Source organism: Delphinus delphis, chromosome 17 (genome assembly GCF_949987515.2).
Source record: "Delphinus delphis chromosome 17, mDelDel1.2, whole genome shotgun sequence".
Classification (NCBI taxonomy): Eukaryota; Metazoa; Chordata; class Mammalia; order Artiodactyla; family Delphinidae; genus Delphinus; species Delphinus delphis.
Window position 1 is genome coordinate 64,294,341 of NC_082699.1, and position 257,062 is coordinate 64,551,402.

At 47.3% G+C, this 257,062-nt stretch overlaps 2 protein-coding genes across 8 annotated transcripts; one reads left to right on the plus strand and one right to left on the minus strand.

Annotated features, from left to right (window-relative positions):
- Positions 1-3,631: 3,631 nt before the first annotated feature.
- ZHX2 (zinc fingers and homeoboxes 2) lies at positions 3,632-175,668 on the plus strand. 4 transcript variants are annotated; one of them, XM_059995135.1, is made up of 5 exons: positions 3,632-4,019; positions 55,195-55,331; positions 77,952-78,022; positions 159,710-162,455; positions 174,470-175,668. In XM_059995135.1, the coding sequence occupies exon 4, from the start codon at positions 159,935-159,937 to the stop codon at positions 162,449-162,451; it is 2,517 nt and encodes an 838-aa protein (XP_059851118.1). In that variant the 5' UTR covers positions 3,632-4,019; positions 55,195-55,331; positions 77,952-78,022; positions 159,710-159,934; the 3' UTR covers positions 162,452-162,455; positions 174,470-175,668. The 4 variants fall into 4 exon arrangements, 3 of the variants coding, with proteins under 3 accessions (XP_059851118.1, XP_059851120.1, XP_059851119.1); XM_059995137.1 differs by lacking the exon at positions 55,195-55,331; XM_059995136.1 differs by lacking the exons at positions 3,632-4,019; positions 55,195-55,331 and adding an exon at positions 77,619-77,744.
- DERL1 (derlin 1) lies at positions 124,909-238,421 on the minus strand. 4 transcript variants are annotated; one of them, XM_059995141.1, is made up of 9 exons: positions 237,791-238,419; positions 227,970-228,081; positions 224,520-224,584; positions 223,424-223,450; positions 222,785-222,880; positions 220,403-220,455; positions 218,806-218,916; positions 171,832-171,949; positions 124,909-125,356 (listed from the first exon to the last, which is right to left on the minus strand). In XM_059995141.1, exons 1-9 carry the CDS (start codon positions 237,941-237,943, stop codon positions 125,339-125,341), a joined length of 753 nt encoding a protein of 250 aa, XP_059851124.1. In that variant the 5' UTR covers positions 237,944-238,419; the 3' UTR covers positions 124,909-125,338. The 4 variants fall into 4 exon arrangements, with proteins under 4 accessions (XP_059851124.1, XP_059851122.1, XP_059851121.1 ...); XM_059995139.1 differs by lacking the exon at positions 124,909-125,356 and adding an exon at positions 128,681-128,746 and having other exon boundaries at positions 237,791-238,420; XM_059995138.1 differs by lacking the exon at positions 124,909-125,356 and having other exon boundaries at positions 171,706-171,949; positions 237,791-238,421.
- Between the last annotated feature and the right edge of the window lie 18,641 nt (positions 238,422-257,062).

The following is a 257,062-nucleotide window of genomic DNA, read 5'->3' on the forward strand; positions in this document are numbered from 1 at the left end:
ATCTCAATTCCAAATCTTTGCTGCTCCCCTACGTCTCTTTTGAGTTTACACGCCAGTGTGGATTTGTCGTCATTAGATTAGGGGCCCCATCAGGGCAATGCTGCTTTTTATTTCTTCTCCTCCTGACATTTCTAAATTTTCAAGACTTTTAGCCAGGCCTCGTGCTCACCAAATCACGAACAGAAGTCGTTTCCTCCTCGCTAGGCCTCTATAAATCACTGTGATAGACTCCTGTCTTTCCTTGGTTTTGAAGGCACCAGACAAAGATTTGAATCCAGATTCTTCTCTTTATTGGCTGAGCAACTCTGAAGAAGCTTCTTAACCTCTCTGAACTGCAGTTTTGTCATCTGTAAAATGGGAGAAACAATACCTGTGGGGAAGGTGGTTGTAAGCATTTGATGAGATAATGGGGAAGAAGGGCTGGCACATAATAAAGGCTCAAAAGGTAATTGCTATTAATAAAAAGTAGTCTTGGGAAGCCCTAGAGGCTGTTCTAGGTTGAGGGTGGAGCTTGGGTTGTTCATAAAAGGCAGAATTGTACAATCATTAAGAAATCTGGCTCTGGCCTCTGAAGAACCCAGTTTAAATCCTTGCTCCCTGCATTGCCCTGGGCGACTTACTACATTTCTAAGAAGCTTGGCTTCCTCACCTGTAAATCGCACATAACAATAACTTACCATAACAGTGTTTCTCAAAATATTATCCAGGGATCCTGGAGACCCCCAAGACCCTTCCAGGGCTCTTCAAGGTAAAATTTACTTTGGTGATAGGGCTAAAATATTACGTGTCCTTGTCATTTTTATTTTTTCTCAAGTATACAGTAGCTTTCCAGAGGCTACGTGACATGTCATAGTATCATTGCTCCCATGACTAACGGAAAGTGTGTTTGTAAATTCCTGTGCTTCCATTTTCTTTTTCAGTTCAATTTCTAACATGGTAAATATCAAGATGCATGTAACTCATGTAAACAAAAGCTACTCGGGGTCCTCAATAATTTTAAGAGTCTAAAGGGACCTAAGACAAAACACTTGGAGAATCGTTGCCTGTTAGGGTTATTGTAAAGATTAAGTACTGTACACTTGAGACTAATACAATGTTGTAAGTCAACTATACTTTAGTAAAAAAAAAAAAAAAAAAGGATTAAGATAAGGGTCCGTCTACTCCACCTATACATAAAGCAAACTGAAATCATAGCACTTGATGCAAAAGTCACCCTTGTTTTATCCCCTCCTGTTTGTTTATATAGTGAAGGTTCAGCCCATGCTAAACTTTGAACAATTTAAAGACACTGAAGTCATCAAAGGCCCCCCACTTGAGATCCAAGTGCCCTGAAGACATGAGAACTCAGTGGGCAGTCCCGAGGGTTTACCCTGCTTGGCTCAACCCTGACCCTTCCATCCTATTACTCACTGGCCCAGCCAGAAGAAGGCGGTACCGAGGTGGAGGCGGAGGAAAGGTGGCTTATAGAACCCCCTCCTGAGTGGTTGACCAGCAAAAGGAGGTGCCGCCTCAAAACGGGAATAGCTTCCTTAAGGTTTCAGTAATTTCCATGGAAACAAACTAAGAACCGTAGTTACTTTCAAGGGAAGGTGGGGAAACGGTGGGATGACCTGCAAGAGTCAAGAGTAAGCGATATAAAAATATTAGAGTTGCGGGGGGAGGGGTCTTTTTCTTTCACTCTTCAGACACACCCTTGAGGGAAGAACAAAAAATCGGCATCCCTAAATTCCGCTACTGATGGCAAGTAGATGAGGATTTTAGACGGTAGGTATCAAATGAGTTTGAGAAAGATGCGGCGCTAACTGGATCCTAGTCATACAGGAAGTTCTTAACGGAATCCTTTAAGGGCCGGCCAGGGCAGTTCTCCTCTCAGGTTGGAGAGCACCTCCCAAGAGACCCCCTCCAAGGCCAGGACCTAGTTTTATGCACCGTTAACTAACAAACAAACAAACCCTACATCAGCAGTAACGGAACAAACAGGTGCAAGCCAGTAAGACAGTTTTGCATATGAGCTATTTTTATTGCAGAAATTTCTGGGGACGCAAAGAAGGGGTTCTGTTAGAGAAATTGGAGCCCTAGGAGAGACCCTAGAAAAACTTTGTAGCTACTTTCTCCCCCTCATCCTAGGAAAAGGCCAAAAGGTCTCCAGGTGCGTTGGCCTCGCAGTCAGCCCCAGAGCCAGCCGTTTTCACCCCAGTCCCTGTCCTCGCCTCCAGCCACTCCGCCGTACACGGCCACCTGTTGCTGCCCTCGCGCCCAGAGCCGAGTCGCAAGCCGCCGCTAGAGTTCGTTCTAATTCCCCGGAGCAAAGGCCGGCCGGGAAGCCCCGACACTCCGCCCCTGCTCATCTTCAGGGCAGGCGGGGACTCCGCTGAGCCTCCCAGCCCCAGGCTCCCGTTGTCTCCTCGCCGCGCTCGGACGTCAAAAGTGGACCCCAGACAGTATCCCCTTGTCCCCGCTTGGCTCGTGCGCGCTCACGCTCAGCTCACACCTGGGAGATGCTAACGCGCCGAGATGCCGACGGAGGAGAAACTGGTCCATCCGGGCAGGAGCGGGCGGCGCAGACAGGTTGCTCTCCGTGAGATTCCAAAGCGTCCCCTGAATCCCAGATCCCTTAGAGCTCCGCAGCTGAGCGCTGTTGCAGGAACGCCGCGCCCCAAACGCAAGCTCACGGTTGCAGAGGCCGCAGGCGAAGAGCGGCGAGATCCTGACTCGCCTTTGCTCTCAGGCGCCGGAGGGGATCCGGGGGGCGGCGGCGGTTAGGGATGCCCTCCCGCCAGGAACGCCGGAGTTCCAATTCCAAAAGAGACCCGCCTCGCTTCCGAGGGACTTCCCTGCGAGCGCCGCAGGGGTGTGCATTTCTCGAAGTCTGAGAATCCCTGCGAAAGCTGGCCCGACAAGAGTTGAAGTCAGCTCCCGGGGCGTCTGTTTGTTTATTGGCTCTTAGGGGAAAAGTTTGAGGATGTTGAACCGACCTCAGACCTGGCGCAAGCGGAAATCTCAGAATCTCTCCAGCAGAAGTCATCTAATTTCGACTCGTTATATAAGTGAGGGGCTCTTTCTTACCCTCCCTACCCCAAGCCCTCTCATTACTATTCCAGGAGTTAAATGTGTCTCACTTAAAAAAATTTTTTTTTAAGTTATTATTATTTCTTTGAGTCCGAAGGCGGGAGAAAGCAGGCAGAGCCGGGGGCGCGCGGCAGCCCCACCCTCGCGCTGCCCCTTGGGCTGCGGCAGGAACGCGGGATCCCGGGTGCCGCCGGTTCAGGGCGAGCAGCCGAGCCCCGCGGTCCCTCCGTCCGCCACTCCACGTGGTCAAGATCAACAGTTTGTTGAGCTCATCAGTGACACCTTGAACTTTTCATAAAGAAAATGGGTATTGCAGCGGGAGGGTTCGGCCGCGGCCGCCGCGCCGGGTCCTGCTTAATATTCAATGATCTCGCTCGCGCCTCCCCCTCCGCCCCTCGCAGAAATTCCAACGAGTCCGTTACTGGGCTCAGACTTTTAAGTTAATTTACTGCCCTCCCCCCAACCTTGGCTAGTAACCAGCGTCTTTAGGGCTAGCTTCCCCCCCGGCTCCCGCCTGAAAATGACATTTCGCCGGCGTCTCCGGAGGGGGCTGAATTTCACTTTGTAACTTTCTGCGGAACCCGAGCCCGGGTGGCAGCTCGGGTGGTGGTATCGTATGCAAATACGCATGCTGACGTTACAGATCATGTGGGTTTTGGCGTAGATTCCCCACTGATCGAGACATTTTTTTCCCCTTTTTTTTTCCCTTCTTTTTTTTTTTTTTTTTTCTTTCTTTCTAAAAATTTTGGCCACTGTTCTCCGAACGGGGGCTTCTTCTGTCTGTCTGTCTGGCAGGCTGGCTTTCCCCCTCTTTCCCACGGAGCCCGAGCCGGGCGCCCGGTGGGGAGTGGGGAGTAGGTGGGGGGAGCCAGCAGAGTTCCATTTTGGAACGCCCGTGCAGCGTCTCCGCGTTCCCAGCCCGGGTCTCCGCGTTCCCAGCCCCGGCGCAGGTAAGAAACTTCGCCCCGGCGCGGAGCACCCCCCGCCCGGCGCCGCCGGCCCCAAGCCCCGCACGCCGGGCACCGGCCACTCCAGCCCAACTTTCCCACCGCTGCCGCAGCCGCCGCCGCGGCTCCCGAAAATGTGTTGTTAATGGGACTTGGCCGGGTTTGCGATTGGAAGGGGGGGGGCGGGAGGGAGGGTGCAGGCTCTTTTTGCGGGTAGGAGGAGATCAGAGGATCCAGAGGTGGGGGAGATTTTTTTTAAAGAGTTTTGATTACAAGTTTGGATCAATGGGAGGCAGACCGAGAAGGAGGAGGAGGAGGAAAAACATGTCTACGTTTCCCTATGTCGACATAAGCCACAAAAAAATATGGCGTCCGCTTTCGACAGGGCGTTACGTAGACCCGACTCTGTTTTTATTTATTTATTTCGTGGCCGGCTCCCTCCCTTCTTGGCCAAACTGCGGCGCTTTGTGCGAACGGGGCCGGTCCCGCGGGGACTCCACCGGGACGTGGCCCCGGCTCCGCGGGGTTTGGCAGGCGGGGGGCTGCGTGTGTGTGCTCCCCTCCCTCCCCCGCTCTCCCCTCTTCTCCCCTCTCCCGGTGACGATTCGCCGTAATGTGGTGGCAGGAAGCATGACGCCGTGGGTTGAGGCTGCCTCTCCTCTCCGCGCTCCTGGTGGCTGCAGGCAGCAGGCGCGCGGCGCGGGCGGGCGGCCGCCCGAGCTACCTGCCGGGGGCCGGGCCGGAGTGCGTCGCTGTCCCCACGCCCCGCTCAGGTGCCGGGAAACCCGCGTGGGGAGGGGCGGCGGGGGACCCTGGGGACCCCCGGGCCCGCGCCCGCAGCCCGCCCAAGACCACGATCGCCCCCCGGAACGGCAGCTGGCGCTTTTCGTCTGCCCCACGAGAGGTTCATCTTTGTTGGTGTTGCGGCTCCTTTGTGGCGTCCCCAGGACTTGGTATCTTCGCCTTTGCAAACTTGCCCCTTTCCCAGCCGCTTTGCAGGAGGCTGGAAAAGGAGCGGAAAGTTGGAAACCAGTGAGCATCACAGCACCGTCCCCTCGGCCTCGTCGCTGTGCGGAGCTCGGGAGGCGGCGGCGCACGACCGGGAGGAGGAGGGTGGTGTGTTAGGCTGCGGAGAAAACTTGCCGGGGAAGCCAAGTTGTGATTTGCTCAGGCTTCCACCTGATGGATCGGCTTCAAAGCCAGTGGGGTCTCTGCCTTCAGCTATTGCCGCGATGGCCTTTTGTTTGTCTGGGAGGTGAGGGAGGAGGAAGGTGAGGAAATAATGACTTTCCCTGGACCCCTCCCCTTTGAAAGTGTCGCTGCCCAGCTTGGGCCCCAGGGATCTCCAAGTCTCTTCGGGCCCTAGAGTTCTGTCCTACCTGCTCCCTGATGATCGCCTTCTGCCTCTAAGTTAGCAGCTCCCCAAGTCTGAGGCAGGCCCAGCTGGGCAGGATTTGGGGAGCGGGCATCCCTCCCCTTCATCCCTTGGGTCGCTCAGACCTCCCACAGTTACCCTCTTAAAACACACACATACACACACACACACACACACACACTCACACACACACTCTCCTTTATGTAGAGCAGAAATTAATGCCTGTTGAAGTGAGAGAGTGAGGTTCAGAGAGCTCTTCAAGATTTCCGTCAAAAGGGGATTTTCTATTTATGAGGGCAGTTAAAGAACTTGAGTCCCGGGGCAGTGATGTCAAAAAGCATTTGGATGACAACCAAGTGGAATAAATATCTTGTAAAATGGCACGTTTAATGGTAAAAATAGATTAATGGAGCCGCCAAGTGCTTGAATGGGGCTAACATAACGGTTTCAGTTTAAAGGGAAAGTTATATCAAGCTGTATACACATCTTCTTTTAAGGCCAAAGGCGGGAAATCTACAAGTAAGATTGAAATGCATCACCGACAATGACTGGATCCGCGATCTGTGGGAATATCATTGCCGTTTAAACACTCTGCTTTGCGATTGTTCTCATGTGCACGCGTACCTTGCGGCCAGGTTTGGTGTCAACTAAGGATCCACTTGAAGTTAACAGCTTTTAAGGGGAAAATTTGGAGGCCAACGTTCTGGGGTAAATCGGATATATTAGCTAATCCCCGTTTAAAGGGAAAAAATCAAAATGCCACAAATGTTCGTTGGCACTCAAGAAAAGTATTCTCCCAATGTAAATGCAGTGTACCTTGACATGCCAAAAGGTGACCCCACCCCAAGCGTCCCATCCACACCAGGACCATTGATTCAGTGGGATGCCATGCATTTGACAAAAACAATAATGACGGTGTTTGATGACAATGGCTGACACTGTTTCAGTATGCCGGGCATAATGCTTTATCATTTAATTCTCACCGTAACCCTATGAGATAAATACTATTATTATCCCAAGCTTAGTGGGGAAGAAACTTAAGCTCAGAGAGGTGAAACAAACTGACCCAAAGCCGCATGGCAAAAATCAAATCCCATGTTTGAAGCCAAGCCTTCCAACACTCCAGTATAGCAGCTCCCCAGATATGGGAAGTTGTAGTTAGAATGAAAAGCGAAGGCAGAAAAGAGGGAACAGTGACCATGGCCCAGTGGTCCAAACTCAGGAATTTTCCTAGTTTTCATCTCTTAATTCATTCATTTAGCAGCTGTGTGTTGATTTATTTGTTCATTCCGCAACTGTAATATTCATCACACTAATAAAAGCCTAGAGTCATGAAGCAATTTTATATGCCAGAGACCATTCTAAGTGCTTAGGATTAAACTATTTTGTCTTCGTGACAACCCTGCGGGGTAAAGTACTGTCATCCTCTCCTTTTTATAGATGAGGAAACGGGCACGGAGAGGTCCTCTAACTTGCCCAAGACCAAACAGCTAGCGAGCAGATGCCAGACCCCAGAACACGCACACTCCACGTTTGCAGACAATGCACTGCTCCAGACGTTCTAGAGGTGCTGCTGAGATAGAACATCTATCTAACCTCGATGCAAAGCACTGCTCCAGACACTATGGAGACGTCAGTGAGACCAAGACCCCTTACCCGCTAGGAATTTGAGCAGCCAGCAGGCCAAATAAAGCAGGATTAAATAGGTACTAGAATTGAGAAAAGTAACTAGTGTGGAAGTACAATGAAGGGTGCAGTTCTTGTGTTCTGAGGGACCCATGGAGGATTTCCCAGAGGGGGTAGCATCAGAACTGACCCATGACTGAGGAAGAACAATGTCTGGCCGTGTGTTGGGTATCATTGAACTCACCTGTTAGCAACAGAAATCCTGCCCACCGGTGACTTAACCAGATGGGGGCTTATTTGTGTCAGACAACAAGAAAGTGGGTGGGACCATGCCTCAGCTGTACCACTGGGGACCCAGGCTCTGTCTTTCTACTCTGCCACCCGTAGAGTATAGGCCTTTGGCCCCAGGTCTGTCACCTCGTGGTAGGAAGGTGGCCACTGCATCTCCAGGCCTCACACCTGCACACCAGGAAAGGGGAAGTAGGATGAGTGAGGCACGAAGAGCATTTACCTAGTGTGGCTTTACTGTTCCATTTGGAGAGGGACACCCCTCTCAGGAACTTCTGCCCTTAGCTCAACCAGAACTGTGCCACATGGCCACCCAACCCTACCAGGACGGGGCAATGCCGTGTTTTTAGTTAGGCACATCACTGCCACGAGCAAACTGGGGTTCAGCATGTAAGGCAGAAGGGGTGAATGGAGAAACGGTTGTTGAGTTGGCAGATAAGGCGTTAGTGGCCTCAGATGAGAAGAGGAGGTTACTCCTGATGAAGTTAAAACCGCGTCCTGAGAGCTGTGTGTATTCTGGGGAGATGGAGAGGGGGATGCAGGGAAGGTTGTGCAAAGAGATGACGCCACACTTGGGGATGGACGTAGAGGAGGTTGGCTGTTAATCTGTAGGTACTGGGGAGCCATGGCAGGCTTCTGAGGAGGGAGCGTCAGATGTTTGGAAGGTAAGACTGACAGCCGTGTGCCTTACGGAGATGAATCAGCTTGGTTCTTATTTGAACTAAAATGAGTTCTGGAAAGTTTCAGACCAGGGGACCAGTTCTGCCTTGGGGCAAAAAGAAGACAGCACACTAAGAAAGTGAGAGAGATTTTCTTTTAGGTCCTGCCAATAGGAATCCAAAATTAACCTGATGTCAGTCGGCTGTCACCAGGAAGTAACTAGCTCTCCTTGTGCAGTAACTCAGTGAGTGGAACTGGATACACTGGGAAGGGTACCAGTTTACTCCCCAGACGTGACGCTTGCTTTTTTCCTGACCCTCGGACTCCCCAGGCCCCACCTGCAACTCCACCACTCATCAGCAGAATAATTTTGGTCCTGACCCTTCAGTTTTGCTTTTAAAGGAGGGGATGCTATCAGAGGGCCTCCGGTCAGGTTCCCCACGCTGGATTCCTCCAGCAAGGACCAACACCCCTGATTCTCTGCTCAAGTAATAGCTTTATGATTTGAGGCTATTACATACCTCTTTAAACCTCAGTTTCCTCATCTCTAAAATGGAGATTCTTCCAGCAGCTGCCTTCTGGGTTGTTGTGAAGCTTAAGAAGAGATTTATAAAAGAGCTTAGCACAGCGCCTAACACGCGGATTATTCGCAGTGAACGTTACCTGTTATCACCATCATCTCCTCTGCCATCATAATCACTGCCGCCACCTCTAGGATGTGACTTTCTTCTCTCCTTGAGGTAATTAACATGCATGGATTCTTATCGTGATTTCGAGACCCCAACTGTCCCCATCTCATTGCAATTCTCCTCCCTACCCCCCCTCCTCCATACACATATATGCTCATTTGTGGCAAGTCTGAGCAACTACTGACATGGAAATCTCTTCCTGAATATCACAGGGGGACCCTGGTGCAGTCTTCAGGTACTGTAATGTGCTGTGTCATGGTCAAATCCAGACAGCGCAGTTCTGAAAGGATGCTTAGCTGCTCACATACCCCTGTGGTAGACAATAAAGTGGGCATTGTTTTTGGCATTGACAAGGTAGTTTCATTTGTAGTTGAAAAAAAGAAAGTCCTCTGGATTCCTCGCCCCTACCCTACATCGAACAGGTTGGGATTTTAAGAGCATCCACCCCCAATCTGTTTCCTCTTCCTGTGCTTGAAGTCATGCACTTAAGAGGGATTGATTGGCAATGGTGTGTGTGTGTGTGTGTGTGTGTGTGTGTGACACATACGCACATGTAACAAGCCCCCAAGGAGATAAACAGTCTTGGCAACGGTCCATCACGTTCCACCCAAACTTTAAAATGGAGTCAAAAAAAAGACCAGAGTCGGTTTTCTTGCTGACACCTCTCCTTACCCCCTGGTGAACAATTTACGTGTTAAGAGCCACAGTTCTGCACACTTTCTTCCTCTTTCTGCCCAGCTCCGGTCCCCTAGTGCTAGAAACACTTAGTAGAGATTAAATCGTATTACACAATGTTTCACTGCAACAGTATTTACCACATAAAACCTGCAGTGAATGAAACGCTTGTGCTCTTGATTCATGGGGGATCGATCTTAAGGAGTGTGACCCAGGCATTCACTGACTTCGGTTCTAAGAGGTTCAGAGTATATTTTAGGGGTGCACAGGCTTGCTTGGGATGGAAAAATGGGAAGCGTGTGCTGGGTTTACTGTCCTGGGTTTAAAGCCACTCTGGGTTCACCAGGCAGGGGGAAACCAGCCCAATCCTGCGAACCATTTGCCGTCAAGCCCCAGGCAGGGAGTGGATTCCTGTGTCTCTGGGGCATTGGAGGGTGGCCGAACTGAATTAGCTCTTTCTCTGGGAGGGAATCCTCCCTGTCGGGGGCCCAGAACAGACTCTGTGGGAGAAAGAAGGAGCCTGCTGTCAGGAAGGGTAGAGAGAAAAAGATGAATGAGATCTTCTGGGCTGGTTGGATGCCTGCAGCTGCAGCTTCTGGGCTCCAAAACATCTGCAGAAAACCAAGGAAGGACCAGAATCTACACGGAGGAGGCCGCATGCGCGCACGCATGGGCTGGGCCAACGTGACGGTTTAAATCAGTGTCGCAGAAAGCCTCAAGGAAAACACTCCTCAGCAGGGCTGACATTTGTGTCCCCCCTCGACTGCCATCTCCGCCCTGCCACAGACCCCAGCCTTGTCCACTCTGGCTGATGAGGTGGAATGAATACAGATCTCCCTGCACACCCAGACACACCACAAACACAGTGCCGCCATCCTCGGGGCAGCAACAACCTCCAACAACTGGGCACCTACCTTGTGCCAGGCGCCCTGCTGAATGCTCTCTCTCCACTGCGTCCTTCAGTGTGACCCTGAGGAACACATTGAGAGCCGTGGCGGGGCCCCTTGTTAAAGACAGGAGGCCACAGCTCAGAGCGCCCAGATGTTTGCTCAAGGTCACAGAGAGAAGGTCGCCAAGATTCGCACTCACATCAGTCTGATTCTAAAGCCGACGCCCTTGGTCATCGCCAGGTCTTTCTGAAGTGTTCTGGAGGCCAGCTCCACCCCAGCCTGGAAGAATAATGGCGGGAGAAGGGACACTTTTAGAATGAGCTTCTGGACAGTCTGACAGCTTTTCTGCTAAAGGAGTGTAGGGGTGAGTGCACACAGGCTTGCGTGCGTGTGTTCGTGCCTTTAGTCAAAACAGATCTGTGCCTGTTATCCTTAGCCCCCACACCCCACCCCCAAGACAGCCTCTATCAGTGTCTCTACCAGAACATTCTCTAGGGAGCACGGCACCCTCTCCACCCTCTCCTCCCTGGCTCCAGCGAGAAAAGGAATCCCAGTGGGCTGAAAGCTGCAGAGTTGGAGACGGTGGGAGGAGAAGCCGGGTGCTACTTTCCGGACGCTGAACAGCCATGCCAGCCAGTGGGGGAAGCAGGTAGAGAGAGCCGGCATTGGGAGGGAGGAGAATGGCTGCGTCGCTGTCTTTATACGATAAAAGAGGATCATTGTTAACTGGGAGCCCTTGAATCATTACACGTCTGCCCGTGCTTCTCTCCAGCTGCAGGGCCATTTAGTTAAATAGCACACAGAAAACTCCTTTCAGCTGGCATTACTTTTCCCGCTGTTTTCAAAATAATGAGACCGGGCCGAACTGCTCGAACGAAAAAGCCATCTCAGGCTCCCTTAGCCCCTGTGTGTACCCGGAGCCCCCACGGAACCTCCCTGGCCTGTGCAGGAGGACTTTTAGAAACTATTTTGCTTTGCATTGCACTCTTGTCTTTTTGGAAACAGCACCTTTAAGGGACTTGTACCCAGCCTGGTCAGAGCTGGATGTCACGGCCAAGGTGTTTAGGGTGGGTGGTGGCCCAGAGGGGGTAAGGAAAGGCCAGAATGACAGAGGCTGGAGGAGGGGAGATATGGACTCACAGCTAGAAGCTGGAAGAAGAGACTGCCCCCCCCCCCCCCCCCCCCGCCAGCCAAGAAATCGAGGGGAAGGGATGCTGGTGGCTCCAGGCAGGAGCGGAGAGGAACACGGCCTCACCTAACCTGCCCTAACGGAGTGCCAAGATCGCGTTATCCTGTAGAACGGCCTGGAATTTAATTGATTCTGAGCAGGCAGTGAATTTCTACCAGAGCCACACAGCTCAGGAGAGCTGGAAGACTTCACATTGTTTCCAAGAGCAAAGGTTCCTGGGCCCACGGAGCCGAAGAGTAGAAACGGTCTGGATCACTGGTGGGTTAATGGTAGACCCTCCGAAGACAGAGGGCAGGAGTCGACACTGAAATGGGACATGGCCTGACTCCGGCACTTTTAGAAATGGGATTTATGGGTCTCCAGGTAGAAAGTCTAATGTCCTCTGGCATCCCCGGAGGGGGACGATGGGGGGATGAGAATAATAGCATTATTATCAATTATTATTAATTATAATAATTATTAATTGATTATTAATGGTGCATTAATAGGCTCAAGGAGTGTTCTAGCAGGAAGAAAGTTGAGGGATCGCCTCATCAAGCTTAGGGGAACTGAGGCTCAGAGCAATAAGGGAATTGGCCTCAGGTTACAGGATCGTATGGCAGTGTATGGCTTTCCCTCTTCTGTACAATCTAACTCAAGGCCCTCCGTCTCCTTCGGACTCCCCTGACCAGCCAGCCCCATCACAGTACCTTCCCTCCCCCCTTCTGTTTTTCTGTCCAATCAGCACACACTCACTGAGCACCTACCAGAGGAAGAAAAGAACGTCCCTGCTCTCAGGAAGTTCACGGTCATTTGGCGCTTAGCTTTCTGACATCACAGGCGCAAAGCTGAGTGCCTTTTGTGGGTTAGCTCACAGCGCTTCTAGGAGCTATGAGGACTCTGTTATCCCAATTTCACAGATGAAGAAGCACAGAGTGGGGAAGCCCTCTGTCCAAGGTCTCTGCAAGTCAGGCAATCCTACACCACACCTGATGCTCCTAAGGCAGGGCCGCAGGCAGCCTCTCCCACCCTCTGCACCTGCAGCTCCAGGGAGAGGGCTGGGGCCCCTCCCCCACTGATTAGCGCAGAGGGCGGAGTCACCAGCCGGCACTGAGGATGACACAAGGATGGGTGTGCATTCAGGGCCTGACAAAGGGCCTTCTTACGCGTGGGGGGTTTTCCCAAGGTATTGAATGTCAACTGTGTGTAGGCCCCACACACCCTTAACACCATAGCCCAGGTCATTTGTGTGGCAATCCTGCCAAGCAGATAGTGGGAAGGGCAGAGCCGGAACTCCAGCACAGGTCTGTGCAATCCCGGACCGGATCAGTTTTAGCCACATCAGGCAGGCATGCCTCAGCTAGAAGTCGCTGATTGGGGAGTCCTGTGTGGGCCGGGACAGGTCACTTAGGGACACAGAATCACAGGTGGCAGCCCAGTTTAGTTTCCCAAAGGTCTCCATAAAACTAAAGGAACTATGAGGCACTTTAGGCAACTTTCAGTTGAGCAACAGATACTTATTTGAGTATAATAAGAAGTCCCAAGTGCCAGGCCCTGTGCATCTCTGTAGCATAGATATTAGCATTAGTCACAATTTAAAAAAATAGCTTGAGAAGCAACTTACATACCTTCAAATGCACCCATTTAAAGTGTACAGTTAACTTTCTGTGTATTTACAGAGGTATGCATTCATCACCACAGTCTAATTTCAGAACATTTCCATCACCCCAGAAAGAGGTCCTGTGCCCGTTGACAGTCACTCTCCATCCCCATCTCCCACCCTCTCTCCCACAGCCCTCGGCGACAACGGATTAGACTTTCTGTCTTTATATATTCGCCTTTACTGATGTTTCCTATGGAAGGGATTGTATAACGCGGGGTCTTTCATGTGCTCCTTTCACTTGGCATGTTTTTGATGTTCATCCATGTTATAGCGTGCGTCAGTACTTCATTGTTTCATGGCTAAGTAATATTCCATCGTATGGCTAGACCACATGTATTAGTGTGCTGGGGCTGCCGGCGCCAAATACCACAGACTGGGGGGCTTAAAGAACAGACATCTCACAGTTCTGGAGGCTGGAAGTCCAGATTCAACATGTCTGCAGGTTTGATTGCTGTTGAGTTCTCTCTCCTTGACTTGGAGAAGGCCACCCTCTTACTGTGTCCTCACATGGTGTTTTCTCTGTGTACGTGCCTCCCTGGTGTCTCTTTTTGTGTTCAGTTTCCTCTTCTTGTAAGGATACCCGTCGGATTGGACTAGGGTCCACCCTAACAGCTTCGTTTTCGCTTAATCACCTCCTTAAAGGCCTTGACTCCAGATACAGTCACATTCTGGGGTTAGGGCTTCAACAAAAGAATTTGGGCAGGACACAATTCATATCATACCACAGTGGTGTCATGGGCTGTTTTGTTTATCCATTGACCTGCTGATGGGCAATTGGGTTGTTTCTACGTCTTAGCCATTGTAATAATGCTGCTGTGAACATTCGTGTGCAGTCTCTGTGTGGACGTGTGTTTTCATCTCTTAGGGAGATTTCTAGGAGTGGAATTGCTGGGTTTTGTGTTTAACTTTTTGAGAAACTTCCAAACTGTTCTCCTGGCTGTTTCCATTTTACATCCCGCCAGCAGCGTATGGGGATTCTGATTCCTCCATATCTTCGCCAACCCTTGGCATTGTCATAAGGTCCATTTTCCAGGTGAGGAAACTGAGGCACTGAAGGGGGAAGGTCAATCACAGGGTTAGAGAGCAGAGGAGCAGGCTTCACACACACACACACCAGTTTGACCAGCTCCCTACCCGGGTCCAGGACCGGTTAGCAAGTGAGGCACCCAGTGTGTGAAACCTAAGACAGTGTTTGCTCTCAAGGTCAGCAAGTGCAGGCTTGGCACCTGAGAGAGAGTAAAAACGCCTCCTCAAATTTCACATCCTGGGTGCCTAGTTTGCCCCTTACCTCACCCTTGCCCTGGCCCTGCAGCCACCCTGCTCCTTGTGTGTAGGGCACTGTGCTCCGTGTTGGGGGGATGGGAGTGAGGGTGGGGACAGAAAATCAAGACACCACCCCTTCCCCGGAGGGGCCCTCAGTCTGGCTGGAGAATTTGTGCATTTGCAACCACACACAGCGAGCCTAGCTGGACCTGCAGAGGCAGAATCCCTGCTCACAGGGCTGCTGTGCAGATTTCAGGGGAACCTGAATACCTGTGAGGAACTTAGCACAGCGCCCGACACCCAGGCAGTGCCTCAGAAGTGCTGACTGGCACTAGTCTCGGACCTGTGTGTCAGGAGGCTGCCTCTGAGTCACGGGAGTTTGAGGGATGTCCTGATGCTTTGGATCTGTGACTGGGAGCCTCATCCCCACCCCACAGAAGAGCCGTCACCCAGTGACCAAGCAGTGGCCAGAGATGAAGGAAACTGGCCATCTGCGCCCTCCTCAGACCTGCTAAGCCTGTCCTGGGAATGGTGGGTCCGTCCACAGAGCCCAACACTAGCTCTCCTTCAACTCACGGGTGTCCCCGGTCGGGCTGTAGACACTCCAGGTCTGGCTCTGTTACCTCCAAAGCCAGAGTGCAATTCCTGTGCTCCCAGACTGAGAAAAGACCTAGTGGATAATACTGGTGGGGGTCAAGGTGAGCCAGGGAAGGAATGGCCTTGGGTCCTTTGTGCTGAGTTGACAGTCCCCTGGTTTTCCCCAGCTGGGTGAAGGGGCCCTGTCGGCAGCCTGGGCTGTAAACACCTCAGCCTGCTGGTCTTTCAGGGTTGGAGAGGGGCGCACTGACTGATCCTGGGAGGAGATTTGGGGAATCAATTTCAAGATGTCTGGGTACAGAAGACGTTTCAGTTACAAAAATGATAGAAATGGTGCTCGGCTTGGTCAGAGGCCACGTAGATTCTGCACGTGGCTTAAAGCAGACCCACCTCTCTTAATAACTGAAGCTCAGCGGTCTTGCCTCAGGGGAAGGCGGCTTGCCGGCAGAACCACAGGACCGAAGGCATTCAGACCTCCCGGCTGGTGCCCTCCCCAGCCCTGCGCACGCACCGTGCTTGCCACACACCTGCTGGCACACTGAGCACGGGCAGTCCGTGCTGCAGGGTCACCGTGTGCCTCCCCGGTGGCCTCAGGTGTGTTCTGACACCATGACAAGACCTCAGACTTGCGGGACATGAGGGCTATACACTTTAACCCACACACACACCCCCTCAGCCCCTGCCACCTGAACCCCTAGCTCTGGCTGAGTGGTGGCTCAATAAATCATTGTTTAATTGATAAACAGAATCGAATAAAAGAGAATCTGTGTGTGTTGAAATAGGAAGAGGGAGTCATGATGGGCCTCACTACCCAGAAGTGAACAGGAACTCTTCCAGAGTTGATTTTTTTGCATCTGTTTTTTTCAATAAGAGGGGGATGGTGGAAGTTATCGGAAGGAATATATGTCGTGGCATCTGTCACCATTCTCTCCCTGCCCCCACGCCACTGACGTGTGGTTCTAAAATACGAAATCTGATCATGCCCAGGAGTCATAAACCCAAATGCTTTTAGGGGCCTTGCATGTAGCAGAAACAAGTAAAGGGGTCAAGTGTAGGACATTAGGGAGTGGTGGGGAGTGGGTCAAAGGAGAAAGCATATATCCAGTCTAAAGCACCCAAAATCAAAAAATTTTAAGTTAGCTTTCCTGTCCATTCCAAGGACTGCTGCTTAGTAACTTCTAACCCACAGAATCAAGTCCAGATTCCTGAGCCTGGCGTGGCAGCTCTTTGAGAGCCGACCTCTACCTACCAGACGTATTTTGCCATAACCTCTTCCTCTGCTCTGCCATGTGTCCCACACTTCAGCCATTCAAGGCTGACCCCTAAACCCCACATGTGCCATCCTCTCTCCCTTTTCTTTCCTTTTCCACACGTAGGTCCTTCTCCCCGGAAGACTCATCCTCCAAACTTAGCAAAATCTACTCATTCCTGCTAGAGAGATACTGCTCTCCCCTCCGAGAGGCTAGTATGCCATGGAAATAACCGCTTAGGAATCTTAGCACACGGATTTTGATCTGTTTGCACATCTGTCTCTGTGAAAAGCTGTGGACCACCCCTGCGCTCCAAGGGAGACTGTCCTCTTTGTCTTCGTGTTCCCAGCACCCTCCCAGGGCTGGCCCACTGAGTAGGTTCAAAATGAGCGTCTCTCTCGAGTGACTGGATGGTTCTACAAATGAGTAAATGATTCTTTCTCCAGAGCCTGTTTGGGAGCCTGTGTTCTGGGTCAGCACGAGGTAGTTAAATAGGAGCTGCTGCCCGCTGCTGCCCCTGGTGGCTGGTCCTTGCCAGTGCCTGGAAGGACAGTCACTGGACCATTTCGTCACAGGAAGCCAGCAAGGAGGCTTCCGTCCCAGGCTGCCTTTGTCCCAGGGTTGGGGCCTCTGGGCCAGATTCTGCTGATCTGCCTGCCTCCCTGGCTCAGCCCCACTACCTTGTCTGGACATCTGGCCTCTGTGTGCATCCTGGGTCTACTTCCTCCCTCTGACTTGGCTGTAGCCTCTGTTTCCTTCCGGGAACACTGGGTCCACCTTCCTGTGTGGCACCCAGAGCAATATCACAGGTGGCATTGCAGAATCTTTCTACCAATTCTAATGGTAAATTTTTTATTTTTTTATTTTTGGCCAAGTCTGAACTTGAGACCAAACTCTAAAGGTGGTAGGAAAGAAGGACACACGTTGATTGAGTGCCTGATGCATGCCAACCATTGAACCAAGCATACTGTATTCTCTACCTTGTCTTATTTTATTTCATTCCCCCAACAACCCCAGTTGGTAGAAATTTTTATACCCATTCTACATATGAGGAAATTGAGGCTTTATGAAATTAACTGGATTTAAAGGCAGGCCCAAGTGACATCAGAGCCCAGTACTTGCCACATTGCAGAGCTGGCATGTAAGTTAAAGGTTATTAAAACTCTGTGTTAAGTGCTTTAGTGAGTGGGATACAGAGTTTACTATTTTGATGTAAAAGGTTGCATGGCTAGAATGAGTAACAAAGGCATCTTTTCTCTTTCCCTTACAAGGTGCTTCCTGGCACTAATACAGCTTCTTATTCTCAAGATACTTGTCCTCTTACAGTTTTGGCGCCAAATACTTTTCCTCTGGGGCGGAAAGAAAAAAAACACTTGTCACAAGAGAGATGGCCAATTGACTATGAGATTACAATCGTGTGTGTGTGTGTGTGTGTGTGTGTGGAATAGAGAATAACTGGCTATTCTGTGACAAACATGCATAAACCCTCTGGAACAGGCACTGAATAAGATGTAGGAGTAGTCAGCTTAGGCTAAGCTATGATGCAGTGACAAGTAAACCTTGACATCCTAGTGGCTTAACCAAGCAAGGATTATTTTTTACTTTCATGAAATTCACTGAAGGACAAGAGCTCTTCAAGGTAGCTATGACTTAAGGATCCAGGCAGGCTAAATTTTTTTTAAATATTTATTTATTTATTGGGTTGCGCCGGGTCTTAGTTGTGTCTTGCGGGCTCCTTAGTTGTGGCATGTGAACTCTTAGTTGTGGCATGCATACGGGATCTAGTTCCCTGACCAGGGATAGAACCCGGGCCCCCTGCACTGGGATCGCGGAGTCTTATCCACTGCTCCACCAGGGAAGTCCCCAGGCTAAACTTTTTAGCCACGTCATTTCAAAGAATCGGCTTTCAGGCTGCTAAAGAGGAAAACAAAATCAAAGGGTCACATACACACTCTTTAAACATGTCACTTCTGCTCACATGACCCAGCCTAATGGCAAGGAGCCTGGAAAAACGTGGTGGAGCACGTGGATGTCTGTCGAGTAGGACATGTCTCTGTATCCAGCCACATCCTGGGCTGACGGACTGTGCTGCTTCTCGGCCTCGCTGAGTCTCAGGGAGTGAAGAGGACCAGTGGCAAAGCCCAGATCTGAATAAAACTTCCTGCCACTTAGTCCAGCGTCACTTTTTGCTCTAAGGACAGTGTCCAGTTGTCCTGCCCAGTGGTATGTGGGGAAGGGGTCCTGAGGATCCGAAAGACCATCAAATGTGCAAGTTAATTTTTTGCAGCATTTTTACCTTTCTTACATTTTGTAGAGTACCATTCCAGTTTGGTCCTGCCTCGAGCAGCCATAAAGGAAATTAAAATTTTATGAGGCCCTAATCACTGCCAAGCACCAATGACGCTGAGCACAGGAGTAACTCTAATGGCTGGTATTGACCACAAGCAAGTGTGCACTGTGCCAGGTGGAGTCTCAGCACTAGTGGATTCATTTATATATTCCACCCACCTGCCCTCGGACGGCCTGACCGTTCCTTTCCTCCTGAGAGAGGCCTGATTATTTGCATGTAATAAATGAGGAAACTGAGGCTCAGCGAGGTGAAGGAACACAGCTAGGAAGGGGCAGAGCTCGGCTTCCCTGGCAGGTCTAGCTGATTCTAAACCCAACACTTGATTTGTGAGGTTGGGAGTAGGTAGGGGATGCAGAAAAGGCCAGGGATTAAATACTAGTGCCATTAAGGTAAGTAGTTGAAAGGTTTTTGTGGATTCAGCTATGCCTATACGTTCCGGGGGTGGGGGGAGTGTCAGAAGTGTTCTGAGTGTTGGACACTTTGTTGATTCATACAAGAAGTGTTCCACCTCCTACTACAGGCACCCTGCTAAATGCTACAGTGGTGAACAAGATGCTGCTTCAGTCTAGATATGTTTCTTTCTCTATGGAACTTTCTACATTTTTTAAATGACCTTGCAAAGTAACTTAAGAACCTTGATCCCAGCACCCTGCCCAGGAATGGTCCTGTGTTTGAATCTTAACTCTGAAAACATTGCACGTGGCCCCTGAGCTCTACTCGGAAAATAAGGACCCTCTTCAACCAACGTATCCCATAATTAACCAGCCAAGCGTTTGTTGGTTATCACCTTTGCATAGTTCCTGTCTTGAACAGTCAGCCAACCAATATTATTGTCAACCTCCAAGATCACCTAGTCCAACCCTCTGAGGTTTTATAGGAGAGGAAACCCAGGCTCTCCCTGGGGCGTGAAAGGCCCAAGGCCCCTCTGCTACTATAAAAGGTTTCAATATCTAAGCTGGCTCCAGGACAACAAACTGCATCAGTGGTGCAAAAAGTGCGCCTCTCTCTACACTTACATTCGGGAATGTTAAGGATGCAGTGTTTTGGGAATTCCCTGGTGGTCTAGTGGTTAGGGCCCCGCGCTTCCACTGCAGCATGCACAGGTCCTATCCCAGGTTCTATCCCTGGTCGGGGAACTAAAACCCTGCATGACCTGCGGTGCAGCCAAAGAAAAAAAAGGATACAGTGTTTCGCCTCTCTAAGCTCTTAACACCTTGCCCATATGCCTTTCCACCCCCCCAGAGCGCCCAGGGCAGGAGAGCTGACAGGTTCTTCTCCCCACCCAACTCCTAGGTTTTGGGGGGGAATGGGGAGGTGGTGAAGGCTGCAGCCAGCCTTCCCTCCATCACAGAAGGTAAAGGACACACACGATGTCAAGTACTAGCAATGGGAACCGGGCTAGAGCCCTGTGCTTTTCGCTTGGGCTTCACTATTTTCTTGTTTGATTTGCAGTATTAGAATTTCATGCCGAGTTCTCTGACCAAGCTAATCATTTCATACTGGGGGATGGGGGGTACAGGTGGAAGAGATATAAATCCAAAGAAGTCTATTAAATATCATTTTGGTGAACTTCACATATTGTAGCTGGTTTGGTGCCCAGAATATACTGGTGTGACTTGATTATCTCCACGAAGTAGAGGCCTTGGTTGTGGTGGTGCTGGTCATCGAGGAGGGAGCAGGCCAGTGCCCAGTCTTTCTGATTGTGAGAAACTCTCAGTCTCAATGACCCCGCTGGACCCTGAGGTGTAGTCAGCTTCTTCTTTCCAAGCTTCTGGAAGAGTCCCATCCACCTGCATGCCACCAGCCCTCTGCCTTTGCTTTGCACGAATAACAGCAATTGAATTTACTTTAGAGAAAAAGAAAATGCTTTTGGTTTTTCCTAGCTGGTCTGGTACAGCTAGAGTCTGTCTATCTTGCAGTTCAGGTGACCTTGACGACAGACGACACTAGTCACCATTAGGTCCCTTTCATCCCAGCCCCATCCCATGCTGCCCTCTTCCCCTGTCCTGGGTTCACATGGTACCGGTTACCAGGGTCATGGTGGCCGCCAGCTTTTCTGCTCTGCTAGACGCCCATGGATGAAGCCGGTGCTGGGCCTGCAACCCTTGGCTTCTGCAAAAACAGTGGGAGGGAGACAGCACAGTGAGCCCCCCGGGCTGTTGTGGCCACCCCTTGTGCTCAGTAAATATTTGTGGAATTCCTGAGGCAGGCAGCACCAATGGACCCACAGTGACCCTCATCCAGGAGGCAAGCTGTTGGAGATTTGGCACTCGGTCATTTGTTCTGGCAACGGATGAAACATCTTTGCACCACATGCTCTCGGTAACCCTAAATGCAGGTTAACAGTGAATGCTTGCGTTAGTCATGAGAATAGCTAGTGGTCACTTAAGAGCAGAGTCTTTTCCCAAGGGGGAGGGGGAATGAAAATCCTATTAAAATCCAGGAGCTAAAGAACAAAGAACGTGTTTTGTTTTGTTTTGTTTCCTCCTTTCAAAACCATGTGGGAGGTTTGCCTGAAAGACTTATAAAAACAAAACAAAAACCTACAACTGGAAGTTATATCATGTGTAGACAGGTGCACACACACACACAAACAGAGCTAAAACAGCACAGCTGGAAAGTTTAATATTTGTGAGTCTTTTGTTTGCCAATGCAAAGGTATTTGTATCCAACTTTAACGCAGAAAGCATACGTTAAGGGCTTCCCTGGTGGCGCAGTGGTTGAGAGTCCGCCTGCCGATGCAGGGGACGCGGGTTCGGGCCCCGGTCCAGGAAGATCCCACATGCCGCGGAGCGGCTGGGCCCGTGAGCCACGGCCGCTGGGCCTGCACGTCCGGAGCCTGTGCTCCACAACGGGAGAGGCCACAACAGTGAGAGGCCCGCGTACCGCAAAAAAAAAAAAAAAAAAAATATGTTAAGTCTGATGGTCTGTTTTGTAAGTTCCGTGCTGTAGACCTCCAACTCTGTAAACCAAGGCTTTCAACGAATGAAAAGACTATACGTTTGTGTGGTGTTTGTTGAAAATAACAACACACAGAAAAATTCCTGCTCCTGGGTTTGCAGAGAGGGTGTATTTATTGCAAATTAGCTACTTCATTCTGGCTATCTGGAATAAAACTCTCAGGGCATAGTGGGCAAATTATCATTTTTAGTAAAATAATTACTTAATTAAATGTATTCCTGCAAAGTTCCCATAATGCCCTTTCCTGTGAGATGGAGTTTCGTAAGTTGGGTCTGACAGCTTTCCTCATGAGCAGGATTTTGACATGGGGCTTCCATCTGGGGACTCTGGGAGCACAGGGGAATGTTTTCAGCTCAGATGAGAACTCTGTAGACTAGGGAAGCAGAGGTGCTCAGTAGCGCCCTCCTGACCCCAGATGCGCGTTTGGAGGAAGATGGCTGCCAGTTCTGGGCAATCTCTGTCTTTCCGTTTGAATGAGTCGACGTGGAACTTTTCCACTCTTCTGGAATAAGTATGTGTCCTGAAAGAAATTCTATACACAGGCGGGGGTCAGGAGGCCTGGGGTCTCCCAGCTCATCCACCCACTGCCTGCTGACTTGGAGGGCGTCCTTCGCCCCCTCTCTGGCTTCAGTATCCCCGCTTGTAAAGTGGACGTGGCCTCATGGGCTTGGAGTGACTTTTCCTCCCAGTGGTCTGTTGGATGGGTTCGCTCTGTCCGCTCCAGGCTGGCAGGACTTCTGCAGGTTGGGCTGCTTGTCAGAGGCCTGCTGACACCCAGCTGCCTCAGAGGAGCCTGTTGACTCAGATCTTTCTGGAAGCCTTGTACAAAAGAACTTGTCTCTCCAGCGAAATTGCCCACGGAACTGGTATGACGTTTCCTTGGAAAGCCCACGTGGTGTTGAGCAAGCAGGCTGCTGTGTGCAGCTCCCAAGGCAATGGGCCTGGGGCTGATTTACAGGGAAGAAGCGAGAAAGGGAAAGAGAAGGGCGGCTCGTGGCGGGTGGACGGGGTCTGGCAGGTTCTCGGGGCCCATCGCCTGCTGGAAAAGTTAATGGGCCGTCTCGGTGAGGGTGAGGGGGGCAGAGCTGGCCGGGCTGCCCTCCCAGCCCTCGGCCGCTGGAATGCCATGTTTATTTACGGCTCTGGGGATCCTTGTTTCTCTTGGGAAATCACTTCTTCCAGGGCTGCAGGAGGCTGGCAGCATGTCTCCAAAGCAATCTCCCTTCCCCTCCAGTTAGAGCTTTTGGGGACCAGGGGGTGGCAGTGGGAGATGCTTTAGGAGAAGAGGACAAAGTGAGCCTGCAGGTGGTGGCGGGACTCTGAGTGGTCAGCCCGTATGAACGCCCTCTCCTTCCCCCTTTCCGGTTCTGAGCCTGGGAAGAAGGGGGTGGGGACTCAGGGCTGTGGGCACTTAAAAGTGAAAGCAGCCAAGCACAGCCACCGGATTTCCCTCTCCCTTCCCCCTCCCCGCCCAGCAAGCAACCCCCAAATGGCACCCGGAGCAGAGGTGGGAGCGCTCTTAGGTTAGTAGGTGGCGTGAGCCAGACTTGGCGGTTTAACCATCTGGTGTCTTTCTGTGTGAAGCTGTAACGGTGGCTCTGGGCCCACCTCACACTCAGCGCTCCGCGTCACTTCCTCCAGGGACTTGCGCTGGAGCTCGGTCTCGGCCCTCCTGTCACCTCCACGGGGAGGCCTTCCCTGGAGCGGTCCCTGCTCCCCGTTCCTCCAGACCAGGATTTCTCGATCTCACCACTGCTGACACTTGGGGATGGCTGAGTCTTTGTTGTGCAGGGCTGTTCCGTGCATCACAGGGTGCCCAGAAGCATCCCTGGCCTCGACCCGCCAGATGCCGGTAGCGCCTTCCCTCCAGTTCCCTCCAAAAACATCTCCAGATATTGCCAGATGTCTCCATGGGGGCAGAATTGTCCCATCCTTCCCCCCCCCTCTACTGAGAGCCACTGGCTAAGTCACATCCTCTGTTTTATCTTCATCTCGGCCTTCTTCACTCTCTGAAAGGATCTTACTTTTTCTTCACTTGATCTGTCTGGTGCACAGCCCAGCAGCACAGTATATTCACCTGAGAAGTTTTTTAAAAATCCCACTGCCCAGTCCTACCCCCAAATAATTCAATTAGAATCTCTGGAGTCTAGGGACATGCTCATTTTAAAAGCTTCCCAGGGCTTCCCTGGTGGCGCAGTGGTTGAGAGTCCGTCTGCCGATGCAGGGGACACGGGTTCGTGCCCCGGTCTGGGAAGATCCCACATGCCGCCGAGTGGCTGGGCCCGTGAGCCATGGCCGCTGAGCCTGCGCGTCCGGAGCCTGTGCTCCGCAGCGGGAGAGGCCACAACAGTGAGACGCCCGCGTACCGCAAAAAAAAAAAAAAAAAAAAGCTTCCCAGTTTCGTCTGCTGGGCAGCCTGGCTTGAGGATCACTGCTCTCTCCCTACCGGAGGGTGAGGTGCCGCCTGAGGGAGGAACATGGCTCCGTGGCCACAGTTATGTTGTTAGAAGGGCATCTGGTGCATAGTGGGGACTCAGAACTGAGATTGCACGAATGAACAAATGCTCAGAAAACCCATCGTCAGCGGTGGATGGTTTTGGTAGGGATTCTTTCATTTTTATCGTTCATTCAACAAACATTCATGAAGTGCTTGCTCTGTGCCAGGTGAGGTGCTAAATGCAGGGGATGCAAAGTTGAGTAAAACGTGACCCCCATCTTTTAGGCGCCTCCAGTCCCCTGGGAGGCACAAATATGCAAAGACACAGGGTTGCCCATATCATGAGATCATTGCTAGACTGGAGGTCTGTGGACAGCAATTAGCGCATAGAATAAGCAGTTCCTTAAAAGACACTAGAAAAGCACCTAGTTTCTCTCCATGAAGTGTTTTACTTACATTTTCACACTTGAACATCATCAACCATGCACAGTAGGTGTGGCCCCCATTTCCCAGCTGAGCAAACTGAGGTGTTACATAACTTCCCATAGGGGTCACCTGCCTATGTGTGGCCCAGCCTGGACTCAAACCCAGGTCTGCCTCTCTCAAAAGCCCACATTCTTTCCAGCATACGATGCTGCATCCAGAGCTGAGGCTAGAACACAGGATCCTGGATTTGCTTGTGCACACAACCGGCACGTAAAATCAATCCCACTTCTGCCGTTACCCAGCCATTGAGTCTGTGTTTTCTGCCCCTGAAAGCGTACCCCTGAAGACCCTTTATTCTGTGCTCTTTCATTCTGTGAAACCAAGAGTCAGACTGTCTTAGTCTGGGTTCCCCAGAAGCAGACCCCAAGACAAAGATCCAGGCGCACGTTGTTTATCTGAGAAGTGAAGGAAACTGGTGGGTGAGCCAGGAAGTGAGACGGGGATGAGAAGGTAGCAAGACATGGAGCATTTTCAAGGAAGTTATCACAGTGGGCAGCTGGGACTTAATCCCACGGGGACCTCCGGCCACCTGTTGGCTGAGACAGGTATGGTACTTTCTCACCAGCTTCCATCAGCCGCGGCTGTGGGCTGCTCCCTGAGGGGCCGGATTCTCCTGTGCTTCCAGCCTGCCGCCCAGGAAGCAAAGTGGGCCTGAAACCAGGGAGAGCCCCCAAGCGAGAAAACCCAGGTGTCGGCAGTTGGAAGCCAGGCCACCATGCACTGGAGCGGGAAGGGCAGGGGGATGTGGGCGGGGCATGGGCAGCGTCTGCTCAGAGTCAGAGGAACAGCTTTCCACTCGAGTTCGCTCTGTTACTTTGCAGTCTCATTCACTGAGCCACCAATTGTATGCAGAGCTCCATGATAGGTTTGAAATAGAAAGACATTCTGTCCTGACCGAGCTGGCCATCGTGGACAGATGAGCAGAGCACCTCCTGTCCAAGCATCAGCACTGAAACGTCTGAGTCCCAGCCCCTCAGCTCAGCATCCATGCTTCTTCATCATCAGGGCCCAAAGCCCTCTCCCGTCATTACCTCCCCCTCGAGCTCTCTGCTCCAGGATTTTTGAACTCTTGCAGCTCCTGAAGAAGCTCCTTCTCTCTGACTCTCCTCCCTCTGGACCTTTACACCTTCCAGTACCTCTCCCTCCAGAGTAACTCCCCCTCTTTATGAGTCAGGTTAATATCACCTCCTCTGGGAAGCCATCTCTGACTAACACTCCAATCCCGGATGCCCTTGGTTTTTTGTCAGGTTCACTGTTCTTATTCCTATCAGTGTCGTCATCTCTGCAAGACTGTCCTCACCTCTTGTCTGTAAGCTTGGGGGATGTCGGGGATGCCTGTGTCATTTTCACTGGGCATTAAAGCCGGGCCTGGGTATGAACACTACGCCTGAAGCTGAAACTCAGCTTAACTACTTCCTAACTGTGGGGCTTGGGTGGACTTTAAACCTCAGTTTTCCTATCTTTAGAAATGGGCACAATAATGCTTCTTTCACAGGGGCGTTGCAAAGCATTAGAGAAAGTTCATGAAAACTACCTAGAACACAGTATGTACAGGTGTCTGAGTTAGGGTCCCAGCAGGTAATGAGGAGGTAAGGGGAGCTAATGAATGGACTACTGACAGTGGGGTGGGCAGGGTTAAACAGAGCCAACAAGACCTGCGGAAGCCCCGGGTTAGCAACAGCTGAAGGCTTTGTCTCCCCTATAACTGAAGGGGCAAGAGGCCACTGGAACTCAAGAGAGGGGTAGCTGGAGCAGAGTAGCTGTCCCATAAGATAATAAGGAGTAAGAACTAACGTTTACTGTGTGCCGACTATGGCCAGCACTGTTCTAAACCCATTAATTCATTTAAGCCATATTTATGGGGTAAGTATTACTATTTGACCCATTTGGCAGACGGGAAAGCTGAGGCACAGATTCTTTTTTTTTTTTCTGGGTCCCACAGTGGTGGTGGGACCTCACTCTCCTTTGACCCTCTGATCTCACGCTGGTCCCTCTCAGTGGTAGAACTCACCTGGGTGTAGAGGGTGAGGACCCCCACTGAAACAGTCCATGGGAGTCACAGAGCAGAGTGGAGAAGGGTGGAGAGTGGATCTGCAGAGCAAAGGGAGGCGATCCGGCACAATAGGCGATTGGTAAGTAGGAGTGCGGTTGCTACTGCTCCTACTATTATTGTCATTGGATCATCAAAGCATGGGGCCATGCCTGGCTCCAGGGTGGGCTCAGATATTTTCCAGTGGAATGAACGAACCACTGTCCTGTTAACTACAAATGATAGCAACATCAGTCAGGCCCTGAAGAGCATATTTATTGAGTCATGTAATTGAAAATATCATCCCTTTATGCTTCTGGTAATATAGGAAATAGTTCACTGCTAAGAGTTTAAATACTATCACATGCTTGACTCAGTGAATTCTTTTTGACATTTTTTCAGGATTTTCAGACTATATGAGAAGGAAAGCAAAACACTACCATCAGTGTTATAGGCAGAAATAGAAAAGTAGGTTTTTCCATTCAGATTGAAACGTTAAGCACTTGGTGGTGGCCTTTGAATTTAAGTTGAGAATTTCACACTTCTGCCTGAGACCACCCAACCTGGAAACCACAGGTGAGGCCCTGCGCAGTGGGCTCCACATGGTCAGGAGGGAGGTTGTGGTGCCGATACACAGGGCATAAGGCTGACAGGGTACAGGAGGCCGGGATGGCCACCTAAGGCTCAGGAATAACAGCTGACATTCACTATGTGCTTTCATGGGCCAGGTCTTGTCCTGAGATGTTACACGAGTTTACTCATTCAGTTCCCATAACTATCTTCTAGGGTGGGTTCTGTTAGTAGCCCCATTTTGCAGATGAGGGAACTGAGGCCCAGGGAGACTAAGTAATTTGCCCAAGGTCATCAGGTGGTAAGTGGAAGACCCCTAATTCAAGTCCAGAGTCTGACTCGGGAGACCTTCTTTCAACTGCAGTGCTAATCGCCTCTCTGTTAGAGAGTGGTGGAACTGAGGCCTGGCTTCAGCCGTCTTATTGTTCAAACGAGGCTTAGAGAGGGACAGTGATTTGTCCAAAGCACCCAGCCTTGCTAGCAAGAGAGTTCAAATGGGTCTTCATGACTGCTTCTGACTCTGAACCATCCTGTCCCCTTGGGCAGGTCACTCACCTTGTTTTCCATTTACTTGCTCATCTGTAAAATGGGACTAATAGTTATACCTTTAAATACACCTAAGAGACACGGTCATTTCTGCCCTGACTCCTCTTGGATATGAGGACCACATACGACATATATGGACACCTCAGGTAAACTGCAAGGGGCTAGGCAACAATGAAAACAGTACTGATAAATAACAATAACATGTCTGGAGCCCTGGTTCTGATCAGCAGAGTTCAAAGCTCTCATCTGTTAGCCCCGTCATTATCGTTCATAATCCGTAATTCTCACCACACGCCTTCTGGTTTTACAGTTGAATAATCAGTTACAGAGAAGGGAATAACTTGCCAGGTTACCAAAGCTAGTGAGCGAGTGCCCTTACTAAGATTGAAACCTGACTAGTCTGGGTTGGTGCTCCTAACCAGTCGTTATCAACAAGGACTGTCCATGTTATCACATTTTGCACTGCAAATGCACAAAACAAAGGAGAACCATTTCTTCATAAAACCTGAATCTGGAAGGGACTGGTCTTTCTTGCAGCATCCCAGTGGAGATGGTGAGAAACGCTCTAAGTACCATCTTCTAGGATGAGAGACAGGAAGATGTGAAGTTCCTAGAGAGGAATATAAGGGTCCCAGAGACTCGCCCTCTGAGGTCACGTTGGCTGATGTATCATAACAGAAAGGGCAGAGATGCCTGAAGTGGCTGCAGGAGGAGAAACGCAAAGAGACCAGAAAGAAGAATTGGAAACAGACCTCCCAGGAGAAGAGAAAGCTCACCTCTGTGTAATCCCATGATGTCATTTAGTTATAGCCTCTGCGAGTGATTTTAGGCAACAGGTGACCTCAGGAGCCATCCTGGGCCTAAGTGACCTGAGCCACATCCTTTACTAGGCTCCAGATCTGTCAGCCACAGAGCCTAAAGTTTACGAGCAGGCCCTGGAGTAAGACAGATGTGCGTTTGAATCCTGACTCCATCACTTCCCAGCTGTGTGACCTGAGGCTACACTCTGCCACCCTTTCATCATCTGTAAAGAGAGGTAATAATTCTATCTACATCATCCAGTCTTTTTGAAGGTTAAGAGAAATCCTATACTTAGAGAAGTCATCACCAAAAGAACTAGAAAACAAAGAGTTGCCTTTGGGGAGTGTTTTTTTGGGGGGGATGGCTAGTTTGTATTATAAGCTGGTGATTTTCATTATAAACCTCTGTAGTATTTGATTTCTTGACCATAAGCATGTATTTCTTTGCTAAAAATATTTTTAAAGTTGGGCTTCCCTGGTGGCGCAGTGGTTGAAAGTCCGCCTGCCGATGCAGGGGACGTGGGTTCTTGCCCCGGTCCGGGAAGATCCCACATGCCGCGGAGCGGCTGGGCCTGTGAGCCATGGCCACTGGGCCTGCGCGTCCAGAGCCTGTGCTCCGCAACGGGAGAGGCCACAGCAGGGAGAGGCCCACGTACCGCAAAAAAAAAAAAAAAAAATATATATATATATATATATATATATATATATATATTAAAGCATTTTAAGGGATCATGTAAATCAGCACTGTGCACGATGCTTGGCAAATAGTAAGAGCTTAATAAATGCAGGCTGTTAATGTCTGTGTACCCTGACGACTTGCTGTCACTATTGCCTGGACGCTTCAGGAGAGGAGTCAGCAGGGGTTGCTGTTTCAGCCGAGTGCAGCCCAGAGCTCCAGAATTACAGTGGGAAAGGGGAACCGGGAGCCCTGAGACAGACCTCTTCTTGCCAAATGAATTGTTTTGCTTCCTTGTCCGATGCCATGCTCACCTCCCTGCCATTGACTTGCTGGTGGGTAAGCAATGCCTTACTCCAGGTCTAACCTTGTACCTGGACTCAGCTAGTGATGATCTTAACTGCCTTAAATCTCTTGGTTCCTGGGCTGTTTCCAAGGCTGTTTTGCCAGGGCTTAGAGAGGGCACAATGGTGCTCATTGGAATCCAGCGTGGATTCGCCCAGATCAGGTGGGGCCAGATGAACTTAAGGTTTTTTTCATGGCTTTTCAGCCAGTAGGCGAGGAAAAAACCCACAAATCAGGCATCCCTGGTTGTCATTAAGGTGTTTGAGAACACCACTCGTGAGCTCCTTGGGAACATGATGGAGAAATGTTGGAAGATCCTTTTGGATTAGTTTGCAGGTTAAATGGCCACCCCAAAGGATGCCGACGGACCTGAGTGAAATCGTCTGGACTTAGGTTCCTGGGGGTGGGCCTGGGGTCTCTGGGTCACCCCCATTCTGTCCACATGTTTTTCTGTGGCTTAAATGGAGACCTAAATGCTAGCCCTAGAAGCCATCCAGTCTAGGCTTTGGAATTCACACTACTGCTTACAAGCTACAATGACACATAAAGACCCTTCACCTCGAAAAGCCTCAGTTTCCTCATCTGTAAAATGGGAGATAGTAACGACTGCCTCGTTGGCTTGTTTTGAGGATTAAACAGGACGAGGTAGGGAGGGCGCTGGGCCCCATTCCTGAGCCCTTGCAAGCGTTCAGGCAGCGGTCACTGTCATTTCGCTGTGGTCAGGGATAGCATGAATCTGGGAGCGATAGTGAACTTCTCGGGTGATAGAGACAGTATCCTAGAGGATCTCAGGGGACAAGAAGAAGGAGCCTAATCTAGCAATTTACAGAACAGCGTCACATCCCATGGGAGCTGGGGGTGGAGCCCTGAGGCATCACAGATCCTGGGTGGGAAAGTGTCCAAGGACTGCAGGTCTAGGAGAGTCCAGTGGTGGGAGGAGAGATATAGAGATATCTTTCCACAGCATTGATAGCAGAATGGTGTCTGGAATGGGCGAGCTGGTAACAGCCCCTCTCCCCTGGGTCACAAAGCTCATTGCAGGACTGTGCCCAGTTTGCAGTGTTGTATGTAAAGTGGGACATCCACAAATTAATACATCAGAGGAGAATGGCAAGAACTGGAGACAATCTGGAACCAGGGAATGTAAGGCTTCACTTGCTAAAATCCGGAATGTTTGGTGTTGGAGTTTTAGGGGTCAGTAAATGACACAACCCTGTTACCTAGCCAGGTTCAAGACCAATCGAGAGAGACAGAGTCAGACAGGTGTGATCAAAATATATATCCCCTCTGGTCCTTACAGAACCAGACTAGAGGGCATGACTTAGCTAGGTCACTGACTAGAAGGTCTTTCTAATGCTCCCTGCCCTGCACCCCACACCATAAAGTGTCCATCAGTGAAACTGCGAGTCTGCAAAGATGCACACTCAGGCCATTGCTGCCCTCTGATCAGGGAGAGACAGAACAGGCAGAGAGACTGCATCTCTGATGTTTACAGATTAACTTCACCAAGTCGAGAAATAGACCAGTGACAGTTACCTGCCAACAGGTGCTTTACTCCACTTCCATGCTGGGGGTGGGGGGTGGAAACAGGTCCAGGTGTCTAGGTAATTAAGGGAAAGAAGGTGAGGAGTGAGAATGCCCCCTTCACACTTAGGAAGGCTGCCGGAAATAAGCCCCTTCTTGGTGTACAAAGTGCTCTCCATTCATTCACTCAGTGAATCCTCAGATATTTATTGATCACCTATTATGTACCAGGTGGTCTTCCCAGCTCTTGAGGAACCAAACAGATTCCTTACATTCCCAGTCTGGGGTGAGACCGAGAGTAAGCCATAATCGTAACAGGTAAGGAAACCATGTACTATGCTCGAAAGGGATAGTTGCTATGGAAAAAATAATAATTCAAGACTTGAAGGAAGTAGGAGAGTGAGCCATAGGGCTATGTGGGGAAAGAGCACCCTAGGCAGAGGGACAAAGCTGGGGCAAAGACCCTAAGGCAGTAGTGCTGAGGGACGAAAGCAAAACAAGGAGACCAATGTGTGCAGCAGAATGGGTGAGAGGGAGAGAGATGGGCCATGAGTGACAGGAGCCAGATGGCCTAGAGCCTGTGGGCCATGGTCAGGCCCTCACCCATTTTAGTATGTGATGCTTTGTTTGGGTCGCACGTCATAGCACATGTATGATAGTTCTTCTATTATCCCTTTTTACAGAAGAAAAACTGAGAGTCGTAGCCAATAGCCCTCTTTATTTTACAACTGAGAAGACTTACACTCAAGGGCTTCCCTGGTGGCGCAGTGGTTGCGAGTCCGCCTTGCCGATGCAGGGGACACGGGTTCGTGCCCCGGTCCAGAAAGATCCCACATGCCGCAGAGCGGCTGGGCCCATGAGCCATGGCCGCTGAGCCTGCGCGTCCGGAGCCTGGGCTCTGCAACGGGAGAGGCCACAGCAGTACGAGGCCCGCATACCACAAAAAAAAAAAAAAAAGAAAGAAAACTTACACTCAAGAGAGGGGGAGTGACTTGCCCAAGGCCACAGAGGGGGAAAATGACATTTACTAGGACTTGGGTCCCTTGATTCTCAGCCTGGAACTCCTTCTCCCACATCTCTGCCCCAGAAAGGAATTCCTTTGAAGGAGGTGGCTCTGGGCCTCTCTTGAAGATTCAGTTCTAGATCATGGAGTTCTTAGATTTTCTATGGGGACTACAGAATTTCCTTCTTTCTTTTCATTGAAGTATAGCTGATTTACAATATTGTATTTCAGGTGTATAACATAGTGATTCAACATTCTGATTGAATCAGAATCTGAGTACAATTTAGATTGCACTCAGAATTCCCGTCTTAGTAAGGGGCTTGAGGTGGAAATCCGAAGATGGCTAACTTAAACACACATGTTAATAAATGCCGAATGAGGGAAAGAAGGTCACTGACTGTAATATAACCATTCACGGGCACTGATTGCTTCCTGGGTACGTGGCCTGTTACAATCTGTTGACAGGTGTTCGCCTCCTTATTCCTTACCACCACCCTCAGCGCTAGGTACTGTCGTTATCTTCATTTCATAGGTGAGGAAACGGAAGCGCAGAAAGATGAGATCACTTGCCCAAGGTCCCACCGGGAGTGAAGAGTTGAGCTGGGCTCAAAGCTCAGGCAGCCTGACTTCAGAGTCTGTGCTCTTAACCCCGCTGCTCACACAGATTAGCCAGACCCACAGGAGGTTACACCAGCCGCAGAACTGGGATCACCAAAAGCATATGTCAGTGTCCTGTGAGCAGGCTGGGGAGTAGATGAGCGCTGCCTTCCATTTCCCCACGTTCTTACCTGGATGACACTCCTTTCTCGAAGTTTCCCATCAGACACAGGGACTTTCCGAGCTTAATTAGCAAGATGACTTTCAAACACCTCCCCACGAAAGAAATCCCAAGTAGATCGTGGCTCCCATCCTTCGATGACTTGAAGCATGACTGTCTCTATGTAGAGTTATTTGAGGAGAGAAAGAAACCATCCCCACGGATTGAAAACGGAACTCAGTATGTGCTGATCTGTTGATCGTGATGGTGATGACTAGCACTTATCCAACAGGCTTTCACACACAGTCATTATATCATTCAGCCTCACGAGGGTTGTAGGCTGTCACCATTTCATAGCTAAGGAGGCCGAGATGAATTGGGGAAGGTGAAATGATTTGCTTCGTCACAGTACTGATAAGGCAGGTGGAAAGAGACTCGTACCCAAGTCCGGAGACGACGTTTGATCTATGACTCAGTGCTGGCTGAACGGCCACACTCAAAACGTAGCCCTTAAGACTATGGGAGCCCTTCACGGGAGGGAGCCCTGCGTCCTGTCTTTCTTCCTGAAAACGAGCACAAAGAGCCATGGCAGATTCCTGGGGGCGTCACCTTAGACTCGAAAGATATTAGAAAAACCAGTTTCTAGGACTGAGTCTCCACTAAAAAGATTGTTTTCATTCTCTGGCATCTGGCTGGCTGTGCCAGTTTTACTAGCTTCGGTTGCCGAGAGATTGACACCATGAGCCACATTTAGGAGTTTGTGTTGATATAACTGTTGTGGAAAAGCACATATTGGTCCCCACCATCTATACGCCCGCGACTAATTTTTTTTTCTCTCTGCCATTTCGTGCAACTTTTGCTTACAGCCTACTTGGCCTAATTGACGCATTGGCTCAGGCCTCCAAGACTGCCAACCTGGAGCCTTGGATCAGTGAAATCAGTTATGACAGACCTGATTATTTACAAGAAAATAAAAGTCACTATAATTAGACCTTCAAAGGAGTACATTTAGGTAGAGAATGAGAAAGCTCAAGTGTAACCTTAGCACGATGTGTTTGGATGTCAGCCCTGAGCAGGTCCTTCTCTGCTCCGTGAAAGGAGGTACTGGGGTGGCTGACACCCTCCTCAGACATGGCCACTTATCAATGCTCAGGACGTAGCTCTCGAGAGATGGAAAGGTGGGCTGATAGAACAAGCATTACATTTGGCACCAGAATTGGTTTCAGTTCTCAACTCAGCCACTTGTCCTCAATATTGATTTCTTTTATTCAGTTGTAAAATGGGGATAAGAAAGAAGCCCCATCTCGTGACAGGTTGTGAAAATTAAAAGTGATCAAGTAAGACAGGTGTCTAGCCTTGTGCTTGGCATAAGGCAGCAGGCAGAAAGCGCTGAGTGGTAGACGTTCTTACCCCTCTTGAGCATAGCACCTGACCTCCCTGAGCCTCGCTTTTCTTCATTGGAAAATATAGATGAAACCATCTCATACAATGGATGTGAGCACTGGAGGACATGAGGGGTGTGAAAGGGGTTTCATAACCATCTGTGGCCGTTCATGTGTCCGTCTTCCTATTATTATTTTTTAAATACCCATAGTAGTTATCACTTACTGTGTGCATCAGGGGCCAGGCTCTGTAGTAAGAAGGATCGATTTCTTCATTAGGTACAGTAAACACAGTGCCTGGGGCCCACAATACTTTTAGGGCCCCAGAAAACGTTTCATTTTAATTTCTCTTAAAATTAGAAGAAAAATGAATATAGTAATAATGACTTTAAAATCAAATATTAAAATCCTAAACAATAATAAACATAACGATTAATCCAACCTGGAATATATTTGTCTTTATACCAACATAATATTAAAACCTAATTTTTTATGGGGTTTGAGTTTTTTTTAATGCGGGAAGGGACCCACAAATGCAAAAGTGCCTAGGGCTCCCAAATTTACGATGCAGCCTTTGCTGTGGAAACTTTACAAGTGCTAGCCTGGTCATTCTCCGGAAGGTTGTTTTTTTTTTTTTAATTCTCATTTTACAGGTGAGGAAATCTAAGCTTAAGGAGGTTAAGAAACTCATCCAAAGTCACATGGCAAGTAAAAGCCTATATTATATTAGTCAGGTTGAACTAACAGCTGTAACAACCCCCAAATTTTAATAGCTTAACAGTTTAGGAGTCTGTTTCCTGCTCACACCACAGTTTGGTGTGTATGTCTGCAGGCAGTGTTCCACACAGTGATTCAGGGACCCAGGCTCCTTCCCTCTTGTGGCTGTCTCCCTCTAGTCCTGGGGGCTCTGTCTATTCAGTTGGGAGATGGAGAAAAGTGAACCGCAAGTGGGAGGTTTTTAGGGGCCATGCCTGGAGTTGGCCCTCATCACTTCCACTCAAATTCCACTCAAATTTCGGAAAGCTGTCACATGACCACCTGTCACTGCAAGGAATGCTGGGAGTAGTCTAGCTGCTGCCTGGGAGGAAAAGGAGAACATGTATACTGGGGAGCACTCTCAACCCCTGACACAGCGACAGTGTTGGATGCCAGCCCAGGTCTTTTGTACACAAAGTCCACACTCTTTCCACTCAACTGGTTCTTGTCACTTTTAACTTCCACAAAGCCTCTTTATGGGCCCTTTTCTCCAGCCAGACTCGCCTACTCACTGTTCCCAGGACCAGACCTTCGCCTGCTCAGTCCCAGTTGCTGCGGTAGTGCTAGGAAGAGACATGCTCCGAAAAGAAGCTCCTCCCTGCCCTGGATTCGCTTTCAGGTTACCCTGAGAAAGCTGCTGTCTGCATCTCCCAATCCCGGGCTCACTGGCTGCTTCTGGGCACATGCAGAAGCCAGTGATCGCCTCCTCAGTGTGAGAAAAGGGGGCTCAGCAGAGGGCTTCAGCGGCAGGAGGAAAGAGTTTTGAGCTGGAGACTTGGCTGGACCATGAGCCTTGGGCAAGACATCAGCAGGAAGTGGGTGGCACCCGGTGATCATGCAGCACTAAAGGGCCGCAATCCTGGTATTAATGGGTCATTTGCCAAAAGTGACTCGCGTGGGCTGTCCCTAATCTATCAATGTGTGTTGCCTTTGAACTCACGGGATCCTAAGGGACAAAGCTGCTGGAGCCAGCTGGAGGCTAGATGCCCTGTGGCCACTGCCTGTAACTGTTGGGCAAGCCCAGTGACCCTGGCAGTGTTCCAGTAGTGCCAGTGTTGGTGGGAACTCAGCTCCTTTAGGAGGGATTTATTCCTGAGTTGGAATAAACCCCTCCTCCAGGAAGCCCTCTATGATCCCCACCTCTTCAGAACTCAAGGGCACTTGTTGCCGTTCCACCTATAGATAGGCCCTGCATTGCTTTGTGACCTCATTCATAGTCACCCTCTCTTTATCTGCTGTTGGCCTCAGAGGCAAGGAAACCGAGACCGTGGCCAGAGCCAAGTCGTCAGGGACACTCCTGAGCACTTTGTAGGCATCACAGACTCAACAGCATTTAGTCAGTTCTAACATTTCATCCAGGTTCACATCCAGGACTAGTTTATTGTAAGAAGAGGAGTGGTACCCAGGCGGCATCCTTCTTCCTTTTTATTTGAGGGGAAAAGCACACTTTTTATTTAAGTGATGGGAAAAGTACACTAAGGGGAAAAAAGATTTTGTCTGTAGTCATCTGAAACATTCATGGTCATCCCCTCGTCTTTGTAAGGTGAATACAGTCGCAGTGGATACCTGTGTCTGTGTCCAAAACAATACAGCTTCAATCAGATCTGGTCATGTGCCCTGGCTGCCATCGCCAGCTGATAGACACTGGACCCGTTCCCTCATTTCTCTCTGCCTGTTTCCTTATCTGTCAAGCCGAGATCCGACTGGGGCTAGCTCGTGGGGTGGCTGTGAGTTTAAAATGAGAGCATATCAAGACGACACTTGGCACGCAGCTCTCCTCCCAGCCCGCCTCGGTCTCTAGCACAGGCGCAAAACCTTGCTTCAGAATGTGTCTTGCAAGAAGACTTGGCATCCAGGACGCACCCTGGGAAGAATTTGTTTTTGTTTTAATGCCGAGGACGTTTGCATGAAAACAGGATCTTCGTTGCTTAGGAATTGATCAACTCCTGCTGCTGCTTTTCCTCTGCTGAAGTGCTAGTCCCATATTGGTCACAGGCGAAGGAGGAACGGTAGGGATGCCTGGGACCGCCGCAGATACAGGATCATGGCCCCTCGGGGCTGGTTTCGGAGGCCACGGAGTCAAAAGAGAATCAGGAATCCATCCCAGGCTGAAAAGAGCTGGCAAGTAAAAGGTGCCTCAGCCGAAGGACTGCCACGTGAGTGAAGATTTTCTGCAGGTCTACTGTGTTCTGGATGCTCAAGGAAGAAGAGAAGAGACAAGGAGTTTAAGGCATGGCCTCCACCCGCAAGGATAAAAATGTAACAAAGAAGGCGGCAGGCAAGAGTGATAGGAACCAGTACGTACAGCGGAGAGACTGGGGGTCAGGAGCCGGATAGACTCGGGGGTAGACACACGGCTTAACCTCTCTGCTCCCCAGTTTCGTCACGGACAAAGTAACACCCCTATGAGGATTAAATGAGATGCTACGTGTTAAATGCCTGGCATTGAGTAAGCACTCAATAAAGCCAAACTGTTATCATTAATATTAATAATAACCATTCATCATAAAACCAGATACTCTCCATCCTACGGAAGAGATAGCCAGAGGACCACAGAAGGCTGTTTAGAGGAAGGACCTGAGCTTGATTTGTCACAGCTGTGCCCCCTGCAGACAGTTCTGGGGGAGGTTTGGGGATGTTTTCCAAGACATCGAAGTCAAACTGCTTACAGGAACTTGGAGGAGGGTTTCCAGGACTTCTGGTCCGTAGGCACCCCACCCCGACCCGTTTGTGGCCCCAGCCTGGTCCCACGGACATCGGCACAGAAAGGACAGAGAAGAGCCCAGAGCGACAGCTCAACCGGTCAGGCCCTTCCTGTTTGCCTCCACGCTTGGCTTCCAGAAGGTAGTTGGGTGTTTGTGTCCAAATGCCCAGGAGAAGCCAGACGCCTTTCTCTTTCTGTGTCCTTTATATATGCTAATCAAAGCCGACAGCCTGAAGAAAAGATCTGCTTGGCAAAGCCCCGCTCCCTTGCCTTGGCCTGCGCACCCTCCCCAGCCTTCCCCTCCCATCTGCCTATCCAGGGGCGTCCATAAATCCAGCTTTCGGAGCCCTTGGGGGCTGGCAAGGCCGCCACGGACCTCAGTCACATCGCAGTGGAAACAATTGAAAACCACTTGGCAAAACTATGGGGTGATCTAATGTTTTATAGCAAGAATACGTTTCTTCCTCCCCATTCTTATTCAAGCCTTGGGGGGAAAGCCGGCTGCCCTCCAAGCTTGGTCAGGCTGGTACCCCAGGGTTCCTGGCTCTTTACCCCCCACACCCCACCGTCTCAGCTCACCCCGCAGCAGGGTGTCACAGGCCCTGGAGAAGCAGATCCGGCCTTACCTTCCTGAGTCGCCTGGCTGCCTTGGTCCCCTCAGAGGTGAGGCTGTGGCCACAGGGGCCTGTGGGGAGGCCCATATATGGAGCCTGGAGAATGTGGGTTCTGGCAGGTGGCCTGGAAAAAAATGGCCGTGTTCTGAGGGTGAACTCCACTGGATTATAAATAGCACTGTCTCCCTCCCCTTCCAACTCGCGATGTCTGTCACTGCAGGGCTGACAGTTTAAATTCAAGAGGACCGAGCAGGACAGGGGGGCGGGGAGTGGGGAGGACGGGGAGATGCCAGATCGCGCAGGAGGTTCAGCTGCTGTCTTGGGATTGATAAAGAGAATCATCACCAGCCAGACGATGGGGCTGGAGTGGGACACATTTGGGAGCAGCAGAATGACTACTGATTTAATGCATTTTCATAAGCCAAGTAAGCATTAGGGGAAAACAAAGAGAAGTTCTACGTCCAGGAGATGGTTTTAGAGAAGCTTTAGAGCCTCTAAAAAATAATAATGAAAATCAGCTGCCTCAAAATATAAAAGGTTTCTCTCTGGTTCTGAAAGGTCAGCTGTCCTGGCCTCCAAATCAAAACCCACGGCCAGGGCTTCCCTGGTGGCGCAGTGGTTGAGAGTCCGCCTGCCGATGCAGGGGACACGGGTTCGTGCCCCGGTCCGGGAGGATCCCACATGCTGCGGAGCGGCTGGGCCCGTGAGCCATGGCCGCTGAGCCTGCGCGTCTGGAGCCTGTGCTCCGCAACAGGAGAGGCCACAGCAGTGAGAGGCCCGCGTACCGCAAAATAAATAAATAAATAAATAAACCTACGGCCAGGTGCCCACAAAGGCCCATCCCTTGAGCCTTCCCCCAGGGGATTTCTCAGTGGGTTTTTGTGTCTCTCGGACACCGAGGAAGCAAGGGCACTCCTTCTCTACAAACCTCAGCACGTTTTGCTCAACACAGGGAGGGTGATGAATTTAGAAGGCATTAGGAAATAAAGAAGTAAAGGAGTGTGCGGCCCAGGCTTAGAAAGCCAACCAGTCGCTCACACCTGGGGAATAGTGATGGCGGGGAGGTGTCTCAGCAAATTCTGAGTTCTGGAGGAAAGGCGGGCCGCTTCTGCAGGGTCCTTGTCTGTGTCTTTGGCTCTGCAAGGTGCTCCTGGGGACCAGCGGCCAGGTCTCCTGATTGGCTGCCCCTCCATCCATGGTAGAAACTCCGTGGTAGGAACGGCAGGAGCTCTGCTGGGCGTCTTGGTGGGACACACGTGCCCGGGAGGGCGTTGGGGGCTGGCAACCCCTCCATGGGTGTTGGTGATTCCTCTGTAAACAGGCAGAGCTGGCCACAGTCACTTGTGTCCTTCATCTCAGCACTTGTGGCTTTTGCGTCCATAGCAGTGATTTGGAAATGGGTTAAGTGATGGGTTTCTCCTCTCCTACCTTTATAATTCTCACTTCTTGTGCTCTATGGAGTGATGTTCGAAATTAAGCATGTAAAAAACAAAAACAAGAAAAGAGGAGCAGGCAAACTTCTGTATCTTTTGGACGCACCTCAAAAGAAGGTCTCCAGACCCTACAGAAGGCAGGCACCGAGCAGAGGTGAGGTGTGCGTGGGTGGACATCGGAACTTGACTCCGGGTTGGATTTGGAAGGAGCATCTAAGGGAGCGGCGGTTTTCAGCTGCGCTTTAGGAGCGCTGTTGGGGGAGGTGCCTCAGAGGCCAAAACAAAAAGGGCCTCCCAGACCCTCGTGCCTATTTCAAGCAAAGTGGCTCCACGCTTACCTGTTTTAGGTATCAGATTGCATTTTCTTTTAAAGGATTTCATGCCTTAAAAAGTTTGCAAACCAGCATGGCAACTGGCTCTGTCATTTTAATGCTGGGTAAATGGAAGAGAGGGAAGGGGATTTTCCCAAGGTCATGGCCCAAGGCCAAGACCTCTGACTGGGTACATGCTGTGCTCAGGGCTCTTCTTTTGGGAAGGGAAATCCCAGGGTGCTGGGACTGGGAGGGACCACAGAGAGCATCTTATCAACCCCCTTCCTTCAGTAACTGAGGCCCCGGGAGATGATGGGATTTGTTCAAGGCGCAGTCAGTGCCAGACCTGGGGCCTGAAGCCGTCTCAGATGCTCATAATAGAGGCAGGATGTGCCGTGAGAACCCAAAATGGTGGGTCTGATCCAATCCGTACAGCTTCCCAGAGGAAGTGACACTGAGCTGAGATGGAAAGATGATGAGTAGAAAGGTGACGAGGGCCAAGGAGAGCTTCCAAGCAGAGGAACCACACGTGTGCTTGGTCCTATGCCCCTCCTATTGCTCCCGGGAAGCAGGGGCTCAAAAGAGATGTCAGCTCTCGTGCAAAGGCTGCTCCCATATGTCTCTGCGTTGACCTCTTTGCGGAGGGAATGTGGAAAATGAGTGGCGTCACCACCTGCCAGGTCAGGCCGCGTCTGTGGCCTCTCAGAGCGGCCCCCTGGCAGCCCTGGAGCCCAGCTTATCAGGAACAGAGCCCGGGCGGGATGGCCGTTGCTGGGAGGCTTCCTGCCGCAGGATTTGAATACATAATGTGCCTCAGCTGATCTGAGCTGTGAGAAAGTCCAGACGGCCTGTTCCAGACAGGAGAGGACATCGCAGGGACGGCGGCGTTCGTTCTCAGGGCAACTCCCTGGGACTTCTTGCAGAGGATGTTAGTCTCTCTCTCTGGGCGTGGACTTCCCATGAGGATAGGATGTGCCCTGGTTGGGCCCCGGGTTCTTGTTTCTGGTCCTGGGGTGTAGAATGTATTCCTTTATCAAGACTGAAGGAGGACTTGGGTAAAAATCCCCGGAAATGGGAACATTGATCATCGTCACCCAGATACACTTTAAAAACAAATACAAGTTATCTATTTTATATACTCCAATAAAAAAACCCAAAAAATACGTGTTCTTTACGACGCAACATCCCAGGAAAAGGATTCCTGTTCTTCTCTTCCATTTTCTGGGACATGCGAAAAGTAGCACCTGCGCATGCCTGCAGAGCCCATCTCATATAATCTTGGGCTCTCAGCTACTCTCCAGCAGCACCAAGGCGGAATCTGGGGCCGCCCAGGAGAGAGTGTGGGGATTTCTAAATCCACAAGTCCATCGGAGGAGACCTCCCAGTCACTCCTGTTTTCTGATATGCCTCCGGAGGGGGCACTTCTACGTGAGATGTCTTCCTTTGCGTTCATGAGATTCACAGCCTCCATCCTGACGTGCCCACTGCGGTCCTGCGAGCACGTGCAGACGCCAGCTTGACGCTTCAGGCTTTTCTCAAGGCCCGTCTGAGGAGCAGTTGTCCTGCGAGACGCTCTATGACAAAGGGTTCCGTTGTCGTGTTAGATTGGGAAATGCTGCACACTGATTCCTCCTGTGTGTTAGGACTCCGCTCAGGTAGCATCACCTCCGAGAGGTCTTCCCAGACCTCCACCCCCTTACCTGCTCTGTTCCTGCTTTCACATCCTCATTTTACACTTGTCTGTTTACCTCTGTGTTGTCCGTCTCCCCTGCACTAATGCTGCTCCCCCCGTTCTTGCTTGGCTGTCTTGTTCAGGACTGTATCCCTCGTGCCCAGAACACTGCCTGGTTCAATAAGAGAATGTGTCAAATGAACACATGGACCAATCAATATGTTCAAACGCTCAGGACTCCTTCATACATAATTCTGTTTAGCTCTATTTAGCTCAGTATTTTTTCATCCTTCTTTCCCCTTTATTTATTTATTTATTTATTTTTGCGGTACGCGGGCCTCTCACTGTTGTGGCCTCTCCCCTTGCGGAGCACAGGCTCCGGACGCGCAGGCTCAGCGGCCATGGCTCACGGGCCCAGCCACTCCGCGGCATGTGGGATCTTCCCGGATTGGGGCACGAACCCGTGTCCCCTGCATCGGCAGGCGGACTCTCAACCACTGCGCCACCAGGGAAGCCCTCCCCTTTTCTTTAAATGCCCAGCTCATCTCACGTCACGTAGGACCAAGTCACATTTGACCCTGGGAGGCCAGCCCTGACCACCCTGCCGAGAGTGGCAGGCCTCCCCGTCCCACTCTGTCTCGTCACCAGGTTTCATTTCCTCCGTGGTCTGCTGACCAGTGGAAATGGGCTTCTTCACTAGTTCGCTCACTCCTCTGCTCTGAATTCTACGAGGGCAGGGACCTTGTCTGTCCTGGTTCACCACTGACTCCCCCGTGCCTAGAACAGTGCCTGGGAAGTACTCGGTAATGATTTGCTGCGTGAATAACCCTCTTTTCTGATTAACCCTCATCCACAGCCCATAGAACTTAAATTCCACCAAACACACTCTGGGACATGCTGTTTTCTGTCAACTCTCACCGCCAGTTGCCAGCCATCTGGTACAGCGGATGCTGTACCAGATCAAGACACCAAGTGTCAGAAAGGGAAGGGATGACAGAGGCCATCTACCCAGAGCCCCTGTTTTTTGGAGGGAGAAATAGAGGCTCTCAGAGGGCAGTTGGTACCGATTCAGGACTGGTCCACCAAGACTCCTGTCTCTTACTTGGGTTCTACTCCTGCCTTAGTTTCCCGGGGCTACTGTGACAAACTACCACAAACATGGTGGCTTAAGGCAACGCACGTGTTCTCTGACAGTTCTGGAGGTGAGAAGTCTGAAATGGGTCTCACTGGGCTAAAAGCACAGCGTTGGCAGGACTCTGTCTTCTGGAGGCCCTAAGGGAGAATTCATTTCCTTGTCTTTTCCAGATTCTAGAGCTGCCTGTATTCCTTGCCTCACAGCCCCTTCCTCCATCTTCCAAGCCAGCAGTGCCGACTGAGTCTTTCTCGAGCTGCTTCGCTCTGACTTTGACCCTCCTGCCTCCCTCTTTCACTTCTCAGGACCTTTGTGATTACACTGGGCCCATCCGGATAGGCCAGCATAATCTCCCCTTGGCAACAACCTTAATCACATCTGCAAAGACCCTTTGGCATGTAAGGGGACATATTCACAGGTACTGGGGGTTAGGGCGTGGCCTATTTGGAGGGGGCGTTGTTCCGTGGGCCACACCTCCCAACGCCTCATCTGCTTGTTGGCCCACCCTCAGGCGAATGTACGTTCTCCCCACACGTGCCCCAGCACTTTCTGCGTCTCTCAGTTGCAGTACTTGTCACGTCACTTTATAGCTCATTCAGTGTCTGGCTGGCTGGCTAGGCCATGACTGCCTCACGGGCAGGGCCTGGCCATCTCTGTGCCGGCTGTTGGACATTCCTGGCACTTAGAAAGCACATGGGGAGTGCAGGTTGCCTTGGCTGCGACCGAAGTGTTCCATATTCGTTTTACTGCACTCTCCCCATCCCCATTTCCATTCAACGACTGAAGGGGCCTCCCGCAGGTTCTGGTGTTCAAGTTCTGCCCTGGGGTCAGTCCTCACCGAGATCGAGAGAGACTCGGGCCACATCCACATTTTTTAGACTCCTGGCATGTTAAAATATGAAAAAAAATATTAAAACTGATTATAGAAATTGAAGATCTGTAAAATAATTAAACTAGCAGGTTAACTCTTTTGACATCCAAAATACAATGCTATAGAATCGTCTTGTAAGCTTCCTGCAGGTTTACATTTAAAATACATTAATTCAGGGTATTCTACCTGTGTCGTAGGCCCAAAGTCAGACAGCCACATATGTGTGTTGTAGTCCCAAATTCAGATAGCCACATATGTGTCTTGCAGGGACTGTCAAAAGTTTAAGTGTATGCCCGTTCATGAAGGAGAGGCCTGGCCCAAGAAGCCTTCCTACTCACGTCCCCAGGCCTCTGGCCCTTGCAAGAGCCCATGCTTGGAATAAAGGCTGAAGGAAAAGCCTTTGGGATGCAATTTAATACTCAGGATCAGACCCTGGGCAAGTCACATCCCTCATCCAAACTACTTGTACTCAGCTGGCCTGGAGCCCGTGACCTCTAAATTCCCTTTTCACCAACATCTTATTACCTGGAGGGATCTAGGACAGATTCTGGTGACTGGTTTCAGGTTCTAATGCAGCCATGATGACAGTTTTGCTTCTGGCCTGAGCCAGTAAGAGACTGGATCACTGACTTTCCTTTCCTGGACATCCTAGCAGTTTCCTTCTGTTCTCCCCAGCGTTCCTGGCCTTACAGAATCCTACAGCACTGGAACATTGGCACCTCAGAGAGATCTGGTCCTGTCTCCCCATCTGAGGTCAGAGGGTAAACCACCTTCCCCATCATCTAAGTTGGGATTGAACCCCGGGTCTCCCAGTTGCTTGCCCCCTGATGTTTCTGCTACACCATATCAGGCTGGAAGGGGTAAGGTAGTTTCTTACTCTGCAGGGAGTACAGATTGAAAAGCACAGAAAACCCTGATTTTGAAGTAGCTTTGATGGCTTTTAGAAAGAAAACAAGACCAAAAAAAAATCATAAATAGTTGAAAATAATTTGTATGTTTGTGTGTTATATGCTTTTCTATTTCTTTTTTTTTTTAACATCTTTACTGGAGTATAATTGCTTTACAATGGTGTGTTAGTTTCTGCTTTATAGCAAAGTGAATCAGCTATACGTATACATATATCTCCATATCCCCTCCTTCTTGCGTCTCCCTCCCACCCTCCCTACCCCACCCCTCTAGGTGGTCACAAAGCACCAAGCTGATGTCCCTGTGCTATGCGGCAGCTTCCCACTAGCTATCTATTTTACATTTGGTAGTGTATCTATGTCCATGCCACTCTCTCACTTCGTCCCAGCTTACCCTTGCCCCTCCCCGTGTCCTCAAGTCCATTCTCTATGCCTGCGTCTTTATTCCTTTCCTGCCGCTAGGTTCCTCAGAACCATTTTTCTTTTTTCTTTTTTTTAGATTCCATATATATGTGTTAGCATACGGTATTTGTTTTTCTCTTTCTGACTTACTTCACTCTGTATGACAGTCTCTAGGTCCATCCACCTCACTACAAATAACTCAATTTCATTTCTTTTTATGACTGAGTAATATTCCACTGTATATATGTGCCACATCTTCTTTATCCATTCATCTGTCGATGGACACTTAGGTTGCTTCCATGTCCTGGCTATTGTAAATAGAGCTGCAATGAACATTGTGGTGCATGACTCTTTTTGAGTTATGGTTTTCTCAGGGTATATGCCCAGTAGTGGGACTGCTGGGTCATATGGTAGTTCTGTTTTTAGTTTTTAGAGGAACCTCCATACTGTTCTCCATAGTGGCTGGAGAGGGTGTGGAGAAAAAGGAATCCTCTTGCACTGTTGGTGGGAATGCTTTTCTATTTCTATGTCCTATTTTACAATAAAAACACATTTTAAAAGTCACAAAAATTAAACTAAATAAATGGGGTTCCAGGTCCTCAAGTCAGCTGGGAACTCTTTACTCCTTTCCTGAGCTCTTTCAGGCCTGTTCTCTTTCTATCCGCTTCATAAAGCCTCCTCCAGCCCCCTACCCACCGTGGCCCCTGCACGCCTGCATCTATGGCTTGGGCTGGTCCATCTGTTCATTCATTTGTTCCTCTGTCCATCGAGTAGTTATGACGGTCCTCGTTTATTTCATGCACCATGTACCCCTAGGTTGCCCATGATGACATAGTAAAAATAGCACAGACCCAGGGGTCCAGCAGAGACCTGTGCTTCTCTCTGTCTTAACCTCTCTGGGCCTCAGATTGCTCATTTGCAAGTAAGGGGCCTGTCCTGAGTCAGGCTTGCACACCCAAATGCGTACAGAGGTCAGGCAGGTGAAGAGAATGAGGGAGGCTAGCTAGGGGTAAGTCACAGGAGTGGCGGCGACGTGGGCAAGTTAGAGCATCCACGCCCAGTCTAAAGCGGATACTGGCCACTGAACTCCCACTGACTGTTCCCATGCAGGGGTATGGATTCAGTGAGTCCAGGGAGCCCCTTATTCATTTTTTATGTTGGAAATCTTGATTTTTAGGAGGTATTCCCAAAATGTTTAAAGCAGTGTATAAAGTCAAAGAAAACATATCTAAGGGCCAAATCCAGCGTCAGCCACCTGTTTGCAAGGCCTGGGCCAGAGCCTCGGTAGGTTGCATTCCGGCTTTCCCACCCGGACAGGTGGGGATGCTGCCACGCCTGCCTCGCTTCCTTCGGGCGTGGATGTGTGTTTTTCCCTCTGCAGTCCAGGCATTTATTGTCCCTGGAAGATAGCAGAGGCTCAATTAAAGATAGCTATAAAGGGCTAGATCCCCGTGTTGTACTCCTGTGTGCTGCCCCTGTCCCACCAAGACCAGCACAGCGCTGGGTATACAGAGTAGGACCAGTAACGTGTACTTATTAAATAAACAGCAACTTTGAATGAGATTATGGAATCAGTTACGAAGTAGGTACAGAGAAGCCCGCGGATTTTGGCAAAATGGGTGTAATATTTGGTAAAGAGGCTGACCCACCTGAATCCTCTAAGAGAGACCCCTGGTCTGTAATTTATCCTCCTCCCTCGTATAGGTAAGAGAAATGGAGACTTGCTGGTTTATATCATTTTTTCAAAGGCTGCAGCAGCCCCTCCGGGCCTAAAGTAATTTATTCCTTCAAGCCATCAATTTGTCTCACCCCTTCTTTATTCCCTCCTTCATTGTCCCCTCTTCACCAGGAGGAGCTAGCAGACAACTCAAGGACATGTCTTACTTACCAGGGGCAGGACTTGGGCTTTGGGCAGAAAAGAAGCCCATTATGCCCCAAATCTGTGCCTGTGAGGGTGATCGCACCTTTTCGCAGCTGAAGGGAACACAAAGAAACACTTGAGCCAGTGGCATCGGCGGGAAAATGGGCCATTCTTCTCGCTGCGCCCCATTCCCACCAGCCCTCCGCTTAACCTCCAAGCAAGAGAGGCCCCAGTCTCTAGCAGGTTTCTCTGCTGGATACTCCAACAACGTATTAGCATATTTTGCATTTAAAAAGGACTTGGAAAATGAATTAAATGATTGGCATGGTGTTTCAAAAGGTTCTTCCAAACTACTAGTAATTGTGTGGTTTTAAAATACACCATTCCCGCCTGAAATACCCCAGGCCTGGCAGGCAGCTTAATCAGGAGACATTGTACCAGGCAGGGGTATATTTTAAGGCTCGTGATACCCAGTGATTGCCTGAACAGTACCTGGAGACTTGCTAAAGAGAACCTTGTCCTAGTTTTTCAGCAGAGCTGACAGTTCATTTTCCTCCCTTACAGAGCTGAGATTTACACCAATTTCAAACCTCTTTTTTAATGAAAGGGACTGGATCAGCCCTGTAATCATCTACTGAGGCACCAGGCAGTGTAGACAGTATCCCAGCTCTGACGATGAGCTAAGTGAGGTGGAGCTGGGTGCTAGGTTGGTCACTTATGGCACTGCTGTGGCCAGAGGGGCTCAGGGCGGGGGGCGGGGGGAGCACGAGTGTGATGGAAGCTTCCAGAACATGCTTGGGAAAATGCTATTCTGGTCCAATCTCCTCATTTTTCAGGTGAAGGAGATGGAACCCAGAAAGACTATTACTTGCCCAGGGTCACAAGCCCTTTTCACTCTTTCATGACAGTAGAATTCAGATCTCCTGACTCTTAATCCAGATTTGTTATTTTTTTCAAGTCCAGAGAAAAGAAAACCAATCAGGAGATCAGGGTGTGGGGTTGAGTAGGATTCCTAGGGGGAGGTTAGGAAGTCTGAGATGGAGGAATGTAGGAATGACAAGCTATGGGAGAACCTCCGGCTTTTTAGAAAAACCGAGGGTTGTTATTCATTATTCTAATTAATGATGATAATGATAAAGGTAATAATTGCTAACATTTGCGTGCTTTCTTGGAGCCAAGCGCTGTGCCCGGTGCTGTACCTGTATTATCTCCTTTAATCCTCACACACCTCTGGGGAGCAGGTCAGTACTAACATAACCCTGTTTTACTGATGAGAAAACTGAGGCCCAGGGTGCCCCAGATCAGACTTCAGAATCAGAATCTTTAGGGAAAAAAAGGAGAGAATCCATAAGCAAGTGATCAGGAAATGGTAGGATGGGGCCAACAGCCCCTGGAAAGTATTAAGAACAGAGACAAGATGAGGGAGAAAAGAGCTGGAACAGAGGAGAGCCCTGGGGGGGCAGGTAGAAGGTTCCGGTCAAGAGTGAGGTGCAGTGTGCGTGGAACAAAGGGACTTCTGTGAAGTGGGCGCTGATGTCTGTGGGGAGGGCAGCTCTGACCTCAGGGCAGAAACACAGACCTGGGCTCAGGAGGAATGAAGCAAAAATTCCTGTAGAGTGTGTGTGCGTGCGTGAGTGTGTGTGTGTGTCCTCCTCCTACACACATCCCTCAGGAGCGACTGCCGTAAGGGAGGGTGTGTCCTCAAACCAGCTCAGCCTGGGTCGTTGTGTGGAAAAAGAATGAGAGGACTGATCGAAAGAAAAACCAAAACCTGGGACTACGGGGAAAGCCATGACTGAAGTGTTGCTCCCAGTGTCTGACCGCGGAACCTCAGGAGACGCCCTCCCACAACACACCTGTTTGACGGAGAGCCGCCCGTGCTGTCGTGAGATGACTGTGCGGGGTACGGATGGGAGTGGATGCACGGAGGCAGCCCCAGTGCACGTGGGCCGAGATGGACTATGGGATGGGGTGGGGGGCAGGGCGGTGCTGCCCCGAAGCGCTGCATGGTCTATTTCATCTGATATTTTCCCCACCCCTCCCTGAGGATGATGGATTGTATATGTGAATGGGCTCTTGGATGACTAGTGCCAGGTTGTTCTCATTGGGAACATAAAGTACAGTGGGTTTGGGGTCTACCAGGGTCTTGTGGGCTGGCTTCTGTTTTACACAGAGTATCCAGGAGATGGCAGATACTAATTCATTGATCCCACAGATTGAGGGTATTGATCTTCTTTTAAACAGTCATTGAAATACTGAATTTCAGCAAAAAGTTAGAAAACATTTACTTAACTCTGCACCAGTGATTGACTACAATATTGCACGACTATTTTAATGTTGGTTATGAGAACTGTGTAATAATAAGGGTAGATACTTGCATGGGACATTAGGTAAAACGAGGAATATATAAAGGGTATGTGTAGTAGAAGGACATTTTTTAAAGAATCTGGGTATGCCCAAAGTCAGAGACGTTAAGTAACTTGCCCAAAGTCACACAGCTGTTGAGTGGCTGAGCCAGAATTCAACGCAGACAGAGTGCATCCTCTTAATCACCACTACACTACCAAGGGCATCTTATGATACACCTTTAACTCCAAATCTGCAAATCCAAAATCATTTGTTTGACTGCAGAATTCGCATGTAAGCGAGGCCCGTTACCTTTTACTCTCACTAAAGAACTTTAAGAACTTACAACAGTGGTTAGAGTGGTTGGAACTGTACTTTTCAGAATTTATTTAACGTGTTTATATTCCCTTTAGAAGGATATGCGCACATATACATTCATATAAATTAGAAAATAAGAATAAGAACAATATGAAAACTCTCCCACCTTATTCTAGGAGCAGGGCAAGAGTCTCTCTACTTAAGCACTGTTGGAACCCTTAGTCCCTTTGGGCTGCTATAACAAAATGCCATGGACTGAGTCTATGGTGTTTTGGGTATATGGCTCATAAACAACAGAAACTTATTTCTCACAGTTCTGTGGGCTTAAAGTCCAAAATCAAGGAGCTGTCAGATTCAGTATCTGGTGAGGGCCCACTTCCTGGTTTGTAGATGGCTGTCTTCTCGCTGTGTCCTCACATGGAGGAAGGGGCAAGGGAGCTCTCTGGGGTCTCTTTTGTAAAGGCACTAATCCCATTCATGAGGACCCCATCCTTATGACCTAATTACCTCTCTAAGGCCCCAACCTCCTAATACCATCACCCTTGGGCATTAGGATTTAACATATAGATTTTGGTGGGGGACACAAACATTCAGTATAGCAGGGACCAAACATAAAAGACTGGCTCCACCTTCCAGTGCTAAGGAGCTTAGGGGTGAGACCAAATGTACAAGCAAAGTCATGTTGAGGGCTCTGAGTGTTAAGAGTGCCAAAAGGATACAAAATAAATGACCTCAGATGGAATTCAGCCTGACAGGTTTTCTGCATGTAAAAGGTAAGTTTGGAGTGGCATTTTGAAGTAGCAATGGCCCCCAGACTGGCAGAAGGAATGGCATGGACCAATTGTGAAGGGAATTCTGTTGATGAGGAAGTGAGCTTGTCGTTCTAGACAGGGAGAACCTGCTCATGCCACGTCGAGGGGGACGGAAAGGGGGAAATTTCCCCCTACCTCGCTTGAGTTCTTTTGTCTGGTCTAATCATTAAATTGACACATGACCAATTAACAGGAGAAAAAGCCAATTTTATTCATAAGCATGGAGGTTCTGTAGAAACGGGATGCCCTCCCTCAAGTGGCCAAAGCACGCTGTTTATATATCACTTTTTGACAAAGAAGAAACAGTTCTTTGTGAAGATAGAGCAAAACAAAAGGGCTGTGCTTGGGGTAGCGGACTAATGAAGAAGTAACAAAGTTTGTTTCTATAGCTTTCTTAGCCTTGACTTTCCTAACTCTGGTGAGAAGGATGTTTTCTATCCTCCTGATATAGGGAGGGTACCTTCACATGGGAGATTTATGCCCCACTTTCAGGGGGAAAGTTGGGGATCAGAATGGGTTTTTTAAGTGTCATTTCTTGCCACCGGCTGTTTCTCAAGTAACTTTCATTCAAAGTAATCAATACGTCACTGAGACATATTGTGGGGGTGGCCTGCCCTACATAAAGGGACTCTATCATGTGAAGTTTTGAATGTGACTGAACACGCAGAGGAAGCGCACCTGGGAAACCAGTACCAAACCTCCCTTTGATCTTGGTTATCGTAAAAGCTAGCCTGACTGCAACCGCAACAGCCTTCAGATGCCCACCACCCTTTCCAAAACAAGAACCGGTTCGGTGAGGTCACCTGCTGGTCACCCCATTTGCATTTGGTGGTCAGTGCTGGTCAGGGTGTAATTCAGCTAAATGAACTTTGCAAATTCCTGCTGATTTTACAGGCAGGAACGGAGGCCGAGACTCTGAGATTTTAAAAATGCGTTTCAGAAGTACCATCACGTTAGAGCTTCCTTTCGGTCCCTTGGGGCGGCCACCAAGTAAACAGCTTAATTTCCATCCCAGCTGGAGGTACAGAACGCAGCATTCACACTCACCAACAGATAAATGTCTCCTGTCCCTGGCAGTGCTTAATGGCTTTTAGTAGAGTTAAGGCTGGGAAGAAAGGAACTGACTTCCTCTTATTGGGTAAAATTGAAACCCCGAGGAGACGATTCCATTTCAGGCAGACCCTTTCCTTCTCAGATGACTCATCCACAGCCCAGCCAACTCCCTTTCAGCCCATTCAGGTAAAATGGAAGACAGGGGCCACCCGACCGGGCAGGCGGCGAGGGGGGCTGGTGAGCTGGGTGTTTGGGGTTTGTTAGCTGAGGATTTGCATTTCTAATAAGGGCCACGTCCTGGGAAGCTGCAGCCCAGTGGCTGCGAATGTCTTTTTTTAGTATATATAATTTTATTTTAATTTAATTTTATTTTTTAATTTTCATTGGGGTATAATTGATTTACAATGTTGTGTTAGTTTCAGGTGTACAGCAAAGTGAATCTGTTCTTCATATACATATATCCACTCTTTTTTAGGTTCTTTTCCCATATAGGCCATTACAGAGTATTGAGGAGAGTTCCCTGTGCTATCCTGTAGGTCCTTATTGTGGCTGCGAGTCTCTTCAGCTCTCTGCGGGTCTCTTTAGCTCTCTAAGCGCTCTGTTTTGCAGGGACCAAGGCAAGAGTCTTCAGCATGAATAAATAGCTGTGGAGAAGGAGGGGAAACGGCGGGATGGGGGAGTACCAGAAGCACTGAGCCTTTAAAATGGTATTGTAGCAAGACTCAGGGCTCCCTGGGGAAGTCCTCGCCAGCCTGTCCCTCACCTGCCCTTCGTCTGTGTAAGAGAAACTTATTAAATGGTGCACTCCAAGATTTTGAGATTTGCTGTTATTTCTCCAAAGAGAAGTCAGTAGGCATGTCTATCCCAGCATTATTTATACGGTAGAAAATTAGGAAAAGAAAAACAATGTCCAACAAGAGGTGAATGATAAAATAATTCAACGATTAAATAAATTCATTCTTAAGTAAATAAGTAGTAGAAATCCTTAAGTCAACAGTATGTCTATTAAGTAATGTGATTCTTTTCAATGTTAAATGAAAAATGCAGGATACATGTTGTACATAGAGTTTTTATTTTTTAAAAAACAGACACACAGGGCTTCCCTGGTGGCACAGTGGTTGAGAGTCCGCCTGCCGATGCAGGGGACACAGGTTCGTGCCCCGGTCCGGGAAGATCCCACATGCTGCGGAGCGGCTGGGCCCGTGAGCCATGGCCGCTGAGCCTGCGCGTCCGGAGCCTGTGCTCCGCAACGGGAGAGGCCACAACAGTGAGAGGCCCGCGTACCAAAAAAAAAAAACAGGCACACAGATGGAAACATAGCAAAATGTTAATGCAGTTAATCCTTAGACGTGGAATCAGAGATTATGTTTCCTCTTCTATTTCTAAATTTCCGACAATGGAAATTTTTCTTTTTTTTCTGATCGTAGAAGTTAGATGTCAAAGCAGGAAACTATCATATACACTCGTTTCTTTTTTTCTTTGTTTGTTTTCCTTCCTCTTTTAACCTCCTTGCATGAGAACATCAGCTATGCTGTCAGTGGAACCGTCAGTGTTCTGCCCACCAGACACTGTATTGCTAGCAGGAAACGGAAAGCTGCAGGGGTATAAGGACAAGACCCGATGCTCCTAATTCCCCTCACCCGTCGTCCCCTCCTCCGTGAGTCCATCTAAACACTTCTTGAACTTGTTTATAGTTTCAGCTGCTACAGCCTCTCGGGCCCAAGGAGTTCCCTGTGTTTTCCACCCTCGGTGTGAAGTGGCAGAGGCCTGCGCAACGGGTATCCTTAGATGACCTCCTTTAGACTCCAAGGGTCCTCCCTGGTTTTGCATTTCTAGGACTGAGCAAACAAAAGAAGAACGGTGACTAGACATTCACAATTAGCCAAGCACACGAAGAGACAGCATCGATTTTGTAGACTTGTTGAACTTGGTGCTGGAGGAGACCTCAGAAATTGTTTAGGCCAGTGTTTTCCTAAAAGTCCACATAATGGGAGTCAGTATTCCAGAAACCAGTGGACGTTGTACAGTACCCAGGATACAGTGGCACTGGCTGCCTAAAAATATTGTGGTGTGGTAGGGGGTTTAGGGGGTTGTTTTGTTTTCGCTCTGGGCTGGAAGTGGGTGACAATGGTTACTTTGGGGACTTTTTGGTTTGTTTTTTTTTTGCGGTACGCGGGCCTCTCACTGTTGTGGCCTCTCCCGTTGCGGAGCACAGGCTCCGGACGCGCAGGCTCAGCGGCCATGGCTCACGGGCCCAGCCACTCCGCGACATGTGGGATCCTCCCGGACCGGGGCACAAACCCACGTCCCCTGCATCGGCAGGCGGACTCTCAACCACTGCACCACCAGGGAAGCCCGGTTACTTTGTTTTGATCAGAAACTTCGGCACTTACACAAATGCTTCGCTATTTTGTTAATGGAGAAACTAATTACTGTATGAGAGACAAAATCTTTTAAAATTGGGGGTGAGAGAAGGTGGACATTGCTGGGACTCAGCTAACCTGGGCCCACCTGCGAGGTGGTGAAGGCAGGAATATCCTGGCATGCCTGATGGATGAGAAAATGGACTGGAGAGCAGCTGCCTGACCCCAGCTAAGCAGGCTGGTGCATGGGGGCAGTGGCCGAGAATCCAGGGTGTCTACCCTGAAGGCCTGGGCTGCCTCCAGGACACCTGATCTGCCTATTTAAACCAAGTCCCTGAGTTGTGTTTCCTGTACTGCGAATAATTCAGCAGACTTTGAATTTTTGCTCCAAATGTGATCTTTCTTTCCAGACTTAGTCCTGGGTCTAGAACGTGATTATTGTAATTGCCTTTCTAGATCCTCCCATATTTCCCAGCTGTGGAATACCGACTCGCAGGTTCAGAAGATTCCAGTAGGAAAGTAGGTGGGCTCTGGAATCCGACAGCCTGGGTTCAAATCCTGCCTCCCCCACCCACCAGACCACGATCCCAGGTGTAACTTCTCTGAGTATCAGTTTTCCGAACTGTAAAATGGGAATAACGATAGTATCCGCCGTAAGGGTCATTGTGAGGATTGAACAGCGTAATGAATGAAAAGTGCTTGCCCGGCTCCTGGTGCCCAGGACACACTCAGCAAAGACGAGCTGTCACCCTCAACACCATCATTGTTATTATCAGTTTTCCACGGAGAGACCACAGCCATGACCCAGAGCCAGCTTTGAACCTATTTTGCTTGGCTGGACCAGGGGCATTCACTCTGCTAGCTGTGTTCTTTGCTTTATCCTTCAGGGGGAAATGAGCCACCAGTTCCTTATTCACCTGGTACCCATTTTAAAGGCCCTGAGAACTGACGTGGTATGATCAAGGCCACACTGCTCCTAGGGGCAGTGGGAGAAATTTCCCGTCTCTAGAGCTCTTCACTCTGCAGTGCCCTGTTCCCTCTGGACACCTCCTTGGATCCTCCAGACCAGAAGAGGGAGAAACAGGAGAAACAAATGACCAGATCCTCGGGAGCCCTAGTTTGGATCGCTGTTTCCTGTGCGCCTGCCCCTTGCTTAGTGTCTTCCCTTATTCAGTAGATCTCGGTGCCGCTTCGCGTGGAGCTGATGCTTCCTGTTTCACTTTCCTCCCCTCCTGACTGTGAAGGAACCACCAACCCCACCTGAGAGCCTTGGTCCCTGGGGTGGATGATAGACACGCTGGGGGCCTGTAGGAGGGCCAGGAGTCGGCTGATGGCTTCTGGCTGGTTTGAAGCCCTTGTCCCCACTATGCTTGCCCCAGTGGGGCATTACAGGAATTCTCTGAGGCACGGGCCCCCCTGAAAAGGCCCTTCCAGGTCTCTAAGGCCCCTCTGACCAGAAGCCTCCCTACCTGCATCAGCCACTTCCTGAGCGCACCTTGGAGATGTAGACACTCTGGGGCCACAGAGCCGAACGAGCTTTACTTCCTGCCTTCCCGGGTGGGGAAAGTCAGGCCCAGACTGTGAGCCTAATGACCGGGGATTCTTGTACCCACAGGGTGTTGGGGGCCGGTGTTCCAGGCAGAGCGGCGCCCGAGCAGAGGCACTGAAGCGTGACCTTGCACTCGGCGTGGAGCTGAGCGCTTCCTCGTTCTCCAGTTGCCTTGAGTGTGTTTCTTCTGCCTCAGCTAGATGGTAAGTGCTTCTAGGCAAGAGGTCATAGTGAGCCCTGCTCCTTCTCTAGCCCCTGTGCTTGTGGGGGTGATGGACAGCTTGGAAACACCTTCGCCTGAGTCATCGGCTGCTGACCTGCTCGGCAGCTTTGTGACGTCAGATTTTATCCCCATTTTACAGATATGGCAACTGAGGCCTTGAGAGGGTGACTTGATGGCTCAGCTGCTCAGTGACTGAGGCTAGATTTGCACTCAGGTCTGAGGTCTGACTCCAACTCCTCCCTAGATCTCACCCTCACGGTCAACACTGAGGGAATGCGCGTGGATTCAGTGCTCAGCGCAGAGAGAGATGCTGAGAGGGAGGGAACACGTGAGCATGAGCTTGTGGGACTCGGTGGAAAGGGCGCTGGCTCTGGAAGGGAGACCCCTGGCTCCAGTCCCAGCTCTTCCAAGCATGAGCTGCATGGACTTAGAATAGTCACTTCTCTTTGGAGCTCAGTTTCCCTGGATGGAAAATGAGAAGATGGTAGGAGATTCCATCTCATAATCTATAGAACTACGAAAACTTTGGTCTTCAGTGTGTCTTACATCTCAGCACCCCCAGCTCTGCCAGGCCTGCCCTCCCAGTCCCTTCCCAGGAACCCCCATCCCTGGGTCTCTCCCAGCCTCTGTGCTCCCCTCTCCCCAACAAACCCAACCTCTAGCTCAGTGGACTCCCCTGAGGAGCCTGTTAAAATGCTGACTCCCAGGCAGCTTCCCAAAACCTGATGACTCTGAGTCCCTGGGAGATGGGCCCAGGGACCTGCCTTTCTCCTCTAAACACTCCCGGGAAATTCTGCTCATCAGCCAGACTTGGCAGTCATTGCTGAGCTCAATAGTTCTCCAGCTTTGGCAGGCGTCAGAGTCACGGGGCGGGGGTGCGAAATGACTGGGCACCACCCCCAGAATTTCTGATTCAGTAGTTCAGAGGGGGGGTCCACAAATGCACACTTCAAACGAATTCCCAGGTGATGCAGGGAACCACACCTGGAGAACCACTGCCCTAGCTCATTTCCCGAGCCAGCCAGCAAAGGCATCTTTACTCGTGGGCGACGGCCGGGGCGGAGCAGTCCTGTCAGCACATGAACTTTTAACAGAGACCTTCGAAATTATTGAGATATTATAATAACAGCTACCATTTAGTATGATACACGCTACATGCCAGGCCCTGTGCTAGATGTCTACGGTCCATTATATAGGGTTTGCAGATTCAAAAACAAAGGATGAGATTAAGTGATCGTCTGAGATTGCACTTGCTACAAATACCACGAGGACTTTCTAGAGGGAAGCTTGGGCTATTTTCTTTACCCCACGAGGCCTGTCTTTGTCTCTGCCTGGAGTGTCGGGAGAGTTTCCAGCCAGGTTCAGAGAGGGGTCACCACCCAGGTTGGGGGTGGGATTTGGGGTTGGAGGAGGCTTTCATTAGTTCCCCACAAATTGTCCCCTGCCGGCGGTGGCCCTTGGTTCACACCCGCGGGACAGCCTGCTTGCTGCGCGTCTCGTTTCACCCACTTTGAAGGGACCCCTCGTGTAAGCGGGGACCATTGCAGCTCTTGAAGGCTGAGCTCCTGGGGTGAAAACAGTGGTCTGCTGCTGGATCCCAGCCTACTGGGGTTCTGCGTGGGTTCTGGCCTGGCCAGTGTTCTGTTTGCCCGTAAGCGCCCTGGAATAGTAGCACTGTTGGTGCCGGATCCCAGGGAACAGATAGACGTGGAGAAGGTTGAGTCGTGAGTTCAACTCTCCCAGCTGGTGCGTCTTAGTGGGGGAGCTTCTTTCCCTCTAACATGTGAAAATTGGCCTGTTGTTTAATAGGAAACTCATTGCTTTGTGCAAACATATAAAACACAGAGTAACTAGGAAATACAAGTGGCCATGAGGGCTTTTTCCACACTTAGCTCTTTAATCTTACCATTCGCCAACACAGACACACACACACACACACATACAGCACAGATCATGCTTGTGTGTGTGTTGTTTTGTTTTGTTTTCAGTTATTTTTATGTCTGGCAGGGATCTCAAGTTTTTCAAGCCATCCATACCTTTTGGGCGGCATCTCCTACTTCTACCTGTTCTCTTCCCTCTGCAAAGAAAAGGAAGGAAGGGAGAGAGGGAGGGAGGGAGGGAGGGAGGAAGGAAGGGAGGAGGGAATAAACGAAGGAACTGCCCTCAAACACTGATCCATTGGCGTGGCCAGAGCCCCCCACACAGTGGCTTCGGCGTGCTATCCTTTCTGTTTTAAGAGGACAGACACGCATAGGTCCTGCACAAGCTCTGTCCACACCCTTGAAGGCAGCTTGGTGGAGTCTACTGACATTGGAATTGGCGTCAAAAGTCAATAGCTCTGGTCCAGGATCTTTCACTCAACCATGGCACCTTCCCCCAGCCGCCCATGGCCAGTCTGACTTACCCATCTCCTCAGGGAGGTGGTGATAGCAAAAGAGATCATGGGGGCTTCCCTGGTGGCGCAGTGGTTGAGAGTCCGCCTGCCGATGCAGGGGACGCGGGTTCGTGCCCCGGTCCGGGAAGATCCCACGTGCCGCGGAGCGGCTGGGCCCGTGAGCCGTGGCCGCTGAGCCTGTGCTCCGCAACGGGAGAGGCCACAGGAGTGAAAGGCCCGCGTACTGCAAAAGAAAAAAAAAAAACAGATCATGGATCTGAGAGCATCCCTCCAGTCTGAAGGCTGGATGAAATTCTAGGAATCTAGATGTTTCACTTTACTGATGAGAAACCTGAGGCCCAGAGGGAGGAGGTAACTTGCACGAAGTTGCACAGCGAGTTCTGGGGCACTAGAGAACTGACAGTAGAAGGAGGGTATTGCCCTGGTGGTCCTGTTGCTATTTCCATGTGGGTGATTGTTTGGCAAACAGTGAGTGCAGTGACAGGAAAACTTCTCTGCGAATCTCTCTGGCCAGAGCGTCTTCTCTGCCTCTCTGTCTGTCTCTCAGACACACACAGACACATGCATGCACACACACATTTCTTGGTGTAAATAACAAAAAGGCAGTGACGACCCTTTACAGGAGAGACTTATACTCTTTTTCACTGATTACGGGGAAACCTGTTGGGCATCGTCTAACTTTGCAAGATAGAACGAAAGTCTCGGAGGAGTGAAGCTTGAAGTTAAGGAGAGTCTACTGCCCCAAATCCCTTGCATCCATAGGGCTTGGTGGCCTTGTACTTGCCTAAACCCCCATCTCCCAATTATCCCTCTTCCCCTTTCACAGATAGACACATTCCTGGTTCTCCTGCCTGCAACACACATAGGGTAGAACAAAAGAACATGGGCTATTAAAATAGAGGATTGGACATTTCTCATTAGCGGTGTGCCCTTAGGTAAGTTACTTAACCTCTCTGAGCTTCACCTTCCTCGTCTGGACAATTATAACACCTCTTAATGTTGCTGTCAGGATTAACAAAGGTAAAGCATTAAAAGTGTTTAATACAGGGACTGGTACAAAGTAGGGGCTTAATAAACATTATCTGCTGCTACTGAAAATGTTGGAGAGATGTTGAAGATCACATTCTTGCATCATTTTCGTGAGAGAATGAACTGGTTCATCATTTAAATGAGATCTCTCTCTAGGCCTCTGGCAATCTGACTGCATAGTTAAAACTTTGATTCTCTGCCCTGGGAAGAACAAATATTGTCGAGGTTTTAAGCACACCGTAGCTGGGCTGTTATCTTTGGAATACCAAGATGCTGGCATGGTAGTTTTCAGTACTACCTTGTGCATATAAATATCCTTATATCTGAAAAGGATATAAAATTGCAAACAATGAAAGATATTAATGAACTGGAAACCATGAAAACAAGAGTCAAAACACAAAAGCCCAATTATAATGGAATAGAGTTTACACTGTACAGCATTTTCTGGTTTACAGAGCAGTTTTAGGTATTCCCCACTCCTAGTGGCCTCACAACCGTCCTGGAAGGTAAGTATGATTCTGCCCATTCCTCGGGGGAGAGAAGACAGTTTCACGCTGATGCTGAGTGGGAAAGATAGTCAGGAACCGCATCCCACTGGGCCTTGTAGGATTTGGTAAAGAAATTTGGATTGCTCTCAGTTCAGTGTGCTTAAGCAGGAAAGTACTGCAATATTATGTACATTTTTAGAAGATCTCTTGGTAGAGAAGGGAGAGAGCAAAAGTGGAACCAAGGAGGCCACTTGGGAGGTGGCTTTGGACGTTCAGGCAAGAAATGATAACAGCGCTCACGGAGATAAAGAGAAGGTGGGTCAGAGAGTGGAGGTCACAAGATGGCCTTAGGGTGGGTTGGCCGTGGATGTTGATGAAGAGGGAGAACCAAGGATGGCTTCCAGCTTCCCAGTGGGTCGATGGGCGGTGGACGGTGGGGACGTCTGCGGAGGAACAGGTTTCAGAGGTGGGGGGGAGGGGCGAATCAGGGGCTCTACTTGCATTTGTTTTTGGAAGGAGGGTATCTTGTTCCAAACACTGGGCCTTCTGATGGCAGAGAGCAGGTCGTATTCACTTGCTCCTGGGCATTGAATAAATGCTTTATGTGAGCTGGGTGCACTCAGGTCCACCCCCGGGCAGCCGGTCTGTGAAAAATGCCGCCGATGGCAAGGTGCTGTGTTCCTTCTGCCGCCAAGGAACCAGAAAGCCATTAATGACCTCTTCTGAGAACGTTGTGGCCCGTACAAGAAACAAACAAAAACCCCCATGTCCTGCCTTCTCGTGTTTCAGGCTTTGGGTAACTTTTTCTTTTGCCAGTCTCCACGGGATCTTTCCTCTGCTAATGTTTGAAAGTGATGCTTTTTTTTTTTAATGTTGTACTCAGGCCTTAAATAACCTTTACCCTGAGGTAGACGAAGCCTAGTAAAATGCTAATAACATCGACAATAATAATGAGCTTTGGTGGAGTGTCATTTAATTAAAAGACCTCTTTTATATGCATTATTTGATTTTAGCCTTCCACAATCTCTGAGGTGAGATAAACAGCATGTTAAGCTCTGAGAGCCGGAGGCCTACAGTAGCCAAGAGCGTGTAAAAGTGACGTAACTATGGCATGGCTAGATTAAGAGTTGAGGTCCTTGGAATGGGGCTGGCCGGTGAACAGTAGCTATTGTTGTTTGTATGGTTAGTTTCTAGATAGAGAAACTGAGGCACAGTGAAACTGCGTCGTACACTCTCAGCAGTGGAATCAACTCCGAGCTGCGTAGGATGCGCGGTATTTCTGGATGCCACGCTCAGAAGGGATCCAAAGTGAGCCGGGAAGGCTGCTGCCGGGCCTGGATCCCTTTGAAATTCTCCTCCCCCATCTCCCCCTTCTCTCCCTTGCAAGTCCCCATCCCCTGTGAGGTAGGTTGAACACACCATCCAGGACCGCTCGGAGCCTGTCCCCTCCCTGCCTCCTGTCCCGGTGCCCCCTGCCGCTCATCACGCGGGCCTCTCACTGTTGTGGCCTCTCCCGTTGCGGAGCACAGGCTCCAGACGCGCAGGCTCAGCGGCCATGGCTCACGGGCCCAGCCGCTCCGCGGCATGTGGGATCTTCCCAGACCGGGGCACAAACCCGCGTCGCCTGCATCGGCAGGCGGACTCTCAACCACTGCGCCACCAGGGAAGCCCGGCCACATTCTTTGAAGTGGGGTTCAGACCCCGCCTCCACCTCCTCCTTCCCTGACCCCCGCCCTCACGGCACCCTTCTCCAGCCATCCCGGGCCCCACCCCTGCCATCGCAGGTGACTCCGCAGGTGTGAGTCTTGGCTCCCGCATTGGGTAGAGGGAGACAGAGGCCTTGCCCTGTACCTTGTGACTCTCCAGCTGCCATGTGCCTGGCCAGGGCCACGCCCAGAGCAGGTGCCATGACATTATACAACTGACTTTTAGAAAACAATAAAAATAATCATGCCCAGCGCCCACCTATGCAAAGGGGTGGTGCGTTCACCCAGGTCGCCCCTTTGGGAAGTTTACCCCTTATTCCCAAGGTGGCGCCCTGGCTCGGAACCTCCGAGACCCCCAAGAACATTCAAGAACGTCCCCCAACACCGCCCTGTTCTCCTCGGTGTTGGCAAATCTCTGCCCTTTGAGGGTGGCTTCACGGCTCACATCTGTGGAACCAGGACTGACGCCCTTTAGAAATACAGTTGTCGGGGAAGGGTGGTCTGAATCAGGGGCGATTAAACGATAATGCGCCCAGTTTTACGCGTTGCCTTGTAACCTGACTCTGAAGACAGCTCCGGAGGAGGGCTTCCACACGTGTCTTGGGCATCGTGGAGATGCACGTGCAGGCTTTGCCACGGGGACCTCGTTGAGACAGTGGTTCGCTTTGGGCAGGGTCAGTTCTGTGACTGTGTTTAAAATGTGTCCTCAAAGAGCAATGAACGAGCGAGCGTGCGTTTGATCGGAAGAACACGTGTGTTGTTGTGCTTGTGTACGTGCGCGCCTCAGGGGAGAGAGCAGGGGCCCGCTGAGCCCCCTGGGCCCCCAGAGGCCAGCCAGCCCCGGGGGAGACAGCCCTGTGGTTTTTTTGTTTTTTTGGTTTTGGTTTTTTTTACATCTTTATTGGAGTATAATTGCTTTACAATGGTGTGCTAGTTTCTGCTTTATAACAAAGTGAATCAGTTATACATATACTTATGTTCCCATATCTCCTCCCTCTTGCGTCTCCCTCCCTCCCACCCTCCCTATCCCACCCCTCTAGGTGGTCACAGAGCACCGAGCTGATCTCCCTGTGCTATGCGGCAGCCATTGCACTCATGCCTTTGCCACTTGCCTCCCTTTCCCCCAGCCCCCAAATTTGTTCCAGCCCGCTGGCTCCCTCCAGCGACCTGAACGTAATGATTGTATTCTTCATAAATAGAACACCTCCCCCTGCCCCCGATTCCCACCCCAACCCCGAAACTAACTACCCTCCTCTCATTAGGTGCTCTAAGGACGCGGTTCTGTGTGGGAAGAGGCCTGGGCCCTCTTCACAGGCCCTGTTTGTTGCAGGTCCCACTGTCTATCTCTCTTAAAATGATGAAGCTTTGACAAGGCAGGAGGCGCGGGGGCGGGGGGAGCGGAAAGGGAGGGAGGATGTTTTCCCTGGATTCCCAATATTTGGGTTTTGTCCGGTAAAATATTTTCCTGGGCATCAGTGGGAGAGGAAATGGACAATCACTGTTTCTTCAGAGACTGATTTTAGCTGCTGGCAGAGGTTCAGGGGCAGCCGGTGTGCCCTGCCCCAGCAGCCCTCCCTTCTCAGTCCTCGTGTCCCTGGTAGGGAGGTAGCCGAGAGGTTTTCAGTGTCAGTATCACAGAAAGAGGAGGCAGTTTTGAAATCCAGATCATATGCCGCTCCTGAGTGACTGCTGTGAATCCTGGTGCCACTGAAATCTGTTGACTGAGGCCGCCAGCCCGCCAGGGTGTCTCTGGGGTCACTTGTACATGGACCCAGCAGCTGTAAACTGGAATCACCAGATTGGACGGGATTCCCGGCAAAGCCCTGGATGCACGGGGTGGCTGCCAAGAAGCATTAGAGGGTCTGGACAAGAGCCTTTCTGGATTTTTCAAAGTGGAGAGGTGGGGATCAAGAGTGGGAAAGGCATCCGGCCTCCCTGCTAGAGACTCAGGGGAGCCTGGTACTGCCTTTCACCAGCTGTGTTCCTCGGTGTGGCCTTGAGGCTCTGACCTCCATTTCCTCCTTGGAGACACAGGGTGAACAATACTCACCTACCGAGTGAGCCGCTCTGGAGGCAAACGTTGCCAGCTGGGCTACTTGCTTGCTGTGTGACTTTGAGCAAGTTACGTTAATATCTCTGTGCCTGGTTTTCCTTGTTATGTTCGTTTCCTGTGATTGCTATAACAGAGGACCACAAACGTGATGACTTAAAACAACAAAAATTTGATCTCTCACAGTGCTGGAGGCCAGAAGTGCAAAAATCAAGAGTGAGCAGGACGCGGCTCTCTCCAAAGGCTAGGAGAAAACCCTTCCTTGCTTCTTCCAGCTTCTAGAAGTTGTTGGTATTCCTTGTGGCTGCGTCACTCCCAACCCCACCTCTGCCTTCACATCACCTTCTCTTCTGTCTGTGGATTTCTTCTCCTGGTGTTTCTTATTAGGACACTTGCCATTGAATCCAGGGCCCATTTGGATAAGCCAGGGTGATCTCATCTTGAGATCCTTTACTTAGTTACACCTAGGAAGACTCTTTTCAAATAAGGTCACATTCGCAGATTCTGGGGACTAGGACATAGACATATCATTTGTGGGGGAGGGGGCACAATTCAACCCACTACACTGGTTTATTAAATGAGGATGATAATGGAGATCCCGTTATGGAGACTACACAAGTTTATACGTCTAAAGTCCTTTGAGCCGTGCCTATCACACAGCAAACACTCAGTGTTTGCTTTTGTCATAATCCTCAGCAAGCCATCATTTCATAATCACCATCATCATCACCACCATCACCATCGCCACCACCATCACTGCCATCACCATCACCACCATCACCACCATCACCATCACCACCATTACCATCACCACCACTGTCACAACTGCCACCATCACCATCACCACCATCACCATCATCACCACCCCCATCACCCCCATCACCATCATCACCATTACCATTATCACCACCATCACCATCATCATCGCCACCATTACCACCACCACCACTGTCACAACTGTCACCATCACCATCATCACCACCATCACCATCATCACCACCATTACCATCACCACCACCATCACTGCTGTCACCATCATCACCACCACCATCACCATCACCATCACCATCATCCCTAACACTTGTGAAGAGGCTTCCCAAACTGAACACGTCTAAAACTAACTCTTGACTCATTCTTCAACCTCTCAGTAAATAGTTACCTCTGTGTACTCCATCCTTTAAATAATCCTGGTTTCCTCTTTTTCTCTCACACCTCATTCCATCTATAAGTCCTGTCTATTCTGCCTTCAAAATATATCCCCAGTATGACCACCATCTTTCAGTATCACCACGTTGCACCCCTCCAGGGGACGCCCTTCCCATTTTGGTGGCTGTGAGGGGCACCTCTGGAGTCTTATATTCAGCACCGTGGTGCTGCTTCCTGCCACCTCCACCCCCGTCCCCCGGTTCAAGCCCCATCGTCTCTCACGTAGGTCACTGCAGTCACCGGTGGCTGTCCTCTCAGCTCGTCCCTTAGCTGCCGCCCCTCCCTCACTTCATGCACACACCCCCGACCGTCTCCTCTCCTCAAAACACAGGTCAGATTGTCACTCGCCTGCTCCAAACCCTCCAATGGTTCCCCCGTCTCACTCAGAGCAGAAGCCAAAGGCCTTATGGTAACCCCCAGGCCCACGTGATCACCTTCCTCTCTGCCACCAGCCTTGAACAAAACACCCCCCCCCCCCACACACACACACTTGCATTTGTGCTTGCTACTTTCTAAGCCTAGAACACTCTTTTCCCAGCTATCTTTGTGGTTTTCTGCCTCATTTCATTCAGTCTGTGCTTAAAAGACACGCTGTCACGGAGGCCTTCCCTGCCCACCGCAGGGTCATAGCTCAGCCGGCATCCCCACAGATCTCCATCCTCTCGACCTGTCTTTTCCAAAGCACAGCTTGCTACCTGGCGCCGGATGTTTATGCGCTTGTGGCATTGCGTGCTTTCCCCGTCACACTCGAGTCTGTGACGGGAGAAACTGTGTTTCGATGGCTGCTGGGTCCTCAGCCCCAAGCACGTGTTAAGCACATGAGAAGCGCTTTCTGGACAAGGGGATGATTACGAGCCGGGCTCTGGCTCTGCGCACATCCTCCTGGTCTCCCAACAACCAGTGATGTCAGTGTTGTCACCCCCTTATTTTGTCCGGGGCACAGAGACAGTAAATGAATGTCCTGGGCTACCCGACGAGGGAAAGGCAGCAGCAGGATCTGAACCAGCTCGTCGCCTGCCAGAACCCACTTTCCGAATCACCATCTGTCACGAGACAGAAACGAGAGACTGTGGTGACAGACCTTTGGAAACGGAAACGCACGACATGAATGTACCAGGACGACAATAGCCGAGCCCAGCACATCTAAGCTGATTGCTCCCAATTTGCTCTGGGTCTCCTTCCTGTTTAATTCTTTAAATTGTGAGAGCTCTTTCTGCTGCCTCCCCCGATGGTACAACGTGAGGGGGTAAGAAGGGTGTCCATGAGGCACTATTGCTCTATTCAGTTACTATCAGACTTCAGTGGCCCGGAATGTTCTGGAAATGGGGCATGCAGGCTGCGTGAATGTGCCCTTTATTCCAAAAACAGGTCAGTCCATTTTCCGCCTTTAGTAAACATGGTGTGTTGATAAGAATCAAATATTTCAGTGTGGGACCATGCAAAGATGTACTCTCAGCTCTACCGAGATAACCTGTGCCCTTAAATAGTAATAGTACCCCTTATTCCCTGAGTCTTACCAGGTGTTAGAGACATTCCAAGTGCTTTATGCATATTAACTCATTTAGCTCCCCAACCAATCATGGGAACAAGTCCTCTTATTAACTCCAGTAATCCTAGTCACAGAAACACAGAGATGTTGAATAACTTGACCAAAATCATACAGCTCATGATCGGCAGAGCCGGGATGGGAACGCGGGCCGTATGTCTCCTGAGGATGGGTTTTAACCAGCTCTCTTTTGTGACTCTCAGCTTCATCTGTAAATTGTGGGGAATGCATTCAATCATATTTTCAGCTTGAAAAAACTATGCTTGTAAGGCTGAGAACTTGGTAGTACTTTTGAGTCATTGGTATGAGTGCAAGAAGTATAGGTGACTGGGATGCAGCGGGATTAAGGCTATCACAGGAAGGTCCACGATCCAGGCTTCGTTTCCATCAGGTTCTCTCTTGTGTCTTGCTGTCCTGTCATTTGCTACTTTTCTTGCCTTGATTGTTTGCAGAAATAAGAGCCCACAGGTGCTCATCTACCCCCAGACATCTTTCCTCTCTGTGTGATAAAAAATATATCTATGAAACCCATATGGTCCTCTGGTGTTGATTAACTTTAAAGGCACTCTCACATCTCTGTTCTCACTTGATTCACGTAGAGACCCTGTGTGGACAGGCAGGGAGAGTCCCATTTTACAGACGAGGAAATAGAGGTGGAGAAGGCTGATCTTAAGGTTGCATTTATCTCCTCCTGTCTCCTATGAGTATTTCCTGGGTCCTTCCTCAGGGTTTTTCTTACTTTACTGTAATAATCTTAGCAAACAGAGTCTTCGATTGCTCCCAGCCACCTCCTACACTGTTGTCACCGCTAGATTAGTAATAAATTCCTGTCAGAACGGTGGCCATCTTTTACTGAGTACCTTTGATGTGCCAGGAACTGTGCTAGGGGCTTTTCACGTTTTACGTCCTTCTAATCCCCACAATACCCCTTTGAGATATATAGCATTATGACTCCCATTTCACAGATGAGGTGCCTGAGACCACACAGCCCCAGGGCGACACGTGCATATAGTCACACAACGAGGAGGTGGTAAACCCAGGTTCTGCACACGTTGACACAGATTGTCCAGTGACCCCTCCCTGGTTGAAGCCTACCGGGACTGCTGGTCATGACTCCTGGACAGGACAATGTCCAAACTCCTTGTCGTGGTGTGCAGGGCCTCCCTGTGCCCACGGCACCTACCCTCCCGCCCACGTCCTAGCCCCTCCACCTTCACTCTCAGCCACACTCAACTACCAGCTGCTCCCTGCTCAGGCCATGCCCTTGCTCTGGACCGCGCCTCTCTGCTGCCCTCCTTGGAAGGCACACTCCTTCCCCTTCTGGCTGGTGATTTCCCATCCATCCTCCACGCACCAGGCCAAAGCCACCTTCTCTATGCAGCCTCCTCTGACCCACCATCTCCCATGCCCTTCTCCCTGCCCAGCGTCACTCTGCCCCAGGGCACCCTGAACCACACCCCATTGCGGCACAGCTCACCCGGTGTCACTAGCACCTAACATAGCCCTCAGATAGAGGGACAAAGGACAGCGGGGAGCAGTGTGGCTTGTGGAAGCACCGGACGATGTGTGCCCCGCCTAAGAGCATTCTGCTTCCTTGTGGGTTTTTTTAAACACACGCCAGCCCAACAAAACAACTTTGTGGCTGGTGTGTGAACCATGGGCCACCAGCCTGAGACTCTTGGGAGCTCCTCGGGATTCGTGTGCTTCTCTCCATTGTCACTACTTAAATGAGGGAGGGAGGGAAGGAGGGGAGGAAAGAAGGAAGAATTTACCTTCCTAGACCTGGCAATTTGGCTTCCGTAAAAAATGGTGTATTAATTAGTCTGCTCAAGCTGCCATAACAAAATACCATAGATTGGGTGGCTTAAACAGCAGAAATTTGTTTTCTTACAGTTTCTGGAGGCTGGAAGTCCAAGGTCAAGGTTCCAGCCAATTCTGTTTCTGGTGATGACTCTCTTCCTCACTTGCAAATGGCCACGTTCTTGCTGTGTCCTCACATGGCCTTTCCTTGGTGTGTGCACTCGGAGAGAACAAGCTCTCTGCTGTCTCTTCTTACAAGGACACTAATTATATGGGGTCAGGGCCCCATTGTTATGACCTCATTTAACCTCCCTTAGAGGTCCCACCTCCAAATACAGTCACACTGGGGGTTAAGGCTCCAACATACAAAGCTGGGGAGTGGAGGACGAACATTCAGACCATAATACATGGCATTCCAGATCACTCAATCCACAAGTCTTTCCTGTGTCCTCACTATGGGGATTTTGAAAACATTGAAGGCAAACAGCAGAGTCCAGTGGTCAAAAGCACGAGCTTTATATCAGGCAAATTCAAGTTTGATACTTAGCTCTACCGCTTACTGACCAGGTGACCTTAGACAACCTACCCAACTTCTCTGAGCCTTGCGCTCCTCACACCAACCACCCAGGGTTTGTATGAGGGTTAAGCAAGATCCAGGCACGTCCACCACGCCCAGCAGCATTCATGACCGCCCTGGAGAGACAGTTACTGAGCACATCCTCCACGCCAGGCTCTCTGCTGGGTGCTGGGGAGCCGGTGGTGAGTAGGACAGAGCAGATCCCTTGTTCTCATTCTTCCTTGAAGAGCCGGATAATAAACAAGGAATTATGTGATCAGGTAGCAAACATGTCCGTCATTTGAGAATGGGACATGGGCCGTAAGGAAGGAAAAAGCAGCAGGGGAGGAAAGGCCTCGCTGGGGAGGTGACTTTGACAAGAAGCTGAGGGCCATTCAAAGACTTGGGGCAGAGTATTCCAGGCGGGGGAGTAGCAATCACGAAGGCCTGAAGGTGGGCACGCTCAGTGCCCGCGGTGTTCATTCTGATAGCTGTGGTCCTATTGCACGTGGTCCCACCCTCAGAGGCCACCACCCTGGGGGGACACAGGACCTCTGCCCAGCCCTCCAGGGAGCAGGGCCTAGACGAACCCGGCTTTCAGAGGGGAGCAGCGCCTTGAGGGCTGGAGTGCTGGGAAATGGACAGCAGCAGAGGAAGAGGATGTGGCGTTTGGGGGGGGGGGTGAGAAACGAGCATCCCGGGGGAGAGGGGAGTTTGGTCGAAGAGCCTGGTGTCTGAGGGACCCTGGGAGACTGCCCAGGCCTGAGCCGATTCTGAGAGCAATGCCAGGCCGGGAGCCCAAGGCACCACGTGGATGACCTCAGCGTGATCTGATAAGGGCAGCAGCCCTCACTGTCACGGCGGGTGGGCGGGTTTCCCCACTCAAGAGGCAGGGCCCCGGGCAGAAATCCAGCACTGTGAGTCACAACCAGATGTACGTCTTGTCAGGGAGAGACATGGCCACGGAGAACTGGTCATGGTTTCCTGGAAACTTCCTCAGTGTGGGGCAGGGGCACTCTGAGGATAGGTGCCAGCCAGGGCAGAGAGAGGAGACCGTGCTGGGGGGCTGGGCCAGGGCTGCACTCTCGGGACCATGGCTGAGCTTTCTGGGGCCACTGGGGGCCAGAGGACTAGCTGAGGTCTGAGCCTGGTGCCCGTGGACCAGCTGAGGCACGTCTCCCCTTCCACAATGTGCCTGGAGTTTCCTGGACTTCTGACACTGGTCGGCATGCCCCTTGAGGTGTGGATGTGGGAAGCGCAGCTAGACTGGGAGATGGGACCCCTGCATCCTCATCCCACAAACTTGGATTCAAATCCAAGGACTTGCACAAGCCCAGCTTCTCCAGCCCTTGGTTCTCTCATCTACAAATGGATGGGATAAATTGGGAGCTCTCCAAGGTTCCACCCAGCTGGACTATTCAGGCAGTTCCTTCATGTTCCTCCCTGTAGATGGGAGAAACTGAGGCCCAAGAGCAAGAGACCTGATCTGAGCCCACCCATTTGGAGGTGGGACTGGAGCTCTAGCTTTGGCCAGAGCTGCACTCCTCCCCGCCTTGCTCCAGTGTCCTGCCTTCTCTCCCCGATCTTCTCCTTCCTGGACGCCTCTTTCCCTCCTTCCCCTCTGCCTGTGCCCCTCACCTGCCAGACATGGAGATTCAGCCTTTCCTGGGGTGGGTGGGTCCCAAGTCAGAACCAAGATGAGAACTCCCAGGGCCATCAGCCATCTGTCTGTACTCACCGGGATAAGTGAGCAGGACCTCCTCCAGCCAGCTTCTGTCTGAATGCTCCACATCCTTCGATCCAACTCAAATGACACCTCCACCAGGAAGCCTTCCAGATCACCCCAGCCAGAGCCATCACCTAAGCAAGGCTTCCCCATGCATCCCACTTTATAATCTTGCTGGTGCCATTTTTACTTACTTGTATTGTAGTTATTTGTGCATACATCATAGCTCCTCTACACAATTCCAAACTCAAATTGCCTCCATTTTGCCCATGCCTATCACCAGCCTCCTCTGTGACATCTGTTGCGGTGTTTGTATTCTAAGTGTTGGGTAGATATTTGCGGAATAAATGGAGTTTTCTTTCTTCTATGTGAAAGGATTCTTTCCTTTCAGAATGAATGGTCAGATGTGTAAGAGCGTCTGTTCTAGAGCTGCACTGGGTGGAATCTTAGCTCCACCATCTACACACGGTGGGGACCTTGGACAAATTACTGACACTTGTGCCTCAGTTTCCTCACTGATAAAATAAGGATAAGTCATAACCCCCTACCTCACAGGGTGGCTGTGAAGACTCAGTGAGTCATGTTTGTTGAGCGCTTGACGTCGTGCCCAGCATAGACTTGATTTAATAAGTGAAGTTGTCTGGCAATCCAATATGCAAATTTTTATTTGATTTTTTGAAAAAATATTACACCGCCTTACAGAATTCGAGCTTGGCTTTAGGTAGGTGCCAGATCCTTTCCAGTCCTCGCATTCACAGAACCTGCACTGGGTATTCACTGCCATCCGCAGAGCCTCCCCGGCTACGCTGGCTCGGATCAGGGGGCAGGGAAGGGAGAGAAGAGCCGTCTCTGGCGTAACTGCTCGCCAGCTCGGGGCTAACAGCCACATTAAGTGCTCTTACTCAATTCATGTGACTCGACAAATTTGGAATGTGTTAGCGAGAGAGAGTTTTTCCAGCTATGAGTCAGTACATTTATGCTCTCTCACACACACATTTAAAAATTTTAAGAAGAAAGAGACTTCAGCGAGAATCCTTTATGAGTGCAAAGTGGAAATCTCCGGAAACTGTATTTTGACCCTGAAGGCAAGTAATACTTAAGGTATTTAATAAAGGGTTCGAAACAAGAGTCGAGGAGAGAAAACACAGCTAGCTGCCTTTTCCTTCTGTATTCTCAGCTGCTGCTTTGCACATAGGAGGACCCAATGTACGTGGGTTTATAAAGCACTTTATAAAGCACCTCCTGGATTCCCTGATTTATACTCAACATAGTGGGGAAAGAAATATGGGAAAGAAGGGAGGCATAACCAGCATTTATTAAGAACCTATTATGTGCCAGATATTCGGGGCTGGGGTCGGGTACACGTCCCAAGTTCAAGAGGAAGTGTGGGGAAAAATGGAATGATTGTATTCAGACACGCTTGGGTTCAAACATCAGCCTACTTTCATAATATTATCTAAGCCCCCTCTTCTCCCATTTTGTGGATGACAAAACTAAGGCTCAGAGAAGAGAAAATAATTTGTCTGTGGACACAAAGCTCTTAAGTGGTAGAAATCATCTTCTAAACTGGGTCTGTGACTCTCCCCAGGGTAAAGAAATTTGGGTTAAATTAATGTCCTCGGGGGCTGAGTTTCCCCACCAAGGAGGGGAGCAAAGACACCCATTCTCGGAGATCACATCCGCATATCCTAAGCAGGTACCACTTTCTCGCAGAGCAGTCCCTTTAACCACCTCCTGCCACTTGCCTTTGAGTCCCGCCCGTTCGGGATTACAAAAAACCTGCTTCTGGTCCAGGCTGGTCCTCTCTGCTGTTGTTTACTTTAAAGAAAGAAACCACCACCCGCCCAGAGGACTTGTATTTCCAGCTCACTTACATCTCTTTTGCAAGGGTTCATTTTCATAGACTCCCAATCTCCAGGGAGCTGTGTCTTTCCCTCGGAAACATGAGCTGTAATCAAAGGTATATTCATCCCCGCACATCTGCCAGCAGCCACGCCGGAGCCACGGTTCCCCGAGGCCTGACAGAAGGAGGCTCAGGCCAGGTGCCCGGGGAGCATTCTTCCCTACACAAATCAGATTGTCCCGTGGTTGCCCTTTGTAGAGATGGCAGAGTCCCAGGCGGTGCTTCTCAGATTGCTGGAGGACCTGATGGGGCCGGGGGTAAATAAGATTCCACCCTCCGTTCAACAAATACTACTGAGGGCCACCACGTGTGGAGAACTGCGGACACTGAGAATCCAACTCTTTTGGTGACTTCCCGTCACTCACAGGGATAAAGACCCGGCTTCTTAAAGGCCAGCAAGTCCCTGGAAGAGCTGGTGCTGGCCCTTTCTCTGCCCTGCTTGGCTGTGGTCACCCCAGCCAGCTTCCATTGCTTGGTAACCAGTATGCCTCCTCCCTCTCGGCCCCATACACGCTCTCTCTGGCTTTCTCGATTCTTCCTTCCCCTCTTGGCCAGGTTGGCTGCTGCCTGCCTTTCAGGTCCAGCTCCCCGCCCCAGCGCTGCCCCCCCCCCCCCATCTGCCATATCCTCACGTGCCTCTCCTGGCGATCTCGCCACCATTGCATGTGCTTCAGGTAGCACCGTCACGCCACTGGAGTCTCTTATCCAACCCAACTGCAAGGGCAGGGCTCACCTTATGTCCCCAGCACTGGCCCGTAGTCAGTGCCCCACAGTTATCGGAGGAATGAAGAGACAGCAGTGAGCAAATCAGACACTGCCCTGCCTGGTGCTGGGCATATCTTCGTGGAGTGCTGATTGTACTTGACAGTTTTCAGGGGGAAATATTTGGGAGCAAATACAGATCAATTCTAGAGTAGAATTCAGTGTCCTGGTGAATGTTCATGGTGTCGTTCTGCGCCCTCACACGTCGGGGAGGTTATGAACTCAGCTTCCTCCGTGCTCCTGGGGGCGTCTCAGTGGAAGACCAGGTTGGGGGTGATGGGAGAGGTGGCCCAGTTTGTCAGCAGCTCAAGTCACGGAGCCAAAGTTTAAGAGGCAGCAGGGCAGGGGTGGGAGCGGGAATGGAAAGACTACACTCAATCAGGCCTGAGCTCAAACCTCGGTGCTGGACATTTTACGCTTATGACAGGCGGCAATGTATTTAATCACTCTAAGGTTCAGGTCTGTTGTCTGTAAAAGGGGTATAAGGATACGTGCTCGTCAGACTTGCTGCGGGAAGGACAGACAAGCCATGTGGAGGGCCCAGCTCAGCGTCTGGCGCAGAGCAAGCACTCGGGGAGCGGTGGCCTTTGTACTCGTCACTCGCTGCTCGCTCTTATGAATTAAAGGCTGTTGTTGGTGTCCAAAGTGAAACATTTTCTGGAGCAAAGACAGGCAACTTAAGGCTGCGCTTCTGGCTGGCAGAATGATGACTGCACAGAAGTGGCCTGTAGTTTTCCACCTTCTTTGAAGTTGACCTTCCTCTCTTGTATCCAGTCTGCACTGGCCCTGGCCTGAGTCAGTCACTCCCCAGCAGTGTCCTCCATGGGTTCCTCACCCTCTCCTCCATATGAGGCCATCACCTCGGGACATTATGACCTGTTTACTAGAATTTCTCACTCATCTGCTAAACGTTTGCCGAGTGAAAAAATGGACTGGAATAAACTACGTGAGAGGGGGTGACCCTGGGGAAGGGTGTTTTTCTTCTTCTACAGACCGTTAAATCACCGTTCCTCTTTTTCCCCCTGCAGTTGTCTTGCCATCTGGTAGGTTTAAACTAGGCCAAAAGGGAATAGGAGGGACCTGTAGGGAAAATCCTACAGGCAGATTTTTCCTCATTGGGATTTCGCGCCATGTGACCATTTTCTGGGGAAAGGAGTTCTGAGCCAGGAAGACTGGAAATGTGTGCCCATTAAGGGCTTGAAGGACAGTGAAAAGCCCTTTACTTCATTTATACTGCTCGCGATGAAAGCTGCCATTTCCACGTGCAGGAGCTGCGGTCGGCACCGTGGCGTTGGATCCCCCGTGCAACCCAAGGAGGCAGGTTCTGTTTAGAGCCCCACTTGGCCGCTAAGAAAACCAAGGTCCCTGGGAGAGAGGTGCTTGGCGTCAGGGCACAGCACAAGCGTGTCAAAGAACCAGGACCAGACTCAGACGTCCCGTCTCCAAGACCTGTGCTCTTCCCCCCATGCTGGTTAGGAAGGATCCAGTGTCTAGTGGGTGGTGCTGCAGAGCTGAGTTCCAGGATAAACGGGGAAGATGTAACAGATTCATTGAGACTCCCCAGCTCTGAGAAGGATTCACGGTGTGGCCCCAGCCAAGCCCCACTCCACGCCTCTGTGCTCAAGAAGAAGCACCTAGTCAGCGGAGGATGATAATAAGGATTATCAATAATAATAGTAGCTTTCATGCCTGATTACATGATTCTCAGTGTTTTGTATGTGTTACCACCCTGGGTCCTACAGGGTAACTCGGGGTTAATTTGGGGAAGAGGGAGAACAGAGCATTGACGAGAGAGGGTCTAAGATAGCATAGCCATATGGCTGCAGGGGGCATAGTGGGTTCAAGAGGCTTAGGCATCCGTGAGCCCAGAGCACAGTGGGGCAAAGGGAGCGGGGAGCAGCGAGCAGGGGGCAGACCTCACAGGCTCCAAGACCCTGCAATAAGGAGTGTGGCTTTTTTCCTGAGACAAATGGGGCGCTCATTACCTGCTCCCACCTGTCCCACCTCTATGTACATTGTCCTTCATCACGTTCAGTGTATTACGTATCTTTCTCCTTTTTTATACCGTGAGTTTCCTAAGGGTAGGGATTGGGTCTTATTTACGTATGTATTTATGTATTTATGTATTTATTTATTTATGGCTATCTGGTGCTTAGCACAGAATCAGGTATATGTGGATAGTCAATAAATGGTTGTTCATCAGCTATTTAAAATATTCAACATTTAATAATAGTAACATGTTCAATATTTAATAACTATATATTATATATTGGTTATATATAGATATTAGTACCTGTAATATAACTTCCATTATGCAGGCATTTCTGCTCTAAAATGATATATGCGTGCCTATAAAACCCTGTACTCTGAAAAATTCAAAAATCACAGCGTTTTGGGGACAGTTGGGCTGTAGCAGGGCATTCACGATTCCTGTGACTCTGTAATGAAGCACAATCCAAGGGGTGATACCAAGCAGAGTTCAAAGGGCATGATACATTTTGGATAAGGGGCTTCCCTGGTGGCGCAGTGGTTGAGAATCCGCCTGCCGATGCAGCGGACACGGGTTCGGTCCCTGTCCGGGAAGATCCCACATGCCGTGGAGCAGCTAAGCCCGTGCACCACAATTACTGAGCCTGCGCTCTAGCACCCGCACACCACAACTACTGAGCCCGCGTGCTGCAACTACTGAAGCCCACGCGCCTAGAGCCCATGCTCCACAACAAGAGAAGCCACCGCCATGAGAAGCCCGCACACTGCAACGAAGAGCAGCCCCCGCTCGCCGCAACTGGAGAAAGCCCGCGTGCAGCAACGAAGACCCAACGCAGCCAAAAATAAAATAAATAAAACAAATAAATTTATATAAAACAAATTTGGATGAAAACAAATATAGCAATAACTTTAGGACCTGAGTAACTTATAGGACAATATATTATTTTTAAAAGGGGGAAAACTTGATGGAAGGGGCTAGAGAAGGCTGGAGGCTGATGGGTTTAGAGACAGAAGGGGTCAGATCATCTTTAGCAGGAGTTCCCCGTGGAAGAGCAGTTTCAGGCTCTGCCAGCGTGTAGCAGGGACAGATGGCTTCTCTAGCCCATGGCCTTTGCACAAAGACCAGGAAGAACCGAGCAGCAGGCGTGGCTAAGACAGAGCACGTGACCACTGGAGCCCAGAGGAGGAGCTGGGAGGGCGGAGTCCCCCGCGGCTTGTTCTACTCAGCTGTGTGTATCTTGCGTCCAGCCGCCCGCACTTGGTGGTGCAAAATATGAATGTGCTGGGAACATTTGTCTGTGAACCAGTGCAAACTCCAGGTTTTATCAACCCCTCTATACCTTATACACACTAATCTTCCTCATGGAAGTAAGTGCAGCAGATCAAACATTACATAATGGAATACATGACTAACTGATAAACCAAGAATGCCCACTGGCCAGTTTACATCAAGTAAGGTACCAGTCACACACCCTGTGTGGGTTGTAGACTGTTTTCCTCTTGGTTCATGAGTCTATTCAGTAAACCCATTCAGTGAGCAGAAGGTAAAGCAAGACATATGGAGTGGGTGACACTAAGCAAGGGCATCATAAACCTGTGATGTGATCGCTTTCCCCATCAGAAGCAGCTGAGCTCACACTTCTGGACATGGACTTAGAGGACCTCAACCCCAACCTGCCTGAAAGCTGTGTGACCTCAGGAAAATCACTTAACCTCTCTGTGCCTCAGTTTCCTCAACTGCAGAGTAGCACTAGTGACACTCCCCAAGTTCTTTGAAAGAGCAGATTAGCTGGTGCATGAAAAGTTCTTTCTAAACTATAAGGGGCTTTAGAGAGTATTGTCCTTCCTGCAAATCAGTGCTGGGACACTCGTCTTAGCTTGCCTCCTAGGATACCTTCTCCTGCTGGATGGCTAGTTCTAAGGGCAGAGGGCAAATGCAGCTAAACTGGAATCAAACAAAATAAATTAATCACTGGGATTCAATGCAGAAACTTGAATGAGCTTTGGGAAATTTTGCTGGCATCCGACGGCCTCTGTGGAGCCCCTGCGTCCACAGTATCTGATGCCTCTCTCTGAGTGCTCACCGGGCAGCCTCCGTCTCCAGGCCTGAGGTCATCAGCCGACCCCTGGCCCACTGCTCTTCGCCAGGCCCCTCCCACCAAGCCAGGCCCCTCCCACCAGGCCAGGCCCGCCTGTCCCATCAGCCTCTCATCTTGCTTCCCCAAAATCGTGCAGAGGAAAGGAATACCGATTCCGGAATCACATGAACACGGGTTTAATGAGCTCTACCACGCAGCAGCTCTAAAATCATAATAGCCAAGCTGTGGTTTCTTGAACCTATTTCTTCACCTTGGGAATGGGCTACAACTTCCTGACTTCCTTCCTTCCTTCTCTGATTAAGAGGATTAGAAATGCACACTTTGCAGACTTTAATGTGCCCAGGAATCACCTGAGGAGCTTGTTGAAAAGCAGGTTCTGATTCTGTAGGGCTGAGTGGGGCTCGAGAACCGCCCCTTCCGGCAAGCTCCCAGGTGATGCGATTTCAGTTTTGACCGTGGATCCGGGGTATGAAGCGCCTGCCATGTAGTATGTACTCAGTGGATAGAAACTTGCCATGAAGACTTTTCCCCCCAAAGGGTGCTCCTTTGAGAACAGCGATAGATGAATAGAGACACCTCTGCTCCCCTCAGAATTCTGAGGGCCACAAGAAAAAACAAGTTTGGCTTTAAAGGTGGGCAGGGCGTGGGGAGCGAGGAGAAGCGTGGCCCCAGCAGCCGCTCATCAGCAGGCTTTCCACGCTCACGTGTGCGTTGCAGGTGGGCCTCTGCCGGGCTGCAGAAACCCCTAGAGCTCAGGCCTCGACTTGCCATGCGGGGAACGCATCCTCCGAGCCGGGCGCACGCGCGTTCCTCCGGCTACAGCTCTCCTGACGAATTTTCAAAGCGCCCAGGGCTCGCCTGGCGGGAGTCTCCCAGGATGGAAATCCACGTTGGGGGCTTTTGTTTTCAGGACTGCGGTATCTTTCCGACTTGAGGCCTTGCGTACAGAGCTTTTCCCCTCCACCCTCACCAACGTGGAGCCGTGAACCCCCGCTGCTGCTAGGAACGGACACCAAAGACTCAAGGAAACTCGGAGTGGGGTTCAAGAGACGCCTCCCCAGCCCCACCCAGCACATTTGGCTTTTAGTTTCGCTCTCCTAAAAGGCCTGCTTCTCAAAAAGCTGCTGACTCACCCAGAGTAAGGGTCTCTTTTTTTTTTTTCTTCTTCTCAGCATCGTCCCAAAGCCCTGAGATTCTTGAGGGCAGTTCAGCGAGCACCCCGGTCCTGACCATCTCCTGTTTCTTTCTCCTCCCCATCTCCATCCCAGGATCCTAGTGCCGAAATGAGAGTTGAGCCCCCCTTTGCTTTGTTCTGCCTTTAATATTGAGTATCTCTTCTTTGTAGGTCTTGACGCCCCGTCTGCTCTCAGAGTCAAAGTGTAAAAAGATTCCCAGGATGTAAGCAATATGGGACTGGTGAGTGACCCGTGTGTTTGGCGGCGGTCGGGGCCTCAGCTGGATTTCAGGAAGGGAAGGGAGGTGAATGGAAGGGGCAGGGGCGGCTGAGCTTTTGCACCCCTGAAACGGTTTCCCTCCAGATGCAGCTGGAAACAGTGCACAGTGCAGAGAATCCTGGTGCGAATCCCTTGGAATCCACTGGGTCCCTGCCCGTCCCTCCCCAGAAGCAAAGGGAGAACGCAGGTGGCTGTGCCGACCTCTCTTTGCTCAGATGACAACAACTCAGGCTCCCCATCCGGAGGGTTCGTGCTGGGAATTGTCCTCTAACCCGGTAACCAGGGTTAGGGACATATGCTTGGACTAGAGAGGGAACTACCAGGCTCACACCAGTTTGTAAACCATAGCCCTGAGGAGACATGAGTAAAAGGAGGCGAGAACGCCACCTTTGCACCTTTGAACGGCTGTCACTGGCAAGAGGGCAGCTATCGACTCAGCCTAAGGAGAAATTCCTAACAAGAGGTTGGCAACGGTAAAATCGACGTCCGTTGGAGGTAGTGAGTTCCCTGTCGCTGGCAGAATTCAAGCACAGGTTGGAGAAGCATGGATGGGAAATGTTGAAGTGGGGAGGGGTTTTGACAGGGTAGTGTTTTCTTGTTTGTTTGTTTGTTTGTTTTTGCGGTACCCGGGCCTCTCACTGCTGTGGCCTCTCCCGTTGCGGAGCACAGGCTCCGCGGCCGTGGCTCACGGGCCCAGCTGCTCCGCGGCACGTGGGATCTTCCCGGACCGGGGCACGAACCCGTGTCCCCTGCATCGGCAGGCGGACTCCCAACCACTGCGCCACCAGGGAAGCCCCAGGGTAGTGTTTTACAGACTGTTCTGTGATGACTAAGAATCCCGGAGGGGCATGAGGATGAGGGAGAGAGTTTAGGGAGAGTGAATGAGGGGAACTTGTGAGCTCACACACACACTCTCGGCGCTGCCTGTTTTATGGGGCAGGGTGCTGCCTTCAAACAGTTTAGAAGCTACTGGATGAGACGGTCTATCCTCAGACCTGTTGTCCATTGGCCAGCTGTACCTGAGCTTATGCCAGACGTCCACACATCACACTTGTGACCCCAAACACCTGATCTATGTGAAGGGGTGGGCAACTCTCCAAGCATGGCAAGGGCTCTGACCAGAGGCTCGAGGGAGCTCTCCCCCATACTAGGACCACCAAAAGAGTTGCCAGTGAGTCGCGCTTTCAAGAGACTTACCCGGGATCCCGACCACACAGACCAGAAGGGAAGGCACAGGGTTGGGGTGGGGGGGATGCCGCGGCAGGACTCCCCGAACCCCCAGACTGTGGGAGGACGGTGAGCATGGCTTCCCCAAGGGCGCTGGGCTCCTTTGGTAGGACCACATTCTCCAGTGACCAAAACCTGGCCCAGTGAACGTGAGAGGAGTCATACCACAGATGCCGGTGGCGAAATTGCCCAGGGGAGACACCCATTGCAAGGGAGAGGGTCTGAAGGTCTGAATAATGAGCACGGGGGCTTCCTTTGTGCTTTGTAACTGGGTCTTCTTCCCCCGGGCCTGGGTCAACTGCAGCACAAAATGTGTATCGAGGGCAAGGCGCTGTGGGAGGCCAGAGATGGGGTTTTTCTTTAAGAAACTGAAGCCTGGACGAGAATCGAGTTTGACAGTCATTGTGCAGAGGCTGTACGTTCAGCTGAGTCCTGCGTGCTATGCGGTGGGCGGACGGGTGGGAGAGGAAGGGGAGGGGGCTGAACAGGAGCTTCAGCTGTGACTCGATGCTTCCTTGGCAAGTGTTCAAGCATGAGCTGGGCTTTGAGGATGGAGGCTGTGTCCTTGATTCAAAGGACCTGGCATATAGTAGGTGCTCAGGAAGTGATTGTCGAATGACTAAAAGGGAAAGTGAAGAGGTGGCAGCTCGGGAGGCCACGTCTGTGGTTAAGAGCAGGGCCCCTGGAGTCAGACGGCAGGGTTCAAATCCTGCCTCTTCCGCTAGCTGTGGGGCCTCAGGCAAGTCGCCCACCTCTCTATGCCTCAGTCTCCCCATCTGCAAAATGGGCGTCATGATAGTACCTACTGCATAAGGGGGCTGTGAGGAGTCCATGAACTGATTCATGCAAAGCCGCTTGGTCCTGTGCCAGCACATCGTAAGTGCTCAATAAACATTAGCCCTTGTTCTCATTCTAGATGTGGGGCATGACCCCAGATTAAGGTTCAGTGTTGGGACGGGAAATAGCAACATACGTGGGAGGACAGAGCACTGGACGGGGAGTCAGAAGCCCTGGCTTAGCTGCAGGGAGGGGATGAGGAAAGTGATCACTCCCCCTGAGCTCACTCTACAGCCGAGATGCTGCAAGAAGGCGGTCAAGGGCAGCTCCATTTTTCCTGCTCTCCCTCTGGTGGTCCCAGCACTGGTTCAAAGGCAGGGGCAGCTCAGCCCTTTATTACTAGCTGGGGGCCTCATGGTGAGTGGTTTGACTTCTCAGGACCTCTCTTTCTCCCAATAAATGAGAAAACAATGCGGGCGTCCTTCCCTCGCAGAAGTGAAAAGCACAGGTAGGAGGGTCTGTCGGTACAGATGGAAAATCGTTTAAGACTTGAGCTTGGGTAGCCCAGTCTGGAGTCTCACAGTCAATGTCGGTTCCCAATCCCTTCTCCAGTGAGGCCTGGCTGTCTCAAGACAGATTCTCAAAACGATGCTTCACTTCGCAAAAGGCACCGTTCACCACCCAGGATTTGTAGCATCTTTCAAATGAAATGGCGTTTGCATGAAGCACTTGTCAGGGTCACATTTCTTGCATCAGTGGTAGACCTGGGACCATGGAACAGGCTTACTCGGGGGCCTACCTTTTGCCTCTCCTGCCCGTCGCCCTGTGATCCTAGCTGGAATGTAATACGATGGTTGCTTAAGCCAAAACTGTTCAAGGCGTAGGCACAGCCCCTATGCCTATGGGGATCCTAAAAACTGTCACTCATATCAGTCTCCTTCTCCCTGTGTACCCCCTAACATCTGCCAAGCGACCCCAACTTCGGTTCTACCTTTAGTGGGAAGGGGACAGGGATGAGGCAGGGAACAGCTTCGAAGGCAAAGCGGTCAGAGAGAAGAGGTCCCAATTCCTGGCTCCGTCAGCCATTTGGCATCTCTCAGCTTCTGTTCCACCTCTGTTCCCATGAGGCGACGGGGCTAGGTCAGGGCTGGCAAATAGATTTCATCTCCCGCTCATTCTGATCAATTGGTCATGGCTGCCAGGGGCACTGTGTGGAGAAGGATTCTGAGGTATACCCAGGAAAGAGTGTGCTGCAATGGATTAGTGATGTCTGCTGGGGAGCAATAAGGAGGACGTAGCACATGTGCTACCTTTTGGCATCTGAGACAAAGCAATTTCCAAGGCCCCTGCCTGCTCTCACACTTCGTGCTTCTACCTAGCAGCCTTGTTTTACATCAGAGAGGCAAAGCACAGCAAAACCTCATTAATCTGGACCACTTTGGTACCAAGCCAAGTGAGTGAAAAGTCTTAATCTGAGGGTGTCTTCTGCATGCAGGTGAGCTCTATTATCCTTCAGTACACGGAGTCAGCTCAGCCCAGCTAGCTGACAGGTGGGGAGGGGAGGCAGGGGCCTCAGTGGTCTGTGCTTGCATGTCTGACCGTATGACTGAACGCACCTGACCTGTACTTCTAGGGCACTTGCTCTGTTTATGAGCTTAGGATGGATACCAACGAAACTCTCACAAAAGCAGGACGTTTTCTGAAGTAGCAAATCATTCCATGGGCAGCTTTGCTTCTATTTCAAATTGCCAAGGGCTCTGAATTAGAGAGACTTCACCGCACTAGCTGGGAATAAGCTGTGTTTCCAGAATTATATGCAGAAGATGAGACAAAGTAATTCAGAACTAGGTTTCCCCTGAGTTTCCCGATCTGTAAAATGGGGATATAATATACCTCACAGGGCTCTGCAGGAGAGCAAATGAGATAAAACGTGGAAGAGACCTAGCAGAAGATCTTGTTCACAAAATATGGTCAAAAGATGCTGTTTCTTCTCCCCTTCTGTCACTTCCTATCCATAATCACCCTGAAAGAAGGGCTTTCTTCTTATAATATGAGAAAAATGAAGCTACAGATTGTTTTAATAGTACCGTACTTTCAAATGACTCCTGTTCGTTTTTCAGAGGCTCATTTTTCATTGTCGATGATTCTCCAATAGGAAAGGTCCACTTAAACCTTCAACTTGAGTTACTCTACTCTCGGTCTTCTGCAGGGAGTAGCTGATGCCCCAAGGGTCCCAACATGCATGCGCACGAGTGTCTTGGTAGGGGATGTCTCTGGAGGGGACTGAACCCCACAGTGACTAGACCACATCTTCCCTTCAGCTCAGCAAGTGTCAACACCCGAATTCACTCCCACTGCAGGGAGAGTGCGGACAGCCAAGGTGGTTGAACGCCAAGTTGGCACCAGCTGAATTTGAGTGGGAGCGTGTCTAAAGGATGGGCTTTACCTGTTCAAAAGGGGGAATAAGTTTGAACTGGAACTCCTCTTTCAGCCTTAGTTTCTGAGACTCTTCAAGAGAAGGATTCGATTATACTTAAATAAACATCAAGAGCAGTTAAATCGATATGAAGGGGGGATTGGAACTCACGCGCAGTGGGAAGAGCAGAGCCTCTGGTCACAGAAGCCGAGGGCGGGGGGAGGGCCTGCAAGCCCCCGTGGCTCACTGGGACTCCTGGGTTGTTGGCCCAGAGCTGGCTTCTCAGGGGGCACCAGGCAAGTGCACGCCCGTTATTCTGGCCACCTTGAGCATCTGTCCCCAGTCTTCTCCAGCCCCTGGCCTGGTGAGCTGGGTCAGATAACCTCATGCTTCTCTTCTGTCCTCTCTCCGAGGCCCAGAGCAGAACGGCTCCCCTGCCTAAGCAGGAGCCCTGCCAGAGAAGGCGTGGCCAGTGGTCACCCTGCTGTCCCACCGGCAGGGGAAAGCGGAACGGGGCCCATCCTGCCCTCCCATCCTTCCCACTGAGGCTCCACATCCTGGTGCCAGGACCCTGTCCTGGTCCCTCGCTTCATCCTTGTCTGGCCTCAGACTCCTAGCTCCTGAAGATGGAGCTGAGGGGACCGTGGACCAGGGGGAAGCCTTGGGGTTAGAAGGCATAGGCGCGCCTGGGGAGCTGGCCTCTGGAGACCTGGGCAGGCAGGGGCGTCACATCACTCCAAACTCAGCAGGTGCCACAGTTCCCCAAGGCCCTTGCCTCTTCTCTGGGCTCCCACAGAGGGTACTGTCTATACCACCCAGCATGAGGCGGCACGACAGAGCACTTAAATCCATGCACTCTGGTGCCAGACTGGCTCCGTTAGAATCCCAGCCGTACCTTTGCTAGCCCTGTGATCTCGACCAAGTTATTTAACGTCTCTGTGCCTCAGTTTCCTCATCTTCAAAATGCGCCACTGGATAGGGTAGTTATGACGACTACTGAGCTTATGAAACATGCTTAGAGCAGCGCCTGGCACTGAGTAGAGGTGTTAGTAAAACAAGATCTGTAGGTAAAGCAATGCAGAAGTCAGTGTGTCACATGATCGCCCGATTGACACCAAGACAGTCAGTTTCCTACCCACAGAAATGAAGTCCCTCATTCGACCTGTGGGTTCAGGGAGGCTTTCAGCTAGACCCTGAGGGAAGGGAAGGATTTCTGCAGAAGGGGAGGAAGGGGCAGCCTGGGCAGAGGTGCCAAGGGAGAGGAAGACGTGCGGAGGGTGTCGGGAAGCCTGCTGTGGCTGGAGCAGAGAGAGCCTGGCTGGGGAGCATGTGGCAGTTGAGATGGGCAAGCTTGGCTGAGTGAAACCGCTCGGCTGAGTTCCCGAATGCCATGCTCAGGACTGGACTGTTTGCAGGAAGCAATAAGCAACTTTCAGAAGTTTTTTGGTTTTTGGTTTTTTTTCATCTTTATTGGAGTACAATTGCTTTACAATAGTGTGTTAGTTTCTGCTTTATAACAAAGTGAATCAGCTATACATATACATGTGTTCCCATATCTCTTCCCTCTTGCGTCTCCCTCCCTCCCACCCTCCCTATCCCACCCCTCTAGGTGGTCACAAAGCACTGAGCTGATCTCCCTGTGCTATGCGGCTGCTTCCCACTAGCTATCTACCTTACGTTTGGTAGTGTCTATATGTCCGTGCCACTCTCTCAAACCAAGCGACGCAGCCTTGGGTTTAGAAGCTTGACATGGGCACAGCGCAGCGGGTAGGCTGCAGATAAGAGAGATCAAAGACAAGGCAGCAGTAAGGGGGCAGCTGCAGAGAGATGACCCTGGAGACAGGGTGTGGCCTCCTAAACTGAGGCAGTCACAGCAGGGGTGAGAGTGGGGGTCGCTGAGGAGTACGGGTTCAGAGAAAGCATTGACTGGACTTGAACATGAAAAGTGAGGAAAGAGGGGTCAAGAGCGAGCCCCAGTCTCCCGGCTTGGGAATCTAAGAGAGTGATCCCGTTAACCAGGTAGTGCACAGGTAGGGAAAAAGTAGCATATGTCACAGAAGGTACTGGGGACGTGGCACTGGGCACACCGGTGGGACGCCCGGGGCCTGGGAGACAATATAGAGCAGTGGTTGAACAAGTGGTCTCAGGAGTCCAAATGGCTTGAATTGAAATCCTGGGGGTCCTTTAACGTTCCTAAGTCTCAGTTTCTTCATCTGTATAATGGGGATTATGCAGCTATTAGCTGCCCGAGAGGGTCATTCCGGTCAGTACATGTAAGGTGTTAAGCACTGTGCCTGGCACAGAGGGAGTGCTCAATACATGTGACCCGGAATTACGTTAGTATTAGTGCTGATAATAATTCTAGGATTAGTGTTTGTATCATCGTCCTAGTGGGAATGTCCAGCACGGGCCTGGAACACAGAAGCCAGCTCAGGTCGGGATGGATTAATTCAGCAGAGTCATCCTTATATAGGTCAGTGATTATCTGTCAACCTGGCCAGTGTATGCTTGGGGGAGGAAAAGGCGAGCATGACCTGGGCTCTTTTCGAATCGTATCAACTTCCCCGACTGTGACATAACCCCACCTCACCTTTGCTGCCCTATGAAAATTCAAGGAGGGAGGGCAGGCGTCACCGTCACCCAAGGACGTGTGTCACATCCCTCAGGCCTACTGGGACAGAATAAGGATGGATGGACAGCGGATGAAGGAGATAGGGGAGGCCATGGGGGCATTGCGCTCTCTCGGGGACAGCTCAGAGCCAGAGGACAGAACCCTGGGACACGATCAACATGCAAGAGGCAAGACCAGGAGAAACAGCCTAACCAGGAAAGCAAGTCACAACCATCCCCTGTGCCATAAATGTGGAAATCCCTCAGCCCTAATGGACTAGACATGAAGACTCCGCCGTAGGCCGTTGGTTCTCCCACAGACCCAGGTGCAAGTTCAAGCCACATTCCCGTTCAGTAGCCCATGAGGGGCTCTTCACTCCCTCTTCCGCCAGCAGCAGTAGACTTGACATCTCTGAGCTAAGCAGGAGAAGTGAGAGATGGCAGCCCACTCTCCCCTACCGACGTCCATCCAAAAATTTGCCCTAGGGGGCTTCCCTCGCGGTCCAGTGGTTAAGACTCCGAGCTTCCACTGCAGGGGGCACCGGTTCGATCCCTGGTCGGGGAATTAAGACCCCGCATGCCTCGCAGTGGGGGCAGATAAATAAATAAATAAATCCAATGTTTAAATTTTAAAACATAAAAATAAAAATTTGACCTAAGTACCCACTCCTAAAGCCCACTCCACGTTACTCCAGAGCCCAAAGTGTATGGGCCAAGGAAAGGATAACACCTGAAACTAGTAGGGAACTGTACCTAAGTGGATATTGGATTGTATTAGTCAGACTTTTAGGTACAAAATAAAGATCTAATTCATATTGACGTAAGTGTAAAACAAAAAAGCAGCTCATGTAATTGAAAAGTCTGAGCTGGTCTGGCTTTGAGCCCAGCTGGATCTAAACAGTGCTGGTGGGTGTGGTTTTTCTCCATCTCCTGCCTCAACTTTCTCCTACGCAGGCTTTACCAAGGCATGTGTCCCCCACTGACCCAGCCCCTTCTCTCTGCAGCCCCCTCAGAAAGAGGGTGTTGCTTCTGTCGTCACCCTAAAAATTGCCCTGGAATTGAGAGGGTCAGGCCTCCTGTCCATCCCTAAGCTAAGGGTTGCTGGCTGAGGAGTGTGCAGAGAAGGCCTCCTCCTCCAGACTGTGTGGGATGCCACGCTCGCTTCCGGTGGCTCTCCCAACCCTGGAGAGTCCTCTCGTGTGTAGGACAAACAGTATATTAATTTCCTATTCCTGTTGCTGCTGTAACACATGCCTTAGTGCCTTGAACCACACACATTTATCATCTTACAGTTCTGGAGGTCAGAAATCTGCAATGCATCTCACTGAGCTAAAATCAAGATGCCAACAAGTTGCATTACTATCTGGAGGCTCAAAGGGAAAATCTGTTTCATTGAATTTCCAGCTTCCAGAAGCTTTCCGAATTCCTTAGCTCATGGGCCCTTCTACCTGCAAGGCCAGCAATGGCCAGTTGAGTTCTTCTCAGGCCGTATCACTCTGATGGCGGCTCTTCTGCCTCTCCCTTCCATCTCTAACTTAGCTCTTGTGATTACATCATGCCTACCCAGATAATCCAGGATTATCTATTTTAAGGTCATCTGATTTGCAGTCTTAATTCCATCTGCTACCATAAGTCCTCTTTGCCATTTAAGATGACATATTCACAGGTTCTGCGGTTCAGGGTAAGGGCATCTTTGGGGGCCATTATTCTGCCTGCCACAGTGATTGTTATAATCATCAATTCTAACCTTGATCCAACACTGACCGTGTGCAAAGCCATTTGCTAAGTCCTTTACGTGCCTTTAACTCATTTCATCCCCATAACCACCCAGAGGGAGGTATAGCAGATCTCTCCATCTTACCGTTGAGGAAACTGAGGCACTGAAAAGTTAATCACTTCCAAGGTCATAGATGCAGTGACAGTAGAGTTGAGGCTGGACTGCAGACCTGCTAGGCCCCAAAGTCTGGCTCTTAACCAGGAGGTCAGCTGATGGAGGATGTCGGGAGTCTCAGAATAATAGAAAATAGAGATTCTTTCCTACAATAGTCAAGGAAGATGGGGTGGTGGGGAGGTTGTCTGGTGCCAGACCCCCTGGGTTTATGTCCCAGCTCTGTCCCTTACTAGTGATGTGACCTTGGCCAGGTCACCCACTTCCGTCTGCCCCCCTTTCCTGGACAATGACATGAGCATTACAAGGCTGTCGTGAATCACTGTGGCTGGTTTTATGTTGATTTTTAAAGTCAGACAAATTCTTGGACCCCAATTTTTCTTTTCTATGTAGCTTCAACCTACTTTTAGTGGGGGGAAAAAGAAATACCCATGTCTACATCTCCCTTTACTTTGCTTTCGTTTTTTCCTCTATTTCCTCATAAGGCAGCATGGCAGGGACCGGCCAACCAGGCCTATCTCTGAGTAGCCTGGGAGCTAAGAATGGCTTTATAATTTTAAAGGATTGTTTAAAAAAACCAACAACAACGACAGTATGTGACAGAGACTGCATGTGACCCACCAGGCCTAAAATATTTACTATCTGTCCCTTTCCAGGAAAAGTTTGCTGACCACAGAAAGAACATGGGTAGTAAGAGTAAAGCAGACCTGGGTCTGGGTCCTGCACTGGCTGGTCAGGGCCCCAGTAGACCTTTAGGCCCTGAAAGCATGGTGAGGGCTTCCCTCGGAGGGAAGGGGCGTTTTCATAACCCCCTTCTGCAGCAGCAGTGCCCATAGCAATAGCAGAGGAGGTGCTCAGGGTTTATTGGGCATTTACTCTGGGCCAGCGCTGGGTTAAGAGCCTCATCTCCTTGAATCCCCGCACCAGCTCTCTGAGGGACGCACACTATGAACGCCTGTGATGTCTGGGGCAACAGAAGCTGCTTGGGGGAGCAGGTCGCCGAGTCGCAGTGACACAGGGAAAGGAGACAGAGTGGGGACTTGAACCCAGGCGGTCCGGGTCTACACTCTTCCACGCTGCTTCCCTGTCGTTGCCATCAGCTCTCCTTTCAGGCAAAGCCCTCCTCCATTTACTCTCCTCACCTCTTTCTCCCAGCTCTCTGGCAAAATTCCTTTCCACTGCAAAAGAGAAACTGAAAAATGGAAGAGCTGTGAGAGACAGCTCAGACTCGAACGTCTAAAGTTTTGTTTACAACATCCATCCATCATCCATCCATCTGTCCGTCACCCACACATCTATCCATCAAGCAAACACAGCACAGCCCCAGGAACTCACAAGCACCCACGTCTTTGACAGTGACAACTGGGGTAAACCCCAAGCCTTTGGGTCTTCCAAATCCACTGTCACGGGGAGGTGCCCAGAGAAGCTCATTAAATAGCACCGAGCATTTGATTAACATGCTGCAATTCGGGCAGCACCAGAGTATTTCAGCACCCCTCCCCCACCCGGTTACCATGACGACACTATTTTAACAAACAGCTCCTTAATATTTAATGAAAATTACACTCCTGACAGGCAATCAGAAGAGCAACCACACTACAAAGCACTTAGAGGACATTTTTGCACAAAGCCATCAGTTCCCCCTGATCCCCATGTGCCATCCGTTGCCAGAAAATGCGAGCGTTCTGCGGGCTGGGAGCCAGCGTGATGCCAGGCCTCCGTTACCCGCAGCAATTGAGGGTTGTCGCTTCCTTTTATTTATTTATGTATTTATTTATTTATTTATTTATTTATTTTTATTTTATTTTTGGCTGCGTTGGGTCTTCGTTGCTGCACACGGGCTTTCTCTAGTTCTGGCGAGCAGTGGCTACTCTTCCTTGCGGTGCGTGGGCTTCACATTGCAGTGGCTTCTTTCGTTGCGGAGCACGGGCTCTAGGTGCATAGGCTTCAGTAGTTGTGGCAGGAGGGCTCAGTAGTTGTGGCCAATGGGCTTAGTAGCTCCGCGGCATGTGGGATCTTCCCGGACCAGGGCTTGAACCCGTGTCCCCTGCATTGGCAGGCGGATCCTTAACCACTGACCCACCAGGGAAGTCCCAAGGGTTGTCACTTCTTTCATGCAGAATGTTAACAACGGTTCCGCGTGGTCGGGGTAGCCTGATAGCATTATTAAATGCTCCTTTGTACCCAGATCTACTAATTTCACTGCCGCACGCCTGAGGCTGCTGCAAGCCTTGTTTGCTTCCTGAGTCTTGAATCGAGCTGGGCTGTGGGACAGTGTGCGAAGAGCCCAGAACGTGTGTGCGCTGGGGTGAGAAAGAGCTCGTTTCCTCGTCAAGGCGCCATCTGGTCCCACCCGATCGATTCAGTAACAGGCAGGTGCAGGGATCGATCGGAGGACCCAGTCCTCTGCCCTCAAAAGGGTCAATGCTGAGAGAGGAAAGACAAGAACATTCTGTAGCAACCTCTACCACTGTGATGGGCCAGCTATATATGCTGAGCACAAGGGAGGCACAAATTAATTACCCATTGCAGATCCCCATGGGGAAAGATGGATAAATAACTATAATAAACTGGGGAGAGTGCTATCATGGTGATCTTTTAGCTGTGTGCCCTTGGGTAAATTACTTAACCTCTCTGTGCCTCAGTTTTCTCATCCATAAATTGGAGATAACACTACCTATATGAAAACCTAACTGTTGTTGTGAGGTTTTAAGAAAAATGAAATAAACGTATAAAAAGCACTAAAATCGTTCTTAAAATATGCAAAACAGTGGGCACATGGTAAGTATTAAAAAGCTGCTCGCTGGGATTTCAGGTTCCCATGGTACCATGCATACAATTGTCTCTGAAGGGCTTACTATCCCTCAGGCACTAGGCAGTGATGGAGGTACACTATCTCATTTAATCTTCACAGGCAGTCCTGTGAGACAGAGACTCTCATTATTAGTGTCCTCACCTTGCAGATGAGGAGATGGGCCCAGAGGGGTTGGGGAACTAGTTGTGAGGCTAGTAAGAGGGGATTTGAATCCAGTTCGTCTGCATCTGCCACCACCACGAGAAGCACACAGGTGGTGCTGGGACCACAGGTGCCTCCCTGGAGGGCTCTGGGGACAGCTGACTGGGGCAAGTGGCCATGGATGCCCTGAAGGCTCATGGGTCTTCATGGCCAGAGAATGGGAACATTTGGAGGAAAACCACAGCATGGTTGACTATTTAAAAGGTACATTCTTCGCATGGAGTAGGAGCTCATCTTAAATATGACCTGTTGAATTTAAAAATACATTTAATTTTTATTTAAAATAAATGGATTGGCAAGACAGTATGGTACTGGCACAAAAACAGAAACGTAGATCAATGGAACAAGATAGAAAGCCCAGAGATAAACCCATGTACCTATGGTCAACTAACCTATGACAAAGGAGGCGAGGATATGCAATGGAGAAAAGACAGTCTCTTCAATAAGTGGTGCTGGGAAAACTGGACTGCTACATGTAAAAGAATGAAATTAGAACACTCCCTAACACCATACACAAAAGTAAACTCAAAATGGATTAGAGACCTAAATGTAAGACGAGACACTATAAAACTCTCAGAGGAAAACATAGGAAGAGCACTCTTTGACATAAATCACAGCAAGATCTTTTTTGACCCACCTCCTAGAGTAATGGAAATAAAAACAAAAATAAACAAATGGGACCTAATGAAACTTCAAAGCTTTTGCACAGCAAAGGAAACTATAAACCAGATGAAAAGGCAGCCCTCAGAATGGGAGAAAATATTTGCAAATGAATCAATGGACAAAGAATTAATCTCCAAAATATATAAACAGCTCATGCAGCTCAACATTAAAAAAACAAACAACCCAATCCAAAAATGGGCAGAAGACCTAAATAGACATTTCTCCAAAGAAGACATACAGATGGCAAGGAGCACATGAAAAGCTGCTCAACATCACTAATTATTAGAGAAATGCAAATCAAAACTACAGTGAGGTATCACCTCACACCGGTTAGAATGGGCATCATCAGAAAATCTACAAACAATAAATGCTGGAGAGGGTGTGGAGAAAAGGGAACCCTCTTGCACTGTTGGTGGGAATGTAAATTGATACAGCCACTATGGAGAACAGTATGGAGGTTCCTTAAAAAACTAAAAATAGAATTACCATAAGACCCAGCAATCCCACTACTGGGCATATACCCTAAGAAAACCATAATTCAAAAAGAGTCATGTACCACAATGTTCATTGCAGCTCTATTTACAATAGCCAGGACATGGAAGCAACCTACATGCCCATCGACAGACGAATGGATAAAGAAGATGTGGTACATATATACAATGGAATATTACTCAGCCATAAAAAGGAACGAAATTGGGTCATTTGTAGAGACGTGGATGGATCTAGAGACTGTCATATAGAGTGAAGTAAGTCAGAAAGAGAAAAACAAATATCATATGTTAACGCATATATGTGGAACCTAGAAAACTGGTAGAGATGAACTGGTTTGCAGGGCAGAAATAGAGACACAAATGTAGAGAACAAACATATGGACACCAAGGGGGGAAAGCGGCAGGGGATGGTGGTGGTGGTGTGATGAATTGGGCGATTGGGATTGACATGTGTACACTGATGTGTATAAAGTTGATGACTAATAAGGACCTGCTGTATAAAAAAAAAAAATTAAATTAAATTTTTTTAAAAAAATAAAATAAATGGATTGGAAAAGAAAGCATGAGACATAAGAGGGAGAGCACAGCTTTTAGAGTTCTCCATTTCCTCGTATCAGGATTTAATTGGAGTAATGTCTGTATCAAGTGTGTATGTATATGGAAAATGAAAACATTTTGTGCTAGTACCTCTAAAAACAAAGAAAAATGATAGTTTAGGTTGCATAGCAAATTATAATCAAAGCCATAGTGTACTACATTTTTTAATATATATATGTGTGTGTGTATCAGCTATTTATTGCAACAATAGCACTTCATAACAAAGAACCACCAAGCTCACTGGTGAACAACAGGAAGTATTTATTTAGCTTACAATCTGCAGGGTTCAGCCTGTCTGTGTTGGGTTCGCTCATGAACCTGAGGTCAGGCAAGGATCAGTTAAGCGGCTCTGCTGGTCTTGATTGGGCTTACCCTTACCTCTGGGGTTGGCAGGATGCTGGCTGCCCTAAGATGACTTCAGCTGGGATGACAAGGGTGACTTGACAAAACTCCACACGCTGTCACTCTCCAGGTCTTGCCCAGGCATGTTCTCATGGTAGACGGGCGACAGTATAGGCAGAAAGGTGCCAGTGCTTTTCCAAGCCATGGCTTGCATCCCATCTGCTAACAAACATCCAGTGAGCCAAAGCAAGTCATAGCCAGAGTGGCCGTGGGAAGGCCCTACGAGTTTCTATGTCAAAGAGCATGGATACTAGGCGGGATACAGAATCAGGACCGTTATCACAATCAATCCCACATTTCCCAGAATCCACCTGATGGAACCATCAAGCCATCTAGGAGGAGGAATCCTCAACGACAGATTGGAATAGTCATATAATTTCTTCCGGCACAGAAGCCACAAGATGAACTTGACCTCAAAGTGGGTCCTCAATGCATGGCATTGAAGTCAGCATCTGTGTCTTCAACATCACACCTGCTGCCTGACTCAAGGTGTCTGCAGAGACGTGCAGAACATGGCTGAGGAATGGAGACTGGGTTTGGATGCCTTCTGGTCCTAAGCTGCTTTCCCACACAGCCCTGAGAACTCAGGGTTAGCCATGTGCTTCCCTGCAGAACTTTGTACCCAAGGTTTGCCCTAATGGCAGTCTGCCTAGAAATGTAGGTCAAATGAAAGAAAGGTCTTGTCTAAGGATTTTTTCTTAATTCCACATTTTTTTCATGGTAGCCCAATACCTTGAATTTATTTTGCCCTTGATACTTCCCATAACACTAATGACTAGCATGATTCCCATTTCACAGGTGAGGACACTGAGGTCCAGAGAGCCTAAGTGTGGCAAAGCCAGGTGTACAGCCAACCCTCTCTCTGTCTCCACCCCCACCAATCTGCAACTCAGCCCTGGGGACTGTGTTCAAATCCTGATTCTGCCTCTTGCAGATATGTGGCCTTGGACATGTCACTTACCGCCTCCGGGACTCTGGAGAGAATTTTACCTCCCTGATAGGGTTTTTATGAGAAGTACATGAGTTTAAAATTAACTAAGATTCTTTTTTTTTAATATCTTTATTGGAGTATAATTGCTTTACAATGGTGTGTTAGTTTCTGCTTTATAACAAAGTGAATCAGCTATACATATACATATATCCCCATTAACTAAGATCCTTGAGTGCTGCCCTACAATCAGAAATTTTCCTCGTGCTCTCATTTAACCCTGAAAACCACACTGAGAGGTAGTACTGTTATTATCCCATCTTTCCAGATGGGATGCTGGGGCTCAGTGACACCGAGTGACCTGCCAAAAGTCGCCCCACGATGGAGCTGAGACTTGGAAGTAGGCTCTGTGTCTCAGGGGCCTGGGCACCTCTGCTTCCCATGAAAAAGTTCAGCAAGGATGCTGTTATTGTCCCTCTGGAACCTTGAGATTGAGCAGTGCACAGGGGAAAACGTACTACAGTCGAATCAAAGGGAAAACCCTGCCACCACCCTAAAAAGTGTCTAAAACAGGGGCTGCCCCAAGCATCTGGTCCATTCAAACAATAGAAACGTTATCTTAGAGAAGCCCTGAGTTCACGCCCCAAGAAACAACAGAAAAAAAAAAACCCTGAACCCAGTGATTCAGAAGGCTGTAGCATCATCTAACTCATGGCTGATAAACACCAAATACCTTGCGTGACCAAATTCCTCTGATTCAGATGCAATATCACTGCCAGTTCATTTGCCAGCACGTGGCACGTGAGGTCGCTAAAAGGATCCACGCTGGGCACTCAGGCCCCCCCACCCTTATCCTAACACCTCTCGTATCTACAATATAAAGCTTTCTAAGCACCTTGGCAGCAGAGCCTCCTGGAGGGAGGTTAGAGCAGGGATGAGTGTCTGTGTTCTACAGATAAGAAAACTAAGGCTGGAGCCGTTACATTTTGGCAAAAGAGGTCAAGGTTGACACTGACTAATACTGTTTCTCTGTGCTCAGTGAGAATCTTGGGTACAGATTTCCGTTCCGCCATTTACTGTCTGTGTGACCGTAGGGAAGTTACTTTCCTTCTCTGTGCCTCCGTTTTCTCCTCTGTAAAATGGGGATAATAGTGTTTACCTCTTAGAGTTGTTCTGAGAATTAAATAGTTAATCCATGCCATGTGCTTAGAACAAGGGTACCTGGAATAAATGGGAAGCCTGCGATGAATGTTACGTATCGCCATTGCCACGTGCATGTTGATTAATCACAACTGGAAATGAAGTGCAGTTTGGTAAATGTAGTTTGGAGACAAAATCCTTAGGGGGCGTGGGAGTGGAGTCACAAAAGGCATCTTGTGTGATGAACACATCTGGGAATCCGTGGGGATAGGTGACTTGCCCAAGGTCATCCCGCTAGTGAGAGGCCATGTGGACAGTAGAAGCCAGTTTCCCTGACCCCAAGATCAGGACCCTTTCTGCTCTTCCACAGTTCCTGAGAAGGGGCTTCTGTCCCATCCCCAAGTCACCCCTTCTACCACTCCATAACTTACCATTAGAAAAGTCCCTGTATTCATACATCTAATGGAAACCTCGCCAGCTCCTTAAACCTTCCAGCCAGCAAATTGAATGGCGCTGTGAACCCAGGTTTGCGTTAACCATGCAAAAAGGAGATAGTTTATATCTAAGAACACTTAATTAAGCACTAGGTTTAATTAAATCAATCACCCTCCCTGCTCCCATATCCCCCTCAAACCAGAAGGCTGTTGAAAGTGAAGTCCCTAACTGGAAGTTCTGATTTTAGCAGTTTCTAATCAGACTCAAAATTGCTACCTTGTTGTCTTAATCTGCCCATGAGATATCAGCCTTCCCTGTGTGATTAATCTTTCCTTTCTTTGGCCACGTTTCAGACATAGACAAGCATTGCACTGCAGCTTATTGTGTGTGGTTATTGTTCCCTGAAAGGAGTGAGTGGAAACAGTAACTTTCCTTGCATAATTCTTCTTTTTTTTTTTTTTTCTTTCGCGGTACACAGGCCTCTCACTGTTGTGGCCTCTCCCGTTGCGGAGCACAGGCTCCGGACGCGCAGGCTCAGTGGCCATGGCTCACGGGCCCAGCCGCTCCGCAGCATGTGGGATCTTCCCGGACCGGGGCACGAACCCGTGTCCCCTGCATCGGCAGGCGGACTCTCAACCACTGCGCCACCAGGGAAGCCCCACCCCTCTTTTTAATTCCAAAGCCAACAGATGAGCTTTGCACTTTTTTTTTTTTTTGCAACCGCTGTGACTAAGGTCCTTTGCCTCCACCCTCTAGAATCTTCTTCTTTAACTTATTTAAACATTCTTTCTTCCTTTTTCTGAAGGATAGTGACCTGCCCCAAGTTGTGAAGTAATGAAATACACAAAACTGGATCTTGGGCCCCCTAGAATTTCTCCCTTCCCTCCCAAGTCCACAGGGACAGCTGTGGTGTCTGCCACTTCCTGAAGCCCGCTTCTGCCACCCTGGTCCAGTCCTTGGGACTGGCCAGGTGGGACCTGAACGAAGCCACAGCAGCTCCCATATTGAGGTGTGATGTTGGCCATGCTGAAGCCTGGCCCTCATGGGAGCTGGCGGGGGAGGGGGACTGAGAAAACTCGTGGAATCAGAGGCAAGTAGTGGAAACCAGGCTGCACGCCAATCCAGCAGATCAAGGGAGGCATTAACGCTGCGCCTGGTACCTGTGCTTTTCTTTCTTTTTTTTTTTAACCAAAGTATGGTTGATTTACAATATTGTGTTAGTTTCAGGTGTACAGGGTTTACTGTGTAACCCTGAGATTTTCTGATCCTTACATGTCCAGCTTCTGGTTCTTCCTATTTCCACTTAAAGACACCCCTTCAGCAGCGGAGGCAAGGACCATAGACAGAGCAGTAACAGTACTGAAAAGCTCATAACGAAAATGGGAAGCCGCTGGAGACGGGAGTGATGTGATCTGATTGCGATTTTCCAGCATTGCCCTAAAGCAGCGTAGAATCTGGATTGTTGGAGAACGAATGCCAAAGCAGGAGAGCGGGCGAGAGGCGATGGCAGCTCGGACCAGGGTAGAAAAGTGATGGGAAGGGGTCATATTTGGGTATATTTTGGAGGAAGAGCCGACAGGAGTTGCCGATGCATAAACTGGGGTGAGCAGAAGAGTGGTTTGTTTCCTGTTGTGACTCCGCTGGCGAGATCTTTCTGGCTCACGGAAAAGTCACCGGATTGCAGTCAGGAGATAGGCCTCATCCGTTAGCAGTGTGGTACTTGGCAAGTCAGCGAAAGCTTCATATCATCGAGACGTTGAATTTGTCATTTCTAGAGGAAACATCCAGAGGACAGTCCGCATAGTGACAGCATTTGGCTGTGATGTACGTAAACACACCCAACGAGAGTGAGATACGAGAGACGTTAGGAGGCTGAGGCATCTCCTTACTGCTTAGTAAAGGAAAGGCCCCCTCTTAGGAGGTACAGTTTCACATTGGAGGTTTGGAGTGGCATTGAAAGTTTTCATCATAACAGCCCTGACAATAACAAAATATTTAAAACAGTGGGGGACTTCCCTGGTGGCACAGTGGTTTAGTATCCGCCTGCCAATGCAGGGGACACAGGTTTGAGCCCTGGTCCGGGAAGATCCCACATGGCACGGAGCAACTACACCTGTGCGCCACAACTACTGAGCCTGCGTGCCACAACTACTGAGCCCACGTGCCACAACTCCTGAAGCCCACACGCCTAGAGCCCGTGCTCCGCAACAAGAGAAGCCACTGCAATGAGAAGCCCGCGCACCGCAACGAAGAGTAACCCCCGCTCGCCGCAACTAGAGAAAGCCCGCGCACAGCAATGAAGACCCATTGCAGCCCAAAATTAAATAAATTAATTAATTAATTTAAAAAACAGTGGTTCACAGCAGTGGGAGAAGTCAGGGGCAGCTTTGCCCCCCAGGGGACGTGGGCAATGTCTACAGACATTTTCAGTTATCTCAACTGGAGGGGGGTTGCTACTGGCATCTAGTTGGTGACGGACTTTAGCGTGCTGCTCAACTCCCTACAGCACACAGGACAGCTCCCTCAACAGAGAGTTAGCTGGCCCAAAATGTCAACTCTGCCGAGGCTGAGAAACCCTGATGTTTTTTCCAGTTGGCATACAAAAAAGTAATTTTTTTTCTCATTGTATCTTATTGAAGAATAGTTGATTTACAATGTTGTGTTAGTTTTAGGTGTACAGCAAAGTGATTCAGTATACATATATATGTGTATATTCTTTTTCAGATTCTTTCCTCTTGTAGGTTATAACAAAATATTGAGTATAGTTCCCTGTGCTATACAGTAGGTCCTTGATTATTATCTATTTTATATATAGTAGCACGTTTATGTTAAGCCCAGATTCCTAATTTATCCCTCTCTCCTTTCCCCTTTGGTAACCATAAGTTTCTTTTCTATGTCTGTGAGCCTATTACTATTTTGTATATAAGTTAATTTGTATCATTTTTTTTTTAGATTCCACATATAAGCGATATCCTATGATATTTGTCTTTCTCTATCTGACTTACGTCACGCGGTATGGTAATCTCAGGGTCCATCCGTGTTGCTGCAAGTGGCATTATTTCATTCTTTTTTATGGCTGAGTAGTATTCCCTTGTATATATGTACATCTTCTTTATCCATTCATCTGTCGATGGACATTCAGGTTGCTTCCACGTCTTGGCTGTTGTAAATAGTGCAATGCACAGTGGGGTGCATGTATCTTTTCAAATTATGGGAGAAACCCTCATTTTAAATATAAACCTCCAACATTGGGGGAAATGGTTAACCCTTTTCAGGCCTGTTGCAAAATCCTGTGGTCCGGAGCATTGGCCGCATGGCCTGTGGGGCTCTACTGGTGTCTACACCTGATAAAGGAGTTTCTTGCTCTATGTATTTGAGAGGCATTGATGGTGAGCTGAGTACACATATATTTAGATCAGCATTTCTGAAAGGCTACCAATTTGGGAAACATGTTTCTTTTCATTAAAGTGTACAAAAATGCCATTAATAGTTAAGCAACATGTGCCAAGAACTGGGGACAACCAAGATGCCCTTCAGTAGGGGACGGACAGGCAATCCACATCCACACGGCGGGGTGTTATTCAGCCGCAAAGAAATGAGCTCTCGGGCCAAGCAAAGACATGAAGGAAACGTAAATACATCTTAGTAAGCGAAAGGAGCCAGTCCAAAGTGGTCCCGTACTGTGTGATGCCAGCTCTGTCACATTCTGGCAAAGGCACAGCTACAGGGACAATAAACAGGTCAGGGGTCGCCAGGGTTAGCCTGGCGGGAGGGTTGAACGGGTGGAGCACGGGGTTTTTATGGCCGTGACACTCTTCTGTATGAGACTGTGACGGTGGATACGGGTCACCATAGATTTGTCAAAACCCATTAAGGGAACAGCACGAGGCCTGAGCCCTAACGTAAACTGTGGCCTTCGGTTAATGATCAGTTTGGTTGTATCGATATTGGTTCAGTTGTGACACGTGCCACATCAGTGCAAGATGCTAATAGCAGGAGAAACTAGGGGAAGAGAGGTAAGGGGGGATGTGGGAACTCTACTTTCTGCACATTTTTTTCTATAAACCTAAAACTGCCCTAAATATTAATTTTTTAAGTTAAGCTATATGATATAACGGAACTAGCAAAACTATTATATTCTAATAGCTAGCACTTATTGAGTGCTTCCAAAGTGGCAGACATATCATAAATATTTGTTACTGTCATCATTGCAGGCCAGGCTTTAACAAAAGACCCAGGAAGGAAGGACAGCACTCATTAAACAGGGTTTACTCTGGTCCAAGTAGGTACAACATTGAGCCTTACAGATTTAGTCCCCACCACCGCACGAGGAAGAAGTCCTATTATCATCTTCATTTTATAAGACAAGGAAGTGGAGACTCAGAGGTTCAGTCACGTGTGCTGGGTCACAGAGCGTCAGAGGCGAGATGTGCATCAGATCTAATTGGCTGCTAGGGCCATGAACCTGACATTGCACTCTGCCATTGTGCACACCCGTGTGTATGTGTGTGTGTGTATAAGAAGAGAGCAAGATGGGGGTGATTGGTGAGTGTGAGTGGATAGAAAGAAAGAGGAAGAAAAAAATGCATCAAAAATGAAAATACCCCTTCCCCTCTGGTAACAGCTCCTCTGTTCTCTGTAGCTCTGTGTGTGTTTTTGTTTGGTCTGCAGGGGGAAGCAGGGAGGGCGAAGTCGGTAAAGGGGATCAGCTGTAGGGTGATGGATGGAAACTAAATTTTTGGTGGTGAGCACACTGTAGTACGTACAGAAGTGGAAATATAATGTTGTACACCTGAAACCTATATAATGTTATAAACCAATGTTATCTTAATTTTTTAAAAAAGAAAGAAAATACACAAATGAAGGAGAAAGAGAGAAAAAAAGTGGCAGAAGGGGATGGAGGGAGAGGGCAAGGAGCCACGTCCTTGAGCTGGTGGCCTGGGCTCAGGCAGGTTTTCCCAGCGTCCCCTATCCACTCCCCTCTGCCCTGCGTCCGGGGCTCTTCCTGTGGGTGTTGCCACCCTCTGCCCCGCTTGCCCACTAGGGCTCATCACGGGTTAGTGTGCAGCAGTGACGCAGGCTGACCAGTGTTTCCCTCTGGCCCTGGCCAGCCTGAGAGCTGCATCTGAAGCTGGCCTCCCGTCCTGGGTGGTCCTGGATTGCTTCTCTCACCCAAGGTTGCATGGCGGTTCCAAGCCAGCTGCAGGAGCCCCGCCCCCTTCTCCAGAGGCGGCCCCTGTTCAAAAGGGAATATGAGGACCAGACAGCAGCCGTCCCATCCTTAAATGGAGCTGAGCAACCCATGATCCCCAAAAGCCGCCTCTAGCCCCGAAGAGAGTACCTGCTGCATTCAGAGTCCAGAAACAGCCACTTGCCTCCTTTAGAAGGTGCTAGAATGACTTGTCCTGTGCCATCAGTTTCCTGAGGATTCCCGATCAGGTTACTCTGAACTGAACCATGAATCGAAGACCCAGCTGCCCTGCCTAGCATTTCCCCATCCCTTATAAGGTGATGTCATGCATGGGAGGCAAGGTGGCATACCTCTCTCTTAAGCCACTTTCAATTCTGCTTTGTCACCTTTTTATTTTATCCATCTTAGTTATCTTGACCCCCATCCTCTAGTCACTCACAGAGAAAACCACGTGAGGACCTGGATTTTGTCCTGGTCATTTCCGGTCCCCTCTGTGTCTGGTACAGTGCCTGACGCAGAGTGTGTCCTCAAGAGATGCTTGAATAGCACTGCTTTGAGTAAGTGACAGTCTTGATGGACCACGACGGAAAGTTCAGAGAGGCATTTTTCTGTCCATTCCAGAGGACTTCAGGATGGCCTCTTAATTCGCATATTGTTTTTCAGTCACTGGCATTGATTTCCCCCATCCCTCTCCCCAGGGTCATCACCAAGGAGCTCTATTAAATGACAATTCATGTTGACATGTGTCTCCCTGTTGCCCTCCCCCTCTCTTTAAAGGGGGCACACAGGTGGGGGCAGATTCAAGAGCCACTAGTAATCACATTGTAGGGGAGGTGTGAGCACTGGTGAGGGCATTTGCAATTAAATCAGGTGGAGAAATGCGCTTTCTGAGGAAGGGACACCTTGAGGGTGGTGCTCCTGCAGGGGAGCCGGCTTCTCTTGAGAAGCGCCGCAGGAGATGCTGCGCACAGCACAGGAAGAGGGTGTGGCCACCGGGATTATTTCCAGCATAATTGGCTTTGCATGGCTCAAGTTTTAGCAATCAATTTCGATAAGCCCTTTTACAGTTGGAATTCATAAACAAATCTGTGTGTCCTCACCCTGTAGGACTTTTTTTCTGCTTCTTTCCTTTGCTTCGTTGTTCATCTCACTAGTACCTAGACTCCTTACGTCTTGGATATGGACCAGATATTTTCACACCTGCTGTGTTCAGGATGCTAGATGTCAAGCGACCGGGGAACGAGGTGGGTGCCCTTTAGGTGCCCACAGCCTAGGAACCAAGCAGTTTTGATATTGTGTGAAAAAATGCTCTGGCCAAGAGAGAGTATTCTGCAGTTTAACCATCAGAACCATCTTTAAAAATCTCCCCTCAGATCCCAGGGAGATCCTCACTCCTCCCACCTGCCAAGCCAGACCCTCCCCAAAGAATAAGCTTTATTAAGAGTTTCAATCAGCTCACTCTTAATTTTTTCTCTCCTGCAATCAGTGAGTCATCAGGCTGCAATTCATTAGGATTACTATTATCATCGGTAAGAGCACAGCTGGGCACTCAGTGTCTCGGCCAGAGCTCTCTGCAGACAGGAGGGACCGATGGCAAATGCGGGGGTGGGGGGGCGGTCCCTCATGCCAGGTCCTGGGATGCCCCCACAGAGGAGGACTCAGGAGGGAGGCAGAAACGCTCACCAGTCTGGATCCAAAGCCCAGTTCCCACAGCCCTTCTCTTCCCCCTGGACTGACTCTAGAACCTTTTTCTACAGCTCTTTGCTATGACCCTTTTTCTTAAAGGTGCAATTTTTATTAAAAGGGATGAGCTCTTCTCTGAGAATTCTTTCACTCCCTACCCCCTTCTCTGGTTTCCTCCCACATCAAATGGGCATAGCCAGACCTATTTCATGGGATTCTTTGGAGGACACAAAAAGATAATGAATATGAATGCCTGTGACACAGTGATGGAGGTGATTGACATGTTTTGAGCACCTGTTCTCCGTTTTATGCACTATGCCTGCAGTGTCTCATTGAATCCCTACAGAAACTCTGTGAAGTGGGGGGATTTGGTTCATTTATCTATTCATGCTAAAAAAAAAAAAGCGTTTATTGAGCATCTACTATGGTCGAATATTACGCAGCTGGGGATCCAGCCGTGAACAGGCAAGTTCCCTACTGACAAGGAACTTACGTTCTAGTCGCGGCTGTTATGCCATTTTACAGACTGAGACACCAAGACTCAGAGACATTAAGTCACTTGGCCAAGGTCACAGAGCCACTTGGCTGGCTCTGAAGCCAGTCCCTCCTCTGCTGTAAGCAGCTGCTTCCCCGGGTCTGAGCACAGTGCTACATATGGAGAGAGCTTTGCCGTTGTCTGAAGCTTCCCTCCCGCCTCCCCTGGTTTTGTTTGGGGGTTTTTTTTGTTGTTTTTTTTTAACATCTTTATCGGAGTATAATTGCTTTACAGTGGTGTGTTAGTTTCTGCTGTATAACGATATGAATCAGCCATACATGTATATATATATCCCCATATCTCCCCCCTCTTGCGTCTCCCTCCCACCCTCCCTATCCCACCCCTCTAGGTGGTCACAAAGCACGGAGCTGATCTCCCTGTGCTATGCGGCTGCTTCCCACCTGCTACCTGTTTCACACTTGGTAGTGTATATATGTCCATTTAGACTTGATTACACATCATCAAGGAGAGGACGGTGCCTGGGAGTTAGGAGATAATGGGTGTGACCTCAGAGAAGTTGTTTAACCCCTCGAGCCTGTTTCCATGACTGTGAAATGGGGATGAAATTAACAAGGTTGGATGGATTTCCAAACAGCCAGGATGTGGGAACATGCTTCAAAAACTGATGTCCTGAGCTAGCACGACTTATTCCTTGGCACTGTGAGTTATTCCAAAGCCCTCAACAGTCTTGGGAGCCTGGGCTCCTTCTGGTACTGGGCACTGGAGTTTCTTCTGGGTCATGAGGGGCAGTACCGCCTAGTGGTTACGACTGTGGTTAAAATCCCAGCTCTCCACTTCCTAGTTATATCACCTTCAGCAAGTTACTGAAATCACTGTGCCTCAGTGTTGTCACCTGTGAAATGGGGATAATGATAGTACCTACCTCAGAGGGTTGTTACGAGAATTCAGTGATCTTGTCCCGACAGTAACCGCCATGCCTCCGTGCTTCCCAGCACCAAAGCTTTGTTCTTTCCTTCAAAAGCACAGCAAAACCCTGAGATTCTGAGATGTCACTGATTATTACATTTCTTGGTCTCAAAATCAAGTCTAATTGCTTCTGGAAAACATCGTGTCTCACTATTCGGTTTGGGATTTATATCCTTTAGCCTGGGAGGTTTTTGTTTTGTCTGTGTGTTTTTTTCCTTTAATGTGTTTAGAAATTTAATGGAGCAATTTCGTTTCCATTGACTGAAGTAGATTGTTAAAGGAACAAGAAAACTAAAGAACAGGTTCTCATCCCAGGATACAGCCTCACACATGGAGTGATTTTCATGTTTTCCTGACAAAGAACTGAGACTTTGTTTTTCCTTCAAGCTGGTCAGTGGTGAAACCCCCTCTCTCAAACCTGGGTCAACTCTGTTTAACCGAATAGCTGGAAGCGTGGGCCAGGAGATCACCAGTCTGGAGGCAGGGACAAGTCCCATCTGGTGTGCAGAGGACAGCTTGGTTCCTTTTGCCAGCTGTGGGTCCAGATCACTGCAAGGCCACATTTGGGCTTATTTGAGGCCTCAGGTTGTATTGCTCAACCTGGAAACCTAAATTCACGAGGAGAAGTCATGGCCGTCCAGCCTCTTCAAGTGAACAGTGTGTTTCAGGACCGTCAAAGGGATATCAGCAAAGCGTACACACTGATTTGTCCACACTGCAAAAACGAGCCACCACCCATTCAGCATCTCCATGCGCGTGACAAGCTTTTCCCAGGCGCTTCGTATAGTCATCACCAGTTGTTATCAGAAACCCATTTCACAGATGAGGAAACTGAAACTCAAGAGAGGTGGAATGACTCGCCCAAGGTTACACAGCTATGAAGTGATCGAGCCAGGTCTTTTTTTCTCCCAAAGCTCTTTTCCTTCTGGTAAACGACCAAAACAATTAAACATAGGGGATGAGAAAACAGTAGAAAAAGCCTCAGGGACAGTGGGTGATGGCAGTGGAGGTGGTATCAATGGAAATGTAGCTGTTCGTCATGATAGTGGTGATGTTTGCGCTCTTCACTTTCAGAAAAGGATCTAAGAACTGATGAACAGATACATAGTCAACTCTGTTTAAAAGAGTGAAGTTTTTAGGCGTGAATTCCCAGTGTCAAAGGCAGAACTGAGCCCGATCAACATGCTTCTGGATTTTCTTCCCTCCCTACCCTCATGCATCCACAAGCTTCACACTATAGGATGGTTTTTGCTTCTAGTCCAAAAAGGACCAAGTTAACCCAATCTTTCCCACCCACAGAAAAATGAGAGCAGCTAGTACTTCTTTAGCACTCTCTGTGTGCCAGGCACTGTTCTACACACTTTTCTGTATTAACTCCTTAAAGCTGCACTAGAACCCTTGAGACGGACACCATTATCATAATCGTTTCACAGATCAGGAAACTGAGGCCCAGAGGAGCCACGTCACTCGTGGAGGTGAATCCCCAGAGGGCGGCCGGGATGCGTGCCCAGGCAGGCTGGTCCTGAGGCTGCTCTTCCCACCCACCCCCCTTTGGACTCCCGCCCCAGCTCAGGGGGACGTGCTCCCAGCCTTGTTCTTCCAGTCGAGCGGTGGTTTTGCACAGACTTGTCCAATACTCACCCTCTGGATCTTCCCACAATTTTACAGACGTCCTGGATGTCCAGGGTGAGGGGTGAGAGGTTCAGTCAACAGCCGCGCAACATCCATCCACTCAGCAAACTTGTACCGAATCCCTACTGGGTCCAAAGCACCAAACGGGGCCCTGTGAGTGCAGCTTCTCATCCAAGTCGTCACAGAATTCCAAGTTCCCAAAGGGCTGGAGGGCTGGGCGCAGCTTGGATTTTTTTCTCTCCCTCCCAGAGCTACGGTCTCTATCTCCTACACAGACCCTCTCACCTGCCTCTTACCTCTCTCCCACAGCACTGAGAGCACTTCCTCTCCCTGACAAACATTTTTTTTTTTACATCTTTATTGGAGTGTAATTGCTTTACAATGGTGTGTTAGTTTCTGCTGTATAACAAAGTGAATTAGCTGTACATATACATATATCCCCATATCTCCTCCCTCTTGCGTCTCCCTCCCACCCTCCCTATCCCACCCCTCTAGGTGGTCACAAAGCACCGAGCTGATCTCCCTGTGCTATGCAGCTGCTTCCCACTAGCTATCTATTTTACGTTTGGTAGTGTATATATGTCCATACGTCTCTCTCGCTTTGTCACAGCTTACCCTTCCCCCTCCCCGTATCCTCAAGTCCATTCTCTAGTAGGTCTGTGTCTTTATTCCTGTCTTACCCCTAGGTTCTTCATGACATTTTTTTTTCTTAAATTCCATCTATATGTGTCAGCATACGGTATTTGTCTTTCTCTTTCTGACTTACTTCACTCTGTATGACAGACTCTAGGTCCATCCACCTCATTACAAATAGCTCAATTTCGCTTCTTTTTATGGCTGAGTAATATTCCATTGTATATATGTGCCACATCTTCTTTATGCATTCATCCGATGATGGACACTTAGGTTGCTTCCATCTCTGGGCTATTGTAAGTAGAGCTGCAATGAACATCGTGGTAACTGTCTTTCTTCTGCACGCCTGCTCGCCAGGAGTAGGATTTGTCCTCAACGCCTGGAACCTGCTTATTAACGATCGATGTTCATACCCTGCCTTGTCTTTCCGGTTAAAGCCAAGCAGGCATGGTTTACAACGGCACAAAAAGAGAAGCTGCTTAAATAACGAGCCCCGTGAGGCTGGAGCAAAAGGGTGTCACATTTATGGCCTCCCTCAGGAACCCCCCTCTTTGAGTCCCCAAAGAGAAATGCTCCCACATGTTTCTTTTCATTTTTCTTTTTTTTTCCTCTTTTTTCTTCTGCATCCGTCTTACCTGAGTTTAGAATGTGATGTCTTACCCTCCTCTTAACCCAATTCCACAGTCACACCTCCCATCCCACTTCCCCATCTCCTGACTTACGTGGAAAATCAATGTATTTCAAGTAGGAAAGAACGAAGACAGAGAGGTTTCACCTGAGGTGGAAATTATGCAGGCAGCTTAAGGCAAATTGGAGGGAAAGACAAAAATAAAGTGGTGTTAGCGAGTACAGGCGCACTCGTAATTCCCTGCCACTGCTGCTGTGTTCCCAGCATTGGCAGTGGGCCGGGTGCAGAGCCCAGTTAAAACTAACATTATGTCAAGTTTAGGCATTTTGGAAAAAGATGTAAATGGAAAACCAGATGGCGAATATTTGTTCTGATTCTTAGTAGAGACGTGAATCGTTTTGTAGCTTTCTGTGTATCAGGCTTTTCCCTCTGCTCCCCACTAAAAGTGGGGTGCCCTCTGGGAACAGGAGGATGATTGTGAAAACGAGTGTATGGTTGGAGTGTGACTTCTGCTCATCACACATGTGGGTTCCAATTTCTGAGGCTCAGAATGTGTTGGTCCTTCATGTTGTCCCAGTGCTGGGTTTGAGATAGTTGTTTTCAAAGGCTCATAAATGGGAACTGGCAGCTGTGGATGAGGCCACAATGTCACGGTCAGGAGCATGGGCCGTTGCCCACTCTGTTCTTCCTCTTCCAGGAAGCATAGGGGATTGTCATCCATCCCTGAAAAGGAGGCTCTGAGGTTCCAAATGAAGAGCCGTGCACGTCTGCCTTCCAGAGCTTGCAGGCGCTGTTATTAGCATTCTCCTGGCGGACTGTAATTGCTTTGCCATAAGGCACTGCTTCCTACACGTACTGCATGCCGATTTTAAGTGGTACGGACAGATCTCGATCATTTTCATGGTTACGTATGTATTCTCAGGAATATTAGGAAAAAAGATAACCAAAATAATTTTTTTTAATTATTAAGAAGAGAAGAGAAGGGGTGGTATTCGTCCAGGGCATAACTCATGACAGTGTGGTACAGATGACTGAAGTTAGAGGAACCGCACTAGAATGTGAGCATTTTTAGTTAACTTTTTAAAAACCACCATGCATATGGTCGGTCTACCGCACTCCTCCCCCACCCCCCAATTTATCTCCCCTACTTCTGGAAGAGTGGAAGAAAACTGTCAGTGTGCAGCCAAACGACTTTTGGGGTGTCCTAAAAACATAGATCCCTCGTACTCTCACCAAGAGAGCCTAATGCAGTGGGTTTGAGGGAGGCCGTGGAATTTGCATTTTAATAAGCTTCCCAAGTGGCTTTGGGGTAGATCCTTAGGACCTTACTTCTCAAAGCACTGCCTCGGAATGTGCGCCCAGACAAAGATGGTTTAGCTTTGGCATAGAAGGCTCACTTCTATTTTTTCCGCCAGTGATTGATGCCTGCTCTCTGGGAAAAAAGTCTCATAAAACCTAATTTAATCTTCGAGCGATGCTTCCTCTTTAAAACCACTTGTACATGCAGATTTGGGGGCTGCTTGGCTAATCAGGATTTCTCAGCCTCAGCACTGCTGGCATTGGAGGCTGGCTAATTCTTTGTTGTGATGCATTGTCCTTGCATTGCAGGATGTGTAGCAGTATCCCTGGCCTCTACCCACGAGATACCAGTAGCACCCCCCATGTCCCCACTGTTGTGACAACCAAAAACATCTCCAGATGTTGCCACATGTCCTCTAGGGGGATGAAATCATCCACCATTGAGAACCACTCGGCTAAATTGGTACCTTTATTCCGCTTCGATAAACCTTTCGAGTCACAACTGGACTCAGAAGATGGTGCTAAAAAGGCATTTGCTAGCCTCTTGCTTCTAGGACTGAGTTACTTGAAAACTCAGGTCCCCAAATGGGAAAAATATGCTCCAGTAGCAATTATTCGTAGCTCTGTGGGCCTTGCATTTGTAATCTGTGCATGAAACAAAATGAGAAGCCTGCAGCCTGGCAAAAACCTACTTTAGTTCAGCTGCAAATTCAAGGGGCTTCATGAAATCAGAATGTAGCCGGAACAGGGCAGGTGGCCAGAGGGCTGCCCTTCCAATGGAATTCAAATGACCCAACGTGTATTATAGGCGTACTTGGTGCCAGCACTACAGTAGCTGGTAAGGATACGAAAACGACTAAGATGGAGTTCTTTCCCTCAAGGGGCTTAGGTCTATTAGAAGGAGTCAGGCAAGTGCCTAGAAAGAGGCAGCATGACATAATGGTCCTTTGCCACGTTACCTGGTTTCAAATCCTGCTCTACTCACACTAGCTGTGTGACTTTGGGCAAGTTACCTGACCTCTCTGTGCCTCTGTTTCCTCAGCTGTAAATTGGGGGTAGAAATCGTCCCTACCTCAAGGGGTTCTTTGGAGGGTTATAGGAGTTCATATATGTAAGGCTCTTAGAACAGTGCCTGGCACATAGAAAAGGCAACGTTAGAAAGCCCAGTGGTGAAGGGTGGACCTTGGAGTCAGGAGACTTGGGCTGAAATCCCAGCTCTGACTCTTCTGAGCTTGAGCAAGTAGAGTAATCTCTTTGAGCCTCAAGTTCTCCATCCATGAGATGGGACAGTCACAGGACTTGCCTCACAGGACGATGGTACCGATGAAACAAGATGCTCCATGAACTGTCCATCCCAGTCTGGCACATAATAGGCACTGAATAATCTTTCGGTTGTCATTTTTTATTATTTGAATTATTGATATTATAAATGGATTTTTTTTTTTTTTGCCAACCAAACTCATAAGACACCAAAGACCAATAAGCGAAAAATAAGACTGCCAAGGGCCCAGACAATTGCATCATTGGGTCACTTCCCCAACTCTGTAGGGAAGTGAAGATGGGAAGCTGGCTTCCCAAGGCCACCTGAGTACGCACAGAATCCACTCAGGGGAGGTGGTTCTGGAATTCACATATGCACGGCCTCCACCTGGGCACCTACCACCACAATAGGGCTGCCCTGCCTCCAGCCCCCCTGGGCTTTCCTCAGGCCAGGACATTCCTCCTAGTTGGGTGAGTGCTTCTCCTAGCTCTCTTCTAAACTTATTCTTTATTTAGATGCATTAATAACTTCAATTATTAGTCCAGACACTCCAAATTCTTCTTACTCTCCAGCTTCTGTCTTATCTGCATTTAAGATAACTTCGCCCAGAGCTAATCTTATCTGCTTGATGCTGGGTTTTTATTTAATTCTCAGAATTCCGCCATCAGATTCACACTGACAAGCAAGGGCCTTTAGTCACTGTTTCCAAAAAAAGTATTTATCAGATGCTTATGGTAGGCCAAGAGATAAAGAAGGATCAAGCATAACCCAGCCCTTTCATGAATTTAAAGTCCAAATAATGAAGTAAGTGGTACACCTTCAGTAATTATTAATGTCTAATATAAGTGCCAAGTCCTGGGATGGGCTTCGGTTTCAGCTGGAAGGTCTTATGGAAGAAAACGGGCATTGAGAAATGGGTCCTGTGTGCAAGCATGGAGTGACAAGGGCAGACACACCAGGCAGAAGATAAGCTCCTGCACACAAGTGAAGGGGACTCTGGGCAAGAACGAAGACAGAGACCAGAACTGTACAGTGTCCTTTGGCAGGCTGATGAGTTTGGAGTCTGGTCTGTAGACAGTAGAGATGTAGAAAAGACTTTGGAAAGGGAAATACTATGCTGCTCTGGTGTGTCCTTACGTGAGCTTTCTTCCCTCTCCTCCTTATCTTCATCATCATCTTCACGGAAGCTAAAAAGATAAAGCTGGTGTTGTACGTTGGGTGGATAGAAATGTCCAAGGATACGAGTGGTAAATATAATGTTTCAATGGGCCTGGGAAGAGAGGGGAATGGAAATCGCTAATGTTTGTCGATGGACCGCTACCTCTGGGAAGATGGAGTAGACACACTTCTCTCTATTCCTCCTGCTAAATACAACTGAAAACTCTGGATATTATGTGCAAAACAAATGTAAGAAGACTCTGGGAGGTGGAAAGAAGAAACAGATTATCTAGGGGCCTCATAACCCAAGGAATGACATGGTGGTGGGTTCCCTGGGGTTTTCTTTTGGTTTGTTTGTTTTTTCTTTGTTTGTTTTGCCTCATATATCCAAGACTAGGAGCTGAAGAAGCCATCAACTCAGAAATGCCAATGGGCACAGATCCAAAAACAAACAAACAAAAAAAGCCTGCTTTTTTTGGGAAAGGGCAGCCTAGGAAGCTGAACACTTCTAGAGAATAATCACAGTCTTGATCCAAACACCACAGAAAAAACTGTGGCTCAGCCTCCATCTCACAAGCAAAGGCCAAAAGGGGAGCCTCAACTTCCACCCTAGCAGGTTATAACAAGGCACCCCAGCTGCCCAGGGTGGTGTCAGAGAAGGCCAGGTACGAAGGTAACCTGGCCACACCCACCTCCTTGATGTCAGTGAAGGCCACCTGGGAGCAGTAAGGAGACACTCCTTGCCCTTCCCAGCTGGGGACCTCAGTGGAAACCTTGTGGAGAGCTGGAGCTCCCATCCCTGCTCGGTAATGAGGAAACTCCCGCCTCACATGTCAATGAAGACCAAGCGGAGAGCCTAGACTTCCACTTGGCATTAATGAGGTGGTACTCCCTTCCCCTAATCCAGCTAAAACAGAAGATTTCGTGAGAGATGCAAACCCTTATAGCATAATACCCAAACGTCCACATTTCCATTTTTGAACAAAATCGCTCATACTAAGAACCAAGGAGATCTCAAACTAAATGAAAAAAGAAAATAGATGCCAACACCAAGATGACACAGATGTTGCAATTCTCCAATGAAGATTTTAAAGCAGCCATCATAAAAGTGCTTCAAAAAGCAAGTAGGGGGCTTCCCTGGTGGCGCAGTGGTTGAGAGTCCGCCTGCTGATGCAGGGGACGCGGGTTCGTGCCCCAGTCTGGGAAGATCCCACATGCCGCGGAGCGGCTGGGCCCGTGAGCCATGGCCGCTGAGCCTGCGTGTCCGAAGCCTGTGCTCTGCAACGGGAGAGGCCACAACAGTGAGAGGCCCGCGTACCGCAAAAAAAAAAAAAAAAAAAAAACAAGTAGGAATAAGACACAAATGAAAAAAAATAGAAAGTTTCAACAAAGAAATAGAAGTCAAAAAAAACTACATGGAAATTTTAGGGCTGAAAAATACAATTACTGAAATTTAAAACTCACTGGATGAGCTCAATAACAGAATGGAAGGGACAGACGAAAGAATCAGTGAACTTGAAAATAGGACAATATAAATTACCCAGTCTGAACAACAAAGACAAAACAGACTGGCGTGGGGGGGCGGTGGGGAGAATGAACAGAACCTCAGGGAGCTATAGGACTGTAACAGTCGTCGTAATAGTCATGTCATCAGAGTCCTGGACAGAGAGGAGAAAGACAGTGGGGCTGAAAAACTACTCAAGTAAATATGGCTTCAACCTTCCCAAATTTGGCAAAAGACATAAGCCTACAGATTCAAGAAGCTGAGCAAATCCCAAATATTATAAATCTAACGCCATCCACACCAAGACACATCATACTCAAATGTCTGAAAACTAAAGACAAACTCTTGAAATTGTTGAGTGAGAAATGACCTTTCATTTACAAAACAACATGAATGAGAGTGGATTTCTCATCAGAAGCCACGGAGGCCAAAAGGAAGAGGCACAGCATTTTTAAAAGAACTGTCAACCGAGAATCCTAGATCCAGCAAAAAATATCCTTCAGGGATGAAAGGGAGATCAAGACATTCTCAGAAGGAAAACTACGAATTTATTGCAGCACACCTGCCCTAAAAGAACAGCTCATGGAAGTTCTTTAGGTAGAAAGGAAATGATACAAGAAGGGATCTTGGAATATCAGGAAGGAAGAAAGAACACAAGACTCTCTTCTGCTTTGCTGCCCATCTTGAAGGAAAAGGACAAGGAAAAGCAAAGCAGAGTCTGAGAGTTCTGAAAAAGGAACACAGTCTGAATCTCAAGGATACTATGAAATGGAAGAGAGGGGTGACTCAGTTTCTGCCCAGGGCAGAGAAGCGGCCTGGGGACCTATGAGGGGACACAGTCTGCAGGGACAGGCTCAACTTCTTGTTGTTTGAACTAGTGTAATAACATGATTTGAGGTACAGCAGAAATGTTAGGCTGTGTAGCTTCCTCCCTTCTCTATATTAGGCTGGAGTTCTACAGCTTCTCTTCAAAACCTAAACCACAACCTTCATTACTTTATACCACTGTGTAGTTTCCTGCAAAAGCTCAGCTGCAGTTAGGGAATGAGTCTGAAAATTTGGAAAAGTAATATCAGTTCAAAACTTACCTGTCGAAACCCAGTTTCAATAGTGGCTTAGGTAGCTGTCACCCGTGGGCCATGAATGTAACCAGTTTCCATAATGGTCGGGAGACTGAGGCATAGTTAGCTCCAACTCTTTGAAATGAGCAGTTGCAATAGGAATTGAATGGAAGCCATCGGTTAAATAAAGCTAGATAAGGAAGCTAAAAATTTAGCTAATGTTTATTGAGAGCTTACAGCTCAGGAATCTGTTACATTTACAATTATGTTTGGTACAGAATTCATGAGCAATTGAAGACAACTGGAGAGTCTAGCAGTAGGGGAGTGGTTTATGCTACCTTCAGGCAATGAAATCCGGCCAGGGGCATAAGGAATACTCTTTACGTGTGGATGGGGACTGATAACTGGTGATACGGAGTGAGTGAATAACACAAGTTGCTGAATAATGTGTCTGGTGCAATCCCTTTTGTGAAACATAATGTCCACGTCTGGGTGTGTTTGTGCATGGGAAAAGGATAGACATCAAACTGTTAAAAGCAGTTACTTCTGGGGAGTGGAAAGAGAGAAGCAGAGGTGGGGGAGCATTTTCCTCTGAATACTCCTGTATTGTTTAGATTTTCAGAAAAATCAGACACTGCTTGTGAAATTAAAAAAAATTAAAATGGTTTTAACTAAAGGGGACAGAGCATGAAGGCTTCCCCCATCCCAGGGGTCTATCATCAACTTGCTTAAACCCTTCTCAGCCTCAGTTTCCTCAAAATGGGAAACCTCCCAGGAGTGTTGGAAAAATGCAACACGTGCGGCTACGTGGCCAACACCCAACTAGCAGGAAGTCGGTCCTGCCCCGGCCTCTTTGTTTGGGTGCCCAGAGCCGCCAAGTCAGGTCAGAGGATGTTTTCTCGGAATGACACCCACCTCATAATGGTGTTGTGAGGATTAAATGAAATCAAAGCTATATAAAGTGCCTGGATCTTAAGTACTCAGAAGAGGTACCTGTGTTAGTGCCTTTACACCACCATCCCCAGCATAGATCCCGGTGAAAGGCACGTGACAAGCACCACCGAAGTGTGGGGTAGTTTTTTTTTCTAATCCAAACGAAACTAATTCTAAAGCCTGTTGCTGCCTTTCTCAAATATACGTGATCTCCAGACAGTTAAGGGGTTCTCCCTGGGTAACATAGCATGATGGGAGGACAGATGGTAAAAGGCAGAAGACCTCTCTCCATACTTGCCCTGCAACCTTATAACGCCTTTCACAGATGGTGCAGGTTCTACGTGGGTGAAATTGGATGGCAGTCTTATCCCCTTGATGCTGCAGGGCCGTTGTGAGCACAAATGAGAGAGGAGTGTTATATAAACTTTAAAGCCTTGTCCACATGGAACACTCTCATTATCACCGTCTTCCCTTTCATTTGACCTAAAACTGTAAGAAGTATCTGTTTCCCACACCTAACCAGTCCTGGCTGCAGGTCCCTGTTAGTAAGTCATGACCGCCAGTGTTTTTGAAATTGAATAGAAAACAGTAGAAGGTATTAGAATACACCCAACATGTCAGGGTGAGTAGTATTTTGTTCACTTTGTGGGGTTTGTTTTTTTGTTTGAATTATACAAGTTACAGGTGCACAGTATAGTGATTCACAGTTTTTCAAGGTTATACTCCATTTATAGTTCTTATAAAATATTCGCTATATTCTTGTACAGTGTATCCTTGTCGCTTATTTTGTACCTAATAGTTTGTAGCTCTAATCCCTTCCTCCCGTATTTGTCCGCTTCATTTTTATATGCAAGTCTACACACACACACACACACACACACACACACACACACACAGGACTGCCATGTGGAATGTATTTCTTACTGTGAGGCTGGCTCAAAATGTCCAAAAACCAAACCAGTGGGTGAGCCCCTTGCGGTCACCTGTAGGGCTGCTCGGTCAGCTCTCCACCAGCTTTAGAGTGTCACCTTCCCCAGAGGATGAAGGGGCTTTGCCCAGACGAGGGGTGGGCAGCGTGGGTGGGGTGCGGGTGGATAGAGTGGGAGGGGCCCGCAGGCCAGCCTCGCAGTCTCCTCAGCGCCCCCCATCCCTTGCATCGTCCCCCCACCTCCAGGCTTCACCCCGCACCCCTCCCGCTTCCTCTCCTCCCCTCCCCACGCTCTTGCCACACAAGGGGCTTCTCTGTGAAGAGACCCAAGTGTTTCCTCCAACCCTCTCCTCCTCTGGCTTCGTGGGGTACAGGGGCCAGGGCAGGAACAGGCCGCCGCCCAGCAGAGCTGGAAGAAGTGGAGAGAAAGGAGAATGTCAGTGGGACTGTTTCACTGAACAAGTACTTAGCGAGCGTCTCCTGTGCGCTAAGCCCTGGGGACACTGCGGTAATCCAAACAGATCCCACCCTCCGGGAGCACACGGGCTGGTTGGGGGACAGACCTTAGACACATGATCATCAATGTAACATTGCAGACGGAAGGAAAAATGGAGCTCCGAGCCCATGTGATGGAGGCCTAACCTCATCTTAAAAGGATCAGGTGGGCTTCTCTGCAGAAGGTACTTTCCAGCTGGTTCCCGAAAGAGGGAGGGGTTACCGGTGAAGTCTGGGGAGGCTGGAGGGTGGCAGGGAGTCGCCTTCCTGGAGAAGAGAATGGCTCCCCCGAGGGCTCGGAGGCCTGGAAAGGACAGATGCTTGGGGGGCACTGCGCACCCGGACCCCTGGCCGGGCTCTTGGGGCCCCGGTGTGAACAAGAGTGGGAGTGGGACGCAGAGTTCCAGGCATCTGGGGGCCTGGAAGTTCCTTTTCATGTTTTCTGCAAAACGGATTCGTAAGGATGGCGGCGTGGCTTCTCGCACTCGTAGCCTTGACCCTCACGCAGCTGTTTTGAAAATACTGTGCCTTTTCAGCAGCGTGTGCCGCTAGCTGGCGTCCGCCCTGACCGGCAGTGACAGACACAGTCTGGGAGAGGCTGTCAGAGGCCTCTCCAGACAGACAGCAAATACAGTCTGATGTGTTCACCAGCCCCTGCTGGCCGGGGTGCTCGCACGGGGCAGCCTCTAACGACCTGACACCCGGCTTCATGCGGGCCGCTCTGTGTGACAGCGTGGCCGTGGACACTGGGCTCTAAGAACGGATGAGTGACGGGAGGGAGGTGGGTGGCTAAGAAATAGCATTCCCAGTGGGAGGGACCCCCCTATGGAGCCGAGTCAGTGGCGCTGAACCACACATCCAGGGACCAACCTTTAATCAGCACCCCTGTGTGCCCCAGACCTGCCAACGGCCTCTAGTGCCCCGTCTCCTAATCAGCAGCCCTTTGCAGGAGGCAATCTTTTTTTTTTTTTTTTTTTTTTACTTATTGGCTGTGTTAGGTCTCCGTTGCTGCACGTGAGCTTTCTCTAGTTGCAGCGAGCGGGGGCTACTCTTCATTGCAGTGTGCGGGCTTCTCATTGCGGTGGCTTCTCTTGTTGCGGAGCACGGGCTCTAGGCACGCGGGCTCAGTAGTTGTGGCACGCGGGCTAGTAGTTGTGGCACAAGGGCTTTGTAGTTGTGGCTCAGGGGCTCTAGAGCGCAGGCTCAGTAGTTGTGGCACACGGGCTTAGTTGCTCTGCAGCATGTGGGATCTTCCCGGACCAGGGCTCGAACCCGCGTCCCCTGCTTTGGCAGGCAGATTCTTAACCACGGCGCCACCGGGAAGCCCACAAGAGACATTCTTATCTCCGCTTGGCAGATGCGGCAACTGAGGCTTAAAGAACCTAAGGGGGTGCCCAAGGCCACGTGTTCATTCATTAGCAAATATGAAAACATCAACCATGTGCCAGGTCCTCAGAAGACGGTGAAAGAAAGGGGTCTTTGCCCTCGTCAACCTTAGTCTAGTGGGAGCCAAGAAGCAATGTAAATATACCAGCCTTACTGAGATAAAATTCACATACCACGTCATTCACCCACTGAAGGGTACCATCCAGCAGGTTTTATTATAGTCCAGAGTTGTGCAACCCTCAACACAATTGTCCAGCATCTTCCATCACCCCACAAAGAAACCCCATGCCCATTTGCAGTCGCTTCCCAATTCCCCCCCTCCCCCAGGCCTTCAGCCCCCTAGGCTCTTGACAGCTACGAGTCTGCTTTCCATCGCTATAGATTTGCCCATCCTGGACATTTCATACAAATGGAGTCATACAGTATGTGGTCTTTTGTGACTGGTTTATTTCACTTAGAATCATGTTTTCAGGGCCTGTACTTGTAGCATGTGTCACCCCTTCATGCCTTCTTTTGCCAAGTAAGACCCCGTCGTAGGGATAGACTGTATTTTGCTTATCAGGCATCGGTTGATGGACATTTCCACCGTTGATGGTTATGAATAGTGCTGCTGTGAACATTCACGTACGAATGTCTGCACAGCAGAAACCTAGATTGGAACCCAGTTCTGCCCATCCCCAAAGCCTGACTACTATGTTCCCCGGTAGCCTCCGTGCCCCCGCCCTGCACACACACACAAAGATCATGCCTTTAGGAGCCTGTCTGCCTTGGAGCTAGGTGTGTTTTGAGGGAAAGAATTCATCCTCAGGTACCACGGCCTTAGCTGAGCCCGGAAGACCTATCAGCAGGTGTTAGACTCCCAGGAATCAGGCGGCTGAGGAAGTTCTCCAGCAGTTGTGTTGTTCTCATCCTGCCCCTCATGATGGGAACAGGCAGAGAGCAAAGGCTGAGGTGCTGTGTCCTGAGCAAGCCTGAGCTCAGGGGATTGAGGAGACTAACTGAGAAGTCGGGGCAGCATCTGCAGTGGAGCCTGAACGTGGTGGCCCTTCCGGCTTGCACTTGCTCACGGACCACAGAGCACGTGCTTAAAGTCACGCGTGGCTCTTTCCTGAGCCAGTCACCTCCTTACCTGGTTCACTCTTACGACAAAAGAAAGGTTTTGACACTATGAACGATTGATAGGAAGGAAGGATAGGTGCATAGAGCCCACCAAGCGCCACCAAGTCCATGGGTGAATCCATCCTCTGTAACTATGGCCTTAGTGAGCTCACCTGGCTCCCGGGGCAAGCCTTTCCTAATCTCCACCCCACACCCCCCACTCTATCCTCTATGGTCCTTTCTGTTTCCCATTCACAGAACTTAGCTGCTGTTGCATCTCTGCCTGTCCTCTTATCTGCCACCTCCTTGAACCCAGGGAGAAAAGATTGCTTGTTGTCACAGTCAAAGCACTTAACACAGTCCTTGATGCCTTGGAGGTGCTCAGGGAAGGCTGTGGAAGGAAGGAGGCAAGCCAGCAAGGAGCACTGGAGAGTGCCTGCTCTCTCCCTGCTGTCTGATCCTGGCAGCCGGCTCTCTGCCAGGCTGCCCTGGCCAAGATGGCAGCATCTGCTAAGCCAGAGGAACAGAAGGGCACTCAAGGCACTTTGGTCCCACCAGCCAGGTCGCCGTAACCACCAGTGGTAAAGTGGAGAGAGAATGGGGCAGAGTGGGCAGCAGCTGGAGCAGATGGCATTTGTCTACGACTGACAGGCACAAGGGCCCCACTGGTTATTTCTCAGCCACGCCTGCGGGCCCCGGTTCAGCCCTGGCCTACTTTCAAGCTCATTATATGCTGCTGCCGGAGCAAAGTGCCCACCCTGTCTCTGGTTCACCTGCCCTTTCAGGCCCATCACTTGGCATTTTACCGCTTCCAAGATCCACCTCTTATCAAAACCCCAGCTAATTAAAACTTGCAACCAATTTCCTTTCTTGCAGTGGCAGACCTCTACTCCCTAATACAGGTCAATTCAGACACTTCAGGCAGCTCCTGGAGAAGTGTTTTTCTCCCTATTGTGCTGTTACCCAAGGTTTTTCATCTCTCTTGGATTTTTCTGATGTTCAGAGTCTGCAATTCAGTTATTCCCAGAGAAGCTGCTTTGGGGAGGCATATCTCTGTCTTCATGATGATTCCTGCAGCAGATAGTTTAACGTTATTCCCAAGGGGGAGCATCTTGCTTTCTTCTTTGCTTTCCCTAAACCTAACTCTGGGCTGGGTCTGTCACAACCGGTTCCTTGCAGCCATGACTGCGCATCTTCCGGGCACCCTCTCCCCCTACTTCCTGCTGACTCTCCGGGATGCTGCTTCTTCACCTTTCTTGGAACAGCCGTTGGCATCTCAGAACCCTGGAGGGCTGGAGCTGAATTCGAGAGCTCACCCCGTTAAATCCCCAGGTAGTGAAATGACACCTGTTAGGAATGGGACCAGGCGGAGCATTCAGGTCTTCCAACTCCCCTTCAGAGGCTCTCTCCACGTGGATGCCTTCCCAGAGTTGCAACGGATAACCAAGAGCCCAGCACCCTGAACACAGTTGAGTCACGCTGTGAGGGTGCATGCCCCCGAACTCAGCCTTCTTCCCACCTCACCTTGCCTCCCGTGGCCTCTCCCACCATCACGGCGATTCACAGCTGGAAAGGACAACGTGTTCTCTTCAGTCTCGTAGGTTTCCCCAAGTCCTCCTTCTAGATTGCTCATGGAAAATAGAAGATGACTTTGCGAGAAATTTGTCACGAGTCCTGTACTGATCATGTGGCGATTTCATCTGGAAAATCATCCATCTCTTTCTGCCTTTGCTTCCTTGGCTTTGTGCTCTGAGAAGACATTCCCTCTTCCAGTTATGGGTGGTTAACGAGACCCCGTGCAGGCCTCGGGTTCTAGCAGGGTTGCAGAATTTCTCGGGAGAGCAAAGAGAAGCAGAAAAGGCTCCGTTCGTGTGCCACCTAAAGTAGACTCATTCTTCTCTCCGTTCTGACGGAGCCTCATTTGTGATGGCCTTGGGAGAGGGTTCGTTTGTGATAGCAGGTCCTTCTCCCCACTGTACAGTGGCCTGAGGGCCGACGAAAGTGATAAATACTGTGTCCGGCAAGGAAAGGAGGTGATGGATTTTGAAGTCTCCAGCTCTCCTAAATGCAGCTTTCAAGCCGGGGGCTTTGGTGGTTTACCTGCCTCTCCTCCTCTACCTCCTGCAGCCCATGGGATATTCAGCTGACCAACCAGCACGCTCTGGTACCCAGGGCCATAGCGTGCCCAAGCCCGGGTTCTGGTGGGGAAGGACAGTCAGGCCTCTTGCCTTGGTGGGTTTCAAACTGCCTGCCTTGAAGTGCAAATGGCAGGTGCTGGCTCCTCTGTGCCTTTCAGAGCCTCCGCCTGGCTCTTTTATGAGATTACAGGCGCTTTCATCTCAGCTTTGGCCCCGTTTTCCTCCTTCTCAGCAAGGCTCCAAAGACAGACAACGAGGCGAGAACAAGGAGAGGAGGCTCATGCGCGGCCGCGGCCCCGCTGGGCAGGGTTACCTGGCCTGCGCATCCTCCTGCCGCGTCCCTTTGAGCCGCGGAGGCTGAGAAGGGAGCACCGGGGACCAGGTTAAGAGGGGTCCTTCCCCCTTGGCGCCTGAAGGAAGTTGCATTGCATCCTGGGAAGGCTCTAATCATCCCTTTGCTTTGTGCTCTTCACTTCAATCCAGTGCAGAGGGGCTCCGTTGCCTTTCTTTTTCTTTTCTTTTAAACCTACAGGTACTTTTTTGAGGCTCGGGGCTGAGAACACAACCTGTCTCTTACGCTTTTGCTTTATGTACGCACCTGCGCACACACCCTTCTTCTTTGCTGTATTTGCTCATAATCTTGCTTGTCAGGTTTCCTTTCCTTTAACAGTCCAACCAGGGTTTCCTTCCCATTTTGCTCTCAATAAAACGAAGAGGAGCTTCTACCCTCCCCCCAATCCTGATTTCTTCCTTCCATCCATCCATCCTCTCATTTAAGTCTTTCTCATGGAGCTTTCCCTCTGGGCTAGCTGCTGTCCTTAGGAACAGGAAATGCAACAAAGACCAAGGCAGAGTCTTGCTGTTCATGTTCACACCCCTGATCTGCCTTCCCCACTTCCAGCCCCTCCAGCGTCCCCTCCCAGGGCTCGTCTCCTGACCCCCATCCACTCAAACCCGCACCATTCCCGGCCCCAGCCTTCCTTTCGTGCCTCTGAACTTTGGCTCATGCATCTTCCCTGGTCCAGGATGCCCTTCCTCTTCCAGGTCCCCACCCACACCTTCACCTGGCTCCACCCTGGTCTCTGTGAAGCTTTCCAGCACCTCTGCCCTCGCCCCAGGCAATGAGCACCTCCCTCCTCTGGGCACTCCGAGCACTCATCCCCTCGGGGCAGTCTAACCCAGTGACCTGTGTTTCTCAGGGCTCCCAGCCTTGGGCTCACATATAGGTCACTATGCATGAGGCTTTGTCCCCTCCCATTGCGGTGGGGCTCCAGGCCCTGACCATCTCCAGCCCCCTAACTATTCCTGGGGGTCCTCGGGGGACGTGGTAGAGAGTCTTTAAGGAGCCACCATGAATGCGTCTCCTGTTTCTGCCAGAGTTGGGCCTGCAGTTCTTGCCCTTGTGAGACTCCCCGGCGTCTGACAGTGTCAGTGTCCCCACAGTGTCCCCACCCCCATGGTGGACTCTGCTGTGACAAGGAGAATCTATCCCCCACCCCAGGTGTTACATTCCGTCACGGGGCCCTGGCAGCGCTGCTTCGCGCAGAGTTTTCCTCTCAACAGCTCTGTCAGTTTTGACTTGTCCCCTCCTCTCAGAGTTAGGCATGGATCCTTGGGGTCTGGGCCAAAGGATGATCTGATGAAGATCAGGCACCAGGCTGCAGTCGCAATTGCATTTCCTTCTGATGACTCAGGCAGTGTTCCTGCCTTCCCTAAGGATACATTACCTCCCAGACAACTCTTAGGCCTTAGAATTCAAAAAATTATTGGTGGGTCTGTACTGCCAGAATTCAAAATGTGCCCTAACATGTCTGAATCCTAAAACAAACAATATAAGCCAAGGAGGCACACACACCACCATTATACTTTTCCTTGCCCAGAGCAGACATCAGTAATCAATTACAGTTAAGTGTCTATCTAGTAAAGCCATTAGGATTCTTCCCAAACACTCCATTCTCAAGGCACTGTAGACCACGCCTCTACTCTGAAGCCTTTCTGGATCCCCGGAAACCCTTGGAAATGATTCCAATGGAAATGATTCCACCTTTTTTTTTTTTAACCTTTCATAACCCTCAGGATTTTGCTCCTCTTGTCTGGGCCCTTTCGGGTTGTAATAATAAAACATAACCAAAAAATGGTTAACATCTACTAACCTCTCTTTTTTTTAATTGAGTTATAGTTGATGTATAATGTTATATGAGTTTCAGGTGTAAAACATAGTGATTCACAATTTTTAAATCTTGGCTATATTCCTTGTTTTGCATTATATATCCTTATAGCTTATTTATTTTATACATAATAGTTTGTAACTCTTAATCCTTTGCTTCCATCTTGTTCTCCCCCCTTCCCTCTCCCCACTGGTAGCCACTAGTTTGTTCTCTGTATCTGTGAGTCTGCTTCCGTTTTGTTATATTTACTAATTTGTTGTATTTTTTAGACTCCACATATACGTGATATCATACAGTATTTGTCTTTCTCTGTCTGACTTATTTCCCCAAGCATAGTATCTTCCAAGTCCATCCATGCTGTTGCAAATGGCAAACTTTCATTTTTTATGGCTGTGTAGTATTCCATTGTGTATATATACCACATCTTCTTTATCCACTCATCTGTTGATGGACACTTAAGTTGCTTCCATATCTTGGCTATTGTAAATAGTGCTGCTATGAACATTGGGGTGCATGTATCTTTTCAAATTGTGTTTCGGTTTCTTTTTTTTTTTTTTTTTTCAGATATATACCCAGGAGTGGAACTGCTAGGTAATGCAGTAGTTCTGGTTTTCTTAACTGAAGTATAGTTGCTGTACAATACTATATAAATTAGGGACTTCCCTGGCAGTCTAGTGGTTAAAACTTCGCCTTCCAATGCAGGGGGTGCATGTTCAATCCCTGGTCAGGGAGCTAAGATCCCAAATGCCTCACGGCCAAAAAACCAAAACATAAAACAGAAGCAATGTTGTAACAAGTTCAATAAAAGACTTTAAAAACGGTCCACATCAAAAAAAAATCTTTAAAAAAAATTATGTTACAGGTGTACAATATAGTGATTCACAATTTTTAAAGTTTATACTCCATTTATAGTTATTATAAAATATTGGCTATGTTCCCCATGTTGTACAATATATACTTGTAGCTTATTTGTACCTCTTAAACCCCTATTTTTAATTTTTTTTGAGAAACCTCCATACTCTTTTCCACAGTGGCTGCACCGATTTATGTTCCCACCATCAGCATGTGAGAGTTCCCTTTTCTCCACATCCTCGCCAACATTTGTTATTTGTGTTCTTTTTGGTGATAACAGCCATTCTGACAGGTGTGAGGTGGTATCTCACTGTAGTTGTTTTTTTCTTTGTTTTTTTTTTTTGCGGTATGCGGGCCTCTCACTGTTGCGGCATCTCCCGTTGTGGAGCACAGGCTCCAGACGCGCAGGCTCAGCAGCCATGGCTCACGGGCCCAGCCGCTCTGCAGCATGTGGGATCTTCCCGGACCAGGGCACGAACCCGTGTCCCCTGCATCTGCAGGCGGACTCTCAACCACTGGGCCACCAGGGAAGCCCCTCACTGTAGTTTTAATTTGCATTTCTCTGATGATTAACGATGTGGAGCATCTTTTCATGTGCCCGTTGGCCATCTGTATGTCTTCCTTGGAAAAATGTCTATTCAGGCCTTCTGCCCATTTTTTAATCTGGTTGTTGGGCTTTTTGGGTGTTGAGTTGTATGAGTTGTTTATATATTATGTTTTGGATATTAACCCCTTATTGGCCATATCATTTGCAAATATTCTCTCCTATTCAGTAGGCTAGGCTGTCTTTTCGTTTTGCCGATGGTTTCCTTTGCTGTGCAAAAGCTTTTAAGTTTAATTAGTCCCATTTGTTTATTTTTGCTTTTGTTTCCTTTGCTTTAGGAGACAGATCCAAAAAAATATTGCTACGATTTACACCAAAGAGTGTTCCACCTATATTTTCTTCTAGGGGTTTTAAGGTTTTCAGTCTTACATTTAGGTCTTAAATCTATTTTGAGTTTATTTTTGTAGGTGGTGTTGGAAAATGTTCTAATCTCATTCTTTTACATGTAGCTGTCCAGTTTTCCCAGCACCACTTATTGAAGAGACTGTCTTTTCTCCACTCTATATTCTTTCCTCCTTTGTTGTAGATTATTTGACCATAGGTGCGTGGGTTTATTTCTGGGCTCTCTATTCTGTTCCATTGATCTATGTGTCTGTTTTCGTGCCAGTACCAAACTGTTTTGATTACTGTAGCTTTGTGGTATTCTACTGAGCTCTTGCCTTGACTCAGGCACTGTTCTAAGTGACTCTTGTTAAACAAATTTAATCCTCACAATCATATGACGTAAATGCCCTTATCATCCCCATTTTACAAATGAGGCAACTGAGACACAGGAGTGACACAGTTCCCAAAACAGAAACTGTGTCCTGCCCACCTTTGTCGTTTCAGTGGTTCAGCCAACATTTTTATTAGCTAGCCACGCATACCAGGCCCTGCGACAGGCCCTGAGGACAAAAGTAGAACCTAGCATGATGCCTGGGTGTAGCCCTTAAGAAATCATTTACTCTGAGTGCAGTTTTCATGGAGAGATAGGAGGATGGGAGTTAACTCAAGAACAGGGGAGCTGAACTGGAGACTGAGGGAGTAATTTCATTCAAGGCATTTAAAATGAATGAACGAGAGAGGAAAGAACAAAGCTGGAGTCTGACCAATGCCTTTTATCCCCTGACAGCCCTCGCTGTTCTTATAGAAGCAGGCTCTTCCCTCTCCAACACCCCCAGGCTCAGAGGATGGCATCAGAGTTTGTGAAAGAGCCGAAGCCACCTGGGGTGTGGGTGGGTGCCAGTAGGGAGGGCCCCGCCTTCACATCCCCCTCAGCCTCACTGTTCCGACAGAGGCGCCTCTCCCAGCCCCCGTGCAGGATGGCAGAACCTGCAGGCCACTCTCTCTTGCGGTCCTAGCTGTAGGGTCATCACCACCAGGCCCCTCCAAGACCAGCTGTCGGCTGGTCCAGGTCCCCAGAACCTCTTCTTCCCCGGCAAATTCAGCAGTGCTGTTTTGCTTCCGTGGAAACAAGAACTTCAGTCCAGGCATTTACCTCCTCACTACCCCCACTACCCTCGGCACCTTACCTGTCCCATCTTTTCCTTGCCTCCCACCCCACTTCCTCTGTTACACCCAGCTCCCTTCTCACCTGGTCCTCAGCAGACTCCACGGTTTGTTCAGGCCTCTGTGTCTTGGCCCAGACCAGAGGTCAGCCAACCTTTTCTGTCAAGGGGCAGATAGTAAATACTCTAGGCTGTGCAGACCAGAGGGTCTCTGTTGCAACTACTCAACTCCTCCGTGGAAGAGTAAAAGCAAACATGGGCCTGGCTGTCTGTGTCCCCGTAAAGCTTTATTTACAAGAGCAAGAGGTAGATCATAGTCAACCCCTGGCCCAGACTGTTCTCCCATCTGGCACATCTTTCCACCTCGTTTTGTAACATCCATTCTTTCCTGCTGAAACTTCAAGGCTCAGCTGTGGTCCCACCTGGCCAGGAAAAATCTCCTCCCCACCACCACGGCCCTGTGTGCTAATCGCCCCTTCACCAAGCTCTTCTCCTTATCATCTATTACTCCTTTGCTTCTACTTAGATGCTTAGCTTCTTGGGGTATACCTCTTAAATGTCCTAAAAGTGCCATGAGATGTAGCAATGTGCTGGATTCATGATCAGTACACAGTATACGATCAACGGTTCTGAAGATGTGCTCCACTGCAGTGTATGAACGAGGGCATGGTTCACTGTTTTTTCTGGTACAACATGGAGGACAGCATGCCATTTATTCATTCCACATGTATTTATTAAGTACTCACTACGTACTAGGTACTCCTTTTTTTTTTTTAAATAAGTCATGTGCTAGCTTCAAGCTCTTACTAGGATAAATGTGTAATGACATCATGCTTGAAAACCACTGGATTAGGAAATCAAAGAAGTTCTCGAAGATGAGAGGATGGCAGTGATTACTAGTCGAGCTGCATCTTCCAATTTATAAAGTACTTCTACAACTGTTATCTCATTTAATCATAGTGACAACCCTCAGAGGTGAGTGGTGTTATCCCATTTTACAGATGAGAAGACTGGGCTCAGAGGTTATGGCCCTGCTTGCTTGAAGTCAGACAGCTTCTAAGAAATGGAGCTTGACTCCAAAACTGTTTCAGCCGTGTTTTCTCTCCTAAAACAAAAGAAAACCACTCTTCTGATTCTAAAGGTAACAGTCTAGGATATTATAGAAATTGTTGAAAAAATATAAAGCAGAAAATAAAAATCATGAATAATTCCTCAGCCCATAGATAGCCAGTGTTAACATCATCTGCACGTTTTTACAAATGTTTGTGTGTGTTGACACAAAATTGGAGTTCTCTTGTATATACTAATATGTAGCTGCAAATTTTTTTTATGTATTTATTTTATTTATTTATTTTTGGCTGTGTTGGGTCTTTGTTGCTGTGCGCGGGCTTTCTCTAGTTGCGGCGAGCGGGGGCTACTCTTCGTTGCAGTGTGAGGGCTTCTCACTGCGGTGGCTTCTCTTGTTGCGGAGCATGGACTGTAGGCGCGCGGGCTTCAGTAGTTGTGGCTCATGGGTTCTAGAGCTCAGGCTCAGTAGTTGTGGCACACGGGCTTAGTTGTTCCACGGCGTGTGGGATCTTTCCGGACCAGGGCTCGAACCCATGTCCCCTGCATTGGCAGGCGGATTCTTAACCACTGCGCCACCAGGGAAGCCCTTTTTTTGGTCTTTCTTAAAATCAAGGCATAAGGGAATTCCCCAGCGGTCCAGCGGTTAGGACTCCACGCTTTCTTAGCTGAGGGGGAGTGGGTTCAATCCCTGGTCGGGGAACTGAGACCCCACAAGCCATAGTATATGGACAAAAAAAAACCCAAAAATAAAATCAAGGTATAATTTGCATACAATTAGATTCACTTTTTAGTGAACAATTCTATGAGTTCTGATAAACCCATGTGGTTGAGTAATCATCACGATAATCAAGACATAGAACATTTCTATCACCCCCCAAATTCTCTCGTGCCCCTTGGAGTCAGCCCCCACCCCAGCCCCTGGAAACCACTGCTTTTTCTCTAATTTTGCCTCTTCCAGATGTCAGGTAAATGGCATCATACAGTACATTATGTAGCTTCATTTTTTACTTAACATATTATGAGTATGTTCCTACATGGTTATATATTCTTCAAAAGTATTATTTTTTAATGACTCCCAGGCACTCGTCCTCCTACGTGCTCTTCCACTCACCGCAGCAGCCTCTTGGAGAATAGAAATGAGAGGTAGAATGTCATGTTGGAAAGAACAAGGGCAGAGTGGGTCTGCTAACCCTTATCACCCTTGATAGGAGGTGCTGGCTTTTCTGCCTTCAGGCCAAGGTGGCCGAGCTCCATGCAGACACAGCGGACAATACCAAATGGCAACACATGACAGCAATGTTTGCATCCAGCTCTGTACCTGCAGAGCCCTTCCTTAGGCGTGACAGCTTCAGATTCTCGGCTTCAGATCCAGTTTCCTCAAGGAAATGGGGATAAGAATGTTCCCTCCACGGGGCCATCGTGGGGATGAAAGGAGATGGTGTGTGTGAAAGTGGGAACTACGTGCCCTCGACTTGGGCTGGTTTTCCCATTCCCTCCCCAAATGTCCAGGTCTACCTTCCTTTAAAAAGGAGAGACAAGTTGATGTTATCAAAAAGTGTTGAAGACAGGTTGTCACCTAGTTGAAGCTGCCTCCCTACCATCATCAGAAGGATCCAGAAAGCACTGAAGAAAGGTAGCACTTTGGAGAGAACGATACAACTGTCAGAATCACGATCCTTTGGGAACAAATACGCTAGGGCTTCAGGACCTGCCCCGTACGTGCAGGCACCGCCTCAGTACCGGACAGGAGCGGAAGCTGGAATGACACCTGCAGCTCTTGGGACCAAAACACCTCAAGGCTTTTTCTGCCTTCATTTCGGATACTGGAGTTTTAGCAATTTATTCCCCACCCCAGCCCGGCATTTTCTTCTGCTCCTCCCAGGGCCGGCTTAGACTTCTCCCAGCAAAGCAGAGTCAGTATCCTAGTGTGTTGCTATGGAAAGAATGGCAACATCCCTCGCGAGTTCATGAAAAAAAAAAAAAAAGAAGAAAGAAAGAAAAGGAGAAAAGAAAAAAAAAATAGGACAAGCAGGTTTTTTTTTTTTAAGTGTTATGAAACTGGGAGAAAAACTGTTCCACCACTAAATATATCCACTTACCAAATCAGCAGATGTTAGGGCTTATACAGCGTCAGACTCTCAGTCCTACAGAAGACTCTTTGCAGAGCTTTTTCACAGTCATTGCTCCCTCAGAACTCTGAGAGGCGACTTGAGATTTCTAGGTTGGTGGCAGGAACCTTCTGTGTTGGCCAAACGGATGATGTGGCAGTCGTTTCAAGGGGTACCTCTGAATAACTGGACTCTGTTGTGTTTGTTTTGAAGGCCTTCCTCCTGTTCCCTCTCCCCTCCCCCTACCTTTCCTGTGTCAGGTCACCCCAATTTGGACTCCCTTGGGTTCCTTCCAAAAGCCAAGCCTTGGAGCCTGGGTTTGAACGCTAGCCCTGCCTTGGACTAGCTCTGGTCCTAGAGCATGTTCTTCTGAGCTCTTCATAGGCATCTGAACTGCAGTTTCCATATTAGTAAAACACCTACTTTCAAGATTTTGTGAAGTATAGCAATAACACATGAAGCTCCTAGCACAGTGGCCAGCGCAGAGCTATTAGTAGCAATGTTGTGTAATAGAAAGAGATTCTCTTGTCTTCTAGTCACATTTTCTATCTGCCCCGGGGGCTGATGGGGGCTGCAGAGTGGGCAGGTGAGCTTGTGTCTATCATCCTAATGATGGAGCCAGCCAGGTGACCCATCAGGTGTGGACCCTGCCTCAACCTCTAAGGCCTTCCTCGGTGTCATTCATTCTGAAAATTACTTGCTGGTCTCAAAGTCCAGATGCAGAGCATCTTCTCACACTCTTGGTTGATATCTTGGGTCTGCCTCTATTCTGGTTAACTACTGCTGCCTAGAAACCACACCAAAACTTAGGAGTTTCTCAAACAGAAATCTGTTGTATCTCACAATTCTGTGAGTGAGAAGTTCAGACAGTGTAGCAGTTATGACTCATCTCTACTCCATGCTGTCTGGCTGAGATGACTTGAAATGTTGGGGCTGGAACAGTGGGGACTGGCTGAGCATCTCTCTCTCCACGTGGGTAGCTTGGGTTTCCTCACAGCATGGCAGCCTCAGGGTAGTCAGACTTCCTACATGGTGGCCCAGAGCTCCAAGAGGAAGGAAGCAGAAACTGCATGTCCTCTTAAAGGTCTTGGTTCAGGACTGTCATAGTGTCACTTCTACCACATTCTGTTGGGCAAAGCAGCCACAGAGCAGCCTCAGTTCAAGGGGGCAGGGACAGGGACATGAACCCCACATATCAATAGGAGAAATGTCAAAGAATGTGTGGCCATCTTTAATCTGCCACAGTATCTGCCACAAAATCACCACACCTACCTGTCTGCTTGCCCCACAAGGAAAATCTCAGAAGCTGATGGTGGCACCTGAGAGCAGAACCAAAAGGCAAGACCAACGTCACTGGTCACAGGTGAAGATGGAGCCCAGAGAGCATGCCTTTCAGGGCAGCTGGCCGCTCAAAGGGTTGTGTGCAAACCAGAATTTTCGAGTGACCCCTACCTGTGAATGCCCCCTGGGTATGCTCTCTGGCAGATTCCTATTGACAACACAACAACCCCTCAATTTCTCTCAAGTGTAAATGCCAAGTGTTCACACACCAGTTTTGCTGAAAGTGAGGCATTTCCCGTCCAAGTCACTGTGCTCTTTCCTAGTGAAAGGTGGGTCCAGGTTTTCAAATTTAGCCAAAGCAGCCAGGTCAGCATTCACCACCTGGTCTCCAGGCCCTGGTTGCCTGGAAAGAAAAGATCCCTGCTTTGGGTGGCGTACTAGTTTCCTACGGCTGGCATTAACAAAGTACCACAAACAGGGTGGCTTAAAACAACAGAAACTTATTGTCTCCCAGTGATGGAAACCAGAAGTCATGCTCCCCCTAAGGCACTAGGGAAGGGTCCGTTCCAGACCTATCTCCTAGCTTCTGGTGACCTCAGGCGCTACTTAGCTTGTCGATGGCCATCTTCTCCCTGTGTCTCTTCACATTGACTTCCCTCTGTGCAAGTCTGTCTCTGCATCCAAACTTCTCCTTTTTATAAAAAACACCAGTCATACTGAAGAGGGGCCCACCCTAATGACCTCATCTTTGCTTGATTACTTCTATAAAGACCCTGTTTCCAAGTACACTCACAGTCTGAGGTACTTGGGGTTAGGACTTCAACATATATTTGGTGGGGCGGGGGAGATTAAAATCAACCCAGAACAGGTGATGAGCAGAGATAGACTGGGGCCAAAGCCTCACCTCATGCCATCTCATTTCCAGTGTCTCTCTCTGTCTCTAGGGTCATAACCTAGGCCATCAAAGGATAAGCTCCAGGTGACAGTATTCCCCGTGCCTAGAACAGTACTGGCATATATTAGGCTTGCAACACATATTTTATTAAATGAATAAATGCATGCATGACTGAATGCAAGAACCAGTCAAATAATCAATGAACAGCAAGTGGCCCAGACAGAGAGAGCAGGAGATCTAAAATGCCCTATACCCTGTGGGTCCCGATCCTAAGCAGTGAGGTAGTTGAGGGTCTCTGTTAGTTATTGCTGCAGTTACTTATGCTGCTAACAATACAGCAGCATTAACAGGCCTCTTGTCCTCCTTTGAAATTGAGTCAGTGACATCCTGCTATTAAGAAAAATACAGGGGACAGAATTAGACCAAATAATCCTAAAATTTATATGGAAACACAGAAGACCCTGAATAGCCAATGCAATATTGAGAAAGAAGAACAAAGCTGGAGGTACGATGCTCCCTGATTTCAAACTATGCTTACAAAGCTACAGTAATCAAAAGAGTATGGTACTGGCACAAAAACAGACACATAGATCAATAAAGAGAGCCCAGAAATAAGCCCACCCTTATATGGTCAATTAATCTACAATAAAGGAGGCAAAAATATACACTGGGGAAAAGACAGCCTCTTCAGTAAATGGTGTTGGGAAAACTGGACAGCTACATGCAAAAGAATCAAACTGGACTACTTTCTCACACCATATACAAAAATAAACTCAACATGGATTAAAGACCTAAATGTAAGACTGAAACCATAAATTTTCTAGAAGAAAACATAGGCAGTATGTTCTTTGACATCAATCTCAGCAAAAGATTTTTGGGTCTGTCTCCTCAGGCAAGGGAAACAAAAGCAAAAATAAATATGTGGGACTACATTAACCTAAAAAGCTTTTGCACAAGACAGCCTCTTCAATAAGTAGTGTTGGGAAAACTGGACAGCCACATGTAAAAGAATGAAATTAGGACACTTCCTAACACCACACACAAAAATAAACTCAAAATGGATTCAAGAACTAAACGTAAGGCCAGACACTATAAAACTCTTGGGAAAACATAGACAGAACATTCTATGACATAAATTACAGCAAGATCCTTTTTGACCCACCTCCTAGAGAAATGGAAATAAAAACAAAAATAAACAAATGGGACCTAATGAAACTTAAAAGCTTTTGCACAGCAAAGGAAACCATAAACAAGACGAAAAGACAACCCTCAGAATGGAAAATATTTGCAAACAAAGCAAATGACAAAGGATTAATCTCCAAAATATACAAGCAGCTCATGCAGCTCAATGTCAAGAAAACAAACAACCCAACCCAAAAATGGGCGGAACACCTAAATAGACATTTCTCCAAAGAAGACATGCAGATGGCCAAGAAACACATGAAAGAATGCTCAATATCATTAATCATTAGAGAAATGCAAATCAAAACCACAATGAGGTATCACCTCACACCGGTCAGATGGCCATCATCAAAAAATCTACAAACAATAAATGCTGGAGAGGGTGTGGAGAAAAGGGAACCCTCTTGCACTGTTGGTGAGAATGTAAATCGATACAGCCACTATGGAGTACAGTATGGAGGTTCCTTAAAAAACTAAAAATAGAACTACCATATGACCCAGCAATCCCACTACTGGGCATATACCCTAAGAAAACCATAATTCAAAAAGAGACATGCACCACAATATTCATTGCAGCTCTATTTACAATAGCCAGGACACGGAAGCAACCTAAGTGGCCATCAACAGACAAATGGATAAAGAAGATGTGGCACATATACACAATGGAATATTACTCAGCCATAAAAAGAAATGAAATTGAGTTATTTATAATGAGGTGGATGGACCTAGAGTCTGGCATACAGAATGAAGTAAGTCAGAAAGAGAAAAACAAATACCGTATGCTAACACATATATATGGAATCTAAAAAAAAATGGTTCTGATTAACCTAGGGGCAGGACAGGAGTAAAGACGCAGACGTAGAGAATGGACTTGAGGACACGGGGAGGGGGAAGGGTAAGCTGGGGCAAAGTGAGAGAGTGGCATGGATGTATATACACTACCAAATGTAAAATAGATAGCTAGTGGGAAGCAGCCGCATAGCACAGGGAGATCAGCTCGGTGCTTTGTGACCACCTAGAGGGGTGGGATAGGGAGGGTGGGAGGGAGACAGAAGAGGGAGGGGATATGGGGATATATGTATATGCATAGCTGATTCACTTTGTTATACGGCAGAAACTAACACATTGTAAAGCAATTATACTCCAATAAAGATGTTTAAAAAAGAAAAAAGCTTTTGCACAGTGAAGGAAACTGTCAACCAAACAAAAAGGAAACTACTGAATGGGAGAAGATATTTGCAGATGATATATCTGATAAGGGATTAATATCTAAAATACAAAGAACTCATACAATTGACCATTAAAAGAAAAAAACCCGATTAAAAAATGGGTAGAGGGGGCTTCCCTGGTGGTGCAGTGGTTGAGAGTCCGCCTGCCAACGCAGGGGACACGGGTTCGTGCCCCGGTCCGGGAGAATTCCACATGCCGCGGAGCGGTTGGGCCCATGAGCCATGGCCGCTGAGCCTGCGCGTCCGGAGCCTGTGCTCCGCAACGGGAGAGGCCACAACAGTGAGAGGCCCGCGTAACGCAAAAAAAAAAAAAAAAAAAAAAAATGGGCAGAGGACCTGAATAGACCTTTTTCCAAAGAAGACATACAGGTGGCCAGTAGGCATATAAAAGGTGTTCAACATCACTAAACATCAGGGAAATGCAAATCAAAACCACCAGGAGATCCCACCTCACACCTGTCAGGATGGCCATTATCAAAAAGACAAGGGATGACAAGTGTCGGCAAAGATGTGGAGAAAAGGGAACCCTCGTGCTCTGCCGATGGGAACGTAATTTGCTGCGGCCACCCCCAGGGAGTCTGGCTCAGCTGGTGTGGCCTGAGGGTCAGGGTACTTAAGAGCCCCTCTGCTGACGCCAGCGCAGAGACAGGGTGGAGAGCCCCTGCCCTGAAGAAGCGTCTTCCCTTACAAAGTCAGGCTGTCCAGCTGCTGTCAGTTTGTCATTAGCTATTCATTTGTGTGATTTTTTAATTAAAGGCTGTGTCTCCTATCTCTCTCTATCTCCGTCTTATAAAGACACTTAGGATGGCATTTAGGGCCCACCCAGATAATCCAGGATGGGCCTTAACTTTTGTTGTTGTTGTTATTGTTTATCCATTCACTATATAATAGTTTGCATCTATTAATCCCAAACTCCCAATCCATCCCTCCCCCACCTCTTCTTCTCCTCGGCAACCACGAGTCTGTCCTCTATGTCCGTGAATCTGTTTCTGTTTCGTAGAGAAGTTCTTTTGTGTCATATTTTAGATTCCACATATATATGATATCGTATGGTATTTGTCTTTCTCTTTCTGACTTCTCTTAGTATGATAATCTCTACGTCCATCCATGTAGTTGCAAATGGCATTAATTTCATTCTTTTTTAAGGCTGAGTAGTATTCCATTGTATATATACATATATCACATCTTCTTTATCCATTCATCTGTCAATGGACATTTAGGTTGTTTCCATGTCTTGGCTATTGTAAACAATGCTGCTATGAACTGCACGTATCATTTCGAATTGTAGTTTTGTCTGGATATATGAGGCCGGGCCTAACTTAATCACATCTTCAGTGTTCTTTTTTACATATGAGGTAACAGTCACAAGTTCCAGGGATTGGGACCTGGACATCTTTGGGAGGGCCATTACTCAGCCTACCACAGGGCTTCTTATTTTTGTCCGCCTTTGTAGCGTCACAACCTAATGCAGCACCTGGGACATAGTGACATAGTGAACAAATAGATGAATCGTGTAAACTCAATGCATTGGCCGATTACATTGTGTTAGGAATCAGACGCATAGGGATCCAGAAGGAGGGCTGGAGGCAAGCTGTGGAAGCGCCAGGCATGGAGGGATTAAGCTTGGTGCTTTCTGAAACGCACGTCAGTCGACACCACACATCACACATCTTCTCCCTCCTCCCCGTTCACTAGCTTTCCGTCACCCTCGGGATAAAGTCCAGTGAGGCTCCTGCGTACCTCTCCCAACTCCCCACACCTCTCTCCTAACACCTCATGCCACCTATTTATATAGGGCACTCTTGCATTATCACTGCTTCTGTAACTTTCTGTCACCTCTGCTAGATTATACTCTACATGAACAGCTCTAAGCTTCGCTCACCCGCCTCCCCTATCTCCAGCCCCCAGGACAGAACCTGGCACATAGTGGGTATTCAAGTATCTGTTAAGTGAACAAAGGAACTTCAGGCTAATGGGTTGTTCAAAGCCAGGCAGCTTTGCTTTTGAGAATATTGGCTTATCAGGGGAAACTGGGCTGTTGGCTCACTCCGAAATGCCTAGACTAGAGGCCTGGCTGATAAGTCATCAAAATATATTTGGCGGGGGGATGGGGGGAGATGCAAAGAGCCTGCTGGGGGCAGAGGTTTCAGGGAGAAAAGTGTGTGAGTTTTGGTAAGAGCCTTGGAATCATGTCTTGAGAGACTGAAAGCTCATCAGACAAGTTGGAATGGGATTCATTGGAGAGCGGGAGCCATGACTGGTCGTTACTGACGTAAGAGATGGAGGAAAGTCAGAGACTGGGGGAGATGTGCCTGGCAGCAGGCACAAGGCAGATTGGAACAGTGGAGACCGTGGACAGAAGGAAAGCCATTCCATTTCGGCAGTCCGGACAAGGTGTGATGATGGTTTGGACTGGTGTGGAAACATGTACAATATTACAAGCAAATGATAGAGCTCGGATTCAGATGGAAGGAGAGACACTCGTGAGCTAAGGTAGCACGCCCTGGGCACACAAAGGAATAATGGCACCAGAGGGAGTAGCCGAGATGACTTTGTGTCACCAGCCCAGGTGGCAGAGAGACTGGTGCCCCTGCAGGCAGAAAACTGTGGAAGCCAGGTGACCATCTTGGCTTTGGAACAAGTTGGGTTTGCAGAAAAGAGAATAGGACGTCCTATTGTTATTGTTGTTGCTATTACTGTTTTTATTCTCTGATTGGTTAGAATATTTACATTGAATACTTTCCATATACCAAGTTGTACTGTGCTTTTCTTCAATGGGTCATATTGTTTGATTCTCACAACAACCTTCTGAGGAATACTTGCAGTTAGTATCCCCATGATACAAATGAGAAAAAGGAGATATCCTTTTCCCTCTGAAATGCTCCGTCGAACAAGATGATATTATAACGTGTTTCTTTCTAATACCACTCATGACACTGACGTACTAATCTTTTTATTTCTTCCCTTGTGGGCCTGCTGATATTTCATCAACCAATGCTCAGTGACCATTCCGACCCATTCAGTCAGCCAAGAAGTAACCCCATTTCTCATTCGTGTATAGGGTTTTGCTCCTTGATATTCATCAGCGTATATTTTTTTAATATTGTGACCAAGCTCCCATACCCAGGGTCATAGCATGTTGGAGCCTTATGACCGTCGGCTGGAAATGCCTCTGGAAAAGGACAAAAATCACAAAGACAGGCCCCTCATGTCTGAAAAAAAAATCCACTAAGTATTATTTTGTTTCCTATCCTTATATATCCATAACTCACAGTCTTTTTCACACTGATCTATAGAGTACATCAATTGCCAATAAAGACCTAACTATATAGGAAGCTATGGAGGCCACGTGGTTGGTTATAATTAATTAATATTGTATCCCACCAAAAAAAGAAACCACAAAGGCAAGCGAAGGATCAGGCTTGGGTTCGGACATCAATTCAGCAGGCCAGCTCAGTGCTGTACCTCCTATTTGTACAGCAGGAAGGTGACAGTAGAGAGCTGGTGTAAAGAAGGTTCTGAGACATCACGGAAGGAAACCTCCTCTCAGCCTCAGGGGCCTTATGGGAAAATAGAGGCTATAATATTTCCTGCTCTGCCTCCTGAGGATTAAGAGCTCCTATATGACGATGTACGTAAAAACGTTCTGTGAACTGTAACGCACGTTCCAGACCTGAGGGGCGCTCACTGCCGTCAGCATCGTTACTGTTATTATTATTGATGTGGAGATGGGGAGGGCTGTTGGCAAAGAGGAACACGCAGACGAGTAATTTTCTACCAAAGAGCAGCAGTTTGCAAAATTGCTCAGAAAATGTGAAAGGGGGATGCTGGAAGAGTAGGGAACCCCTACAGGTTCCTTCTCAAGCTTAAATTGTAAAGAAAAAAAAAATCATTCTTTTCTCGGGCCCTTTCACACGAGACTGATTTGGTAAGAATTTTGCCCCCATGGTGAAGGTGATCCCAAAAGAGACCCTGCCTTCCCATTTTCCTTGTGAGTCCCCAACGTGTTGGGAGTGGGGAAACTCAGGACACGACCAGACTTGAGGGCTGGAGAGGGAATGGGAGTGGGTGGCCGGCACACCCACTCCTACCTCCACCCCCCCAGCCAGTCCTTGGTCTATTCAACCAAGACATCGTGTCGGCAAAGCCAAACAGAATCCTCTCCCTTTCAACCCAAGGCTGGTCCTCGGTGTTATCATGGGAGCCCTCCCTGGTCTGAGAGCTGTTCCAGGTCCAGGTGGGGCAGGCCTTGCCCATGGCCACCAGAGGCCACTTGTCCAAAACCCCCTGGTCCATGTACCGTTCCAGGGCACTGATACCTCTCTAAGCCTCCGTTTCCTCATTTGTGAAATAAGTGGGGCTGGACAAGCCTGGATTCAAGTTTGTGGTCTGTGGCCCATAGTTGTCCAAGAATACTAGCTTCCACCCTGCCTGGCCGAAGCTGTTTAGTTGTGTTAGGGTGCAGCTGTGCAGGGGGCTCTGTGTCTGCACCCCCGGGAGCCAACAGTATTTCTGCAGGAGCTGCGCACTGCTGGCTGCATGGGAGGGGCTGAAGTTTGTGCTTTGGGCCCAGAGAGGAAGGTGCCACCACGGAGTGACCTACCACATCCCTTACATGACCTTTAACAGCGAGAAGGAAGGACGAGGGAGGGGGATGGGCAAGGGAAGGGGGAAAGAAAGGAGACAGAGAGGAAGAGGGGAGGGGGAGGGGAGAAGGCAGGTAGGCCCCTGTGTGCCCGTCATCTCCTGTGACCCTCCCCACAGCCCTGGGAAGTGAGAAGGAAGATAGGGATCAGGGCACCTTAAAGACAGTTCGGCTTTGACACACGCAAGGTAACGAACGCCACCTCCAAGAGAAAGGTGTTCTGAACACGGGGGTACAGCTGAGGGCGTAGGTCAAATGTGCATTGCGTCGTCACTCCCTTCGAGCGGTTGCATCAGCATCACCTGGGAGCTTTGAAACACACCGAAGCTTGGTCCCCACCCCAAGCTTCTCGTGTAATCACCGGGGGTGTAGTCTGAGCGTCAGGATATGGAAGCAGATGTGACTTATGACTTTAAAGGACCTTTCTGGAGGATTAGTGAGTTGGGGAGGGTGGGGCATGAATGGGAAGCTGGGAGACCAGGCAGGAGGCGATCACAGGGGCCCAGATGAGAGGTGATGGCGACCTAGGCCAGGGTGGTGGCCATGGAAGGTGAGGGAGGAAGGTGAATCTGGAACCTGATTTGCAGGGAGAGCAAACAGGCCGTGCTGGTGTGAATCTGTGCACGCTCACGTGTGTTTCCCTAAAGAATATCATCTTAGAATCTGGAGCAGAGGGAATCATCCTGTAACTGTGGCAATTTTGTGGAAACTGAAGGCAGCAGATCCTGGCCTTGTGGATCCGAGTCCAACAGGGCTGTGGTCTCCAGCTCGTTACTCGATCCCAAGAGACAGCAGCCTACTTCTCCAGGGCTGGTGGAACTGGGGCCTCCAGCTTCTGCCTAGGAGCAGGAAGCAGCTCACCAAAGAGGACGTGTGGAGTGACAGGAGAGTCACAGGCTGCAATCCTCACTCAGCTGGCCCACCGTAGGGTGTCCTATGGCTGCTGTAACAAATGACCACAAAGGTGTTGGCTCAAAACAGCGCAGATTTGTTCTCTGAAAGCTGTAGAGGTCAAGAATCAACAGTCAGATCCACAAGACTCAAGTCAAGGTGCTGGCAAGGCTAGATTCTTCCGCCGGCTCCTTGCCCTTTTCAGTTCCCAGTGGCTGCCTGCATTCCTTGGCCTGTGGTGCCTTCTCCCATCTTCACAGTGCATCACTCCAATCTCTGCGTCCATCCTCACATCGCCCTCTCCTCATCTGTAGTCAAATTTCCCTCTGCTTCCCTCTATCAGGACACGTGTGGTTATATTTAGGGTCCCCTCGGATAATCTAGGATAATCTCTCCATCTCACTATCCTTAATTTAATCACATCATCAAAGTTCCTTTTGCCATATAAGGTTACATCCACAGGACCTAGGGGTTAGGACCTGGTTATCTTTGAGGCCCATGATTCAGCCTGCGGTACCCTGGGCCCCATGCAAAGAGATGCAGAAATACAACCCCTGGATGTGGCTTAAATCTGTGAGACTTTTGTCTGGGATTTAACTGGCTTGGATGAATGGCTTTGTGGAGGACATTCTATCAGAGAATACGAGTAAACCTTCAGCCTTTATCCCAGGCTTTGAGATGAAGGGAAGTCTCTTCGAGGTAGAGATGAAAGGGGTTCAAGAGAAAGCTGTGGGTTTGGGGATGCAAAGGAGGGGCTGGAGGGCTGGAGGGAGGGGTGGGGGCTAGAATGGAGAAGGGGATCTGACAGAATCTAAGCATCTGCTGAAAAGCCCTGTCTCGCCCTGATCCATGCCTGGGGAACAGAAAAATCTCACTTCTCTCCCAGCTCCGAGAAGATGAAGTGTGTGCACATCACCCGCAGGAGCAAAAGGAAAAGGTTACACAGGGAATTGTCGATATGATAAATCCCTGCAGTCTCTCAGCCTCTCTAAATGTTTTGATAGCAGAATATGATGGATTGTAAATCAGAGTGGGCCCGTCTTAAACATTTGAGAGCACCTTATTTATTTATGTGACACGTAAAACCAGAATTGATTCCTTTTTCTTTCTGTCTCAGGGAGATTTTTTTTTCCTGCTTTCAGAAACACATCACTCCTCCCCCAGCCCCGGCTTTCTGTGTTTGTGGGTGTGTGGGCCTGTATGTGGTGGTGGCTGTTATGATTCTTTCTACCCAGAAAAAGGATGCTTTGCCTTGAAGAAGATGATAGCAACAGGAACTAACTGCAAAAATAATGAAGCCACTTTGCTTCAAAATATGTCTTAATCTTGTTGCTTTTTTTTTTTTTCACAAGATTACTGCTCAGAGAAAGAGAGGGTGTAAAGATGCTACAATGTGATAGATTTGCGATATGAAACCCAGGCAGATGCACACAGAGACTATTTCCCGGTTGTCCTGGCTGGGATCTACAGTCCTCCATGGGATCAAGTTAAACTTGCCTTTGTCGTACTCTTTCTACAACACTAATTTCTGCTTTATCATTCATCACAGTGGTAAGTGTTGGATGGAGCCTCGATTCACACCCAAGTCTGTTCTAATTCCAAAGCTAGTAGACATACCCACTCTGCTTAACTGGCTTCTTAAGGACCAGTTCAGCTCAAAACACCTTGATCCCAGGATGACATTGAGGACAGACAGCCACCCAGCAGAACCCATCACCCCAACACAACCGCCTCTGGGAGAAACTTCACCCACCTGCCTGGGCAGATAGGCCATGAGATACTGGGTCCTCTCGCCATACTTATATCCTGTCCCTTCCCAAACCTCAAGGTGGGCCTTACCTAACAGGCAGGCCTAGGTCACCTCTACGAGCCTCCCAGCTCTGATGCCCTGTGAACCTTCTTGATTCTGGTTTTTCTCCTGTGGCTTCTCTCGTTAAAGGCAGAGAATGGCATTTGGGTGCAAAGTCTTTATTTATAAGCCATCAAGATACTGCTTCATTTTGACTTCAAAAAACCGTATGCTCTTAGAGGAAAACATAGGAAAAACACTCTTTGACATAAACCACAGCAAGATCTTTTTTGACCCACCTCCTAGAGTAACGGAAATAAAAACAAAAATAAACAATTGGGACTTAATTAAACTTAAATATTTTGCACAGCAAAGGAAACCATAAACAAGACAAAAAACCATAAACAAACAAAAAAAAAAGGAAACCCTCAGAATGGGAGAAAATATTTGCAAATGAAACAACAGACAAAGGATTAATCTCCAAAGTATACAAACAGCTCATGGAACGCAATATCAAAAAACAAACAATCCAGTTAAAAACTGGATGGAAGGCCTAAATAGATATTTCACCAAAGAAGACATACAGATGGCCAAGAGGCACATGAAAAGATGCTCAACGCCACTAATTATTAGAGAAATGCAAATCAAAACTACAATGAGGTATCAGCTCACACCAGTCAGAATGGCCAGCATCAAAAAATCTAGGAACAATAAATGCTGGAGGGCTTCCCTGGTGGCGCAGTGGTTGAGAATCTGCCTGCCTATGTAGACGACACAGGTTCGAGCCCTGGTCCGGGAAGATCCCACATGCCACGGAGCAACTAAGCCCGTGTGCCACAACTACTGAGCCTGCACTCTAGAGCCCACAAGGCACAACTACTGAGCCTGCGTGCCACAACTACTGAAGCCCGCGCGCCTAGAGCCCGTGCTCCACAACAAGAGAAGCCACTGCGATGAGAAGCCCACACACCTCAATGAAGAGTAGCCCCTGCTTGCCACAACTAAAGAAAGCCCACGTGCAGCAACGAAGACCCAATGCAGCCAAAAATAAATAAATATTTTAAAATAATAATATAAATAAATAAATGATGGAAAGGGTGTGGTGACAAGGGAACCCTCCTGCACAGTTGGTGGGAATGTAAATTGATACAACCACTGTGGAGAACAGTATGGAAGTTCCTTAAACTAAAAATGGAACTACCATATGAGCCAGCAATCCCACTATTGGGCATATATCCTGAGAAAACCATAATTCAAAACGAGCCATGTACCACAATGTTCATTGCAGCACTATTTACAATAGCCAGGACACGGAAGGAACCTAAATGTCCATCGACAGATGAATGGATAAAGAAGATGTGGCACATATATACAATGGAATATTACTCAGCCATAAAAAGAAATGAAATTGAGTTATTTGTAGTGAGGTGGATGGACCTAGTGTCCGTCATACAGAGTGAAGTTAAGTCAGAAAGAGAAAAACAAGTACCGTATGCTAACGCATATGTATAGAATCTAAAAAAATGGTACTGATGGACCTAGTTGCAGGCCAGAAATAAAGATGTAGACATAGAGAATGGACTTGAGGACACAGGGTGGGAAGGGGAAGCTGGGGCGAAGTGAGAGTAGCATTGACATATATACACTACCAAATGTAAAATAGATAGTTTGTGGGAAGCAGCAGCATAGCACAGGGAGATCAGCTCGGTGCTTTGTGATGACCTAGAGGGGTGGGATAGGGAGCGTGGGAGGGGACATGTGTATGCATATGGCTGATTCACTTTGTTGTGCAACAGAAACTAACACAGTGTGAAGCAATTATACTCCAATAACAATCTATTAATAGAAAACAAAACCGTATGCTATGGTTTTGTTTTTTAATCCACTTTATACAAAGTATTCCTTGTGATTAAAATTTCTCTTACTATTTGATCTAGACTCACAGGTCTAGACTTTTCCCTCCCGTTTTTTGGAGATGTTTGGAGCTCTCAACTCATCTCATGCTCATCTATTCCTCAACGGTCCCAAGTAGGGAAAAGAACTTTTTCCCATTATGAAACCATCGAAGAGTTTTGTTTTCATGTTAGCAAGTGAAAAGTTGTACTTTTCAATGCAGCTTTTTAAGACCTTTCCCAAAAAAGTATTTTGAGAGGGAATATAATTTTTAAATAATAACTGAATAATTTGAAAATTACTTTGCAGTGAACTTCAAATGTCATAGGTAGTCAGGGAGTCTCTGCCTCTGTTTTCATTGATACTCGTTACTGTGTCAAGTTTACTGTTTCTTGATATGAAGAGCTCAGCTTAGATGTCCTCTCCTCAAAGAGGCTTTCCTGATTACCTCCTTGAAAGTAGGTCTTGGGGAATCCCTGGTGGGCCAGTGATTAGGACTCCAAGCTCTCATTGTCAAGGGCTGGGGTTCGATCCCTGGTTGGGGAACTAAAATCCCACAAGGCAGGTGGCACGGCAAAAAAAAAAAAAAAAAAATGAAAGTAGGTCTTTAAGTCACCGTCACATCATTTTTTTTTTCTATTTTCTTTTTAAATGTATTTATTTTATTTATTTATTTTTGGCTGCGTTGGGTCTTCATTGCTGCATGTGGGCTTTCTCTAGTTGTGGCGAGTGGGGGCTACTCTTCATTGTGGTGTGTGGACTTCTCATTGCGGTGGCTTCTCGTTGTGGAGCATGGGCTCTAGGTGCGCGGGCTTCAGTAGTTGTGGCTCGTGGGCTCAGTAGTTGTGGCTCGCGGGCTTTAGAGCGCAGGCTCAGTAGTTGTGGCGCACAGGCTTAGTTGCTCTGCGGCATGTGGGATCTTCCTGGACCAGTGCTCGAACCCATGTCCCCTGCATCGGCAGGAGGATTCTTAACCACTGCGCCACCAGGGAAGCCCCCGTCACATCATTTTTAAGAACTCTTTGCAGAGTAAATACTTAACCACTATCTACAAGTTCTTTGTTTTCAATTTTCTGTCTCCCCCTCCTAGATCGTGGGCACCTTGAAAGCAGGAATCTTATGTCTTATTTCCTGAGTATCAGAGCAGTGTCTGGCATAGAGCAGGCACTCAAGAAGGAATGAAGGAATGAATGTATGTATGAATGAGTGAATGAATGAATGAACATCTGAGCTGTGTTCTCTTTTCCAAGGTCCATGTTTCTGCTTCCAAAGAATAGGTCTTCTGCTGTATTTCCCTTTTAAAACACCAGGACTGCTGTAGGACAGGCATGGAGCACTGAGGTGAAATTGGGTGGCAGAAAGCACCGCTCACAGCCAGTTCCCAATACTCCTAATGAGATTTTGAAGATGAGGATGACATGGTCAGATTCACGTTTAGAGACATGACGTTTAATCATGGCATTAGTTGTGACATAGGCAGTGGCAAGAGATCTGTTTCTGAAAACAGAGCACTGACGTTTGTTTAGGATGTACTTTTATTGATTAGCAAGGACTCCAGGTTCGCCCTATATGAATGGCACTCCCGCTAACATCCTGAGATTCTTTCTTAAGGGAAAGAGAATGGTGTGGAATGATACCCAACATGACAAGAGTGAGAGAACGTTGCAAACGGGCATGTCACCTAGCACGTCTACCATCAGGGAAAGACTGAGGATTGCCGTCTTAGAAAGAAATGGTGGCAGCGAGGAGGTTGGCCTGAATCCGCGTCTGTCAGGACGTTTTCAGTCATAGGTGCCAGAAAGCCCATCAGACTGGCGTACGCAGACTGCCGGAAGGGAAGGCCCACGCGTGCGTCAGATTCAGGCGTGGCGGCATGCAGAGGGATGTGATGGGGACTCTGCACCTCTCAACTCAGCTGGTTCCGACCGCCCCACTCGGGTCGTCAGGCCACTCCTTAAATCACTCACTCTCGTGGGGGGACATGATGTACTGAGTGGTCAGGACCAAATCACACGCCCACTGCGGGAGGATCCACAGGGGCTAAGAGTGGGTGGGGGTCTTTCTCTAGAAAGAAGTGGACTGCCCTGGCCAGAGGAGGAAGGTGAAGCCCAGAGGCCAGGCCAGGCTGTAGGGAGTCATTGCAGCTGCTGGGAGAAACCAGGAGGGGGGACCCTGCCTGGAGCGGAGGAATGAAGGATGCCATTGTGGAAGCAGAGTTGGGAGGGCCTGGGACATAATTAACTGTGGGGTGGGGAGGGAGTGGAGAGCAAGAGGAATCTGGGTTTCCAGCCCGAATGACTAAGAAGACCGGGATGCTTCCGTTGGGAATGAGGAGTGTTACGGAAAGATCGGGTTTGGGAGACGGGTGGGGAGCTTGGTTCTACACGTGTTCAAGTTGAGGCTCCCGGTGAGGGTCAGAGACGCACAGAAGCCACGCTCGGAAGAGGCTCCAAGACCAAATTTCCTCTTTAGAGCCACCTTCCAGGTGGGGGTGACGGAGCAGAGCCTGTTCAACTGCGTGGGAGTGGATTGTGCATTTTTTTTTGTTTTGAATTCATGTATTATTTTCCTTGGTCTTCATGAATCATCTTTGTCTTGTTCAAAACATCGTGTTTCAGTGGAGAGCAGCTGCTCCAGCGTTTGTCCAGTTACAAGTCCATGTAGCCTGTCCTCGCTGTCAGCTAGAGGTGGGAAAGGAAGGTCTGGGGCTCTGCAAAGAGGAGCCGAGGCTAGAAAGGCTCGTTTGGTAGACGTCTGTCTGCAAGGGTGAGTTTAGCACTTTGGGATGGGTGAGATCACCAAGGACAATGGAGAGGAGAGGGATGAGAAGAGGCCCAGAGCATGGAGGTGACAGCAGAAAATGGATGAGGAAGCAAAGTAGGAGCTGCCAGGAAGAGAACAAGGGGCACCACCCAGGAGAGCCAAGGGGAGGCGATTTAAGGAAGGCAGGTTGCCCCACAGAGGCAGTGATGCGGGATATATTTGGCAGTTTAAGAGAAAAGCGTCGACAGAGCAAGGAGGACAGAATGCGCAGAGGTGAGGGATGAAGGGGGCAGTAACAGGAGGGGCGGACAGCAGTCATCTCGAACTTCCTTTGAGATGTTTGATGGTTACATGATCTTAACAGCAGGTACCGTCCCTGCGTTGCAGGCTCAGAGCTTATTGTATTTGGGGCCCGGAGGCAAACGCTGTGCGCAGAGAGCTCACTGGATACTCTCAGCACCCCTTCGAGCACCCCAGCACCCCATGGGTACCATTTTCATCCCCAGATTACTGATGGAAAGGCTGAGGCTTCGGAGGACGGGTGTAACTTGTCCAGGTTCACACGCCAGTGAGTGGTGGCGCCAGACCCAGAAGGCCAGTCTCTTTCACTCGGGAGCCTCTGCCCTAGGAAGCAAGAGTTGCATAATAACGTGTAGACGATGGTGGAATTGAGCAGCTTTGGGAACTTTGATGTTGCTTTTCATGTTTGTTTTGCTTTTGTCTACTTTTTTAGGGAAATGGCAAACCGAGGTGCTCATGACCCAGAGGGAAGGGGATCCAGTGAAGGGAGATAAGAGTTGAGGGAGCCGATGAGTGCTGGGCTAGGGTCCCTGGGGAGCAGAGGGCAGGCCTCGAGGCCAGGTGGATGGGTTAACTTATAACAGGGAGACCCGCTACCTCCTCCGACGTTGAGAGAAAAGAGACGAGTGTGGAGATGGGGAAGAAAGTGACCTTGATCTTCTCAGCAAGATAGAAAGCAAAATCTTCTACTAAAACAGAGAGGGAAAGTTGGGAGAATTAAAGATATTGGCACAGTTGCCATAGAAATTTCTGTGGGTATGAACAGAAGATGAGTATGTCGGAGCAGCATGACTCAGGTGAGATGAGCGCGTGTAAACACACAGCACCTGGCACGGGGACTGGCAGCTGAGGGGCTGTGGGGGAAAAGGTCAGGATGCTCCCAGGGGGGCCTGAGAAGGACGAGGGGCAGAACGGTACCTCTGAACCTCACTTTGTCAAGTCCCTCATCACTAATACCAGCTCACTCATTAAAGTCACCCTTTTAGGGAACCAGAACGTGCCAGCTTTAAAGCGTCTCATTCAGTCCAACCCTGCAGGTGGAGATCCACCCATTTCACAGACGCAAGGACTGAGGCTGGCAACGGTGAACGAGCGTGCTGCGGTTGGTGTTCTCCAGGCCGCATGTGGGTTCGGGACCTGGGCAGTGGGCATCCCAGCTGTGGCCAGAGAAGGGCGGACTGCTGTTAGTAAGTGGCAGAGCCAGGATTCAAACCGGGAGGCCTGGTTCCAGCCTGTGGCCCCTTCCACCCACCATGTGGGCACTAGTGGTGGGAACTAAGGGGGAGCAGGACAGCCATTGGAATTCATTGCTTTGAGTAAAAGTAAATCCTGGGCACCAGGCTCACGTGGGCCCAAGATGGACCTGCCTTCTCAGGCGCGGCCGGCTTTCTTTGTCCCTGCATACTTCCTACCCCACCTCAAGTCACCACTCCTACCCACTGCTAGCAGGACACCAGCCTCCTCTCAGAGCTCTGTGTCACCTAAATGCATGATGACGCTAATGTCACCATTTCATTTCATGAATTTCATTTCATCCACTGAAAATTTTTGGCTGGAAGAGACCACGCAAGCTTTCTTCCACCTAATAAGAGAGCATCTCGGAGTAGCAAGTTGAAAAAGACATTACAATTCAATTAAAAGCTTACTCTTTTGAACACTCCCAGTGGGGAAGAGCCACTCAGAATTTGTGAGAAACCTAATTTATAGACCCAGTGTCAGGAAATGGAATTGTTAACAATTAGCAACTGTGTGTTACCGGGACCCAGCAGTGGGCGTAGAGCCAAGGATGGTCGGGGCTCCACCCTCCTCAGCAAGCCAGCTAACCTCGCTGAGCCTCGGTTTCCTTATCTGTGAAATGGAGAGCATCACCGTCTGTGGGTGTTGTGGGAATGATAAAGATTATGCATGTAAATGGCATCTTGTGACTACATTATCCTGCCTACATTTGACCAGATCAGCAAACCCTTCTTTACTTCAAAAACAAACAAAAAAAAAAGTCTGCGAAACTGAGCAATAAAAGTTAAGCACAGGGCTTCCCTAGTGGCGCAGTGGTTGAGAGTCTGCCTGCCGATGCAGGGGACACGGGTTCGTGCCCCGGTCCGGGAAGATCCCACATGCCGCGGAGCGGCTGGGTCCGTGAGCCATGGCCGCTGAGCCTGTGCGTCCGGAGCCTGTGCTCCGCAATGGGAGAGGCCACAGCAGTAAGAGGCCCGCGTATCGCAAAAAAAAAAAAAAAAAGTTAAGCACAAACAGAGATAATGGGAAACAGCTTCTTAAAGCTCACCTCCCCAGCCACCGACTCTGCTGCTATGTACCCTGTTGTTTCTAAAGATGTCTCACACTCCATTATCGAGTGCCCTGTATTCTGTGTTCTTTTCTCTTCCAGCATCGTTCCTTGGTACAATTCTTCCCCCATTTCTGCATCATCCTCCGAACTGTCATTCCCCGGGGAGCACGCTAATTTACCCTGGTCCAGCACAGAACACAGCGAGGAATATTTCCCATCTTCACGGCGCAGGGTTGGCCTGAGCCCAACCACTTCTGAATCAGGAGAGGCCAACTGATGGCTTCTGGCCGAGGCCACTGAACCTGGCTGCCCATCAGTCATGGTGGCTGCTTGCTAAAAATGCAGATTCCTGGCCTGCTCCTGGATGCTTGGGATTAATAAGTCTGGACTGGGGCTCAGGAATGGGCATTTTTACAAAGCACCCCAGGCGGCATCTGATGGTTTGGGGGCCACCCTATAGGCCCACCCCCAAAATTCAAGTTTAGATTTCAGGTAAGCTTGGGAGAAATCAGTAAAGCTCAGGAATTAACTGAGGGTCACCAGTGACACTTCAAAAGCCTCTCCCATTTCACAGCTGGGATAAATGGAGACAAGGATGGAGACAGATGAGGAGAGAGCTGGGAGCTTAGAGCAAAACCCAGGATCCCTGCATCCCATTCCTTTCTCCACCTATCTCCCCGCAACCATCACCATCACAACATACCTGCCCATCAGAATTCCTTCTTCTGGGGTGCAGTGCAGTGAGGACAATGTTGTGACTTTAAAACATAAAAGAACAATCACACACACACACACACACACACACACACAAAAGATCTACCCTTGATGAACTGTGGCAGAATCTGTTAACAGCTCTGTCAGAAGACCCAGCAAAGCTAAAAGCATCCTTCTGGGCTTTGATGTCTTGACAAGATGCTTCCTTTGAAAGTTCAGAGACAGTCCCGTTATTTCCTCTGACAGCCCCAGTGAAAAGCTCTGAAATCAGAAGTGGCGTCCCGCCGGAGCCTGAAGGTGTGATTCCTTGAGAGTGGCACGTGTGCCCACCCACCCTCCCCCGAGGGCCCCAGGCTCCTCCACTAACTCCAACCTCTGACCCCCCTCGGGCTAGAGACCCCGGCCACAGGGGGCCTCTGCAGTCTGACTCTTCACCTCCCCCAGAGCCTCCCTAGGGAGGTCAAGGCGTGGACATTTCCCTCATCTGACAGCCAGGCTATGTGGAAGCCACCTTGCAAAGAGTTTCCAGGGGCTGATTTGACAGTTTGACCCATTCTTCCTCCCCCTGAGGGCCACAGGTCACTCCCAGGGAAGGTCAGGAAATGCTAGTGCCCTGTGTCTGGAAATGAGCAGAGTGGGGAGGAGGGAGACCAAGGGGATGACAGCGGGAAAGTGCTCACCCAGAGAGCCTTCCACCCATGCAGTGTCATCCTTACCTAGGAGTTTGTTAGAAATGCAGAATGTCAGTCCCACCCCAGACTTACTGAATCCAAGTCTGTATTTTAACAAGATCACCGGGTGATTTGCCTACACTTAAAGATCTGTATCCCAACTCTACTGCTCCAGGCTGTGTGACCATGGCCACGCTCCTTAACCTCTCTGAGCTTCAGTGTCTACATAGGGTTTTTGAGAAATGAAACACTTAGCACTCGGCACATACTAAGCTTTCAGTGAATGTTCGCCATCATTGTTACCGGGAAAATGATTAAGGGAGAATCCGTTTTGCCACATTTAAACCCAAATTATCCAGCCACTCCTTGGTGGAGAAGGAAGTCCAAACTGAATGGGAGATAGTTCCAAATACAAAAGCAAACCTAAAGACTGGAGAGAGGGATGTCTCTTAGCAGCCTGGGCCCTGACTATTGAACTTGAGGTTAAAGATGATTATTCATCTGTTTGGCTTGGGGATTACCTTCATTACTGTGCCTTCTTTTCCTGCCATCCCCACCCCCCAAACTTATCTCCCAGACCCTGCTGCTTCCATGATCCTGCCTAAAAGGCCTTGCAACTCCTTCACCAGCAGAATGAAATCCTACCTCCTTAGCATGGCCCTTCACAGTCTAGCCCAACCTGACTTGTCAGGCACTTCTGGGCTGCCCTCACGCCTGCCCTTTAGCCTCAGTCCTGTCATTCCTCTGACATTTCCTTGCTGTTGCTGTGTCCTCTGCCTGGCAGTACTCTGTTCCTCTACTTGGAATCACTCTCATTCTCTCGGCAGGATCCAACTCCGCCTTTGGAGCCCTGTTTACCCAGGGAGGCTGTGCAGTGTGCAGAGAGAACGGCTGCAGCTTGAGTGGACTTTGTTTAAATCCCACCTCTGCCATGAACTAGTCATGTGACCTTGGGCAAGGCAATTATCCTCCCTGGCCTGGGTTCTCTCTTCCATCAGTTGAGGCTAATGACCACTGCTTTGCAGGGTGGTTATGAGGGTTCATCAACAAAGTAGGGAAAATTTCAATTAATCATAGTCAAGACCGTTTTCTTTTAAGAAGAAAGTTACCTCCCCTGTGAAGCCTTTAGCATCCTTTTCCCGCCTGTCCTACACAATTAAGTTCGGCCTCCTCTGTGTTTCATAAACTCTTTCTCCTCCTTGTGTCTGCAATGTCTGAATGCTCCAGTGAGGCTTTCTCACAGAAGGAGTCCCTGACCTCTCTGCTTAAGATCACAGGCCGCCCCACACACCCAAAGCAATCTACAGATTTAATAGGCTCCCTATCAAATTACCTGTGGCATTTTGCACAGCACTAGAACAAATAATCCTAAAATTCATATGGAACCACAAAAGACCCAGAATTGCCAAAGCAATCCTGAGGAGAAAGAACAAAGCAGGAGGCATAACTCTCCCAGACTTCATACTATACTACAAAGCTACAGTAATCAAAACAGCATGGTATTGGCACTAAAACAGACATAGGGATCAATGGAACAGAATAGAAAGCCCAGAAGTAAGCCCACATACCTATGTTCAATTAATCTTTGACAAAGGAGGCAAGAATATAGAACGAAGAAAAAACCATCTCTTCAGCAAGCGGTGTTGGGAAATTTGGACAGCCTCATATAAATCAATGAAGTTAGAACACACCCTCATACCATACACAAAAATAAACTCAAAATGGCTTAAAGACTTAAATATAAGATATGACAGGGACTTCCCTGGTGGTCCAGTGGTTAAGACTCCATGCTCCCAATGCAGGAGGCCCGGGTTCAATCCCTGGTCAAGGAACCAGATCCCACATGCCGCAACTAAGAGTTCATATGCCACAAGTAAGAGCCCGCATGCCTCAACTTAGAGTCTGCATGCTGCAGTGAAGATCCAGCGTGCCACAACTAAAAGATCCGACATGCCACAACAAAGATCCCACGTGCCGCAACTGAAAAAGATCCTGTGTGCCACGACAAAGATCCCACACATGGTAGTAAAGATCCCACATGCTGCAACTAAGACTTGGATCAGCCAAATAAATAAATAAATATAAAAGTTTTTTTTTTAAAAGACATGACAACATAAAACTCTGAGAAGAGAACATAGGCAAGACATTTTCTGGCATAAATCTTTTTTTTTTTTTTTTTTCTTTTTTTTTTGCGGTACGCGGGCCTCTCACTGTTGTGGCCTCTCCCATTGCGGAGCAACAGGCTCCAGACACGCAGGCTCAGCGGCCATGGCCCACAGGCCCAGCCGCTCCGCGGCATGTGGGATCTTCCCGGACCGGTGCACAAACCCATGTCCCCTGCATTGGCAGGCGGACTCTCAACCACTGCGCCACCAGGGAAGCCCTGACATAAATCTTACCAATGTTTTCTTAGGTCAGTCTCCCAAGGCAATAGAAATAAAAAGAAAAATAAACAAGTGGGACCTCATCAAACTTATAAGCTTTTGCACAGCAAAGGAAACCATAAACAAAACAAAAAGACAACCTAAAGACTGAGAGAAAATATTTGCAAATGATGCAACCAACAAGGGCTTAATTTCCAAAATATACAAACAGCTCATACAACTCAATATTGAGAAGACAGACAACCCAATTGAAAAATGGGCAGAAATATGAGGATATATGTATATGTATGGCTGATAACTTTGTTATAAAGCAGAAACTAACACACCATTGTACAGCAATTAAACTCCAATAAAGATGTTTAAAAAAATAATTTAAAAAATTAAATTAAATTTAAAAAAAAAAGAAAAATGGGCAGGGCAGAAGACCTAAATAGACATTTCTCTAAAAAAGACGTACAGATGGCCAACAGGCACATGAAAAGATACTTAACATCACTAATTATTAGAGAAATGCAAATCAAAACTACAATGAGGTACCACCTCACATCAGTCAGAATGGCCATCATCAAAATGTCTACAAATAACGAAGTCTGGAGAGGGTGTGGAGAAAAGGGAACCCTCCTACGCTGTTGGTGAGAATATAAGTTGGTGCAACCACTATGGAAAACAGTATGGAGGTTCCTCAAAAAACTAAAAGTCGAGTTGCCATATGATCCTGCAATCCCACTCCTGGGCATATATCTGGAGAAAACCATAATTTGAAAAGATACATGCACCCCAATATTCATTGCAGCATTATTCACAATAGTCAAGACATGGAAGCAACCTAAATGTCCACTGACAGATGAATGGATAGAGAAGATGTGGTACATATATACAACGGAATACTACTCAGCCATGAAAAAGAATGAAACAATGCCATTATCAGCTACATGGATGGACCTAGAGATTATCATACTAAGTGAAATAAGTCAGAAAGAGAAAGGCAAATGCCATATGACATTGCTTATATGTGGAATTTAAAATATGACACAAATGAACTTATCTAGGAAACAGAAACAGACTCACAGATGTAGAGAACAGACTTATGGTCGCCAAGGGGGAGGGGGCATGGGGGAGGGATGGATTGGGAGTTTGGAGTTAGCAGATGCAAACTATTATATATAGAATGGATAAACAACAAGGTCATACTGCATAGCACAGGGAACTATATTCAATATCCTGTGATAAACCGTAATGGAAAAGAATATATATATATATATATATATATATATATATACACACACACACACACACATAACTGAATCACTTTGCTGTACAGTAGAAAGTAACACAACATCGTAAATCAACTACACTTCAATAAGATAAAATAATCATAGGTCACCTCACTTCCCACCCCATCCTCTTCTCTGCTTGACTCTTCTCCTTTGTGCTTATCAGTGTCGGCTTCTGCTTGTTTATTCGTGTGAATGTGAGCTCCACAAGAGCAGAGGTTCCTGTCTGCTCACTCCTGCATCCTCAGGACCTACAAGTGTGTCTGGCACTCGTAGGCTCTCGGACAGGATTTGAGGGCTGCACGTGGGGATCACCGTGTGCCATCGAGGGGTATTCAGATGGCCCTGCCCCGCCCAGCTGTGAAGGGCTAAATTGTGTCCCCACCCAAATTCATACGTTGGAATCCCAACCCTCAGAATGTGGCTATATTTGGAGATAAGGTTTTTAAAGAGGGGATTAAGTCACCTTAAATGAAGTCCTCAGCGTGGGCCCTAGTCCAGTCTGACGGGTGTCCTCGTAAGAAGAGGAGATTAGAGATAGGCACGCACGGAAGGGAGACCATGTGAGGACACGGTGAGAAGGGGTCCATCTGCAGCCACGCGGGGAGGCTTCAGAAGAAACGAACCCTGCAGACATCTTGGTCCCGGACTTCTAGCCTCCAGAACCGTGAGAAAAAAATTTTTGAGGTTTAAGCCGCCCAGTCTGTGCACTTTGTAATGGCGGCCCGAGCTGACTAATACACCAGCTGTGAACTCCTTGAGGACAAGAACCATGATTTCTTCATCTTTGTATGCCCCGTATCCACAGGGTTCTGGCCCAAACCCATATTCAGTAAATAGGGTTCTAATCGAATTGCATTCCACTCACAACAGGAAGAATGATGACTGAAGAAGCACCAAGTGGTGACGGGAGAGCCCTGCACAGACATCCAGGAATGAGTTGTTGATAATTGTCTATACAGGCTAGCCACTTTCCTTATATACTATCTATTCCAAGGTGGTGTCATTTCTCACTAGTTGGGGTTTCTTTGTGGCACATAATAAATACCATAGCGGATAAAAGGAAAATCCAGTCAATCGGGGCTTCCCTGGTGGTGCAGTGGTTAAGAATCCACCTGCCAATGCAGGGGACACGGGTTCAAGCCCTGGTCCAGGAAGATCCCACATGCCGCGGAGCAACTAAGCCCGTGCGCCGCAACTACTGAGCCTGCGCTCTGGAGCCCATAAGCCACAACTACTGAGCCCGTACGCCACAACTACTGAGCCTGTGCTCTACAGCCCACGAGCCACAACTACCGAAGCCCATGCGCCTAGAGCCCTGCTCCGCAACAAGAGAAGCCACCGCGATGAGAAGCCCACGCACCGCAACGAAGAGTAGCCCCCTCTTGCCACAACTAGAGAAAGCCTGCACAAAACAACGAAGACCCAATGCAGCCAAAAATAAATAAATAAATTTATATTAAAAAAAAATCCAATCAATCGCAAAAACAGGCAAAGGAGGCAAGAGTCTGTACTTGGTGTTTGGGTTCCTTCTCCGTGTAACATGTACGTGTGATGCTCTTAGTTGTGCTGTGAGGGGTGGGATTCAAGACAGAAAGAGGCGTGATGGAGAAGAGCCACAGAGGAAGGAAACTTCTCACCTCTCCCCTCCTTCTGGGCACCAGGATCTTAAACACAATGGTGTTTAGTTCTAATCTGCTCGGGCCACTCCCCCCAAGGGCAGGGATTGCCTCTGAGGCTCCCCACCTACCTCTGGGCCCTCAGCACAGTGGCTGGAGCAGCCTGGGGACCACTCGGTGCTGCTTTGAAGTGGAGTGTTTTCAGGTCGGTACAGAACGTGCCTGCACGCAGTTCAGACCCGCCGGGAAACTGGCCCAGGGCGAGGCCCGCGACATGGAGCCGGTCTGCTGGGATACTCACCACCCGCCACGGAAGGGACTGTGTCAGAGTTTTAACGTGCATTTTATTCATGCATTCATTTGTTTTTTATTTTTGCTAACTTGGGCAAGTGTACACCTGAACCTGAAGACTTGGCCAGAAATATGCAGCCTTCATGCCAGCGAGTAGCAGGCCTCGTGGCGCTGGTCCCCTCACTGGTGGCTCACAGACTTTCAGAAAGACAGACGCCAAGTCTCCACTGCTCTGCAGACACTCACCCCCTTGTTGTGCTCGGATTATTCTTCCAAGGGCAGTGGTTCTTGCAGCTTCACTGGGGGGACCTTGGGAGAGGAATTCTTCAAAGGCTCACTGTTTTCTGAGCCCTCCCCACCCCTCTCTTTCCTTCCTTCATCTTCCCTTCTTTTTAATCTGCTGTGGTTTTCACCCCTGGTTGCCAAATACGTCTTAGAAGATACCGTCTATTCTGAACCACAGTTCGTAGAACATCAAAAAGCTTTTAGGATATTTCACCACAAATTTGGCTCATTTCTTGGCCTCACTTGTCAACAGATTTAAATAATTCTAGATAAAGGAGTTTCTGTGAAAAAGTCTCTGCTCTCCCCTGCACCTATTCCTGCCCAATTTCTTCGTTCTGCAAAAGAAAAGTCGTCTTCTGCTCCCTCTCTTTTAAAAATCATAATCCAAAGGCCCAGGCCTCTTGGAAAGGCGGCACAGATTTGGCCACATTCTGCTACGTCAGCGGTAACCCCTACAGAACTGTAGGACCTCCTTTCCCTTACCGAGTTCCTCCGCTCATAGAAGCCCTCGTGCACACTCACACACATTCACACGTGCACACGCAACACGTGCAACATGTGCACATACGTGCAAGTGCAGGCATGTTCGTGTAAGCGCACACACACGTGCAATACACATGCACGCACCCACATCACTGAGCGTCCACGAGAGATGTTCCCGTACATCACTGGTCCGCATCAGCAGCAGTTCCCTCAGGGTAGCCACTCTGCAGTTAATTTAACGTTCAGCCAGTCTTTATGGAAAGCATACGGTGGACCAAATACCGCTCTAGGTTCCGGGGAAATCACAGTGAAGAGTTCCTGCCTTTGTGGAGTTTATATTCTAGAACAGCGCCGTCCGGTAGAACATCCCTCAGTGAGAGCGATGGCCCGCATTGCTTAATACAGTAGCCACCAGCCACGTGCAGCTACTGGGCACTCGGAATGTGCCCGGTGCAACTGAAAACGGATCTTAGATTTTATTTAATTTTAATTAATATAAATGTAAAGAGGCACATGTGGCCAGTGGCGGCTGTGTTAGGAGAAAATGGGTAGATACTCTCTCCTGCCTCTTCCTTTAACCACAAAAATATATAAGTAAATTTTGAATATTAAAAAGTGCTATGCAGGGAACTATACTCAATATCTTATAGTAACCTATAATAGAAAAGAATCTGAAAAGGAATATATATATATATATATATTGGGTTGGCCAAAAAGTTTGTTTGGGTTTTTCTGTAAGATCTTACGGAAAAACCCTATATATATATATATCTGTATAACTGAACAATTTTGCTGTACACCTGAAACTAACACAACATTGTAAATCAATTATATCTCAATGACTATATATATATATATATGGTGCTATGAAGAAAGCAAAGCAGGGAGAGAGTGACTGGGGAACTGGGAGAGGCAGTATTTTACACGGAATGGTGGTCAGGAAAGGCCTCTCTGTGGAAGGGTGACTTTCACATGGAGCCGTGAAAACCGAGGAGCTCTAGGGGTGGACTTCCTGGCAAAGGCCCTGTGATGGAAGGGATACACCTGTTCCAGCAGCCAGAGTGATAGGGGCAAGTGGGGAGGGGAGCAGGGACCAGAAGGGGCCGGGGTTGGAGCTCACTCTGATGGGACCCAAGAGAGGGCTTCATGCAGAACAGTGTCCTGAACTGATTCCTACCTTAAAATCTCCCTCTGCATGACTATCATCAAAAAGAATACAAATAACAAATGTTGGCAGGGATATGAAGAAGAGGGAGCCCTCATGCACTGTTGGTGGGAATGTAAATTGGTGCAGCCACTGTGGAGAATAGTATGCATGTTTCTCAAAAACTAAAAATAGAACTACCATAGGACCCAGCAATTCCACTCCTGGGTATATTTTGTAAAAAAAAAAAAAAAGTACTAATTTGAAAAGATATATGCGCCCCAGTGTTCATAGCAGCATTATTTACAATAGCCAAGATATGGAAGCAACCTATGTGTCCGTCAACAGATAAATGGATAAAGAAGATGTGATACACACACACACACACACACACACAATGGAATACTACTCAGCCTTCAAAAGAATGAAATTTTACCATTTGCAACACCATGGATGGATTTGGAGGGTATTATGCTCAGTGAAGTAAGCCAGACAGAGAAAGACAAACACAAATCACTTATATGTAGAATCTAAAAAGTACAACAAACTAGTGAGTATAACGAAAAAGAAGCAGACTCACAGATACAGAGAACAAACCAGTGGTTACCAGTGGGGAGAGGGAAAGGGGAGGGGCAAGATAGGAGGAGAGGATTAAGAGGTACAAACTGTTGGTCATAAAATAAGCTACAAGGATATATTGTACGCCATGAGGAATACAGCAAATATTTTGTAGTACTATAAATGGAGTATAACTTTTTTTTTTACAAGTTTTGTGTGTGTGTGTGCGGTACACAGGCCTCTCACTGTTGTGGCCTCTCCCGTTCCGGAGCACAGGCTCCGGACGCGCAGGCTCAGTGGCCATGGCTCACGGGCCCAGCCGCTCCACGGCATGTGGGATCTTCCCGGACCGGGGCACGAACCCGTGTCCCCTGCATCGGCAGGCGGACTCTCAACCACTGCACCACCAGGGAAGCCCCCTGGAGTATAACTTTTAAAAACTGTGAATCACTACATTGTATACCTGTAATTTATATAATATTATACACCAACTATACTTCAATTTTTAAAAAACCTTTAGAGATTAAAAATAACATTTAATTGCTTTTCAGTACCAAAATGAATTTCAAACCATAAATAAAGCCCATCAAGAAGCAGAAAGAAAATCCCTGTGCTGCTCTAGAGAGGAAGTAAGCAGGAGGCCTGTGGAGGCTTCCAGACGGGAGATGGAAGTGGTCCGATACTGGGTTTATTTTGAAGACAGAGTCAACAGGATCGCTGATGGACTAATTTGGGGGTGAGGTAAAGAGGATTTTGGCCTGAGTGTGCCATAGAGATGGAGATGAAGAGCTGTAGACATGGTGGGGGGGTGGGCAGGACCCATGTTTGAGGGGGAAAATCAAGAGTCTGATGTTCAGCTAAACATGTCAATTTGGGTGTTGTCAGCAAAAAGACACAGCTCCCCTCTGCTCTGCTGTGCCCATCTCCTGTCCTCACCAGTGCCCTGAGGGACCCTCACCCACTGCTGATGAAATTGCCCAGCATCACTTTGTTATAAGGCAGAAACTAACACACAATTGTAAAGCAATTATACTCCAATAAAGGTGTTTAAAAAAAGAAAGAAAGAAAGAAATTGCCCATCATGAAAATGCCTCAGAGTGGCCGTTTCTGGGTTCACAGGGGAGGGATGCCCCTCCCCCGAGTCCTGCACAGGTTTGTCACCTGACCCCCTAAGCAGATAAGTGGGGCCCCAAGTCCCAGAGGGTTGCTCTTGAAAATAAGTCCATTAATTCTTCCTTGAGCCCTCTCTTCAGTGGAACTCAAACCCAGGCCAGTGGGAGGGACGGGAGAGGATATGCTATCCCCTCCATCCCCTTTCCCCCGGATGTCATGTCGGCTACCCCTGTTTCCAAACACACAATGAAAGGCCATCCTCTATGGAAGCCCGTGCATTTAGATACTCAGCGTGGTCCAGCCCATCACTTCCCCTGTGGGGGTTCTGTTAACATAACCTACCTTATAATAAGCAAATTGTTCCTGTACTCCTAAATTAATATTTGTTTAATGCAATTCCAATCAACATTCTAACAGAATTTTATTTTGCAGATGATTCTGATTCATGAGAACTGATTTACATTAATAGGTGATCAGAATAACCCAGACTTATTTGGCAAAAGAAGAATGATAAAGAGAAACTCACTCTACCAGATGTTAAAACATGCTCTAATCTACAAAAAAAAATTTAAGTGAAGCATAAGTTGTAAGGCTCAAGAGCTAGAGAAGAGGTAGAGAACAGATAATCCAGAAACACCCTAGTATACAGAAAAATTTAATGTACGGCCAAGGTGGCTTCACAAATTAGTGAGAAATAAATAACACTATACATGTTATTGAGATAATTGATAACTTTCAAGAAAAATGGTTAGAATTGTATCTCACAGCTTACCCCAAGATCAGTTCGGTTCAAGTCCAGACAAGTTATATGTAAAAAATAAAGCCAAGCGCTTCCCTGGTGGCGCAGTGGTTGAGAGTCCGCCTGCCGATGCAGGGGACACGGGTTCGTGCCCCGGTCTGGGAAGATCCCACATGCCGCGGAGCAGCTGGGCCCATGAGCCATGGCCGCTGAGCCTGCGCATCCGGAGCCTGTGCTCCGCAATGGGAGAGGCCACAACAGTGAGAGGCCTGCATAACGCAAAAAAAATAAAATAAAATAAAGCCAAAACACTCTAAGAAAACATAGAATAATAGGTCTCAGCTATCAAAGCAGGGAATCACCTTCTAAATGTAAAATCACAATGAAAGAAACCACAAGAGGAAAAGACTGATAAATTTGCCGTTTAAAAATGAAAAATTTCTCCCTGTAAAACATGAAAAAATACCATATGCAAAACTAAAAGGTAAATGACAGACTGGAAAATTTTTGCAACAAATATAGAAAGGTACTAATGTTTTTAATATAGAGAGAACTCATAAATTAATAATAAAACCACTGGGCATCACAATATAAAAATGACATAGGGACTTTCCTGGTGATCCAGTGGGTAAGACCCTGCGCTCCCAATGCAGGGGCCCTGGGTTCAATCCCTGGTCAGGGAACTAGATCCCGCATGCATGCTGCAACTAAGAAGTCCGCATGCCACAACTAAAGATCCCACGTGCCACAACTAAGACCCGGCACAGCCAAAATAATTAATTAATTAATTAATTGATTGATTTTAAAAAATAATAATAAAGTATGTTTTTTTAAAATGGCATAAATCCACAATTCACAAAAGAATACAAATGGCAAGTGAATCTTTGAAAACTGTTCACCCTTATTAGCAATCAAGAGAAGCACCAAAGCATATTAAAGCAGTTTTCCCATATCTAATTGGCCAGGCTTTTTCATGGTAATATTTCATGTAAGCTAAGTGGTGAGTCGGGCATTCATTCACTGCCTGCGAAAAGGCCAAATGATGCAAAAACTTGGCCATATGAGTCAAGAGAATGTAAAATGTTGACCTCCTTTGACCCAGTGCTTTCACTTCAGAAATAAGGACTAAGGGTATTGACTACAATGTTGTCAGAAGAGCCAAAAATTAGGAATAAATGTCCAACAAAAGTCCAATGGCTAATTACATCATGTATGGTATATCCCTACAATGTAATGTCATGCAGCCATTTCTTAATCATGCTTTTGCTCAAAGTTTGTGAAAATGGGAAATGTTCAAGTGAAATGAAGGAACTACGATATTTGGGGCGATGTTTTTCTTTTTTATACTTTGATGCCTTTTCTGGATTTTCTATAGTGATTTTACCTTTATGTTAATAAACGAAACATTCATATCCATCTTCTAACTCCTATATAAATTCCACTCGCCAGCCCCAGGCAAGCATCTTGCTTCTGATGTACCGTCCATAAAAGCGGCTTGCGAACCCAGCCAACACTCACTGCAAGGTGCCCTCCAGCACCCTACCCACCACTTCATAAGATCTCAGTGCCCTTGTTGCTTTTCTGTATCCCTTGGTCTCTAAACATGAATGAGTGACCTGCATCCTCATTTGCTTGCTCTGGGCCCGTCCCCACTGCCCTTCCCAGAGAATGGAAGAGAAGAAAAATGTGATCTTTCACGTTTAGGAGTACCCACTCTCACACCATCTGTGCGCACCTGGGTATTTGCTTTGGGTGCCAGTTGGGCTGAGTCATGGGAGCAACTTAGAAAGAAATGCTAGTTTCTTTTGCCCTGTGAGGAAACACTGACACTCTCTTTGTTCTTGTCCCACAGGTATGATGCTGCCTCTTGTGTTTAGCCATTGGAACAGTTACAATCTTCTGCACTGAAATCATTCTGGAAACTCAAGCACCAGACTTCAGCGTTCAAGTGAAGCCAAAGCCATTGGAGCGGGGCATAAAGCCAAAAGCCTTTTATCTTAGTAGTTCCAAAACTTTCACTGCCCCTTCCCTACCCGCCCCCGTCCCCCCAATAAGCCATTGCACACAGACAGACAGCATGGCGAGCAAACGAAAATCCACAACCCCGTGCATGGTTCGGACATCACAAGTAGTAGAACAAGACGTGCCCGAGGAAGGAGACAGGGCCAAAGAGAAAGGAATCGGCACGCCACAGCCCGAAATGGCCAAGGACGCTTGGGCAGCAGAACCTGAAAACTCTTCCAAAGAAAATGAAGTGATAGAGGTGAAGTCTACAGGGGAAAATCAATCCAAAAAACTCCAAGGTGGTTATGAATGCAAATACTGCCCCTACTCCACGCAAAACCTGAACGAGTTCACGGAGCACGTTGACACGCAGCACCCCAACGTGATTCTCAACCCGCTCTACGTGTGTGCCGAATGTAACTTCACAACCAAAAAGTACGACTCCTTGTCTGACCACAACTCCAAGTTCCACCCCGGGGAGACCAACTTCAAGCTGAAGCTCATCAAGCGCAACAATCAGACCGTCCTGGAGCAGTCCATCGACGCCACGAACCACACCGTGTCCCTCCCCACCAGCGGCCCCGGGAGCGCGGACAGTGACCCCGGGATCTCGGTGAGTAAAACCCCCATCATGAAGCCAGGGAAACCGAAAGCCGATGCCAAGAAGGTGCCCAAGAAGCCAGAGGAGGCCGCCCCCGAGAACCACGTGGAAGGGACCACCCGCCTGGTGACAGACGCGGCCGAGATCCTCTCAAGACTCGGGGGCGTGGAGCTCCTCCAGGACACCTTAGGACACGTTATGCCTTCTGTCCAGCTCCCACCAAATATCAACCTTGTCCCCAAGGTCCCCGTGCCGCTGAACACTACCAAATACAACTCTGCCCTGGACACCAACGCCACCATGATCAACTCCTTCAACAAGTTCCCTTACCCAACGCAGGCTGAGCTGTCCTGGCTCACAGCTGCTTCCAAACACCCGGAAGAGCACATCAGAATCTGGTTTGCCACCCAGCGCTTAAAGCATGGCATCAGCTGGTCCCCGGAGGAGGTGGAAGAGGCCCGGAAGAAGATGTTTAATGGCACCATCCAGTCGGTGCCCCCAACGATCACTGTGCTGCCCGCCCAGTTGGCCCCCACCAAGATGTCACAGCCCATCCTCCAGACAGCGCTTCCGTGCCAGATCCTCGGCCAGACCAGCCTCGTGCTGACTCAGGTGACCAGCGGGCCGACGACCGTCTCTTGCTCCCCCATCACGCTCACCGTGGCCGGAGTGACCAACCACGGCCAGAAGAGACCTCTGGCGACTCCCCAAGCTGCCCCCGAGCCCAAGCGCCCGCACATCGCTCAAGTGCCAGAGCCTCCGCCCAAGGTGGCCAACCCTTCGCTGACCCCGGCCAGCGACCGCAAGAAGACGAAGGAGCAGATCGCACACCTCAAGGCGAGCTTCCTCCAGAGCCAGTTCCCCGACGATGCTGAGGTCTACCGGCTCATCGAGGTGACCGGCCTCGCCAGGAGCGAGATCAAGAAGTGGTTCAGCGACCACCGGTATCGGTGTCAAAGGGGCATCGTCCACATCACCAGCGAATCCCTTGCCAAAGACCAGCTGGCCATCGCAGCTTCCCGACACGGCCGCACTCACCACGCATACCCAGACTTTGCCCCGCAGAAGTTCAAAGAGAAAAGCCAAGGTCAGGTGAAAATCCTGGAAGACAGCTTTCTGAAAAGCTCTTTCCCGACCCAAGCAGAACTGGACAGGCTAAGAGTGGAGACCAAGCTGAGCAGGAGAGAGATCGACTCCTGGTTCTTGGAGAGGCGGAAGCTTCGGGACAGCATGGAACAGGCCGTCCTGGATTCCATGGGGTCCAGCAAGAAAGGCCCAGACTCGGTGGCCCCCAATGGTGCTCTGTCTCGACTCGACCAGTTCTCCAGCGCCCAGGTGCCCGGTTCTTTGCCCAGCCCTTCACCAGCAATTACAAAAAATCAAGAACAGGTTCATCTCCTGAGGAGCACGTTTGCAAGAACCCAGTGGCCAACCCCCCAGGAGTATGACCAGCTGGCGGCAAAGACCGGCCTGGTCCGAACTGAAATCGTGCGTTGGTTCAAGGAGAACAGATGCTTGCTAAAAACTGGAACCTTAAAGTGGCTGGAGCGGTACCAGCAGCGGCACGTGGCGGATGATCATGGCTACGACGCCCCGTCGAGGAGGGCAGCAAAAGCCGTCATCGCCGAGAGCTCGAAGAACGGGAGCGAGGGCGGTCCGCAGTATCACAAGGACCCCAAAAAGCTCTGCAAAGAGGACTTGGAGAAGCTGGGCCCCAGGATGAAAGCAGGCGGCGAGCAAGCAAGAGACGGTTTGCTGGCAAAGCCCTCGGAGGCCACCTCGGACAGATCAGAGGGCAACAGTCGGGACGGCCAGGGCAGCGACGAGAATGAGGAATCGGGCATCGTGGATTGGGTGGAGGTGACGGTCGGAGAGGAGGACGCCGTCTCAGACAGGTCGGACAGCTGGAGTCAGACGGCAGCAGAAGGTGCGGCGGAACTGGCCGACTCGGACTCCGACAGCGTCCCTGCTGAGGCCAGCCAGGCCTAGACAGGTAACGCCACCTGTCCCCCCGGGAGCCAGGGCAGGAGGCTGGGTGTCTTTCTTTCTATTGGCAGAGTCGATACAGGTGTTGGGTACAGAGATATGGACACAGATCATGGGTTCTTCTTTCAAGCTCTTTTAAGACAAAGGAAGAAGAATAGGTGTTGCTAGATTTTATGTTTTTATTTGCAAGGTAGAGCTGATAGGTGACAGCATCACTGCCTGTGGCCTTTGGGGGCTCCATCCGTTCTAAAGTCTAGTAACAAGATAACACAACACAAGGCCTGTTTTGTGTTCACTGGTGTAAGAGACAAACATGAAAGGATATGTCTTTTTCTTTTCTTTTTGGATTTTTTAAAGAATAAGTGTCTACGTTTACTGAATAAAAATTTGGGATTGTTTCCTTTAACCTGAAAGGTTTTGAAAGTACCTGGTATTTACCTCGCCGCGGCTAAAGGAAGGTGCGCCCACGTATGTCTCATTAAGTAACCCCGCTTGTTGCTGTGCTGATGGGGTCCCCAGAGCCCCTTCAAATCTGGAGGAGACTGGTGTAAATTAGGTCTGTGGAGCCACAAAAGCCTGGGAGGTTACCATGGTCACTAATGGCCATGTCATCCGCAAAACGGGACGTGCCACCCAAGCCCTTGGTGTTTATGCTTCACCAGAGGTCTGTGCAAGTCAGGGCCTGAAGCATGGCAGCTTTCTTGATGGTATGTTTAGAAAAGGGGGCGGGGTGGGGGGGATGGCAGAGAGAGGGATACAGGAGGGAAAGGTCTACCTTGGCCAAAGCCGAAGTATTCCAAGGGCAGCTTAGAACCAGGAGGGAGATGCACGATTTACAATTTACAATCTGCCCGGCTTGGCTTCTCCAGAGGTCACTTAAAAGGCAATGGAAGCCCCGCGCCACCACCATGTCATCTTTAAACATAGTGAAAGGTAAAAACCTCTAGAATGATTGATAAGGTCCCCAAGGGAGCCCTGGAAACTACCATACCTTTTTATTTATGAACTTGGACAACTTTGGCCAGCCATGCCCCTCATTAATTCATTTATTCAGTAATAAAACGAGGCACCTGGCAAATAAATAAAGTCCTCTAGAAACCTTATTTTAGCCGGTTCCATCAGCTATTAAAAGAGCAATTTAATGAGCAGCCAATCACAGAATGCCATCAAGTCTTTCTCCTCCAACTTTGCAGGAGGAAGTGGTAATGGGTTGCAGGTGAGGGAGGTGAGCTAGTGATAGGAGGGGTTAAAGGGCATTACGCATCGCACCAACCACCCACCTCCACCCGGCTACAACGGTTTCAACCTCCCTCTAGCCATTTTCTTGTTTCTTATAAGAATCTACCAGGGACTACCCTGGCAGGCCAGTGGTTAAGACTTTGCCTTCCAATGCAGGGGGTGCGGGTTCGATCCCTGGTCGGCGAGCTGAGATCCCACATGCCTCACTGGCCAAAAAACCAAAACATAAAACAGAAGCAATTTGTAACAAATTCAGTTTTAAAAAAGGACCCTACCAAACCAGCCCATATCCCCCTTGTTGAAATGAAGGAGCAATTTTTTTTTTTTGTCCAATCAGATTCTGCCTGAAAGCTCCTAGTTTGCCCCATCTTCCATCCCAGATTGTTCTGATGCATAAACATAAGTCTACGTGATTGCTTTTTCCACCTACCACACAGTAGACAGTTGGGTTCAATTCAATTCAACAAATACGTCCTGAGCGCCTACTGTATGTGGGCGAATGTGCTAGGCACTAGAGAGGACAGGATGAAGAAGATAGAGTCCTCCTTCACCTAGAGCTCAGTCAGACCAACAAGAAGGGAAATTGCTCTTCCTTTATTCACCAGGGTGCTCCGTGGCATGATGGAGACATGCACGCAGGAGGGGCACCCAGGCTGGAAGTCAGGGAAGGCTTCCTGGAGGAGGGGACAGCTGACTCAGGAGCTAGCCAAGTGCACAGACAAGGAAAAGAGTGTTTCAAGTGGAAGGAAGAGCCAAGCAAGGGTCCAGAGACAAGAAAAGGAATGGTGCAGCTGAGGAACCAAAAGAGGTTTGGCATAGCCAGAAAGTTGAGAAGAGGCAAACTAAAAGAAAACCTGATGGCTTTCCACAGCAGGCAAAAGTTATTCTGAACCAGTTGTGTTTGCTCAATTTGGACATAAGGATGCTAATTGTTCCTGTGTCCAGAGTGAGCTCTGGGTGCACATCGCTGAGTGGGAGGTATCTAGGGATGGGAGCCCCCCAGAGGCCCCCAAGGCCACCTGTCCCCATCTTTTCTCTCCCAAACTATACCAACATCAACAGTTGACAGCGCCCATCTGAGTTGGTTGCCACTGTGCTTGACCCCCACCTGAGGCCCAAGAGAAGGAGAAGGGGGAAGAAATGCTGAAACCATAAAGAGAAGCTTTGGGGAGGGAGGGAGGGAGGGAGGAAGGGAGGGAGGGAGGAAGGGAGGGAGGGAGGGAGGAAGGAAGGAAGGAAGGAAGGAAGGAAGGAAGGAAGCCAGGCCTCCTGAGTTCAGAGACTGAGCTGGGCGCTGTGGCCACAGATGGTCTCATTCAATTCTCCTAGCGGCCCTGAGAGGTAAGCTTCTCTATATTTTTATAAAACCAGAAACTGAGACTCAGAAACCAAGGAACTTATCCACATTCTCCCAGCCAGCACCTCGGTTTCACTCCGGAGCCTTCGTTCTTCCTACTGCCGTTTCTGCCTCTTTATTTCTGACAGAAATTCCCCATTTCTGATTGATAGCACCTCCCACCCCTGACCCACTCCTGTGGCGGCAGATACCTAGGGTTTTTAGAGTTGACTTTTGAATTAACATCAAATAATTCAGAGATGCAGGAACTAGTCAAGTCCCCCCAAAAACCAGGAACACCCAGGAACCGCTCTTTTATGTTTATTTATGGCGAACGCCACAAGTGTGTGCTAGAAGACATTCCTAAACAACATGCTAAGATCCACTCAACACCTGTGACATCCGATATCCCTAATGGGCCTCCTGATGCTTTTCAGGTGCCACTGAATTGAGAAAGGGGCCGCCGTCTCTGTGCCGGTGGCGGCAGCCAAAAGTTCTCCCAAGTCCCGACAGAGGCACCCCTTCAAGGAAGCTTCCAACCTCGAGGGGAAAAAAACCTCTCCAAATACTTCACAGCTTTTATGAACCAAACACATGGTTCTCTTGAAATTCATAAATATTCAGTGATGTCTTTATTTAAACACATATTTATTTAGGAACCTGCAGTTGAGTGCAGTTGCCACACATATAATAATCCTGGGAATGATGCATGGTTTTGATTTCATGAAAGGTGTTATGTGATGCACATATGAGAGAGAGAGAGAGTGAGAAAAAACTTGGGTAAGCAGCCGGGCGCTGATTCTAGGATGGGATTTCCTCTGTGGGAGCGAAGCGTACCCACCCCGACCAATTCCTCTGGCTGAAGCTTGGAAAGGCTCAGGACAGTATTTGAATGTCCAGGCTCACCCTGGCCCTGAGATTAGACACAAAGATAAGGAATCCTTCCCAAGCCTTGAACTGGGGCATCTTGATTCAGTCTCTGGGTCCAAACAATTATCGAGCCATCCACTGAGAGATCTGTCCTGGTAAGAGGCCAAAAAATAAACTCCTCCTTTCCTAAAAATGAGTCAGAACACTTGAGCCAGAGAATGTCAGACATATGCCTTGATGGTTGGCCAAACGAAATTGCCCGGCTCTGCTACCACGAAGCATTTCCATTTATTTGTATATGCCATGTGTTCAGCATTCTTCCCAGCACATCTATTAAGTCATTTACACTTCATGACAACCTTCTGAGAGAGGTACGGCTCGTTCCCCATTTTACAGAGGGCCAAAAGGAGGCTCAGAGATGCTTGCCCTAGGTTCCTCAGCTAGCGGCTGGTGGAGCCTGGAGGCCCCCTCTCATCTGTCAGGTCACTGCCTGACCCAACCACCGTGGCACACCGCCTTGCCAACAGTGGCACCGCCATCACCGCCCAGGCTGGACCAATAGGACATGGTCATTTCTTAATTCTATGTGGAGTGGGAACTAATACACAACTATTCACTACTTTGCTGCCTCCTGATTTCTGACAGTTTCCATCTCCTGAGAATTAGGGATGACTTTGGGGAAGAGGGAAATCTGTGAAATGTCAGAAAAAAAATATTTTCCATAGTTCAGCTTGCTTAAAATATTCAAGGCTGCCAACATTGGATCCTGGCTACAATTTAAGATCTAGGATAGGTATACCCCCATCATCTGTTCAGATTAGCCGTCCAAATACAGATATGTGAATGGATGGATGGATAAATGAAAATGTCGTAATTAACTATTTCCCTGTCTCCCCAATCAGACCCTTAAAGGCAGGCATCATAGGCCATTAATCTCTGAATCCCTCAGTGCCTGATTCAGAACAGATGCTTAACAGCAGTTTATCGAACCAACCTGAGAATTAACAAAGATAGTTGGCTTCCAGTTATCCAGGATATGGTACCTCAGTCCTTTGCTTCTCCTCGTTTTTTTTTTTCTATCACTCACTAGTCCCATCAGATGACAGCCATCAGGGGAGAGGAACTGGGGACAAACTGCTTTCCCTGTGTGTGGGCAGCTTGAGGGAAAGGTCTGTTGGAGAATCGATCACTAGCTATTTACTGGGTGATACTTCTCAGGGACTGTACCTTAGCCTCGCTGCCCTGGTACCTCATGGAGGGTTAACTGCTATGACTTCTTTTACCTAATTCTGGAGTTTCTCACACTAGGAATTTCCATTGTGCTTTAGGCAGCTTGTAGTGACTTAGGAACGTAATGAAATCGAAGCCCCTCATTTTTCAGAGGAAGGATGCTAGCCCCAAGGAGTAGGAGCAGCTAGTCCAGAGATGCTCATAGTAAGTGCCTTGGCTCATTCATCCATCAGTATTTGTGGAAAGCCTGCAGTATGCCAGGCTCTGGAAGGCAGCAGTGCCCAGCATGTCCCTGCCCTCATGGAGCCCATAGTCTTTGACCAAATAATCTTCCATCAAACAAAAAGGAAATGTTGGGCTTCCCTGGTGGCGCAGTTGTTGAGAATCTGCCTGCCAATGCAGGGGACACGGGTTCGAGCCCTGGTCCGGGAAGATCCCACACGCCGCGGAGCAACTAGGCCCGTGAGCCACAACTACTGAGCCTGCACGTCTGGAGCCTGTGCTCTGCAACAAGAGAGGCCGCGATAGTGACAGGCCCGCGCACCGCGATGAAGAGTGGCCCCCACTTGCCACAACTAGAGAAAGCCCCCGCACAGAAACAAAGACCCAACACAGCAAAAATTAATTAATTAATAAACTCCTAAATTTCCTAATTAAATAAATTAATTAATAAAATCTTCTTTAAAAAAAAAGAAATTTTGCCAGGTGACAAGATTTTTTGAAAGAAAGGCGCATGGAACTGTGAGAATATAGATTAGGGCAATTTGACCTGATTTAGGGGGTTGGGCAAGGTTTCTCTAAACAAGCAGTGGATGAATTGAAATGCAAAAGGCTAAGTAGGAGTTGGCTGGGCAGAGAAACAGTCCAGGCAGAAGAAACCACATCCCCAAAGACCCTGAGACAGGAGGGAACTTGGTGCATCAGGGAACCTAAAAGGTGACTATCGTGGCTATGACTTGTCTGAGTTCACACTTCAAGGAAGTGCCGGATGTGCAGAGTTGACATGATGTAGGATAGTGTGAAGTTCTCCTCATCCGCTGAGAAATTACCTATTCTTTCTCCGTGTCACCATGCTTTCCTTTCTCAGTTCTAATTCAAATTAGACCATGCCCCTTCCCAATAAAAGAAAGTTGGACTCAGAAATATGACTGAGATAAGACTGAATAAATTACAATCACAGTGCTTGCTTTTCTATCTCATGGACTGCGGTGTTATTCTCTCTCAAGTCCACAGGGCCTAAGGGAAATCCCTACAGGGAAAAGGAAAGAGAAATAGGAACAGAAAGCTAGCACATGGGAAAAGAATTCTAATTGTTTCATGCTTCCCCAAAGGTAAAGTAATAGGGAAACAGATTTTGCTGAAGAATTAGGTAGTACTTTTTAACATTCCAAGGTGTCACCAAGATAGAAAGGGACAGCTGTGGGAGCCAGTGGGTTCCCTGTCCTGGACAGTGTTCAGGGAGAGGCAGGACATCCACTTGGTGGAAACGTTCGAACAGTGGCCATAAGAAAAGGGGCCCAGTGACTTTGCAGTTTCCCCCAAAGCTAAGAACTAGTGCTCTGGGATTAAGTGACCCATCGGGCAGTTGGTTCTCTACCATGCGGAATGTCCCTGACCAAGTGGTAGGATTCCAGGTAGAAGCCCAGGGGCTTAGCAAGAGGCCACACAGTCAAAATCACTGTAATACTCTTTAAAACAAACAAAAAAAACCACCTGAAATGTGAACTGTTTCATCAGTCTTGTGTAACCAGCCGCCTCTAACAGCACTGTGCTCTCTTCTTGTTTTTCATTCACTAATGAACATTTGAGTTTCCTCAGTAAGCCAGACTCAGTGCAGGGCGGGGGTCAGCAGTGAACTCTGTGGACATACGTTTAAAAAGGTGAACTGAGGGTGTCTGGGAGCAGGGTCTTCTGTAGAAGCGACCTGCAGCTGGGACCTGCTGCCCAAGGGGAAGGCAATGGGGCCAGGCTGTGTGCCCTTGGTGTCCTGCATCTTCCCAGCCTCACTTTGAGAGTGCCACCAGCTCCCACAGCCCAAGTCCTGCCCACCGCTACGTAGCCTGGGAGAGGTCAGAGGAGAATTGAAGTCCAGCAGTTCCAAGGGTGCTACTGGGGCCCAGAGCCATCCACAGACATCTGGAATCACTGAAAAAGCCAAAAAGAAGTGGCTTTGTCTCCCCCTCTCCAGGTCACCCTTTGGCTTTGCAATATGTTTTCTGTGGGGTTTTTTGTTTTGTTTTTTTAATGGCCTTGTTCGGCATTTATTTTTCATTATTAATGCATATGGCTGGAGGATTATACATGTTCATCCCCATAAGACAGGGAAAAACACATTGTCATAAAACAAATTGAAGATGATTCAAAGAAATGGAAAGATATCCCATGCTCCTAGATGGGAAGAATATTGTTAAAATGGCCACACTACCCAAAGCAATCCACAGATTCAATGCCATCCCTATCAAAATACTCATGACGTTTTTCACAGAACTAGAACAAATCATCCTAAAATTTACACGGAACCACAAAAGACCCAGAATTGCCAAAGCAATCCTGAGGGGACAAAAACAAAGCTGGAGGCATAACCCTCCCAGATAAGACCATCTACAAAGCTATAGTAATCAAAACATGATGGTATTGGCACAGAAACAGACATATAGATCAGTGGCACAGAAGAGCACAGAAATAAACCCACACACCTATGGTCAATTAATCTTCAACAAAGGACGCAAGAATATGCAATGGAGAAAAAAGAGTCTCTTCAGCAAGTGGTGCTGGGAAAGCTGGACAGCCTCATGTAAATCAATGAAGTTAGAACACACGTTCTCACCATACACAAAAATAAACTCAAAATGGTTTAAAGATCTAAATGTAAGACATGACACCATAAAACTCCTAAAAGAGAATATAGGCAAAACATTCTTGGACAAAAATCGTAGCAATATTTTCTTAGATCAGTCTCCCAAGGCAATAGAAATAAAAGCAAAAATAAATAAATGGGACTTAATCAAACTTAAAAGCTCTTGCACAGCAAAGGAAACCATCAACAAAAGACAACCTGAGTGGGAAAAAATATTTGCAAATGATGCAACCAACAAGGAGTTAATATCCAAAACATACAAACAGCTCATACAACTCAGTATCAAGAAAACAAACAACCCAATAAAAAAATGGGCAGAAGACCTAAATAGACATTTCTCCAGAGAAGACATGCAGATGGCCAACAGGCACATGAAAAGATGCTCAACATCGCTAATTATTAGAAAAATGCAAATCAGAAGCACAATGAGGTATCACCTCACACCTGTCAGAATGGCCATCGTCAAAAAGTCTACAAATAATAAATGCTGGAGCGGGTGTGGAGAAAAAGGAACCCTCCTACACTGTTGGTGGCAATATAAATTTGTATGTAAATACTATGGAAAACAGTACAGACATTCCTTAAAAATCTAAAAATAGAGCTACCATACGCTCCAGCAACCCCACTCTGGAAAAGATGAATACTCTAAATTCTAAAAGATACATGCACCCCAATGTTCATAGCAGCGCTATTTACAATAGCCAAGACATGGTAACAACCCAAGTGCCCATCAACAGACTATTGGCTTAAGAAAATGTAACATATATATATATATATATATATATGTAATAGAATGCTACTCAGCCATAAAAAAGAATGAAATATTGCCATTTGCAGCAACACGGATGGACCTAGAGAATATTATACTTAATGAATCAGAGAAAGACAAATATTACATGATATCACTTATATGTGGAATCTTAAAAATGATACAAATGAATCTATATACAAAACAGAAACAGACTCACAGACAGAGAAAACTAACTTATGGTTACCAAAGGGGAAAGAGAGGGCAGAGGGATAAATTAGGAGTATGGGATTAACAGATACACACTACTAAATAGGAAATAGAAAAGCAGGAAGGATTTACTATACAGCACAGGGAACTATATTGAATATCTTGTAATAACCTATAATGGAAAATAATCTGAAAAAATATTTATATATATATATATATATATATATATATATATAACTGAATCACTTTGCTGTACACCTGAAACACAATACTGTAAATCGACTATACTTCAATTTTTAAAAAACTGTCAGATGGAGAACCACCTTAATATTGAGGTTTATCTAAAAAGCAAATTTTTACATATTTTTATTACTTTCAAATAAACTGACAGCATAGTTGCTAAGATATTTTATAATTCATCAATAATCGGATTGTTTAAAAATTATTTGTTATAGAAAAATCACCGTGATAAAATCAACTTCTTTTTCTTCTAATAATTTATACTTGATATGCGTTATAAGAGTGTAATATTAATAGGCAAGATAATTCAAGCAGCCTGACTGATCTCATTAACTAGTCATCTTCAAATTCAGAAAACAAAAGAAATCAATAAATAAAAATAAAAAGCAAATTTTTGCCAATCACTTAAAGAGACAGGGTTCAGTTTTCTGTACATGAGAGAGAGGAGAGAGAGGAAATGTGTAAATTCTCACACACACAGGTGAGCTGACTTACCCCTAAGGCTGTAATTTTGCACCTGGCTTTCCTCAAGGAAAAAAGGAAGCAATATTTCTAGAGCACATGTATGCTTTGCACACCTTGCCTGTTGCCCTCCCAGCAGCCGGCTGGTGATGAATTGTGGAAGTGAGGCTCAGGGAGGTTAGGTAACTGACCTCGGCACACAGCTCCGAAGTGGCTGACCCTGGATCCAGCTTTCTCTGACTCCATGGCTGTTTCCTCCCTGCTCCACGGCGGAGACCACAGTCCTGTGCTGAGCTGACGTTCCTCAGCCTGGTTGGGAGAAGGAAAAATCGCTCTTTACCCACCTTTGGCCTTGTTTTCCTGGAGTCTTAAGAACTGTTCGCATGGACATCCACCCACAGGCAGCCTCCTTTCCGAAGACGGTGAAAGACCCAGTTTGCTGCGGGAAATCCTGTTCAGAGAGCACAGCGGGAGGCCGGCTGTGGTCCATGTGCACATCCTGGGTGCGTGTGGCTCTGCATGGGATCAGTGGTAAGGCACGTAGTCCTCTTCAGCTGCCCGGGACCGCCAGCCTGTCTTTGAAGCAGACCTGCGCGCTCCTGTGCCACGTGACTCCCTGCAGCGAGCAGCTGTGAACGTAGGGCAAGGAGGGTCAGGTGTGGCGAGAAGCAGTGAAAGTTGGATTGACCGCAGTAGAAACCAGGTTCCACCACTTACTACTTGCCTGACACCATTTAATCTCGCTAAACCCCCATCTCTTCACTGCAGATGGGCCTACCTCCCGGGTTACCAGGTTACCAAATGAGATGAGCCATATCACTTCGCCTTGGGCCTGGCACATAATAAGCATGAGATATATTTAAGCTGCTCTCACTGTTGTCACAACCATGATCGTTATTGCTTTTGACTCTGCCGCTGAGCAGTCATGTGACCCGGGGCAATCGCTTTTCCTCCCCCGAGCTTCCTTTTTTCTTTCCTCGTGAAATGAGTGATGTTGGCAGCATCACCTATAAGGATCCCTGTAGCTCTTACGATCCGGTGACATTTGCTGGATCACTTTTGGATGGTACCAGATCCCAAGGACACCCTGGAATCTGGTTTCATCCACAGACGTTTCTTTTGCAAGCTGTTTCCTTAACTCCAATATTCAGTCTTATTGTCGGGAGCATTTAGGGAATGTGGGTACATTTGACACCCAGACGTTAAGAATGACGAACAATATAGATAATCTGCTGCTGCCTTCAGCTAAGAAGTCTGGTATTCTTGTTCTTGGTCCTCTGCACAAGAAAAAGACCAGAACTTCTCAGGGCCTTCTCGGCTACTTAGAGAAGTGACTGAGCAGTAACGCAGCCTTACCAGGAGGGAGGCAAAGAAAAAGCCAGTGTCTTCAGGAAGCTACAGATTTGACCACCTTCCAGCCTGTCATGGAATCCTGACTACGTCCTTTACAGCCCGGAGCCCTCCCCTTGGATTCGAGCTCAGGATCCTTGGATCCCAGGAACCCACAGAGGAAATGGAGGTCGGCCTTAGTTTCCTGAGGCTGCCATCAAGTACCACAAACGGGGTGGCTTAACCGACAGGAATTTATTCTCCCACTTCCAGTCTGGAGACTGGAAGTCTGGTGCTGGCAGGGTTGCTTCCTTCTGAGGGCTGCGTGGGAACGTGTGTTCCTTGCTTCTCTGCTAGCTTCTGGCGGGTTGCTGGCAATCCTTGCCTTATAGATGCAACACCCCAATTTCTGCCTCCGTCTCCCCATGATGTTCTCCCTGTGTCTGTCTCCGTGTCCAAATTTCCCCTTTTTATAAGGACACCAGCCCTATGGGATTAGGTCCCACCCTAATGACCTCATTTTAACATTGATCGCCTCTGTGAAGGAATTCCCAAATATGGTTATGTTCTGAGGTACTAAGGGGTAGGACTTCAACATATCTTTGGGGGTTGCGAGGGCACAATTTAACCCATAAGAAGGTCCTTGGACTATTTTCATTACTTCAAAGTACATAAGAATTAAACACGTCTCCATACTGACTCAGTAAACACTGTTTAAGGGCACAGGCTCTGGAAATTGCCTGGGTTGGAATTTTGGCTCTGCCATTTTCTAGCTGTGTGATCTTGGGCAAGGTTTTTAGCTTCTCTGTGCTCAGTTTCCTCACCTGTAAAATGGGAATAACAATTTTATCTACACCTGAGGGTTGATAGAAACATTAAATTAAAAAATACACTTAAAATTTCTCATCTTATTATGATTATTTTATATCCTATTTGGAAAGGGTTCCATCTAACAAATACAACAAAAGCACGTGTAATATTTACCACCCGCCTGGCACTATTTTATATGCTGGTGCATATATCAACCTCTTATCACAACTACTTTGTGGATGCTGCTATCATCCCTGTTTTACAGAAGCAAAAACTAAGCCCTAGAGAGATTTTGACGTGTGTATGGCCCCATCGCCAGTACAGAGAGAACTCCCGACCCAAATCCAGGTGTGTCTGATTCTGGGGCCTTTTAGGAACCATTGTGACTGGCTGCCTCTCCAGGAATAAGAAAAGGGTCTTGTAATGATGAAATGAATCACCTCCTTCACTTGCCCAGAAAGTCATCTCGTTTTCAAAGGCCTTATTCTGAAGGCACTTCCCATAATGTTAGACTGTGGTCAGGAAACACACTTGTTTCTTTAAGACAGGGCGTTTGTCTCTCCTCCAGGCCTCAGGATGGCTTTGGAAGTGTCTCCACAGGAGAGCCAAGGAGAGGCCACCCCCAATGCCTTGCACCCAAGGAATGATGGTCACCTCCCTGACATCTCTGGTTTTGTGTTGTCCTTCTAGGGAAGTCCACCAGAACTGCTGTGCTGATGAAAGGGACACTCTGTCTTCAAAGAGAGAAGAGAACTTCTGTCCCTGGCTGTGGGCCACCCTGGCCAGGGACTCCAAGTGCAACGCCTTCACTCGTACACACCTCCCTGAGGCCTGGTGGGAATTGTTCATAGTGCCAAAGTCCTACCACTGCGTTTTCCATGGGTCCTTGTAAATAGTTGGTTCCTGTGCCCAGGCCCCCGCCTCTTGCTATACTGGAACCGATTTGTACAATGTGGGAAAATTTTGTTACCTTTTTAACCAAGGGCAACTTCCTTTTCCAGCACTACCATTGTAAGGTATTTTTCCAGGAGGGAGGGCTGATCACACGTGCTTTTCTCTTTTTTCCTTTCTTTTTTTTTTTTATTTTATTAATTTGGGGGAGGGGGGATGTTAGCATTAGTGCCATTATATCTACTGGATTTTAGGTAGGGAGAGTTCATTTTTCAAGGTAGTTTGAAATTTGGGAGATTTCTTCAGGGGAAAGGGCTGGGATTCAGGCATCTGTCTTAACTTGGAGAGGGTTTTACAGATGACAGATCTTCCAAATCAAATCCATTTCTATTTCTTCCCCAGCCTCCTCTGGGGGTCCCTGTTTAGCCACACACAAGGCCTTCTGAACTGCCACCAGGCCGGTCTGGTTTTTTTGATGGCCTGGGCTCAGACCTTGGGCCACGCCAGCACCCGGAGAACTGGGTGGCGGACAGCTACCCTCTGAGCCCCTTTTTAGTGACCAGCAGAAAGGGCTCTCCCGGATGCACTAGCATCATCATTACTTTTGTGAAATTAAAAGAGAAAGAGATCTTCGTGTCTAGATGGTACAAAGATGAACAGCTTTGGTTTTCGTCTCCGTTCCTAGCTGCCTCTTCTCAGTGTGGTATTGGACAAGAGTTCAGCTTGAAGCTTCACCACGAATTGCTTTTTTTGTTTGTTTGTGTGTTTGTTTTGGGCCAATTTTAGTTTCCTGAGTGCACTTTTTTTTCCCTCAGTTAGTCCTAACTTCTAAAGAAGAAACACCAGGAGACGTATCTGGTGTAACGTAGCAGTCCCTTCCCCTGCCCACACTGCCCCTCATTTGAGTACACTGCACAAATCAAAGGTTAGGGAGTTTGGAAAAAAAAAACAATTTTTCTAACTTGTTGCTCATTTGTTGTGACTCAATAAAGCGAAGACCACACATTTTTATAACCTTTTCCTCTGCTCCTGGCTCTTCATTGCTGTCTGGCTCCCGGGGCACAGCCTGAGGCTTCCAACTCACGCATCTGTTTCAAATCCGTTATGACCACACTTCCCATCTTCCGTCCTGGTGAGGCCTGACAGCGCCGGTGGGACTGTAAAAACGGGGTAAGTGTCGACGTGGGAACCTTCATCACATCTCTGTGACATAGAAAAGAAGTGAGTGATAGGCCCACGCTCCTCCGGGGTCTTCACACAGACTCATAAAATGCTGCAGAGAAGAGCACAGGCGTGGGAATGAGACCTGCCTGCAGGCCCCCGCTTGCTCTCGGGGGACCTCAGGCAAGTCGCTTCTGTCCCGGGTTGCTGGTGACTGGGACACTGCCACTTCTCCGAGAAGGCCGGCTTCTGTGTCTCTGACCCGCTGAGGTTTAAAAAGCCCCTCGATGTTCAAGGCGACCCTCGTTTAGACCAGTGCCTTTCGAGCTTGAGCAGGTAGCGGAATCACCTGGAAGGCTGGTTAGAGTTTCTAACTGAGTAGGTCTGGGTGGACCAGAGAACGTCCACTGCTCCCAGGTGAGGCTGGTACTGCCAGCTCGGGGTCCCAACATTGGGAATCTCTGGTCTAGATGTTTCATTTTCACAGGGACTTACAGACTGTTGGGCAGTTTATCCACCCCTCAGCCTCCAAACTCTCCCCATCCACCTCCCCCGCTGCAAAAAAACCCAAAAATCCAACCTGCGCTTTTCTTATTACAAAAACAAAAGTGCCAAGTGGCTGTAGCTGGCTCATCTCCCGCTTCCTGCCTACGCTGCCTTTCCTGTCTGCGCGCCGAGCCGTGGACCATCCGCAGACCTCATCTCCTCATGCTGTCCTGTCCTTCCAGACCATCAATGAACGTCAGCCCATCCCAGCCCCCTCCAGCTTCTCCCTGGCAGGCAGCTGCCTTCCCCTCCTGCTAGTTACCACCCTTGCCGTTCCGCTTGCCACTCTCAAGCAATTTAAGTAAATTCTTCCAGCAAGGCAGCAGGAGATGCTATTAAATGCCTGAAGAAACCAAAGGGAAAACCTTGCCAGAACTTTTGTCTTTTTATTTTTAATTTCTGCACCAAAGAGAAAGCTTTGCTAATTGGTTGCAATGAAAATACACAGGGAAAACAGCTGTGCTCTTTTAAGCACCCAGCAAAATATGACAAGCTACATCTCCCCCCCTGGGAATGATCAAAGGGTGGCAGAAACTAGGAGACGGGTTCTTAAGGGGAATACACGGACAGGTGAGGTGGAAGAGAGCCGTGGAGTGGCGTGAACACCTGCTGGTTTTGTCTGCCCCGTACCTCTTTGCACTACATCTCTTCCTTTAGGGTTCACTTGTCTCCCCTTCTGTTCATCTGATTCTGAGGGGCTGCCCATCACGGTGACCCGCTCCCCTCCCACAGGACAAGCCTGGCGCTCCAGCCCCCTGTTCACCGAGCTGGGTGCAGTGTGATGCAGGCGCACTCAGATGCTGGGAGAGAGCTCCCTTTTTCCATTGAGATGACAATCTTAGCCTGGAGCCACCAGCATCCAAACCTCCTGCCCGAGAGAGGAAGCCAGTCTGCAGGTAGCAAGAATGAGGCCGAAAACTCAAGAAAACAGGCAGAGGAGCAACGGAAGAAGAAAGAGATGATGGTGGCAGTGATGATGGTGGTGGTGATGACAGTGGTGACATCATTTGAGTCCCTGGACCCTGCCATTCCTGAGGCCAGCTCCCTATCTTTCCAGTTTCATAAAAACCAACAGATTTCTCTTTTTGACTTAAGCTAAAAACCTTTTGAATTGGGTTCCTGTTGCTAGAAACTCAGCATTCGGATGGTTTGATGAGATTATGAGATAAAAAACAAAGCAAAGACAGTAAGTGTAAACAGCCCCATATAGCTGGTGGCTACTATACTGGATGTCCATCTCTAAGTCCTTGCTACTCAAGTGTGTTCCCTGGATCAGAAGTGGCAGCATCACCAGGGTGCTTGTTAGAAATGCAGAATCTCCAGCCCCTACCCCAGACCTGCTGAATCATAATCTGCAATTTCACACCATCCCCAGGTGACTCAACTGTTCATTCAAGTTTAAGAAACTCTGCTCTGAAGGCTTTGAAGGGCTCCTCGCCAGCCTCTTCCAGCACACTGAGGGCTGGGGGCGAGATGTGATACACCACAGAGCCTGTTTTCAGAGTGTAGACTCCAAGGCCTTGGGGAGCAGGAAGGCAGAGGCAGCAACAGGACGGAGATCACATGGTACCCCAGGTGCGGGTGCCCTTGTCCTTCCAGACCACCTGGTGCACAGCTACTTCTAGCCAACAGCATGCGGAAATGACAGCTCTCACTGGCCTGCCACAATACAAGCTGGAGAGAACCGGGAGAGACGTCAGTTCCCTCCTACTGATTCCTGAAAGCTCCCATCTGGAGCGCCTAACAGCTGGATGTACTTACAAACCACAGTAGAGGCACCATAGTTACCCCTGGGCGCTTGATCAATAAGAATGAGTAAAAAAGACATCCAAGTACATCCCATGACATGTTGCAAGTCGGGTATCCTGTAGAGTGTAGGAGGCGCTTTGCCCTGGACTTTGAGGAAGGGAGATGACAAAGGTCTCCATCAGTAACTCGCATACCCTCTCCCAGAACCAGCCCCCAAAGCATTACAGACTGCCTCAGCCTGGATCCTTGAGAAAAAGAGACAGAACACTTAAACTGGGAAATTTAAGGGAAGTGCATTAAATGGATGTCCACACGGTGTGGGCAGGGCTTGGGGAAGCCAACAAGGGAGGATGTAGAGATCTTGGCCTGAAGGGGTAAGGGATGGAGCAGTTACTGGAACCTGTAAAGGATACATGCCTTCAATAAACCATGGTGACCCGGCAGGGGGAGAATCTGGGGAACAAATACCCTGACATCATTCTCCTCCTATCCTCTGCCCTCCTGCCACTTCCTCCCAATGGCCAAACCCAACCAGAAGTCAGAGTGTAAGGGGATCTGTTGGTCCAGTCCATCAGAGTCTGCCTCTCAGCACACAGAGCAGGTGGGGGAAGGGTGGGGGGGAGGGAACAGATGGTCCAGCGCACACATCAATCTATGGGCTGGACCAAACATGACAAATACACACCAAGGATGCTATATGCCCCACTCATGGCAAACATTAATAATCAACTGAAGCGCCTTTGGCTCTGGGCTTGGACGGCCTTCACAAAACTGAACACAGAGCCTCACCTTGAATCTTTTAACCTTGGAACATGAGATGACACATTGGGTGGGTGCCCCTGGTTGCCTAGCTAGTATCCATTCCCTCATTCTTCCTCACTAATAGAACCAAGATATTGCCCAGGCACTGACATACCCCAGTCCCAGGTCAGAAACTCAATTTCCCTTGCAGCCAGGAGCGGCTAATGAGATGCACACAGAAGGCTCTTGCATAGCTGGTGCCTGTCTTCTTCCTCCCTTGTTCTTACCTTGTGTGCACTGCTGATCTTGAGACTACATCCTTAATAGCTTCTTTGAGCCCCTGAACCAGTGCCACAGCTGAAAGTTTTCAAACGTCTTGATATGTGAGAAAAATATCTATTCGTTTAATCCACCACTCATTGCATTTGTCTGATACTTGCATTCAAATGTGCTCGTAAGTGACACAAAACTTTTGTGCCATCCTTAGACTGGATAGATATGAATCCTCTCACTCATGCGTGAGTTCATTTATACCTGTGCCAATTGCCAGGTGAGAGATAAGTTATGTATAGCCTCCCTCCTCAAGGAAACTTGATATATATATATATATATATATATATATATATATATATATATATATATATATATTTGTTTTTTTGGGTTTTTTTGCGGTACGCGGGACTCTCACTGTTGTGGCCTCTCCCGTTGCAGAGCACAGGCTCCAGACATGCAGGCTCAGCAGCCATGGCCCACGGGCCCAGCCGCTCCACGGCATGTGGGATCTTCCCGGACCGGGGCACGAACCCGTGTCCGCTGCATCGGCAGGCGGACTCCCAACCACTGCACCACCAGGGAAGCCCCTTGATCTATATTTTGAAGGATGAGTAGGAGTTGGCCAATTGGATAAATCAGAGGAAGGCACAAGATGCAGAAGTGAGAGTGTATATATACAATGTCAGGGTGTTACATAGTAGAAATCCAACGAGGAGGCTATAACGTGTAACAAAAGGAGAAACCATCAGTTTTCAACAACCAACTTTGAAAAGCAACCAAGTCACACTGATTCAAACCCAGTCATAAAAAAACAGAAGTGATTGTCCACTTGGAAAGACCCTGAATAACTGCCAAAGAATTATGCTATTTGCTTGTATGATGGGAAATCAAAAAGTGTTTGGGATTTACCAAGATGAGTAAAATGTTGTATAAAACTGATGTAAAGTGAAACAAAATACATTCGAAGTCTTTTACCTTGGACTTGCTTCCCATGGCTGAGTTTGGGTCACAAACCTTGGGATCAGGTCCGTCTCTCCAAAGGATCTCCCAACTCCTTACCCAGTCTCTTCCTCTGCCCACTCTGGTCTGCTTGCTGATTGGTGAGCACTCCCTGGGTCCACACAGTTTCTCCTCTCAGAATGTGCCCCTTCCCCATTTCTTCCAGTCCCAGTTGAAGGTTCACCAGACCAAATAAAGGTACATCTTGGGTGACAGAGAGGCTGGATTTAAGGAAGACACACATATCCCAACTGGCTCTCTGGAAGCCCTGCTGCACTGAACTCCTGCATCAATGGGATGTAGTTCTAGATCTAACCACGTATGAGTTAGTTGTTCAGTCTCCTCTTTGTGTTATGCTCCTCCTGGCCAGGAAATGTACTGAACATCTGTGCAGTGTTCCTTCCCCATCTCTTTCAGCAACACTCACACCCCTTCCCACTGGGAGAGTCCTCTACAGACCTGCTCTTTCCCTGTGTCAACTCTAAGATGTTGGTGTGGCACCAGCACAGGACAGGATCCTTCTGTCCATGGGTAGTCATGTGATTCAGGCCTAACCAATCGTAGCACTATCTCTGACCTCAGTGAGTGCCCAAGGGGTACACACATGACCCAAGCTGGGCCAATCAGAGTCTTTCCTGAGGTTTAAAGAAATTGAAGCAGGGGGAGGGGAGAGAGAGAGAAAGAGATAGAAAAAAAGACAGAAGCAAGTAGAGAGAGAGAGAGAAATGACATCATTTTAGTATTTAGATCCAGTCAACCTTAAAGTTAGATACATCCCATCTTCCCCCACTTATGTGTCAACAGATCCTCCTTTTGCTTAAAAATTAGTTTGAGTTGCATTACTTCATTCAGAAATGAGGGACTTCCCTGGTGGCACAGTGGTTAAGAATCCATCTGCCAATGCAGGGGACAAGGGTTCAATCCCTGGTCCAGGAAGATCCCACATGTCGTGGAGCAACTAAGCCCATGCACCACAACTACTGAGACCATGTGCCACAACTACTGAAGCCAGCGCGCCTAGAGCCCATACTCCACAACAAGAGAAGCCGCCACAATGAGAAGCCCGCGCACCGCAACGAAGAGTAGCCCCCATTCGCCGCAACTAGAGAAAGCCCACACGCAGCAACGAAGACCCAGTGCAGCCAAAAATAAAATAATTTTTTTTAAAAAAATGAATGAGTTATGACTAAAACCCATACTCTTACCCTACTGCCCAGCACATGTCTGCTGAACTGATAACAAGTAAAAATGCAAGGGCAAGAAGAGATTGAAAAGGAAGAGTAGGCTGCTGCTGAAAGGCTGCACCCAAGCAGGAATTTCAGGCTAGATGGACTGCTCCAGCTTTCATGTGTACTGCTCCCCAACCTGAGGTTGCAGACGGGCCTGAGGGCGTGCTGGTCCCCTCGGTTCCTGCGCAGCGATTTCCTACTGAAGCCTGGTCTGCAGCTCCTCCTGCTCTGATGGGGCCTCACCTTTCATGATAAGAATATCTTCCAGGAGAACATGGTGTCCTTTGGCACAGGGCTAACTAAGCACTTGGCCCGGTAAGGATCCTGCAGGAGCCACAGGAGCCATTGAAGCTGCAGGCCGACTGGTGTCTCACACCACCCTGGTGAGCCAGCAGCCTCTGGAGCAAGACCAGCTCACTCACAGTTCCCTGACTCTGCACTTACAGTCATGAAACTTTGACAGAAGAACTGCTGCTCCCCCCTCCAGAGCCCTCCAAAGCCCATCTGTCTCAAGGGAATTTACTCTTCATATCTTCAGGTGGAGTCAACCTCTCTGCAATTAATGCCATGTGGCTGACAGGGTCTTGGTGCTCTGGCCAGGTGTCAGGCCTGTGCCTCTGATATGGGAGAGCCAAGTTCAGGACATTGGTCCACCAGAGATCTCCCAGCTCCATGTAATATCAAATGGTGAAAGCTCTCCCAAGATCTTCATCTCAACACTAAGACCCAGCTCCACGCAATGACCAGCAAGCTACAGTGCTGGATACCCTATGCCAAACAACTAGCAAGACAGGAACACAAACCCACCCATTAAGAGAGAGGCTGCCTAAAATCATAATAAGGTCACAGACACCCCAAAACACACCACCGGATGTGGTCCTGCCCACCAGAAAGACAAGATCCAGCCTCATCCACCAGAACACAGGTACCAGTCCCATCCACCAGGAAGCATACACAACCCACTGAATCAACCTTAGCCACTGGTGTCAGACACCAAAAACAATGGGAACTATGAACATGCAGCCTGCAAAGAGGAGACCCCAAACACAGTAGGTTAAGCAAAATGAGAAGACAGAGAAATACACAGCAGATGAAGGAGAAAGGTAAAAAAACCCACCAGATGAAAACAAATGAAGAGGAAATAGGCAGTCTACCTGAAAAAGAATGCAGAGTAATGATAGTAAAGATGATCCAAAATCTTGGGAATAGAATGGAGAAAATAAAAGAAATGTTTAACAAGGACCTAGAAGAACTAAAGAGCAAACAAACAATGATGAACAACACAATAAAGGAAATTAAAAATTCTCTAGAAGGAATCAATACCAGAATAACTGAGGCAGAAGAACAGATAAGTGACCTGAAAGATAAAATAGTAGAAATAACTACCACAGAGTAGAATAAAGAAAAAAGAATGAAAAGAATTGAGGACAGTCTCAGAGACCTCTGGGACAACATTAAACGCACCAACATTCGAATTATAGGGGTCCCAGAAGAAGAAGAGATAAAGAAAGGGACTGAGAAAATATTTGAAGAGATTATAGTTGAAAACTTCCCTAATTTGGGAAAGGAAATAGTCAGTCAAGTCCAGGAAGTGCAGAGAGTCCCATACAGGATAAATCCAAGGAGAAACACACCAAGACACATATTAATCAAACTATCAAAAATTAAATACAAAGAAAAGATAATAAAAGCAGCAAGGGAAAAACAACAAATAACATACAAGGGAATCCCCATAAGGTTAACAGCTGATCTTTCAGCAGAAACTCTGCAAGCCAGAAGGGAGTGGCACAACATATTTAAAGTGATGAAAGGGGAAAACCTACAACCAAGATTACTCTACCCAGCAAGGATCTCATTCAGATTCGACAGAGAAATTAAAACCTTTACAGAAAAGCAAAAGCTAAGAGAATTCGGCACCACCAAACCAGCTTTATAACAAATGCTAAAGGAACTTCTCTAGGCGGGAAACACAAGAGAAGGAAAAGACCTACAAAAACAAACCCAAAACAATTTAAAAAATGGTAATAGGAATATACATATCGATAACTACCTTAAATGTAAATGGATTAAATGCTCCAACCAAAAGACATAGACTGGCTGAATGGATACAAAAACAAGACCCGTATATATGCTGTCTACAAGAGGCCCACTTCAGACCTAGGGACACATACAGATTGAAAGTGAGGGGATGGAAAAAGATATTCCATGCAAGTGGAAAACAAAAGAAAGCTGGACTAGCAATTCTCATATCAGACAATATAGACTTTAAAATAGGGCCTCCCTGGTGGTGCAGCAGTTGAGAGTCCACCTGCCGATGCAGGGGACACGGGTTCATGCCCCGGTCCAGGAACATCCCACATGCCGCAGAGCGGCTGGGCCCGTGAGCCATGGCTGCTGAGCCTGCACGTCCGAAGCCTATGCTCCGCAACGGGAGAGGCCACAACAGTGAGAGGCCTGCATACCGCAAAAAAAAATAAAATAAAATAAATAAAGACTATTACAAGAGACAAAGAAGGACACTACATAATGATCAAGGGATCAATCCAAGAAGAAGATATAACAATTGTACATATTTATGCACCCAACATACATAAGGCAAATGATAACAGCCATAAAAGGGGAAATCGAAAGTAACAAAGTCGTAGTAGGGGACTTTAACACCCCACTTTCACCAATGGAAAGACCATCCAAAATGAAAATAAATAAGGAAACACAAGCTTTAAATGACACATTAAACAAGGTGGACTTAATTGATATTTATAGGACATTCCATCCAAAAACAACAGAATACACTTTCTTCTCAAGTGCTCATGGAACATTCTGCAGGATAGATCATATCTTGGTCACAAATCAAGCCTTGGTAAATTTAAGTAAATTGAAATCGTATCAAGTATCTTTTCTGACCACAACACTATGCTGTAAAAAATACAAACACATGGAGGCTAAACAATACACTGCTAAATAACCAAGTGCTCACTGAAGGAATCAAAGAGGAAATCAAAAAATACCTAGAAACAAATGACAATGAAAACACGACGACCCAAAACCTATGGGATGCGGCAAAAGCAGTTCTAAGAGGGAAGTTTATAGCAATACAATCCTACCTCAAGAAACAAGAAATATCTCAAATAAAAAACCTAACCTTACACCTATTGCAATTAGGGAAAGAAGAACAAAAAAACCCCAAAGTTAGCAGAAGGAAAGAAATCATAAAGATCAGATCAGAAATAAATGAAAAAGAATTGAAGGAAATGATAGCAAAGATCAATAAAACTAAAAGCTGGCTCTTTGAGAAAATAAACAAAATTGATAAACCGTTAGCCAGACTTATCAAGGAAAAAAGGGAGAAGACTCAGATCAATAGAATTAGAAATGAAAAAGGAGAAGTAACAACTGACACTGCAGAAATACAAAGGATCATGAGAGATTACTACAAGCAACTCTATGCCAATAAAATGGGCAACCTGGAAAAAATGGACAAATTCTTAGAAAAGCACAACCTTCTGAGATTGAACCAGGAAGAAACAGAAAATACAAACAGACCAATCGCAAGCACTGAAACTGAGACTGGGGCTTCCCTGGTGGTGCAGTGGTTGAGAGTCCGCCTGCCGATGCAAGGGACACGGGTTTGTGCCCCGGTCCGGGAAGATCCCACATGCCTCGGAGTGGCTGGGCCCGTGGGCCATGGTCGCTGGGCCTGCGCGTCTGGAGCCTGTGCTCCGCAACGGGAGAGGCCACAACAGTGAGAGGCCCGCATACTGCAAAAAAAAAAAAAAAATCTTACAACAAACAAAAGCCCAGGACCCAGGACCAGATGTGTTGTTCACAGGCAAATTCTATCAAACATTTAGAGAAGAGCTAACACCTATCCTTCTCAAATTCTTCCAGAATATAGCAGAGGGAGGAATACTCCCAAACTCATTCTACGAGGCCACCATCACCCTGATACCAAAACCAGACAAAGATGTCACAAAGAAAGAAAATTACAGGCCAGTATCACTGATGAACATAGATGCAAAAATCCTCAACACAATACTAGCAAACAGCACACTAAAAGTATCATACACCATAATCAAGTGGGGTTTATCCCAGGAATGCAAGGATTCTTCAGTATACTCAAATCAATCAATGTGATAAACCATATTAACAAATTGAAGGAGAAAAACCATATGATTATCTCAATAGATGCAGAAAAAGCTTTCAACAGAATTCAACACCGATTTATGATAAAAACTCTCCAGAAAGTAGGCATAGAGGGAACTTAGCTCAACATAATAAAGGCCATATATGACAAACCCACAGCCAACATCATCCTCAATGGTGAAAAACTGAAAGCATTTCCTCTAAGATCAGGAACAAGGGTAGGTTGTCCACTCTTACCACTATTATTCAACATAGTTTTGGAAGTTTTAGCCACAGCAATCTGAGAAGAAAAAGAAATAAAAGTAATCCAAATTAGAAAAGAAGAAGTAAAGCTGTCACTGTTTGCAGATGACATGATACTATACATAGAGAATCCTAAAAATGCTATCACAAAACTACTAGAGCTAATCAATGAATTTGGTAAAGTATCAGGATACAAACTTAATGCACAGAAATCTCTTACAATCCTATACACTAATGATGAAAAATCTGAAAGAGACATTAAGGAAACACGCCCATTTACCACTGCAACAAAAAGAATAAAATACCTAGGAATAAACCTACCTAAAGAGATAAAAGACTTGTATGCAGAAAACTAAAGGACATTAATGAAAGAAATTAAAAATGATACAAACAGATGGAAAGATATACCATGTTCTTGAATTGGAAGAATCAACATTGTGAAAATGACTCTACTACCCAAAGCAATCTACAGATTCAAGGCAATCCCTTTCAAACTACCAATGGCATTTTTCACAGAACAACAACAAAAATTTTCACAATTTGTATGGAAACAAAAAAGACCCAGGGCTCCCCTGGTGGCGCAGTGGTTGAGAGTCCGCCTGCCGATGCGGGGGACACGGGTTCGTGCCCCGGTCCGGGAAGATCCCACATGCCACGGAGCAGCTGGGCTTGTGAGCCGTGGCCGCTGGGCCTGCGCGTCCGGAGGCTGTGCTCCGCGGCGGGAGAGGCTGCGGCAGTGAGAGGCCCGCATACCGCAAAAAAAAAAAAAAAAAAAAAAAAGACCCAAATAGCCAAAGCAATCTTGAGAAAGAAAAACGAAGTTGGAGGAATCAGGCTCCCTGACTTCAGGCTATACTACAAAGCTACAGTAATCAAGATAGTATGGTACTGGCACAAAAACAGATATATAGATCATTGAAACAGGATAGAAAGCCCAGAGATAAACCCATGCACATATGGTCACCTTATATTTGATAAAGGAGGCAAGAATATACAATGGAGAAAAGACAGCCTCTTCAATAAGTAGTGCTGGGAAAACTGGACAGCTACATGTAAAAGAATGAAATTAGAACACTTCCTAACACCATACACAAAAATAAACTCAAAATGGATTAAAGATCTAAATGTGAGGCCAGACACTATCAAACTCTTAGAGGAAAACATAGGCAGAACATTCTATGACATAAATCACAGCGAGATCCTTTTTGACCCACCTCCTAGAGAAATGGAAATAAAAACAAAAATAAACAAATGGGACCTAATGAAACGTCAAAGCTTTTGCACAGCAAAGGAAACCATAAATAAGACGAAAAGACAACCCTCAAAATGGGAGAAAATATTTGCAAATGAAGCAACTGACAAAGGATTAATCTCCAAAACTTACAAGCAGCTCATGCAGCTCAATATCAAAAAAACAAACAACCCAATCAAAAAATGGGCAGAAGACCTAAATAGACACTTCTCCAAAGAAGATAAACAGATTGCCAACAAACACATGAAAGGATGCTCAACGTCACTAATCATTAGAGAAATGCAAGTCAAAACTACAATGAGATATCACCACACACCAGTCAGAATGGCCATCATCAAAAAATCTACAAACAATAAATGCTGGAGAGGGTGTGGAGAAAAGGAAACCATTTTGCACAGTTTGTGGGAATGTAAATTGATACAGCCACTATGGAGAACAGTATGGAGGTTCCTTAAAAAACTAAAAACAGAACTACCATATGACCCAGCAATCCCACTACTGGGCATATACCCTAAGAAAACCATAATTCAAAAAGAGTCATGTACCACAATGTTCATTACAGCACTATTTACAATAGCCAGGACATGGAAGCAACCTAAGTGTCCATCGACAGATGAATGGATAAAGAAGATGTGACACATATATACAATGGAATATTACTCAGCCGTAAAAAGAAACGAAATTGAGTTATTTGTAGTGAGGTGGATGGACCTAGAGTCTGTCATACAGACTGAAGTAAGTCAGAAAGAGAAAAACAAATACCATACGCTAACACATATATATGGAATCTAAAAAAAAAAGGTTCTGAAGAACCTAGGGGCACGGCAGGAATAAAGACACAGACATAGAGAATGGACTTGAGGACACGGGGAGTGGGAAGGGTAAACTGGGATGAAGTGAGAGAGTGGCATGGACATATATACACTACCAAATGTAAAATAGTTAGCTAGTGTGAAGCAGCCGCATAGCACAGGGACATCAGCTCGGTGCTTTGTGACCACCTAGAGGGGTGGGATAGGGAGGGTGGGAGGGAGACACAAGAGGGAGGGGATATGGGGATATATGTATATGTATACCTGATTCACTCTGTTATAAAGCAGAAACTAACACACCATTGTAAAGCAATTATACTCCATTAAAGATGTTAAAAAATGCAAGAGCAGATTAGAATATAGTTTGAAAATATACTGGCTATGATTCCATTTATATGAAATGTTCAGAATAGGCAGATCTATAGAGACAGAAAGTGGGTAGGGGGCTAGACAGAGGATTGGGGGCTAAGAGATGTGAGATTTCTTTGTGGGGTAATGAAAATGTTACAAGATTGATATTGTGGTGATGGTTACACAACTCTGTGAATATACAAAAAGCCATTGAATTGTACGCATTGAATGGGTGAATTGTATGGTATCTCAATTTTACATATACATAAGAATACATTTATATTTTCATTTTCATATATTTTATATTTTTATATATATTTATATAACATAAATATATATGATTATATATTTTTAACATATAATTTTATATGTATATATATATATAGAGAGAGAGAGAGAGTATGTGACAATAGAAACTAGAAACCGAATAAAGTTAAGTCTTGAGTTACAGGGAAAGCTGATTTAAGGAACACTCAAATTACTACAAAATTGTTATCTTTTCCCCCAGAACCTGTTCCGATCTTTCCTATCTTGGGGAAGAGTGAGTGGCAGCAGCAATGCAACTGCCCAAGCCAGAAACAAGGGGGGGCATTTTTTACAACCCTGGGTTTTAACCAAACACCAAGTTCTCTCACCTCTAGCTCCCAAATCTCTCTCCGAATCACCCCTCCACCAGCCCCAGAACTACTGTCATCATTCAGTCCCTCGCCCCCATTTCCCTGCACAGCCTCCTAACTTGCCTCCCTGCCCCAGTCTCTCCCCACCAGCCCCATCTGTGTTCCAGGCTGCAGCCAGAGTAATCTTTTCTACAGTGTAAGTCCCATCATGCCTCTCGTCTGACTGTCGGTGGCTCCCACTGCCTACAGATTAAGCCCAAGCTCCTCTTGGCATCCTGCCTGTACCTCCCAACCTCCAACCTACTGTATCCCCCATCTCCTCTCTCCCGACCCCTGTTCACACACACACACACACACACACACACACTATTGAAGCCCATCCTCAACTACTGTGTCCCACACCCTCCACCTTCTCTCTTGCCTGGCCCAGATGAATAATATCATGTGCTCCAAGAATCCTCTCCTGACCCCTTCCAGCCAAGTCAGGTGCTTCTTCCTCTGTGCTCCTAAAACCCCTTCTGTATGTCTCTATTATAATTCTAGACACACAGTATTATAATTGTCTCTGTGTTTGTCTACCACATAAGCCTGTGGCCTCCTTGCGGATAAAATCCACGTTATCTTCTTTTTTTCCTTCCAGTTTTATTGAGATATAATTGACACACAGCACTGTACACATTTAAGGTGTACAGCATAATGATTTGACCTGGGTTTTCTTTAACTTTTTTGCTAACACAGGCTCAAGACGAGGCAAGCATGCATTATATAGTGTGTTGTATGAATAAATCTTCACTGGCAATGTCAGAAGTTTAATTAGACTCAGGATGGTAGTAAGATATTTGAAAACAATAATCATTTGTGGGAAAATACCCAGGATGGGATAAAATAGATTAATGTTCACAAACTTCTTCCCTTTACCCAACCTGCCCAAGAGAACCCTAACTAACAGCCTAATTCTTCTTCTTCCCCCATCACCTGAGAGACCAATTCCTAGATGTTTTTGGTGCAGAGTCTGGAGTCAGCAAAGAAAGACAGCAGCAGAGGGCTTGAAGCAGAAGCAAAAGGACTTAAGGAAACAGGCCAGATCCATCTATGTAATAAAGAATGAAAAGAGAAAAAAAGAGGAAGTTCAGTAAGTAGAAGCCACTGGAGCTGGTGGAGAAGGAAAAAGTTCTTCAAAGTTCTAGGGAGGGAACAGCTTCAAACAGAGTGTGGGATATAAAAAAACTGGGCAAGGGTCCAAAGAACATGCCATGGGGTATACCTGGAAGCCTGCTGAATGTCCTTTGAGAAAGATGAGAAAAATATTAAGTTCTTAAAAATATTAAGTTCTGGCTTCCCTGGTGGCGCAGTGGTTGAGAGTCCGCCTACCGATGCAGGGGAGACGGGTTCACACCCCGGTCCAGGAAGATCCCACATGTCGTGGAGCGGCTGGGCCGGTGAGCCATGGCCGCTGAGCCTGCGCGTCCGGAGCCTGTGCTCCGCAACGGGAGAGGCCACAACAGTGAGAGGCCCGCGTACCGCAAAAAAAAAAAATTAAGTTCCCTTTTCATCATGTTTTGGTTTATTTGGATTATTCTTCCGTAACTAATTCTAGGACTGGACCATGTGGGTCACAGCTTCAATAGGGTTACATGAGGAGTCGTTTTAGTAAATGTGAAATGAAACTGGAAAACCAACTGAAAACATATCCCGCTACTAAGAGGATAAGCCTCATTACCCATACGCAAGGACCATGCTCATCTTCACATCTGTTCTTACTGTTCTCTGTCTGGTAGGAATTCTCGTGAGACCAGAAATAGAAACACGGTTAAGCAGCAGAGGACAAGTGACTTTCCACAATGACAGGGAGTATCCATGGCAAGGCCACCCCAGAATTCAGGGGCCCTGAATTCTAGCCCCTGCTTTACTACTAATGGCTTATACGACCCTGGACAAGTGATTTCCGCTCTTTAAGCCTCAGTTTCCTCGTTTGAAAAATGAAGGGGTTTAAAGCAGACAACCATCAAGTATTCATTCCAACTGTGAGATGCTACGATCACAGGGATCTGAGCCAACCTCCTCTTAAAAGTCTCCAGGGGCTTCCCTGGTGGCGCCTGCCGACGCAGGGGACACGGGTTCGTGCCCCGGTCCGGGAAGATCCCACGTGCCGCGGAGCGGCTGGGCCCGTGAGCCATGGCCGCTGAGCCTGCGCGTCCGGAGCCTGTGCTCTGCAACGGGAGAGGCCACAGCAGTGAGAGGCCCGCGTACCGCAAAAAAAAAAAAAAAAAAATCAAACGAAAGTCTCCAAACTCCAGCTCACTTGGCCAGCAGTGAGCTAACGAAAGCTTTAGGGCAACAGCTCTAAAGCTTTTGAGCAAGGTTTGTCAGCACCGCCCTGAGGGAACTTTAAAGGAGCTTGTGTGCCCATAAACAGCATTTAATTAAAGAGCAGCAAATTAGCAGCAGGGAAAACTGAAAAGTAGGCTGGCTGTCCAGGAATATTTCTTTGCATCTCTGCTCAACCATAATACACTCACAATGGCCTTTGTTAGAGAAACAGAGAACCTTTGTTTGGGGTCATTTGACCAGCTGCCCTGGAAAGACAGCTGCCCCAGCTCTCTGCCCGGATGCTGTCTCTACCCTGCAGAGGTGAAAAAGCCTCCCAGGTGCCAACGTGGGAATCAGGCTGGGAATTGGGTTGGTCTTAGCAGGATGAAGTTCTCTATAAGGGATTTTTAAATCCGTGGGTGTCCCAGAAGTTTTTTTTTTTTTTTTTTGGTTTTTGGTTTTGGTTTTTTTTTAACATCTTTATTGGAGTATAATTGCTTTACAATGGTGTGTTAGTTTCTGCTTTATAACAAAGTGAATCAGTTATACATATACTTATGTCCCCATATCTCTTCCCTCTTGCATCTCCCTCCCTCCCACACTCCCTATCCCACCCCTCTAGGTGGTCCACAAAGCCCCAAGCTGATCTCCCTGTGCTATGCGGCTGCTTCCCACTAGCTATCTATTTTACATTTGGTAGTGTATATATGTCCATGCCACTCTCTCGCTTTGTCACAGCTTACCCTTCCCCCTCCCTGTGTCCTCAAGTCCATTCTCTACGTCTGTGTCTTTATTCCTGTCCTGCCCCTAGGTTCTTCAGAACCATTTTTTTTTTTTTTTTTTTTTTTTAGATTCCTATCAAAAAGAGTCATGGGGCTTCCCTGGTGGCGCAGTGGTTGAGAGTCCGCCTGCCGATGCAGGGGACGCGGGTTCGTGCCCCGGTCCGGGAAGTTTCCACATGCCGCGGAGCGGCTAGGCCCGTGAGCCATGGCCGCTGAGCCTGCGTGTCCGGAGTCTGTGCTCCACAACGGGAGAGGCCAAAGCAGTGAGAGGCCCGAGTACCGAAAAAAAAAAAAAAAGAGTCATGTACCACAATGTTCATTGCAGCTCTATTTACAATAGGCAGGACATGGAAGCAACCTAAGCGTCCATCAACAGATGAATGGATAAAGAAGATGTGGCACATATATGCAATGGAATATTACTCAGCCATAAAAAGAAATGAAATTGAGTTATTTGTAGTGAGGTGGATGGACCTAGAGTCTGTCATACAGAGTAAGTCAGAAAGAGAAAAATAAATACCATATGCTAACACATATATATGTCCCAGAAGTTTTACATGCTGCTTCCAACTCCCTGGTGTGGCAGATCATCAGCATGTTGTGTAAGAACGACTAGGGCTCCTAGGAGGAAGGACTTCCATGGCACATGAAAACGTTGATCCCCTGCATGGAGAAATTGCTTACTTTTCCACATCAGAGTAAAGTTTAGACTTCAGAAGGATTTCGTCACGGTAGGATTCAGAAATCTGCCCAAGGCCACAGAAACTAGTAAGTGTCAGAGCTAGGATTTGAACCCAGGTTTCTCTGAGAGGGAAGCCCATGCTTTTACCCACAAGCCTGCAGCCCTTCGTCAAGTGCTCTTCGTGGCTCAGGACCCATTACAACACTGGAAGCAGCCCGTGGGCACACACACATTCAAAATGGGCTGGTACGTGGGATACACGCCCCGAGGGTCACAGTCCCTGAGGACTCTTCCATCCTATCCCAGGCCACGGATGCAGACCATCCTCCTTGCTGGGAGCCTGGCTTTCACGGCTGTGGTCATGGAAGGCTGGCTGGAACGGGACGCATGGATTGGGTGCTGTCTTTGAAGGAGCTTTGAAGAGAAAAACAGACTGAACGACTGGGGTATCAAATGATTTTAACTATCAACCCCTGTTGACTCATAAGAATGAAGGACCAGGAGATTAAGGGAATTTGACATCCACGTCATGACCTGTAAAACTTTCTTTAGTTGTTTTTTCCAACTGCCTCCTTGAACCAATTTTTCTTTTTTTCTTCTTCTGTTATTTGACAGAAGGTTGCAGACTTGTGGAATACGCAGCGCCTGTCTCTGGCAGAGCTCACACACTGTTTTATAATTATCTAGTCCTGTGACTGTTCCTCCTTCATTAGGCCCTGAGATCCCTGAGGCAAGGATCTTATCTTACTCATCTCTAAGATAATGAATACACAGATGTGTATTATACTATTCTCTCCAGTTTTCTGTACATTCAAAATTTTTCATCACACAAAATTCCAATAAAGCAGTTTTCTAACATAACCACAGTGCCATTACCAACTTCAGGAAAGTATCATTACTACAATCCTACTATCTTACATACAATCCACATTCTAATTTTACCGATTGCCTAATACTTAGCCTTTACACCAACTTTTGTTTCCAGGATCCAATCCTGAATCACGTTTTGCAGTTACTTGTCATGCTTCTTTGCTCTCTTTCTATTTGGAACCATTTCTCAGCCTTTGTCTTCTACATTTAAAGACACTGACATCGGGGCTTCCCTGGTGGCACAGTGGTTGAGAATCTGCCTGCCGATGCAGGGGACACGGGTTCGAGCCCTGGTCTGGGAAGATCCCACATGCCGCGGAGTAGCTAGGCCCATGAGCCACAACTACTGAGCCCGCGCATCTGGAGCCCGTGCTCCACAACAAGAGAGGCCGCTATAGTGAGAGGCCCACGCACCGCGATGAAGAGTGGCCCCCGCTTGCCGCAACTAGAGAAGGCCCTCGCACAGAAATGAGGACCCAACACAGCCATAAATAAATAAATAAAGGAATTCCTTTAAAAAAAAAAAAAAGGCACTGACATCCTTAAAGAGTAAAGCTCACTGTGTTGCTGCATGTGTCTGAGTGTGTCCTCATGATTTGATTCTTGAATACTACAGGATTCTAGCAGGAATACTACATAAGATGGTGTGGCCTTCTCAGTGCCATGCATCGGGAGGTACCAGATGTCAGTTTGTCCTCTCACTGGCGACGCAGATGTTGATAATTTGGTGAAGGTGGTGTCTGCCAGGTGTCCCCACTGTAAAGGGGCCATTTTTGCCTTTGTAAATAGTCTGTAATCGGTGGCAGACACTTTGAGACTGTGTAAACACCCTGTTCTCCAATGTTTCACCCAATGGTTTTGGCATCCACTGTTGATTCTCGCTTGAATCAATGAGTACTTTGATGGTTGCAAAATGGTGATTTTTGTAGCTCTATCATTCCTTCTATGTTTATTAGTTGGCATTCTACTGAGAAGAAGAGCTTTCCCTTCTCCCCCTAGCATTTGTTTATTTGCTAGTATCAGAATGGACTCAAAATCATGTGTTTTTTTGTAATATAAACATTACCGGGCTTCCCTGGTGGCACAGTGGTTGAGAGTCCGCCTGCCGATGCAGGGGACACGGGTTCGTGCCCCGGTCCAGGAAGATCCCACATGCCGCGGAGCGGCTGGGCCCGTGAGCCATGGCCGTTGGGCCTGCGCGTCCGGAGCCTGTGCTCCGCAACGGGAGAGGCCATAACAGTGAGAGGCCTGCGTACCGCAAAAAAAACTATACCCCAATATGAAATTAAAATTTAAAAAAACACATACAGCGCATACTAGGGGCCGAGCTCTGAGCCCCCAAACTGAATCCATGTCCTCACTAGTGCGGAAGACAGGAGGCCAGGTGAGTAACTTCATCCCAATGCAATGGGCGCTGTCACAGAGGTGAGCCAAGTGCTCCAGGAAAGAGCACGGGAGGAAGGAATGGGGAGATACACTGGAACCATCGTGAAGGAAGAATAGTTCTCCAGTAGAAATGGAGAAATGAGCCTTACAGGTGTGTTTGGAATCACTGAGGAGTCAATGGGCCTAAAGTTTGGAGGTTGTAGGATTGCCTGGTTGGATATGGAGATAGAGCAAAACAGATCAAGATGATTTTTTATAAAAATGGCATTCCACCATGTGCGCTCTTTTGTAACCCAACTCCTTTCCTTTCACAACTTGCTCTGGACATTGTTTCCATGTCAACACATGCAGATCAGTTTCAGTGGATTTTGAAATGAGTCATTTCCAGTGTCAGACCATGATTTATTTAACCCAACGCCCTGCTGATGGGCAGGCAGGCCGTTTCCAACTTTTTTGCTACTGCAGTCTTTGTTCATCCTTCTTCTCCTGTGTCTGATTGTTTCCTTAGGATAGATGGGGGAGAGACTTTTGGTTTCCAAGACCAAAGCCAGACCTGAAGGGTTCAAGGCCGGAGCTGGAAAGAGGCGTGCTAGATTGCCCGTTGTTTTCCTTCATCCATGCGTCATCCCCACAGCAGAACGCCCCTCCCTAGGAAGCTGCCTCTCTTGCTTGCCTGAGCTGACTCTGGACTGAGCATGAAAACGGGGCTTCCACTAACAGCTCTCACCAATTATTGCCAACACATATGAGTTAAGACTCCAGGTGGGCACACTGACTTTTTTTGTTGTTTTTTGTTTGTTTTTTGCGGTACGCGGGCCTCTCACTGCTGCGGCCTCTCCCGTTGCAGAGCACAGGCTCCAGACGCGCAGGCTCAGCAGCCATGGCTCACGGGCCCAGCCGCTCCGTGGCATGTGGGATCTTCCCGGACCGGGGCACGAACCCGTGTCCCCTGCATCGGCAGGCGGACTCTCAACGACTGCACCACCAGGGAAGCCCCACACTGACATTTTTTAGACACAAAAGTTAGAGCCTAGATAGACTAATATCCTGTCCCAAGATGCCAGAATGGAAAAATATGAAGAAGGGAAAGGTTGAGAAGCCACTCTGCCTGGAAACAGGGGAGGAGATGAGGATGAGTACAGGCGGGAGGGGGAACACAGACCTGGAAGCCGGGCCTTCCAAATCCTGTCTTTTGGGGCAAGTCACTGAATTTCTCTGAGCCTTGGTTTTCTTGGGTGTAAAATGGGAAGATAATGGCTGCATCGTGGAGGTTTGTGAGGACTGATTAGATAACAAACATGAAACACTGGTGCAGTGTTGGATGGTCAAAAGCCCAAGAGGAAACATTACCCACCACAGGTGGTTCAACCGAAGAGATTGCATGGCAGGGACTGTTTAGACGGGTGTGGGCAGGCCTAAGGGAACAAGCAAGGCACCCAGAATCTAGCCACAGTGGGAAGCCACTACCACCTGCAGGGCTGAAAAAACCTCGGAAGAAGAGTGTTACCAGAAGCCAGTGATTGTTAGTGCCGTGGAGAAGGGGACACTAGCTGGAGTCCTAGTTGCAGCTACTGCTGGTGACACAACACCAAAGAGAGAGGAAAAGAAAAATGAAGAAGGAATGTCAGGTTCCCTCTCTCCCCCGAGCCCTCCAATCTCCTGCCACTGCTTCCCAGGGTCAAGCCCAACCAGAAGCCAGTGACAAGGGACTCTGGGTGATGCAGACCCAGAGGTGGTCCAGACTGAGAAAGGCGAACGCTCAAATGGACTCAAGTGGATTCTGGCCAGGAATCCAGGTAAACAAGCCATCGATTCAGAGACACCAAGATGCAAGGTGGTGGAGTTCATCTAGCCCAGGCCTCCTTGTTTCAGAGATGCGGAGAGAGCAGTCCAACATAAGTCATCTGCCTAAGGTCATCTTCTAATTAGTTACACATCCAGGACCAGAACCGAAATATTATACTCCAGAACCAGCTTTTTCTGTCCTTTATTATAAGCATTATTATTACAGCCATGCACCAAAGTTGTCTTTGGTAGAGCCATCAACGCACTTATTCCTAAAGCCTCTGAGCCATAAAAGGTCCATTGTCCCCTGTAAACTATGAGAAATCAGAGGAACCTCCTCTTTTATAGGCTCAAGAAAGTAAGAAGTACAAACATTCTTCAGTTCTCAAGGATAATGAAGGACGAATCTTCCTCCAAATTCAAATTCAAAACAGTCCAAATTCAAACCGAAGCTTGGTAAGAAATGAAGCTGAGGTGGTAGTGATTGGTCGTTGATTCATTACTGATCCATTCATTTCATTCCCACACTGCAGATTCTAGCAAGTTTCTCAATATTTAATGAGCACCTACTATATACTCAGCACCATACTATATGCTGGGGATACCAAAATACATTAGACAATATTCTTGTCCTTAAAGTAGTTATCTGCCTATTTCTTTTTTCTCCCGCTCCCAACACATGTACACACACACACACACACACACACACACACACACACACCCCCCACACTTTTACATCTTTCTGTTGTTGATACTGATGACAAAAGCATTCCTCAGTCCCAGAACATGATCACTGGCATGAGTTTACATCACACCAAGTATTTTTAGAGTTGTCACCTGCAGACATAAGCCTGTGTTTCTTTGTCCTGCCATGGAAGGGACATGACCCTTCCTTTGATTTCCCATGGCCCTTTATATATACCTCTGTTATAGCATGTATCACCCTGTCTCCACCATCAGAGTCCCTCAAGGACAATAGTCAAAACCCAGGCATCTTTGCAGCTCAGTACTCTAGTGCCTAATACCTAGTATGTGCTTAATACATATTTATTGATTAATGGAATGGTAAATGGATAAATTGATGAATGGATGAATTATGAATATATGAATTTATAGGTGAGTGAGTGTATGGGTAGGCAGATGAGTAGATAGATAGATAGATAGATGTTTGGGCGGATGGATGGTTGGATGTTGGGTGGAGAGATGGATGAATAGACAAATGGATGGGTAGGTGATGATGGTTGGGTGGCTGGGTAGATGGATGAGTAGCTGGTGGATGAATGGGTGGATAAATAATTTAAAAGATATTTATATTCCTTGTGGCTTTAGGAAAACAATACCTACCCTGGGGATTTCCCTGGTGGCACAGTGGATAGGACTCTGTGCTCCCAAAGCAGGAGGCCAGGGTTCGATCCCTGGTCAAGGAACTAGATCCCACACGCATGCCGCAACTAAGAGTTCACATGCCACAACTATGGAGCCCACCTGCTGCAACTGCGACCTGGTGCAACCAAATAAATAAATTTTTTAAAATAATAATACCTACCCTGATAATATCCTAAAATAATGCCATACTAACAGAGAGGTTATAATAATAGTTGCATAGTGTAGTAGGAAAAAAAACTTGGGGTCAACAGGCCCGGGTTCTACTCCCAATTTTGCCACTTAGAAGCTGTATTGACTTAAACAAATCCCTAACTTCTCTGGGCCACCTTCTGTTCAGTCTAAAGTGACGGTGATACCCACCATACAAATCTAGTGGTTATTATACAAGATTATACTGTACTGATATAAATGATAGTGCTTTGTCACAGCCAGCGATGCTGGTTATGATGACGGATAATGTAAGTGGCTGTCATCTGGCCATTGTCCATTGGTGGGAATATAACATTTCTTCCATTAAGCTTTGCAGTCCTGGACCCCAACTCTCTGGTCTCAGCCTTCCCGGTCCCCTAGACTAGTGATGGTCCAGCTACTGCCAGCCACCTGCTCATTTTCCTCCTAGGCAGCTGCAGTTCCACGCCACATCCCACAGCACCTGTGCCTATGGGCAATATGCAAGCAAATGCCCAAGGACCTGAGCCCGCTGTTAGGAAAGAACGCAGGGAGATGGCTGGGGAAGGGCAGCTAGGAGAAGTGCTCTAGGCAAAGGCTTCACTGATGAGTTCCTTTCCAGAGTGCTCTTGTAATTTCTTTTCTTAGAACTTTCATAAATACCTCCACAATACCAAAACCATTCATTAAATATTCACTTACTGCGTGCTTACTGTGTGTCAAGCACTGCACTTGCTGGGGAAACAAAGCTGAATAAATGCTGGCCCCTGCCCTAAATGAACCCCACTAGTCTGTGCCACTAGATCACAGGCCACTGCAGGACCTTGTCCAGTCCTGGAGTTTGAGTTCATCCCTGACCACCCAGGACCTGGCAGAGCCCAGCACAAAGGAGGTGTTCATTTCACTTCTGTTGCACTGAGGGAGCTCAGTCTAATGGGTGAGGCAGACCAGTCAACAGCAACCACAGCTGGACACCTCCAGAGACAGCTGGAAAAACAGAGGAGGGGCATCAACTCAAACAGAGGCATGGTGGGCTTCCTGGAGGAGGTGCCACCTACGCTGAGTTTGGAGACAAAGAAGAATAAGGCACAGGAAGACGTAGGTGGGAGGAGACAGGGTTAGGCAGAAACACGCTGATAACAAGCTTTTCCCGCTTCTCGCTTTCTCTCCTACTTAGCTTCCATCTGCCTCCCCTTCGCAGAGCTGATGGGGTTTTTAACTCTCCGATGGGAAGACAACCTAGAAAACACCAGTGTGAGCCCATCTGGTCTCCTCTACATGAGGATCACCTGTCTGGAGGGCCGGTGGGAAATCACAATGCTCCTTCCTGCTTGGCTTGACGAACCGAGAAGACAGAGGACCTCAGATTTTATCAAGATCAGGGACAAGAGGTGAACAGAGGGTGGAGCGGGTCCTGGGAGGGACTGCTTCCACTCCTGCAGCTTTCCTCCTGCGGAGAGCCGCAGCCAGAGTCCACGGGGCCCGGAGGCGGCTCAGGGTAACACCGGACAAAGTAGAGAGAGCGTTTGCCCCGGCGCCTTACGTGCCTAAGATTTCAGAACAGGTGACGTGCCCACTCTTGGCACTTGGAGCTGACAAATCAGCCTGGAGCTGGGCCCACGGCTAGCTGGGTCTCTCCTGGGGCAGAGAATGTGCCCAGTAAAACCAAACCCCTTACTTAGCAGGATGTGATAGGCCTCACCCTCCAGCCCCATCATCCCCCAGTTCTCAACCTCTGCCTCCACTGGCCTCCAGCTCCCCAACCCTCCACTTTTCTTACCTTCAGAACTTTGCACACGCTGCCCCTCTACCTGAGACTCCCCGCTCCAACCAGCCGTGCTCCTATAGCTGGTTAACCCCTCCTCCTTCAGGTCTCAGCTCAGCCCTCCTTCTAGAATATTCCTGTGATTCCACCCCCAGGTCCAGGGGAGCTACCTCTGCTTCGAGCTCCCATCGTATCCTCTACTCACCCCTTCAATGCATCTCTCACGCTGGCTTGTGATCCGCCGGGTTGCGTGTGTCTCCCAGTAGGGCTCCTTCAGGGTGGAGACAAGTCTCTTCCACCTTAGTGACCCCAGTCCAGCACAGCGCCAGGCCTATGCACGTTTCGGATCAAACAGACATGTGCACGTTCACCCTCTCACGGGAGCCACTGACTCCCATCAGGAGGACGAGAAGGTCCCGGTCGCTCCTCAGCTGAAGAGTCCTTCTCTGAGGCCTAAGGGCACTCCATCCGCATGAAAAGCCACTCCCTTCTTTCAGCTTGCAAAGGGCTTTCACGTGCACTTTTCTACATGGCTTCCCCACCACCCTCGGGGTAGGTATTAGTCTACCCACTTTATAGGTGGGGAACCTGAGGCCCAGAGCAGCTACAGGAGCTGCCTGAGAGGGACACTGGGAGGTGGCGACGAGAGGACCGGCCCCCGGGTCCACCTGACTCCGGATCAGCACTGGTCCCCAGCACCTTTGTTCTCCCGTCACACGTCCTGGGCTCTGGCATCCCCGGGCGGAGCCCACCAGCCTAAGATCCAGACGAGCAGACACTGCTCAGGCCCCTCCAGTGGCACGTTAACCGCTCCACGACTCCACGGGGGGGCCCTTGGGGTGGTGGGAAAGGCTTGATTCTCCCCCAGCCTCACGGTTCTTCAGGTGTCTGTGGGTACAGGTCCATGTCCATCGGGAACACAGGGCTGGGGTGACTACAGAGAATTCATAACAAATGTGGGAGGGCTGAAGACACACATGGAGGAAAGTGGTGTTACCCAGAGCCCAGGAGCCCAGGCACTGCAAAGCTGCTGCCAGAGGAAAAACAAACGTCTAACTTCTGATCTCACACAGGTGCCTTTCATTGCAGTAATTAACTGAAACCCAGCTAGCAAGGGAGTCTGGAAAATACAGTCCCTCAGACATAGTAGTACAGGAAAAAGTACCAAAGGGCAGGTATCAAGCTGAACACCAACAGACAAAACCTGTACATCACTAGGGTCATCCAAGACTAAGGTGCTGTTCCCAAAAGGCCCTGGCTCCGGCCTTGAGCACAGTAGACATTGGCTTGCTTTGTGGCCGTCCCACGCCTCTCGGCGGTCTCCATACCTCTGCAGCGTTCCTCGCTTCTACCTCAACATGGAAGTTACGATCTCACTTTGCCAGCCTCCCCTGCGGCTGGAAGCAAGCACCCCCTCCAGAAATCAAGTACAGCCAGCGGGAGCGAACAGGACAGAAGCAAGGGGGAAGTGAGGGAGACGCAGCGCCCATGCTCTGGACGAGGGGCGTTGGCAGTGGGGCAGCGTTCCCACTACAGTCAGACCGAGTTCCTAGTGTGGAAGGGGCTGGGGTGGTGCAACTGCTACAGCAGGTGCCCAGCGGGGACAGTTTCCTTATCACATCAATTCTACAGCAGAGTTATGAATGTCATTGCCAGGAGCTCAGCCTCAAGCCTGTTTCTCCAGCCTTCCCAGTGGTTCTTCCGGTTACCCGATAATCTTTTTAAACAAGCATGAAAGCTAAGGTATAATGTCCTGACAAAAAGTACATCAATCATGAGTGTACAGCTCAATACATTTTTATAAAGTGAACCATCACCCGTATCAATAAGTATATTACCAGTACACCCAGGTGCACCTGCAAGGGCCCCTCCCAATAACTTGCCTCCTTTCTAAATGTACCGATTTCTAAGACCATGGATTCGTTTTGCATGTTCTTGAGTCTTATATGAGTGGAATTATTTTGTATAACCTTTTGCACCTGCCTTCTTTCACTCCATGTTTCTGAGATTGGCCCACATTGCTACCTATGGCAGTGCTTTGTTCGTGTTCCTAGCTGTAGAGTATTCCATTGTAGGCATAGAGCACAATTGACCCATTCTATTGCCAGAGGACACTGGGTGGTTTCTAGTTGAGGCTTATTATAAATAATGCTGTTCTCAGCATTCTTCACACCTGACCTTCATGTGCATTGCAGTGTAGACAGTCATACGAGGGAAGGCAGAACTGGGGCCAACTCAGATTTTTATAGGAAAAATAAAGGGTAATTTTTTTTGGAAAAAACGTTTCCCCAAACTGGCTTTAAAGCAAGTAGAATCATTTCCAAAGGTGGAATTTAAGGTGACTGCCTGGGCCCACAGTCTCCCCTGTAATTAACACCCCCTTGGTGGCAGGCCAGTCCTAAGTGCCACAGCTGCTGCATCACTGCAGGACACGGCAGAGTGATGGTCAGCACCTCTCTGAGCCTCAGTTTCCACATCTATAACAGCATCAACCTCATCGGGCTGTTGTGAGGGTCAAATTGATGATTGATCTGAAGGCAGGGAAACTAATGTTTGCTGTGGACAGTCTCCACACCAAATGCTCCCCGAACATTCGCTCACTGAATTCTCACACGAACCTGATTCTCATCCTTCAGAAAGCTGAGGAAACTGAGGTTCAAGGAGGTTTAATAACTGGCTCGAGGTTCTAGGGCTGGTAAAGGGCAGTGTCAGTGGTACCCAGGTCGGCTGGACTCCCCAGTCTACACTGAATACACAGAAGGTGGGGGTTGGATCCTGCCTCTAACTGGGAAGGGGCGGTGGTCTCTGGCTCCCTCTGAGCCCCAGCGTCTTCATTTGCAGCACGAGGACAGTACTACCCTCAGAGGGTAACCATGAGGATTACATGAGTTCATGGCTGGGAAGGGAAGGAGAACTAACATTTCTGAGCAGAGCTAAATGAACATTTCTGAGCAGAGTTAAATGATTACACGTCCTACCTGATTTAACAGGCTTCCAAGGTGGGAGTTGGATTATTTCCTTCTAACTCGGGCCTTCCAGGTGTCAGGACCGACCACGTGACTCAGAAGTCAGAGAAGCCAGTCCCCAGCTGCCCTCACCATTCCTGGAAGTTCCAGCTCTTACCCAGAGAAAGGCGCCCCATCAGAATTCAACCTGCCGGGTGGACCATCTCATCTCCTACCACGAAGGCCAGGCCCACAACTCCTCCAATGGGCTTTGTTCCTCAGGCCCCGAAGCCAGGCCTGCACTCCCGGCACGCACGCGCGCGCACGCGCGCGCGCACACACACACACACACACACACACACACACACACACACACACACACACACACACACACACACACACACACACACACACACACACACACACACACACACACACACACACACACACACACACACTCAGGGCCCTGCATTTGGACTCCCCTCCGAACCCCCCACCGCTATCAAGAAAGCCATTGTCAAATGCACACACTTAACATGCTAAAAGGCTGCGTTTTTCTTTTTCAAGGGCCCATTCCTAATCACAAGAGGCCACTTAGTCTGAGTGGAGCCCGGTGATGCTGATGAATGATTACACATTTCTCCAGAGAGCAGGGGATGCTCAGCTGCCTCGATGCCCACCCGCCCGACTTGGACATGAATCAAGGCCACCGAGAAGCTCGAGCCGCAACCGGTGACCTTTCCCAGCACAGGGCTGCTCTTAGGTTCCAGTGGCCTTTGCTCAACACCCTCTTCAGCAGGCCCTACTCCCCCCAGCCCCCTGCCTCACCCTGCCACGGCTCTACCCTAAGGGGCTGGGCTGGGGCGGGGGGATCTAGGGGAGTTCACTTCCTCACTTTAGCACCCGACTCTCCCCGCCCATCACACACCATGTGGATGTGAATGTTAATAAGAGCCCACACTCCTGCAGACTGTTCATCTCAATGATTTCGAAGGGTTTTCTTTAATTCTCTTTCTCTGTGTGACAGATACAAAAATTATTAATGTGTGAGTGTTGCCAGCTCCCCCACACACACACCCCCTCCATCTCTAAAGGAAATTTTATCTTTAGATTTTCAGTTCCTCCCCCAGCCCCGTCCCACCACCGCTTTGCTTCCTTTGAGCCAGGCCTATTCCCACGTCTGGGGGGTAGAGAATCGGAGAATGATGGCCGAGAGGCACCAAACTAGAAACAAGAAAGTGAAAGCGGGGTGGGTGGAGAAAAGTTGAGATTCAAAGATTCCGGTTTGGGAAGCAGTTTTCTGGGAGGTGGGGAGTCAGGGGTTCTACTACAGGTGTAGGGGTCAAAATGAAACAAAGCAGAGTGAGGATTTTAAGAAACTCTGGGGAAAGAAAGACATTGGCACCCTCGTACCTCACACCACGGTAGAGAGGGGGTACAATCGCTTTGCGAAACTGGTCGTTTCTACCTGAGCTGAACTTGCACGTACTCTGTGATCCAAGGAGTCTCACTTCTAGGAACGAGGTATAGGAGGTGCCTACGCAGCAGATAACGTGTCCCTGCGTTCACCAAAAGATGTGCACTAGAATGTTCACAGCTGCACAGCTCGCTTTATCCTAAAATTACCCAAATGCCCATCAACAGTAGCATGAATAAATCAATCACGGTGTGTTTATACAGAATACTCTACAGCAACAAGAAGGAAAGTGGGACAATTAGACACAACAAGGTGAATGGCTCCCGCAAGCGTAACGGTAAATAAAAGAGGCCAGACACAAAAGAATTCATGATTCCATTTATAGAATATTCGGAACCAGGCAAAAAGTAATCTTCGTGGTTACAAGTCAGGACAGTGGCTCACCTGGAGGTCTTGTTGACTGACAGGGAACTCTAGGCGGCTTCTTGGGGGCTGGTGGTGTCATTCTCATCCAGGTGGTGGTTATACAGGTATGCTCAGTTTGTAAAAACTCATCAAGCCCTATGCTTAGGCTGTGTGCGATTTTCTAAATGTACCAAATACAATAAAATAGTTTTGAGAAGCAGTAGCATTGTAGCGCGTCTGTTCTTTGGACTTCTCCAAGATTGGAATCACTGTGAAATTGCTTTGGTGGTTGGGTTGTGTTTATGTGATACTGTGCTGAGGCAATGCTTTGTGTTCTCTCAACCTCTTTGATGTACCTTCTATGCCACCAGGAAGACTGATGTTTCTGAGCTTCCCTTGGGGTTAGTTGGGACCACGTGACTGAGTGCTGACCAATGGAATGTGGGCAGAAATGAAGAATCCTACTTCCAGCCTGGCCCCTAAATCTCCTACACGATCCTCCACTTGTTCTGTTTCTCAATCTGTTCACCACTGCAAAGAATTTAGTGGAGGGCTCTGAGGTCCCAGGAGGGCCCGGGGGTACTGATAGTCATGGCACTAAACAAAAGGAGACTGAGTCCCTGAATAAGCGCATGGAGCAGACACCCCTCCTCATTCCTGCCATCGCACCTGCCTACCCACAGTGGGCTGTGATGTGAACGGGAAATATGCCTCTGTCGTGATATGCGATGGAGACTTGGGGATTGTTGGTTACAGCCGTTAGCCTGACTCTAATACACAATTCGTCTTCCTAAAAGATGCCATTTGGGTCCTGGGTTTCCAAGTGGAAACTTCTCTTGTCTTGTCAATGGGGATGCAAGTGAACATGCTCAAGGAGAAATACTTATTCCTCCCTCCTCACATTTCCCTAGAGGAGAGGGAATTTCCCAGGAAGGAAAAGTAAACAAGAAACTCTTTAATTTTTCTCCCAAGGGAAAGAATTATGTGATTGGTGAGCAGATGTAGGAACTGACCTCAGCCTGTGTGAAGCCAATCAGGCCTCTGTTCTTCCCTGTGGTCAGCAGTAGGCTGTCCTGTCCCTGCCATGCTGTGCCAGGGACCAGGGACTCTCAAATTCTGAGGTTCTGTTTTAGGATGTCCACATGACTACACCCCCTTACCATGTCTTCCAACCTAGCTTTTCTCAATAATGAAGCTAACATTTTTATCTCTATCTAATAACTGTAATTACCTCTTGGTCATTCCAAACTGAGAAGGAAAAGGGGAGAGAGATTTACTGGTCCCTAAAAAACCAACAAAGACTAGGAAAGGACCTGTTCTCTGTAGCCATGGTACACAAATGAGACCAATTTAGACAAATCATTTTTTAACAACAGAAGTCAGGGATATTTGAAGGGATTTTTTTTTTTTTTTTAGCAGGAGCGAAAAGGGACTGAGATAGGGGGTGGGTTTGAGCCAGCACTAGCTGTGACCCTTCTCTTCCTTCCCAATTTAGATCCGCTTCACCTTTGTCTTTTACATGTAAGATTTGGATTTCATTAAGGCAGAGTTCCATGCTTAAAAATCACTGGAAAAATCTGTGATTTAGATAATCTTTTCAGGAACCCCTAGCCTAACGGATCTTTGAGCTTATATAAGAAATCCAAAATTGCATTTTTGCAATGTTTTGCCAATGATTTTTGCCTATGACAAAAGTAGACAGACACTGGGATGCCGAGAGAAGCCTCGTGGTCAGCTTCTAAATTAGTTAAAGCTTTCTCAGGAAGCAAAGAGATGCATTCAGGTGACCTTAGCTGGTGGGACACTCGTGGTCAAACTTTCTGCCTTAGACAGTGCTTGACTGGTTCACCTGAAGGGATGAAATATGATTTCCAAGACACCTTGCTAGGTCAGGGATTCTGAGAGCGTTCCAGGTGTGAAAGGCAGAAAGAGGCACACTGCATTTAAGAAATTCAGAGAAGACAGTTGGCAGTTCACTACAGCACTTTATAGGAGGTGTATGCATTTCCGAGGGCTGCTGTAACGAATCACCACAAACTTGATAGTGTAAAACAACAGAGCTTTATTTTCTCACAGTTCAGGAGGCCAGAAATCCAAAATCAAGGTGTCAGCGGGACCACACTCACTCCAAAATCTGTAAGGATTCTGTGCCTTGCCTCTTCCAGCTTCTGGGAGCTTCAGGTGTTCCTTGGCTTTTGGCCACATCACGCCCATCTCTGCCTGTCTTCACATCACCTTCTCCTCTGTGTGTCTGTGTCTTCTCTTCTTTGTCTGTTAAATATCCCCTGTGTGTCTCTTATTGGACACTTGTCATGGGATTCAGGGTTCATCCAGATAATCCAGGATGATCGCCTCATCAAGACCCTTAATTACATCTGCAAAGACCCTTTTTCCAAATAAGGTCACATTCACAGGGTCTGGAAATTAGTCTATGGACATATCTTTTGGGGGCCACCATTCAATGCACTACAGGGTGCGTATCACAACTTGGGGAGTTTGTACGTAATGAAATGATCTTAAATTTTTAGCAGCAGAATTCCCCTGCTTCACTGACCAAGAGTCTTACTTTTTATCTACTGAATAACTTTGGTAAGCCTTTCTGAGGTGAGTAGGTCTGATTAACTGCAAGGCTTTTATTTTGCTGAGTAAAGCGTTTTGGAGGCAGAGCTAAACTGACCAAGGAATTAGAGGGGACTGGAAAAGCCACATGAGGAGAGGATGAAGAGAAAGGCAGGGAGCCAGTTGATAGCTGAAGGGAATTTAGGTTATGAAATGGATTCACTCCTTCAACGAATATTTATGTCAAGAAGCCTGGGGCTTCCCTGGTGGCGCAGTGGTTAAGAATCTGCCTGCCAGTGCAGGGGACACGGGTTCGAGCCCTGGTCCGGGAAGATCCCACATGCCGCGGAGCAACTAAGCCCATGCGCCACAACTACTGAGCCTGTGCTCTAGAGCCCCCAAGCCGCAACTACTGAGCCCGAGTGCCTAGAGCCCGTGCTCCACAACAAGAGAAGCCACCGCAATGAGAAGCCTGCACACCACAACGAAGGGTAGCCCCCGCTCACCGCAAGTAGAGAAAACCCGCATGCAGCAACGAAGACCCAATGCAGCCAAAAATAAATCAGTAAATAAATAAATTTTAAAAAAAGAAAAGCAGCTATGCATGCCAATCTTTGCGCTAGGTACTGGGGATGTGGTGGTGAACAGACCGACACAGTCCCTGCTCTCAAGAATGTGGGGAGTCACTTTCCCTAGATGTTCCATGCCTATCCCCCCAAAAATCTTCAGCAAAATCTACACTGCTTATGCTCTGTAGACGAGCTGGAGACAGGAGATGGGAGGAGATACTGAAGCAATAATATGGATAATATGAACGGCAAGTGTTTTCCTCTTTATATAGAATTGGGCAATCACTGTTGAGTTAAGAACAATAATTTACAGGAGGTATTACAGAATCACAAGATTGGACAGGAAGAAGCCGGGAAAAGATACTTTATCTAGAGACTGATTAGGGAATTTTGGAGGGTAGTTAATTTAGAAATGTCTATTTGTTTTCATCATGCCTCTTACCTATTCCTTTCCGGTCATTTAGCTACATTACACATATTAATAAAATAACATTATTTTCTATAAAATAGAATACCTAATTCATCCTAGGTTCCATTTTGACTGATATTAGTAATTTATGTAATTTACTTTTTGATTTGAAGTCCTTTAATGGCTTCATATTGCATTTAGTGTGAAAAAACACAAACTCCTTTCCATTTAAATTTTATGAATTTTATATTTATCTTTGTTAGCTCAGTATGATATCAACAAACAAGCAAGAACTTACATTCAAGCAGAATTGGGTGGATCTGAATCCTGGCTCCATCATACCCTGGACAGATAATTTAACTTCTTAGGACCCCATTTCTTCATCTGTGCAATGGTTTAAATAATAACTTTCAAAATGAGTAATTGTAAGGTTTAAATGATCTAGTGAATAGAAAGCATTTTGAATACTGTTCTCATCCAGGGCACCCGCCTTCTTCCTGAGGGAAAGCCAGACGCTCCTCCAGGAGGTCACACGTGTGGTTTACACGCACCAGTGGGCCAGCCAGGGCTTTTCAGGCATCCGGCACCCTCTTCCCCCTTATGATGCAACAGCGCTTTGCTTTGCTTTTGGAAAATTACCTCTCCCCTCTTAACAGGGAGACTTAAGGCCAAAGTGAGGTCACTAAGACCCAGGACTTCAATCGTAAAGGGAGAGATGCAAGCACAGAATAAAGGGTGGAGCTGATTTAGGTAAGATCGGTTCCCGATCCCTGATACACTCTCCATGTCAGGCTTCTCAGCAGATCCTTGGAATCTCTGAGATAAGTCTATACCCTTCCAATAAATTCCCTTTTGCTTAAGTTAACCAGAGTCCTTTTTGGGTACCTGAAATCAAAGAACCCTAACTGATGGAAAGGATCATGAAAAGTCCCAGTCCCTCCTCCCCCCGCAAGGGGGCAACCTCCAGGGGACAAGGGCCTGGTTATGGGGACAGATGCATCTTATATCCTAAGCACCAGGTTTACAACTTCTGTATCAGGACAGTTTCCATCAAAACCCAAAGTCTCCCTTAAGCTAACAGTGATTGCCCATCGTTAACAAGGATACTCGCTCTATCAGTGCCAGGCCTCAGGAAAAGGCCAACACACTGACTGAGGAGAGAGGGATCAAGTTCATCTGGGTCAGGCTGAGGCTTCAAATGACACATCGCGCTTAGTAAACACTTCCTAAGTGATCCTGCAGCCTTGCACCTGAATTCAATCCCGCACTCCCTGGGGGTCTCTCTGGCCCAGACGCCATGGCAGGGGTTTCTCCTTCTCGCTAAATGCATACGCATTTGTACAGGCCACAGAAGTCCTCGAGGGACAGAAAGCTAAATTTATACCTTCGATTAATCTTCCCAAATGTTTCTGCCTGCCTTCGGTCTACACTGAGTCTCCTTTTGCCCAAATCACCCCAAGTACCCACTCCCATTAGCAGGCAATTACACAACTGCAAACAAAAGCTATTAACCGCCGTTTTAAAAAGTTTCTCAACTTTGAATCCATTCTTCCCAGTATCTCCAACCTCTTCCAACATCCTCTTTCAGGAGGCTTGATTCCCCTGTACGACAACCTCCCCACACCCCCCAATCCATTAAGGCTCCTAGGAGGCCAGGCCATTCGCTCTCTCCCTAAATAGGCCAAATTCCTACGCAACCTCTTACCCGGTCCAAATTTTAGTTCAGTGCCTCGAACACAGAAGCACCTGTCTGCGGCAGGCACCGTGCTACGGACTGGGAACACAGCCTTGAATCAGGTGCAGTCACTGCCCCCAAGATGCTAACAGACCACAGGAGAGAGACATTAAAAAAATGATTATAGATGGATAAGTCTCATCAGAGAGCAGGGTGCCAGTGGACCCTATGGGGAGACATTCTACCTCGCCTACAACCCTAGATAGGCCTCTCCTTGATGAAATGATGTAAAAGACGGGGAGAGCTGAAGGAGGGGGACAGGGTGGACAACAGGAATCAAGAGAACTGTTTCTCTTTCACTTGGGGCCTTCTGGACAGCTGTCCCCAACTCAGGAAGAGGTCATGTTCGAAAAGTTTATTTTCCCATTCATGGATTTAGAGCTCATAATAATAAAACTTTGTTTTTCCACAGAAATACACTGAGAAATAGTGGCTAGGTTTCCAGGCTGGTCCACTGGCACCCAATTATCTATAGTGTGCTGCACCATGTACAGCATTTTTTAACCAAACTCGTTTCTATGGGAAACGTATGCTGAGTCCTGATGTCCTGTGCTCACAAGTCCCCCTTTTCCTCACTAACTCCCAGCAGCTCCCTCACAGAGGTCTCTCCAATCCAGCCCCCAGCCCCCAGTCCCACGGCCTTGGTTCAGGCCAACCTCATACCGACCCACGGCCTTGTGTCTGCGCCACAGCAACAAACTCAAAGCTCAGCCACCTGATCTTCAGCTGCCCCTCTCAGCCCTCTCCCCGCCTCCCAATGCTTCAGCCAGTCACTTTTTAAGGAACAAATGTGAAAATCTTTCAATGGTTCCCACTGCTCATTCGTTCTCCTTCTCAGCCTGGAATTTCCCATCGATTTTTCAAGACCTAACCCCTCTATCCAATACAACTTTTTACTTATTTCTACTCTAGCAGCTTATCAAGTTGTATTATAATTTGTGCTCACCTATTCAACAAATACGTGAGTACCTACTAACGGCCAAGCTGTGTGCCTTCGTGGAGAGAACACGCTGTGAGGACAGAGATTAGGTTCTATTTGCATCTGCCCAGGCACCACTCAGCAGACACTATATTACACTATATTATATTATTTATTAATATCATATTAATATATGTTTTTTTCTTCCCAGGCTACAAGGCAATTCCCCCCCAGGGATGATAGCAATTTATACCTTCAACTAATGTTTCCCAACATGTTGGCCTGCCTTCAGCCTGGCAAGAAAAGAATCTTTTTCGTCACTTAATGCCAGATTCTCAACGTTGGCTTCCTCAACTGCAGCAGCAGAGGTCTTAACTTAGAGTTGAGTTCATATCTTATCTTTGGTAACTTCTAGCTGCTTGCTCTTAACTGACTTAATCTCTCAAGTTTCCTTATTTGGGAAATGGGGATAATACTACTTACTTCACAAGCGGGTTTAAACATTGATTCCCAAACCCAGCTGAATATCAGAATCACTGGGAACTTGAAAAAGATGCAGAATGAAAACGAAACAAGAAATCTGCATTCTTCAAAAGCCCCAAGTGATTCGCACGTATAGCCAGATTGGAAACCAGAGATTGGAGGCTTAAATTATTCGTGAAGTACCTGTCACATTAACGCTCAATACCCAGGTGAGGGGACTTCCCTGGTGGTCCAGTGGGTAAGACTCTGTGCTCCCAATGCAGGGGGCCCGGGCCATCCCTGGTCGGGGAACTAGATCCCACATGCATGCCACAACTAAAGAGTTTACATGCCGCAACTAAGAGTTCGCATGCTGCAACTAAAAATCCTGCACACCACAACGAAGATCCTACATGTGCTGCAACGAAGACCTGGTGCAGCCAAAATGTATCAACAAATATGTAAAAAGAAAAAAGAAAGGGGAGAGATTAATTTAAAAAAAAAACAACAATACCCAGGTGTGCTGTAGAAAATGGGATTCTACCCTAAGGAACAGTGGTGGGAAAATAGGAGGAGCACGGGGAAGCGTTCTGGGCATAAACCGTACATGGAAGGAATTACATGACATGATATTCCCCTCAATTCCAATTAGAATCACCAGAGCCACTCTGGAAAGCAAGCAAACTGCCAGGAGACACATATTCTCTCAGCCCAGCCTTTCAAGATACTAACGGTGAGAAGTCCAAGCAGACAGGGGTGAATTTTTCCAAAGGTTAAGGTTTGTTAAGTGAATGTTGAAAATTTCAAAGGGGCCGGGACCTCAGAAAGAGTTGGCAACAGATGCAGCTGTTGGCAGCTGCAGCATCACCTATTACATCCGTGTTCTTCAAAAGGTAGCTTAGAACACAGTGATACTGGCAATGTGCTATCCTCCAAAACAAGCAGGACTGTTCCTATTTTCTCGGTGTTTCTCCAGCACCAGAATAGGGGTGCACAGCCCTGTTCCTTCCCATCACCCAACTTGTGATGAAGGAAGAGAGCCTGCCTAAGGCCGGGGCTAGACTTGGATGGTTCAGGAGTGTCACTGCACCTGCCTTTCACAGTCCATGGATCCTTAAAAAGAAAATACAGAAAGGGGATTAAACTAATTCTGTCCAGTTCCAAGACTCAGACCCATGGGTGGAGGTGACAAAAATGCTATACAGCATACTACAATCAGATATAACCCCTAACCCAATGTTCTGAAGCATCCTGCTTCCTTATAATGAAAACCTAAAAATCCTGCTTCCAAGAATTAATCCTACAGGTATTTTCCAACACGTGAACAGAAGGAGGTACAAAAATGTTTGCTGGGACTTCCCTGGTGGCGCAGTGGTTAAGAATCCGCCTGCCAATGCGGGGGACACGGGTTCGGGCCCTGGTCAGGGAAGATCCCACATGCCACGGAGCGTCTAAGCCCATGCGCCACAACTACTGAGCCTGCGCTCTACAGCCCGTGAGCCACAACTATTGAGCCCGCATGCTGCAACTACTGAAGCCCGCGCACCTAGAGCTTGTGCTCCACAACAAGAGAAGTCCCGCTCACCGCAACTAGAGAAAGCCTGCGCGCAGCAACAAAGACCCAACGCAGCCAAAAAAAAATTTAAAAAAAAAAAGTTTGCCGTGCGGCTATAATAGCAACACACACTGGACACTCCTCAATGCCCACCAAGAGATGACTAGCTACATAAATTACGTCGTATCCAAAAGAGGCAGCAGAGTAGGGATAGAGGAACTTAAGACACACAACCATGAAGCTGTGCATTTTAATTTACAATTCTTACCAATAAAAAGGATTAGTTACAAAACGGGAATTTCTCTATACAAAATTAGGATTTATTTTCTTTCACAAAGAGAATCTGCTGTCATGTCTTGCCTTGCCAAATCAAATCTCAAATAGCTTGCTTAGCTAAAGTTATTCCCCAAAGATAGGTAATCCAGACAAAATTAATAAAAATTATCAGCTTCTTAAATGTGTTTAAGAGGAAGAATTTAATGAACATTTTGCCTTGAACTGAAGAATTCTAAGGAATACTTGTAACCTTCAGAAAGACTACTGCTCTCAGGCAGTTGAGCTGCTGTGACAGCGTGTAGACTAGCTCACTTACCGTGAGAATCTTCTTACACATACAATGAGTCTCCACTCCTGCACAGTGAGTGCAAGCATGACGTAACAGGAAGAAGGGTTTCTAAAATTTTACGAGTAAATTTTATTCTGGCCACAGGTCAACAGCAAACATATGACAGTTAGGGTTCAGATTCTCCCCGCCGCCTATTTTACCATATAAATTAAATATGAAGAGGTACACTCGAACAAACTTCATGAAAAACGAGGAGCGGATTTCAAATCCCCACTTCCTAGAATAACACACGTCACTGCTTCAGAGTGGGGCGAAGAGTCATACTCTTAGCACACAGTGTCTCCTGCACAGAACCGCTGGTCAAAATGTTCAAAGCCTTCTCTAGTTGACTCAAAGTATGGCAGCCACTCAGCACTGCTCCTAGCAGTTTGCTTTCAGAATAAAAATATAAAATAAGAACCTGTGTGAAACGTCACAGCCTTCAAAAAGCTATCCGGTGACAAGCCTAGCTCTGATGGAAAAAGCCCACCTGTAAAAAAAGGAGCTGTGGGTGAAGATGGTCTGATGTACCTTCATGACTCGAAATAAAAAAGCTCCTCAAACACAGATGATTCTAAAGCCATTACACCCAAAATCACGTGATTCACTTAGATGTGCTTACAACAGCTTCTAAATAAGATCTACATACAGAGGAGCTGCACCCTCCTCACAAGTAACTGAAGCATATGGCCATGGGGGTGGGGAATGGGGGCTCGGTTTAAAAAAAAAGACAACTTAAAGAGGGTTTAAGGTTCTCCCTCCACTCTACTCAATAAACATACACCCAGAAGGAGAAGGAAGTCAAATCAATCAATGCCCAGGCACCTCTCAAAGAGAGCTTCTCCCTGTGGCCAATGTGCTTTGGAACTTTCTAGCACAATACAAATCCACTACTCTGGGTACACACAGAGCCAGTATGCCCTACACGAGATGCATTGGGATTATGCCCACGGTTAAACACAGCCCCTGTGTAAGATGCAACTCCACTAGGGTTTTGATCACTTAGGATAAAAAATGCCTAGCAAGGACCTTCAGGCCTCATTAATACCGATCTGTGGTCCTCACTGACTCAGCGGTGCTTTTTTTATCAGAACAGCTGAAGAGGTGGCAAACGGTGGCAACTGATATCAGGCCACGACTATCCCAAAAGCTGAGGAAGCTCTTCATCTGCTGTCCGCCTTCTGCACTACGGTTACGGTTCTGCCACCATAAAACGCTGGGAACAAGGCCTCTGTGGCCAAGCCTTGGCAAAAGCCAACAAATAAAGCGAACTTGTCAGAGGCAGGACCAATTCATGGGCAATCTCCTCTAGCTGGGAGTGTGAGGCTGGGGAAGGAGGAGGCAGGCGCGGGTGCGAGAAAGAGCTAAGAGCCCCCGGGACAGGGGTCTGGTGACCCAACACCGGATACCCAGCTTGGTGCCAGCAGAGTGGGACCTGCCGAAACCCATGATTCAGATGGAAAAGGAAGAGAAGACACCAAAAACTAAGGTCAGTTCCGAAATCTGCCCAGTTGATATTTGTTCTTCTTAGCAGTAAGGACTTGAATGAGAATCACGAAACTCGAGGAACATGTATTTTTTCTTCAGGATTTAAAAAACTGTTGTCTTGTACTGAAAGACTACATTCAGTGTGGGTCAGGTCCAACAGCGTTAGCTAGAACTCGGTGGTAAAGGTCACCCGGCACTGGGAGGAAACGTCATCTGAGTGGAGGCTGGTGGGCAGGCCAGAGGCCACTCCGTCACTGGTCCCCGAGCCTAAAGCCCTGTCCCCAGTTGTGTCTCCCGCCTCCGCCGTTCTGGTCGGCGGCTCGCCTCATGCTAGCGGGGGGCACACCAAACCCTGACACCCCTCCTCTCCTGCTGGGCAGCCAGCGGTACCTAGAGCAGAGGGGGGGAAGAAACAAAAGGAGAGAAAAGCACAGTCACTTCTCCACGCAGTTGTCCATCCCATCTCCCTTCCTGGGGTTCCCACGGCATCTGTCACATTGAATTACGTTCGTCTGTGGCCACGGAGAGGCTGAGGACAATGTCTTATTGCACTTTGCCTTTTCAGCACTTAGCTCAATGCCCTGACCACAGAAGTCACTCACTTTTTATGTTTTCTTTTTAATTTACTAAGCTTTCGCACTAACTTCACACTCTAACTTTTTTTTTCCCTGATTATAAAAGCAATTCGTGCAGGAACAGTATGGAAACAAAAATATTACACCCACGAGCCCAACAACCAGAAAGAACCATCTATATAGCATTTTAGTTTATGTAACTATGGCTCTAACTGGCTCAAAGGATACAAAATAAATTCAGTTCCAAAGGACAAATCTGCAGCCAGCGTGTTTGAGCACCGCCCGGCATCACCACGATGCTGCTGGGTTCTTGGGCGTCCATCAAGGGACAGCAGGGAAGACAGCTTTCTGTCCTGGAATTTGGGTGTGTTTTAAAGTTGATTCATAGTTTGCCCTCCAACTGCAATCTTTCTCTCATAGATGGTGGGAAAGCTGAGGCCCGAAAAGGTTAGCTGATTTCTCACCTTACAAATTAATAAATTAAGTCCCAGAACCGCTAAGAAAATGTAAACCCAGGACTCTATGTTCACAATAGTTTTTCTAACTACTTCCCTTCCTTGACTATTAGTAAACTGAGAATGTATTTTAACCTATTCCACTAATCAGATCCTGATGATTCAATTTCTGTCTTGAAGGCAGAGACCGTGATCTGATACCTCTTTTTAAACCCCTCATGGCACCAAGAGCAAACCACGAGGGGTGACTTGCCCACATCAGGAAGCCTGCAGAGTTCAACCTTATCATAAAGCATCTCCTTTACACCAGGTGCTGCATGTTTATAAGTGCCTCTCATCTTCACGACTGCCCTATGAGGTTGGCCCTACTATTACCCCATTTTATAGATGGGAAAACTGAGGCAGAATTGAGCAAAGCTCTTCTAAAGTGACAGACAGGATTCAAACCCAGGCAGCCTGACTCTGGAGCTCGTGCCCCACACCACTTCCTACACCTCACACTTCCGCAGGACACACAGCATGAGATTCAGGTGACAACAGTTAGTGACCGGAGTCCTCATGTGTTTACATCAACCCAGTTAGTTGCACGCTCCCTCCCCAAAGACAATTAAACCCCTTGTAAACAGAAAAATAACTGTGCACAGAAGAGGATCTGTCTACTTTTCTAAGTGGAATGCAAAATAGTGATACGACTTAGAATTCTATAACTCGCATCCTCCCTTTTAAACAAATACAGTTTTATCATTACATCAACATGTATTTCCAAGCGCTGGTTTCCCAACATTCATGACGTTCTGGCACAATAACATTCCTCCAAAGTATGTAATAAATTGGAAGACTTAAAAAAGGCAACACCAAGGCTGTCTTGCTTTGCTTCTTACTCTGAGACAATATGGAAGCCATCGCCACTGCTTAAACAGATAGTGAAATTAAATGCAAGTAATTAGTATAAAAAGATACCCAATTATACATAATCAACAAAGATTTATGGTAATTTCAAAGCAGTTACTGCTTTTGCAAGGAGCTACATTTTGTCATCTGATCTTTATGCAAAATTTAACAGAAGGGCTTCCACCAACAGGGAAAGCTCAAGTGGAAGGCAGGCTCCAGTGGGATGTCGATTTTGCCACTAGAATCCCATACACGTTGTTGCCCACAATTGAGAAATCTCTCCAAGCCATTAAGTCAGAATATGGCTGTTTAAAGTAAAATAGTTCTTGGCTGCCCCGCAAAGCAACAAATTTTTTTTTTTAATGATGCATCTGCCATCTGACTTGATAAACCTAGATCAAAAATCCAAACCTGCTGTTACTGCGTCCTTTGATAATTAGAAAGCAGACTGGTCATTTGGTTTTTTTTTTAGCCTGAAGGCAACTCAAGGCTCACACGAGAAACAAGTTTCTTCTTATGCTCTTAACGAAAAAAACAGAACAAAACAAAACAGGGCTTCCCTGGTGGCGCAGTGGTTGAGAGTCCGCCTGCTGATGCAGGGGACACGGGTTCGTGCCCCAGTCCGGGAAGATCCCACATGCCGCGGAGCGGCTGGGCCCGTGAGCCATGGCCGTGAGCCTGCGCGTCCAGAGCCTGTGCTCCGCAACGGGAGAGGCCACAACAGTGAGAGGCCCACATACCGCAAAAAAAAAAAAAAATACAGCAATAGTGTACTTCTCTGTTTGTATACTGTATTTCACCATAAAAAACCTTCCTCTAACCTATAAAAGTAGAGGGAAGGGGTGCCTACTCAAGTTTACTGCCCTCATTGACCCCCTGGAAGAATGACAAACTGGAAAACATTAAAACGAGCAAGATGTGAAAAGGGTTTTTTGCTTTTTTTTTTTTTTTTTTTAAGCTTCTAAGTGCTATTATTGCATACGCCCGACTGGAGATTAAGCGTGATTGTCAGGCCGGCTGTGACACCCAGATGGTGATTTCACTTGTCCCGTCTTCGACAGCCTTTTGCTTCACTGACAGAATGGTCACACTACTTGAACGCTTAAGTGTGTCAGCATCTCTGGGGGCTCATCAGAATCCCGCCCCCCGCCCCAACTTCAGGAGCAAGGCTGAGAGCTTGTATTTGCTGAGCATCCGCTACTGTGCTGCTAACGGTAAAGCCCACCTCCTGCAGACCCGTGAGACAGGGCCTCCCCCCAACACACAGACTCGCAAACTAGAGCTCGGGGGATTTACTAAGTCACTTTCACAATATATGAACTGGTAGACGACGGGAATGGGATTCCAACCCAAGTCTGTCTCGAAACCAAAGCTGTGCCCCTGGCCTCCTCACTTTAGTAAACTCTGCAAACAGAGAAAGAACACGCACATCCTCCCAGGGGGCGGGACTATACAAGCCTCCCATCTCTCATTTTAACGCTGAAAAGTCCTTTAAACATTCTGGTCTATAATATTGAATATAAAGATGTTTTAAACTGCTAACCAATGAGACTACTTACCCTCTTACCCCTTCCTCAGGCAAAATCTTAGGTAAAACTGATAACCCTGTCACCCTGGCCCCCTGCTGCACACACCGGATGCACACAGGCGTGCCGCCTGCTCTGCAGGGCCCACGGCTCCCCGGGACGCCTAAATCTAGGCTCAGCGGCCCCTGGCTACGAGGGCTCCAGGAGAAGACCAGGCCTTGGCTTGGAGTGACCTGGGCAAGTCCCTGATTGGCTCACATTGCTCCATCAGACTGAGAGGGAAACCTCACCCCTCACAGAGTTTTTATCAGGATGCTGACAAACACGGACAATAAGATGATTATCAAACGAGAGGGGGAAGAAACACTTACAAAAACTGAGGCGTGGATAGAAAATTCCTTCCTCCCAAGTCCATTGGGTATCTGAACATGAGGAAGAAATAAAGATGTCCAACAAGATTTCCAATTAGCTCATTGATGACCCTGCAAACAGAGAGCCAAATGAGTTTAAAGACATTCAAGCAGTGAAGTGAGACACAGCAAGTTTTAGCTAATAGCAGAGGGAAGAGATCCTTCGTGGCAGCCTGCTTCTGGTCGCTGGGAGTCTGTGACAGCTCGACAGTCGGCCCTTTTATAAAGTCTGAGAGGCACACGCATTCTGAATGAGAAGCAAATCCGTCCTGCTGGACCAATGGGGCCTGTGCTCTTCAAGGCCAGCTGCCCCTCTGACATCTCTTTCAAGCCCCTGCCCATCCTCAACATGTTGTTTTTGCTACTTCCTGCCTCAGGAGTTGGGGCAAGCCGCAAAGCAAGCTTTTGAACGCTTTCAGTCACGAATACCATATTTGCAAAACGTGGGTAAAACTGAAGGCTGGCAAGAGAGAAGCATGGGAGTAAGGAAAGGAGGGATGAAAAACGTCCACTCCCTCGTTCCTGGAACCATGGATCACGTCTCCCTCACCTCTTGGGTCCCTGACTGTAAGACATCACAGAGATCACTCTGGAAAGCTGACCTTCACCTTGTAATCCTAAAATAAACACTGCCCTTCTTCAATCTTCCCATGGCTGACACACAGGCCACTTCAAGGTTTTACAGATCAATTCTTACTGTTACATATCCTTCTCCGCCTCCGCCTGCAACATGATTCCTCTTAGGGACAAATCACCGTCTACAACTGCTCCCAGATTCTGCCCTTCTGGGCGGCAGGGCAGTTTTACCAAGCCCCAGACTTGCTCTACTCTAAACAGAATCTGTTTACTCGATTCATTCCCTTCTCCCTGTGGATATGCAGCAGAAGTTAGGACCATATAGAGCAAAGAGGTCATCGCATTAAGAACTAGCACGAGCAAAATCCGTTTAAAAATGTTAAAAATATTTTGTGGTGTAAGAAACAGGAGTTCTTAGAATAACTGCATCTTGAAATCATCCTTCCAAAATTCTGACTGGATGCATTCAAGATTTTCCTAAGTCTCAGGTCTAATTCCAGACTAGAAATTTGACCCCGTTTGGCCCAAACTTCTATACTATTAAACCACTGACAAAACTTCCCATCTGAGAATCTGTGCATTTCTGTGACTGGTGAGCAGTTTCCAAGGCATTCTGGAAATGCCTTAAGAATTAAAAAAACAGGAATTTTACGCACAGAGTTGGCTTGGATAAAATTAGGTCTATATTTGCTCAATCTGGACAGTGAATCCAGAAATAAATATTTATTCAAAAACACATATATGGAAGCATACTATAACAACAAACAACAACAATAATAAAAAACCATTCAGTGCTAAATGTGCTTAAAGCCCTGCAATTTTAATCAATTACATCCAAATGAAATTATTTCAAAAGTATAAGGTACCAAGGTATCAACGTTGAGATTCTTTGAAGTGTTATAAAGATTAGAGAAGGAAGATAAAGAATAATGGAAGTCTTCCAAGGGTTAGTTTGCAATTAAATAAATCTAATATCACTTACGAGCCTCCGATGATATAGTTGAATCCAAGGATAACCCAAGGTAAATAACAGGCCTAGGAAAGAATACACACAAACATGAATACACCTACAGAGGATACAGCTGCTAGGGGGCTGAAATGGGGAAGGTTCTATTGAGAAGGGCTTTTATAACACACCACTGTAAAGCAATTATACTCCAATAAAGATGTTTAAAAAATAAATAAATAAATCCTTTGGCAAGTCACTGCAAAAGTTCCTTTTAACAATCTAGCATCATTCCTACTGTTTCAAGCCTTCTTATTTATTTATTTATTTATTTATTTATTTATTTATGGCTGCGTTGGGTCTTTGTACTTTGTCCAGTTGCGGCAAGCGGAGGCCACTCTTCGCAGCGGTGTGAGGGCTTCTCATTGTCGTGGCTTCTTTTGCTACAGAGCATGGGCTCTAGGCACATGGGCTTCAGTAGTTGTGGCATGCAGGCTCAGTAGTTCTGGCTCGCAGGCTCTAGAGCGCAGGCTCAGTAGTTGTGGCGCACGGGCTTAGTTGCTCCGCAGCATGTGGGATCTTCCCGGACCAGGGTTCAAACCCATGCCCCTGCACTGGCAGGCAGACTCCCAACCACTGCGCCACCAGAGAGGTCCCTAGCATCATACTTATTCAGATATTAGCAATTGGAGACAGAGTACTTTGCCCATAGTTTTCAGATCCAATACATACCCTGCTGAATTATAACAAATAGCTTTAGAAAGAAGATGAGTGTCTGGGACTTCCCTGGTGGCACAGCGGTTAAGACTCCGTGCTCCCAATGCAAGGGGCCCAGGTTTGATCTCTGGTCGGGGAACTAGATCCCACATGCATGCCACAACTAAGAAGCCCACATGCCGCAACTAAGGAGCCCACCTGCTGCAACTAAGACCTGGTGCAAGCAAATAAATAAATAAATACTAAAAAAAAAAGAAAGCAGATGAGTGTCGTATGGATGCTAATAAAAACATGGTCCATAATAGAGTCACATTAAGACTCCTGCCAGCAAATTGTTACCAATCAGCTATAAAACACCCCAACTTTTTAGGTTCTCCTTTTACATATTTCACAAAATTACTTTGAATCTTTATCACATTACACATTGATCTCTTGAACTAACACTCTCCCAAGTAAGACAGCTCTGCAGATGAATTCAACATTTGAGCCCCTGTAAAAAAAAAAAATTAGCAAACAGAACCCTCCATTAAGTAGGGTTGGGAGACCAGAAGGGGGAGCTCTCACGCCCTGTTTCAACAGCAGAGCCCAAGAGGAAGAAGACAGACTTCTTTCCCTGCAAGGACTCAGCCAATGAAAAGCTTTGTTTACCACACCTCTTGACTTCCTTTTCCTCTTTATAGAAAAGCGCTCTCCTTCCCTTTGCATGTACGGACTTGCTCGTGGCTCACCATGGTTGCAGACCCCGAAATGCAGTTCTCCACTGATCCCAAGTAAACCCATCTTTGCTGCAGAAGTATCTGGCAGCCTATTTACTTGAGGTCAACACCCCTTACCAGTTTCAAGACATCATACTAAGAGCTAAGGGCGTTGCAAAAAAACATCGCAAACTGGTAAAGAAAGGGTTACACATCAATAGCTTGAAGGCAGAATGCGGTGACTACTATAAGAACACAGCAGAAGCCCAAAGGCAAGACCAATTCCAGGGAGGAGAGGCAGGAAATATGTTTAGTCCCCCACTCAAATTAAGAATGGGCAGGATTTACATGAGAAAGAAAATAAAAAAGATGTTACAGGTGGAAAGCTGTGAGAGAAGGCACAAAGGGAAGTGTTTGGGGGTGGGGGAGACCAATCTGTTTCAGCTTAAGTGTAAAATACATAACAGGCAATGATAAGAACAGACTGAAAGAGAGGGTTCCGGGCTTCCCTGGTGGCGCAGTGCTTGAGAGTCCGCCCGCCGATGCAGGGGACATGGGTTCGTGCCCCGGTCCGGGAAGATCCCACATGCCGCGGAGCGGCTGGGCCCGTAAGCCATGGCCGCTGGGCCTGCGCGTCCGGAGCCTGTGCTCCGCACTGGGAGAGGCCACAACAGTGAGAGGCCCGCGTACAGAAAAAAAAAAAGAGAGGGTTCCACATGAGTGTCCTTCCTCCCCTCCCCCTACCACACACACATACATGAGATCACTCAGGACACATGCCTAAAGGGCCTGAGCTCCAGAGGGAGTGAGAAGTAATAGTCAGCAAAGGCCTCAGGGTTGGCTAAAGAAACCCAGGGGGACTGAGGAGAGGAGAAGGGGCTTGCCTACGGTTTACTGCTCTGTAGTGACCTCTTCTGCACGTGTCAGAAAGTACATCTCTGGGCTGAAGAGAGGGATTTCTGCAAAGACAAATGAAAAGGAAATTTTCCCAGCTAGGTTAGAGTACCTTAAATCGTGTTCCAAACCAAAATGATACAATCATGTCTCTGTTCAGCTGGGCCCAGACATAAAGTACTGACATGATCAGAGGAATCATCAGCAACTGCAAAAGAAAGGAACACGTAAAGGCCCCAGAGGCACTTAAAACAGAGGCTTAGCGTAAACCTACCTTTTTTTGCTTTTTAACCTCTCCCCTCCAAATAAATTCTCCCATGGTTATTCAAAAAGCAGAAGGAAATTCAACTCATCAGAATTACTTAATCATGCAATGCATGCTTTAAAATCCTCTAATAAAATACAACACAATTATATTATTTGGGATGGATTCAGAAATATCAGGGTCAAGCTCTGTTACTTGGAAAAAGTATGCAATAAAGCTTTACTTACCATGTATTCTCCATTTTTTAAAAATACATATCCACACACATGCACAGAAAACACTGGATAAACCATCGTTCTCAATGTTCATACATTAATACAGAAGCCAGAAATAAGCAAGGACAGTAATGATTTAGGTAACTCACATAAGAGCTTCAAAATACCATATAATTAACCACGCAGTTAATGCAATTTAAACTTCTGTCAAAGGTCATTAACAGTAAGTCTGAAACACATGAAAGGCCAAATAGTTTCAAGGGACACTTACCTGCATATCCATCGCTAAGCCAGTAATCTGGGTTTGTAAAGTTAAAGATCAGACACAAATAAAGCATTCTACACCTAATAAAAGTTGATTTCATTCCAGTTTTCTGAAGGAAAACACTTTTCTATAGTTCAGGTTGCTTAAAACACCCCGGAACACAAAGGTATCTAATAATCTTCACTGTGAACACGCTATTAAACTATCCGATGACGAGGAAATAGTAGAAATTAACTGCTTTGGCACATGACTCAGTTTGGTTGCCTGTGTCCTCCGTGCCCTGCCACTGTATTTCAGTAGCTCTCCTTCAATTAGGAGATGGAGGGGCATGTGAAACATGCCTCTGAAACAAATAATGCGTCTGTTCACATTCAGGGCTCCACAGCACAGGTGAAGTCCAAAACAATCTTTTTATCTTCCCTTAAAGGAGGGAAAGGGCATCCAGAGTGCCACAGTTTTCTGGCTCTTGGCCAGGTTTCAATGGACACTAAACCCCAAAGCCATTCTGAGCTCACCAACTGTGCACAGGACTTGAGCCACCAAGCCCCTTCTGCTGCTCTCACTATCTGTAAAGGTCTGCGGCCGGAAGGCTGCTGACAGCTGTGGTTGACACACAGCAAGCAGAGAGGCATGCTGTGTCCTTTCCCAGAGCCAGGCACTTACAGAGGGACCAAATTACCATTTAGGACCTCGAGACAAAGACAGCACTAAAGTCAGAAAGGATGCTGGTTGTAAATTAATTTTCTGATAAGGACCACAGCTTTCAAAAGCTATCTCATGGCACGGAATCTCTCTGAGCTGCAGTCAACAAGCTGCCACACACCAGAACACAGAGAACTGGGAACAAGAAGAGGGAACAGTAATAAAACTCAACCAAATGTGGAAAAACCCCACAAAGGCAATGGTAGGGGAATGCATCACTCCACAGCTATGTGATTTACTACTGCTTTTGACAAGAACTTTCATGATTCTTAACTATTAACTATAGTAAACAAAGATGCAAATACTATCATTTAAAATATTATGCAGATTACTGCCCATTTCCCCAAACCTGAAAAAAAATCTGGTTATTTCTGGCCCAAAATGACAGACGGAAGGATACCACGATGCAAATCCAGTTGAAGAGGAGCATGAATAAATAGTCTGCTGGCCTCCCATCAAAAGCTCCTGGAAACAAAAATAAGCCAAATGTCATGGTTCAGAATTTCGGAACAAAGAGACTTCTATGTTGAGGAATACTTCAAAAAATTGTAGAGAAAACACAAAATGAGAATATTTTAAAACCACTCCTCGGAAGTAAAAGAAAATTTTAATATATAAAACCGTGTCCACAATTAAGCCCTAAAGTAAAGTTGCCCGGGTGTCAAGGCTAATAATCTGTGTTCCCCTAACTGAATTCCAGTCCGTAAAATGCTCTGCTCAACTAGCACGAGCCAAAAGAAACCCAAAGAGAGGACAGTCAGGTCCACAGCTACTGAGACCCCATCCGCTGAAGCCCCTCACAGCCTGCTGGCCTTTCCTTCATGGCTCTCATCATGAGACGGAGACCTATTCGTGATTACCTGGTTAATCCCTTCTCCCTCCACTAGACCATAAGCTCCGTCAGGGGAGGAACCATGTCCGTTCTGCCTACCACTGTGGCTCCTCCACACAACTAGGCTGGGAAGCACTTACTGTTGTTATGACTGGAGACACGCGCACACGTACGCGCACACACACACGCACGTGCACACACACACGCACGCGCACTACCGCACAGTCCGGCACTGGGCTCACCAAGAGGATTCGGTCTCCGTCTTCCAGGACCTCACATTCTAGCAAAGGAAAACAATGGTGGGGGAGTAGGGGGCAGCCACACCTTTCCATGGCCCTGACTCTTCCTACCATATCTGTGAGGGACAAAGGAAAGACCTACACCCTCTTTTGGCAGATGAGGAAGTACAGTTACATGACCAAAGTCACATGGCTTTTAGAAGCAGAGTGAAGTCGAACTACTAGTTTAGTGTTCTTTCTGCTACGCCACATACTGGGCTTTGTCTTATTACTGGGCAGAACAATCAACATGGGCCCAGCTCTCCCTTCTAAGGATGAGCCTCATGCCTCCAGCTGCAAGACTAGGAGAGGGGCGGAGAAAAGAACAAATGACTGTAAGTTCCCTCTATCTCGAACGGTTACCTCCCCCCCACACACCCCATCACAATTACATGATATATATAGTCCATTTAAAAAAAATAATCCTGGGCTTCCCTGGTGGCGCAGTGGTTGAGAGTCCGCCTGCCGAGGCAGGGGACGCGGGTTCATGCCCCGGTCCAGGAAGATCCCACATGCCGCGGAGCGGCTGGGCCCGTGAACCATGGCCGCTGACCCTGCACGTCCGGAGCCTGTGCTCCGCAACGGGAGAGGCCACAACAGTGAGGCACGTGTACCGCAAAAAAAAAAAAAAAAAAAAAAAAAGAATGGCTATGGGATAACTGTTAAAGATGAGTGATGATTAAAAGGGGCTCATACTGACACATGCTACAACATGATGAACCTCCAAAATATTATGCTAAGTGAAAGAAGCCAGTCACAGAAGGACACATAAAATGTCCGAAATGGGCACATCCATACACAAAGTAGATGAGTGGTTGCCAGAGGCTGGGAGGAGGGGGAGGGATAGAGACTGCTGGCTTGGATTTTTTGGGGGGTGATGAAAATGTCTGGAATTAGTGGTGATGGCTGCACAACTTTGTGAAGATACTAAAGACCACTGGGTTGTACACTTTAAAATGGTTAAAATGAGGAACTTTATGTTAGGTGAGTTTTCTCTAAATGAAAAGGAAAAAAAATAAAGAGGTTCATTAACCTTTCTCTCTACTTTTGTATATGTTTGAAAATGCCCCATAATACAATTTTTAACAAGTGGTCACGGATCATCCATATTTAATCTAGAGTTTACTATTGATATAAAAAGAAAATTCCTCCCACAGCTTAAGCCTCAATGAAATCATATCAGAGGGGTAGAATGCTAAGCAAGTTGGCAAGGGAGAATGAATATCATATATTCTGGTAGATTTAAGGATCCAATCCCTGATATGGCGGTCAGAGTCCTGGTTGTCAGTTTCACCTCAGCCAAGTCACTTCACTTGCTTGAATCTCCTGTTCTTCCTTTATAAAACTGAGGGAATGGGCTAGGTCCCTTCCAGAAGTAACAGTCTATTACCCAAAACTTTGTATTAACACGGTGATTTCCCTCTTCTTAAAAAGCACCTAACAGCAAATGCCAATTTAAGGAAAAATGATATTTGACACCGAATGTCCAACCTTCTATATCCCTGCAGTTGTGAGACTGATTCACAATTCTCAAGCATATGAGCACTGACTTAGATTTAAGGGTAGCTCAGAATTTTCTAACCTGAGCTAACAGCCATCAGGTTTCTAGTCTCTGAAGTCAGACCACATTTTCAAAATCATTTAGGCTTTGCCAAATTATATTTTGACACAGCAGTCTATCGAGTTATTGCTTCTCAGTATAAGTAACTCAGAAAAGCATATAAGGTATTGTAGAAAATAAATAACAATTCAGTAGGAAAGTTTTAAGAAAAGAGTTTTATAGCTTATCCATATAGGTAGTCATATCTGAAAAACTACCATGCTATTAAAATCCTGGCTATATATTTTTTAAAACTTGAGTGCTTCATATTGAGTATAAATGCTCTAACACAATGAATAATAATTAAAAAAAAAAAAAAAAAGAGGGACTCCCCTGGTGGCGCAGTGGTTAAGAATCCGCCTGCTAATGCAGGGGACACAGGTTCGATCCCTCGTCCAGGAAGACCCCACATGCCACAGAGCAACTAAGCCTGTGCACCACAACCACTGAGCCTGTGCTCTAGAGCCCACGAGACACAACTACTGAGCCTGTGTGCCACAACTACTGAGGCCCGCGCACCTAGAGCCCATGCTCCGCAACAAGAGAAGCCGCCACAATGAGACGCACACACACCTCAACAAAGAGTAGCCCCCGCTCACCGCAACTAGAGAAAGCCCACGCGCAGCAACAAAGACCCAACGCAAACAAAACTAAATAAATAAATTTATTTATTAAAAAAAAATTTTTTTTAAACTTGCATGTTTCAATTACAGAGACCAAGTCTAGGCTTTTACTTGCATAAAGTAGTGTTTTTCAACCCCAATTTAGGAGATATATACACTTCAGCCCAACTGTGCTGTAAAAAACAGGGACTGCTGTGTGACAAATGAGGGAGACGTCACATGAAGTAAGAGGCACACACAGGAGATGGACAAGATGTGTAAACCTCTGCTCTTGTATTTTTGTCACCTATAAAGTGGTGACACTGCTGCTTACATCTCATGATGACGCTGTGAGGATTAAAACACGAATACTCTAAGCGCCTGTAGACTCCTGGCACAGTCACTACTTACTGCGCATTTACAGCATTATGTCGTTTCTTTATATACGCCATCTGCCCTCAAAATTCCTCCAGTAAGTAAATACATGGATTAGTAAATTAGACAGAAACAATACTTAAAACAACCACAGATAACATACCTGTTTCGAGTCGTGTAGAGTACTGATATAAGAAATACAAATTGACCAAATAAAGAAATCCAGTTCCTGGACCCACAGGGAAATAAAAGGTGGCAGTAATCGGCCTCCAAATCTGTCCAGATCAAAATAAACACGGCTGTTAGTTTCTCTAAGCTGGGTGGTTTTTTTTTTTTTCTTTTAACTAAACAAAATTAACCCTTGAAAAGCATTCTCCTCAGTGATGAGAGCTACCAAATGGACATCACCAATATAATTCAAGAAAACTGAAGAAAAGTTCATATTAGCTACAATGACTTCAATGTGCAAGTCAATGGAATGAGATGGCATCATAAAATAAACAAGAAATATTTCTAAACAAGTTGAAAAAAATCAATACTAAAGACATATATGGTTAATCTTTACTGGGATCAGGCTTATAGTTATGCCTATCAAAAACGAATTACAGTATAACTGAATCACTTTGCTGTAACACCTGAAACATTGTAAATCAGCTACAGTGGGAAAAAAAAAGAAAAAGAAAAAAGATTTATAAAGATAATTTCCAACAGTATAGTAATTATCTCTATTTAGGAAAAGAATACACTGGGATGACAAACCTTGTCAAAATAATGTCATATTCAAAAGATAGAAGTAAAACAGGAACTTTCCATTCAAATCAATGTGCTATTTAGGCAATATGGATACATAACTTAAAAATATTCCCTTCCCCCCAAAAAACTACAGAAGGTCTACAGTGAGAAGTAAGCCTCCCTCCTGACCCTCAGTCTCCCAGCTCCTTTTCCAGCGAGAACGGATCCATTTACTGTACTTCTTTCGAGAAACAATCATTTCTATTACTATTATTCCTCCCTTTTCACCCTAACTTACCTTACACTGTTCTATACCTTGTTTCACTCCCTTGAAAAAATATTTTTATAGGCTTCATAATAGTCCTTCTGTGTGGATGTCCAAACTTCACTGAAACTATTACAATGCTACAATGAATATCCTCTTTACTCATGTACATATAGGATAAATTCCTGTAAGTCAACCTGCTAGATCAAACATTTGCATTTAATTTCAGCAGATATTGCCAACTGCCTACAAAAATGTTTAACCAATTTATACTTCCTCCTAAAATGGAGATTAATGTCTGTCTTCTCTCCACAGCTTCAACATTTAGTGTATTTCAGTCACCAATCATGTTTCTAAAGCTTTAGCATTTTCTTTCTTCATTTTTCTACTCAATTTGCATTTCTTTACACATTATGGAAATTGCCCTTTCTCATTGTTGCAATTATTTTCTGGTCTGTCATTAGTCTTATGCTTTTGTGGTATTTTTGCCATATAAAATGAAATGTAAAAGTTTAATTTTTATATAGGCAGATGTATCCATCATGTATCACGTTTACAAGTACTTCTCCCCTCCAAGAATACAACAGTGCTCCCAGTTGTACTGTGGTTTATGTAAGAAGTGAGAAAGAGAGTCAACTTATTTTTCTAGACGGTCACTAGTTTTCCCAATACTATTTACAGAGTGACCCATCTTCTCTCCAATGATTTGAAAAACTACTTTCATCATATATTGATTCCCTTTTATAGGAAAGTCTACTTCTAGACTATTCTGTTTGGAATCGAATGCCAATACCAATACCAAGCTATTTTAATTTCTAGTTTTATAATGTATTTTCTTACCTGGCAAAGTTATAAAATTAAATAATCCCCCTCCTGTTTTTCTTCCACATATGTCACAATCTTCTTGGCTAGTCTCCATATTACTTTTCTAAATGAACGAGAACCAACACCTTTCTTATTTCACTGTGATAAAGACAGTTTCCAGCCAGAAAGTCTTTCATACCTTCCTATTGAGCTTTCGATTTCTATCTTTTTTATACTCAACCACCAAAGCTGAATTATCTAATTGTTTATGATATTTGAAAACTCAGCCTCTTGCACTTTCCAAGTATACAACTCTATCTGTAAATAAAATTTTGTATCTTCTTCTTGCCTAATTTACTGGCTAACACCTCCAGAATCATGTTAAGTTATAGAGGTTGAAGAAGATGGCCTTCCCAGACTTGGAAATGCCAACATAATGCTGGCTTTTGTCTTGAGAGCTGTGTCTTATCGCATGAGTGTGAAAGATACGGTCCCTACATCAAGGAGGTCTCGATAATGGGGAGTCTGTCCAAAGAAGCAGAGTAGGGACAGGAAGGGGAACTTGTGGTCTTGGAAAAATGAGTACAAAGTCCCAAAGAACTGCAAGAGCACAATAATGAATGGGTATTGCTCACGATTTGGGTGTGGCTAGAATGGAGGGCATTAGCTGTGGGGCTGGCCAGGCACAGCTGACAAGTCAGGTTCTCCAAGTACAGAACTGTAACCCTCAGAGCTTAACTCCCTGTGGAGGAGAATGCACTTCACATATCCCAAAAGTCACTTCCAACAACCTTGAACTAAACCAGTAAAACAAAATAGGTTAAAATTCATTTTGGTTTATTCACAATTTTATCTCAGAAACAGTTGAGTCTGATGGAAAGAGCACCAGAAAGGATTTGAGAAGACAGAGACTTCAGTAGGGGCTTACAAGTCAGCAGTCCTGAGTCTCAATTTCCATTTGTAAAAGAGGAGTGGTATACTAATACTTGCTCCATTTTGGTTAATGGTTTAAAAAAAAAAAATAGTGTACTATTATGCTCATTTACATGTCCTAACTCAGGGGGTAGATTGTATAGATGAGGAAGCAGAATGAGAAAAGGCCAAATAATAGCCAGTAAGTGGCTGAGCTAGAATTTTGTCCCAGACAGCCTGACTCCAGAGTTTATAGTACTAATAAGCCCCTATTTCTACAATGCCTCTCACAAGTGACATCATTACTATGAGATATAATTAAAATCAGTAAAAACTTCTGGTACCACTATACTACTTGTATAATCCTGAAATGAACAGAGCGTAAGCTCACAAATTCACTCTCCCCGCTTTAAGAAAAAGCATTGGGGGTAAAAGACCAGAAGCAAGCAAGCTGTGGCCTTGGCTCGGGGCCTTGGAAGAGTCTGGACCTGTGAGTTTGCATAGTCATCTACCCAGTAACATCTGTCCTTTGACTCCCGCCTTCCTCATCTCACAGATTTTGTAAAAGGTTGGAATTAAGAAAGCAGATTAAGAAGGTGCTTTGTAAAAAAAAATTTGTGTGGGCATACAATTATTACAATCTTTTAGGAGACACGGGCTGACCTGGTTTTTACAAATTCACATTTTAAACTCCCCCCGGATTCCTCTCAGTTACTCCAGGCCTGATTTTGGAAAAGAAACCTCAGGGGTTTTCTGACTACATTTTTCACTAACACTTGATGCCATGATGCTATTTTTAGCCACTGTGTGCACCTGTGCTTTGGAAATCAGTGTCTGTCAAAATACCGCACACTTCTTTTCCCAGTTCATTATGCTTACCCTTGAGGTACACTTGCTCTCACTGATCTAAGGGACTTAGTATTATTTTTACATCACTTTAAAATTATAATCTGAAAACACCAGGAGATAGCTCATCTCTTCAGAGGGACACAGTGTAATATATTTCTGAAATCTCCCTTGTAGGTAACCAACTAAATCCCCTCCTCTCCTCTGATATGTAGATAGTTACGATAAGGAAATGGCTTTATTTTCAGGGCTGGGAGTGGTGAAGGCAACTTTCGAGCCTAGAAAGCCTGCACTGACCCGTAAGAAGCAGCCAGGGGCAGTGCAAAGAGCCTGGGACTTGCAGGCAAGCATCTCACTTTAACCCCACAGCAATCCCAAGGCCGGAAGCATAATCACCCACCTTTTCACGAGGAAAGCTGGGCCCTCATTAGAGTTGAGGTAACCCTCCCAGAGTTCCTCACTGAGCAAGAGCAAGAAGCCCACGTGCTCCCCGGCGTAGAGGCCTTCAAAGAAACATCAGACACTGCTCGTCGTCAGCTGCTAGTCCGACAACTTCTGTTGAGTGTTTAGTTCAACCATCCTTCAACAAAAATCTCCCAAACAATGTGCTACTGAAATCATTACAAACGCCACCCAGAGTCTAGGGCAGGTTTTTTTAACTATCAAAAACAAAGATTTTTCTGCAACAATACAGACTGGTTGATTTGGAGTTAAAGAAAGTCTGCCTGGGTCATCAAGCAAGTAAGAATGAAGAGAACCCATGTGCCAAACGCTGATGTTAGCAAACTCTGGCTTTTCTCTCTCTTTTTTTTTTTTTTGGCAGGAGGTGGCGGTGTGGGGGAGAGGAGCCGGGGGTGGGGCTGGGGGGACACTAGACAGGCAAGAAAATCAAATGAAAGGCACTCAGTCTCAACTGAGGACGTTAAACCAGCTATTAGGAGCCATCAATTCTACTCCTAGGTACGTATGCATACCTATGTTCACCAAGACGTGTTCCAGAATGTTCACAGCAGCACTACTCATTCTAGCCAAAACTAGAACTACCCAAAAAGCCCGTTACCAGCAGAAAGGGTAAATAAATGGTGGTCTGTTCACACAAGGGAACAATATAAGGATGAGCAATCTATAACCACATGCAACAATGTGGGTGACTCTCAAACTGTTGAAAACAGGCTAGACACAAAAAAATACATATTGTATAATTTCATTTATAGAACAGTAAGAAAACTGGCAAAAACCATCTATGGTATTAAAAGTCAAGACAGTAGTTACCCTTGCAGTGGGTAGTGACCAGAAGGGAGCAGCAGGGAGGTTTTGGGGGATGCTGGCTGTGTCTTGATCTGGTGGCTGGTTATATACTGATGTTCAATTTTTGAAAATTCAACAAGCTATAAATATATAATACATACACTTTCCTGCTTGAATACTGCAACTCAACAAAAAGTTTAGAAATGAAGCTATGAGCTCACCCTTAGCTACAGACCACAGCAGAACTGTCTTATGTGGACAGGATTGCAAAGGAAAGATTTTAAAGCTGTACATACCAGAACACTTGCCATAAAGTTCTAAATCCAAACCCTGAGGCTACTTCTATGCTCAGCCCACAGACCAAGTTCATTCCCCTTCCAGTTACGGGGCTATATGACTCTCTTTCCCAACACACTCAGATGAGCCTGCTAGGGCTGCTGTCATCAGGCTAAATGTGAGAACATGAGCAAAAGCTTGGCAAATAAATATCAGCACCAGGCCTGGTCACAGACTCGGTTGGTGCTATTTCTTTTTGTTCCCGGAAACAAATCAGAGAAATTGAGAGTACATATCTTCCCATTTCCAGTCAGGACGCCTTTAGTGGGACAAAAAGAAGGATAATAATCCAGCAGTTACGTTTTAATTTCAATTACAAATTAAAATTAGAATATTACTGCCCAAGGAGAGAAGGCAGCAATGGCAGGAATTATTATTGACTAATAAGTAAAAATAGGCACTATTTTTTTAATAGATTATCTACCAGATTATTTACTAGGCACCTTACATTCTTTATGTTTTTATATAATAGAGGCATGAAGTGGGTAACATTTCTCCTCAATTTGAAGATACTCATTTTCGTGTTCCTGAAATTCGGACGTGCCTTACCGTCAATATATTCATTTAATGTAATCTGTACTCTCCTCCCCTTCCAAAAAATTGTATTAAATTAAAGGAGCATCTTATAACCAATGGAGTTACAACACAGTTAACTCTTAGAACAGAGTTAATATGGTATTAAATTCTCCCCACTTTTAGGTGGGGAAACTGAGGCTCAGAAAGGATAAACAGCTTGCCTGAGGGCTTACAGCTTGCAAGGGGGCTAAGCCAGGCCTGGAGACCACGACTCAACTACCTGAAATCCCACAGTCTTTCTACTCTAATAGAAAAGGAACAATAATTTGCTACGACTGGTTTGAAAGAAATCACCCTCAAGAATGTTTCGTTAAACACTTAACTATGTGTTTGGGTAGACAGGATGCAAAAGAGTGAAACAAGAGCGCTTAGAACTATCTTGAACTCACCAAAATAGAAACTGAAACTGCAGCTGTCTATCAACTGGGGTAACGCGGACCTCGGGATGTTTATGGGGGTTAAGTGAGGTATCACATGGAGAAGCCCAACACAGATGTAAGGCAGTGATGTTATTTTGTCCAAAGAAACGAAATCTCCCGTGTGGGCAGCCCTGGGAGACGTAATCTCAGAAACCACGAGGGCAGCAGCAAAGTGCAGCCTCTCTTCTCGTTAATCAGGGACCAATATGGAGGCATTTCATCACTGTGTACTATCTGATCAATGAGTCTTAAATGTAAGAGATGAGGAACTTTAGGCAATAGTGGAGTGAATCTTAACATACACCTACGCCTTTCCACTTACCCAAACTAAGGAAATAACATTTTAAACTTTAGAGTTCCAAACCAACAAGCTACTCAGAGGAAACCCACAGATAAGGAGGAAAAGTAACTTTTGTCACTTCCAGCATGAATCCACAATTCTAAATTGATCACTTCCAAGTTGTCCAAAGATGCAGCTTTTAAGGAAAAGAGGAGCCTCTAGCAGAAAGCACACCACAGGCTGTGTGTCCTCACCCATCAGCCTCTCAGATGCAGTTTTTCCTTTAACTGCTTCATTTGCAAATGAGTTCTTCCAGCTTCTGAAAGCTAAACCTGTCCAGAAAGAGTAGGAGTCAGAGTAGCAGAAAGAAAGTATAGATACTGGTCTCTCCACACCCGGGCAGTGAGCACACTGTCCTGCCTTCTACCAGCAGCTTCTCCCCCGTTTCAGGAAAACAAGCCCTGCCTTCTACCAGCAGCTTCTCCCCCGTTTCAGGATAACAAGCCCACAAGAAGCAATGCAAGGAAGATGGGAACATTATGGAAGGTGTGACATGAAAGATGACCTTTCTAATCAGTTCACCACTTTTAATATTATACACATGTAGGCTATTAGAAAGACTTACTTTTACTAAGCTGACTACAGAAACAAGCAAGATTTTGCAAGTAGGGCCAAAGAGCCAGTTTTGACCAGGTCCTTCTCATTGACGACCATTGATGATTTACAATCATTTATGACCACTGCTCCTCAGGCGCCGCATTACCTAACATGCCACAGGGCACAAAGTGCACAACATTCACTGCAACAAATATTTTACCAAAGCAAATAGAAAAGAGTCTGCCATTCTGGCTGCACACCCAGATCATATTCTAATACTCAACTGCCTCCTTAACTTCTCCACCTGGATGCCTAAAAAGCCTCTCTGGACTTAATATGGTCAAAATATAACTCTTTATTGATACCTTCCTCCACCCCCAAACCTAAGCCTCCCTAAACATTCCCAATCTCAGAAAAGAGCTGCACCAGGCACTCCATTGCTCCTGTGAAAACAGTGACATCTTCAAGTCCTGCCCCTTCACATCCATTAAGCTGCAGTGTAGTCCACTCCAACTCCCAAATCTATCCACTTCTATCTTCACAGCCACTCTGGTCCAAACCACCATCTCTCTTGCCCTCTAACTTGACTCACCTCTCTGATCCTGTTACCTAGCCCACCCTTTCCCCCATTCACATACCAAGTCCATCCCACAGAGTAGCCAAGGCAATTTTTCAGTCCTTTGTTCAAAAGGCTCTGAAGCCTTTCTAGTGCCTTCAAATTAAAGTTCAAACCACAAAGCCCTACACAGTCTAGCCCCAGCCTACCTTTCCTCTTTCACTTTATTGCACTCACCCCTGGCTATCTCTCTGTCCTCAACTACCAATCCTCATCCCTACAGCTGACTCTGTACTAACTATCCAGTCTTCTTTCTGTTTCTAATTCCTGCTTCTAAGCCTTTCCCTTATTACTCCTTCTTCTTGGAAGATTGTCCCCAGAGCCAGATCTTCCCAAAGCTGGCTCCTCGTCATTCAGATTTCAGTTCAAATACCTTCTCTGAGGCCTTTCTGGAACACTTCATCAAAGTCACTCTCCGTCACACACCCCTCTCTTATTTTCTTCATGTGAGCTGGGACTTTTTCTGTACTATTCACTATTGTACCCCTAGTGCCCAGCACTGGCAAGTACCCAATTATTTCCACGCATTCAACCCATATATAAGCACCTGCTATATGCCAAACACTAATCTAGGTAACAAAGACAGTGGTAAACAGACAAGTGGCTCTCACGTAGCTTTATTCTCTGAAGGGAAGCAGGCTAACAAACATCAAGGGGTGATATGTAACCAAGAAAAATTAAGGATAAGGGAGACAGAGTGAAGGAGAGGTACTATTTTACATAGGGCAATCAAATAAGGCCTTGCCAATAAGGTGGCATTTGGGCAGACTTGAAGGAGGTAATGAGATAAACCACAGTTATCGTCCTCAAGCAGAGAAATAACATGTGCTAAGGGCCTGAGCAGGGATGGAGTTAGGTGCTGAAGAAACAGAAAGGATTCCACTGTGGAGCCTAATATACAAGGTGGAAAGCGGTAGGAGATGAGGTCAGAGAGGCAGTAGGGGCCTTGCAGGCCACTGAAAGGACTTGAGCTTTACTCATCCAGTTGAGAAGACATTAAAAGGTTCTGGTTAGAAGGCTGCCAGGATGTGATTTATGTTTTAAAAGGGTCACTCTAGCTGTCTAGAGAAAAGATTGAAAGGAACAAGGCTGCTATGATAATGGCTTGCAGTAGAGAATGAAAAGGGATTGCATTCTGGACATCTGTCTAAAATAAACAGAATTTGCTAACAGACTGTGGGATGTGAGATAAGAAGTCAAGGATGAGTCCATGACTTTTAGGGTGAGCTCCTGTAATAATGGAATTGCTATTTACTTCTAGGGAAAAGGGTATTGTTTTGGACACATTACGTCTGAGATGTCTATTAGTCATCTAAGTGGTAATTTCAAGTATACAAGTCTGGAAGTGAGATAGATCTGGACTGAAAATATGTATATTTGTATTTGAGAATCTTCAGTTTGTAGAAATTATATAAAGCCATGAAGCTACATGAGATCACCCACAGCTAGGGAGAATATGGAAAAGAGGTCCTGGGGTACATCACAATATTTAAGGATCAGGAAGATGGGGAACCAGCAAAGAAAACTAAGAAACAGCCAGTGAGGAGAGAGAAGACAAGAGTGTGTTACCCACAGTCCAAACAACGTGTCGAAATTAATGTCAGATCTTAGTATCCGACCTGCCACTGATTAAAGATTTAAATCACAGAATCCAGTGAATAAAGATAACTTCCAGAAAACTAATATTCTCTTGCCAGGAATGTTACTCTGGGCTGTTTCCTTCATGCTTCAAAAAATAAAGACTTCCATTTCAGGAGCAATTTACTCTTTACTCACTCCTTCATAAATACAACTACCACCTGCCAGATACTAGATCAGGATCTGGGATGCACACAAATAAACTCCCTCTTTGCACCTCGGGCTTCAAATCACTCCTACTGGGAAGAAACTCCATTAACATAAAAAGAACTCAGCTGGTAGTTGAGCAAGGCGACGTCCACATGCCATCCACTTGGGTGGCAGAAGGAGGTCAGAGGGCAGCTGCTCCAGGTGGCCCCAGGTTGCTACTCACTGGCGTCCAATAGATTGACAACTATCAGACTTACCTTCCCACTGCCGCCTTCTCTGAGTACAGAGGGCGAGGAACACAATTTTAATGAAGGACAAAATCAATCCTTTCCCACCGGGCCAAACCGTGTGGTCTCCCTCCACGTCTCCAGCTACCCAGGCCCACGCTCAAACCCCTTGGCCTCCACCCTACCCCCTGGCCACAGGACCTCGCCCTAAACCGCTGGAGCCACCGCACTACAAGTCCCACCAGGCACCGCGCGTCCGTAACCAGCCGGTCTACGCTCCGCCGCTGCGGGGCCACCTGGGGCCTGTAGTCTCCACTTCCCCAGTCGCCAGTCAGTACCTGGAAGCGATAGAGGAAGGCTTCGGGCCAGAGGAAGAAATAGGCCGGGCTGATGAGACCGAGTTTGCCGACTAAGGGCACCGCGACGGTGGCGGCGAACCAATAGCGCGTGATGGCCGGGATGCTCCTGAACCAGTCCCCGATGTCCGACATCTTCGCCTCTTCGGTGGCCGGGATGTGCAAAGCCGCCCGACTCCTGTCCCGGCCCCCTCACGACACGGTCCGCTGGGCGAGTGGGAAGTGTCGAGGCGGAAGCCGCCCCAGCCCTGTTGCAGAACGCGGAGACCGTCAGACGTGGCGCCACCGAATTCGGACGAGCGAGGGAGAATTCGGCAGCGAAACTTCCCCTTCCGGCGGCCGACGACGACGTTAACCAGAAGTCCCGCCGCTTAAAGGGCGAGCACCGTTTTTACCACTGGGCAGAAGCTCGGTGGTTCGAAGGCGGGAGGGCGAGGGACGGGTCCAGGAGGGGCCGACCTCACGACTGGTGGGGAACAGTGGTTGCCAGGAGCAACGACAGATACTCCAGCCAATAGCAAGGCTGAACGCCCTCTACCCAGTTCCTGCCGGATTTATAGCCCAGGTGGCTCCACTTGGAGGGTGTTTAAAGGGGAAGGAGGAAAATAAAGTACAATGTAGCCCCTCAATTGTCCATCCTTTCCACAAATGTTTATTGAGGGCTTAGTAAGTGCGAGATAGGGTTTTAGACTCTGGAGGTGCTGCAGCTATCAGAGCTGTTGTGGTACCTTCTCTCCTGGAGCTTCCATACAAAGGTAGGGAGGTAATGAACAAATAATTGAATAAGATAATTTCAAGAGAGTGGTAAGAAAAATAAGGAAGATAAGTTAGGATAGTGGGGATAGAGTGAGGGAGTGGGAGTGCAGAAGTGTGGGGAGAGATGGCCGCTTTCGATGAGAAAGGTCAGGGAGAAGCTGGAGGAGGTGATTTTTGAGCTGAGCACACACACATACACACACACACACACACACAAACACACACACACACACACACACAGATCTGGAGAGTTTTCCACACAGAGAAAACAGCCACTCTAACACACAAAATGTTGCCTGCCATTTCAGTAAACAAAGAATGTTGACTTCTATTCCAGTAAACAGGGAATGTTGCCTGCCATCAGGCCCTTAGCCACTGCAGCCACCCAGATGGTGTGCCCTGAGGAGAATTCAGGGCGGAGAAAAACAGGATACTGGCCCTAAATAGTTAAGGTGCATATCTAAGGAATAATTTCAATGAGCCAGATTATTGCACCTTCCCATACAAAGAAAAGCACTAAAATCTTTACCTTGAGATGTCTGATTTTTGCAATTAGCAGTAATCTTTTGACATTTGACTACATGGTTTTTTTGTTTGTTTCAGCAAAAACTCCTATATATCTTGGCTTCTCCCTTACCTCTTTGGAGCAGTTCCTCAGAGCTATCTGAGAGGCTATGTCCTGGGCTATAGTCCTCAGTAAATTCCTCGAATAAAATTTAGCTCACAACTTTTAGGTTACGTGATTTTTCTTCAGTCAACAACTCCAACTGGCTTGCAATTTGGAGGAACTGAAAGCAGAAATGATCATGACTCTTAATCTAGTTTGCTGGGTACGACCTAAATTATAAGTAGACGAAAATCCCTCTTGTTTTTAAAAGAATCTATCAAAGGATACAGAGTAGAACTTTTCCTGTTGTCTTTAGATATAGGACTGTTGGGCTGCACCCTGCAGGCCTGCAAGCCCTGCACTTGCCCAGCTTCAAGACCAAAGAAAGAGCCCAGAGTCAGCCACAGAGACATCAAAGGTTTAATGGATAGGGGGAGCTTACACATCTGAAGCAAGGTCCTGGAGCGACACCTCACCATGTGTGGCAGACAGTGGGCAGGATGTGGCAGCGGTCTTTGCTACCTGGGGGAGAGAGAGGTTACCAGTTATAGGGGGAATTGACTTCAGGTTGGGTTATCGGTTACCAGGGAAACTATTGGAAGAGCATGCCCCTCACCGCTGATCACCGTTCTGATCTAAAGATTAGAACAATCACTAGCTGGGTCATGGGGTAGGAAGGTCAGTCATGTGAGTAGGGTGTAGGTGAAGTACGTACGTACTGGTCCAGCAGGGGATGTACAGAGACAAGAGAACAGTCATCTTGATTGGCCTGATCATATAAGGACCTACAGTTTAAGACTGATGAGGCCATCCAGTAGAGACCACTAGGAACACACCTATAGTCCAGAAGGTTAGATTTCTTAACTTGCTAGGAGGGAGACTGCACTCCAGAGGAAACTGAAACATCTCACCAAACTAAAGAAAATAGGGTCATTATTGGATTATAAGGAAGGGTTGAGTTGTGGTATAATTTAAATGAAGCAGTGTTTTGATAGGCTCAAAACAGAGCAGAGCTGTCTGTAAAAGTGTTAACATCAGGTCTAAGCCTGAGCTGAAAAGCAGACCCAGGGTCCTCTTTCCTTAGAAATCTCAAAATTAAGATAAGTGTGGGGCTTCCCTGGTGGTGCAATGGTTAAGAATCCACCTGCCAATAATGCAGGAGACACGGGTTCGAACCCTGGTCCCGGAAGATCCCACATGCCGTGGAACAACTAAGCCCATGTGCCACAACTACTGAGCCTGCGCTCTAGGGCCCACGAGCCACAACTACTGAAGCCCATGAGCCACAACTACTGAAGCCCACGTGCCTAGAGCCTGTGCTCCACAACAAGAGAAGCCACCGCAATGAGAAGCCTGCACACTACAACGAAGAGTAGCCCCTGCTCGTCGCAACCAGAGAAAAGCCCGCGTGCAGCAACAAAGACGCAAAAGCAGCCAAAAATAAAAAATAAATAAAAATAAAATTTTTAAAAAATACAGTACTCCTATGATTTAAAAAAAAAAAAGATAAGTGTGGAATGTTGGGTCTGAAAACTCCTTATCTAAAGCTTTGCACCTGGATTTAAAATCCTGTGTCAAAATGACCCGTATGCCTCAGGTCCTTCAGCAAGAATGGGCTGTTCCATCCACACTGATTTCAAACAGCAAAGTTTCTGCCAATCTGTTATTTTGGAGAACATTTCTTAGCACCATGTCCTTGATGTTAATTAACAAAAGCATTTTTTACAGAACAAAAAGGCACTAAATATTCCATAGTCTAATGAGACTATACAATATTCGGGGATCTAAGAAATATCAAGCATAGTAAATATATGAAGAAACGTCTCACCTGTACAAAGCTGGTGGGAGTGTAAATTGGTACAACCTTATAAGCTAATTTTGATATAAAAGAAAAGCTAGTACGTTGTATAAATAGATATTTAGAAATCTCGCCTAAGTTTCCTTCTCTACATCTCCACCCATTTTCTTTTACCTACTACCCATTGTATCCAAGGTACAGTAAGAAAAAAATGGGTTATCTACCTTAGGTGGAGGGATAAATAAGGTTTCTCTGATGAAATCGTAAGTAAGGTACGTGAGAAAAAAAACAAGGATAAAACAACATACATCCAGTGTTTGTCAGTATTTATTTCTAGGTTGTACTCTAGAATTCACTGAGTGTGTGCTCTGGAATTCAACTTCAGGGTTTAGAAACACAAGTTTAAATTGTGACTATGCCACTTATTAGCAATATCATGTTTTTAAAATGAAACCTCAGGACTTCCCTGGCGGTCCAGTGGTTAAGACTCCGCGCCCCCCACTGCAGGGTGTATGGGTTCGATCCCTGGATGGGGAATTAAGATCCCGCACGCTGCATGACGCAGTAAAAAATAAAATAAAATAATCTCTCTGTGTCTCAGTCTCTTCATCTGTAAAATGGATGGGGAGAAGGTAACTCATAGGATTGTTGTGAAGATGTACAAGAGACAAATTCATGTCTAGTGCTTGAAGCAGTATACTTATTACAATTCTCTTTGTGCTTATTTCTCCTTTTGAAATGTTTAAAATGAAAATGTATCTATCACTTTTGTAATTTAAACAAGTTAATCGGTAAGAGTGCTTGTCTGCCTTCAAATTGTCCTACCTTAATGACAGAGCAGTGTTTCCAAATGAGAGTGAGTATGAGGGTCACCAGTGAGAACTTGGCCCATCCCCCAGAGACTTCAAGTTTCATAAGCTTGAGGTGGTCCTAGAAATCGGCATTTTCAAAAGCCCTTCCCCCACCCACCATGTGATTCTGATGCAAGTTATCTGCAGACCATTCTTTGAGAACCATCAGACTAGATGGACATTCAGGATTTTCCCATTTCTCTTTATTATAAAATCACTCTACATTGTGATAAACTATTCTGGGCATAAAACACAAAGATGTTTAATTCTTAGTTATCTTAAATAGAGGATTTCCCCAGTGCTCCAGATAGCGTGCTCTAGAATTCAATCACTTAGCTTGTAAGAAAGTTCCTGTGTTACTGTCATCAACACAAGTCATCATTTAAAAACATGCAGGTAATGATACCAGGCTACGTTCTAGGAAAAAATGTGGAGGTTTGAGGGAAACAGGCGCTCTCGTGAATTACTGATGAGAATATATATTGGTACCCCTCCAGCAAGCAATTTGGCAATATTTAAATTCATTTCTAGGAATTTAAATTTTAGGTACACTCAAACTTTTTTTTTAATGTGCAGGGATAATCATTGCTGCATTTTCTGAAATAGCAAAAGACTAGAAATAGCTGATTATCTGTCAATAAGAAACTGATTAAATAAACTACACTTTATCCATATAATTGAATACTATACAAACTTTATTAGAAAAAAATAATTTTGTATGCCCCCCACATGGAATAATCTCTAATAACATACAGCATTAACACAAGAGTAATAGTACAAGACACATGCTACGCCATTACACAGATGAATTGTACAGAAGGCACACACAAAAATATACGCACGGTATTTGCTTGAAACAGTGGTTACCTTTGGGAAGGGAAACTCAGAGGCTGGGAGACAGGAGTGGGAAGGAGGCGTTTCATTGCATATCCTTTTGTGCCTTTTAAATTTTATCCCAATTATATGTACTTGTGTTTTGAAGTTAACTTTAAAAATAAGTAGAAAGGAAGTTTCTTCAGAAAGGAACAGGTTCAATGTCAACATCTTCAGAAAGATTGAGAAATAGAAAAGATAACCTCAACAATGTCTCTCCTGCTGTAATTGAAATATATTTCCTATTGTTTCTCTAAAAAAAAGAACTTAAAAAAACTGGAGGGAGACCAACAACGGAGAACACATTATTGCCTGGTGATAGATCTCAGCACTATGCTGCTGAGTGATGCTGACAGACAGGGAACTGATGATTTAAATACCTTTCTGTCACAACAGTTACATAGGAACACCATCCTAGCGGGATGCCTGCCACGTTAGTGCCGTCTAGCTTCAAGAAATCCAAAGCACATTGCAAAGATGTAATTAATCTTTATGTTAACTAGTAGGCGGTTTTGTTAGCCCCATCTTGCAGATGAAGAAGCTATGGCAAGAATAATTTGTCTCTGTTATGCCTGGCGGAAGCAGTCCATATTTGTAGTCCTAAGCCTGGGCAATTAGTTTTATTTTGGCACATGGGGCTGGGAAACAAGAGGATTAGTAAATAGCATATAAAGCATTTCCCATTTGTTGTTCTGATTAGTGCACGTGTGTGTGTGTGTGTGTGTGTATGTGTGTGTGTGTGTGTACTAAAGAGCCTTCTACACACTGTAAAGGAATCAACCTGGATTCCAGTCCTGCCTCTGTCCTCTGCTGATTGTGTGACCATGGGCAAGTAACTAACCTCTTAGCTGACTTATCCAAATGGGAAAATAGTATTACCTGCCACCTACATCAAGGTTGTTGTTTGTTTGTTTTAATTGAGAGCCTGCTGTTTACCAAGATCTGTGTTTGTACTTTCTGGGCATCATCTCTCTCTCTCTCTCTCTCTCTCTCTCTCTCTCTTTTAAATAAATAAATTTATTTATTTATTTTTCGCTGCGTTGGGTCTTCGTTGCTGCACATGGGCTTTTTCTAGTTGCAGTGAGCGGGGGCTATTCTTTGGTGCGGTGAGCGGGCTTCTCAGTGCGGTGGCTTCTCTTGTTGCGAAGCACGGGCTCTAGGCACACGGGCTTCAGTAGTTGCAGCACACGGGCTCAGTAGTTGTGGCTCAAGGGCTCTAGAATGAAGGCTCAGTAGTTGTGGCACACGGGCTTAGACGCTCCGCGGTGTGTGGGATCTTCCCGGACCAGGGCTCGAACCCGTGTCCCCTGCACTGGAAGGCAGATTCTTAACCTCTCCGCCACCAGGGAAGTCCCTGGGCATCATCTCTCTTAATGTTCACACTAATGTTGCCGAAACTCGGCCTCTGTTCACCGGTGCCACTAGAAACGCAGAGATAGAGTTTTGGGTGAAGTTGAAAAGAATAGCTTTATTGCTTTCAGGCAAACGGGACCACAGCAGGCTATTGCCCTCAGAACTGTGTGTCCCACCCTGGAGAGGGTAGTGAGTTTTATAGTGTTCAAGGAGCAGGGAGTGGTCAGCTGGTGGACATTTTTCTGATTGGTTGGTGGTGAGGTAATCAGGAGTCAGCATCATCAACTTTCTGGTTCCAATCCATCTGGGGTCTACATGTCTGTGGGCAGCATACAGTTAACTTCTTCCACCTGGTTGGGGGTTTCAGTATCTGCAAAACAGCTCAAAGGCCATGGCTCAGAATATTATCTATAGTCCTTGAGGAAGAAATAAAGGTCCTTAACTTTGTTTAATGGCTAAAGTATTATTATTTTATCTTGCTTGACTGTTTTCCTTTCTGCATTTTCTCACTTCTCTGATTAAATTTATTCTTTGACTAAATTATTTCTACAGACAAAATGTAGGCGGAGGACATGGGTGGAGGTCTATTCTGGGAAGGCTTCATAGAGTCCTGCTCGGTTACACTAACCCCCATAGGCAGGTACTATTATTACAGAAACAGAGATTCATTTATCCAAAGTCACATAAGTGTAAGTGGTGACTCACATCTAGGTCTATCTGACTTGAGTCAATCTTTTAACCACTCTGCTGTAACTCTGTGAAAATAATGAAGGCTTTTTATAAACTCAAAAGCATCTCATAGGTACTGGTTGTCCTATGCGTTGATTAATTTTGTGTGTTGACAATTTGAAAATCTTTATGCATATACGTCTTTGTATAAAATAGCTAACTTTTCTTTTCACTAATAGCTAACATTTACTGAGTGTTAACAGTTTGGCACTTTATCCATTAGTCTTTGCAAGAACACATCACCCTATGAGGTACTTTTATTTCCATTTATAAACGAATAAACAGGAGACTTCCCTGGTGGTGCAGTGGTTGAGAATCCGCCTGCCAATGCAGGGGACACAGGTTCGATCCCTGGTCCGGGAAGATGCCACATGCTACAGAACAACTAAGCCTGTGTGCCACAACTACTGAGCCCACGTGCCACAACTACTGAAGCTTGCACACCTAGAGCCTGTGCTCCGCAACAAGAGAAGCCACCACAATGAGAAGGCCACACACTGCAACGAAGAGTAGCCCCTGCTTGCCGCAACTAGAGAGAGCCCGCACAGCAACAAAGACCCAACGTGGCCAAAAATAATAATAATAAAAATAAACCTTTAAAAAAATAAAGAATAGAAGGGAAAACATATTTTAAAAATAAATAAATACATGAAGAAACAGCCTCAGAAAAGTGAAGTCACTTGCCATTTGCCAGCAGATGCATAGGTAAGATTTAAACCCAGGTCTATCTGAATTCAAAGGTGGTGCTCTTTTTCTTTTTGTTTTTGTTTTGTGGTACGCGGGCCTCTCACTGTTGTGGCCTCCCCCGTTGCGGAGAATAGGCTCCAGACACGCAGGCTCAGCGGCCATGGCTCACGGGCCCAGCCGCTCCACGGCATGTGGGATCTTCCCGGACCGGGGCACGAACCCGTGTCCCCTGCATCGGCAGGCGGACTCAACCACTGCGCCACCAGGGAAGCCCGGTGGTGCTCTTTAATTCGGTCCTTCAACAAGGTTTTTGTCAAATACTTGTGTCTTACTCTGAACCAGCTGCTATAACAAAGTTCCATAGATTGGGTGGCTTATAAGCAACAGAAATTTATTTCTCACAATTCTGGAGGCTGGAAGTCCAAGACCAGGGTGCCAGCAGGGCCAAGTTCTGGTGAAGGCCCTCTTCACGTTGCAGACTACTCCATCACATCCTCACATTGGTGGAAGGGGCAAGGGAGCTCTCCCAGATCTCTTTCATAAGGGTGTTAACCTCATCATGAGGGTGGAGTCTACAAAAGGCTCCTCCTACATCACATTGGGCAGTAGGATTTCAGCACTTTGGGGAGAATTTGGGAAAAACACCAACAATCAGACCACAGGAGCTTGTTATTGTACCGGGTACTCTTGTAGGCATTGAGGATCCGGCTGTAAACCAAATTGACAAATAATTCTGTCCTCTTAGAGGTTACATCCTACAGGATGTAGAAAGACAGTTGAAAAGGGTAAAAGTAAGAAGTTTAGTAGAAAACTGTTGATAAATACTAGGGAAAAAAATAAAGAGAAAGAGATTTGGGTTGGTCAGGAAAGGCTTCACTGTGACCTCAGGAGCTATTTGAGTAAAGGTCTTAAGGAGGTGAAAGAACAAACAATGTGGATATCTGGGGGAACAGCAGTTCAGGTAGAAGGACCAGCAAAGGCCCAGAAGTGGGATGGTGCCTGGAACGGAGGCGGTACAGCACGAAGACCAGGGTGGCCGAGTGGAGAGGGAGTTGGGCAGAAGTTCAGAGAGAGAAAGGAAGAATCAGACAAGACTTTGTAGTTTACTGAAAGGACCTTGCATTTTATCTTGCTCTTAACTACTGTGCCACACTGCCTCTCAATAATTCTACGGAACAGATTTCTAGGAGTGGGATTCTGAGATGAAAGGATACAAACATCCTTATGACTATTATTCCCGGAGATCACCTGATTGTAAAGCTAATCAACATTAGGCTACCGGACCCCTCACACGGCTCTTCCAAGGATTTCGCTTAATTTTGTATTCATAATTTTACTCTTTTTCCTTCAAGAGTGCCCCTCAAATTGTATAAACTTCAGGCCCAACAAAACCTGGATCTGCCCACTTACTGCATATTGTCATACTGCTTTTCAGCCATAGAAAGCTTAGGCTACAGGGTCATTTCCCTTGAGCTCTGCATAGCATAGGAGAAGAATCAGATCCCCGGCACCTCCAGCTGAGTTCCCGATCAAATTCCGGTTCCCACGTAGGGACAGGCTCTGGCTCTCAGCCTATCCACAACCCAGATGGCCAGTCCCCTTCACCAGCCACTGGTAAATGATGAACAGGTTTAGGACACCAGCAAAGCAGGGCCTCAGTGAATTTATCTATCGACAGAATCTCCCAATCAGATAATCTGTTGTTTCTGATTTTGAATTACAAACGGGAGTAGGTACCTTCATCTTTTTAGATTTAGGGTCTGACTCTAAAGGTGTCAATCCAGCCCTACCTGCCCTCCCTCCCTCCCACTCCAGCCAAAACTCTCCCCTCCTCTTCCTTTTCTTTCCCTCTGAAAACCTTCAGGTGCCTCGAGGGAATGGCCTTCCAGAATCCTGTGACTACAGTTGAATAACACCAATGAGTCATGTTACGTATACAACAAGTACTGATTGCTTCCACCAAAAAAGAAGAGGGTCTCAGACTTGTGACCTCTAGCATGTGAGCTCCACAAGGATGGAGACTTTGTTTTGTTCACTTTTGTATCCCCAGTGCTTATATCTGTGCCTGATACATAATGGGTGCTCCAGAAATACTTGTGGAATGGATGAATTATGATTCATTCTAGAAATTTCCCCTGACTCGCCATCCTAGGTCAATGCTCCACACGCTTCCTCTATACTCCTAGAACACCTTACACAAATCACCATCATTGCACTTAGCTCTCTGTTTTATAATTACGTGTGTGTGTGTGTGTGTGTGTGTGTAGCTGTCTCCTCTAGAGTATAAGCTCCTTCAGGTGGAGGCTGGGTTGTATAACTCTTCACACAAGACGGAAGAAATTTCATGAGCAAATCCTGGCCTCTCCAACTTCAAAATATATCCCCAATCCAACCACTTTGCAACATCTCCACTATGCTACCCTCCATCCCAACTATTCCTTAGTGACTGAACTTCTGCAGTAGACTTCTAAGTGGTCTCCCTGCTCCCTGCTTCACCACTGCACCATCATGGAAGTCCAAAATACACACTTTTTAAAACAAATATTTGGGGCTTCCCTGGTGGCGCAGTGGTTAAGAATCTGCCTGCCAATCCAGGGGACACGGGTTCCATCCCTGGTCCGGGAAGATTCCACATGCTGCGGAGCAACCAAGCCTGTGTGTCACAGCTACAAAGCCTGTGCTCTAGAGCCCACGAGCCACAACTACTGAGCCCGCGAGCCAGCCCGCGAGCCACAACTACTGAAGCCTGCGCGCCTAGAGCCCGTGCTCCACAACAAGAGAAGCCACCGCAATGTGAAGACCACGCACCGCAACGAAGAGCAGCCCCTGCTCGCTGCCACTAGAGGAAGCCCGCACACCGAAATGAAGAACCAGTGCAGCCAAAAATAAATAAATTAAATAAATAAATTTATTTTTTAAAAAAACAAATATTTGCTATTCCAAAATGAAAATCATAAGTTATAAATTACAGTTCCAATAAAATCAATATAGTGCCTAATTATCATATAAATGCGAAATAAAAGAAAATTGATTTATACTATAATATGTATTTTAACATATAAATGTTCAGGCACAACTACATCAGCAGGTGGAATGAAATAGTCTGCTGCTTGCAGTTACACATAAAGTCATGATGAGTGAAGAACTACAAGTGCAGACAGATACCCACATGCTGTATTTGTAACTCAAACATCACTAGCCACATAGGTTACAGGATCGGCATTGGTTACAGGATTATCTAAAATGGTGGACAACTCAGGAAAGTTCTGAATATAACAAAGGGCATCAGAGTTCATAGATAATTGATAAAAAGATAAATTGAACTTTGTAAAAATAAAATGTTTGCTTAACAAAAAAGTTACAAAGTCAAAAGGCAAAGTGGGAGAAAATAGTTTCAAGGTATATCACAGATAAAAGACTAATATCCCCACGTAAATAAAGAACTTGTAAAATCTGAGGGGAAAAAAGACCAAAAACCCAACAGAAAGTGGACAAAATACACAGATAATTCACCAAAAAATATATTAAATTACCCGAAAACATATTAAAAGATATTCAACTTTTCTCATAATAAGAGAAATGCAACTTAAAACCATACTCAGATACTATTTCTCACCTATTAGACTGGCAAGAATTAGTATCCCTAGGGAAGGAATTTATTACAATAGAAACAACGTATGCATTTACCCTTTAATCTGACAATGTCAATTTTAGTAATTCAACCTGAAGATAAACCTGTAACAGTACAAAAAATATTGTACAAAAACTTAGATACAAGGTTATTTATTGTGCTATTTGTAACTGCAACCTATCGGAAAGAACCTAAGTGCCCATACATAGAAGATAGATTGAATAAACTATAATACATTCACACATTAGAATAATATGCAGCTGTAAACAAAGAATAAGAAAGATCTCTACAAAACCATATGGAGTGATATCCAGGATACCTTGATAAGCGAAAAAGAGAGTGCAAAATAGTATAAATATATATAATGCCATTTTTCATGTAATAAAGAAGAGGAAATAAGAACACATCCACACATACATTAGAAAGAACAAGTACATACACCTTAAATTTACACAATTTTATATGTCAAATATATTTCAATTTTTAAAAAAGAAGAAAGAAAATAAGTACAGTCTTGCCTCAATGAGTACGGTAGGTGCATTCTAGGAAAATTTAGTGAATGTAAAATGCCTGTAAATATCCTTTATGTTTATATATATGTAAAACAGAATTCAGTTCTAGTTTAGCTATTACAAACAGGGTTTTCATTTACAGGAATATCTTGGTAACATTCAAAAGGGTTTGGGACCAGTTTATACACTACAGGATGCCTACCTAGCATCCCTGCCCCCGTTCTAAAGGCCAGTTGTGCCCCTAGTCATTGTGATAACCCAAAACAATCATGGTACGGGTTGAATTGTATTCCCCCCAAAAGATATTAATGTCCTAACCCCCAGTACCTGTGACCATGACCTTATTTGACAATAGAGTCTTTGCAGATGTCATTAAGTTAAAATGAAGTTAGACTAGATTAGGGTGAGCTAAACTACTGGATTAGCAACGACTTGGTTTCCTTATAAAAAGAGAAAACAGACACAGACACACACAGGGGAGAAGGCCATGTGAAGACAAGAGCAGAGATTGGAGTAATGCATTTACAAAGCGAGGGACACCAAGGATTGCCAGCCACCCCCAGGAGTTAGGAGAGAGGCAGGGAACAGATGCTCCGCAGAGCCTCCAGAAGGAATCAACCCTGCAGTACCTTGATTGCAGACCTCTGGCCTCTGGAGACATAGAGGATACATCTGGTTGTTTTAAGCCACCCAATGTGTGATACTTGGTGACAGCAGCCCTGGGAACCAATTACTAAGCTCCCACACTGTGCAATGAGTACACTGTGGGGAACCTGTCATTGTGTCTCCCTCCCGCTCAGCGTCCAGTTCCCTGATCAGACAGCACCCCTCAACAGTGCCTTCCCTAAACCCCTTAATCAAAGTATCACCCCACCCCCATTGTTCTCATCCCTTTACCCTGCTTAAAATTGTCTTCACTTTTCATTACCTAACATGATATCATCTATTTATTCCCTTAGTTGTTGTCTGTCTCCCCAACTAGAACGGCAAGCTCCACGCAAAGGCAACTGTGTCTCATTCCCTGCTGCACCCCAGCACCCAGGACAGCCCTGGCCAGCAACATGCGTTCCATTGACATTTGCTGAACTAATGAGTGAGGATTCTTTTGCTCAGAGAGGGCAAATGTAACCTTGGCATAATGAGGAATAGAACAGAATAGCTTCCCTGGAGAAGCGAGCAAAGAGAGGTATCAAGAGCTTCTGAGAGCTGGAAGACTTGGGGGAAAAGTCACTTGAGATATTTTCCTGGAAGTTGGAGGTGTGACCTCTTTCAGTCGCGGAATTTTGCAGACGTGATGTGCAAACATGCATATGCTTGCCTGGCAAGGCACTGGATCCAGAAAGGCTACATCTGTCGCATTTGTTTGAAGCCGATCCAAGTAGGCTAAACATGCATTTGGAGAGCTGGGAAAGAATTTTATATCTTGCACGTGCTGTCAGAGGCAGTAGGGAAAACGTGTTGGGAAGAGAGAGCACATACTAAACAGCCAAACTGGTGCTGTGAGGTTACACACAGGGTTTCTTAGCCTCGGCACTGTTGACACTTTGGGTTAGACAGTTATTTGTTGGTGAGGGGCTTCCCTGTGCAAAGGGTGATTGGCAGCAAATGACAACCTCACCAGTTATGACAACCAAGAACGTCTGCAGATGTGGCCAAATGTCCTCTGGGGTTCTGGGGGCAAACTCACCGCTGGTTGAGAACCACTGAGTTATACGTGGTGCTTGTCTACTCCCCCTCCTCCATTTGCAATTCCCCATACATCCTACACACACGCACACACATGCGCACGCGCGCACACCCCACACATGTACGGTAGGACAACACTCTCAACTCCCCTCAAAGGAAGCTTTATTCCTATGTGTACTCCCTCCGAATGTGCGCTGGGATTTCCTGATGTCATCCGTGGTCAACCATTATATTAGTAGCCTATGACAAAATACATCTCTCGGGATTCCTGCACATATGTAATTCCCATCTACATTGAGTCTAGACTTGACCATGTGACCTCCTTTAGCCAATGGGACATTAGCGGGCATGGTGATACAAACAAGCTTGTTAAACACTGACACATTCAGGCTTGTCCTATTAGAACATTCCTTTCTTGAGAGCCAGTACCATGTAAAGAAGATCAGGCTAGACTCCTGAAGGCCCAGAGGCCACATGGAGAGACACACTGGTAGATGAGAAGCCATTGTGGATGTTCCAGTTCAAGATGAACTTGGGCTGAATGCAACCGTGAGTGATCTTGGCTACACCATGTGGAACAGAAGAACTGTTCAGCTGAGCCCAGTCAACTCACAGGACTGGAAAACAGGAAATCAGTTTTGTTTTAAGCCAGTAAGTTTTGAGGTACTGTGTTACATAGCAAGTCAGCTGAAACATTAGCAAATGTCTAAGCTGATGAAAGTAAGAAACAGTGCAGAGCTGGAGCAGGCTCATGCTAGCTCACAAGAGCAAACTGTTAAATTTTCAGTAATTTTCTGAGTCAATTATTAAATATTAAATTATATTAACTTAGGTAGAAATAAATTATATCTTTTAAAAGGTAATACTCAAAACATATCATTTTTTAAATTATTTTAATCCATTTTACTATTATCCATGCTCTTGGGGTTGTGTCTATTGTATCCGTATGGTGACCATACTATATAATAGTGTGCTACGGCTCATCTCTCTCCAACTCTGCATTCAATGACATCACATTCACAGCTTGAAATTGGCCATAGTAGGAGTATTTATACCACAGAAATTGCCAAATTCTACAAACCAGAGTTTTTTGTCCAGACAGCCAGTTGTTAAATGTATCTGCATATCACTGGTACTCTCCCTAGAAGGGCTTAAATAATAGCAATAATAATAACTAGGAGACGACTTCTATGTGTCAGCTGCTGTTCTAAATTCTTCACAACTCTATGGGGTTGGCACTATTATTGGCCTGATCTTACAGATGAAGAAATCAAGGCACAGAGAAGTTAAATACTTTGCCCAAGGTTATAGTACTCGTAAGCTCTAGAGCCAATGTACTTAGGCATTCTGGGTACCATGCCTTTACACATAGGCTGCCCACATTTTCCAAACCACTAGTCAGGGTACAAGATCTAATAAGTGCAATGTACTTGGGGGGAGTACAGGGCAGAATACTTGAAATTAGGACTCTATGTTCACAGTACTTATGACTTAGAGGTTTTAATTTTATGCAAAATTTTAATTTTATGCAAAATTCAAATAAGAGCTTCTATAGGATTAAAAAATAAAAGCAAGCAAGACCAAAGAAGAAACTATGTAATAACGAAGTGAAAAGTGGTTACCTATGCCAACCCACACCTGTCCACATCTGCGTCCTCGCATAGAATTCTCTGAAGGGTCAAGCAGATGGAACCAGCGTCCAGTCCACTACTTCACTAACAAAGACAACACCCTTCTAAGGTCTATAGGTGAAAGAGCCCGCCCCACTGTGCATCTCTATCTTATCTTTCTCTTTCCTCCCGTGGACAGCTGCTTGCAGTAGTTTTCAAAGCCATCTATATAATGAAAGTAACAAAAATACTTAGAGTTAGAGAGGGGGGAGGGATGAATATAGGTGGAGCACATAGGATTTTTAGGGCAATGAAAATGTTACCAAATCAGGTCGGGCTGCTCGCTGCTTGAAAAAAATCAATACTCGCAGAATTTGGTAGAAAGGAAAGTTGCCTTTAATCAGAATGCTGGCAATCTGGGGAGACGGTGGACTTGGTGTCCCCCAAAGACCATCTCCAAAGATTTTGCTCTGCCATGAAAGTGTTCATCCTCACTCGGCTCTGTGGCCTCTCTCCACACACTGCCCAGAGCGGGCAGGAAGGACGCCACGCTGCCCTAGAATACTTCAGTGGACAATAAATGCTTAGCCCAATCAGTTTGCCTTCCTCCCTTACAGCACTTAGAGGCATTTTACTCATGGTTTACTGGCATCCTGTCACACGTGATGGATCGTCTGTCCTCTGAGCCCACAAAAGTTATTAGGAGCCTGTGAATCAAGAATAGTTATCCAGTCCTATGGGAGATATTCCCAGCATTCTCTGACTCCACAGCCCTCTGCCCAGGGAGGCCTTTGGAATAGGCCACTACATGCAGAGCATAATTTGGAAGGTTTACGCTTCCCTATAGAAGCTTCCTGAGCTGGCTTATACCAGTGCCTACAATTACACACTTAGATATTAATTTCTCTGGCATAATGTTTGCATATAATTTTTTTAAACCCAACTGCCCAAAATAGGGGAATTATTAAATTATGCTGCATCCATAAGATGGGATATTATGCAGTTGCAGCTAAGGCAGAGGTGGCTCTAGGCTGTCCTTGCTTCTTAGGACAGCTTTGGACGAGATAGAGATCAAGAATTCTAAGTCCTACTCCTCTCCTGGCCACGCGTAAGGGCTGTAAAGATGAGAAACTTGCAACCACTGCCCACTCTGCCGTGGAAGAGGGAGCTTCACCCTCTGGTCTCCTCCTTCCTTTAGTCTGGAGGAGGCCTTTTAGAAACCCTAGTTTATGTGAGTTGTTTCTCACTGTATGTGGGACTGATCTTGCCGCCTGTCAAGATCAACATCACATTTTCCCCTCTGCTTTGATACTGTACCATTTCAACTGTAGGTGTCAAATCCTTTTGATTCCACATGAAATACTACCCTTGGTTGCTTTCATGTATGTTTTATGAGAACCCCTAGGCATGAATATTTATTTAAGCAACTTGGAACACAACCCTTTGATTTTCCTTTTCTGTTCTGATTCATGTTTAAAGGTTGGGGGACATGCACTATGTCATAGTTCACCTGTAATGGCTTTGGCCTCCTCACCCCTTTCCTTACAGGGCCAAATAGTTGTCTAGGAAACGGAAAACGTTGCCTGGGTTTGTGTCAGTTAGCAGCATGACAAACATTTCTGTTTTACTGATGAAACAGAACTCTTTCCTGTGCAATGTCAGCTTTCCTACACAATATGTCAACGGACCTTTGTCATCCAACTGTTGCCTGTTTGGTTTCCTTCCACGGTGACTGACTTGGTCAACCCTTCATCCATATTAATAGTTTCTGTGCATTCAAAGACATGGTCAAGAGGATGAAAAAACAAGACAAAGACTAGGAGAAAATATTTGCAGAACATAAACATGATAAAAGGCCTATATCCAGAACATATACAGAATCCTCAAAACTCAATAATAAGAAAACAACCCAATTATAAATCAGGCAAAAGATTTGAGCAGATATATGCAGAAGGCAAAAAATCCCATGAAAAGATACTGAGCATCATTTGTCATTCCAGAAATGGAAATTAAAATCACCATGAAAGGGAGTTCCCTGGTGGTCCAGCACTTAAGACTCCGAGCTTCCACTGCAGGGGGTGTGGGTTCGATCCCTGGTCAGGGAACTAGGATCCCACACAAAATAAATTCACCATGAAGTACCACCACACTCCTAGAACGGCTATAATGACAAAGACTCATCATAGATATGGAGTATCTGAAACTATCCTACACTATCCAGTATCGGTGGGTATGTAAAATGACAACTACTTTGAAAATGACTGATACTTTCTTAAAAAGTTAAACCTGGGCTTCCCTGGTGGCGCAGTGGTTGAGAGTCTGCCTGCCGATGCAGGGGACACGGGTTCGTGCCCCGGTCCGGGAGGATCCCATATGCCGCGGAGTGGCTGGGCCCGTGAGCCATGGCTACTAAGCCTGCGTGTCTGGAGCCTGCGCTCCGCAGCGGGAGAGGCCACAACGGTGAGAGGCCCGCGTACAGCAAAAAAAAAAAAAAAAAAAAAAAAGTTAAACCTACACTTACCATACGGCCCAGCCATTCCACATCTAGGAATTTACTCATCAGAAATGAAAACATATATTTATACAAAGACTTGAACAGGAATGTCCATAACAGCTTTCTTTGTAATAGCCAAACACTGGAAACAATCCCAACGTTCACCAACAGCTGAATATACCACTAATTGTGGTATATCAATCCCATGGAATACTACTCAGCAATAAAAACATATGCACCACTGATATACCCAACAACATAGTTGACTCTCAAAATAATTATGCTGAATGAAAGAGACCGGATCAAAAAAAAAAAAAAGAGTACCTAGTTTAACACCCATTTGTATAAATTTCTAGAAAATATTAACTAATCTAAGAGACAAAGCAGATCAGTGGTTGCCCATGGACAAGGTGGGGTAGGGGTAAAAAGAGATTGCAAAGAGGCAGAAGGAAAATTTTGGAGGTGATGGATATATTCATTATCTTGATTATGGTCATGGTTTCACAGGAATATATTTACGTTAAAACTTATAAAATTATACACTTTAAATATGTACAGTTTATTAAATGCGAAATTATACCTCAATAAAGCTGAAAAATATCTATGTACAGTATGCATCAGTTATTGGCTACGTAATGATTCAAGAAGGAACTAGAAAACGGTCTACCAACTTGGGTTACTAAACTGGGCGATTAGAGACTTCCCTGGTGGTCCAGTGGTTAAGACTCTGCACTTCAAATGCAGGGGGTGCAGATTCGATCCCAGGTCGGGGAACTAAGATCCCACATGCCACATGGTGCGGCCGAAAAAAAAAAAGAGAAAAAATTGGGAGGTGGGCAGCCATGGGTGCACATCTCTTCAGTTGCCAGCCTGACCTTCAGATCTGGTCCAACTAAATCCAAAGATAAGTGAAAAGTGGGTGTCCAGAAGATCTGTAATATGGAAACCTCTTTACCAATGTATCTGAAATTGAATAGGATGGTCACAGAGGCTGTGACAACCCATACAAGCTGAGCTGCAGGCAGGTTAAACCAGAGTAGTTAAGGAAATCATTCAACGGATTTGTCTCTGCTACTGATAAAAAGTTGTATGGTTACCTGTGTGAGACACAAATGTGGGAAATAACCTGTTTCAAGTTAGGTGCCCTTAAGCTTAACACCTTAAATTTCCTGAATAATAATGCAAACATTCATACATACAGTTTATTACCATCTCAAGTCCAATAAATAAAAATAAAATTAAAATATTGAAAAATAAAAATCTCCTCTGCAAAGGGTTACTAAGAGTTGTCTCTCAGGGCTACCCCTTGATAACAATACAAAAGTTTCAAAATTCAGGGCTTCCCTGGTGGCGCAGTGGTTGAGAGTCCGTCTGCCGATGCAGGGGACGCGGGTTCGTGCCCCGGTCCGGAAAGATCCCACATGCCGTGGAGCGCCTGGGCCCGTGAGCCGCGGCCGCTGAGCCTGCGTGTCCGGAGCCTGTGCTCCGCAATGGGAGAGGCCACAACAGTGAGAGGCCCGCGTACCGCAAAAAAAAGAAAAAGTTTAAAAATCCACACTGCTAAATTTTTGTGAGCGTTTTGTATTTCTGCTAGAGTTTGCGCTTTTTAAATATCATGGTCATATAATTTTGTAAAAAGTCATTTTTCTACCCGTAGTGGGTTGAAT

Coding starts and splice junctions, on each gene's coding strand:
- ZHX2 (XM_059995135.1), top strand. CDS start 159,935: ATGGCGAGCAAACGAAAATCCACAACCCCGTGCATGGTTCGGACATCA.
- DERL1 (XM_059995138.1), bottom strand. CDS start 237,943: ATGTCGGACATCGGGGACTGGTTCAGGAGCATCCCGGCCATCACGCGC. Junction 224,585..227,969: donor CTCTACACGACTCGAAACAG/GTATGTTATCTG, acceptor TTTTGTTTCCAG/GAGCTTTTGATGGGAGGCCA. Junction 171,950..218,805: donor CTATCCACGCCTCAGTTTTT/GTAAGTGTTTCT, acceptor TCTCCCAACCAG/GCTGAGGAACGTCAGCTCAG.